The 288358-nt window shown below is 34.8% G+C and overlaps 1 protein-coding gene and 1 long non-coding RNA gene across 3 annotated transcripts; both read right to left on the reverse strand.

Moving 5' to 3' along the window:
* Positions 1-578: 578 nt before the first annotated feature.
* Positions 579-47536, reverse strand: LOC131423876 (uncharacterized). 2 transcript variants are annotated; one of them, XR_009225990.1, is made up of 4 exons: positions 47357-47536; positions 17873-18085; positions 5899-7563; positions 579-1831 (listed from the first exon to the last, which is right to left on the reverse strand). It is a non-coding gene; the product is annotated as an uncharacterized LOC131423876 (long non-coding RNA). The 2 variants fall into 2 exon arrangements; XR_009225989.1 differs by lacking the exon at positions 579-1831 and having other exon boundaries at positions 5434-7563.
* A 15808-nt stretch (positions 47537-63344) lies between these two features.
* Positions 63345-228551, reverse strand: Adamts20 (ADAM metallopeptidase with thrombospondin type 1 motif 20). Its single transcript, XM_046436199.2, has 39 exons — positions 228350-228551; positions 227427-227788; positions 211274-211433; positions 195743-196002; positions 188263-188346; positions 187441-187565; positions 186049-186089; positions 179183-179288; positions 177309-177455; positions 174446-174587; positions 172231-172335; positions 166586-166731; positions 165013-165194; positions 164775-164911; positions 164210-164327; positions 161507-161602; positions 158620-158786; positions 158342-158471; positions 153407-153533; positions 150334-150544; positions 149997-150161; positions 149371-149535; positions 148547-148666; positions 147822-147929; positions 146952-147116; positions 146547-146837; positions 145632-145793; positions 144147-144323; positions 115006-115173; positions 95445-95618; positions 95199-95369; positions 92795-92995; positions 91948-92077; positions 91644-91738; positions 91463-91557; positions 90802-90935; positions 84777-84868; positions 66490-66594; positions 63345-64088 (listed from the first exon to the last, which is right to left on the reverse strand). The coding sequence occupies exons 1-39, from the start codon at positions 228438-228440 to the stop codon at positions 63999-64001; spliced, it is 5745 nt and encodes a 1914-aa protein (XP_046292155.1). The 5' UTR covers positions 228441-228551; the 3' UTR covers positions 63345-63998.
* Positions 228552-288358: the final 59807 nt, after the last annotated feature.

The following is a 288358-nucleotide window of genomic DNA, read 5'->3' on the forward strand; positions in this document are numbered from 1 at the left end:
AAAGGGAAAGAAAATGACTTTAAATATCCAGCCTAAAGTTCCATTCATTCCAGGTTTCTCCCTTGAACTGGCCCTGCAGGATTAATTCACTTCCAGGAATCTTTAGGAAAGGTTTAGACACCTAATTGTTGGCATGGTTTTGCCTTCAGATAGGAGAAATCTGAATGAACCAGATGGTTGGTAAAAGGCCAGAATTTTAGTCTTGAAGAGATTTCTAGAATGAATTATGAAGCTAACTACCCAGAGTTAGTACTTTGTTCCCTCAGAGAATGCTGCCTCAGTGCCAAATAACAGAATTGAACTCTTGACTTTTTCCCCTTGTAGTTAACAACTTAAGCCAAGCTTTTGATCAAAGGGAAGGAAGCACAACTGCTAAGACCCAAAGAAATTGTCAGCTTGACCATAAGTCTCTGTGACTGGGGATCCAAGTGACTCAGCCTTCCAGTGATCAGAGGATGAAAGAGGAAGTAGTGGTATTGGGGCACCTATCAGATGTCAGGACCCTGTCAGATACTTTATGACACTATTTCATGGAATCCCCATACTAACCCCAAGAAGTTGTCATTTTCAGTCATGAGTGAATGACACATAGAAAGTCAACATTTATTCACTCACTCATTTAACAAATATTTATTATACAATGATCATCACCCAGGCACAGTGCTGGATGGTGAGGCTACAATGATAAAATGGAGAGAAGCAGCGATTACATTCATAAGGCTCACAGTTTACTTAGGATGATTGCTAAGTGTATCTGTAAACCTGGGAGTGTTTCAGAAGGGGAAATATAAGGTGATAAGCAGCTATAGAAAATAGGCCATTTACTCAACCAGTCAACACATGACTATTGGAAACACTAAGATACCACTTGGCTTTTGGCTTCAGAAACCAAGTAGTACTCTTATCAAGATATAATCCTACCTCTCCTGAATGCACCCTTGGTTAATATATTACTTATTAAAGGCAAAATAAGAGAGAAAGATGTGTATTGTTAAAATAACCACAAATATGAATGCTCACATAGGTAGAGCAAAACCATACTTCAATGAAATACTGGAGTCTATGAATATCTGCTAGAACTTTCTGTGCTAGTAGAAATGTGTTATATCTGTGATATACATGGACATATGGTTAGGAGCACATGAAAAGTCTCTTCATGTGACTGAGGCACTGAATTATTTTAATTAATTCAAAATTTAATTTTAAGAGTCATATGTGGTTAGTAACTATCATATTTGAAAACATAGTTATAATTTCCATGGGGCATGAAGCACTCTGAAACTTGTTTCCTCCCCATTGTCTTTGGAGAGGTTTGGGCATGCCAGACTAAGAAGCCTGTGGCAATTTGTTTCTGCTACGGTCATACTGAGACTCCCCATTCCACAGGAGCCTTGTATTTTGGGGATAGCTCCAAGGAAGATATTAGATGGCTATAAGAAACCAAGTCCAATCTAGAGTCCAATTAGATTCAATCCTAACTAGACCTGGATTTGTTTTTAAACCATACTATCCTCTTGGTGTTGGTGTTAGTCAATCTGGAGAAATTCAGCATTGGGCCATTTCAGGGAAAAAGAAATTTCTTTCTGGTTCTCTTGCAACAGCTCAATTGTAGAGGATAACCGGGATCCCAAGGTCAATCAGAATAGGAGAAAAAGGGTGGATCTTAGGTATCTGGTCACATATATCAAGGTGGATTCAAGTTCTCCTGAGATCAGAGAGGTAGCTGTAAGAAAGATCACCCCTCCCCCCAACACAGTCACATTCACAAGCCTTTGGGTGCTGATGTCTCTTGGTGACCATGTGTCTTGACACTGTTATTTTGCTAGGAGTCCTAATCAGAGAACAAAGTAAAGAAGAGGTGATTTAAACCTGAAAGAAATGAAACTTAATTTGTTTTAGATCCTTTTGTCAAAGCAACTTACTCATTACACGAGTTTGTTTTAAATAAAGAAATGCTATCTATCAAGCAGTAAATTATATTAGTCCTGCTGGATATTAATGTATTCAATGACAACATCGACTCCACTGCTGCTGACTTCAGCTTCTACTTTTGGTTTATCCTGTCGCCTCAGAGACATTCTTTCAGCTCTAGATATTTTTCTTAGTAACATAGGTATAGTTTAAATCCCTCTTGGATGGCAATGAATTGACCATTCTTTCTCTCTGCTTAGGTCTCCTGGCTACTACCACCTCAGCCAATTACTTGACCTCACCACTTCCCCCTCCCCACTGTGAACTGATGCACACTTTTCTGACATGACTGCAGTTCATTACTAATTGGGCATTACTGACAGACTGCTGCCTCCAGGCCTGCCATGGGTCTGGCTGCCACCTCAGGAAGCAACATGAATCAGCATCATGATTATCGCTTGCTTTATTCTTAAGGAAAGGAAAGGAACCAGACCTTTAAAAACATACTATGTGTTGTATTTCAGTATGCTGTCCAGTTGCCAATTCTTCTTTCAAAAATTGGCCCTATGCAAACACTATTTAAAAGAAAGTTGGCTTGGGGTATGACTGATATCAGATCATTTCATGAGATAATAGTAATAAAAGTTTCATTTATTGGAAGCCAGTAATGTGCTAAGCATATTATTGAAACATCCATTGTTGTATTCAGTTTTCACAATGACCAGTAAACTTTAAAACTTTTTTTTTCTGTTTTTCAGATGAAGAAATAACATTTATGAGTCTAAACAACCTGTGGAAGGTCACAGTTTGGAAGTCACAAACTCATCTAACTCCTGTAGCCAATGCTGTTTCCATCCTGATGGATCAACTTCTGGGGTGCAAGGTTCCACAGAGGAGATAGAGATGGGAATGAAGAAAGGAGGGACCAAGTATGTCAAGGTGTCTAACTTCACAAGGTCAGTTGAAAGTGATAAAGTGTCGTCTGTCTTTCAATACTGATGTCACTTAATTTTGCCTCACACAGTACTAGGCACAAATGAGGCACTTGCTGAATGAAATAAATGTTTAAAAATCTGTCCTGAAAATATATTTTCAAGCAAGATTTAGACACAAACATTGTACTAAGCTTGCCCTGGAGAGAGCAAGCATGCAAAGGTCTTTCCTTTTGTGGGCTTATTTTTGGGCGTGGGATAGAATAGAAAACAGTAATCAGAGCAATGAGCAAAATAATTTCAGATGGTGCCAAAGTGCAAGGGGGAAAAAAAGACAGTGTAAGGTGACCCAATGCTCTGAGTGCCTATGAATGCACAGGAGCACTAATTTAGACTCAGTGGTCTGCAGTGTTCTACTAAGAGGCCAACACCCAAGGAACCTTCAAGATCTGTAAGAAGACTGTGCCAAACAAAGGGAGCATCTCACTAAGTGGGTAGTACAGAAAGAAAAATTAAAGGTGCTTCCCGGGGTTTAAATTCAGCAACTGGCTGGACCTTGATGATTTACTGAAATTGGAAGACCTGGAGGAAGCAAATTGTGGAGGGGGAAATGTAAGAGTTTTTTTTATTTTAATTTCCAAAAGGCATTTCAATAATGCTTACTTTTACCAGGTAGACTCTAAATACAATGTCTTATTTCTGCATATTTCTATGAAAAGTTGATACATTTAGTGAATCCATCATTTTCATTTTAAATAAAAAGATACAAGTTATGTTCATAATTATTCTTTTTAAATTAGTTCTATTTTACCAGTCTGAATAATAGACAAATGAAAATCTTTAGGAAATTATTTCTAGTTTTTCAAACTCTGCAGTGTATTTTTTAACTACCAAATTGTATTCTTAAGCATATTTTTTTAAAGAAATGCCATATGAAGCCAAAATTCATGTTTCTGTGAATCTTATCAAAAAGGTGCATAAAGGCTTACAATAAACTTTTCATTTTTTAATGCCACCATGTTCCTTGAACTTGAAGATTATGAATTAGGAAAATATTTCATTTGAAAAACCTAATGGTTTTATAAAGTGAGTCCTGGGAAAAACAACATCATAGTCACATTATTACAGTACAACTGTATGATGAAATTACTATGAAGGTGCAAGATAAGACAATTCTTTACCCTTTGTAGGGAAAAGAGTTAAATTTCTTAGCCTAGTCTTGCAAGAAGAAAGATTTCCCTTAGAAGCAAAGATTAGGGCTGTTGGAAGGGAATTCCAGGCAGATACAGGTACAAATGTATCAATTGAGAACCTGACAGCTATGTGACTAGAAAATTTAACATCTTCTATCTTAAGAGAAAAATAACAATTCATTTAAAAGTCTTAGGATCTAATCTATTTTGATGTTTTGTTTCATTTTACATAAGTATTTTTGCTCTCCCAGTGTTACCAAATGATGCCCATTTTGTCCACAATACAGAATGCCAATCACTGAAACAAAACAAGTTGTGCAAAAGAGATTTTACTCATACAGCACCAGTCCTGATAAGGCAGTAGCTCCAAATCTCAAATCCACTTCAAATCCACTTCCCAGCAAATAGACTTTAGTGGTGTTCATGGGATGAAGAAAATAGGGTTACCTAAGGTAGGGGGTAGGGTAAAGATGCCTGGAATAAGAAAAGGGGTGGTAATGATGGTCTACACATGCCTGAACAAATTTATAGCTCTTCATTGGCCTTGTTCAGAAAATGGCTGAGTAAGTGTGATATAGGGTTAGGGTTTTGGCCCTCTGATGTCAGAAAGTTACCCACTGGACAACACTGGACTATGCCCTGACCCAAGTCAAGGGTAGGTGTTTTTAACCAGTTTGAGATAGGCTAAAGCAACCTTTGAATTCCTAAGAAAATACTGAAGCAATTACAACAATAAGTCAGAGATGTTACCCATAGCAACGCCAATGGAGAAATACTGCTTAGCTCTCTGACTCCCAAAATTGGCAATGAAAGCAAGTAACTGAAAGCAAAAGAAGCTAGATGGTTTATTCAGGTTTTCCCTTGGATTCACCAATTTTAAAACAACTTCTCAACATCAGAAATAACAGCAAAATTTTAAATGTTGATTGGCTTATAAAGCCATTATTTATTACCTCAACACTATTCTGAAGATATTAGTTGAAAATTATAAAGATAATTATTTAAATAGTTGGAAGAATAACAGTGCATTTGCCAGAGTTCTAATACTTGCATAAACAAAATAACTGGGCAATCGACTGAAGCATTTATTATTTAATGAGATACTTTAGTGCTTTCAGCACTCTCTCCTATAAATATATCATTTTAGCATAAATGCCTTGTAATTTATAATTTTCATGTTCTTGGAGATTCTTATAAGTTAAAAGCATCTTCTATAACAAATTAAATTTGAACATAAAGTATGTTTCAACTAGTTCTTTGACCTAATGATTTACTCTTCACAAGTGCCAAAGAATACTGACTTCATTCAAAGATGATTATAAAATCTAAACATTTTAAAATGTGAAGGCTGTATAACTTGGCAAATTTGTACTGACTAGTCATTTTAATAATTTTTTAAAAATTTTGTTAATGATGGTGCTCTAGATATCTAACTTCCCTTCTATACTAGATTCAGCTGTTAACCATTGTTTATAGCCTTTGATGATTTCTCCTCTTAATCCTGATTGTGAAGGCAGTAGATTATGCAAATTACTAACAAATCTCCTACTGATAAGCTATGCAAATGAAGCACCAAGTGAGTGGCTATATTCTTTTATCATTAATCAGTTGATTTAACTCTCCTAAAAAATGCAAGATGACATGATTGACCCCAACTTGCAAGCCTCCAAAGATCATTTATGTTGTCAATAATGTAGCCAAGAAAGCAAATGCATATTATTTGCATTTAGTTTTTAAAAGCCTGGAAGTTTTCAGTTGTCCTTGCAAGGGCTCCAGATTCTAGCCTCTCTCTGTTATATCTGCACCATCTATAATATCATTAGAATCCTAAGCAAACCCTGAGGAGGGGGAGTTGGACTTACTCAGTATGCAAAGCAACAATAGATGAGTTTTCCAGACAAGAGTTCTGAGAAAGAAAACCTGTTGGGAAAGAAAAGAGGGAAAGGTTTCAAGTATTGTTTGTTTTCTTTTCTAACTTGGCTTTTCCACACTCCTTTTTCTGAGAAGCCATTTGTATGTACAAATCACTTCGGTTTATTTTTAAAACCCACACACAGAGAGATGTTGTTTTGTTGTGGTTACATCCTAGTCAGTAGAGGCCCAAAGCTTCCCATCGTGAGAGGAAATGAAGGCTGGCTGGATCTTTAAGGAGTCTCTTAATGCACGTGGCTCCTTTCATCTCATGCCTGTGATAGCTGTGATTCAGTCCCTGGTTTATTTGCAAAGGTAGCTTACCGAGAAAATTGAACACAGGCTAGGAGGTGAGTCCCACAAATGGAACAAAGTTTGCATGTTTATTAAGAAGAAAAAGGACAAAGCAATTTCTTCCCTCACATGAAGAAAACCAATCTGCTATGTTGCAGGAGTCCTACAACTAGTAGAACCAAGGCACTTGGATGAGACAACAGAACATCAAGATAGATCAGATTCCAAAATTTACAAATAAAAAATTTTGAGGTGCATATGCCCAGAGAAGACCAAATTTTCCAGTTGTGTGGCAGACTACGTACTCCAACAGTTTCATGTTTTTGTGCCTATGTGGACCTGGAATGCCCTTCCTGCAGCCAGAAGGACTGCCTGAGAAGAAAAGACATTTTCTTCCAAGACTGAGCTAAGACTCTCCTCAGCCTTGATTCTCTCCTCCTAAAGGGCAGAGGGTTATCTTTTCTGGTCACCTCTGTAGCTCTTGCTGCATTATAGTATTACTGTTGGACAGCCTGGCCTCCAGATTAAATTAGACTGAGCTTCATGAGGTTGGAGATCTGCGTAGGTACTTGAAGAATCGAGGAACCATGGTCTATCAGGTATCCAAATTTGGGTTCAGAAAACTGGATCATTCTAAGACTGGTTTGAATCTCTCCCTCTAATGATACACTTTCTGCCACTTAGTACTACTGAGCAAGTGCAAACTGGTCAACCCTGAATGGGAATTGAACCACTTTAGTACTCGATATGTTTCTCAGGAACAGAAACCACAACTAATAACAACTAATAATTGAAGAAAGTGAACTGGGAAAGGGAGAGATAATATTATCAGACAAAGACAAGTTATGTGAAAAATTTTCAATAAACTCACTGTGGTTAATCTGAATTGTCAACTTGATTGGACTCAGAGATGCTCAAGATTAAGAGGCTTCTGGGTGTGTCAAGGAGGGTGCTTCTAGGAATCATTGACACGTAGGACAGCAAACTGAGGGAAAGACCCACCCTAAATGTGGATAGCACAGTCCTATATGTTAGGGGCCTGGACAGAACAAAAAGGTGAAAGATCAAGGAGGCAGCAGAAGAGAGGATTCCCCATTCTTCTTTGGAGTGGGTTCCATTGCTGCTGTGTTGCAACGAGGACATGAGACTCCAACTTCTTCACTCTTCAGAGCAGGTTCTCACTGGTGACTCTCCAGGGAATTTCCAGGTTTTCTGTCCTGGACCAGGACAGCATCATTGGTTCCTCTGGTTCTGAGGCTCCAGCTTCTTAGACTGAGCCACTACTGGTTCCTCCAGTTCTCCAGCTTTCCATCATTGTCAGTCTGATATATATATATATATATATATATATATATATATATATATATATATATATATATATATATATAGAGAGAGAGAGAGAGAGAGAGAGAGAGAGAGAGAGAGATAAATGATTTTATATATATATATATCACCTGTTGGTTCTGTTTCTCTGAGAACCCTAACAACTCAATATCAGCCGTACAGATTCCTACCTTGCTTTATTCCTTTCTTGTTTTTTCTTTTATGACCTGTTTTATTCAATAATTTAAAATGATGTTCCCACTATGATATAAAACCAATTTTTCTTGCTGTATTTTTAGTTTTTTGTTGTTGTTGTTGTTTTATTTTTTAAATACATGACAGTGGAGTGCTTTATTCCTTTCTGACCAGTACTTCCACAAATTGCCTAAGAAACCATTAAAGTTCTGAGTTTTTTAAAGAGATTATTTTAAAGAGATTATTCTTCTTTGAAGAAATGTGTTTTAAACCCATAGGGGACATGCTGATCTTACATTATGGTCTCTCTAATACCCATATTTAGGTATATGCAAGAATATTTAACAATTGGAAATAAAACTTTAATACAGTATTTATCAATAAATAATTTTAAAATATTCCGTCACTCTCTTTTGTCAGTAGTTTAAAAAGATGTCCCTGTCTGAACTATAAGACAGAAATCTTGCCTCTTGCCTTATTAAACTGATAGTCATTAGGTTCACTTGTAGTTTTTGACAGCCAGCAAGAGGCTGGGTATGCTGAGTCTATACCCTGACAGCCTGAAACTTGGACCCACCCAGCATATACTGTTATCGTCACCATCTGGCCAATCTCTCCTTATCACCCATATTGATGCTGAGCCTCACTCCCCACCCCTGTCAGCATTTGGAGATGTGCACACAGATACAAATGCCCCTCCTATTTGAGACCACTCTGCAGCTAGCTAGGGTCATCCTCATCTGCAGAACACTCTAAGCCCCAATATGCATTTTATCAACTGACATTTGGGTTCCATACAGTAAACCATTTACCAACTGGTTCTGATGCCTTATATTTCAACTTTTTAATGAATGATATGTTTGTAGTAGCGGTGAAAATCAGCTCTGCCTAGAAGGTTCTGGTCTTTATACATGACCAACAGTAAAAGTCTAATTTTCTTCAGCTAGCCAAGTAGCCATCTGGTATTTATACCATAATTTCTAGAAACTTGGTTTTGACATGAGGTCAGAAAGAGAATAGATAACTACTTATATCATTCAATTTTTTTTAATGAATTAAATAAAAATGAGCACTTGTACAAATTAAATACATTTTATCTCATCCAGTCTTTATATCAATCCTGTTTTCAGGTAAAATCATCATTTTATAATTGGGAAAGCTGAAGTGCAGAGAAATTAAATTGCCCAAAATTCATATGCTCACTTCAGAATTCAACCACTATGATATACCATCTTCCTATTAAGTAAATGGTTCTCTAAATGACCAGGTTTGTGTACTGAAGTGAACAGAAATATGGTTTGAATTATGATTTCCTCACTTACTAATTGAACCTCTGAAAAAATTACTTTACCACTGTAAGCTTTAATTTTCTCACCTCCAAATCAGAAAGAATAAACTTTCTTTGACATAGTTATTATGAGAAATAAACAATATAATAAACAGACAATTATTACTATTGTACCTGGAACATAATAATTCTTTCATGAAAATTAATTCTGCTCTGTAAAATGCCTCTCATTAGCACTATGTGGGCAGGAACCATATCAGGCTCATCCTCATAATTACAATGATAAGGATAATACTAACTACTGTAGACCAAACCCTTGGCACATGGCAGGCACTGCTCTACTCTTTTACTTAGAATAACTCATTCAATCCTTTCAACTATCTTCTATATACATGAGATTAGTATTATCCTAACTTATACAGGTGAGGAAACAGGAGCAAGAAAATCATGTAACTCACTCAACATCATCCATAGATGGCAAGTGGTAGACCCTGAATTAAAATTTAAACCAGGCACACTGGCTCTAGAGTTTGTGCTTTTAACCACTGTTCACTCTTAGTGCTCTAGAGTTTCAATAAATATTTGTAGAGGAATTGTAATCCTGAAATTATACAATTATTATTTGTTGTGTTAATTTTTAGCTTTCTAATCCCTAAGAAATATGAAGCTGATATTAGACCACTAATATGTTTTTTCATTTGAATGTTGATGAATTTGTTTATTGGTCCTATAAAGATAACAAGTTTGAAAGGACAGAGAAAATTACAAACAACAAAAACAATAAATATGGGCTAGGAAAGAGATACAGTTAAGAAGCCATACCAAACATGAGAGCCCAAGCTGGGGTTCGAATTCTATTAGCCTCATGAGAATCTAATACTTCCCAAGTCTTAAATATTAGCTATAATCTTTTTAATTGCTATGATTGGAAGAAAAGATAACAATGGTATTTCTTTCTAGAATATTTATAAACATTTTAGCAGGTAAAATACAAAAAAATAATAATTTGATTGTAGTTTTTCTTTCTGTCTGTATTGTCTCAAGAATACATAAAATATGTAATCCTAGTCACTTGGGAGGCTGAAATAGGTGAACCTCAAGTCCAAGACCAGCTTCAGTAAACTTAGTGAAACGCTGTCTCAAAATAAATAAATAAATAAATACCCTCACACCTCAGATAGAGCACTAATCTCTAGGGTATTTAAAAAACTCAAAAAGCTAGACACCAAAAAAACAAATAACTCAATCAATAAATGGGCCATGGACCTGAACAGACACTTCTCAGAAGATGACATACCATTAGTCAACAAAATAGGAAAAATATATTCATCATCTCTAGCAATTAGAGAAATGCAAATCAAAACCACTCTAAGATTTCATCTCACTTAGTCAGAATGGCAGCTATTATGAAAACAAACAACAATAAGTGTTGGTGGGGATGTGGGGAAAATGGTACACTCATACACTGCTGGTGGAAATTCGGATTGGTGCAGCCAATATGGAAAGCAGTATGGATATTTCTTGGAAAATTGGGAATGGAACCCCATTTGACCCAGCTATCCCTCTCCTTGGACTATACCCAAAGGACTTAAAAACAGCATACTACAGGAACCACAGCCACACCAATGTTTATAGCAGCAAAATTCACAACAGCTAAACTGTGGAACCAACCTAGATGCCCTTCAGTAGATGACTGGATAAAAAAAACAAAATGTGGCATATATACACAATGGAATATTACTTAGCAATAAAAGAGAATAAAATCATGGCATTTGCAGGTAAATAGATGGAATTAGAGAAGATAATGCTAAATGAAGTTAGCCAATCCCCAAAAAACAAATGCCAAAAGTTTTCTCTGATATAAGGAGGCTGATTTGTAGTGGGATAGGGAGAGGGAGCATGGGAGAACTCTAGATAGGGCAGAGGGGTGGAAGGGGCAGGGCCAGGGCATGGAGTTAGAAATGATGGTGGAATGTGATGGACATTATTATCCAAAATACATGTATGAAGACATGAATTGGTGTGAATATACTTTGTATACAATCAGAGATATGAAAAATTGTGCTCTATATGTGTAAAAAGAATTGTAATGCATTCTGCTGTCTTATATAAATTTTTTAAAAAGCAAAAACCAAATAAACAAACAGGCCTGGGGATGTAGCTCAGTGGTAGAGAACTCCAGGTTCAATCCCCAGTACTATCAAAAAATTACATAAAATATTATCAATAAGTTAAAAAAAAAGTATGTGCATCTTAGAAAAAGAAAACCCTCTTGTATAAAAAATGTTTGAAAATCCCATCTAAGGTAGAAGCACTGCTTTAATAAAAAGATAATCCTCTTTGACAAAATATCTACTTTTAATACTTCATCCAAGTTATCTTTTAGTCTTATGTCAATTTAGAATTTGTTCATATAACATATTATAATAGGCCATTTGAAAACTGAGACACAAATACTACTAATCTTAGTTCTTATTTATTAAAACATAGTATTTGTGAAATAATTCCATGCAATGAATTTGCCACTGTATTTTCTCATGTTTACTGTGATGGAAATTGTGAACTTGACCAGGATGACACAGATTTGACTATGTATCCTTTAAGGTGGTCAGAATCCTTTTTAGACCTGTGAGGTGGCCTAATTGACCGGTCACATTACTCAGCATTAAAAAAGAACAAAATCATAGCATTTGCAGGTAAATGTATGGCATTGGAGAAAATAATGCTAAGTGAAGTCAGCCAATTCCAAAAAAATAAGTGCCAAATGTTTTATCTGATATAAGGGGGGTGACTCATAGTGGGGTAGGGAGAGAGAGCATAGGAGGATTAGATGAATTCTACATAGGAAAGAGGGGTGGGAGGGAAAGGGAGGGGGAAGGGGATTAGCAAGGATGGTGGAATGTGATGGTCATCATTATACAAACTACATGTATGAAGACTTGAATTGGGTGTCAACATATCTTGTATACAAAAAGAGATATGAAAAATTGTGGTATCTATGTGTATTAAGAATTGTAATGCAAAAAAGTACATGTATAATGGCATAAATTGACGTGAACATATTTTATATACAGAGATACAAAAAATTGTGCTCTATGTGTGTAATAAGGATTGTAATGCATTCCACTGTTGTGTATTTTTAAAAAATAATAAAATCAATTAAAAAATACTAACTTTTGAAACTAAAAGTCTTAATGCAAGTCATCTCAATCCAATGTCTGCTGTATTAATCACAATACAAATAGCTAAATATCAGGATATCCGAATGATATTTTGTGGAAAGGGAAGGATCTGAAGGCTGTCAAAGCTTGATGTACTTATAACCTGAAAGCTGACTCACATCAACTTTGACACTATTGTTCTACAGGAAATGCTCATCTTTGATCTTATCTTGAAATTTTGAAAGTAGTATCATTACTTTGCATTTGTTTGAGAGGTAATAAATGAGAAACAAGAATACAAGCTATTTTAAACTTAGAAAACATTCTCAAGTGAGAAATTCAGAAGGCAAGTAGAAACACTATAAACCACTATAACTATAACCACTTAGTATAATTCATAGCAAAAATAAGTAAATAAATGAACCGACAACAAACTTCCTCCAAATCTCTCATTTCCCAATTGTTTTGCATTGACATTGAGCAAATTAACTTATTTCTCTGTCTTAATTTAATTAACTATAAATATAATATAAATTTTGAAGGCTTGTTATAAGGATTATGAAGAAGATGTAAAATTTCTGACATTTAGAGTGTATTTAATAAATGGTTTGGGGTTAAAATAAACCTTCAGTTTTGATATATATCATGAAACTAAACACCTAACACTGACTTTATAACCTGAATCCCTGTGTAATAAACTTATTAGTACATAGTCAAGCTAAAAGCTTGATTTTTTTTGTAACAACTAGCTGAGTCTCAGCCAATCACAGCAGAAGAGCTTCAACCAATCACAGGCTCAGAACATGCCCAAATAGTGCAATCGCCAAACTGGAATCAAAAAAGCTGTGTCTGTTCCTCATTTCCATTTTCTGTCCATAAATGCTGCCTGCCTATGAACTCAACCATGAACTCTTCTGCTGTCTAATTTGTAAATTATTCCTTGCTCAAGTAAATTCTATTAAAGTTACTTGTTGCAAGATTTTGTTTAACAATATATGGTATATGTATGTAGTGTGTTACATTTAAATTTTATTATACAATTTTAAAACAGCTATTGATAAGGATAAAATACAGAAGGTATAAATTAGCTAGTACCTCTGAGATGTTGACATGTATTTGAATGGGGTAAATAATTAAACAACCCATTATTTTAGCTTAAGTTTGTCAGATGAAATCAAATTAGAGTCTCAGCATAGAAGCAATTTTTAAGGTCCATCATCAAAATGATTTATTTAGATGCATTTTCAATAGTTTCTAATTTCAAAAGAGGCACACATTTCTCTTTTTGCATTCCAAGCAAGTCAAGCAGAACCCTTTATGATTTGAGAAGCAATTTTCTCATTTGCATATTCTGGATGTTCCATTTAAATTTCTTGTCTTGCTTTTGTCTGTTTAAGCTTTTATTAATATTACAACAATTTGCATTTTTGTCCCCATAAAGAAGGATTTTTAAAGTGTATTTTTGTTGGTTCTGCTTTCCCTCAACACAATGGCATCTGAGCATGAGAAACTATTTTTTAAAGTTTTCTATTCACTTCAGCACTATAAGAAAATATTTTTAAAATTAACATAAAAATAAAAGCCTATGCATGTTTCTCCTGAATCTGAGCAAAGAAAAAAAATGTATGCAAACATCAATCTGGTGAATTTCATTTTTGGTCCCCATGTCAACACAAGATGGCCACAGCAAAACCAGATCATTTGTATCCCATCTCACAAGAGTATTTCCAAGGCACAAGATCCACTAAAATTGGAATTCCATTGATTGGTTTCAGTCACATGCTCATCCTTGAAACTGTTCTAGAGGGATGAAATTTGCTCATTGGTTTAGGCCTAGGTTACAACTCTGTTTCTTAACTGAACCTTGGAGCCCACCAAGCTTCCTGGCCAAAGGGTATAAAAGTGTTGTAGCCTTAAATCCCAATTAGAAATGATTGCTAGAATGAAGAATACGAACCTCAAGATGGCCAACAATCAATGTTTTTATCAAATATTCACATTATTTTGAAAAATCAGTTCAAGTTTCTTTCCATGACTAGTTGGCCAGTTTCTGAGGGCTGGGTTATTATCACAGCCCCTGACATACAATAGGCATTTAAATAGTGTATTGGCAGGCTTTGTCCTTGAGTTCCTTCTTAACATAGCAGGCAAAGAGACCCTGTATAGCTATATCAGATGATATCAATCCCTACATCTTTCTATCTCATGTCTAGCAAAACCTAAATTCCTTATAAAGTCCAAAGAGCTTTTCACATTATGGTCTCCCCATTCCCTTCCGCTCTGTCTTCTTCTTCTGGTACTTCTTTATCTGGATCTCTGCTCCAGCTACCCTGGTCTCCTTGCTATTCTTCCAAAATGCCAGACCTTCTGCAGGTGGCCTTCTGTCTGAAGACCTCTCCCGTCAATCAGATCTGAGTTCACTCCTCTTCCCCCAGGTATTCCCTGGCTAGCCTATTTCAGTTGAATCCACCCTTGTATGAATGTCTGTCCTTCTTTATTTGTCTTTTCTCCATAGCATCATCTAAAATCCTTAGGGTAATTATTACTGTTCTGATCTCTAGAGTATAATGTTATTAAGGCAGAGGTTCTGGATATTTTTCTTCATGACTGTATTCCCAATTCTGTAGTGCTCAATAAATATCCATTGAAATAAAGAATATGCTTCTCTTATTCATCCTCCAATAACAGGTGCACTCCAACTCTGCATTTCAATAACTTTCTCCATCATTCTTGCTCCTTAACGTGGGTTAACTTCACTCACTCTCAATTCCCTGATTTCTGGCACAGAGAATATGCTCAATAGATAAGCAAGTAAAGGTGTATAATTTCTTGAGTGTACATTAGCAGTGAATGCTCCGAAAGATTTCAGGAAATATTACATCATATTTTGAAATTGAATTTTTGTTATGCCAATCTTGGAGCCCTTGGATCATCCCACACATGAGAAGTTATGTACATGCCCAAATGAACTTGTTCTAAATCTAACCACATCCTCGAATTTTCTTCAGCCATTTGTCTTTCAGGGCCCTTTCCCTAACACACACACACACACACACACACACACACACACACACACATCCAGACTTATTTTATCATCAAGTAGAGCATATTACAGCAATAGATTTATTAGCATGAACATGCTGGCAGGGAATGGAAGACTTCTGTTACTTTCACAAAGCTTTCTATAGAGTAGAATAAGAGGCACAGGCCTGCACAGACCCAGCAGGAGTGGGAGGGAGGAGGTGATGTGGCTGCTCAGGATTCTGGGGCTTCCTCTGGCCCCAGCACACTAGGGTGGACCTACCAGCATGACTCAATTTGAAGCCTCCTCAGAAGATTTGGCCAACTTTACTTCCTGCTCCAGTCAGACTTGGCTCAACAACTGAACAGGCCAAAGCCTGCTAAAGAGCCCATTAGCAGATTCAACAATACACAGATAGGGAAGAGAGGAAATAAGGCAAGAACTGAACCCTTCTGTTAAAACAACATCAATTCCCCTTAATGTCATCCTTTATAAACAAAGCTCCCATGGAAGACTTGTGAAAGGTTTAAAATTCTCATGAGGTTTTTCTGACCTGAACACAATTTTATACCCACTGACAGGGCCATAATAATGTCAAAGTTCTGGTAATTATGAACCTAAATATGTTAGAGCATCAAAATTTAAAAAAAAAATTAAAAGAGGGCCCCAAATAATCTGATATAATTGCTCGAGTCTATTGAGAATATAAATGAGTGGTTTGGATATGTTTGTTTGGAAGTTTGACTTAATTTTTAGAGGAGAATATACCTTTATAATTGCCCCATGAGTTGGAATAAAGGCCAGATACATATGGAAACACTCTAAGAAACTCATTAGCCTCCACTTCTGGATTTTAAACCTTCTAGTAAATATTGACTTAAAATTTTTGAGTCCTATCAGGCATCAAGCATAATGGCACTTTCTAAGTTTCTTGGACACTAATAATTATACCACTAATATTATGTGCTTACTGTGCTCCAAACAAGACATTCTATGCTGTTGTAGAGAACTTGCTTTATCTTCATGACAAGCTCTGTGATTTAGGTAACACCATCTATTTATACAGCTAAGAAAATGGAGCACAGGGAATGTAAGTAGTTGTTTTCAGTCACACAGCTAGCAACCTGCAGAACAGGATTTAAATCCACATCCTGTGGCTTCTGAATACACACTAACCATCATACTTTACTTCTTTTCAGTGGATACCAATCATTCTTAGCAATCACTGAGTCCTTTTAGCCTGCAGACTAATGATCCTTGAGTTGGAAATAGAGGCTCTTAGATAAACATTCACAGTACATGCTCTGTTCTCTAAAAGGAGATCCAAATGACATGTTTCTGCCAGCTGGAAGTGTGTTGGACCATCTATGTTTCCTTCCCAAATTGCCATTCTTGGGCTTGGCTCTTTCTGATTAGAGGCCACATTTATTCTATCTGGCTCTTGGATCCTCCTGTCATATCAGAAAAGTGGCATTGCTTGGCACTTCTGATGTTTCAGACTAGATTTAGGACTTGTTCTTCTTGGTATCATCCAGGATTGGCCCTGATTTGTATTTTACTGTGCTCTGCAGCTGGAGTACAACAGTCTGGAGGCCTAGAATGGATATGAATATTAACAATTCTATTATCAAGTGCTCCATATGCTTGTGTCTTGAAGCCCATTTGGTCATAGCCTGTTTTCCCCTCGTGGGCTCTGACCAAGATTGCTTATCTTAAGAAACATTCCAAATGAATACTTCAGAACATTTTCTCAAAATGATTGAATGCATCCTTAGGGACTTTTCAGATTTTTCCAAAAAGTTATAATTGTGAACCAGACTTTGCAACACACAGCATGACAAATGTTATCCTCTGGCCTTTTAATTTTGTTGAATTGTAGGATAGAGACATATTCAGATGCTACTTCTGTACATTCATCCTAAGCCAACCCGTGGATTGCTGGAGGAGATAGAGTAGCTACTTCTGTCAGCTTTTTTTTATGTCTAAGCTGTGATTTCATGAGCAACAGCACACTGAATTACTAAATAGGAAGAGTCTCTCTCTAGAATTAGCTAAAAACTTAAAAGACTATTAAGAACTTTTAGAGTAAATTTAGTAATATTTGCTAAATATAAATTAGGTATTATGTAGTGGAATAGACTACACAGATATAGGAACAAATAGTAAAAACAATGGTCAATAATTTCCATCTCTTTCTATGCTAAGATTGATACACTAAAAATTTATTTCATCTAATTGTCAGTACTATATATATATATATATATATATATATATATATATATATATATATATAAGAAAATCCTATTATCTCCAGCAAAGTAACTTGTTCAAAGTCATATGGGTAATATTTGGAAAAGCTGGATTCTTTTTTCTTTTTTAATATTTTTTTAGTTGTAGTTGGACACAATATCTTTATTTTATTTATTGTTATGTGGTGCTGAGGATTGAACCCAGTGCCTCGCCCGTGCTAGGCGAGTGCTCTACCACTGAGCCACAACCCCAGCTCCCCCCAAAAGCTGGATTCTAATTCTGACTTTAATGTGCATCCAGAGACCTCAGCTTGAACCATTTTCAGCCAATATATTTATAGAATAAATCGATGTGATATGTAAATAAATTATTTTAATATTGTTTGTACTTACGCCTGATCTGTGGGTTTCAAAGGCTCCTCTTTGGTAGATACTCTCCTATTCCATCAGTGTGGCTGGGGTCCAATGTTCAGCAGATAGTGTGGTACCTCACAGTGAGCAACACTGGCTTTCCTCCCTGGTTGCATAATGCAGGAGAACTGACAGAATATCCTGCCCAAGACCATATGACCTTGAGTTTTGTATGATAACTTCTGGTGATTAAAGCTACAAAGCAAGAGGAAAAATGGCTATTTACTCCTGGGAAAACTGAAGTGTGGAGTCACAAGCTATTTCCCCTCTATGATTGTTTCACCATTACAGGTTCACAATGGAGCGTCATCTTGATGCTTTAAAATGTTTTCCCTAGAGACAGGTGAAGACTGACTACCAGAAAATACTGTCCTTAGTGGGTACTGCTTTTATTCCTTTTCAGTTCTTGGAGCTATTGGCTAATGAGTAAAATCCTGCAAAATAGTCAAAAATAAAGAATTGTGTAGGTCTAAACTATGAAGTCTAGACTTCATAGTTTAGACCTACACAAATATAAAGTCTAAACTATGAAGTTTAGACTTTTATATTTTATCTTATTCCAACCCACATGCTCCAAGTCCTGGCATGGTTTCTTCCCAAGGTCTGGGTGTCACACATGTACTAACTTTTCACAGTCTCTCCTGGACCAAACGTGAATCAGACTCCCTCCTCTTAGTTCTCTTTTTGACTAGGCTTGGGCTTGCACTGTGATCATAGACTGTTTAGTCTGGTTTTAACAAGAATCCTGCTGTATCCATTTATGGGATATCCCCACCCTTAATATCTTATTACCCTGCCTGCCTCCAGCAAGCAACTTGTCAAGTAGATCAGTAGGAATTCAATCCCCATAGCTTTATTCCTCCTAATTTTCTGAGTACTCACTCCCACCTTGCTCCTTGGCTATTAATCTCCTTGTCCTCATCATATACAGAACTGAGCCTGATTTCACTACGCTACTATGAAACTTCCATTACAGTACTCCATCTTGAGTGAAGACTTCTTTACCATCTTTAATAAGCATCATGAAAATTTTTCCTTTAACACTTTTTAATGTCCTTCTGTTTTTTGAAAGTATCTTTTGAAATCAGCTACTCTTATAAACTTTGATTAATCATAACAGATGTGCCATTATTTCTGCAGAAATTTTAAACTTTATATCATTAGTTTTTCTAATTTTCATGAAAACCAAAATTGTTAGAGTCTGTAAACAAGTCAGGATGGCTCCTGGCATTTTTGCCAGAGAAATGTTAGAGTCTGTAAACAAGTCTGGATGGTGCCTGGCAAAATGCCAGAGGGAGTGGTTTGTGAAGTAACAGCAGCGAGCCATTAAGTGTGGAGATTTCTTATTGGTTGACTGATGTATCTAGTTTATGCTAATTAAGATAAGCTGTGTGGAATGTATAAATACCGCTCCTGTCCTACAATAAAGGCTCCCACTCCTGCTGTATCAACGTACACAAGTTGCTCGTCACCCCCCGGTTATTTTGCTGCAGCCGGACTGCGGCACAAAATCAATGATTTTTTTTAAAATTTTGATTTATACTTAGTAAAGTTGCCTAGAAATTTTTATAAATATCTGTCCTGAACCTGTCATGTTATCTGAGTGAAGTATAGAGATGAACTCCAGGTAATGTTCAGTTGTTTTTGATAATGAAGAAATATTCAACAGTATAGAAAAAAAAATAAGTCTACTTAAGTAGAGTCAAAGTTAACAAATGAAGCAGCTTTAAATTCAAAAAGAAACAAGAAATAAATGATGATCACCAACTATTAGGGCTCTGATCAAATTGTAAGCTTATTCCATTTTCCTAAACAAAACATGCCAATGAAGGAAATTAGTTTTAAAATCTTTCCAATTAAAACACTTCGTGGATTAAAGGTGCTGTTTTGCTAGGTGTGGTAGCACATGCCTATAATCCCAGCAACTGGGGAGGCTGAGACAGGAGGATCCCTTGCAAAATAACAAGGCCCTAAGCAACTTAGTAAGACCCCATCTCAAAATTTAAAAAATAAATAAATAAGGGCTGAGTGTAGCTCAGTGGTAAAGTGATTGAACCCCTGGGTTCAGTCCTGATATGTTCCCACCTCCACCCCCTGCCCCTCAAAAACAGATGTTGTTTTGAAAAGCTGCATTTTTTCTAACTTCCTGAAAATGTGCTTTGATAGATTACAACCAGAAGAACTAAATACAGAAGATGGATCCAAACAGATGAATTGCTAACATTCCAACCTGCTGTCTTAATTTGATAATTTAAACCCCCTCATGCAAGTATCCTAAACCACATTTAAATTATTAATTATGGTTAATAAGATAATGCAATAAGCAGGATGTGTTAGTTGTCATTCTAAAAGGCTTGCATAACTCAATGAGGATTTCTGGAAGTTAGCTTTTTAGACTTCAGGATCCCTTCTGTTTCTTCCTCCTCCTCCTTCAAGAATTTCAAGGGTAGGAACAAACTCATGCTATTTAAACTCTATCTGAAGTCTACCTTTGACGTTGGCATAAGTTGTATCGGATATTATTTTTCATTGTAGGGAACGGTGGCAGATTTTCTCCAGGGAAGCAGACAATGAGGCAGAAAATTCCAAAATGTTTTGGTTTGCAAGTTTCTATGATTTAAATCTCTAGATTTATGAAAGATATAAAGCATCAAGTTTAAAATAAGCACTCTTTTAAATATAACTCAATTTTATCAAATGTTGGCATTTTTGTCATATTTTTTAAAAGCCTTTTTTGTTATTGTTGTTGATGTTTTGTACCAAGGATTGGACTCAGGGGCAGTTTACCATTGAGCCACATCCCCTGCCCTATTTTGTATTTTATTTAGAGACAGCGTCTCACTGAGTTGCTGCACCAATTTGCAGTTCCACCAGCAATGTAGGAGTGTGCCTTTTATCCCACATCCTTGCCAACACTTATTGTGTTTATATTCTTAATAGCTGCCATTCTATTGGAATGAGATGAAATCTTACAATAGTTTTGATTTGCATTTCTCTAATTGCTAGCGATGATGAATATTTTTTCACGTATTTGTTGATTGATTGTATATCATCTTCAGAGAAGTGTCTTTTCAGTTTCTTGGCCAATTTATTGATTGGGTTATTTGGGTTTTTTTTTTTTTTTTGGTGTTAAAATTTTTGAGTTCTTTGTATATCCTAGAGATTAGTGCTCTATCTGATGTTCGCGTGGTAAAAATTTGCTCCCAAAATGTAGTCTATCACCTCATTGATAGTTTCTTTTGCTGAGAAGAAGCTTTTTGTTTGAATCCATCCTATTTATTGATTTCCTGATTTTAATTCTTGTGCTATAGGAGTCTTATTAAGGAAAGCAGTATAGAGATTCTTTGGAAAACTGAGAATGGAACCACCGTTTGACCCAGCTATTCCACTCCTCGATCTATACCCAAAGGACTTAAAAACTGCATAACACAGGGACACAGCCACATCAATGTTTATAGCAGCACAATTCACAATAGCTAAACTGTGGAACCAACCTAGATGCCCTGCAGTTGATGAATGGATAATGAAAATGTGGTATATATACATGATGGAATATTACTTAGCAATAAAAGAGAATAAAATCATGGCATTTGCAGGTAAAAGGATGGAGTTGAAGAAGATAATGCTAAGAGAAGTTTGCCAATCCCAAAAAAACAAATGCCGAATATTTTCTCTGATATAAGGAGGCTGATTCATAGTGGGGTTGGGGGCAGAGCATGGGTGGATTAGATGAACTCTAGATAGAGCAAAGAGGAGAGAGGGGAAGGAAGGGGGTTTGGGGGTAGGAAAGACAGTGGATTGAGATGGACATCATTACCCTAAGTACATGTATGAAGACATGAATGTTGTGATTCTGTGTACAACCAGAGATATGAAAAATTGTGCTCTATATATGTAATATAAGTTGTAATGCATTGTGGTGTCATATATAACAAACTAGAATTAAAAAAAAAAATAAGATTACCACCAGCACTGCAGTTGGCTAAAGTCTCTTTTAAGAGAAGTCTTTCAAATTGTGGAAACCCACAGTCTACCCCTTCTTCAATTCAGATGTAACCACTATCTTAAATTTGTATTTATTACACTACAAATAATTTCATACTTCATCATAATTAATAATATATCTATATATGAAAATATATATTTGAAATAGAATACATTTTCATCATCTGTTAGCAGTATGTTTTATGTTTTTAAAAATTTATATAATCATTGTACATTTAAAAATAATTATATGCTATATTTGTGATCCTAGTTAGTATTTTTAAGTTATATATTATTTTATATCCATTTTCTCCACTGATGGGGGTTTAAGTTGTTTCCAACTTTTTTTCCTATGATAAATAGTTAGGTTTTGGTGCTCTCAAATGGAACGTAAACAATTTTACACAACATCAACATCAAACAAGGCCATCTGTGACTATAATAGATCAGGACAAAAAGCAGGAGTTCTGCGTAATCCTGTTTGGATATAGACAAAAACATGAACATTGTTTAAACAACGAAAATGACTAAACGCACCTCTTTCCTGGCTAATAAGAGTGCTGCTGCTTTTTTAGCAATTATAGCCTTAGATGTGCCCTAGACTTCTCTCCTTTTAGGTAAGATTTAATAAAATACTCAATTATACAATTATCCCACTTCTCAACAGTATTCATTTCGGAGCAAAATCAAACTTCCTAAGCCTCTCCCCATATCGCCAGGCACAGTCCACAGCAGAGATGACTCACGGTGAGCATCCTTCCCCAGCACAGCAAACAAGCAACCCAAATGGTTATAGGAGCCCTCCTAGTGGCCCTTGGCTGTAGAGCCCCAATTTCAGTGAGTCTGAAGATCTTTTTACTTATATATCAGCAAAGATGACCATCAGGGGTGCAAGCTGACTTTGACTCTGAGATGATCAGAGGGGGCTTCAACTCTGTTTCCTCTTCTTGCATTTACTTTCCTGAACTGCCTATTTCATGCCCTTTTCCCATTTCTCTATTGTTTTTTTTTTTTTATTTTGCTATATATTTATAAGGGTTCTTTATATTTTCAGGATACATCCCTTTTCTGGGTGCTGTAAATATTATTCAAATCTATAGATTTTACTGAAAATTGGTTTTTATACACTCATTTTTATTGCTTTTGCAATGGTTTGTGATTCTTGTACCTTAAGGAATTCTTCCCTATTTAAAGGGAATAGATATATATTTAAAAGTCATAAATATATCCTTTTCTATTTTCCTATTTGTTTTTGAAAAATATTAATTGTATATATTCTATTTATGGGAGGATAATGTGATGTTTACATGTACACTTCCTTCTTCTATCCTATTTGTAATTTTGAAGTTTTTTTGCTTTTTTTATATTTTGTCCACTAACATCCCAGAATTTATTTTGTCTATGGTGGCAGTACAAATTAAATTTTTTCCAGTCTGGATAGTGATAAACCTTCCTGGACAGTCTTTCTTTCCCTAATCATTTATGAAGTCATTTCTGACAAATAGTAAGTTTCCAAAGAAATGTATGAGTCTGGTTCTTGATTCCATTATCCCATTATTTTTATCATTCCTCACACTAACATTCATTTTTTTTTTAATTTAATTATTGTGCCCTATTCTTCTCCTTCGAGACACTTACTATTTGTGTTTAAATGAGCTTTTGTTTAATGTCTAATTTCTCATTAAACTAAGCTCTGTGTGGAAAGCTCAGTGTTCTGCATAGGGCCTAACACACAGAGCACTCAATACAGAGATTCAGTACATATCTGTTAAATGACAGGATGAATGAGTAGAAGAATAAATTAACATTTATTAGAATATGGAATAATGCTAAGTCTAATGACCTGAACTTTAGCTGCATGTGGCCTCCCGGCATACGCAGTCACAACTCTTCTGATTTGAACATGCTACTGGGATTCCACGGGTCTTCTCTATTTACATCTCCCTGTTTGGTTTGTTCCTTAGAAGGAAGAGCAGAAAGTTTGTTTTTATTGTTTCACTTTGATCTCATCACACCTGTATAAATACTTAAAAATTTTCACATAAATGTACATTTTTCTTGTTGTTTGTATTGCCAACTTTTCGATATATTCTCTAATATTTACATCAACTTTTTCTTTTCATAATAATAATTATAAGAGCAAATACTTAAGTACTGAATACCATGCACAAGACTCTGATCTGTAAGTCCTTTCAATATATTAGCTCATCTCATCCTCACCCTTCAGGGGAGTGCGTCCTTATTATAGAGGAGGAAGCTATCACACGGAGTTTAAGCAGATCTCTAAAATCACATGGAGACAACTTCAAGTCTATTTATAGCTTATTTTACATAGACATTTTGATTTGAAATGCATTTCAGATAATATAGTTTATATAAAGGTAAGGAGGATATCCAGGGTGGTGTCTTGCTTCATTGGAAACTACAGGGCTGGCCTCCCCAAGTGTGCTGAGTTGTGGCTTGAAATCCTTAGGGAAGAAAGATCCTCCCTCTTTCAGGATCCATATACTGTAATAGAAAGTAGCACACATACACATGCACACATACCGATTCTGTTTTCTCCTCTGAATTATCTGTTTCCTCCAGAGTTACTGTTGAGTGCTCAGCTGGCTAGCTTCCCTTTGCATCATACAGACCGGAAACTGGAAAGTCAACTTAGGAGAGGAACCTTGTCTCCCCTACTGTAACTTTTAAACTCTTTTAGAAGAAAACTCTTATTCACCGTGATGTCAATGTCTTTGTAGAGAGTCGGGTTTGGAATTAGTAGATTTGGGTTGTATCCAATTATTTTCTGTTTCCAAGTATATGGCCACTTGAAGGAAAGTATGGGAAATTCATTTTTTAAAATGTTTTTTTAGTTGTAGGTGGACACAATAACCTTTATTTTATTTTCATGTGGTGCTGAGGATGGGACCCAGTGCCCCATGTGTGCTAGGTAAGCACTCTATCACTGAGCCACAACCCCAACCCTGGGTTTAATAAGTATTTTTACTGATTATAAAAGTAGCTCATATTCATTAAAGGAAAATGTGGAACACATCCTAGCATAATGAATAAAATAAAAATAAACATATCTCCTAATTCATTAGAATGGGGAACTTCTTGAATCTGATTGACCTCAAAGTATTTAATAATAAAACCAAGAAATGTGTCAAACATTTTCCTCCTCTGATCTCACTGATTATCACTTAATAAGTTGCTTTCCCAGGATCACTCAGAGAACTACCTAATGAAGACTTTATAAATACTTTTCCTTTTCCAGGGCATAATTTGGCTCCAGAAGATCTGTCACTCTTGTAATTTTTAAAACATATTCATATATTTTTTTTCTTTTCTTTCTTCTCCTTCTCCTTCTCCTTCTTGTAGAAATAGGGATTCTTTCAGTCATTATGTATCAACTTTAAAAGTCAGCAATTCCAAACCTGGTTTGTCTGTATTTTTCCTCTTTTTGTTTGTGCAAGTAAGATTTGAAAAATGCATGTGGGTTTTGAAACTCCTGCTGTGCCAGCCACAATTTCCCATAAAAGGGGGAACATTTATTTGTGTATATGAAGTCCTGGACAGCAGTACTTGGTTAGACGTGAGACAGATGTATGTATGAACAGCTGCTTGTGTTTAAGGACAGAATACAGACATAAATAAGGTTAGATATTCTTGGTTTGGTGCTAGAATATTTTCATATACTATATTCAAAGGAATATCTGTCATAACTGAAAACAAGGAGAAATTTATCAGAAACAGAGCACAGAGCCCTTCCCCTGAGCCAGGATAAACAAAACCAATATGGGCCTATCAAACTATGGTCTTGTAAAATAAACTTCATTGTACAAAAGGAAACCATCTTATTTATTCTTAAAGATATTGTCAGATATTTTCCTAAGGTCATATAGTATGTCTTCGATTAAATTAAAGGATATAAGTAGATCTTTCTGGCTTGTCTATCATGATCAGAATTGCAATCATATTAAAAGCCAATAACACTAGAGAAGAATGTTTTGTGAAGAACACTATTGCTGTCTCCACTATTCAACTCCCTTCCTGAACTGAGAGAAACAAGCAATCTTTTTTCTTTTCTCTGAAAAAAGTTTATATTCCAATAATGCTGCTATTTCTCCAGTACATTTCAATGGCAAAATGATTCCCAAAAAGATGTTTTTCCCTACCAAATACCAAAATCACAGAAAAAAAAATATTACAAATCTGACAACCAAGCTCACAGAGATTTCTAGAGAGAGCCTTGGCATTTGTTGCATGATCCAGAACTTTGAGAAGTATCTCAGGAAAAAGACTTACAGGAATGTTGCTAATTGCTTTATTTATTTTTATTCTATTTAAGCCTATTCCGATTAAGAAGTCATTCACATTATGCACAATCTGGAAAAAAATTTTAATCAGAATTTATTCAAATAAACAAATGTGTAATATTTTTATGTTATGTTTAATATTTATTTTCACACTTTATTTGCCAGCATTTTCACATAGCCTCTCTCTTCCCCTCTCTTCAGGTCTTTCCTTGAAGAGCATTCCTTTAAAAGTTCAGAACAGACCTTCAAAGTAACTATCCACTTTGTTAGAAGGTACTCTTGTTTTGATGAAAACCCTAAAACAACTCCTTTAAAGGATTTGTTTAAAAGAACCTAAGACATAGTGATATCCATAAGACTGAAATGCTATACTTTATTTACCTAAGTTTGGACTTTGAAGAAGTGTTTTGTTTTGTTTTGTTGTCAACCCAATAAATCATATTGAGAATCACGGGTGACTTACAATGTTCAAGATCCAAAGAAGACAACTAAGAAAAGTCTGTTCTTTTAACCTTGACTCTGATAACTTAGTCATTATTAAAATCATATAATGAAAACAGAGGATTGCAAAATAGAACTCCCTGGAAATAAAATATTCCATCCTATGTCTAAAAGTAGAAATAACTGGCTAATGTTTTATAGGTTTCAAGAATTATAAAATCTCTTTAATACCTATATGCAACATTTCTTTAATATGATTTTCATAATTACATATTTGGACCATTATACATGAGGATAAATCTAAAAGTAAAATAATGGAAAGCAATGAAAAGTACTCTTCATGTATTTTACATTTAGTTCTGTAACCCTTTCTTTCAACATTATATATCTGAGATTTATAGAGGCTGATTTTTGAATTATCTAATTGGTTGTATCAGAAGTATTGAAATATGTGAGAACCTGAAATGTGTTTATGCATTGTAAAAAGCATACATAAATTATAAATAACCAAACATTCCCCAAAATATTTTATAAAACTACAAAAGCTTTTCAAAAGTATGTCATATTGCAAAACTGCAAAATTATAAACTCCATGTTTGCCTATTTTTCCAGTAATGTGATTACTTTGCAAGAAATATCCTAAAGAATGAATAGTTTGACAGAGAACACTGCATGACATATGCATTCTTTATGTGATAAGATATGTGGATTCTGAACAACTGCTACTATTCATCAGAACAATTTAGAAAGAAGAATTCCACAAAATCATTGCTTTAAGCAGGAAAAGAAGAGGCTTAAAATATGCATACTCATTGATACTGTTAATATGAATGAATTTTGAAATGAAAAATATTGACAATACTATTTTTAATCATTGAAATGCTGCCTGACACTCAAAAATATGACAAACTTATCTCAATATCACACTTTTTAAAAATAAAGAACAAAGTACTTAAAATGTCCTAAATCATTGCAAAATTTACAACCACAAGAGGGAGCTTTGAGTGAAAAAAGTCCAAAGACTCACATGCCTTGTTCCTAAATTATAAACAACATGGTAAAAACCCAAACAAAAGAAGAAAATGGATAGACAGAAATTGAAGTGTTGAATTAGCTGCTGTATATGTCCCATTAATGTGCTAAGTCAAAAAAATTATACGTTGTCAATTTCAACCCAATGTATTTGTTAACCAGGTTTCTAGCTCTTTTTGACAAGATATTATTAACAATGTCAATAACAATAAAAACTACATTCTACTGAGCTTTTAATATATCCCAGGCACTACATGTAAAAAGACTGCATTCAGGAATGAGAATAGTATGATTTTCCTGACAACCCAATGAGGCAGGTTTGTGTGGGCATTTGCTTCTTGTTTGATTTTTATTGTTACTCTTGCTCCATCTCATGGTTTGGGAAACAGAAGTTTAAAGAAATGAAGAAAATTTTCCAAGGTCACTGAACTAATAAATGACAGATCTAAACCTAGACCTATTAAATTCTAAAATAAGTTTGCTAACATAGCAAATAAGGGTACAGGATACCCAGTTATTTTGAATTTCAGACCAACAATAAATAATTGTGGAGTATACATCCTGTGGGATATCTGAGATATCCATATGCTAAACAGTTATTTGTTGTTTTTCTGGAATTTCTTATTCATCTGGGCATTGTGCATAAAAACTGCCAACTCTACTTTAACACTGACCCAGAGTTTGAAGTCTCTGCTAGCCTGACTCTCCAAAGCCAGGAAGCCTGTGCTGGGGTGAGGCTGGAATGGCCTCTCCTTTGCTTTTCCGGATAAGTGAAGCTCGGTGATAACTGTGTAGTTGCACCTTGAGCATCTTTCAGTGGTTCAGTGGTTCTCAAACCAGTGAGGGTAAATATCATCTGGGGTGCCTGCTGAAATGCAGATTCCCTGCCAGAGTCTTTAAGGAGACTTTAAAGTATGCATTTTAACAATACTCCTGATGTTTCTGATATAGGTGGTCCTGACCTAGTCCCTGAGAAATAGTGAAATAGTTGGCCTACTCAAGAACAATGTAACATTATTAGAAAAATATGCTAGAAAATTAGCTTAGGGACTATGTGAGGTTTGATGTAATCTGGAAAAATATAAGCTGAGGAAGATCCGACTGAATTTTATGTGGTCATGACCTAGATTTCAATAATATCATAAAAAGCAGGCTGATCAATTAAACTCAATATACTTTCGATAGTCTACTGCTGTTCTTCTAGACAATGGCCTTGGGAAATAAAGGCCAGTGTTCCTTAACATGCTATATACATTAAATTTTAATATTATCTTTCTCCTTACTAAGTCACTCATTTCCAATGCAGTCTTACTCTTAAGTACTCAGGTTGGCATTCAGGGTACAGGTGAGTCAAACATTTTGACTTTCTCCTAAACTTTATATTATCTCATTGATTTTTATAGCCTTCCTATAGACTAAGAAATTAAAGAGAAAACCAAATTTAAGTAAATTTGTATAACTAAACGTTTTTCTTCTAAATGTTTTAAAAGAGCTCAAGATCCTAAGGAATCTTGAAATGATATAATTAGGTCACTTTGGGATTTTTCTCCACACTCTTTTGAACATTACCTGCAGTTATTTTAGTCTCCTTGTTCTTAACTGTTACTCTATAGTTTCTCTTTTTAAAATATACACAGTATTTTAAAATCTTATTTCAGTAACAAAATGGCTGATTAAAAAAATACGCACATGCAGCTATTGAACCACTGCCTCTAATTTGCTGTTTTCTGCCTCATAGGAAGGACTGAAAGAAGCCATAAGCAGATATTAGCTGACTAGGACTTTTAAATGAACCATCTTTACTTTATATATTACCCACAGGATTATCCCAAGTTTCAGTCTGTATGCTGAAAGACAACATTAAGTAAACCAGAAGTAAATCTCAGAGCCTTGCCTCAGGTAAATAGGCATAATGACTCTCCAGGGAGATTGTTAGGTCTGAATTATTTCCAAGCCTCCTTTTTGAGGAACTTGTTTGAATGAATCAAATATATCTGGGCACATGTACACATGTGTCTGTACACACACACGCCCCTAGAAATGTCTTACTTACATCAACATGCTCTGGACTGATTATGTGAGAGTGGCTTCTCATCTTTCATAACTTACAGCAGGAACACTGTACAGCCATTTCCTACATAAATAAAGATGTTTTCTTATATGTCATTCACTTTTTCTATATAGGTGAGTTTCTGGGAAAATAAGATGAAACTATACCATCCTTGCTAAAAATTATACACCCCCTCCCCAGTAGATAGCATGTAAAACTCCTCTTACCAAGAGAATTCTAGGTCCTTTGGCTTTCTGCCTATCATTTTCTGCAAAAAAATGTCTGCAAAAAGTTGGATACAGTGGCTCATACCTGTAACTCCAGCTACTCCGGAGGCTGAGGCAGGAGCAGAGCAAGTTTGAGGCCAACTTCCAACACTTAATAAGACTCTGTATCAAAATAAAAAATAAAAAAGTTCTGGCAAAGAATCTCAGAGGTAAAGCACTCCTAGGTTCAATCCCCAGTTAAAAAAAAAAAAACAAACAAACACACCTATCAGGATTTTGAATATAACTGCATTAAATCTATAGATCAGTTTGGAGAGGACCACCATGTTAACAAAACTGAGTCTTCCAAGATAACACTCTTCCAGTTTGTGGAAATATCTCTCCATTTGTTTAGGTCTTCTTTATTTCAGAAAGTTTATTTCTCTGATCTAGAGTTCTCATTTTGATCTTATAATTTCCATTCCTCTGATTAATATGACATTTCTCTATGATTTTTATTCACTGAAAACATAAGTTATTGTTGTTACTTTATTGAAGATGAAGATATTATCATGCTAAATTTTTTTCTGATACATAATCCATGTTAAACTCACTCTCCATCAAGTTTTCTTTTTGCTTGAGAATGTGTGTTTTGTTTGGGGTATTCAATTGGGGTAATCTTAGAGTGTTTGCTAGACAATAGGAACTTTAATTTGTGGGGATTAAGGATTCTGCTATATTCTTTGATGAGTGTGGTGGGCTTTTTTAAAAATTTCTTATATACATGACAATAGTGGAATGCATTACAACCATAATTATCCATTCACAGCACAGTTTTTCGTAACTCTGTATATAAAGTATGTTCACGCCAAATTATGCCATTATACATGAGCTCTCTTATTATTATTGTGGCATGTATACACAATGGAATATTACTCAGCACTAAAAAAAGAATAAGATCATGGCACTTGCAGGAAAATGGATGGCATTAGAGCAGATTATGTTAAGTGAAGTTAGCCAATTCCAAAACAACAAATGCCAAATGTCTTCTCTGATATAAGCAGGGTGACTTAAAATAGGGTAGGGAGGGAGAGCATGGGAGGAAGATTAGCATGTGGGATTTTTTTTGCAAGTAATTTTCCTGCCTGGGCTCAGGCTTCAATATCTTGTTTTTTGTTTGTTTGTTTGTTTGTTTGTTTGTTTGTTTTGAGTGGAATCTTCACACTCAGGCAGAGCTTTAACCTTTTACTGGGCTGCTTGGAGTCTGTTTTGTTTGGTTTCACTTTTATTCTTTCTTTCTTTATTCCTACATGGTTTAAAGGTGAATAGAAAATATGGAGAGACAGATTTAAGGAAGCCCTTTCTGGCTTTTAAGATTTGCTTACATTCTGATTAATGTTTTGTGGTTTCATATTTCTGATATCCCTGGGCATATTTTTTTGTGTCTTATTTTTCATTTGTTTATTTTTAAATTTTTGGTGTGTGCACTTAAATTGCAGTTAACCCAGAAAGAAAACTGTAGAGAGGAGAATTTACTTAAGGAGCTCCCCAAGTTTCCTCCTCCAAGTGAGCATGGATTCTCCACCAGATTCTCTCTTCTGTTCACTGCCAGTATCTTTATCATTGCTTCATTCACTACATCTTAGTTTTATAAATATTTTCTGTGAAGTAATTTTTCTGGTAGAGTCTTAAGTCTGTCATACCTAGAAATGAAACTCCCTACCTAAAAAAAACTGATCTTCTAAACTGCAAAGCTATCACTGCAACTATGAATTAAGCTTGTTGAAAACACTGTCATTACTGCACTAGAGAAAAATGTCTTTTTATTGCTGAGTTCAACATGATTAAAACTTCTCAACTATTCCATGGCAGCCATTCTTGAGCAACTAGCTTCTAGGGATTCTGTATCCATGAACTGCAGTTTTCTCTTCATCAGTATGGCCCTAAGTCTATGATATAATATTAAATGGTAAAGTCGAAAGTGCCAGAAACTTGGTCATTGTTTTCAAAAGTCTTCTAAAAAATATAAAAGAAACCAGACAGTTTTGGCTAAAATGATACTGAAGAAATTCCAGAGGAGCCGTTTTCCCACGCCCTGCCCATTTTAAGTGTGATTCCCAGCACAGCTGGGCTCTTCCAGGTCTCTTTGGGAAACTGATTTTAATTTCTCCCTTTGTGTTTGGTGGATTCACCAATTTACTCAATGCATATTTACTTTTCAAACCTTTACTTCTCTTTCCCAGTTGTAGTTTTTCCTCTGGCATTTATCTCTATTTCTCATGTTTTCTTTTATGGACCACCCACCCAGTTTCTGGCAAGCCCAATATTCTTAACCTAACTTCCTAATGGAGCAGTCCTTGAATATCACTTTTATTCTCAAATCTTCACAGATTCATGACAGAGACAAGTTACAAAAACCTAAATTCCATTCCTTCTTTTACTTCATATGTTTTCTCCCAAAAGCTGACTTAGAGTTCTGCTCAAAATAGTGTAAATATTTACTTAGGCTATTGTCCTAATACCCACTCAGTAAGACATCAGTGCTAATAAAACAGCAGGAAAATATCACAGAGAAATTTCTACTTTCTACAGCTTAATGACTAAAGGGATCTTTATTTAATTAAATTTTATTATATCTCTTTTCTGCTCTTAAATAACATTGAATTTCTCAGGAGACCCTTATTTGCATTTTCCATTTCCTTTAAGTTAAGGATTATCTTGAATTCTTGGCCTGAATTCCCTACGGTGTGAGTAGCAGAAGGAATTTACCTCTTAGGCATACTCTAAAGTCCCTCACCAGCTTCAGGGTGAAGAAGATTGCTGGCTGGGGCCATCAACAGGAGTACCTAAAAGTCTCCAATCATAAAGATCAGGTAAAATATGAGGAGGTTGAAAGAAATGATTTTTTAAAACAATTATTTTTATCTGTAGGGCAAAAGAAAGATAATTTGCTGATGTAACTGGATCTAAAATAGTTCAATGGTACCTCCTCTGTGTCAAGTACTATCTAGAGTATTAATACAACTCTAGTTGGTTCAGTTATCTTTCTCATTCTACTAAAGTTCAGTATGTGTGTAAGACATTCACTAGATTTGGGCTTAGCTGGGGTGTGAACCCTGTAATTTGACACTAGAGTCCCTGTCCTCGACCACTATACAACACTGGGCTCTTATTGTATGTTGTTTATCCCGGTCTAAAGAAGAGTTCTCTCCAAGGGATTCAAACCTAATGGTAAATAGTTCATAACAGAGATGCCTATGTATAAGAAGGTGCTAAAAAAAGTAATAACTCATCATTATATTAAATATTAAATTGATCTAAGAGCACCATTTTGTATATCAAAAATGACTGAATATCAACAACTTCAAATGGTCAGTCTAATATTAAGTCAAAATACTTGAAGTTGATTCTCAGAGGGAATACCAAATAATATTGGAATTTAAAATGTTAGCTATTTCACAAAGACCTAGGAGTTAGTGAGATGTGGCTGGAGGAGATGACAGAAGTAAAGTCTCCTTAAAGATCTCTTTTGTCAATGGGGGAGTGTGGGAAGTAGTAATATGCTGGAGGGCTTATCTTAGTGAAGAGAGAGTAGGGAGCAAGAACCTTTGTGTGGGGGGCAGGGGGGTAGTCTCTTATTTTTGGAGCATGGTAGAAAAATGAGTATTTGATTATAGACATCGAAAAAGGAAGGGTGCTCCTGGGAAACTGACCTTCCCTGCAGGAATGTAGCCCGAATCCACAGAACAGGCTGCTCAGGAAGGGTGGTGGTCCTTCAGAAGTGAATAAATCCCTTGAGAATGGCAAGAGGAATGTCTCACACCTGGTCAAAGGCTAGCTCTCTGTGGGTGGTATCATCCACAGCTGTGCAGAATCTAAATATACTGGTGTTTTCTATGAACCACCTCTGTTGGAACACAGCAATGTAAGAATAATGTGTCCTAAGAAATTGTTCTACTTTGAACTCTGGGCAAAGTTCTAAACACTGCTGACATTTCTTCATGTTGAATAGGTAATGCTTTCTAGCACTCTTAATTGGGTTGACTGAAGTGACATACACTCACAATTTTAGTATTCTTAATAATTACATCTACAATTGTCCAAAACTATTTATGAAAACTAGAGCACACAACCAAGACTATTTAAGAAAAAAGGTTGAAAATGAATTCAGTGCTGGTGAAAATGATTAGTTGGAAGATAATTTTAGGTGAAATCTCAAGAGCCATATTTTTTCTTACTTCCCACTTTATTCCCCTTGTCTGTAGAAAATGGTGCTCTTATGGTTGTTGTATGTTCTAGGCTTGTATAGCATTTAAGTACCTTTGAAGAAAGTTGGAATTTCATTTTCACTTTTCATACAGAATTAGCATATGTACTGGCAAATGACATACTTAGACCAAAACCAAGGTTATTGAAATGGGAAATGAAGAACTCAAAATTATGGAAAACAATATAATTTGAATACATTGCTTGATATGTCTATTTTAATAAAGAGTACTAAATTAAGCAGAAAGGGGGAAATGCATTAACAAGCTTTTATATAAGAGCAAAGTACAAAGAAAGCTACTTGAATTAGAAATAATAGTTGAAAGAAAGAAGGCTAAAAGAAATGGGTTGAATTATGACAGACTACATATCTATGAGGATGCTGGAAAAAGGCAAAAATTATAGGGTATGCTAAGAAAAGTCATATCTGCTGATGGGAGTCCATGCTCAGTGCTCAATAGTCACTGAAAATGAAGGGTATTAAGACAAATAATTTTCTTACTAACAACGATCAGGTATTTTGAGCTGCTTCCTTAGTAGATTATACTCTTTTCTGATTAGACAGCCTGACTGAGATGTGACAAGAACTGATAAAACCGGAACCAAAGAAAGTAGGAGAAAGGAAAGAGAGAAGAAAATTCCCAAAGAAGAGACACAAATTGAATTTTGGATCCTAGAATGAGGAGCAAGAATAGACTTTGAACTACCTGAAGACTGTTTGGTGAAGGGTGCTCTGGTTTTTTAGGAAAGTGATCTTGACTTCTTCCTGTATCTGGAAATGTTGTGCACTCCGAATACACTGGGTTTGCTTATTTCAGTCACTTGTGGTTAGTGGGCCGGATTTCAGAGCAGGCAGATGTAAGGGAGATAGAAACAAAGCCCTCCCCTCCATGAGAACAGCAAAGAAGCTTCTCATGTCTGTGAAGGGATCTCCTCCCTTGGGTGAGATCATTCACATCCCATATTCTCTCTCTTCCCTCACTACATTTTGTACACACTTTTGCTGGGAACTTCTTGTTAGAAACACTGTCATCCTAGTATAACAAGCATGATAAAGTAACCACTAGTAGAATAGAATAGCAGAATTAACTTCCAAATTAGCAAGGGGAAAATTTTTTTTAAAGTCATAAAATCAAATACATAGCAATATTAAGAGAACAGAAAGGAGTAAAACCAAATATATAATGGAAAACTTAAAATGATCAAGATAATTTCTTTTAAAAGGCAGAATTGGAAGGTGGGGTTAAAAAGTTAGCACATGTTTTTAGGAGAAATATGCTAAAAACTATTAATAGATAGAAATAATAGAATGGAAAAAATGATATCAGCAAAATATAAATGAAATGAAAGAAGAAGCGGCAATATTAATAATAGGTAAAGTAAAATTTGAGGTTAAAATAACTGAATGGGATAATGACATTATGTACTAAAAGTCATAACCCATATGCACCAAAAAATAGATAAATATGTAAAGTGAGAATATCAGGAATGTATGTAGAACTTACTAGAAAATGAACTTATACTTGTGGGTATTAATACAACTTTTTAAAGATCAGACATACTTAAAAAATAAACAGAAAAAGATAAAGGATTAAAATAAAGAACTCTCCCTTTGATTTAAAGCATACAATCATAAGTGTGTGTAGAGAATGAGCACCAGAGAGAAAATGTCACTTCCCAATATTAGACAATTTATAATTTTTAGATGTTACTGGTATCCATATAAAATCAAGATATCATTTTACCACAAAGGCAGACTAGATAAGATCAAAATAGTAAAGATTTCATAGGCCACTTTTTCTGATCTTATATTAATTAAAAATATTAAAAGATAGTGGGGAAATAACTATATGAAACTATCTAGAAATTAAGACTTATCCTATTTGAGGATTTCTAAATCACAAGCTAAGATCCCAAATTACAAAACTATATTCAGTATGAGAAAATATTGCACCACAATCTATGGATACCAGCTCAAGCTGAAATATCTTCAAATTTTAAGAACATAGGATAACAATTAGAAAGAGACCAGCAAATTCAGTCAAGGAAAATACACAGAATTAATAGAAAGTACATAGAATTCATAATAAAACTTGGAAAAAACTGCTGAGAGCCATAGCCAAGCAGGAATGACACACGGCATTTTGGTTTGAAAGGTGATCTGCTGGGAATAGGGCGGCCCCAGGTTTAGGGTGGATCTGGCGATTAGGATGTATCCTGCTGCCCGCTCCTTTGGAGTTCCCGTTGAGTTCTCGCCGAGTTCTGAGAGTATTTGGTACACAGAGCCCGGTGGAGGGAGTGATTTTTTCCCAGAAAGTGTGTGTAGAGTGCCGGTGAGAGTTCGGGAATAAAGAGTTGCTGTTTGAATCTACAAGGCTTTGGTGGTGGTTCGGTTATTTTGTGCCCAGCCAGACTGCGGCAAACAACAAAATATATAAGATATATGAAAATCACATTATTATGAAATGTCCAATAAGAAAACAAACCCCTGGGGCCTGGGGTTGTGGCTCAGTGGTAGAGTGCTCGCCTAGCATGAACAAGGCACTGGGTTCCATCCTCAGCACCACTTAAATAAACAAAGATGTTGTATCCACCTAAAAAATTAAGAATAAATATTTAAAAAAAAAACAACCTTAGCAAGCTTAATGAAAAATAGAGAAACAAAAATGATACAAGTGTAGAAATGAGAGGACACATGCAATTGGTAACACAAGAATTAGGAAAGAACACCATTGTCACCAGCTTTTCATTGCCATAACCAAAATACCTGACAAGACCAACTTACGGGAGGAGAAGTTTATTTTGGCTCCGAGGTCTCAGCCCACAACCAGCCTACTCAGTTGCTCTGGGCCTGAGGTGAGGCAGCACATCCTTATGGAAGTGCCCAGTGGAAAGAAGCTGCTCAGCTCCTGGCAGCAAGCAAGCAGAAAAGAGAATGAAGGAACTGCAGGAACACCAGCCCTGCCAGGGCATGCCCCCGCAGTGACCCACCTCCACCAGCCACACCCCACCAGCCTACAGTTAGCACCCAGTCCTTCCATCAGAACGAGGGAGGACTGATTAGATGTCAGCTCTCACAATCCACTCACTTTCCCTCTGACTATTCTGGCATTAACAGATAATTTGGGGGGCACCTCACATCCAACTGTAACAAATACTGTCCATCATCTATGGTAGCCATTTTTAAGGCCTAGGAGAAATTCTTGATTTATTTGCCAAAAAAAAAAAAAGCAACAATTGACCCATGTAGGAGTAGAATCCTGGACTTTACTGATTATAGACAGAATTTTAAATGTTTAGTAGATTTCTCATATTTTCATGTATCCACTCCCTAGTCATTGTGTATTTTTTCTCCTCCTGATTTTGGGCTTGGCCATGAAACTGTCTTTGGCCAGTAATACGTGGGTAAGTGTGAGAGAGCCAATCTGAGCCTAGGCCTTCAGAAGGTTCTGGCATTTCTGATCTCTTTGCCTCTGACAGAGCCATGAAAAGGATTTGCCCTTCCTAGCTGCTGCTAATAAGGAGACTGTGAGAGACATGTGACAACAAAGCTGCCTCAGAGCCAGCAAAAATCCATGATCTGCAACAGACTTGTGCATGGCTAAGAAAGACAAACTGAGAAAAAGAGAGTTCTTCCCTATAGCTGCAGACTCATGAGAATAGAATGGTGTGTTTAAGTCTCTGTGTTTGGGGTTAGTGTGTCACTAAGCATTCCCAAGTAAAAGCTAATGCATGCCAATGTTAGTAAAGTTCTTCCACCATATACTGCACAAATACGAGAAGGTCTCACAGCTGATTTTTTCTCTAATCTTCCATGCAGATAATTTCAGAATTAATTAAATCTTAATTCCAAAACATGATATAATACAAGAAAGAGAGAGAGAGAGAGAGAGAGAGAGAGAGAGAGAGAGAGAGAGAGAACAGACAATAGGAGAGACAGATAAAGTTGGAGGGAGGTACAAAGAAGAGAGGTGGTGTGGGAAAGACAGAGAAAAGTATAGCCAATCTCATTTCTGAATATAGAATAAAATGTACAAATTGTACAAATGCAATACTAATTATGAATCTGATTAGTAACTGAAAAATGTTAATTTGTGACCAAATTTAGTGACAAGTATTTAATCATCTCTCCCTAAATATCTGTTAATGGAAATCCTTCCTGTGATTCAAGAACAGTTTGTCAAGGGATGCAACATGAGCTCATCTTTCTTCTGAAACACCAGTTCTGTTTATCTTAGAGGGACTGGCATTGCACCATGGCTTTTGAAAGCTCCATTCTGTTCTTTTCACTCCTTTTTCTCTTTGGGTTTCAGTTTGGGTGATTTCTTTTGACTTACATTTAAGTTCATAAATTCTTTGCTCAGTCTGTTGAGTCTATCAGTTGACCTTCTAAAGGCATTTTTCTTTTCTATTGCCATGCTTTTTATTTATAGCATTTTGTACCACAGGTCTCCTACTAAGATTGTTAAGTATTCACATTTTGAAACTGCTGCTGGGTGTGTGTAGATTGAGAACTGTAATAATGTTCTGCTGCAAGATATCATTATGAAATTTTCTTAATCTCTACTCCTGGTTTGTGCATTACAGTCTATATTTTTTCTAAGTGTAGTTACATCAGCTCTTTTTTTTTTTTTTTGGTTAATGTTTGTATAGTCTAGATTTCCCCCATAACTTTCTTGAACTGTCTGTGTCCTTATTTAAGAGGTCTCTTGTAAGCTGCTTGTAGTTCATTTTTGGCTCTTTATCCACTCTGAAAATCTCACTCTTTCACTTGAACTATTATTTAGTCCATTTACATCTGTTGTAGGTGCATACATCTGTGAGGAAGACCCAACGCTCTGCTATAGGGAGCGTTATCGGCAGACAGTCTACTGTTCTCTGTTCCTTCCAGGTCTACCCCAGTAGCACAGAGGTACTCTGAAACAGATGTTCTTATCTTTCTAGTGCAACATGCATCTGGTGATTGAACAAGTTCTAAATGACAAGAAGGCTCAACCCAAGAGAGGACAACTCTGATGGCAATATCTGCTCCACAATTCCCTGCTGGGTTTGCTGGGAATTTGCTGGACCTGAATTTCAGTTCAGCCTCTCTTTCTGCCCAATTCATCTACCTCTGGTTCTCTCCTGTTCCTAAAGGAAGACCTATGACAAAAGCCCAACAGGTTTTTGTCACCTCAAACCCTGAGTGTTGGAGGTCTCAGTTATCATGCCTGCAGTGCAAAGTAGCTTTAAAATCTGCCCAATGTCTTAAGCAGAGAGCCTGTGGAAGGCTTTGAAGCAGGCTCTTCCTTCCAAGGTACAATACCGCAATATATTTCACTCTGCCTTTAGAGTGAGCAGTATGTAATAAATAGGTAGGGGTTGGTGAATCTGAATCATCTCAATCTTCTAACATGTTACACCAAACCTTAAAGTAGTATAAGCTTTGCTGCCAGGATAAGCCCAAAGATTGCCTGTGCCCAGGCTCAGAATCAGTAAAATCTCCAAGCAGAATAAGAGAAAATAGCTGGAGACCATCAGCTCAACTCAGAAAGCATCTTCCTCTTTCCGAGTTTCATTGTCTAATAGTCCTTGTTTACATGCTCTCTGATGCTATTTTAAATGGCAGTATTGGGTTTTGTTGTAGATTTTAATCTGCTTCCTCTAGTTGTTGAAGTAGGGACATTGATTTGCTGTGACCTCCCATATCCTATGTGATGTGGAAATCTCATTTATCTACCAAAGATGATGCTTTTATTCTTCTCCCTCTTCCTCCAGTCAGTTCCCAAGTCTCTTAATTCTACTCCTGCAACATCCTTTCCATCCTGTGCCATCTTTTCTTTACTACCAACACCACTTTAGTTACTCCCTTATCTTCAAAGGATGATTACAATGTCACCTAATTTTCCCAGCTCTAGTTTCTGTCTGGTACAACCAGTGCTCTAGACAATTCCTTAAATTATTGGTGAACGCAGCTCTAATGATGTTGGTCTCCAGACAAAATATTCCCATGGCATTCTGTCCCAGTTGAATGTCAGATTTTAGTCCTAAAATATATCCTGTTTTATAACTCAGATTGCTTATGCTTCATCCAAACCTGACTACTTAGGTTTCCTTTGACATATTCCATACATTGCTACTATCTGCCCTTTGTCCATGCTATTACCTCTTCTTGACAAGTTAAGATGACAAGTATTTAATCATTTTTCCCTAAATATCTGTTAATAGAAATCCTCCCTATGATTCAAGTCATTGTTTAAATGCTGCTTTTTTTAATTAAAATCTCACTTATATTCCAACAGGATCTCACGATTTTCTCTGCTTCTAAGTATTTCAGATATGTAGTTTTTATGTCACTTGGCATTTACTAAATTCTATCTTCTTTTAAATTGACTTGTATATACTCACAACTAAGAAGTAAAATTTTGAGGTCAGGAAACTGTTTATATTATCTGGTAAAATTTATTAAACATTTATTAAGCCCTTTGCACAAAAAAGAACAATAAGTATTTGTAAATGAACAGAAATGAGCCACATAGCTGATCAGAGTGACCTGATGTCTAGTCATACAGAGAGAGTTTCTGATGTGGAAATCTATTTTTATCTTTTTCCCTGTTGCTTCTCAACATCTTTCTTTAATACTAGCATCAGGAACCATTCAGATTTCCTCTAATGAATGTTTCGATCAAAGTAAATCTCCTGCTTGGTTTTCTACTTTAGCTTTATCACCCTCAAAATCATTATATAGAGAGGCATGATTAGGATCAAGTACAAAATATTTCTCTAAGCAACATCGTATATTTGCCTTAATTTATAGTTCAGCCTTTAAGTTGAAATTATTCAAATATTTGTCCACAAAGTACTTTCAGCATCTCAAAAGAATAATATAAACTAAACACAAAATGCAGCTTCTCAGTTTATGAGGTAATATTTATAACTTACATAGTTGGATACTTTACATTTGCACGAATTCTTCCCAGAAATAGCCCCACCCAAAATAAAACTGTTCAAAGTGATGATACTTCATTTTCAAGTAAAAATAAATAAATGATGAAAGTGGGTAAAATGATCTGTCCAACCCCATTTGGAACAAAAGAACATCAATGAGAAATTTTATAAAAGACGCAGAGAAACATTTATTTGTATATCAGCTAAACTCCTTTCCCCTTCGCCTGCAAAGTATCACCTGTCATGTTCTATAAAACTCTGAGTCATGTGGTTCCAACAAGTTCTTATCATTGCCTGTCATCAGCCTACATGGACTCACAACTTGGAGAAAACAAGCATAAGTGTCTCAGGCTCAAAATGATTAATAATATAGTTGAAAGAGATTATAAAAGCACTGTTATTTCCTGTCACTGGATAATATGTTATAAGCTTTTTTGTTGTAGCAACATAAGAAAAAAAAAAACTTAATTCAGTAAACCTGGTTTAAAAATGAGCAAATGAATAAATGTAAATCCTGTAAATAAAACAAGACATGTTGTGATTTGCATACTTTCAAGCCAAATTTTCCTAATCTCTAAACATCAGGAGGAGATTGAAAAGGAGCAGATGAAGAGCAGGGACAAGAATGTAGGTCTTAAAAACAGATGGCCTTGGGTCAGACTCCAGCTCCACAGTCAGCTAGGAAGCCTTCAGCAAGTTACTGGTGCTTCTTGTCTTACCCAGAGATTATATCCTGATTATGTCCACCATAAATTGAAAATACCATAAGCCAAAAACATGCATTTAATACAACTGACGTACCAAACATCATAGCTTAACTGAGCAACCTTAAATGTGTTTGGAACATTTCTATTAGCCTACCATTGGGCAAGATCATCTCATACAATGCCTGTTGTAAGTAGTGTGACTATTTCACAGGGTCACAGGGAGCTGTGTCTTCATGCTGATGCTAAGTATTTTGAGAGAGTATCCAACTGGATATCACTAACTAGAGGAAAGGTCAAAATTCAAAATTTGAAGTGGGGTTTCTATTGAATGCATCTTGCTTTCACACCATTGTAATATCAAACAATTGTCAGTAGAATTATCCTAATTATCTGTGTTATGATTTACATATGAGGTGTCCTTCAAAAGTTTCTGTCTGAGACAATGCAAGAAAGTTAAGTGGTGAAATGATTGGGTTATGAGGGCCTTAACCTAATCCGTGTGTTAATGTTAATGGCCTGGTAAGAATTAACTGAGTGGTAACTGTAGACATGTAAGGTGTGGCTGGAGGAGATAGGTCACTGGAAGTTGACTTTGGGGCATATATTTTGTACCTGGCAGGTAGAGTGTCCCGCTGTCTCTGTTTCCCGGTTCTATGTCCCCAGATGTTCTCCTCCAGCATACTCTAATGATGTTCTGCCTCACCTTGAGCCCCAAGGAATGGAGCTGGCCTTCTATGGACTGAGACCTCTGAAACCATGGGCCCCCAATAAACTTTTTCTCCTCTAAAATTGCTCTTGTCAGGTCTTTTGGTCAGTGAAAAAAATGAACTTAAGTAATCTATAAATTAAAATCAAGGTTTCTGTATATTTTTTACTTTAGGGTATTGTTCAGTGATATATATATATATATATACATTTGTCAATTTTATACATTATACATTTTATTCTATATAAATTATATCTCAACAAGAAGGCAAAATTGTTTAAAAATCAGCATTCCTGTTGGAAGGGGAAAATCACAGTAGTTATTATATGTATATGTTGGATAGATTAAATAAGATAATGCATATAAAATACCTCACAAATCATAGGCACTATTATCTGAACAAATGACCAAAACATTGCAAGGTAAATGTTATTATCTTTTTTTGTTTGTTTGTTTCAAAATAGGGATAAAGCAGAGTTTCAAAAATTTATACTACCTAGCTAAAGATCTGAAGCTGAGCTTTAAATACTGGTCTGTTGAATGATTTAAGTTTTTTGCACTCTAATAGAAAATTACAGTGTGGGCCCTTTAGGAAGTTGGAATGGAATGAGCAGTTTGGTACAGATCTTGTTCCTTTCTTGGAGTGTAACCATGGGAAAAAAGCTGAAATGATTTAAATATTTTTTAAAAAATCAAATTTGTGATTTTACCATTGAGAATTTCGTAATTTGATACAGCAAAGGAAGGATACATTGTGGAAGATGGGAAATTCATTCCTGCTGTCTTTAATTGCTAAGGGAATATTTTTTTTTGTTTTCAATCAGTTTAGAACTGGTACTTTTCACACTGACAGCCTAATGGATGATATTACAAAGCAGATAAAAACACTTTGTGTATATCTTCTTTGGGCATGTGGGAAATATACATAAACATGGAATTGACTGCAAACATATTGCTTATGTGATTTGAATAAGAACAAACTCACTCTGAACTATATGGCAAATCTATATGAACATATTTCCAGATGACATTTCGTACATTATGAATTATTCTCTAAAAACTATCATTCCCACATAGACTGTTTATATTAAAACATTGCCAAATTTCTGCTTCACCACAGTTGAATTTAGTTCTACTTTAGGCTCATTACCTTTTGCCATTAAAGAAAGTGATCCTGAGAAATAAAAATCATTCTAAGACATAAATCATCAGCTTGATTTTATATCAGTATTGTAAATTCATTTATATCCTAAGACTCATTCTCTCTGATTTTGGAAATTCTGACATTTTAAAGAAATTATGTAAAAGATTTTACCATCATTTTGTAAACTTTATTGAAAATAAATTAACAACATCTTCATATCTAAAAATACAACTTTTATTTACTCATTAAAATAGTATGGGTGATTGCACTCACGAAAAAAAAAACCTGCATTGCGTAAATTGTTATACATAGGCAACCTCAAAGAACTTTCAATTTCAAAGGGAATTTTCAAAGGGAAATGGAATTATACTGAAAGAACCACATACGAAATCTGTACTAAGGATGTCAATTAATCCAAGAGTAGAAGGAGAAAAGTAAAAAAGATATTTCAGAGAAGACATATTATTCTCATAATAGAAAGTTCAATTGAAAGGTTCTAATTGAAAATCTTATGTTTGATAGAGTAAGGACAGAGAAGATTTAACAGGGTATTTTAGTGAGAAGAACTAAAATGAGAAGAGACATAAAAACGCAAATCAAAAACCCAAGAGTAGGAAAATAAAAAGGAGCTCAGTAGCAAGTGGCATAACTACTACTATAATTTGGATCTTAAATGTCCCCCAAAGGCCTGTGTGTTAAAGACTTGGTCCCCAGCCTGGCACTATTGGAAGAGGGTGAGAACTTTAACAGGTGGAGTCTGGTGGCAGGTCTTAGGTGATTGGGGGCATCCTTTAAGGGGATTGTGGGACCTTGGTCTCTTCCTCTTCCTTGTCCTCTTTTATTTCACATCTGGATCATTTCCACTTTCATTCCCTCAACACAGGCCCCAAAAGCAATGGGGCCAAACTATCCCTGGATTGAAACTTCTAAAACTATGAGCCAAAATAAACCTTTCTTCTTTATAAGTGAATTACTTCAGTTGTGTGTTACAGCAACAGAAAGCCTACTAACACAACTGCATAATTCAGGTAGTAGAAAGATGTGAGATGAATGTCAGAGAGGATGCTTGGAAACAGATGACAGAGGTGTAAAGATGCCAGGGTAGTTTTGATTTTTATTCCTCAGACTCTGAAATCCTGGTTTTATCTTTATCCTAGTAGGTGGTCTAAGAAACACTGGGGTCCTCCCTGAGATTTTTTAAGGAGTCCATGAGGTCAACACCATTTTCATAATAACACCAAGACAATAATAGCCATTGTCACCTTCATTGTGACACAGGTTTGCAATGTAGTTTTCCATAATGTGTACCATTAAGGCACATAGAATGCAGAGCAGATGTAAGAATCCTGGTGTCCTCTCTTCTGCCAGACACTATGAAGATTTGTGAAATACACAAACACATGCCATTCTTCTCAGTAGCCATCCTTTTGTAATATACAGTAATTTTCATAAAAATAATGATGTATTATGGGTATTTAAAAATAAACCAATAAATATTTTTGAAGTTATTTTTCTTTTTTCTCTCTGTGTGCTGGGGATCAAACCTAGGTCCTTGTGTTTGTGAGGCAAATGTCTACCACTGAGCTACATTCCCAATCCCCTTAGTTTTTATTTCAAAAACACTACATATCAGTAGATAACCCCTCCCAAATTTAAAAAAAAAAAAAGAACTCTTCGAGATCTTCACAATTTTTTCCTTTTCTTCCCCCTATTCAACCCAAGGGGCCTCTACCGCTGAGCTACATCCTCTACCCTTATTATTTTTTTATTTTGAGACAGGGTCTCACTAAGTTGCTGAGGCTAGCCTTGAAACTTTGGATCCTCCTACCTCCGTCTACCTAGTCAGTGGGATTACAGGTGTGCACCACCATGCCCAGTGGTCTTCACAAATTTTTCGAAGTTTAAAGAGATCCTAAGACCGAAATGTTGGCCAGCCACTGCTTAAATAGCAATTTGGTCTTGATAGACACTCAAGCATGACCTCTAGTGGATGCATCCAGCCATTTTTGTATACTTCTAGAAATCAGTTATCCAAACTAAAAGACATCATTTGAAACTTCATTGTTATTTCTTCTTGAGACTTCATTCAAGCTCTTCTATTATAGGTGCCAAATCTAGTTTCTGCTACATGGGTTAGGACTAGGTTTTTCCCTGGTGTCCCTGGGCCACTTGCTTCAGAATCTCTTGTGAAGCAGGTTTCCAAGGAAGATGCCCCGGTCTTTCTTAGAGTTTCCAATCAGAACCTCTATGAAGGAGCTCATCTGCAGTTCATCAAGAGCCCCACGTTGTTCTTATGAATACTGAGATTCATTTTCTTGTTCTGGTATATTTGCGGTGTCCTTGGGACCTTACGAAGAGTCATCATAAAATGGTGGTCTGGACTCCTGTGGAGTCAGACATTTTTACTCAGCTTAACTTCAGTTCCCCTAGACTGCATGCCTTTCAACACTCATCAAGGCAGAAATTAAGAATCTTGAAGTTGATGGAGCTTGTTCAAGGAAAAAGAAATACTCATGAGTCAGTTACCAGTGAGACCTTAATTCATCAGAGATACCACTCTACCCTCATGATGGAGGTCAGCATGAGTGAAACCCATACTTCTGAGGTTTGTAAAGTGCAGAAGAGTCATGGGAGACTGCCGAGCCTAAAATATTTACTATCTGGCTATTTATAGAAAAATTCTCAGCCCCCTATTCTAGATGTATGATTTTTTGAATGTGACAAAGAAATCAGCCTTCCAGGGATCTTGCTAAGACATACATTCTGACCCTGTGGACCTGATGCTAAAATTCTTATTTCTAATTAGCAATTTAGATGGTACTGGCCCATCAGCAACCTGAGCATGGGTTTGAAATGCAGAATCTCAGGCCACAGGGCCATCTCATTGATTTTGAGGCTACATGGCACCAGAATCCACAAGTATTCTCATGCCCATTAATAATGAAACCAGAAACATTGGTGTAAACTACACAAAGAGCATGGCTTTTGACTTCAGGCAAAGTGGGATTGAAATCCCATTCTCATACATTAGGCAGGTATAAGAATGCAGTAGGTTCTCAAAAGTCTCCAGACCTCATGGTCTGCATCTCTAAAATGGGGACAAAAATTCTTAGTTCACTCACATAAGAACCCTGTTGTGAAAATTGAACTAGATGATGGAAACCTTTTTTGAGTAATAGGCAAAAAATTAACACAACACTGGAGCAAAACTGTAAGGATCAAGGGTTCGCTATATGTAAGACACAGTTGTGAATAATTTACAAAGGTCTTGAGGTTCAGAGTGGGAACACAGCTTGTTTGACTTCACAGAGTTAGCTGCAGAAATACAGATTTGGTCAGCTTCAGCCAGTGGCTGCCAGCTCTTGCACTCTGTGACCATATAAGCGTTCCCTTCAGTCCCTCCCAGCACTATTTGAATGTCTGTGCCAATGATTTGTTACTTTTTCATGAACATATTCCAAGACACATATTCATGCCTTGCAAAAGAAATCTGCAATCCGGGTCAGTAAGGAGAATGCTCCAAATCTTAACACATATATGTGACCTTGCCAGAAAGTCCAAAAGCAACACAGTAAATTCAAAATTTTCCTAATTCATATTCTATGTTAGAGCAACTTTGTGAAATGAACCTGGAGCTTACACAGTTGACCGTTATGAGGACTAAATCACATATCAGAGGAGATAGCAGTATACAAGTACCTCAATTATATGATTTTCTTGTCTTTAAAAATCACCTTCCTGTGTTGCTTGCAGGAGATAGCTTTGGCACCAAAGTCTCCATCTGCTTATAATCTCCCTTGCACATAAGGGGCTTTTTCAGAGTTTGTTGTTTTGCCCAGCAGGAAGTCCCTTTTCCTGCCACTCACTTTCATTTTCCTTTCTTGCCCTTAGTGAAGGTCACAGACCTTGAAAACTTTCTGGGGAAGAGTACTCTATAAAAGATGCAACAGCATCCTCTACTGACCATGACTTATAATGCCAAAGGGGCACCAACTCACCAGTATTTGAGCAGGTCTGGGTCACTGCTGCTATAGCGCACTTATCCATGATTTTATTTTCTTACTTTATTTTATGCTGATTTTGTTATTAATACAAAATATTGGTGTTTCATTTTGAATTAAATGGCCTTCAGCAGGAGAGTTGTTTTGATAAGCACATAATTCTTATCTGCATGTGGTGTGGCCTTGCTTCATTCAGAACTGTAGGGACTTTCATTGTGATTCTCCCATCCAGTCTTGTTACAAATTGTACACTGTGTCTTTCTGCCACTGCTACTCCCAACATCATAGGGTCTGCTCCCACAGCCACATAAGCTACTGTCATCCAAGTGGCAAAGCTCCTTGTGCTCCAGCCTCAATGAGCCCATAAGCACTTTCCTGCCTTGGATTCAATGCAGAGAACACTCAGACTGCCACATATCACCCTGTAAGGGCCAAAGTAATTTCCTTAGTTGTGGAATTTGCTGCCTCCAGAATCCCAAGAAGCCCAGAAGATATTTCACTTGCTTCTTTGTGGTAGGAGGTATAAGATGCAGTGCTTTGATTTTTATCAGGACAGTATGTCATAGTACACCTCTGATCATTGCACCTCTAAAAGCATATATTTGAGCCATTGTCCTGAAATTTTAGAGTTCATCTCCTTCCACTAGAACACGTGTGTTTTGTCAAGACTTCCATGTACCACCTGCTTCTTGTTCATCTACTCAACTCTACATAGGTCATCTATGTAATGGATAATGTGATGTGTGGGATGACCAGATTATCCATGGTTTTTTTGGATTATGCCAAAGAAGAAGGTGAAAAAATTAACACAACACTGGAGCAAAACTGTTAGTATATTTTTGTTATTCAATCCTTATGATTATGAATTATTTATAATCATCTTTTCTTATTAGGATAGAAACAAATTCATTTGGTAACTCAGAAACTATAGACCATGTATCTGAGGCCATTCTAATCTGCTCTAAGAAAGATACCAAATCTGACATGAAGACTCCACTGGCAACTATGATTTGGTTGAGCTTCTATTAGGCTATCATCATTTTCTAGGACCTATCCAGTTTCTTCAGGGGACAGACTAGTGAATTAAATGGCAATAAGGTGGGAACACTACTCCTGCATCCATTAGAGTCTTCATATGGCACTAATTGCTGCTCTCTTTCTATAAGAATATTACTACTTGAATGTGATGCTTCTAGGTTTCCATCTTGCCCACTGTGATGGATTTTACTCCGCAGTTCAAGGGTTTAATGTGGAAGTTATACTAACTGCCAGGTATTGCAATTTCAGTTATATATCCAGGGATGGGAAATGATCACCAGGTGGGCCTATGGACCTGTGAACTTAGTGGGTCCACTATAAGTCAGAACTTAGCCATGATTCCATTTATTTCTAGACCACACACAGTGGTGATGTCCCTGTGGGTCCTTAGATATTAGTATCAGCTCAATCCTGTATCCAATAGTCACTGAAATGTGTAGAGCATTCCCCTTTCCCTAGTGAACAACATATGAATGAATGTTCATAGGACTTTTGGGGGGAGGACAAGAGGATTCATTACTATAAGTGGAGTTGAGACCCAGTCACTCTTTCAGTCAATATGTGCTGGATCTGAACACTGGCTCAAGTCCCAGAACTTGACAAGGGCTGACAGTGCTTGGCTTCTTTTGATGTCTTGTGCTTGTGCAAGCTGAGTAGTGCCCTTTCTGATTCCTCTTGTATTTTGCCCCTGGGGGAAAAAAGTTCTATTAACCCTTTCCATGACTCTTGGCAGTTCAGGTCCCCTTGGACACCATTTCTCCAGCTTCTGCTAGTACATGTTGGCTAAGTCTGGCAGCGCATTTGGAATATAGTTCTTTTCCTTTGTTATTGGAATTAGTGAGTCCCCAGCTGCATTATACAGTGACTTAATCCTACCTATATTTCCAATGGCCTAGTGCCCAGTAGGAGAGTGAAGTCCAGACCCAGAGAGGGACATTAAAGTCTTGTGTAAGAGAGGTGTCTGCATCGTCTTCCAGGATGGGGGAAGTACTACATCTCACAAGAGAGAGGTCAGTCATTCTGCAGGCCCAGAAGATTTGGGAGGGTCTTTGGAGTCAAACTCTTCAGGGCCATAAGGTCCAGATGATTACATCTAGGGTTTCCCAAATAGGGTTCTACACTTTCTCTTCTTGTTGCTTCCTAATATTGCAAACATTGACCTGACAAGTTGTGATAAATGATGTTTTGTTTTTATTCAGTTCTAAGTATTTTGTAATTGTAAGTTTTCCAACCTAAAATTATTTGGAATGTTTTGGTTTTTTTTGTAAATATTTTCTTTAGTTGTAGATGAACACAATGACTTTATTTTATTTATTTATTTATTTTTATGTGGTGCTGAGGATCAAACCCAGTGCCTCACACATACTAGGCAAGCACTCTATCACTGAGGCACAACCCCAGCGCAAGGGGTTTTTTTTTTAATATTTTAATTTTTTGTAGTACTGGAGATCAAATCTAGGATCTTGTAGAAAGCACATGCCCAGCCTGATAAATATTCTATTGTTTATGTATGTTGCAAATGAATATTTATTCTATAAATATTTGGCACAGAATTTGTTAATTTACATTTTCTAACGCATTGTTTGAATTTACTAATGTAACTTTAGTTTCTGAAAAAAATATTCTAAAATTTCCTGCCATCATTGTATTTTTACATTTCTTTTTGTAGTTCTGTGAATTTTTGCTCTTCATACTTTGAAGCTATGAGGATGAATAATTTGGTTCAAGATTTCAGTGTTCTTCCTGATAAATACTTTTCCTGGTTATAATAATTATCATTACCTTTTCCAATGCTTTAGCTTAAAGAATATTTGACTAATTTTAATAACACTCTCCAACTTTGTTTTGGTTAACAGTTGCCTAAGGCATCTCTTCCCTAATCTTTCACTTTAAATCGTTTGTAGTTGATACATTTTTATATGCATATTTTATAGAGCAGGTAAACTGAACTCTTTTACAAATCCAAGTTATGGATGCATTTTGATTCTGTTTTACCATGTATTTTGTGTTTTTCTTCATCGTGCTTTTTCTTGGTTTGCTTTCCTTCTTCCTTCCTCTCTTGATGAAGTTTTGTTTACCTGACCTTTATCCTATCCTTATTCAGAAGTTAAAACTTTTAGAAGTTAACCTCATAATTTTAAATATGCTTATTTGACTAAAGTCAAAATTTTATCTCTCTGCCTTCCTCTCTAAAATGAGGTCTTTGGAGTTTTCATTGCAAATCACTTCCTCCACCATTTCAAACTCCTTTAGTCAGCATTTGAGTTTTAAAAACAAGACATTATCTTGATTGTTCATTTTTTTTCAGTCAGTGTTTATTCACATCAACACAGATGGTTAGTAAAGTTTTGCCTTCATGTTCTGGCATCAACATCCTCACTGTTGATATAACTTCTTTAATGGTCATTTAGCAAGGGTCCATGAATAGCAAATGTGGCCTTGGATAATAAATGTATTTCACTTTTATTATTAACTATCTGAGTATTTGATATTAGAATAATCTCTCTTTTTCCTCTGCATTTTGAGCTTGGCTATGCATTTTGTGGTTGCTGCTGCTCTACCTTATTCAGCATCTCTGCAATAAGGGGGAGGTCCATATGACCCCAGTCTATGGAATGACTATAATCACAGGCCTTTCTAATGATGCAGCCCTTAGAGTTGGGTTTTCTTTTCCTTCCAAACAAAAACATCCTAGCTTACCAAGTTGGCTTATAAACCCAAATCTTTGGTTGAGATTGCAGACAAGCTTTATGAAGTCTTTTCCTATGGTACAACCCAAGTTGAAGTGAAAGTGATTATTAGTTCCTTCTTCTTGTCCCTTGTACCATGAAGTGACCTGAATTATAGTACTGTCACACTAAAGGTCATCAACTCTGCATGTGGCAAGCTCCCACACTAGACTATAGTATCAGGAGTGCTGAGATAGTGCCTATTAGATGTATAATCCCAGCCCTTCCTCCTTACAGCATGGGAAATCTATAAATGATGTTTCTTGTATGAGAGAATGGGTGAACAAATAACTTTTTCAGGGCACAAGATCTTGGGCCTCTTTCTGAATTTGGGTGGCAGTTCAGATATTGCTCAGACTTCCTTACTAAGTTGAGTAGAATGGAATCTCAATAAAATGAGCTTTGTCCTTGACAAATATATCTAATTCAAATAAATACATATTACTTATAGGCTTCTTTATAACAATAATAGCAGTGGTAGCAATACTAACATGATGCCACTTTATAAAGAGCATGAACCTTGTGTTAGAATTTGGTATGCATCCTCCAATGTAGCTGTAGAATGTGTCCTTGGAACCTACAAGGCTGTGGCTGTTGGCAGGTATGCTGTTACCAGGAACATATAATCAGATATTTGTATTTTCAAAAAATACTCCATATGTTTTTGACTTTGCTAAGCTATTAGTCTTCAGAGTCTCAAGTTTTTTTTATTTTACATGGTTGTGAAATTTAAGTTTTTATCCCCAGTAATATTTACAAAACTATTTTAAAAGATTCCAGGAAGCCATGCTGGACCAGAATGACATTTAGCAGTTTTATATGGCTTATAACTTGGCATATGATTAGAATGAGAAATTGACCCACCCGTTTCTGTTACCAAGAGCATTGCCTCTAGCAGCACTGATCACAGACTGATATTAAATATTTTTTCCCTCTTCTTTGTTTCAGAAACTGATTGGTTCACTCTAGACAATATAAATTATTAAAACATATCCAGTTGGAGACAGGGGAAAAACCCAAATCATCCCCGTAGTTGATGCCATCAATATTTGCTGACACAGCAGCTATGCTTTGGGAGCTTCAACTTGCTCTGCTGATGCATGATGCTGCCACAGAGCTCCCACTGCTGCCTCTGGGCCCTGGGTGTAGCCATCTCCAAGGCACCATCTGTCACTAGTGCGGACTTCACTGCCTCTGTTTAGAGTCACCACCTTCTGAAGAAAGTGGAGAAGGTGATTCCAATTGAAGGAGCAGAGGTCATATGCCTGTGTCCTAGCTGCAAGGATGTCAGGAAAGCAAGTACTGTGTTTGATCCTTGCAGCAACTGCACTGGGAAACATGGTCCACCAAATAAAATAGGGGATTCACAAAGAAGGGTAGTTCCGATGAATCTCTGGCTAGATTCTGTTCAACTGTCCTTTTCAGTTATTTTCTCATACTCCTCCTCAAACCCCAAATCTGAGATTTTCCCTGCCTATGCCACATGTATTTTTTTCCCCCAGGCAAGGCCTAACTAAAAACAAAAGCAAAAACAAGCAAACAAACCACAACTTTGCCACTTGGTGCTTCAGAGGGTTCTGAAATATTGTATACCAAACTGCATACCCTGTGACAGAAGAAAGCTGTTTACTTTGTTTCTTAGTCTGTTGGTGACCAGAGTTGTTTTCAATAAATATATGCTGCATCACTTTGGGGAATTTATCTCTTCCTGTCTAATTAGGGCATAAGACTAGGCTCTGGAAACTTGATCCTTCCTATCTAGCTAGACGTGGTTCAGAGAAAACAGAGAGATAGCCTATGAGGTGCCAAATTTGATATACTGGAAATGGTTACCAGGGAAACTATACTAAGAGTTTTGAAGAGGTATCCAGACTGAATAGTAGGAAATGTCTGGAATGATTAATGCCCACCCTGGGTGCCATATGCAAGAGCATTGGCACATTTCCTGGCATGTACCATATCTAACACAGATACAGAGAAAATATTATATATTTTTAATTTGATCACAGCCAAATAAGATTTCTCCAAAAGTCTCCTTTTATAAAATGATGGAAGGACAAAAAGACCAAGAGTAAGAACCAATACTAAACTGTGGAATAGAAAATAGTCTCCCTCTAAGCAGAGTCTGTGCTAATGTAACTGAAGTTAGCTATGCTCTGGCTTGGCTGGCACCTTGACAGACACGTCACACTGAGAGCATCTTTTTCAACCATCTGGGTTATACATTTGATGGAGCTGCCTAGAAAGCACTCACCATTACCTCCCAAGATGGTTTTATGACAATTCATCCTATGGCATTCAATTTTGGGTATGTTGAAACAAGAAAAATCAAGCAAGAAAAAAGAGCAGAGAATTAAATGGAAGTCCAGAGTGAGAAGGGGTGAGAAGAGGAGAAACAACAAACACAAAATGCCAATCTTGAGATCTAATTCACAAATTGGGTTGTGATTAATTCCTCCCAAGGTGATTTCTAACTTGGAGCTGATCAGGAGCACAGCAGGGATGCTGAGCAGAGACCATACAGCATCAGATGGCTCAAGGTAACCTGTGCCATAAGAAAAGGCAAAGAGTTTCTCCACCGTCCCTGGGGCTCGGGGCCTGGGTTTCCCTCCACCCTCTCCACACATGCATGGATGTTTGTATGCCTTCGGATGAGCTCACAAAAGCATTATCCATGACCTGGAGGTCCTGATGGTAACAGAAATGAAAGCAAACATTCATGAAAACTGGATGTGCCTAGCCTAGTGCCAACATTTTACATATTAATATTTGAAGTAACAAAGTAAAATAGGTTCTACCTATATCTCAAATTTATAATAGAAACCATGAAGTTCAAAAAAGGGGAGTAATATCTCCAAGATGACAGATGCTGCTGGACTCTGGACCCCTCTGCTCACTGGTAATGCTTTCAAAGATGTTTACATTAAAATGAGGAATGTAATTTGGCACTTTCAATTAAAAGTGTATAATAACTCATTCAATTCAACTTTTTTTTTCTTTTTGGTAGTTGTAGCCAGACAGAATCCTTTATTTTATTTGTTAATTTTTATGTGGTCCTGAGGATCAAACCCAGTGCCTCACGTGTGCTAGGCAAGTGCTCTGTCACTGAGCTACAGCCCCAACCCTCATTCAATTCAATTTTTAATGTTAGGAAGGTAGAAGGGCAATTTTATTTCTATCAATTTTACAATTGACAATGTTGAGGTTCAAACGAAGTGTTTTGCTATGAGACTGTGTGGCTAGAAAACAATCAAGCACATCAAGAACTTTTTTCACTCACATTAAGTACTAACTTTATGAATTTAACAAATAATAACTGTCAATTAATATATCAGACATGAATTATACTTTTACATCTGAAAAATACCTTAGGAGGCAGTTCTTTCAAATCTCTTATTTTATGGCTATGGGACAATAATAAGTTGCTGACTTGTTTGATAATATCTTATTCCTTACTTCAGCCTGTTCCAGAATACTCCTGGGCTCCTTCCAAGTATCCTCTATTTACCAAATGAAGATTCTTAAAAAAAAAATTTATTCCATGAAAAACCATCTCTTGGTCTGCTTCTGAAGGTCAAGGAAGATTTTATGTTGGTAATAATGTTCTCAGATTGAAGTTGTAGAAAGCAACATGTATGAATGCATGATATAGACATGGATATTATATAGACATAAGGATCAGTGTTAAGTTGGCTTAAGGAAGCCTCAGAGAATTTGCCCAATGCATTGCAAGTGATCATGTCACAAGCTCTCCAGCAAAGTGAAGAAGAAAATTGGTTTGGCCTCTTTTCTTTGTCCTGCTGAAGAATAGTTATAAGTGGCCAGCAGATGCCACTGTTGTCAGTTGTATTTTTCAAGTTTCAGATATGAAAGGGCGAAGTCATTACAGAAAATAATGGGATGAGTAAAATGTAGCAAAAAAAAAATCAAATTATCTTTAAGAAATTATGTGGCAAAAGTACTGCAATAATTGGATTTATTATATACACTTTAACAAATATTCAATTAAACTCTTGGCAACTAAAAACTAGGCACTAAATTATTACAAAAAAAATAACAGGAGAAACAGTGAGACTCTTAGGTTTGAAATTTTCAAGAATTACAAGTTCACGCAATAGCCAGTGTTAATAGGTATATTTAATAGCCAATATGTAATCTATCCTGATGAGTGACATCAAAGAAGAATAAAACAAAAATAATTCTACTCCTTTTCATTATTATTATGGTATCATAAAACAATTTTATCAAACTTGTGCTTATTTGTAAATTATTTATTACAAAACTTATTGTTAATTATACTACTATCTTTTATTTCTATTCATGTTTCTAGGTATTCATAAATCTTTTAAAGTAATTTAAGACATATTAAAGAAGACCCAAGTAACTGATTCCTCAAACAAAACATGCATGGTGACTGTTGTCTTCTTTAAGCTAGGCTCATAAATTGTACAGTGGGGAAAATAAGCTCCAATGAGCTCTTCAGGGACACCTGTATCTTCTGACAATATTCCTGGATTGTTTCTACATCTTAAAAATAAAATAAGTTCTACTGAGTATCTATAAAATACAGTTCATATAGATTTTTTTTCATAAATTTTCATATGGAATCAAACTCCTAAATATTTTATCTTAATCACATGAAATATTAAATACATACTGGGTGGTAGATATTCTTAGAGTTGTCATGAGGAATACAAAATGAATAGTTTCTGCCATTAAGTGAACTTGTATAGGGTGGAGTAGAAGAAAAGCTTTTTGTCTAGACAGTTTACACTAAGCTAAATTGTTTCTACCATTACTTACAAATGATCCATAAAATGGTGATGCTTCATAAGGTTGTTGCAAGGATTAAAGAAGGATGTAAAGTGTATCTCAGTACCTGGCACAAAACAGTAACTGAATAAGTGCTGATTTTTACCCAAATAACATAATCTTAGCAGGTAAGAAGAGTAGTCAAACTCCTGTTCACATAGAAAGTAGAAAACAGTAAGAGATATAGAAAGAAATAAAATACATATGGAATTAAAAATAATGCATTTCAAACAAAATTGTCTGGGAAGGATTTATGGCAAAGGTCTCATTTAGAGAATGCTTGATGGAACAGGCAGAATTGTGGGACACAGTTATCTAAGATGGAGAAAAGAGAACAAATAAAGCATGGCACCCATCCTAGCCATCACTCCTACACTAGCATACCCTTTTCAAACACTGTTAGGAAATTAAGTGGTGACATTTCTGAATTTGCTAATTGTATCTGACAATATTCCTAGATTGTTTCTACATATTAAAAATAAAATAAAATAAGTTCTATTGAGTATCTATAAAATACAGTTTTTGTAAGTTTATATAAGAGAATGTTTTCTTAAGAAATATATACTAAATATATACTAAAGTATTAAGGGCCAGAAAGTCCTGAGATAACCAACCTATACTCAAATTATTAAGAATAAATAAATATGTGACAATAAATATGTATGTATGCATATCTGTATGTACATCTAAAGAGAAAGAAAAGGACAATGATAAAGTAAGTGTGGCAAAATGTTATAAGTTAATAAATATGAGCAAAGGACAGATGGCAACTATTAGTGCTTGCAATTATTTGTAAGTTTCAAATTATGTCAACATTTATAGACGAAGATGAAAAATATGAAGGTGAATTAAGGCCATCCAGTTAAACAAATGAAAGCTGAATTAGTACCACCTCACTCACAAAATAAATAAATAAATAAATAAATAAATAAATAAAATAATTTTGGAGAAAGTTCTTTAAGTTGAAGGGGAATGATAACAAGAGAAACTCAGATCTATAGGAAAAAATGATGGGAGTAGAAAATAACAAATACATGGATACATATAATGTAAAATTTTATATTACCATATTTATTTAGAAAGATACTTTAAAATGTATATAAAATGTTTTGGAAGTTTATAGATTTCAAGGTACATTATGATAGATTAAGCATATATACTAGAATTCCTATTTGAGCACTAAAAAACTTAAACAAAGAGGCAACTATAAAAGAAAACATAAAATTGAATCCAGAAGAATCAAATAACTCAAAAAACAAAACAAAACCAGAAAAGGAGTGTTTTAGTCAGCTATTTTCCTGCTATGACTAAAAGACCCAACCAGAACAATTGTAGAGGAGGAAAAGTTTATTTGGGGACTCACGGTTTCAGAGGTCTCAACCCATAGACAGCAGGCTCCATTCCTCTGGGCTCAAGGTGAGGCAAAACATCATGGTGGAAGAGTGTGGCAGAAAGAAGCAGCTCACATGATGATCAGGAAGCGAAGCAGAGAGAGAGAGAGACTCCACTTTCCAGATACAAATATATACCACATAGCCCCACCCACAGTGAATCACTTCCTCCAGCCATATCCCACCTGCCTCCAGTTACCACTAAGGGATTAATTAATCCCACCAACAGGGATTAATTCACTAAGTAGGTTAAGACTATGGCCCAATCATTTCTCCTCCAAACCTTCTTGTATTGTCTCACACATGAGCTTTTGGGGGACACCCCACATCCAAACCATAACAAGGAGAAATAAGGGAAGGAAGAACACATGAGACAAATAGAAAACAAACAGCAAGAAGGTAAACTTAAATCCAACTACTGCAACAATTGCATTAACTATAAATAGCTTTAAATTCTTTTTTTTTTCTTATTGGTACCAGGGACTAAACCCAGGAGTGCTTTACTCATTTTTAAAAAATAGATTTTTTTTTTATTTAGAGACAGGATCTCACTGAGTTGCTGAGGCAGGCTTTGAATTCACGTTGCTCCTGCCTCAGCTTCCTGAGGCACTGGGATTACAGGCATGTGCCACAGAGCCTAGCCCAAGGCCTTAAATTTTTCAGGAAAAACAAACAAACACAGAGATTGTTGAACTGGATTTGAAAATGAAAGGAAAAAAAACTGAACACTCATATATTATTTACAATAGCAATTTTTAAATATAAAAACATATTTTGGTTAAAGATAAAAGAATGAAAAAGAACATATTGTATAAATACTAATTAAAAGAAATTTGGTAAGGTTACATTAATACCAGGAGATGTAAACTTTAAGACAAGAAATATTACCAGAGGTAATGATAAGAGGATCAATTCCTCTCAAAGATATGACATTCACAAACAGGTATGTAAATAATAATAGAGCTTCAAACCCATGGGGAAAAAAAATGGCACACAAAGGAGAGAAATTTACAAAGCCACATATATAGTTGAAGAATTTAATATTAACCAATAGCCAATAAGTTTATACTAAAATTAAAATAATATTACAGCAGAACAAAACTCAATGATTAAGACTACTTGTAAGAAAAATTGCATCTTTGAGTAATCAATACTGAAAATAGAAAAAAGAAATAGTAAGACACAGGAAAGATTTTAATATGATAAACTGACTTGATGAAACTTTACTTTTATAGAAAACTACATAGAATTGCTGAACAAATATTCATTCTTTTTAAGTGGATGTGGATATGTACCAAGATAAATCATATACTGGATCCTTAAAGAAGCCATTGCATTTTATGGAATTCTCCCTTTCTCTTGATAGACATTATTAGAAAATCAAAAGGAAAAGGTCTCAAAATATGTCACTGTTTGACAGTTAGGAATATATTTGTGATTTTAAAGAAAGCAGAATTGGTGGCACTGTGAAAGTCGGAAGCCATGTTATCATGCACCAAAGCATGAAAGAAAGGTGAAGGTGAGGGGAACACCCAGAAGGTGGATTCTCCCAGGGGGTTTGACAGAGGGAGGGACATCATATGTGCAGTAAAGTAAGAGAGAAAATGAGGTATTTTTGTTTTAAAATATGAGAGAGGAGCAAATACGGTTTTTTTTTTAATTTTTTATTGTGGGTTGTTCAAAACATTACAAATTTCTTGACATATCATATTCCACACTTTGATTCAAGTGGGTTATGAACTCCCACCTTCACCCCATACACAGATTGCAGAATCACATCAGTTACACATCCATACACAGATTGCAGAATCACATCAGTTACACATCCATTGATTTACATATTGCCATACTAGCAAATACGGTTTTTAAAGGAAGAGGAGGAAAGAGAAAAAAATGAAAAAAAGAATAGTCTATGGAGAAAAGTCCTGGAGAATTCAGAGTGGTAGGAAATCAAGAGCAGTTTTGGTGATCACCCTTTTCATTTTGAGACATGGTCTGTCTAATTTGCTTAGGGCCTCAATAAATTGCTGAGGCTGGCTTTGAATTTTTGATCCTCCTGCTTCAACCTCCAGAGCCACTGGGATTACAGGTGTGCACCACCGTACTCAGCTGTGACAAGAAATTTTTAAATGTTTTAAATCATATCCACATAAAACTGCTTTACTTTTATTTAGAAATGTTTGCTCCCCACCCCTTTTCTTTTTGGAGGAGTGGGGAAGGTACAGAGGAGAGGCAGAAGAGGCAGGAAGTTGAAGGGATTAATTTCCAATGGTCTTCTTTTTCTTAAGAAAAAAGAAAGTAATGCTCCCTACTAAGAATTTGGGGCAACAAATGAGACAAAATATTTAAGTAAAGCAATAGTACTTTGAAATAGCTGCTATAAGGAAAAAGCCAGGAAATTACAACATCAGCCCCAGACAGAATTTTTCTTTTTCTTTCCCTCATTTGATCATAACTTTTAAAAAGCTCTTCAATTTAAAAAACCCTAAAACAAAATTTGACAAACTTAATGAACAAGCATTCTCAGAAAAAGAAACCTCACAGTATATACAAAAGGATCTCCTCCACTCTAGCAATCAGATAAATATAAATTCAGACAATGAAATATTATGCTATATCCCATTAGATCAGGAAAAAAAGTTATATGTCCCTGAGAATGTGGATAAACTAGAATTTTTATATCCTGCCAGTGGTCATTTAAATTAACTTAACTAATGAAAAAATGTTCAACATCTCTAGCAATCAGGGAAATCCAAATCAAAACTACACTAAGATTTCATATCCCTCCAGTTGGAATGGAAATGATCAAGTATACAAGCAACAATAAATGCTGGCAAGGTTGTGGGGGAGAAGGTACACTTGTAAATTCTCCATGGGACTGCAGACTAGTACAACCACCCTGGAAAACAGTACAGAGTTTCCTCAAAAAACTAGGGAAAGTATACCACCATATGACTCAGCTGTTCTATTCCTTGATGTTTCCCCAGAAGATCTAAAATCAGTATATTATAGTGATACAGCCACCTTAATGTTATAACAGCACAATTCACAATAGCTAAATTTTGGAATTAACCCAGATGCCTGTCAATAGATGAATAGACTAAGAAAGTCACACACATACACACACACACACACACACACAATGGAGTTCTACTCAGCCATAAAAAAAAAAAAGAATGAAATTATGGCGTTTGCCAGTAAATGGATGGAAATGGATACTATCATGATAAGTGAAATAAGCCAAACTCAGAAACTTACAGTATGCAGAAACTAGAGTAAAATAAAAGAAAGGGGAGGGAAGGGTAGGATAATAAAAAGTACCAATCAAATATAAATTAATAGATGAGCAAGAAGAAGTCTACTAGAGGAAGAAGAATGGGAGAAAGAAGAGAAGATGGGAGAGAAAAAGGAGAGGGGAAGGGGGGACCACAAACTTAATTCCATTTCCATGCATGTATGAGTTTGTTGGGATGAACCCAACTACCACGTATAACCATAAAGAAAGATGATGATGATGATAGATAGATAGGTAGATAGATAGATAGAAAGAAAGAAAGTAGATAGACAGACAGACAACCATTTCGGGGAGTACTTTGGCAATTTATATGGAGGTTGAAGATGGTCGGATATGTCACAGGGAAGACGTGACAGATACGTCTGTTGCCTGGTTTGGGAAAGGATTGTAGGCCCCCACCTATCTCCCAGCTTCACGCCCTCCTGCCCTGAAGATGGGAAAGATTTCTGTGTCCTAGTTCTGATCATGTGATTGTGTTCAGTGAATAGAACCTAAGTAGACATAAGCACTACTTGTGTGGACATACATATTGGAAGCTTTTTTCTGCCTTCCTATCCTTTGACTTTTGTCATAGGAAGAGTGTGAACCAGACAAAAGTTGTTTTCCATACCCACTGCAACAATTTCTTTTTTTTTTATTGGTTGTTCAAAACATTACAAAGCTCTTGACATATCATATTTCATACATTAGATTCAAGTTGGTTATGAACTCCCAATTTTACCCCAAATACAGATTGCAGAATCACATCGGTTACACATCCACATTTTTACATAATGCCCTATTAGTAACTGTTGTATTCTGCTACCTTTCCTATCCTCTACTATCCCCCCTCCCCTCCCCTCCCATCTTCTCTCTCTACCCCATCTACTGTAATTCATTTCTCTCCTTGTTTATTTTCTCATTCCCCTCACAACCTCTTATATGTAATTTTGTATAACAATGAGGGTCTCCCTCCATTACCATGCAATTTCCCTTTTCTCTCCCTTTCCCTCCCACCTCATGTCTCTGTTCAATGTTAATCTTTTCTTCCTGCTCTTCCTCCCTGCTCTGTTCTTAGTTGCTCTCATTATATCAAAGAAGACATTTGGTATTTGTTTTTTAGGGATTGGCTAGCTTCACTAAGCATAATCTGCTCTAGTGCCATCCATTTCCCTGCAAATTCCATGATTTTGTCATTTTTTAGTGCTGCGTAATACTCCATGGTGTATAAATGCCACATTTTTTTTTATCCATTCATCTATTGAAGGGCATCTGGGTTGGTTCCACAGTCTAGCAATTGTGAATTGTGCTGCTATGAACATCGATGTGGCAGTATCCCTGTAGTACGCTCTTTTAAGGTCTTCAGGGAATAGTCCGAGAAGGGGAATAGCTGGGTCAAATGGTGGTTCCATTCCCAGCTTTCCCGGGAATCTCCATACTGCTTTCCAAATTGGCCGCACCAGTTTGCAGTCCCACCAGCAATGTACAAGAGTACCCTTTTCCCCACATCCTTGCCAGCACTTGTTGTTGTTTGACTTCAATAAAACAACTTCTTAGAATTCCTGAAGTGATTTTATGCATAGAGACTTGTGGTGAGGGATTTCTTTCTTACATGTAAGGACAATGAAAACAAAGTGCTAAATCACCACACAAATATTTTTATTATTTAAATGTTTATAAATTACAAGATTTTAATTATGAATGAAAACATTTCTGGAAAATGTAACATTTCATATTAATGTTTGTTACTGGTTTAAGGCACATAGTGCATAATACTTCTTTTCTGATACAGAGATCCCCAAATGTTTATTTAACCATATTGGCACAAAATTGCTTTAGCACCTTACATGGTACAATATATCCTTCATAAATGTTTGGGGAAAAAACACTTTGTGGGTAAAATGAGTACACCAGTATCTTGTAAAATTCTGTTAGTGGATTCTGTTTATTTTATTTTATTTTATTTTATTTTGGTTTACAGAGTAGGTTGTCATAGATAAATATTATTAGTAACCTGTCTTTTTAAGTTACATTATTACATAATACACAATTCTAAATTATTCACATAAAATACCATAATGCCCAAGAATTTGACTCTAAACAGTTAATTTTTATACTGCCCTTTATTTTCTGACATTAAGAAACCTCCAATACAAAATAACTTGACATTTCTTATAAAATTTGGTGTCTTAAAATATAATTTTACTTTTACCAAAATAAGATCTTTAAACTTTCAAGAATTTCTACTTTTCTATTTGGTTAATAAAATATAGTACATAACTTTGAAAAAATAGATTTTTAAAGACTAGATATATAACATATACAAGGGTTATAAAGGCATAAGAGTATATAAACAGTTTAAAAAGAACATGTTGCTCTTATAAGTACAATTGAATTAGAGGTAGGTTTTAAAAATCAAATTCTAATATATCATATCTTCTCTATTATACCCACAAAATTTTATGTTTAGTATTTAACCCAAACACAAATTCTTAGCACAAAATTTGTACCACATTTTTAGGACTTTTTTTTTCCATTGAAGCACCATAATCCCCAATTAAAATTAAAGGAAAAATAAAACAAGGTGTCTTATCTGTATCAGCAGAAAGTATAGTGGCTATGTACTTCTTTGATATAACTATTTATTTGATATTCACCTGACAGTTTTAATAATGTTTATAGTAGTTTTGTATACATTTTCCCGAATTTAAACTTATTCCATTTTAAGAAATAGAATAAAAACCTCATTGTACAATAGGATATTGAAGAGGTTTACATATATGTTTAACAGTATGACATAATTGTGGTCCAGTGTAAGCTGTTAACAGCACCGTTGTCTGGCATAATTCATCACACATGCTTGGATTCCCTATCATAAATTATGTTCTTCGAAGTGATCCTGATGCATATATCTGTTCGTTTTGAAAGCCTTGAAAAACTCAAGTGATTTGAATCCATGATGAGCACCTTGAATAAAAGACAGATATACTGGACATGGAAATCGCAGGAAGAGAGAAATAAAGAAATAAGCACCAATTGTTTGCATGTTCCAGAAAAATCTCTCCCCATTGGGGCATACTTCCTACTTCTGAATGTTCATATCACTTGAATTGGGAGCCCAGTAGTCATGTGAGGAACACACTTTCCACAGAACCCTCCACATCTACCATAGACTTTGGTTCCATCCTGAAAATAGGAAGAGACAGAAGTACAGGAGAATATTATACAAGTTGGTATCCATGTGCACAAAGCAGAATATAGAAATGTTTTGTATCATGTCACTGAACTCATTAGTTAAGGTGTCTAACAACTGCCTTTGATATAAAAAATCAGGTCATTTCAATATTAGTTCAAATTGGTGGTCATGGCAAAGCTTAAATTAGATAACCTAAGATTCTGAAAGTTATATTAGATAATAAGATTCATTTTAGCTACTTGATGATTGTAAACCACAAAATAGACACTTCATCACAATTCATATATTTTTCACCAAGGTATCTGCATCATTGAGTCATTAAAGCCTTTCCCAATTTTCTATCCAATTGTTACATAATTTTATATAAGATTCTCTTAAGTTAATTAAAAGATATTATACAATATTGACCTTAAAGGTAAAGAATTCATATTCTACCCTTTTACTGCCTCATGAAGCATTGCCATGGAGAAAAGCACAGAAGGTGATGAAATGGAGGGGGGAAAGCTGGGCTGAGAGCAGTAATCACAATTAGAGAAGAACTAGAAAGAGATGCTTGAGTAGAGTAGTTCAACGAGTGGGTGAGGTAGGCGGGGATGGGTCTAAGCAGAAGGTCCTCTCAGATGACTCTGTCTTCAGGACCCAAAGTCAAAAGACTAAAGACGTTTTTGTAGAATGAGACAAAAATAGATCGAACTCCTTTCATTTCTTAGGGAGGTAAGTTTTTGTTGTTGTTTTTAGTCTAGGTAGGAAAGGAAGAGTAGAGAAGGCAATTTTTGGTTCTTGGAACACATTGAAATGGAAATTGCTAGAGACCAGGTGTTTTAAAGTTGCCTTTCCTTTCAAAGGAAAGTAAGCAGAGAGCGAATGACTGTGAAACCTCAATTTTGTATACTTCTCTATTTCCAAGCAGATTGTTGAAGTAAAAACTTAATCTTGATTGAATTTACTGGCTAAAGAAAATATGTTTGCATTTCCATAAGTATATTTGGGTTTGATAAGGTTCGATTTTATACCAGGCCTGGGATTTCAAAAAAGGCTTTTATGTGGAACATTTTGATTGAAGTACTTCTCCATAAATTAAATAAAAAACAATCTTTAGACAAAAAGTTAAATAGGAACAAAATGAATGATTTTACTAAATATTTACATCTTCTGATGACTTCAGCCAGGATTCCAGTCTTTACGTTTAACCAAAAGATATCTAAAAGCTGCCTACAAGGTTAGAAAATTTCATTGAGCTCTCTACATTTATACTGCTCAGGATATACCTTAAATAAGTAATTAATTTTTCCTATTCTTTTGCCCAAAAGGATTAAACCTAAATATGCTGAATAAATGATTTAAAATAGTCATTTTTGAAAGCCTACTATATTACCCATAAAAGAAAAATAATAAACAATTAAATTATTTAATTATTAATTAAAACATAATTTTAGAGTCTTCAGAAATAAAATATTTTAAAGGTTATATGTGAGAATATTGCATTTCATATTCAAATAATATTCATATAAATAAAATATAACAGAAGTCACTTTTATTAAAATAAATAGAGTAAGCACGATTTGTTTCTGGTAAAGATTACATGCAAAATGGTGAAAACACTCATAACCTAGATCCAGATTCCCTGTGGGTGGAGCCAAGTTACCCAAGGCACTGTAAGTACTGGAAGGCATCTCTTGAAATGTACATGTTATTATACTTACCAGCTAAAAATTAAGTGGATTCTACTTTGCTTAGTACTTGTGCTATTGTTCAAATAACTATGAAAATAAATTATAAAAATAGTTACAGCTACATGCAGAAGTACTATATAATTTTACTTATATAGTTAAAATAACAGTGTTATCTATATAAAGATGGGGAAATATGAGTAAGACATAAATACTCCTTATTCTTGAAATCACTGTGAAGGATATTTGTTAGATGACAAATGGCTTCAACACTTCATCACTAAATCAAAGCAGTGAAGTAAATAAACCAAAAATTTACCCTCACTTTGAAATATTAAACACTATAAATATCTAATAATTAAAGTGGAATTAAGACCACTATCTCTGACTGCAGTATCTGCATGTGAAGTCATGATCTTCAAGCCTGAGAAAGACAAAGTCTGCATGTCCTCACATTTGGTACTTCATGTTAAGATATCTATACCCTGTGTATGGATGAATTTTTTGTGTGTGTGAAACCTACAGTTGTACCGCAATAAAAATGAACCCAATTTCACTTTATAAATGGATGTTGTACCCCATTGTATGTCATATACTCACTATATACAACAACTCTCCAGTCATTAGCTCCATGAAATTTAAATTTGAGGTAGAGGACCTTTACTGCTGCTTTGCAGCAAAGAAATAGCTCCCACAGGCTCTTTGGTTGAGCAGGACTTACTTGGGATCTGTGTATTGTGACAGAGGCATACCTCCCCTGAGCAAGCCACTTCGCTGTGCTGGATATCTTCATCCCAGTTCCTGCCAAGTTAATGCTGAACTGTCCCTGGATTGTAAACAAAGCAAAACAAAAATAGATGGATTCATAAACTATTTAACAATGTTCTGTTCTGGAAACATCAAATGACTCAAATTACTTTTTCCAAGGGTCTTCTTTTATAAAACGAAAAATATTGATGCAACTTTATTGTCTTGAAAATGAGCCAGTTAAGGATCTTAAAAAATTGATTACCAGTGTCTTCTCAATTACAAATGATGACAAAATTAATACCATAGTGTTTCTTTGCTGAAGTTCAACCCCACATAGGATTCTACAGCTCGACAAGCAGAGCTAATGGCTCTGTAGCAGTTGGCAAGTCCCGACAGAGAGTTATCCACGGGGACTATCAATTGCTAGACTTCAGTACTCCTCTTGTTTCAGTTCCTTCCTTTCCTCTCTCCCTCCCTCCCTTCCTTCTTCCCTCCCTCCCTCCTTCCTTCCTTCCTTCCTTCCTTCCTTCCTTCCTTCCTTCCTTCCTTCCCCTGCTCCTTTAGTCGCTTAGGACCTCTATAAAAAGCTGAGGCTGGCTTTGCACTTGTACTAACTCCTCTTGCCTCCATCTCTGGAGTTTCTGGGATTACAGGTGTGTGCACCACACCTAGCTCCTATTTCAGTTTTTGATTTCTCATCGCAAATTCTTGGATGTTACAACTGTTTCATGTATTTTCTGGAACCTACTTTCCTTTTTATGCTAAGAATATTACTTCTTTACCTACCACACAAAACTACTGAATGTGGGATTTTCATCTTGGCCATTATGTCCATTTTAAGTTCCCAGAAGGGTACCTGAATATGTGATGCCCATATTAGACCATTGTGTGGGTCCCCTAGTGGCTTTGTGACATTATTATTTTCTAATACAGAGATCATTTTATGTCGAAATATTTCAAACTATCTTTGTTAAAAAACTTCAAATAACTGTGTGAAAAAGATAGACACTAAAATGAGTAACATCTTATTTACATTATCTTAATTCATCCAACTACCAATATTCAGTATTCATGAAAATTCAGAGAAATACTAAGGCATTCTTAGATCATGTCATAATATTCCAATGGCCTAAATCTCACAAATCTTGAGCAAGACTGTAATGGAATATTGAAGTTTACATTATGTGAATGAGAATATGATCTTGTCATGAAAGTTAAGGCTAAATAAACATTATATACATTTATAATAAAACATTAATATTGATAAACCAATTAAATATTAGTTTATTAATTTAAATTTCTTCACAGACCTATATTATATATCTCATTTAAAAATGAAACAGATTCAAATACATTTATAGTACAATGACACAAAATGGAGAATTTTTATAGCAGAAATAATCAATTTTAGACAAATTCCAAAGATTTATTAAGTACAACATCATTTGGTTATGAAATTTAGCATATGACTTATCTGTTTGCTTCATTTCTATATCCCCAGAGCAGGACCTAGGTATTTAATAGTGATTCTGAATGAAAGAATTAGATGCAGCATTATAAATATTAAATAATAGCAACATAAAAGCAAATATATAAACACACATATAGACCCATCAGACTTCATCCTGATAGATGACCCTAATACTAGACACAGGAGCATTTTAGGTTGTAGATATTTGAATTTGAAGAGCTAACTCCTAGGATAGATTATACTATCTGGTACTTAATCTGACATAGGTTTTGCACTGGTTACCTACGGACCCCATTCTCTCACAGACAGACTTCTCACTAAATAAAATTCTTCAACAATGGAGATGTATTCAGTGATGTTGGGGTGCTGTAACCAGGTAATTGCTGAGGGCCATACAGCGTTAACACACCTGACACTCATTCCACACTTCCATCATTCTCTACCTCCTTGCTCATGAGGCCTGGAAGCATCCAAATGCTCACACACTGGAACGGAAAGGAGAAAGTCCCAACTGACTGCTTAGAGAATTAGGGGGTCTTTAATCATTGGTCTAGAAATATCTACTACTCCATTTCTGTGGACTCATTTTCATGAGCTTTACTTCTGTTCTTAGTCATTTAAAAAACTACATGCTACAATCTCAAAAAAATAATTGAATAATTTATTTGAAATTTGGGATGATGTTGACAGAGCTAAAAATACATTATATCCATTTGTTCAAAATAAGTTGAATGGTAGACAAGTGTCAAGTAGTGTAAGAGTTCAAAGTTCTCACTTTAAATCTGGTAAGTGAAAGAGCATAAATATATAAATGTAATGCAGTGTAGAGAATTACAGGTGCTGTAAGAAGGTAGTGGGACATTCCCATGGAACTCCAGAAGTAATATTTGAGTGAATAATATTAATTACTTCAATTACAATACTTTATTTAAGATTAAAAGTTGAGCCTCTTTAAGCATGATCTTTAACCAAAAAAAAAAAAAAAAGTTCTGCCTGGGAGTTGCTAAATATATATGCTATTTTAAAATAGATCTTATTGTGCGTATTTAAAGTATACAACATGACACTGCATGGTACATATAGATAGTAAAAAGGTTACTATAGTGAAGCAAATTAACATATCCATCATCTCTCATAACTACCCTTTTTTGCTTTTGTTTTTGTAGCAAGAGCAACTAAAGTCACCTCATTGAGAATGAATCCTGAATACAGTTTGAGCTATTACCTATAAGACTTAAGCTGAACATCAGATCACTAGACCTGTTCACCTTCCATATCTGCTACTTGTACTTTTGGCCCCTGCCTACCCATCTCCTCTCAACCCCCACCATTCGTGATAACCACTCCTTTGTTCTCTGTGTAACTGAATTTTTGTTTAGATCCATATATAAATAAAGTCATACTGTATTTTTTTCTTTCTAGATCAAGATTGTTTCATTTAGCTTAATGCCCTCCAGGATCTTCCCCACTGTAGAATACAGGTAGATCCTCATTCTTATTCTTATTCTTTTTTTTTTTTTTGGCATCTATCTATCATTTATCTTGCAGTTTCTTTATCCACTCATTCACTAATGAACACTTAAGTTGTTTCCATGTCTTGGTTGTTTTTTTACAGGACCGGTGATTTCATTTTCTTTCAGGATGTGTCCAGAAGAAGAATTGCTAGAACATATGACAGTTATACTTTTAATTTCTGTTGTACTTTTAATTTCTTTAAAAAATTCCATACTACTTTAGATAATGGCTGAATCAATATACATTCCCACCCAAAGTGTCAGAGCTCCCTTTTTTTCTATACTTTCACTGACATTTGTTGTCTTTTGACTTTTTTGGAGGTAATGGGGATTGAATCCAGGGTTTTACATGTAATACACAAGTACTCTACCACTTAGCTATATCCATAATCTTTAAAAAATATTTCATTTGGAGACAAGGTCTCCTCATAAGTTGCCCTAGCTAGTCTCAAACTTGTGATCCTTCTTGTCTCAGCCTCCCAAGTAGCTGGGACTCTATAGGCTTCTCCTATTGTACCTAGTTTTATTTTTTTTAAATATTTGTTTTAAATATTTATTTTTTATATGTAGTTGGACACCATACCTTTATTTAGTTTATGTATTTTTATGTGGTACTGAGGATCAAACCCAGGGCCTCATACATGCTAGGCGAGCGCGCTACTACTGAGCCACAACCCCAGCCCCCAAGCTTTATTTTTTAACAATGCTAACATAACAGTTGTGAAGTGATATTTCCTAGTAGTGTTGATTTGTATTTCCCTAATGATTGGTAATGCTGAGCTCCTTTTCATATGATTGTTGGTGATTCATATGTATTCTTTTGAGAACTGTCTGTTCAGATCTTTTGCTCATTTTTTAACTGCATTACTTAAACAAGTAATTACCTAAACAGCTGTTGAGTTGTACAAGTTCTTTATAAATTTTAGATATTACATTTTGTTTTATTGATTGTTCCCTTTACTGTGCAGAAGCTTTTTGGTTTGACAAAGTCCCATTGATTCTATGGCCTGAGATAATGTCTAGCTTTTCGTGTTCTAAAAGTTTTATAGCTTCTGGTCTTACATTACATTAAGGTATTTTATATATTCTGAGTTTATTTTGTGTATGGTGTAAGATAAGGGTCCAATTTCCTTTTTTCACTTGTGCAAAAACAGACTTTCTGTATCACTTATTGAGAACCCTATCCTTCCCCTTCGTGTCTTCTTATTTCCCTTGTCAAAATTTGTTGACAGTATATGTTTAGATGTATTTTGGGACTCTCTTTATTCTGTCCTACTGGTCTATGTGTCCGTTTTTATACTAGTACTATACTGTTTTGAATATTATCATTTTGTAATAGAATTTTAAATCAAGAATGTGATATATCCTGTTTTGGTTTTCTTCTCAGAACTGTTCTAACTATTCTGTCTTTCCTTTTTCTATACAAATTTCAAAAATTTTGTTTTCTCTTTCTGTGGGAATGCCATTGGCATTTTGATAGGGACTGTGTTGAATCTGTATATTGCTTTAAGGAGCATAGATATTTCACTACTAATATTTCTTCGAGTCTTTGAGCACAGGACATTTCTTCCCTTTCTTTGTGTCTGTATCAATTTCTTTCATCAGTGTCTTATGATATTCAAGGACGAGATCTTTACCCTCATTGGTTAAGTTTATTCATATGTTTTTTGAGTTTTCTTTGATGCTACTGTAAATGAAATTATTTTCTTGATTTCTTTTTCAATTAGTTCAATATTTGTGAATAAAAATGCTACTGACTTTTCCAGGTTAATTTTGTATCCTCTAACTTAACTGAATTTACTTATTGGTTATAACAGTTTGCGTGTGTGTGTATGCATGCAGAATTTTTGAAGTTTTTTATTATACAAAATTAGGCAATCAATAAATAAAGACAGTTTTATTTCTTCCTTTCCAATTTGGACCTCTCTTTTTTTCCCTTGTTTTATTGCAAACCACAACAACAGAGAATGGAGCAGTGTTTGCTAAGAGTTAGGTGGGAGGAGCTGTCTAAGTCTAAAAGGGAAGTAGGAAGAAGATATTTGAGGTAAGAGTACTGTACTGTATTCTGATTATGGTAATGCTAACATGAATTTGTACATATGTTAAAGCTCAAAGAACTGTATAACAAAAAAGAAAAAGAAAACAATTTTTCTGTATGATATTTTAAAACATATAACAAAAAATGTGAAGGGGAGCAACATCTGTTTTAAAAAAGGAATTTTTAATGGGTTGCCAAACAATGCCCAACTATCTGCTATATGTATGGAATATACCTAAAGCAAAGGGACAGCTAAAAATAAAAGGGTGGGTAAAATGAACAAATAAATAAACAAAACAAAACATGAAAACAGGTAAATGGACATAAAAGGAGAGCAGGAATAGATCCTGATACGGGTCAAAAAGACTTCAAGTTTTAAATTACAGTACCATGACAAAGAGCTGGTAAAAACCATGATCCATATAAAACAGTTCACACGTGACTATTATGCATCAAACAGTACATCAACAACTTATGGCAGAAACTAAGAAATGCAAGGAGACATAGAGAGATATACCCTAAAAATAGGAAAATTTAATATACCAGTTTTAATACCAAGACAGATCAAGTAAGGCAAAAAGGGAGAGAAAAGTTCTAAGCAATATAATTTAAAAATACATTTTATATATGTATATATAAATATGTTGTATGTACATATTTTATGTATATGTATATATACACACATATGTATATGTATATATATATATATATATATATATATATATACACACGCACAAGTATACACACACATGTGTGTATCTGTGTATTTGTCAGTGCAAGGGAATGAATCCACAGCCTTGTACATATTAAGCATATGTTCTGCCATTAGGCTACACCACCCAGCCCCTGGCAGATCTTATATATTAAACTACTCACCTTGATAATAAATAATATATACTCCATATATTTAATACACTGACTATACACACTCAAAATGGGTACTACCTATGATCCATGGGTGTTGGTTGAATGTGATTATTTCTCTTGCTCTATATAATCAAATATTAATTATAAGTCAACTAAAGAGATGCACATTAAGCTTTTTAAAATTTCTGTGGCTTTGTGGAAAGCAAAGAACATTTACTTTTCTTCACTTTTGACATATGCATTTGAAAGTCACATTACACTCTTTAACTTCATCTCACATTGCAATGTTGCAAAGTTTATTTTCCCTAAAGAACACCATATGTGTCCATTCTCTTTTTATCATTCATGTCCCGAGGTATTCAGTCATAAGCAAACATAGAGGATGTGGTTTTGATGAATCCCAAACAACAGAATAAGTTCTTTGTAACATCAAACATCTGGAGGGTATTCATGCAAATGTTGTATAACTTAACACAAAATCTGGTTTATATATTTGAAAGAACATCTCCCAAAACACTGGGCAGTTTGTATTTTTGGTAACAGTAGCCCAAGGCAGATAAATACAAACTGAATATAAATGGACATAGCTCCTTTCGACAGCACACATCTATGCCCAATAACATGTAATCTTGTAATGGAGCTCTACATTCCAGAACTGTCTCAAAAACCATGTGAGGAAGATAACACATCCTGATGGGCAAAAAGAGGGCCTTTTTATTGCTGGTTTTGCCTATAATTTTTTCAAGGATCTTAAACAAATTGGTAACATGGAATGTCTCTCTGCAACTATAAACTGGAATTACACAGTTTATAGATACATAATTTTCTCAAGATATTTTAGGAAAAAAATCAGGTTACCATAAAATCAGAGAAAGGGAGTTAGAAAGAAATGGAAATGGTTATCTTATTTAAAAACCTGATTATGCAAATGCCTTTAATCCAGATTCTACGCTCATCAAGAAATGATTTTTGTTTACAATAATTTATTTTGCACTAAGATATTTTCTAGGGGGAAAGTTCACGAAGTGAGATAAAAAGAATTTTGTTTCCACTTAACAATTAAATAATTTATCCTTTTATCAATCCCCTGTAAATTTTGTTGATGTCTCATTTGACCAGACCTTACTCAATTCAATATAAAATAATAAAGACCAGATTTCCAGAACTTGGTCACCTTTCCAAAGAAATAGCATCAGAGAAGTCTTGTATTAACATACTGTTCACATATCTAGGTTGTGTTGTCAATTTACTTCTCTCTAATAAAATAAATGAAATGATCAAATAAGTGATCAGAAGGCATAGCTTAAAAGATGGATGGATTGTTCGACAAAGTTGAGCAGTCAGAAGATGAGTTGACCATTGGAGAATGAACATCCATTTAAGAGAAACAAGATGGAAGTTTTGTCACCAAAAGAAATGTATATATCAGGGAAAACACTATTTAGAATGTTAAAAGTTTTAAGTTAGACAACTTTAACTTCAGAACATGAAGAGATATCCAAAGAGACAATGCCAGGCTTCAGAAGCAGAAGGGGAGTCATGGGAAGGACAGATCTAGGAATGAAACTGAATGATATAGATAAAAGATAAAAGAGGCACCAGCTGGGAGGCAGTTTTGATCACCACATGCTTAGAGTAGGAAATTGGGGGGAAAAAGTATGGATGTGAGTTGAGCTAACTAGTAATAAAGATTGAATGAGAGTGTAGGATTCTTCTGCAAAGTTACCCATCTTTCACTAAGAGAGGAAGAACTTTTAGAATAGCAATTTGAAGGAGCCCATGGGCATTCTCTCTGGCAATAACTGGTGAAAATTAATTTATATATATATATATATATATATATATATATATATATATATATATATATATATATGTCCCTGAAGAGACTCTGCAATGAGAGAAACAAGCAAAATGTTTAATAGTTTAAGAAAGATTCCTCTTGGAGTCTTCCCTAAGCTCCAAGATTGACCTATAAACCACCCTGGTCAATGAGGAGTATTTGGTGTCCCCAGGATGTTTTTGAAAGACTAGAGCAATTATCTAGCAATAGTGAAGACCAAATACTGAGAATTATGTCAATAAAGATGGATCAGCAAAAATCTCCATGAGGAGTCAGGGAAAGATAACTGAAGAGAGCCCAGCCAACACCACTGTCATTCCTGGGGGAAACAGCAAGATCGGGATAAGTATGTGAGCCCAAGGATGTACTCTCTGAAGTAAAACATCAAAGGGGTACACTTCAAGGGAAACAGAATCCACTGAAACAGTCCAGCCAAGTAATTAAACAAATATACACACCAGCAAACAATAATAAGAATTCCTAGATGGGAGGGGAAAACGGTATCCACAATTTCTAAAGTATTGTATCTAAAATATTTAACTTTCAACAAAAAAATACAAGACTTATAAAGAAAAACTGGAAAGGATGACATATACTCTGGGGTAAAAGAAAAGAGTCTTTGAGAGGTATGTGATCTCAGGTTGAGAAAAGAGGTATGTGATCTCAGGTTGAGAAAAGATCAGCTACTATAAACATGTTTAAAAAAAGAAACTAGGCTTTAAACAGTAAAAAAAAAAAAAAAGGATGGCGATAATGTCTCATCAAACAGAGAATATCATTACAGATACAGAAATTCTGTTTTTTAAAAATAGTTTTAGTCACCCGGAACAGGCCCAGCGGCCCGCTGGCGTGGTAGTCACGTCACCCCAATTGGAGTAAGGGCAGAGCAGAGCCACACCCGCGCCCACAAGGTAGGCAGACCTGCGACCGACAGGCGGAACAGGCCCAGCGGCCTGCCGGCGTGGTAGTCATATCACCCCAATTGGAGTAAGGGCCTAGCAGAGCCGCTGCCCACACCCGGAACAGGCCCAGCGACCCGACGGTGTGGTAGACACGTCACCCCAATTGGAGTAAGGGCAGAGCAGAGCCACCGCCCGCGCCTGCAAGGTAAGCAGACCTGCGACCGACCGGCAGAACAGGCCCAGTGGCCCGTCAGCGTGGTAGACAGATCACCCCAATTGGAGGAGGAGCACAGCCGCCACCCGCCCCTGCAAGGGAGACATTTCAACTATACAAGAGCAACATAAATTTTGGGGGGAAAATTTCAATAACACAACAGTTTCACCAAGCAGAAAGAAATACGAGCAGTATGAAAAGACAAGGAAAGAAAGGACCACAAGCAATGCAGGTCAACGCAACTTTAGAAGAGGTAACAGCTGCAGCAGATGGAATGTCAGATAAAGAATTCAGGATATACATGCTTCAGATGATCTGGAGTATCAAGGAACACATTAGACAGCAAAATCAGACAATGAAAGATCACTTCGACAATGAATTTCGCAAACAAATCCAGGAAGCAAAGGATCAACTTTACAGGGAGATAGAGGTTATAAAAAACAAACAAACAGAAATCCTAGAAATGCAGGAAGCAATAAACCAACTTAAAAACTCAATGGAGAATACTACCAGCAGAGTAGAACACTTAGAAGATAGAACATCAGACAATGAAGACAAAGTATTTCAACTGGAAAAGAACATAGACAGCTCAGCAAGACTGTTAAGAAACCATGAGCAGAACATCCAAGAAATATGGGATAACATCAAGAGACCAAACTTAAGAGTCATTGGGATACAGGAAGGTATAGAGGTCCAAACCAAAGGAATGAGCCATCTATTCAATGAAATAATACGAGAAAACTTCCCAGACTTGAAGAATGAGACAGAATCCCAAATCCTAGAAGCCTACAGGACGCCGAATGTGCAAAATCATAAGAGATCCACACCTAGACACATTATAATGAAGATGCCCAACATACAGAATAAGGAGAGAATTTTAAAAGCTACAAGAGAAAGGAAGCAGATTACATTTAGGGGCAAACCAATCAGCATAACAGCTGATCTTTCAACACAGACTCTGAAAGCTAGAAGATCCTGGAATACCATATTTCAAACACTGAAAGAAAATGGGTTCCAACCAAGAATTGTGTTTCCAGCGAAATTAAGCTTCAGGATGGAAGATGAAATTAAAACCTTCCACAATAAACAAAAGTTAAAAGAATTTGCAGCTAGAAAACCATCTCTTCAAAACATCCTCTGCAAAACATTACAGGAAGAGGAAATGGAAAATAGCAATGAAAAACAACAGTGGGAGGTAGGACAGTAAAGGGGGGAAAAATAATCAAAGAGGAAAACAAACCATGTTTAGTAACAGAAATAAACAAATATGGCTGGAAGAACAACCCATATCTCAATAATAAACCTAAATGTTAATGGCTTAAACTCACCAATTAAGAGACACAGGCTAGTAGAATGGATCACAAAACAAGACCCAACAATATGCTGCCTACAGGAGACGCATTTGATAGGAAAAGACATTCATAGACTGAAGGTGAAAGGTTGGGAAAAATCATATCACTCATATGGACTTCGGAAACAAGCAGGAGTGTCCATACTCTTATCAAATAAAATAGATTTCAAGCCAAAGTTAATCAAAAGGGATAAAGAGGGACACTACATACTGCTCAAGGGAAACATACACCAACAAGACATAACAACCATGAATATATATGTCCCAAACAATGGTGCAGCTATGTTCATCAAACAAACTCTTCTCAAGTTCAAGAGTCTAATAGACCACCATACAATAATCATGGGAGACTTCAATACACCTCTCTCACCACTGGACAGATCTTCCAAACAAAAGTTGAATAAGGAAACTATAGAACTCAATAACACAATTAATAACCTAAACTTAATCGACATATATAGAATATACCACCCAACATCAAGCAGTTACACTTTTTTCTCAGCAGCACATGGATACTTCTCAAAAATAGATCATATATTATGTCACAGGGCAACTCTTAGACAATATAAAGGACTAGAGATAATACCATGCATCTTATATGATCATAATTGAATGAAACTGAAAATCAACGATAAAAGAAGGAAGGAAAAATCGTGCATCACTTGGAGAATGAACAATAGGTTACTGAATGATCAATGGGTTATAGAAGACATCAAGGAGGAAATTAAAAAATTCTTAGAGATAAATGAAAACACAGACACAACATATTGGAATCTATGGGACACATTGAAAGCAGTTCTAAGAGGAAAATTCATTGCTTGGAGTTCATTCCTTAAAAAAAGAAAAAACCAACAAATAAATGATCTCATACTTCATCTCAAAATCCTAGAAAAAGAAGAGCAAAATAACAGCAAAAGAAGTAGAAGGCAAGAAATAATTAAAATCAGAGCTGAAATTAATGAAATCGAAACAAAAGAAACAATTGAAAAAATTGACAAAACTAAAAGTTGGTTCTTTGAAAAAATAAATAAAATCGACATACCCTTAGCCATGTTAACGAAGAGAAGAAGAGAGAGAACTCAAATTACTAGCATACGGGATGAAAAAGGCAATATCACAACAGACACTTCAGAAATACAGAAGATAATCAAAAATTATTTTGAATCCTTATACTCCAATAAAATAGAAGATAGTGAAGGCATCAATAAATTTCTTGAGTCATATGATCTGCCCAGATTGAGTCAGGAGGATATAGACAACCTAAACAGACCAATATCAATTGAGGAAATAGAAGAAACCATCAAAAGACTACCAACTAAGAAAAGCCCAGGACCAGATGGATATACAGCAGAGTTTTACAAAACCTTTAAAGAGGAACTAATACCAATACTTTTCAAGCTACTTCAGGAAATACAAAAAGAGGGAGAACTTCCAAATTCATTCTACAAGGCCAACATCACCCTGATTCCTAAACCAGACAAAGACACTTCAAAGAAAGAAAACTACAGACCAATATCACTAATGAACCTAGATGCAAAAATCCTCAATAAAATTCTGGCGAATCGGATACAAAAACATATCAAAAAAATTGTGCACCATGATCAAGTAGGATTCATCCCTGGGATGCAAGGCTGGTTCAATATACAGAAATCAATAAACGTTATTCACCACATCAATAGACTTAAAAATAAGAACCATATGATCATCTCAATAGATGCAGAAAAAGCATTCAACAAAGTACAGCATCCCTTTATGTTCAAAACTCTAGAAAAACTAGGGATAACAGGAACATACCTCAATATTGTAAAAGCAATCTATGCTAAGCCTCAGGCTAGCATCATTCTGAATGGAGAAAAATTGAAGGCATTCCCTCTAAAATCTGGAACAAGACAGGGATGCCCTCTCTCACCACTTCTGTTCAACATAGTTCTCGAAACACTGGCCAGAGCAATTAGACAGACGAAAGAAATTAAAGGCATAAAAATAGAAAAAGAAGAACTTAAATTATCACTATTTGCAGGTCACATGATTCTATACCTAGCAGACCCAAAAGCGTCTACAAAGAAACTATTAGAGCTAATAAATGAATTCAGCAAAGTGGCAGGATATAAAATCAACACACATAAATCAAAGGCATTCCTGTATATCAGCGACAAATCCTCTGAAATGGAAATGAGGACAACCACTCCATTCACAATATCCTCAAAAAAATAAAATACTTGGGAATCAACCTAACAAAAGAGGTGAAAGACTTATACAATGAAAACTACAGAACCCTAAAGAGAGAAATAGAAGAAGATCTTAGAAGATGGAAAAATATACCCTGTTCATGGATAGGCAGAACTAACATCATCAAAATGGCGATATTACCAAAAGTTCTCTATAGGTTTAATGCAATGCCAATCAAAATCCCAACGGCATTTCTTGTAGAAATAGAGAAAGCAATCATGAAATTCATATGGAAAAATAAAAGACCCAGAATAGCAAAAACAATGCTAAGCAGGAAGTGTGAATCAGGCGGTATAGCGATACCAGACTTCAAACTATACTACAGAGCAATAGTAACAAAAACAGCATGGTACTGGTACCAAAACAGGCGGGTGAACCAATGGTACAGAATAGAGGACACAGAAACCAATTCACAAAACTACAACTATCTTATATTTGATAAAGGGGCTAAAAGCATGCAATGGAGGAAGGATAGCATCTTCAACAAATGGTGCTGGGGAAATTGGAAATCCATATGCAACAAAATGAAACTGAATCCCTTTCTCTCGCCATGCACAAAAGTTAACTCAAAATGGATCAAGGATCTTGATATCAAATCAGAGACACGGCGTCTGATACAAGAAAAAGTTTGCTATGATCTACATACTGTGGGGTCAGGCTCCAAATTCCTCAGTAGGACACCCATAGCACAAGAGTTAATAACTAGAATCAACAAATGGGACTTACTCAAACTAAAAAGTTTTTTCTCAGCAAAAGAAACAATAAGAGAGGTAAATAGGGAGCCTACATCCTGGGAACAAATCTTTACTCCTCACACTTCAGATAGAGCCCTAATATCCAGAGTATACAAAGAACTCAAAAAATTAGACAATAAGAGAACAAACAACCCAATCAACAAATGGGCCAAGGACCTGAACAGACACTTCTCAGAGGAGGACATACAATCAATCAACAAGTACATGAAAAAATGCTGACTATCTCTAGCAGTCAGAGAAATGCAAATCAAAACCACCCTAAGATACCATCTCACTCCAGTAAGATTGGCAGCCATTATGAAGTCAAACAACAACAAGTGCTGGCGAGGATGTGGGGTAAAAGGTACACTTGTACATTGCTGGTGGGACTGCAAATTGGTGCAGCCAATTTGGAAAGCAGTATGGAGATTTCTTGGAAAGCTGGGAATGGAACCACCATTTGACCCAGCTATTCCCCTTCTCGGTCTATTCCCTAAAGACCTAAAAAGAGCATGCTTCAGGGACACTGCTACATCGATGTTCATAGCAGCACAATTCACAATAGCAAGACTGTGGAACCAACCTAGATGCCCTTCAATAGATGAATGGATAAAAAATAATGTGGCATTTATACACAATGGAGTATTACTCTGCATTAAAAAATGACAAAATCATAGAATTTGCAGGGAAATGGATGGCATTAGAGCAGATTATGCTAAGTGAAGCTAGCCAATCCCTAAAATACAAATGCCAAATGTCTTCTTTGATATAAGGAGAGTAACTAAGAACAGAGTAGGGACGAAGAGCATGAGAAGAAGATTAACATTAAACAGGGATGAGAGGTGGGAGGGAAATGGAGAAAGAAGGGAAATTGCATGGAAATGGAAGGAGACCCTCAGGGTTATACAAAATTACATACAAGAGGAAGTGAGGGGAAAGGGAAAAACAATACAAGGGGGAGAAATGAATAACAGTGGAGGGGGTAGAGAGAGAAGAGGGGAGGGGAGGGGAGGGGGGATAGTAGAGGATAGGAAAGGCAGCAGAATACAACAGACATTAGTATGGCAATATGTAAATCAATGGATGTATAACTGATGTGATTCTGCAATCTGTATACGGGGTAAAAATGGGAGTTCATAACCCACTTGAATCAAAGTGTGAAATATGATATATCAAGAACTATGTAATGTTTTGAACAACCAACAATAAAAATTTAATAAATAAATAAATACAAAAAAAGTAAGTAATAAATTGCAAAACTGAAAAAAATAGTTTTAGTTGTAGTTGTCACAATACCTTTATTTTATTTATTCATTTATAGGTGTTACTGAGGATCAAACCCAGGGCCTTGCACATGCTAGGTGAGCGCTCTACTACTGAGCCACAACCCCAGTCCCAGAAATTCTGTTTTATTAAAAATAGCTAAAGGGGCTGGGGATGTGGCTCAAGCAGTTGCGTGCTCGCCTGGCATGCGCAGGGCGCTGGGTTCAATCTTCAGCACCACATAAAAATAAAATAAAGATGTTGTGTCCACCAAAAACTATAAAATAAATATTAAAAAATTCTCTCTCTCTCTCTCAAAAAAAATAGCTAAAGGAGAATTCTGGAGTTGAAAAGTCAATAACCAAGGTAAATTAAATTCACCAAGGGGGCTCAAGCAACAGATTGTAGCTAGCAGAGGGATTGGAAAATTTGCAAGATATCAATAGCAATGATCCAAACTTAAGAACAGAAGGAAAAAATGGAATAAAGAAAAATAAACAGAACATCAGAGAAATAAAGAGATACCATTAGGTGTACCAAAATATGCATAATGAGAGTACCAAAAGGAGAGAAGAAAGAGAAAGGAGCAGAGAGTTACATGTGAAAGAAAATAGATTTCAACTTTGAAATGTATTAATCTATACATCCAGGAAGTTTAATAGACTGCAATCTGAATAGATACTAAAGTTTGAAACCAAATATATCACAGAAAAGATGCTGAAAGACAAAAATAAAAAGAAAATCCTAAAGCACCAGTAGAAAAATGACCACTTACATGGAAACCCCAATAAGGTAAATAGTTGATATTTACTATTTATCTAGTCGCTGCTCACCAGAGGGCAGTGGAATGACATATTCAAAGTGCAAATGATGATGATGATCATCATCATCATCATCATCATCAATGCAAATCAAGGATTTTATAACAAGCAAATCTATCTTTCAAAAATGAAGGCAAAATAAAGACATTCTCAGATAAACAAAACTCAGTATTCTTATTAGCAGTATATGGAAGAATATGCACAGACTATATGCAAATATTATATCATTTTATATGAGGAACTTGAGCATACACAGATTTTGGTTTCCATGAGGCATCCTGGAATAAACGCTCCACTGAAATTGGGGATAACTGGAAGTACAATTATATGTTTCTATGTCACTGGAGTGACCACACTAGTATTGGAAAAATTAGACTTTAAAATTAAAAACAAAAAAAGTTACTACAGTAAAGAAGAACATTTTATAATGATAAAAAGCCTATATATTAGGAAGTTATGATAAATAAAAATAAATAAATACATAAGCATGTGCAACAAGACCCCAACAGAAATGAAACAAGATTGAACTTAGAAATAGATAATTCAGCAATTATAGTTGCATAGTTTCAGTGGACTGAAGAATCAAGTAGAAGATCAACAAGGAAAAAGAAGAGGTGAATAACATTATAAACGAACAGGGCCTGTAGTCTATAAAACACTTCACCCAACAACATCAGAACACACATTCTTTCCAAGCACACATTGAACGTTCTTTAGCATAAATCATATGTTACACCGTAAAACAAGCCTCAATAAATTCAAAAGGACAGAGACAATATAGACCATGTTTTTCAGTGGAAATGAAAGTAGAAATTATACAAAGAAAAGAAGAAGGAAGAGGAGGAGGAGATTTGGAAAATTCACAAACATTTTGCAATTAAGCACCATACTTTTAAATAACCAGTGATCCAAAGAAAATGTTCTATTGTCAAACAAATGACAATAGAAAATATTTTAAGATACATGAACATAAAATCACAGCATACAGAATTTCTGAGATGCACAAATTAAGTGCTTGAAGGGAAGTTATAGCTATAAATGCCTATATTAAAAAGAAAAATGTCTTAAATCAAGAACCTAATCTTCTACCTTAAAATACTAGAAAAAGAAGAGACAATTAAATCTAAAACAAGCAGAAGAAAAGAAATGATGAAGATTAAAGTGAAAATTGATTGACTACAAAACAGACAAATATGACAGAGGGGATGTGACCACTGATCTTACAAAAATACAGAGGTTTATACATTCCATCAGGAATGTATTGGAACCAGTTAGATAACTTAGATGAAATGGACATCCCTATAAAGAAAACTACCAAAACCAATTAAGGAAGAACTAGAAAATCTGAATAGATCTATAATAATAAAGTGATTAAATTAGTAACTAAATTTCACAAAGAAATGTACAAGGTCAGATGGTTTTGCTGAATTCTACCAAACATTTAAAGAGTGAATTCTTCATAAAGTTTTCCCAAAAAGTAAAAGAATGAACACTTCCCAGTTCATTCTATGAAGCCATTATTTCTCTAATATCCAAACCAGACAGACACCATAGAAAAATGACAGAATAAAATCTTATGAATATAGACAAAAAATTCTGAACAAAATTTTAGCCAAGCAAATGTAGAAGAATATAAGAATTATACAGTATGACCATGTGGGATTTATTCCAGGAATTCAAGTTTGCTTTAATATACTAAAATAAATCATTATAATATATTTATTATATTAACATAGTAATAGACAAGAACCCAAAATCATTTCAATGGATGCAGAAGAACCATTCAACAAAACTCAACATCCCTTCTGATAGCAATACTTAAGCTAAAATTAGAAGGGCACTTCCTCAACCTGATCAAGGGCATCTACAAAACACTCATAGCTGATATATCTACTGAGGAAGGACTGAAAGCTTTTCACCTAAAATCAGAACATAAAGAAATATACTCTTCTATCCAACACTGTACTGGCAGAGATGACCAAGCAATGAGGCAAGACAAAAAAATTAAAAATAGCCAGATTGAAAAGGAATTAGTAAAAGTATTTTTACTCACAGATGACATCATCATGCATTTAGAAAATCCTAAGGAATCTACTAAAAACCTATTCTAATTAAAAAATAAATCTTCATTTTTTCTTTTCAGCAAGATTGTGGGATAACAGATCAATCAAAGTTATGAAAGCAATAAAGAAGTTTGGGGAAAAATATGGAAATAAAAGATGAAAGCAAGAATGAAAATGTAATCTCTACATTTCACACATAATAGAACATCATTTCAGGAATGTATATAGTCAGTCTTGTGTTACTACAACAAAATACATGAGGCAATTAACTTTCTAAAGAGGAAAGCTTTATTTAGGCTCATGATTTTGGAAGTTCAAATTCAAGATTGTGCAGCCCCATTTGTTTGAGTCTGGCAAGAGCAGCACATTAAGTTGGGTGTGTATGCCAGAGCAAGGGAACTCATCACAAGCCAGGAAGCAGAGAGAGAATGAACCAACGGAGCTCCACAATCCCCCTCAAGTTTATGCTCCCAATGACCTAAGTACCTCCCATGAGGCCCTGCCTCTTGAGTCCATAGCACCTCCTACTACTGCCATCTGGGGACCTATCCTTTAAATATGAACTTTTGAGAGACCTTCATCCAAACAATAACAGAGTGCCACAGACCCAAAAAACTAATACTGATGCTAGTAGTGGTATATGAAAGTCACATGTTTATGTTCTATTCCTTTACCTTTTAATTAATACCCAAATTATGAAGTATCATGAAGGAGAAATAGTATATGAACAATTTAAAATTCTTGTTATTATATCTCTCAAACAAACCCAATATTTGCAAATGCTCTTCATCTAAGGTTTATCTATAATCTTTGAAATAAAGTGCATATAGAAACTTGTGCTTATTGATTTACTTATGTTTCTTGCAATATTATGGTAAAGAAAATGAAACAGGAGAAACATTTTCAATTTTTTTCATAATGAAGGAAAAAAATTAAATACATATTAAATACCTGTGGGCATCTGGCAGCACTATAGCAATCTCCAGCTGTGGCAAATGGAACTGCTTTACCAAATATTGTCTTGGAAAAAAGAAGGTCCGTAGCTAGAAAATAGTAAAACTCTTTAGTATTAAGATAACATTGCAATCTTTATTGTCAAATGTACACAGAATTTGCATACAATTGTCTTCAGTGTATTTACATAATGAATTCAAAAATTTAACCAAAAAGCCACAATTATAGTACATAGTGTAGAAGAGTTTCTCAATGAATACATGTTCTTTAATACAAAAATGTTCATCTCATAACTTACCCTAAAATTGGCAGGTACATCTGTAATTAAAACAGAAGATTTAAACCAAATAATTGCTTTATTATATTTTATATCAGAGCAAATACTAAAATAAGAAAAAGTGAGATCAGGACCAAAATCACTAAAGAAAAAAAAAGATTAATTAAAGAGAGATAAGTTATGCTGAAGTGCTTATGCATTGCATATGTATCAATTCATTTGGGAAATTTCGAACCACCAAACTAAAATACTTGCTGTTTTCTTTGATATCTTACATTACTGCATTATAGTATTCTTTTCATCTTAATTTTGCTGACACTATTAGCAGAATTTTCTGATTAGCAATAGCTGGGGATTCTACAATTATCAAAGGAACAAAAATAGAATCATGAGATCAAAAACATGTTGAAAGGAATCCTAAAAGTCAGCTGCTTCAATCATTTAATCATGCCTGACTCACTTAAATAATATTCCAACAGAATTATCCAGACAATGGCTATCAGCTCCACAGAGTTGTCACAAATTATTTCACTTTTAGAGAAAACTGCAAGATCATTGCATATCCCATGATGACACCAGTCCCCTGGAGGCAATTCTCAGAGATAGCCTTGCTGCAAAGAGCTATCTTATCTGCAAGAAGGGTTTCCAAAACTAAGAGCACTTCTTGGTGTGTGAAGCAAGCCAGTACCAGTGAGAGCCAATTGTGGGCATCTCTTCCCAACTCCACATATAATAAGGTCATGTTAGTAGCTTATAATTGGCTGTGTGCAAGTATAGATACCATGAAAACAGACACAATCCAACTTTTTCCAGCATATCTGGTCATTAAACATTTATACATCACTACTTATGGCTATTATGAGTTAGACTGGGGCAGAGCTAAGTATGTATACAGTCCACTTGACTCTGATCAATTTCAGGACATCTACCAAACTCCTATAGAACAACTACTTGGGTGGCTCAACATCTCTCTCTAATTTAACATGTATGAGATAAATGTGTTATCTATTTCTCCACATTTATTCCCTTGCATTATTCCCATCTCACTAAATTATACAACTATCCACCTGTTATTTTAGAAATCTTTCTGAACAGTCCATGTCACTTATTCCCACGTCCCTTCTGTGAGAAAATCCTATTGAATCAACTTCTTTAATATTTCACTATATTGTGACCCATGTCCTTAACTGTGTACCTCATCACATGAGATTCTTAATTATTTTCATGGATACAAGTTGTTCTCCCTCCAAGCAAGTATAGAATATGAGTTTCCCCTCCTCCTCCTGATACTTTTAGTCCAATGGCTTCTATGATGTCACAGATAAAATTCAATTACATACAGTAGCCCACCATTATCCATAGGGAATATTCCAAGAAATTTCTCAGATGCCTAAAACTGAAATGGAAATGAACCCTATTTATACAGTATTGTTTCACACACACACACACACACACCTATGATAAATTCTAATTTACAAATTAACCACAGTAAGATAGTATCAGTAATAATAATAATAATAAAATTAAAAATGTAAGAATATACTGTGCTAAAATAAAATAAGGATTTCTTGAACTCAGGCACTGTAATACCACCGAAGCTGATCTGATAAAACAAAACACTGCCAAGTGATTGACAGGCAGGTAGCATATCCAGTATGAATATGCTGGACAAAGGGATAACTCATGTTCCTTGTAGGATGGAGCAGGACAGCATGCGATTTCATTAAATTACTCAGAATGGCATGAAATTTAAGACTTAAGAATTATTTATTTCTGGAATGTTCCCATTTAATAATTTCTGAACGTGGTTGACCACAGGTAACTGAAACCACAGATAATGGGAGGTCACTGTCATTTAGTACACACTGTTCTTCATGGTCTGTTCCATGGAGACTTCCTAATATGCTATCATCCCTCAACCTCCACTCAATTTATGGTTCAAGATAGCTGTCCTTAGAAGCTTCTTGGTGAAACAAATATTTATTTGTAACTTATTTTATATTGGGCACTGTTACAAATACTGTGAACATAATAGTGGATGAAGCAGAAGCTGATGGAAGCAGAGTCCTACCAAAGAGAGACTAGTAATAGAGTAAATTTCTATATTATGTTAGGAGTGATAATTGCTATGATTAAAAATATACATATACAGCATGGAAGAGCACTGGGGAGAGAGGAAGATTAATAGTGCCCTAGTGATCCTTCATGGCCTTATTGAGAAGGTGAATTTCAGCAGTTATACATAACTGTGGGATGAATCTTCCAGGCAAATTGAACAGTAAGTGAAAAGGCCTTAACACAAGGGCCTGCCTAGTGTTCAAGCAAAGAGCCACTGTGTCTGGAGTCCAGTACACAAGGAGGTGGGGAAGGGTGAGAAGCAGAGTGGTAATGGAGGTGGGGAGATCATGTTGAGTTTTGTTGATCAGTGAAAGAATTCTCTATTCACCCTAAGTTAGGTGAGAAATGTCTGGATAGTTTCAAGCAGAGTTTATGTTTGTTAAGAAATCAAATGAGAGAAGCACAAGTCATAACACAACTGAAGTTTTATAGGATTGTTCTGGCTTATCTGTTGAGAAGAAAATCAATATCAGAAGTGATATGGACTTGGACCAATATGGTAGCAAATGAGTTAGTAAGAAAGGAGATTTGGCACCTCTTAGACAGTTCAGGCTGCCATAACAAAATTCCATAGACTGGATAACACAACTAACAGAAACTTACTTTTCACACTTCTGAGGGCTGGAAATCCAAGAATCCAAGATCAGGGTCCCAGCATGATTGAGATCTTGTGAAGGTGTTTTTGTTTTCTGTTTTTTGACTTGCAAATGAAGACCCTATTGCTGTATTTTTCCATGATAGAAAGCTCTGATGGCTCCTCCTTTACTTAAAGTGTGCTCCTCCTATTATGAGGGACCCTTCTTCATGTTTTCATTTAAACCCAATTTTGTGGAATAGTTCCATCTCTAAATATCATTGCATTGAGGGTTAGGGTTTCAACTTTTTAATTTTGGGAATGTGCAATTCAGTCCATTGTGGTATGCATGTAAAAGGTTCACCTGATATAATTTGATGATGGATTTCATATGGTTGTAGAAGAAAGAGAAACATTAAAGATATTGCTAGTTTTTAGCTACAGCAGAAGGAGAAGTTTATAGTTGCCACTTTGGGCAATGGTTAAAATTGAATTGAAGGTAGAGGTTTAGCAGGAAGTAGTAGAAGCTCAGTTATGTTTGACATACCTATGACACATTCACATGGATATACTGAGCACACAGGTGGATGTTCAGGGTAACAGTCCAAGTTGGAAATATACACTTGGGACTATCATTTAATAGATGGTACTTGAAATCTATAGAGGGAGTGGGATCTCCGAGGCAATGAATGAGTCTTAAATGTTCCAACATTAAATGTTATGGAAGATTAAAAGTAATTGTCCAAGTTAAGACACAGTGAGAAAGACAAGACAAAAAGTGACCAAGAAAGGCACAAAGTCATTATAGTGTGGTGTCCTGGAAGGCAGGTGCAGCAGTTAAAAATCATGGAAGATGAAAACCAAGAATCTACCATTGAATTTAGAGGAATGGAGGCCATTGATAATCTTAATTGAGCTATTTCCTAAAAGTGGTATGAATAAAAAACTGATCTGAATGAGTTCAGGAGGGTATGGAGGAAGAAAAATGGAAGAGAGAGGAATGACACTTTTAAGGAATTTACTGTAAGGAAACACACAGAAATTGGACAGTGGCTAGAGAAGAAGAGAGTAACAAGGATTTGTTCTTAATTTTAATGGAAGAAACAAGAGCATTTTCTCTGTGTAACATGCAAATTAAAGCAGAGAGGAAGAACTGATGATGTATTGTATTGATGGGGATAATATAGTATCTGACAAATTCTGTTCCATGGCATAGGTACAAAATTGGTGAAAGGTTTCATTTAATCAATACTTGAATTTTGCCACATTCATTGAGGAAGGAAAAAAGAAGAGCTAAAAATGTATGTAATTGATCTTGTACACTCAGGACCCAGCCCAATGACTGAAAATATGGCAACTTTGTTTGATAAATTTATGAAAAACAGCTAAATATATAAATATATACTTAGCAGTACTAATTACCTGATACATAATAAAATAATAACCAATATTTTTAGTGCATTTATTACATGCAAGACATTGACTATGTATATCATCTCTTAATCTTCACCAAAAGTAAGAAAGAAAGATAAGAGAAAGAAAGAAAGAAAGAAAGAAAGAAAGAAAGAAAGAAAGAAAGAAAGAAAGAAAGAAAGAAAAAGAAAGACAAAAAAGCAGGAAAAAAGGAGAGGAAAAATTGGGGGGCAATTTCTTATTTCACAGTTGAGGGAATTTAGACTTTAAAAGGTATGTTCAAGGTCATACAATTAATAAATTGAAACAAAGAATTTCCACCCAAACAATATGACTCCAGAGTTTCACTGAAATCACTACTATAATTTGAATAGGATCTGTTCTTACTAACTCATGCAGAAATTCAATCCCCAAATTTTTTTGTTAATTATATCAAGGGAATGGAAACTTAATTCTGTTATGGTGTTTTGTTGTGAGTTTTTTAGGAAATGATGAGATTATATTAGGTCAGTGGGGTGGAGCCCCTATGATTGAACTGTGGTGCTGCATAAGGAGATGGAGAGAGATCTCACAGACACAGAGATACCCACACATGGCCACCATGATGTGAGGCAGCCAAGGATGAGGACTTTGCCAGAGCCTGTGTTATGCCATTTGAATTTTCAGCCTATAAAACTATGATCCAAAATAAACCTCTCTCCTTTATAATACAGGAAAGAATTTTGTTACATTAGTGAAAAATGAACTAAACATCCACTGTAGTAAATGTTGAAGGTTTGGTAAATGGTAGTCATCAAGTTCATCATCATATTAACTATAATTTAGATACTACATATTAATGCAAATACTGCTTCAATAAATATTCTCTTTTCATTTCTTTCTCTAGTTTATGCACTGGGCTATACACAGTTGATCCAATGAGGACTGAGATCTGTCTCAGCTTTTGAAATAAACTCTTTGCCTCTTTATGCAGGCATGTCACTTTCAAGACAGCAGGCTGCATCATGCTCGGTGTATTTAGATTCCATAAATATGTTTTGACTTGATTGTATCGTAAATTAATTTCTAGGCAGTATTATAAATTAAGGCAGTATGATTCATTACTTGAGGTCCGTAACTAGGACTTTATAATCCCCCCAACAATTACTAACTAGGAAACGGACAAGTCACTGAACTTCCATATATATATAAATTTCTCATCACTGCTTACAGTGTGATATAATAATTGCCCTAATACAGGATTGCTGACATATTAAATGAATACTGTATGGGAAAATGATTGATCAATTATAATTTATAATTAATGTTCATTATTAATTTAAACCCTGAAAAAAATACTTACACGTATATGTCAAAGAAGTTAATTTTCTTGCCCTTTTATAGTTGGTTTTTTTAAGGTAGAGGGTTTTGATTTGAAAGGGCAGTATCTTATCACTGCCACAACCATTACATTTTGATTAAGGGTACCCCTGATATGTCATTGCAGAGAAAGCAGATAGCTAATAATACTTTTTAAATTAAGTAATTGTTTTGCAGTGCCAGGTCCTTCTCTAAACCCTGATTATCATATATATCAGCATATTGCTAGACTTTCATTAGGAAATGGAGGATTTTGTTTTAAAAATAGAGTCAGCACTTACTTTTAATTTGCAAAGAAGTAAGATCAATTCTTATTTTGCTGAAAACAGTATATCCAGCAGCTAGGTAGTCATTTTTACATGCACAGTCTTGCCTCCTACTTCCATTAAAAGGGCATTCATATGGATTTTGTAGTCTGTAACAACATTGGAATATTTTTAATCTCAGATAGTTATTAGACCCCAGTATGATGAATGGTAAGCTTTGAAAGTGGGAAAATAAAAAAATACTCCTGTTCTTCAATATCCTAATTCCAGCAAGTTAAATGTGAAAGAAATAAAAATAATTCAATATACAAAACTAATATAAGATTAATATACAATATTCTCGATGGGCAATTTAAGGATAGTTTGCAGAAAAATAATTCCTAATGTTTGTCACTGGAATTAATTTGATTTTTATGAAAATACACACAGATATTTAGCTAGTCCCTTCTCTATTGTCCCACCATTCACCCACGTTTAAGTCAATCTCTCTGTGAGTAGAGCTTAACACTCATGTCTTTCTTATTAAATATGCATGGAAACAGATGGCTTAGGTCCTCATATGTCCATCTGCTCTTAAATTACTTGCCCCATATGTGATCTATTCAAGTGTCGTACAAAGGTTAGAACTTCTAAAAGTCATAAAAAATATACAGATAGAACACAACACAGCACATACCTAAAGCCATACACTTCAGAAAAGTTGTCTTCTTCACCTTTTACCAGTGATAAATATTCCTTGGGGTTCTCCAAGTGCATGTCTGCACAGTGGACCTAAAAGAAAAATGCAAACACCTATAAAACTTTATCAATAGACAATGAACAGTGGTAAAGTCAACTAGGAACTCTTTCTGTAATACCTTTATTATTCTTCCCTTAATGTTAAGGTAATAGTCACCATCCTTGGTAATGTTGCTTTTAACTTGGATTTCCTTGCAGGTGGTAAATGATTTACCTTCAAAGACAAGTTAACACATCTTATCAACACTGAACAAATTACAAACACAGCATGAGCTTAATCATATAGTTAGTGCCACACATTGAAGACCTGAACCCTTCAGGTTGTAGAGTATGTGACTATCATGTCCATTTATTTTTACACTTTACTAAAACTTCTTAGAAAAACTTACATACTAGGCTCATTTTTGAAATTTATTAACTTACAGTCATTGGCATAACATTTCCTTTGAGCATCTGGTTTTAAATGCTTCAGACACAGGTCACTGGACCCACCATTTTCAGCTATGCATTCTACTCTTCTCACCATTATCCCACTTCCACAAGTCACTGAGCACTGTGAACAGAGTATAATTTACAGAAAAACATATAACAAATACTAAAGAAGTCCAGTAAGTCCATGCCTGCTCAGAGTAAGTCCTTTTGAAATAAATGGAGGGTCAATAAGGGTTAGAACTACTGAAGATAAAGAAATACACTGAAGACTGCACAGTTACAGATGGAAAAAGTTCTCAGTCCTGGACTTAAGTCTATTATTTCTCAGTTACTGGCTTCTTTTCATTTATTTTGTATACTTATATCTATAGTACATTGTAAATACTTAATAAATATTAATTAACAAGGATATTAAGACTCCTAAGAGTTTTTTTCTCACTGAGTTAAGATGCTATTTGCAAAGTAGTATTTATCTGCTTTCCATCAATTAAATTGAGAATATGATATAGTGAAAATAATATTTATTACTCATATATTAGATTTTTTTATTTCTTCACTTATCAATAAATATGTTTTAAATACTTCCTCAAAGTGTAATCTCCTTACAGGGTTTTCTGAGGAACAGAAATAAGTATTGATATGGCATCTATTATTAAAAAAAGTTCCAGAAAGCATAGAGGAGAGATAAGATTATATGTACAAATAACTGATACATTAGTTTTCAGACAAAAGGAGATGAGACAACTCCAAGAATATAGCTAGACATGCAGATTACCAGGCATTCTACCCCCTGGAAAACCGAATTCAAAAAGTTTTTAATTCATTATTTCACACTGACCTTGCTCCATTTTCCAACTTTCCAAGTGGCCACATGCGAACAGCCTCTCATATTGCATTTGTAAACCTGAGAGGAAGGTGGCACAGGGCATTCTCGATAGGATACAGGCCAAAGCTGATGGAGCTTGTGTTTCTTAATAGACCGGATCCCAATGCAATATGTAATCCTTTGTTGATAACTAAATCCACAGTTACCTGCACACTTAAAAATACATGATTGCAAGATGATAAGAAGATGTTTTGAAACTTAACAACTAAAATTAAACAGTTGTTTAATTATTATTCATAATAATAATTATCTATAATAGCTGCATTATCTCCACAACAATCTTAGTTGATCAGCCTCATTTACAGATGGGTAAACAAAGTTTCCAAGCCATTTGCTCAACTTTTCCAGAGTTGTACCAATAAATAGAAAGAACCCAGATTCTGGCTAGGCTTTGTATTTTGTAAATTTTCTATTTATTTTTCAACATCAAGTTTTTTGAGTTTTTTACATATTCTGGGTGTCAAAGAGTAACAAAGATTTTTCAAGGTTACCACAGGGTCAAAAGGAAGAGAATAAGAATAAGGCAAGATAAAATCCCACATATGTAAAGAACTCAAAAAACTAATGTCAAAAAATAAATAACCCAATTAATAAATAGCAAGTGAACTAGACTGACATTTCTTAAAAAAAAAAAATGAAAAGGCCAAAAAAAATTGGAAAATCTGTTTAACATTTTTATCAGTCAGGGTAATGCAAACCAACTACACTGAGATTTAATTTCACTCTAGTTAAAATAGCATTCATCAATAAAACAAATAATAAATGCTGGTGAGAATGTTGGGGGAAAGGAACTGTAAATTAGTACATACAACTACAATGGAATTCAGTATGAAAGTTCCTCCAAAGACTAGGCATGGAATCACCATATGACCCACTGTATACTCTTTGGTGTTTACCCTAAAGAACTAAAGTCATTATACACAAAATCAATTCAAAGTACATGAAAAACCTAAAAGCATAAACAAAAATTATACATGTCTTAGAAGAAAACATCAATATTCGTTTTTGTGACCATGGAATAGGCAATAATTTCTCAGGTGTAATACTTAAAGCACAAAGACAACAATAATTTTAAAAGTTTGTCAAATTTGGCTTCCTCAAAACTAAACACATTTGTGCACCAAAGTACACTATGAAGAAAGTGAAATGACAACCCACAGACTGAGAAAAAAAATATTTAAATATCATATAATTGACAAAAGTTGGTACCTGAAAAAAAGTTCCTAACTTAACAATAAAAATACAAATGGGCAGAGGATTTGAATAGCTATTTCTAAAAAGAAGATATAAAAAAATAACAAATAAAAGAAGCTAGACACAAAAGACCACATGCTTTATGATTCCATTTATACAAAATGTCCAGAACCAGGCAATCAATAGAGACAGAAAGGAGTTAGTGGTTGTCAGTGACTAGGAGGAAAGTGGGAGAATGAGAAGTGACTATTAATAGGTAGAAAGCCTTTTAGGTGTGACACAATATTCATGGTGATGCTTGCAAAAACTTACACTGAGTTTCTCTAAATTGCAAACACACAGACTTTACAATTAGCACAGAAGGACATTAAAAAGTCAGTAATGACTGTTATATGCTTAAAATATTAAGTATAGACATGAAGGACTTCTTAAAAGATAAAATTGAGCTTTAGATGAAGATGGTGATGTATGGAATGAAAAGTAAACTGGATCAGAATTAAAGGCATATCAGACATCAGAGAAGAAAAGATAAGAAATCTTGAAAACATCTATACAATTTATATGAAATATTACTCAATAATAAAAAAAGAATAAACTACTGATACATATTGTGACCTCAATAATCTCCAAAACTTGTATTACATCAGACAAAAAAATAATTCTATTTATATAAAATCCTGGAAGTTCAAACTAATACAGTGACACATAACTAATATAGAAAATAGTGGGGGTTAATTGTGGGGTGAAGGGAGTATAGGGAGGATTACAAAATAGTACAAGGAAATTTTGGGGCTGATGGAAGTATAATATGCTATTTATTTTGTATATTATACTGAGCTTATGGATACATACATATGTCTAAACTTAAGCTGTACACTTTAAATATGTACAGTTGATTGTCAATTATACCTCAATAGTACTGTTTTTAAAAAGTGAGAACCATGCAAGACCCATTTGCTAAACTATTCCTAGTAGTTGGTTTCATGGATGGTACCAATGGACACTTCAGACTAACATTTTGCTGTTAGTACTCTACACAATCCAATGGTATCACTCATTAGATCAATATGCATACCCATTATCTGTCCCCACTTTCAAATTTGAGACCCAGCTGTTGTGTACAGGAACAAAATTTCTCAATTCCTTTTTTTTTTTGCCTTACCTGGGATGGGTCTCCTGTTACTACCACATATTTGCAGGGAGGGTTTCTGCACTTTTTGATTGACAGAGGCCTGGTTGAAGGGTCACAGAAACTTTCATTTACTTGCATGTTCTGGGCATCAACACACTTCACAAGCCAATGTGTCTCTTTTGTCTTACATGATGTTGAACACTAGAAATGCAATAACAAAATGAACAGCACACTCTTATAGACATTGTCTTTGAAAGCTCACTCATCAATACTCACATCCAGCCACTGTCCTGCTATCCACTGGTACTGCACACAGTCCTGGCGCCAGCATTGCCTCTGAAAATAAGGCCGGGTGGACCGATCACACCTTTCTTCAGCCACCCGACCTACGCCTCTCAGTCTGCAGTAGACATCTCTTTGCTGAACTCCAGAGCCACAGGTCACAGAGCACTGCAAAGAAGCCCAGATGCATTGAACTATATAACTAACAAATATCAAATTATATAAAAATAGCAAAATTGAGCTATTTCACATTTTTATTTCCTTTAAACATCATTTAATATTATATTATGCATTAGGCAGAAATTACATGTGTTGTAGCGTGTGTGTGTGGAGTGTGTGTGTGTGTGTGTGTGTGTGTGTCCTCTTTTTCAATAAATTGCCTGAAGCCTTCCAGAAACTTTGACAAGTGAATTATGTTATGCTAGACCACATCCAAATTCCCAATTGATAACCCTCTCTTTTGACTTAAATGCACTTGATGTCTATAAAAATGACCATGAAGTCATAAACTATTCTACTACATTGCTTTTATGTTACACTTAAATTCTTACACTATACACATTATATCTCAGTGAATAATGCTTCCAAGAGTGTTAGGTTCACCTTTTTACTTATAATATTTCAGTTTTTGCCTATTAAGGGATCCATACATTTGCTATTTGTTGACTCCCAATTATATTTCAGTGGATAAGAGTTTGGGAAGCTACTGTATAACTTATAAATTTAGCCTCTCCAGGCCTCATTTTTCTTATTTGTATAATGAAAATTTTGTGTTATTTATATAATTTTACAAAACACTTATATATTTTTCTTGACAAGAGTTTTCTAAAGGAGGTACCATGCTGAAGACACCAAGACTCAGAGAGTTTCAGTCACTTGCTGGCCTCGGTAAGGTAAGGTGCTACCTATGTGAGGAGGTTTCTTAGTCCATCCAGAATGTTAATTAGCAAAATAAGATAAACTAGGTGACTTATTAATGATAAAAATTTATTTCTCACAATTATAGAGCCAGAAATTCCAAGATCAAGGTGCCAAGAGATTCAGTGCATGGGGAGGGCCTCCTGTCTGGGTCATAGAGGACACTCTCACTGTATTCTGATTGGACATGACATCTCAGAATCATGAGAGCAATGCCTTCATGATCTAATTAATTTCCAGTCCCCTTTTTGTCTCATCACCTTGGGAGTAGGGTTCCAACATGAATTTTAGGAGAACATGAATATTCAGACCATAGCATTCTGTCCCTCACCCTGCCAAATTCATGTTCTTCTCACATGCAAAATATAGGCAGTCATTTCATCGCCGTGGCCCCCAAAGTCTTAACTCATTACAGCATCAACTCCAAAATCTAAATCCAGAGTATCAATATCTAAGTCAGACATGAGTGAGATTCAAGGTATGATTCATCTTGAGGCAAATGAACCTGTGAAATCAAACAAGTCATGTGATGGGAAAGGCATAGGATAGACATCCCCATTCCAAAAGGGAGAAAAAAAACAATGGGGTGGGTAATAGGTCCTGAGCAATTCCAAAACCCAATGGGACAAATGACATTAAATCTGAAGTTTCCAGAATAATTCTAGGCTCAATGTCCTGATTTCTGAACATACTGGGGGAGAGTTTGGGCCAATGCCTTGCCTTCACACTCCAGGCACCTCTATATTTTGAAATCTATGTGAAGTGGCCACATTATCATAATAACGTGGTTATGTACTGTGCATGCCTGGGAGATGCACCACGTTGACATATGTAGCCAAAGCTAATCACCTATGCACCCTGGTGGGGCAGCCACTTCCGTGTCCACTGCGTTGGGCCCACTGAAGCCATACCTGAGACAGCAGAGGAGTGCTTTTCACCAGAATGTAGGGACTAGAGCTCATGGTGTGAGTTGGCACCAGGTAGCTGTCACCCTATCCTCCCCCTCAGCTCTGGCACTGGGGCCTATGAGGGCAGGGGTAATCCTTGATAATCTCTGAAATGCCTTTGCAGGTCATTCTTCCATTGTCTTGGACAATAGGCCATGGCTTCTATTTAGATGGCTGCGTGATATCCACATTGTCTTGATAAATAACTCACAGCGATGATTGAAATGGCCATCCCAATTAATCTAATTATCATTAGATAATTTTCTAATCTGATTATTAAATTTGGCCACAGCCTTCACGTTCTATATTGAATAATCTTCCTCATTTTGACAAATAGGATACACTGAGAATATTTTAAGTTCTCTTACCCTTTGATTTATATTCCATTTTTTTTAAAAAAATCTTTTTATTTATAGATGGACACAAAACCTTTATTTTATTTGTTTATTTTTCACGTGCTGCTAAGAATCAAACCCAGTGCCTCAAACATGGGAGGCAAGCGCTCCACTACTGAGCCACAACCCCAGTCCCTACATTTCTATTTTAAGTCACTTCTCTGTGGTGGCATTTTACAATAAACAGTCAGGAGAAATCAAGTTGCAACTTCAAAGCTGTGCTTAGTAACTTCTTTGATATCCAGTTTAATTACCTACCAGTTCTACTTTCCACAAAACACAGAAACCCTAACACAATTCCCTGAAATGTGAACACAAAGTAGCCAGATTCTTTGTAACTGTGTATCAAGGATGGCCTTTCCTCCTTTGCCTGCCATCTCATCAGATTGGCCTTTACAGTTCACAGTCTCTAAGATTGAGCTCTATCTTCGGCTCTTCTCTTTTCTTCTTGAGCTCTCACCAGAATTGCCCTTAATCCCTTCATGGCCACACAGGATTTTGTAACATACACATCAAAACTCTTACAGTCCCCACACATTACCCAGTACCAAAACCACTTCCACATTTAGATGTTTGTTACAGCAGCATCCTGCTATCAGTACCAATTTTCTCTTAGTCTTTTTAGACCTCTATAAAAATATACTCTAAACTAAGTGACTTATAATCACAGGGATTTATTTCTCACAGTTTGGGTGCCTCAAAAGTCCAAAATTGAAGCTCCGGAAGATTTGGTGTCTGGTGAAGACTTGGTTCTGATTCATAAAAGATCATCTGCTTATGCCTTCTCATGTGGTAGAAGTACAATGACGTCCATTTAAAATTAGAAATTCCAAATTGTTTATTATTCTTCATTTCCTGATAAAGCTGTTTCATCCATCCCAGCTTCCTATAAACCATCATCTTGTGCTGAGAATGGGAGCTAAAACTGCCCTCTCCAAAACCCCTGGCACCAACATGCTCAGAGAACTTGAACTGTGATGGATCTATTGTAGATTGGGTCTGAAGTGTCCCCCAAAGGTTCATGTCTGAAGGCTTGTTCAGAAATGAGCTTTTGGACTGGGTGTGGTGGTGCATGCCTATAATCTCAGCAGCTCAGGAGGCTGAGGCAGGAGAATCACTAGTACAAAGCCAGTCTCAGCAAAAATGAGGCACTAAGCAACTCAGTGAGACCCTGTCTCTAAATAAAATACAAATTAGGACTGGAGATTTGACTTGGTGGTCAAGTGCCCCTTAGTTCAATCCCTAGTACCCATCCCCCATGAGAGAGAGAGAGAGAGAGAGAAGAAATGAACTTTGGGGAAGTAATGCATCATGAGGGCTCAGACTTCATGACCTCATGAGTGGATTAATCCGCTGATGGATTCATAGCTGAAGGAAGTATTGGGAGTTGATGGAAACTGTAAGAGGTGGGATCTAGTTAAAGAGAGTGGCTCTTGGGGGGCATGCCCTTGGAGACTGTATCTTGTCCCCAGTCTTTCTTTTTCTCTGCTCAGATGTTATGAGAAGGGCTTCACCAAGCCCTTTCAACATGAAGTTCTGCATCACCACTGGCCCAGAAACAATGGACCAGGTGACCATGGACTAAAACCTCTGAAACTGTGGGCCAAAATAAATCTTCCCTTTTCTAAGTTGATTTTCTCAGGTATTTTGTCACAGCAACAAAAAGCTGACTAACACAATATCTTGGCTAGCACAGATTGGAAAAGTCTACATATGTATATTTTCTGGCTTTTTCCCACTATGAATCTAATATTTCTGTAGGACAGCACAAACAGAGAGCTGTCTTCCCAGTTTGGACCAGGCTATGATTAAATTCATTTTTATTTGGTATCATTTTCTCTTATTGATGAAGCAACCAAATCCAGTGGGTTCGGATCCCAGCAACCTCCGTGGTGACAGAAGAGACAAGCTAAGTCTCTGGGGTAGTTTTTCATAAGAGAGTCAATTATGGGGATTCCACCCTCATGACCTAATCAGCCCCACACTCCACACCTCCTAATACTGTCACTCTGGGGTGCAGGATTTCAAACCATGAATTTTGAAGGGACATAAACAATTGAATCACAACAGTGGTAAAGCACAGTCAAAGCTCCATTCTTCCTGTTGAGCTCTTCTCACTCACTGCCTCTGGGGGCAGAAGGACTTCACAGTTTTGTAGCTGTGGAATATGAGGTTTTCTAAAACTAAGTGGTGAAAATCATATAACAGAGCTTGACAACAGCACAGAGTTGTGGTGCATCCTTAATAAGGTGCGGGGTCTAAGAATATTTATTTAATTTGTGAGCCCAGTGCTGTATATTCCCTGTCATCTCAGAAGAGATTTGAGGTAACACTGGATAGTATTGTGTGAAGACCCATCAGTATTCCCAACAGCAATATTATAAAAAAGAAATCAGGTTGTTCTTCAAGTTCTCTATTTTTACAGGAGTTCCAGAGTAACTAATTTTCTTTTTTATTTATTTTAACAACATTAACACATATCTGCAAAATATAATTTTGCCATGAGAAAAAAATATATAAATCCCACAAAATCTAAGAATTTAATTTACCAAGTAGGCTCCAATTCCTTGTACAAACTGTAGCAGCATTTTCACTATAAAGACACTGTAAAATTTAGTATTTCTATCTTGCATGTATAAGCAGCAACCGCTGACTTCAAAGAGAATTTGTATGCAAATTTTACTTATCTACATAATTCATATATACATTCAAGTTATGCTTAAGCTATTGAATTTTGCCAACTCATTGAATGTTTTCACAAAACATATATACCTCTTTGTAGGGAGACAAATAACTTAATATGTGCTGTGCTTCAGGAACACTATTAGATAGACTAAAACATCTGGATGCAGTTTAGCCTCATCTGAACCTCTTATGAAAACGTTTAACCTATAAAATATGGCTACTGCAAACTTTTCAGAGATAATTTCAAAAAAATAAACCATATTTGGAAAACATCTTGCCTCCAAACCTGAAAAAAACAATTCCTGGAAAAAACAAGTTCACAAAACATAGCTTAGCAAAAAGTTCTAATGAACACATATAATTTCCTATAATTCACTAAACCACACTGCTTTATTGGTCCTTTGATCCTAAGACAAGTTTAAAAAAAAATCCGCTGAGACCAGGCATGGTTACTATATTTTATCATGGCCCTCTCCTTCCCAAAAGGAGAACAGTGGACTGCTTTGAAAAAAAGGTAACTTTTGTTTTTCAGTATTTTAGGGAGTAAATTGATATGGTTTTAGATTTGAATAGAGGATAACTTTACTTCAATTTAATATTCCTCAACCCTTGTGTCATCAACAACCTGCAAATTCAACAGACACTTTTCAAACCTCTTCTTGGCTAATTTCACCAACACATTTGGCACCACTAACCACTTCCAGTGCATTAGTCTTACTTCTAGGATTGAAATCTTTCTGGTTCTAGGTGCTCTCCTCTTTCTTCTTATATGTCTCCCTCACAGGGTCCTTACCTGACTCCACTCTCTCTGATCATATTTTAAGCATTAGCATATCCTACTAAAGCATATCAAAGGCTACTGAAGCTAAATGTTTTCGTAGCAGAACTCATCACCTTTACCTAAAGCCAGTTCCTCTTATGGTCATAGATGCGGTGAAGACACTGCCATCCCTCTTAAGTGGCTTACCAGAATGGCCTCCCAAGTACATTACAACCCCCATACACTCATCCTTATTTTAATAGTTTTATAGAACTACATATTTATATGTGTGTTAAATTTTATTTTTAAAATATCCCTAGATGATGTGTTTGAGGGCTTTGTGAGGCCATGGATGCAAGTATAACACAAATAATTGGAATACATTAAGTTAGCAACCCTACATAACTCAATTTTGATAGAAAAATCATACTTACACATAAATATAACATTGCTTAGACTAGAACTTGAAAGGCTTAGTGAAAACAGAAGATAAATTTTAGCAAATCCACAAGTTCTGTAGCTATTGAAGAACAAAGATAAAGAAGTATCACAATCTGCATTGCCAAATGGCTTCAATAATGCTGACTCACTTTGCCATTTAATAAATAATTATTTAAAATAAAAACAGTGAAGTCCTCTCTTGATGAGTTGGTTATAATTTTCATTGTGAATAAGGTTTTTGTTCAATTAGTTATTTGCAACTATAGTTTTTTCAAAAGAATCAATAACATAGTAGTAGTATGCCATTTTGAGTTAGAAACTCTAAGAATATCTAGTCCTAATCTTTCCTTAATTCTGAAATCTCTTTTATAGTAATGGTGAATGAGAGCTTATCAAACTAAACATAACCAAATATACTTTCTTAACGCATTCACTATATCTTCAAAGCAAACATTTGATTTTTAGATGCCTCCAATGTTAGCAAATACTCTCTTATGTTGACCTAAAATTGTCTTTAAACTTTACCCACTCTCCAGAATCTGTTCTCTTCTATTAATTTGAACAAAAAGATGTCTACTGTCACATAAAAGTATGAAGGTGTGAGGACCATGGAAGCCACCTAATGATCATCAGGAGCTGACAAATGAACTGGAGATACGTCAATCCAACTCCTTGATATCATGGAGCTGCTAAATCAAAATTAAAACTAGCCATGCTGTTTTTGTTGTGTAAAAATAAACATTAGCGCTTTAATCTGCTAATAATCAGGGCTTTTGCTGCTTACAACAGAAGACAGCAGGACTGATAAAGCAGTATTGTTGCCATTTGATTGTTCTTCACTGGAAATCTGAAACGTTGTAATGCTTTTCTTAAAGTATGGATCCTGGAGTATGCACAGGTCCAAATACCTGACTATTAGAGCCAAAAAGTACAAACATTATCCTTCTGTTAATATAGCCTAATGTGGATTTAGAATGATTATGGACAGGAAGATGGCTGCTGCGTAGGGGGGTTGCTGAAGTGCTGAGCATGGTGCTCAAAGCAGCGGCTTTAATAGAGATTTCGCACAGTCTGTTAAAGCTCCTTTCACCGTTAATCTGTAGTGGACCACTTTGCCAAGGAGCAGGAAGAACAAAGAAATCGAAAAAAAGACGCTTGGCTGCTCAGAGCCGCGGGCGCTTTGCTCCCATCTGCTTCCTCTTTCGCTTCGCTCCGGGCGGAGAAGCTGAATGTGTAATCAGCAGTGGATTGTAAGTACCCGAGGCAAAGAAAGCTCAGTGCGCCCCGCCTTTTTTTTTTTTTTTTTGAATATTTTTTATACAGGGAGAGTTTGTGGATTGGGATTGCTGGCGGGGCTGTGGTTTCTGTGCCGAAAATCCACTCCGCGGGAGCCGCCATTTGCTTTCTGCTTGCTGTCTTGATGGCTCTGTATACACTGTCCGGCAGCCGCACCTAGAGGTTGGAGCTGGGCTGCGTGCCGAGCCCTGTCCTCCGAAGGCTGGACTGCAGCCTCGAGCGTCTCTGTGGCCTGTTCGCCGCTGCACCTTCGGGCAGAGCCTGCTCTGGGGTCGTTCTGCACCCCCCTGCCAGGGGACCCGTGCTCCGGAGGAGGGGGACGGAGAGCCGCGGCGGCAGCCGCTTGGGCCCCTGGGGCCTGGCACCGGGCTGAAGAGCTGCGGAGGCCAGGGCGGCTCTGCTACGGTCGCAGACAAGCGCGGACGCTCGTCAGCGCGGCCCAGAGTTTCATTTCTAGAAATCTGGACTGGAAACAGAAGCAGCAGTTTGTATAATCCCAAGAACTTGCTTATACCAGGAAGCTGTAAGGGCAACATGAATATTACTGAGGAGATGTAACATGGTGGCAGGCGCAGAGAGATCAAGTCTCTGACATCTTCAACTGCGCGGGCATAGGGAGCCGTAAACTGTCTAAATGCTGTTTGCTCAGGATCACTAGGCAATGCTGAGCTGACGTGGATCTGGGGTGTACAGGCTGGGCCCCTCAGAACACACACACAGAGCCCGAATCGGAGGCAATTAAGCTCCGGTTCGCCTGCTTCGTGTGACTCAGCACTAAGGATCCCGCTGAAATAATTGGCCGGCCCTTAGGAACTTACAGAGGTAAAAGCCAACCGAGCCTTCATAGGCAGTGGCCACAGGACTGAAACGGGGATTGGGAGAGACAGTCAGGACCCACCCATTGCATTGGTCACCCGGCAAAGGGAACAAACGGTCACCATTTGCAAGGGATACCACCATGGCAGAGAAATGGCGTCACGGGCGGAGGAGAGAACTGCATTGAAACCAGCGCGACAGGTGTGTAATCCCCTAGTCATCTCTCTCCACACAGCAGGGAAAACTTGAGGGCCACTCCCAGCTCTCCTGTGAACGCAATAACCAGACCGAGGGAATCAGGAGTGGCGCGGGACTCGCGGCGCGGAACTCCCAGCTACCGCTCCCACCAGTGCTGACAACTGAGGTCTCTTGCACCAGCTACTGGGGGCGTGGCTACAGGAGGGCAAGCAAATTCGCTGGGGGATCTCAGCCCCAAGCTCTACAAACTTAGGGTCTGAGGGAGGCAAACAGGGAGAGTGAGCCCAGGTGTTCATGAAAACAGGGCTCCCAGGAGCAACAGACCTGGCGTGTAGCCAGTATTGTGGTGAGCGCCACAGGTGAGCACGGCCTGGCTTGAGGAAACACAAGACAAGGCCCTAGACACTCAGGATTGGAGACCCACCCAGTCTAGGAGAAAGAGCTGCTGGACAGTGAATGGTTCCCACCTATTGAGAGGAGAAGCTTGGCCCAGTGGGCACAGCTCCACCTACTGGAAGAGAAGTTAATAGAACTCTAGGACTACATTTATTATTATTATTATTATCATTTTTTTTCTTTTCTTTTTCTTTTTTTTTCTTCTTTTTCTTTCATTTTCAGTTTTTATTTGTTGTTGTTCTTTAACTTTTTTTCAATGTTTCTATTTTTTTATTTTATTATTATTATTATTATTTTAATTTTAATTTTCATTTTTTATTATCACTATTATTTTTGTTAAAAAATTTTTTTAGTCTTTTCTTTCTTTCTTTATTATCTAATCTTTGTTATTCTTGTTTCTTTTGTCTTTTCATTTCTTTTCAATTTTCTTATTCCCCCTCCCTTGAATTCTACCTGCCTACTCTCATTCTCTTTAGTGACTTCTTCCCTTCCCTTCTAATATCTTTCCTCTCAAGCATCAAATAAATCTATAAGAGTAAACAGAAACTCAGCAGTCAAACAGAACAAGAAGTAACATGAGCAGCATAAAAAAGCAAGGAAGAAAAGGAGTACAAACAATGAAGGACAGCCTAAATATTCAGGAGGACCTAGAGTCAGCAGAAAAATGGTCATATAAAGAACTCAAGGAATACCTTAGACAGATGGAATGGAACCTTAAAGAAGATACGAGACAGCAAATCCAAACAGTGAAAGAACACTTTGAAAATGAATTACATAGACAGATAAAAGAAGAAGTTAAGCATCTTTATCAGGAGATTGAGATTATAAAAAAAAACCAAACAATAATTCTAGAAATGAAGGAAACGATAAACCAAATTAAAAACTCAATTGAGAGTATCACTAACAGAGTGGAGCAAGTAGAAGCCAGAACATCAGATAATGAAGACAAAATATATCATCTTGAAAAGAGCCTAGCCAACTCAGAAAGGCTGGTTAAAAACCACGAGAAAAACATCCAAGAGATATGGGATAACATAAAGAAACCAAACCTACGAGTCATCGGGATAGAAGAAGGTACAGAGATTCAAACCAAGGGAATGAGTAACCTGCTGAAAGAAATAATTACAGAAAACTTTCCAGAAATAAAAAAGGAAACGGATATACAAATTGTAGATGCATACAGGACACTGAGCACACAAAATCACAGTAGACCAACGCCAAGACACATTGTTATGAAGATATCCAATATACAAAACAAAGAGAAAATACTAAAAGCTACAAGAGAAAGGAGGCAGATTACATTCAGGGGTAAACCAATAAGGTTAACAACGGATTTTTCATCACAGACGCTGAAAGCGAGAAGATCCTGGAACAACGTATTTCAAACACTGAAAGACAATGGATGCCAACCAAGAATTCTGTATCCAGCAAAATTAAGCTTCAGGTACGATAACGAAATAAAAATCTTTCATGATAAACAAAAGCTAAAAGAATTTGCAGCCAGAAAACCAGCATTGCAAAGCATCTTGAGCAAAACACTACACGAGGAAGAAATGAAAAACAATAACCAAAACCATCAGTGGGAAGTGCCTCTATAAAGACAGAGGGCGGGGGAAAGCTAACCATGGAGAAACAAACTAAATTAAAAAAAAAAAAAAAGAAGAAGATAAATAATCAAACATGGCTGGAAATACAAACCATATATCAATAGTAACTCTAAACATTAATGGCTTAAACTCTCCAATAAAGCGACATAGGCTGGTAACATGGATTAAAAAAACAAATCCAACAATATGCTGCCTCCAGGAGACACATCTGATTGGAAAAGACATACACAGGCTGAAGGTGAAAGGTTGGGAAAAAATATACCACGCACACGGTCCTCGTAAGCAAGCAGGGGTGGCCATCCTCATATCGAATAAAATCGACTTCAAGACTAAGTTAATCAAAAGGGATAAGTAAGGACACTATATACTGTTAAAAGGAAACATTCACCAACAAGACATAACAATTATCAATATTTATGCACCAAATAATGGTGCTGCAACGTTCATAAAACAAATTCTCCTCAAGTTCAAGAATCAAATAGACCACAACACAATAATTACGGGTGACTTCAACACACCTCTCTCACAATGGGACAGATCCTCCAAACAAAAGCTGAATAAAGAAACTATAGAACTCAATATCACAATCAACAACCTAGACTTAACTGACATATATAGAATATATCAACCATCATCAAGTGGATATACTTTTTTCTCAGCAGCACATGGATCCTCCTCAAAAATAGACCATATATTATGCCATAGGGCAACCCTCAGTAAATATACAGGGGTGGAGATAATACCATGCATTTTATCTGATCATAATGGAATGAAACTGGAAATCAATGATAAAAGAAGGAAGGAAAAATCCTACATCACATGGAAAATGAACAATAGGTTACTGAATGATCAATGGGTTACAGAAGACATAAAGGAGGAAATCAAAAAATTCTTAGAGATAAATGAAAATACAGACACAACATATCGGAATCTATGGGACACAATGAAAGCAGTTTTAAGAGGGAAATTCATTGCTTGGAGGTCATTCCTCAAAAAAAGGAAAAACCAACAAATAAATGAGCTCACACTTCATCTCAAAGCCCTAGAAAAGGAAGAGCAAAACAACAGCAAATGTAGCAGAAGGCAAGAAATAATTAAATCAGAGCGGAAATCAACAAAATTGAAACAAAAGAAACTATTGAAAAAATTAACAAAACTAAAAGTTGGTTCTTTGAAAAAATAAACAAAATCGACAGACCCTTAGCCATGCTAACGAAGAGAAGAAGAGAGAGAACTCAAATCACTAACATACGGGATGAAAAAGGCAATATCACAACAGACACTACAGAAATACAGAAGACAATTAGAAATTATTTTGAAAACCTATATTCCAATAAAATAGAAGATAGTGAAGACATCGATAAATTCCTTAAGTCATATGATTTGCCCAGACTGAGTCAGGAGGATACTCACAACTTAAACAGACCAATAACAATAGATGAAATAGAAGAAGCAATCAAAAGACTTCCAACCAAGAAAAGCCCAGGACCGGATGGGTATACAGCAGAGTTTTACAAAACCTTTAAGGAAGAATTAATACCAATACTTTTCAAGTTATTTCAGGAAATAGAAAAAGAATGAGCTCTGCCAAATTCATTCTATGAGGCCAACATCACTCTGATTCCGAAACCAGACAAAGACACCTCAAAGAAAGAAAACTACAGACCAATATCTCTGATGAACATAGATGCAAAAATCCTCAATAAAATTCTGGCGAATCGGATACAAAGGCACATCAAAAAAATTGTGCACCATAATCAAGTAGGATTCATCCCTGGGATGCAAGGATGGTTCAATATACGGAAATCAATAAATGTTATTCACCACATCAATAGACTTAAAAATAAGAACCATATGATCATCTCAATAGACGCAGAAAAAGCATTCAACAAAGTACAGCATCCCTTTATGTTCAAAACATTAGAAAAACTAGGGATAACAGGAACTTACCTCGACATTGTAAAAGCTATCTATGCTAAGCCTCAGGCTAGCATCATTCTCAATGGAGAAAAATTGAAGGCATTCCCCCTAAAATCTGGAACAAGACAGGGATGCCCTCTATCACCACTTCTATTCAATATAGTTCTCGAAACACTGGCCAGAGCAATTAGACAGACGAAAGAAATTAAAGGCATAAAAATAGGAAAGGAAGAACTTAAATTATCACTATTTGCAGATGACATGATTCTATACCTAGAAGACACAAAAGGGTCTACAAAAAAACTACTAGAACTAATAAATGAATTCAGCAAAGTGGCAGGATATAAAATCAACACGCATAAATCAAAGGCATTTCTGTATATCAGCAACAAAACTTCTGAAACGGAAATGAGGAAAAACACTCCATTCACAATATCCTCAAAAAAAATAAAATACTTGGGAATCAACCTAACAAAAGAGGTGAAAGATTTATATAATGAAAACTACAAAACCCTAAAAAGAGAAGTAGAAGAAGATCTTAGAAGATGGAAAAATATACCCTGTTCATGGATAGGCAGAACTAACATCATCAAAATGGCGATATTACCAAAAGTTCTCTATAGGTTTAATGCAATGCCAATCAAAATCCCAACGGCATTTCTTGTAGAAATGGATAAAGCAATCATGAAATTCATATGGAAAAATAAAAGACCCAGAATAGCAAAAGCAATTCTAAGCAGGAAGTGTGAATCAGGCGGTATAGCGATACCAGACTTAAAACTATATTACAGAGCAATAGTAACAAAAACAGCATGGTACTGGTACCAAAACAGGAGGGTGGACCAATGGTACAGAATAGAGGACACAGAGACTAATCCACAAAGCTACAACTATCTTATATTTGATAAAGGAGCTAAAAGCATGCAATGGAGGGAGGACAGCATCTTCAACAAATGGTGCTGGGAAAACTGGAAATCCATATGCAACAAAATGAAACTGAATCCCCTCCTCTCGCCATGCACAAAAGTTAACTCAAAGTGGATCAAGGAGCTAGATATCAAATCAGAGACTCTGCGTCTGATAGAAGAAAAAGTTGGCTCCGATCTACATATTGTAGGGTCGGGCTCCAAATTCCTTAATAGGACACCCATAGCACAAAAGTTGATAACAAAAATCAACAAATGGGACTTACTTAAACTGAAAAGTTTTCTCTCAGCAAGAGAAACAATAAAAGAGGTAAATAGGGAGCCTACATCATGGGAACAAATTTTTACTCCTCACACTTCAGATAGAGCCCTAATATCCAGAGTATACAAAGAACTCAAAAAATTAAACAATAAGAAAACAAATAACCCAATCAACAAATGGGCCAAAGACCTGAACAGACACTTCTCAGAGGAGGACATACAATCAATCAACAAGTACATGAAAAAATGCTCACCATCTCTAGCAGTCAGAGAAATGCAAATCAAAACCACCCTAAGATACCATCTCACTCCAGTAAGATTGGCAGCCATTATGAAGTCACAACAAGTGCTGGAGAGGATGTGGGGAAAAGGGTACTCTTGTACATTGCTGGTGGGACTGCAAACTGGTGCGGCCAATCTGGAAAACAGTATGGAGACTTCTGGGAAAGCTGGGAATGGAACCACCATTTGACCCAGCTATTGCCCTTCTTGGACTTTTCCCTGAAGACCTTAAAAGAGCGTACTACAGGGATACTGCTACATCGATGTTCATAGCAGCACAATTCACAATTGCTAGACTGTGGAACCAACCCAGATGCCCTTCAATAGATGAATGGATAAAAAAAAATGTGGCATTTATACACCATGGAGTATTACGCAGCACTAAAAAATGACAAAATCATAGAATTTGCAGGGAAATGGATGGCACTAGAGCAGATTATGCTTAGTGAAGCTAGCCAATCCCTAAAAAACAAATACCAAATGTCTTCTTTGATATAATGAGAGCAACTAAGAACAGAGCAGGGAGGAAGAGCAGGAAGAAAAGATTAACATTAAACAGATACATGAGGTGGGATGGAAAGGGAGAGAAAAGGGAAATTGCATGGTAATGGAGGGAGACCCTCATTGTTATACAAAATTACATATAAGAGGTTGTGAGGGGAATGGGAAAATAAACAAGGAGAGATATGAATTACAGTGGATGGGGTAGAGAGAGAAGATGGGAGGGGAGGGAGGGGGGATGGTAGAGGATAGGAAAGGTAGCAGAATACAACAGTTACTAATAGGGCATTATGTAAAAATGTGGATGTGTAACCGATGTGATTCTGCAATCTGTATTTGGGGTAAAATTGGGAGTTCATAACCAACTGGAATCTAATGTATGAAATATGATATGTCAAGAGCTTTATAATGTTTTGAACAACCAATAAAAAAAATTAAAAAAAAAAAAGATTAACATTTAACAGGGATGAGAGGTGGGAGGGAAAGGGAGAGAGAAGGGAAATTGCATGGTAATGGAAGGAGACCCTCAGGGTTATACAGTGGAGGGGGTAGAGAGAGAGGAGGGGAGGGGAGGGGAGAGGTGGGGAGGGGGGAGGGTGGAGGATGGGAAAGGCAGCGGAGCACAACAGACACTAGTATGGCAATATGTAAATCAATGGATGTGTAACTGATGTGATTCTGCAATCTGTGTATGGGGTGAAGGTGGGAGTTCATAACCCACTTGAATCAAAGTGTGGAATATGATATGTCAAGAAATTTGTAATGTTTTGAACAACCCACAATAAAAAATTAAAAAAAAAATATATAGCCTAATGTGCTTCTAGTCATTTAAGTCATTACAGTTTATTTAACATATGTGATCAACTAAATCCTCAGTTTCCTATGCATATAAAATTATTATATATTTTTCATTTAAGAAATAGCATTTTTTTACATGAATAAGCTTGCAATAAATTTAGCACAGCATATATTACATTTCTACTGAATAAATTACTATGTAGTACAGTAAGAGCCTACAATTATTGAAACTATGCCCTTCTTGGCCAGAGAGGACAATATATTATTAAGGAAATATAAGGATAAGCTAAGATACAATGATAATAATGAAATAATTATGATAGCAAACCCAGTGGGAAAAGCTCAAATAGATCTGTGTTCAGATTTCTATCCCCCAATATTTCCTGGCCTGTGACCTGCACACGCTACTTGTTTTTTCATCCGCATAATGGATGCATTAACCTCCAGTATACTGTTGTGAGAAATAGAGAAGCTTCTCATACATTGTCAGGAAGGGAGTGACTGTCCCTGACTCCTCCCTCCCCCCCTACTCTTTTTTGCTTCACTTTTCTTGCTGAAGTACAATTATTTCTGCATTGAAAAATTCATTGATATATACCTCATCTCAGTCATTCAGAAGCCATCTTAAATTTTAAGAAAAATGATAAAGAAAGAGAGTTGACAAGCAGCATTGAAATGCAAAAACAGAAGACTGAGAACCATAGCACCCAGCCCCAGAGGAGGGACGGCATCCCTTTCTGAAATTGTACCCAGCCTGCCTGCCTTAGTGGACACATCACTGAATACCCTGAAGACAGAGATGAAGGTATTCTGGATCCTTCCTTGATGGCACTAGGGACTTGAAAAATATTAAGATTAATTATTTTTAGGACTGGGGTTGTGGCTCAGTGGTAGAGCATTTGCCTCACATGTGTGAGGCACTGGGCTCAATTCTCAGCACCACATATAAATAAAATAAAGGTCCATCAATGATTTATATATATATATATATATATATATATATATATATATATATATATATATGATTATTTTAAAATTATAAAATATAAATGCATATCTGAGAAATTTTTGAAAATATGGAAATAGACATGCATTTGGAGACATAGAAAATATGGAATTAAATACAAAATCACTTAAAATCCAGCATTTAGCATATAGTTTTAATTTGTCCAAATTAGGGGCTTCAGGTGGGAGGTACTAGATAGATTCATGGGATTTGGGAACTTATTAGCATCTTTGGCCCCAGCTCTGACCTTAAAATGTGAGAGAGAAAATATGATTTCAGAGAAGGGGAATGAGGCAAGTGGCTGATTCCATTTGGCTCAAGATTGAATAAGATTGAATGAGCCTCTCATTCTTTTCTAAATTATCCAGCAGGTTCAGCCTGATCAAGGGAAGGTAAGAATTCAAGACATGTTTTGTTTTTTTGTTTTTTGTCCCCAAACATAGGGACTATTCATTTTGTCAACACTTAACTTAGTAGGTGAGGCCTGAGACACGAAAAAATCTAGTGGTATTCTCACCTTGAACTTAAAAAGGGAGCTGATATTCTCAAATACATACATGATAAAAACATCCCCTTGTTTGTGAAGGTCTTTTTTTTTAGGACTTATTTGATTTGCCTCTAAAGATACACATCTGGACACAGAAGACAAATGGTCTTGTATAGCAATGTTTGTTCTTGTTTAGCAATTGTCATTAAAATTCATTACATTAAAGAAAAAGGATATCAAACACCAAATGAAAAGTATCTCTTCAAACTCATTTGAGTACCTTTTTGATCAACAATTTACCAAATGAGCCTTTCCACTTAAAGCCTCATGTAAATGGTAATGAATGGAATTATTTTATAGCAGGTGATTTTATTAAAGCAATGTTAGCAATTTATACAAGCAGAACAAAGCAGCAACCAGTGATTTTCTTGTAACCACCTCTGAAATTACACTTCAGTTGAATATAATATTATATGTAGTGCAGTGACAGCCTGCAATTGTGACTTCATATGGGTACTTTTTCTAGAATAAATCAAAAGCCAAGGACTTTACAAGTGGTCATTTGTTTCTGGCAGAGATTTAAGGACAGTGTGGGTGAATGAAGCTAATTTCTATGACAAGGAAAACCAATGTAAAGAGGAGAAAGCAGACTCAGTACAAAAGCCTCTCTTTTACAATCTATGCATGTTCAAATCTGTATCTTTGAAATTTCTGAAATACATTCCTTTAGTGGATCTTGTACAATTTCATGTTTGGTGGTAAGCCAAGGCCAATCTGTTAGGACTAATGATGGATTCACTGTCGTGGGGCTGGAGGTCAAAGGCCAGAAAGTGTCCTTCATGAATATCAATCACAGCAGCTACAGCAGCTGCATAGCAGCAAAAGCACCCTTGGGATCCATAGGAATATGGTCAAGAAGCAATGTCTCTTCCAGTTTCACTGCAAACCCCCATCCCCACCCTGCTCGTGGCTCCTGCCTGATGTCAGAATTTGGAGCTACCTGTTGTCACCTGGTGCATCTGCAACTTTTCACATCCAGTGCCCTTTTGGCATTTCGCCTCAGAGAAAGTTGCTTTAACATTATTCTGCCACACTGGTCCAGAGAAAGTAAGGTGGCCCTCTACTTTAAGTACAACCACAATATGACAAAAATAATAAGAGATGTTGAGATCCTTTGCAATTAAATGGAAGTATTCAAAATAAGAAGTATTTAGCTATGTATGAAGTTAGGTGCTTAGTGAAAAAAATATCCATTGTCTCTAAGAGAGAAAAAGATAGTGGTCTGATATAATTCTAAAGAAAAACCACGATTAAGTTTTAGACTTTCTGCTTGAAGGCAATATAAGTCATAGAAGATATTAAGTGGCACAAGTATATTTGAGTTCTGGAGTTCACAAAATATGAAGGTATATAGTGGCCAAAGTATGTGGGGGGAGGTCATTGGAGACCTGGGAACACATAAATTAACCATTGAACAAGAGCAGGGTGGTGGCCATGGAGATTCAAAAGTTGCTTTGACAAGAGAATTGAGACAACCTATTGAACCACAGACACATAGTGGGAGCAAAGTAAGAGAGATAAGATGGATCTAGTTCTGGAACAACTCTGTAAATATTAATGACATTAAATATAGCAGGTTAATTAATTGTAGCAAGTCAATGAGGAGAACTTTTTAAATCATAGTCTCTTCTAAAGAGAGAAAAATAATCTAGTTACTTGACCAAAATTTAATGTAGAAGGAAATGCTCAAGAATATGTCTCTTTTTGTGGAATGAAAAACGGAGGGTTCAGTCAAACATCAGCCACAATTTCCAGCACGCTAATGCTTGGCAGAGGCTGCATCTTCTACAAGGAAATTTGAGACTTTTTCTCACTATGAGAACTTTTTATTCAATATGGATGATGAACTGGCATAGTACCATTCAAAAGCTGAGTGCCCCATATTGTGGTATTAGCTTAGGAAAAACGGTGATGACTTGGGAGCCCAGGGGAACCCCATACCCTCTAGCTGCTGTCTTCTGTCCTTGTTTTCAATGGACTTAACTACTTAACTTCAGCATCTGACAGAAGGAAGTTCCACGCAGAGAACATAGGTTTCTTTTTTTATTTTCAGAACTAGTCTCTTTAAGAAATGGATAAGCAATTGTAGGTACTCTGGGAGCAACCAGAGGACTCTGTTAAAAGCCCAGCGCAAGGCAATCAGCCCTCTGGAAATTATTCCATTTAACATTTTTATCTTGTTCATGGCTTTTGTCCCATCAATATTTGCCAAGCTGGTGTTTGCTTGACAACCACTTTCAGATGTATGACTCCTCCAATTCAGATTTTGCGCTCTCTTCCCTGAGGAAGTCAGGGCAGGTTATCAATCACCCTTCTTTTACAAATGAATTCTCAGCCTGGGCCTCATTTATTTGTGAGCTTCACTTCACCCAGGAGTCTTTCTACTCTAATCTCAGCCCAGCCTAGGTTATCTAATTTTCACTCCTCCCTAATTATCAATTTCCAATCCTGTCTGCAATTTACCAGTCACTTCTACAAGATGCAGTCTAAGCTGAAATCCAAGCTTTTGGGGATGGAAATAAGGTCATTACTAAATGCAACCACAGCAACACATATATCTTGCTGCTAGACTACCAAGATGATTATCAGTAGTTGTCCCTCTAATATTCAGAAACAGAATGCCTTGTAAAATTTATAGCCACAGACAAATCAAATAACTAATTAGTTATTTAACTGTAGACTTAAACAAATGCATTTAATACTGTACAGTGTTAATTTAGATTATAGTGCAGAAAATTCAATAACAGAATAAAGTACACTTTAAAGAAAAAAACTTTCAAGGTTATAGGAAACAGAATAAATTAAGATTTTAAAATGCAAAAAATAATTTTATAATTATAAAATTCATCACATACCTCCTTCCATCTATTGGCTTTCCATGAAGGGCATCTGATAGATCTACAAACTTTGTGAGTTCGAGGTTTCTGCAGATGGCTACAATATTTTTCTTCTAATTTCCCTTGGAATTTGTCAATGCAAAGCACATCACGGTACTTTATCCCTTTACCACACGAAACTGAACACTAGAAAAGAAACATGAATGCCCTTGATTTATTTTTCTTAAGTTTATCTTCAAGAAATATAAAACAAAATGATCAAAACATCATTGCTTTGACATTCCTATTAAGATATGCTCCAGTACTTCAAATTAGAATTTGAAATTCGCCAATCTGCCCTCAACCATCAGTTGATGCTGATATCAAAAGGTATTCATTCATTCTACAAAAAAAGTATTGCTTGTCTACAATATACCAGGAATTCTTTGACACATGATGTTTTAGATATTTTAAAAGACTTCAAATAACTCCTTTTATCATGCATAATAAAACTTGCTTTCAGTTTGTAGAGTCACTTCCACCTATTATATTTTTATTCTCATATGCTTTTCCACACTGGAAAGTATGTTTTCCTTGTTAAAAACCAAAACAAACAAAAAAACAATCCAATGACCTCTCAGAGCAGGGAACTGAAAAAATGGATATTTTATTTTTTAAAGTATAGTTTCATTTAAGTATAGTTTTTTGCATCAATCCAGAAGACAAATCTCTTTACCTTCAATGTGTTTAGTGAAAAAAGAAAAACTTGTGAAATATAAGTAAAACTCTATTTTTTAGCCAGTTGTCTTTTTATGAGCCAGGATATTGAAATGTGCTGGAAAGAGCTTGGGCCCTGGCATTGAATATGGATTTTGTCACTCACAGATGAATGACTTTCAGGCACATTTCATCATCTGTCCAAGCATCAGTTTCTTCACTTACAAAATGGGAATAATGACACCGATCTTATAAACTTTTTATGAAGATTAACATGAGATAAAGAATATGAAATATCTAATCCAGTTCTCTTACACCAGGCAGATTCTCAGTAAACATTAGCTTCCTCTTCTACCATTTTCGTTCGTGAAGTCTCAGAGAAGATATTGACAATTTCAGCATGACACAGGTAGCAGAGAAAGCAGGGGAGACATGGATCCCAGACAATTCTTATTCCTCTGAGACAGCTGTTGATGGTGTTTAATTTAGAAACATACTGAGCTCTGAGAACATTAGTTAGTATATTATGCATTTAATGGGTGTCATGAGTTCACAAACTATTATACTATCTAATGTGGGCCATTAGATGTTTAAAATTCTTTAAACTTCAAAAAATGAAATTTACCTTGTTACATTATTGGCAATACTGTATCTCATTTGTATGGGTAATGAACTTGGTGCCTTCATTAAGCCTTGCTGTGATCATGTCCTAGATGTTTACTGCCCCCTTCACTAATACTTAGAGCCTTCCTATGCCACTTAGAACACACTTAGTTCTTTGAAAACCTCTAATGAATTTCATATTCATATACAGATAGCATCCTTTCCTTCTACTGATGATCTAGACCTCCCTATATGCTCTACTCTTCCTGGACACTTATCTTGGGCACAACTTTGATTCTTTCTTCATTGTTTATTTTTCTAAGAATGTAAATATTGCACATTAAAAATATTATCAATTATCTAGCATATAGTGTCATGGAGTGTGCTAATTACTTTGCATACATACATGTTCACACATGGAAGTTTTTCTCCTCAGATGTATGTAATTTTTCTAACATTTGGATTGTGATCTTTTGAAACAAAATAACATTCATTATTCTCCCTGTTAACCCTTTATTTAAAAAGTAATAATTATTGAAATGTGCAATATTCAATAATATTCATGTGCAAGTGCTTATAATCTAAAAGATACGTGCCATTTGTGAAATTAATTCTGCCAGAGTAGGTCTTAAATAATGTTAAACCCAGTGAGGATCAGAAAAACAAAAATTCTACGAAACAATAAGTATCACTAAAATGGTAGAAGAAAGAATATTGTGAAATTAAGAAATTCATAAAAAGTAGCCAATTCTTTCTAGGGTTTTTGGTAATTACTTAAGATAGTGACATTCACATTCAGTCTTAAAGGAGCAGTTTCCTGATGGACAAGATGGGTGGTCTACATATATGCTTTCTATACCTTATCTATATATTGCTCATGTGTGTCTATTTTGTAAAATTTCCCAGGGTTCTTTTAACCATGCCAAGTATCCAAGAATCACACAGTAAATATGAAGCAAATTGTTAATATTTCTGGAAAGAATGATCAATTTTCAAAATACATAGGATGAGGAGAAATATTAAACTTGAGATTCTATTTTAGAATTCAGCAATATATTTCCTCTATGAGCAATATATATGAATGAAATGTAAATTCAGAAGTGCAGAGTCCTATTAAGATTACTCTTCAGACAACTGAATGGTCTCCTACTCTAACTCTAGTTCATCTTCTATTTTTTTCTCTTATTCCTTATTTTAATCTATTAGAGTAATCTATACTATTGTCAGTCTAATTTAGATTATGACTAAACATAATTTAAACATAAACCAATTTTATCAACTTGTTTAGTACATTTATATTTTCAAAATTTTTTTGGCAATGGCTCCTTATTGTTTTTAATCCATTCTCTTCCTTCTTTTGTGGATTTTGGTTGGCATAATTTCCCAGCTGTATTCTGCTACTTTTCACCATGCAAACTTCTCTATTGAAGTACAATGTAATTGCTTTCTCTTCAATCTTCAACAGAGTTTAATTCATTATCTTCTTTACCCAAACTAATCACTTCCCCTGGTGTTTTCTCAGTGTTACTTCTCCTTAAAGGCCTATCCACCTCTCACTTTGTTGAGTTCTTCTGAGTCTCACCTGGTTTTTAGCACTTCATTATTTTCTATATTTGTCACATGCTTTATATACCCAGCCTCCTGGAGGTCAAGTCATTTTAGATTATTCACATCACCTACAAAGTAGCAGGTATAATAAATATCAAGTGGATTAATTGATGTTGGATTTTGGTGTAAGCAATTTATTTGTTTTTATTGCACACTAAACTAATTTATTTAAGAATTTTAAATTCCATAAAATATATTTATTAGTTAATAAATTCAAAGTCCTCTAGGTAAGATAGAAAAAATATAAAATCAGATAATTATACAATAAACTATGTTTCGAACACACATTTGAAGTAGAGCTCTTTTTCTTCAAGATCTGAAGAGGACTAAGTACAGATCTCTTTTCTTGATCTAAAGAGGAATGAGGCCATTATTTCATCATGTCTGGAATTCCATGTGGAATTTCTCTGAAGTAAAAGGGAACATGTTATGCAAAGAATTGTGTTTTAGTTGGAATGAGGCAGCTAAAGAGTAAACAAAGAGTGAAATGTTACCTCTTTCCTCTCCCAAACCACAGTACATTCTGTGTTGTCAGGATTCCACAAAACAGCCATTGGAAGGGATACCAAAACATAGCAATTCTTTCCTCTTGTATCACAGCAATCACTTCTTTTTCCTGTACTTTATATTTCTATGCCTTCCTTTTCCCCTGAGATTTTCAGTAATGCTGCATAATTCATTTCTAGCAGTCTGACAAAAGTGATATTTTTTTTTCTGAAAGGTAACCTCTATGTCCCTTAATAAGAGGTTAAGACATAGCCTTAAGGAGAATGTCTATGGAACAGTAGATATAGGACCCAACCCACTTTGGAAGTGATGATACTGAATAAACACATAAATATCCTGAATTGACTACTCATATATTAGGTAAAGACAAATTTCTATTTAAGACAGCATTTGAAACAAATGTACCACTTGCAAGCACTAAAACTGTGGTAGAATCTCCAGAGTCATTTGGGATAGCTGGTACTTTCCATTCCAAGAAAATTAATTAGTCCCTCTTAACTTTGGAACAAGAATATCCTTGTTTTTAGAGAAAAGTTGTACATAATTATAGGAGAAGACTACTTCTGATATTTGAGGTGAGGATCATTTAGTTTGTTTATACATAAATGTACCACAGAAGAATGAATGCATTGACTTAATTTGTGGGAGTCTTGATTAATTTAATTCTGGAAACTTAAATTGCTGAACAAAATTAAATAGGGAAGTTTGTTTATTTCTAAGAAATGGAAGTCTTGGGATTTGGGGCTTTTATAAACTGTTATGTTAATTTGTACTGTATTCTTTCTGACAACAGTGGGGAACAGTATTTGTACTGGGGAATTAGCAGATACTGTAGCTTGTTATGAAATAAATACTGAAATATAAGTGTTACACTCTACCTCAGTCATGCATGTGCTCTTTGCAAAGTATGCAAGCTGAGTAACTACAGGTAAATTTTTTACCCATATAATACTCCATTTTCCATTTATAATATTGGTAAAAAATAATATTTACTTTCTTTATGGGTGAAGGTAAAATGAAGGGATTTTTTTTGAAAAGACAGAAATAAAACTAAGAAAACTGTAAAGATACTTGTAATGGTATAGAAAAATGTCAAAAAGTTAAAATCGACAAAGAATATTGCATAATACCACATTGATTACATGAGAACATGCTTAAAAATGTTTCTTTTTCCATGTTGTGAATAAAACAGGGAAGATAACATAGAGAAAAGAGCATATGGAAACCTATGCATGAATGTCATTTTCTAGAGTGTACTCTGCTTATTCCCAGCTCAGGACTTTTGCCTATGTCCCCCAACTCAGACCAGATTAGTCATGACTCTTATGAACTTTTTTTTAACACCTTGAGTTTCTCCTTTGTGACCCTCAATACACCTCTAATTATCTGTTCTTCATCTGTTTTCTCTTCCAGACAGATTACAGAATCTACTAGGAACAGACATATTGTAAGGAAACATGATAAATAGAAGAACCCAGAATCACTTGTTCCAAATGAAATTTGTCACGAATCATTCTTCATTCCTTCTAAATGGAGGAAATAATTCTAATGTATCATTAACCATAGGAAATTGCATAGAGGAACATCCTCTAAACTGGTATATATTCCACTGGTGGCACATGAACTGATTTTAGATGGTATACTTCAAATTTAATGGTTACTTACATAATAATGATCAACCTCAATTTTATTTATAAAGATTAGTTAATATGTAATTTGAAGGAAAAAAAGAATCTGTTCTTTGGTCTATAGGACAGCAAGAACAATCAAAATTAAGAGAAAGAATTATTTATTCATTACATCTATTTTAACAGTTTAGAAAAGTAGAAATATCTATTTCATATGCCACTGAATAGTGTCACTTATAAATAAAATTATATATTTTTCCTTCCATGTCAACCACACAGATTTAAGCTAAAATTCTCTAAGATTATTGTTAAAAATAATATTCAACACTTAATATTAGGAAAGGGCTCTGACACCAACTCAGTTCTATGCTAAGATTTTTTGATGACTACCAAGATAACAAGTTATTGAGAAGAATTTTAAAAATAAGCCTACTTTCCTTCATATGTAATTTCTTCATATATATTCTTGCTTAATAATTTAACATTTTCTAAACTAACTCTGTAACACAGGCTAAATTATTGCCAGTTTTCTAAATGGACTTTTGTGAGTAAATTTGTCAAAAATCCATTTTAAAATAACCAGATCATAATTCCAGATCAATTAGTGAAAACAAAAAATACCTTAACAACTAATCTGCTGCTCCCTTAACATTTCTCCTCACTGCTGAGAAGTAAATTATTAACAATTAAGTATAATATTTCATAATTTTATAATTGTAAACATTTTGTTTGATAATCCATTTTTCTTCTGAAAACCATACTGAGGGTTGTTGATATGGCTCAGTGGGAGAGTCCTTGCCTTGCATGCTTGAGGCCCTGGGTCTATTTTGAGGCTAGCTATAAATTATGACATTTAGTTTTTTAGCAACCATAAATCAATAATCTAACTAGACATAAATGTAATAGTCATGACTTTTCTCTCAGCAATTTTATTTAATTTTTGTTTTCTAATGTTGTAATTAAGCAAATAAAAACAACAAGAAAATACAAAACTGAACAAAAATAATAAGGTACTATTATTCAATTTCACTTCGCCAACCAAAAGTTTTGGAATTTAATGGTTCTTTGCTTTTAAAACATACTCCTTAGAAATCAACAGATCTATTCAGATGAAGAACACATTTTTACTTTATAACTAAATATCATATTACCTCTATGTTTTCCTGATAGCAAGTTCTCAAAGTCATTTGTTAAAGATGTAAACTCATAACCAGGTGACTGGTGTTATGTCTATCCCACTGCTCACCCTTAGCCAAGTATTAATGACTTCTCCAGACAACAAAGAAATCCCACGAAGGGAGTAGGATTTGTAAAGTATTCATAAACTCTTCTTGTTTAAAGAGCTTGTCTTAGAAATGTACTTCTTATATATTAGAAATCAAAATCTGTCTCAACACAAACCAAAAAATATTGCCATCAAGACAATGCAACAGCATAATAAGAAGCATCAATGTACAGTAAATAGAGTGATCTTGACTTAAACACCAGTATGCTAAAATAACTTAAAGAAAATCAGGTGTTGTAGTAGCTCTCATAAAATAATTTGAGAGGATTAGCTGTGCTTTCCTTAGTCTTTAAGTGACATTAAAAAGCATCAATGAAATTTTCAGTATTGGAGTATGAATCCTTTATCTCATAACTAAACAATTTTATGCTCCTTTAGCAAAGTTAAATCAAAATTTCGTAAGGGAAAAAATCTAGGCCATACTATTTTGCTAGAGAATTTTTTAAAGTGATATTTTAGTGATTGTTTTAAAAGTCTTTAGAACATTATCATGGAATAAAAGATTAGCATATGAAATTACCTATTAAATAGGAAATGACAGAATTTCCAGTAAAAATTGACCAGAAATTAGTTGTTTTGTAGAATAAAACATTATTGCATATATGTGTATATGTGAGTTGTTTTTGTTTTTTAAGAAGACTATTACAACACTAAATAAAATAGGTTGATTCTAAACCATTGCATGGTTAAACAGCATGGTTGTTGAGATCTTCAGGAAGACAGACATTTCTGTATTATCTATGAGAAAAGTCCATTACAGTAAAATCTTAGATATGAGTTCCATACAACTACTTTATTATTATGTTCTCTATAATAGAGAGAACCTATTTCTAAACTGAACATCTCAGTTTATTAGAGAAATAAAACATTAAATTAGTTAGAGTACAGTAGTGTATCCTTCTGTTTAAAAGAGCTATAGAAAGGACAAAATATGCATATGAAGAGTGTCAGCTCTGTAAAATAATCCCACTACTGTTCTCTTAATTCACTGCACATGTGGGCCAAGGAGTGAGATACTAAATCCACCAACAGGGTCCCCATTCATACTGTTTCCTGAAAGATTATGCTTATAATTTAAAGTTTCATGGAGTTTGAAAACTTCTTTTTAAACCTGTTACAAACATCCTTTGACAACACAGCATTAACAAACCAGGACAGCATTTAGTTTCTAAAGTATTTCCCACTGAAACATTTTATTCTATTGCAGTACATCTAATTATATTTAAAATTTGTAATTTTGGCCATTAAAAAAATTTAAGTCAGATTGATTTGCAAAGTGTTTGACTCACAATTGAAAGCACAACAACCAAAAAATGACAAATAACCAACATATCCAGCAAAGTTACTTTATATTAGTTAATATCATCATAAAACTTATAACTTTAATTTCAATTTTGTGTTATAAGATTTTAATTTTGAATGCATGGATGTGTATATTTATGTACATTCATAGACTTAGAGTTCTAAGCTGATCAATGCAATATGTGTGATCTCACATGTAATTCATCTGGCTAACTCAATTATAAGTAACAGTTAAAGATAATTTGCTGCAACTGTTAATCTTGTCTAAATTATAACTTTGGAAAGTTTTGTGCTTATTTTCACTTGCAATGTAAACATGAGGAGAGTTTCAGTAATTGATGCAGTGTCTTATGTAAAAACACATCTGCGTAAATGACACACATATCATATAATATTGTTTGCCCACAATTTAAATATTAGAAAATTAGAATGAAAAATTACCCCAGTAACTAATAATTAAAAGATTCAACTATTAGATTAGTTTCAATAATAAGATTTGATGAAGAATAATTGAAAAATCTGCAAAGATTAATTATTAAACTCAGGTTTATTTTACTGGAAGAGTAAATGTAATTCTAATTCAAAATGTAAGCATTATTTGTTTTGAAAAACACTTAGGAAAAACTATCATTAGTTTGAAGCTTTTAATTTATTCTTTTAACTCTGCTAATGGCAAAGTTTCTGTGTGCCATAAAGAGGTAATGAACATTTCAGCCTCCTCTATAAAATTCATTTGCAAGTGGAAATCATCTAAAAATTTCCTCTTTGGAGTTTTCATTGACTTATTCAGTAACATGAATCTTTACAATTATATCCCAACCAAGAGAAAAATGGAATGGCAATATGAAATTGATGTAAATATTGTCTAATTTTAAGAATTATTTTGGTGGCATGATTGTGAACTTACTTATTATTGCTGTTTCTACATGAATCACAATGACCTGGGACATTGCTGTTACAAGAATGTAGGCACATTCCATAATAATAAAAAAAAAAACCCACTCCCATCTTACTGCAGATAACCTAAATCCAGAAATATGAGCATCTGCCTTTCTGGGTGCAGCAGAGCAGAGAACTCTTCAGTGTGGTTAAACCATACAAAGGTAAAGGGACCAGAAAAATAACCAAATCACACTTGCCTAAAAATTATGACTTTTAAAGCATTACTTACTATGCAAACATTAACCAAATTCTTAAAATCAAGTGCTAACAATATAGCAGGATTTACCATTCAAGTTTCTGCATGTTTTATGTACAGGCTGTGGGAGTTAACAGAAATAAAGCCAAGAAGTTTGCTTTTAAGTAGGGTTATAAAGGTCCAAAAAGGAATATGCAGAGAGCTCTGTGATGAGAAATAAATGAGCTCTTTGAATGCTTGAAAAAGGAAAAGTCAGAGTTGAGATGAAAGGAGCGACCCTCACTGCACAAATTAATATCTACTTAGCATATGCAATAGAGGTCATGAGGGAAGGATGTGTTAGGAATTAATTTCATATTTTGGTGAATTTAAGCTAATTTAAAGTTATTGTTTAATCACATAAAAATGAATTATATATGTTAAAATTGAAGGTGAGTTTCATGATTTGCACTCCTCGGTGGTAGTAGATGGAATAATGAAAAGGGCACAGAATTAGGAGTCAGACACCCACATTTGAATCTCAGCTGTCAGTAGTGGGGAAAACTTGGGATAGATGCTTAATTTCTGGTCCTCCAATTTCACAACATAAAGTGACAATAATACCTATGCTTCAGTGAGGTTGTGATATTAAATGATCTATAAGTGAACCCCTAAAACAGTGCCTGACACAATGAAATAAATGCATATTAATCCTCTATTCCCTTTTCTTTTTCCTCCTTTCTCAAATTCAGAGGGAATATAAAATTGTAAAAATACAGTGTCTGATGTAGAGTTGCCAATTAAACACATAAATGCAACATGGGCATTGTTCAAAGCTCCTACATTTGCAACTCACTCAGTGATGAGATAAGGAGACAGTGAGTCCATTGGAATTCCAGGGAAATTCCATTATGTTCCCCCTAAGACAAATTATTTTAAAGGTAGGGATAAGGTAGAATAAACCCCAAACCAAGAGAACAAATTTTAAACACCTGGTTTTAAGCAAAACAGATTTAGTTTAAAATGATAGAATGATCTTTTGTATTTATTTCCTCTCCTTCTTTTTTTCAACCCACAATGTCCAAGAGCATAAAACTATACTTCAGTAACTTAGGAAGATGCAAAGAGGATAAACGGAAAGGAGAAGACCAACATGAAGCAATACAGTCAGACCTACAGAACCCCTGCCATGCTCAGCACCCAGAAGCAAAAAGAGAGAGGGCTTTTTCACAAACAAATTAAACTGCATGGGGTTCTAGAAATGGGGCACTGGAAGAAGAATAAGAGGCTTCTATACGTTGAATTCTCAGGTCTTTAGTACCTCTGCCCACATTCTACTCTAAGCAAGAAATTAGGGGGGTTCTTCTCTGGAGAATCTGGGTGTCCAAGAGAAAAGATCTCAAAGCACTGGCTTTCAGAGAAGATCACTAGTTACTCATCTATCCCAATGTAGTTTTCCAATCACTGATGCCTTACTCTAATGAGTTGCAGAGAATCATCAAAATTTGAAGAAAAATTTCAGTGGAAATGACAGAAAACCACTTTTCCTTAAAGAAAGGGTCTAATGGATAAAGATATGTAAGGGGAAAAATCTCCCCTCAAAAAAAAGATAACTGTAATTATTACATGTAATATAAGATGTCATCAAAACTGAAGGCAAGAGAAGAATATCACAGAATGAGAGGACAGTGTGACAGAGGTACAGAAGGTTAAAATCATCCACCCTACATGGATGGAAGAAGATGGGAGGTGGGTGAAGGAGTCTAGGGAAGAGAAAATACCTGAACACTTAGGGAAAACAATTCACAGAGATTTTACACATCTGGACAAACACTTGAGAGGAAACAATGGTGATTGAAACATAACAAATTGAATGAATTTATGAATTAGGAAATGATTAACTTGAGAAAAAGTAGAGAAGTTGTACAAGACAGCAGGATTTCAAAGTTTACTACTTGGCTTCATACTGACCGAGTGGCACTGACTATTGACTTGATCAAAATTTATTTGAAAGATAGACTGTAGAGCCCATTATTTTGCATAAGAAAGCTAAATTCTCATGCTCTATGAGGGGGCGTCAACAGGTAATTTTTTGATGCATCAAGAAATAGCAGAATAAGCCTTATATGTAAATATGGAAATAAAGATAAGAAGATAAATGATTACTTCTAGAGTGGGAGAGATGAGCAGGAGACAGCTCTTTTTCTTTACTGACTTTTTAACACAACAATATTTTAAAATTTTGTATGTGTTACATTGGTAAAGTTGCATTCAGAATTATAATCACACATATTTGATTTATTAGTGGAAATCAACATCTGCCGGTATATTCTAGAGTTTTGGAGCTGCCTCATGAAGGCTACTTAGTGAATACATGAAAAGCATGCTTCCCCAATTTATTCATGTCATGAATTTGGGAGGATTTATTAAAATCAGATGTGAGTATTAATATGAAAGATGTATGCTACTGGGCAATCAGGAGAAAATAAATATTCTATTCTTGGGTTTAAAATATTAACTATGCTAAAGATGCATAAAATCCAATTTAATAATAGTATCTGATTCCATGTGTATAGGTTTATACTGATACAAAATCAGTGTAGAAAAACTGGATGACGAGTAAAAATTGAAATTTGATGCATTTTTGATCATTTTGATCACATATTACATACAGTACATATAACAAAGCTGGCAATATTCTTTATAGCTACATTCTTGATAGTAAGACCATTTTTTCTTCTACTAGTGAAAATTCTAGATATCACTCTTTGAGATGGTCATAATAAGGAGATTGAGAAGACTGAAGAATTGAACAAAATGTTTATATTTTACTAGGAAAATAGAAGACAGAAAACAATTGTCTTCAAATATTTGCCTGGTGGAAGAGGAATTTCATCAATTTCAACTTCAAGATGGCAGAATGAGAACTGGAAGTCAAAGTCTCATATGTGTATTTAGCTAAAGAATACTCCTAAAGAAAAGTGGGTTACATGTGCTGTGGTATGGTCTCCAATTTTAGAAAGGCTTGCTAGGACATGGGAGGTGTGTGTACTTCAATTAATACATTTGTTTAAATAATTTATGCTTTGTGTAAAAAGACAGAAAAGAGAAAATTTGAGAACTCTCCCAATTTTAAAGATACCCAAAACAACTAAACAGTATCTCAAAAGTATTTCAAGAATCTCAAAATGTTATAGTTTAGATAAATAATATTTATGGGTCTATAAAAACATATTGCATCATTATTGCTTACTTAAATGAGAAAAAGGTAAATTCTGTATACCCAAATTCTCCTTTGATGAAATGGAACTTGTCATCCTTTAGTCTTAAAAATTATTAAAGAGTCACAGTTTGTATGGATTTCGGTATCCAAATGAAATTCTGAAGTTATTCCCAGACCTTTATATTTCAGTTGCTCACAAAATAATATTTAAAAAAATATTTTGCAATAGCAATTAGCTAACAATCTTTGTAACTAGTGTCTCTTTTCAACTAATTTTACTGAGCCTTATAAAAGGAAACACTTTCCCATTCTCTAAGAAACTGAGTTTTGTTCATTAGTTTTCTCAATGCTTTTACATTAAAAGTTATATAAAATCCTTGTAGTTTGAAAATAAAACACAGACTTTGGAAACCACATTTAATAATTTTTTTAAAAATCTCTAAAGCTCTCTCCTCAGTGCAGAAAATAATCTTAAATAATCTCTATATAAATGTAATACCTTAGTAACATAATAGTAATTTGGATATTGGAATGATTATTATAAGCAAATTTGTGTGTCTCAAAAATAGCTGAACTTTCCACCGAAATATATCCAAAAATTAGTCAATAAAAAGAAGAAATTATGCATAAGGATTCTAAACTTAATAGGGGCAGAAACCACATCTATAAATATTTACTGAATAAATAAAATAAATAAATGGTGTAGAGAGAAAATATACTTGTAGATAAGAGATCCTTTGACTTACAGATACCATCTGTATTTCTATTTATTTTTACATCTTTCTTTACATTATGCAGCTTTACATTATCTAGTATTTTTGCCCCAGAAATTTAAGAGCTGATATACTATTCTAAACTTCATATTTGGTAGAAAGAAAATTTAGTTGCTTTGGCATTTTTATTTCAAAAGGTGCATTTTTCCAAGTATACATATAACAAAGACCTTTTCCAAGTATACATATAACAAAGACCTTTTAAATATAAATCTATTTTATTAGAAAGGGGTGGAATTGAATGACTTTTAGTCCCACAGAAAATCCCATGGGAAGCAAAACTACATGTAATAAACTTTTTTCCTTAAAATTTCTTTTGCTGTTCTGGTTTTTTGGGGATGTGCTGTGGATCTTTTGAGAAAAGAACCTATTCTTGGGTCCATCTATGATTGAGACTTTGCCCATGTTAGCAAAGTGAGAGAGAAGTCATGCTTAATTGTCTTTCCTACTTCTAGATATAAAAATTTTTTCTAAGGTTCCAAAACAAACAGTGAAGAGGTTCAATCTCAGAGGAAATGATGAGAACTCTCTCTGGTTGGCAAATAGGGCCTATTTTTCATTAGAGTAGAAGTATAAATTGCCTTGACAATCTACTAAATGAACATATTAGCACAGTTTCACATTATCATTTATACGATATAATTTATATATTTTAAATCTTGCACTATATTTAATGATATCTCAACCAGAACAATTAATCATTAATGACACCAAATGCCTTCTTGTTTTACTCATCAAATATTATTATATTTGGATTTATATGTTATGGGCACACTCTATAGAGAAGCAAATTTTCTGCTATATTTAACAATAAAAATAATCACAGGATAGAAATAGAAATGGTTCTATTATACAAAAACCTGGTGATTTTAATGATTACATTGAAGTGGAACTCTGATTGCTACCATATTTTAAGAATGTTATTTATATTTTAGAACTGGTTTATCTTAAAGTATTTCTTACTATTAATAAACATCCATTAAAAATATTTTTTTCAAAAAATAATTTGGTAGTTATATAATTAAATAGGTATTTCAATAGTTTATGATTAAATATCTCAAAATTATTTTTTTCCCCAATGGTAGGGCTTGAACCCATATGCTAGGCAAGCACTTTACTCCTGAGCTACAGCTCTCACTCTCAAACTGTTTTCATAAAACTGCAATTTTTTTTTCTGGGAAATCTACTTTTAGTCCTTCTTTCTACTGATTTTGAGTAGATTCTAATTCCAGAATTCTTTACTGAATATCAAAGTGATATTTAAATCATCTGAAAAAAAAATTAATAATGGTGAAATTTAACTCTCAAGTGAAAGAAAATTCATTTTTCCCCTTCTCAATCCTTCAGGATTCTTCTCATTCTGTGTCCCACCAGGCTCCTAAATTCTTTCCTTGGTACATGTATGTGGTTGAGTATGCAAGAATAATCATATACTTATTTTCATTTTACTATTTTTACTTGTTGTAATATAAACTGTTCCATGTCCTGATTCACTGGTATTTTTATTCTCCACATCTAACACATAGTGACTGTTACATAAATACCTACTGAGTGAAAAAATTAATGGAAATTCATGAAGATTATAAATCAGGAATTTTACATTTTCTTCAAAAAAGAACTGAGGCACATATTAGCTAATCTTTCTTCTCTTAATCAAATTAGTGGTGTAAAGTAGTACAATTTGTCTCTAATGTTACACTTTCAAATAGTTTTAAAATAAATCTTTACTAAACACTTAAATCATGAATTCTGCTATTTTTTCTATTTGTGTCCACTACAACCCCCTTAGAGTATCCCACCCTTCTACTTACTGAGAAGTAGAAACCCCTTGTTTCTTTTCAGTATCCATGGCTGAGACTGGATGACAGCAGAAGACTGAAATGTTAGTTGATTTTTGTCACTATGTATTTCCAACATGGCACTTACATACAATCAAAACAAAAAATAACTCCGATATACTTATAAGGTGAAGAATAAGAATCAATAGAAAGATGGCCAAAGGACTTCTATCAGCACTTTACTAAAGAGGATATCACAAGGCAATAGACATATGTGAAGGTACTCAACTTAGCCATCCAAGAAAATCAAATTAAAACCACCAAGAAATTCCACTACAGACTCAATAGAATTACTAAAATTTAAAAGTCTGATAATATCATGTTGGCAAGAATGTGGGGAAATTGGAATTCTCTTTAAAAAACCATGTAGAAGACTGTCTGTTTAGTAGTATTTATTAAAACAGAACATATGCATACACTATCCTTTAATGAACTCTTGTCTACATATCCAATGGATATGTATGCACAAATTCATTAAAAGACATGTAAGAAATGTTCAGCAGAGAATTACTTCTAAATCCCAATTTTTAAAAAAACAATCTCAAATGCTTGTCAACTAGAGAATAAATATGCATTACAAATCATAGTCATTCAAACAGGTCATATAATCTTGTTTTCAAAGAAGTAATACTAGATGGCAATTGAAAACTGCAATTGTATACGATATGATCAAATCTCATATATTGTGACTTTCACAAATTATCAAAATTCCATTCATCTAATGTTGACAAGCAGGCAAGCTAATTTGTGACATCTGAAGTCAGAAATGGAGTAATATAGTGACGGCAAAGAAGTAAATGGGAGAATTTCTGGGGTGCTGATGTTCTTAGTTTAGGTCCTGGCTGTACATATGTGATCACTTTGGAAAATTCATTGAATTGCATCTTTGTGATTTGAAATTTCTCTGTATTTTTTATGGCTATAAATGTTTACTTAAAGGAAATAAAACCAAACCTGAATCCAAATTGATTTCTTTCTTATACTGGAGTATAACTTGCTTAAGTGGGTTTTGTTTCAGATTGTTTGATGTGTTATTAACCCTTTCTTCTGTATTTGGATTTTTAGTTTCTTGAGGAAAGGGAGTTTGTATTTACAGGATAAGTAATAATGGTTAGCAGAAAACCAATCTTGATATAATGGGCCTTCTGATAATCCCTTTTGTATTGCTTCATTTTATTCTATAAATGTTCTCTTTAGGTAGGTATTATTCTCATTCCAAGAAAATGAAATCTTAGAAATGTTCAGTAATTTGCCAAAGATTTTTCAGTAAAACATGAGTCTTACTGAATTCCAGGCATTTTAATACTTCTTACCCTAACCTGCAGGATGTAGGATAGATTATTATTTAACATATTTCAACAAGCTTAAGAATGATGTTAGCTGGGTCAGTGGTGCATGCCTGTAATCCCAGCAGATCAGGTGGATTGCAAGTTCAAAATCAGCCTTAGCAATTTAGCAAGGCCCTAAACAATTCAGTGAGACCCTGTCTTTAAATAAAATATGAAAAAGTCTGGGGATGTGTCTCAGTGGCTAAGCACACCTGGGTTCAATCCCCTGAACAAAATAATAATGATGATGAAGATGATAATAATAATCTCTTCATATTCCTTACATTAAAGTTTGCATTTTCTCTCAGTGATTATTATCCTCTTTATGTGAGACTATATAATACAAATCTTGTCTTCATCATCAAATGGATCCCTCACAAAGCAGCTTGCAAACTCAGTGCCCTCAATTGGCTTCTTTGCTCATTGTTCAATCTTTTACTCTCTTCAAGTTCAGGTTTCACTGATCCCTTCAAATTTATGTTTGTATATCTTCTACAAATCATATAATCACATTAGTTTATATATGCAATGTATAAATATATAATATATAAGAACACATGCTTAAAACATTTTATTGAGAAATATACAAATACATACATAAAAATATGACTAAATAGAAAGCCAATTAGCAAATGTCAAGCAACATACACAAACTTTTAATGTATGATTGTCATGATTATGTAGAATAGACTGCTGAAAACTGACATGTAAAATCTGTATAATAAAAATTTAGAATATCTAAATGTCCTAATATTAATTAATGCTTATGTATCTTATATAAGCAGTCTCATCATATAGCACATAGGTGGAGAACTCTGGGAACAATTTCTTCTAACATCATCTAAAATCTATTTCCAGATATCTTTAAACATTTTGAAGCATTATGCCTGGGAAATTAGTAGCATTACCAGAGACACACAGGCATTTTTACTTTCTATAACATGGAAGTATAAAAAAAAATAAAACATATCATGATTTATGTTGAGATTTTTCTTAGAGTTACTTTATGCTCTACATTTGAACTTCACTTAACATCAAAACACACACAATCTCTTTACTGTTTTATGATCTCATCATTGCTTCAAGTATCTGCTTACATTTTTCCTAGGTCATACATTTCAAACCTGCAGGCCAATTGTGTCACTTTTTTAAAGTGTTTTTTTTCAGAGCATTATATCTAGGACAATCTATAAATCTTTGCATGTTTTCCTTTTTGGTAAAGCATAAAATCCATATGTACAAAGAAGGAAGACTATGTAATTAAACCTAAACTATTCTTCTAGGGTAGATCAAGACACTATTCATCTTTGCCAAGTTATGATGGAATGTGTCTTACTGGCTTAGGCTTTCTAGAAAGATCTGCTAGCAGAATTATTCTGTTGTCAACTACAGTGTTCATTTCTAATTATTAGGTTATTTTAACCTATTAAGCACCAAATATTTATAGCTCCTCAATATTGTAAATCACACGGTTGTTACTGAAATAAAATAGGAATCCTGCCCTTCACTCTGATCATCTGTTTATTACATTCATTGCAAAATTGCAAACTCCTTGGACACAAAGATTGTGTCTGATTTATTTTTAGTAATTTGTAGTAGATATTCATGATGTGGGGGAGATCAATGAGTGTACTTTAGAAAGACATGATAATACACACCTTATATATAATCAGAGATATGATAAATTATGGTATAATGGTGTATTAAGAATTGTAATGCAAAATTAATTAATTAATTAATTAAAAAAGAAACACATGGTAGTAAACATAATACATGGAAAGACTATTTCAATACTTAGTAGATATTTCTATGATACATTTTCTAAAAATTTTATTTAAAAATTTATTTCCAATCCACTTACTATGCTTGTGTATATCTTTTCCAAACTTAAGAAAATAATTAATAACTATGAATGTTTTTACTCAATACTCCACTTTACAAAGGCGAAATAAATAATGGATGGGTTTTTGAAGCATTTCCCCACACATTACCTTGCCTCTGGGGCTGCTGCTGGTCAAGCTTCCTGAGCGAGTTTCTCCCACAATGGGAACTACAGTGGAAGGAGCCGCCCCATTCCACTGCTTAGCCCCTCGGTGTTCTTTTGTTACACACAACTGTTAAATTGGCAAACTTTGGATTTACCAGGTGTGTACTAATATTTTCACCTCATTTCTGAAAATGCTTTTGTTTGTGGCATTCCATTGTATTGTATTAATATATATTTTTCTACATAATAATATAGGCATTTTTTTTTTAAAAAAAGAAACACTTTGAGGAAAGCAACACAATTAAGAGATTCAAATGGCTATTTGAACCTCTTTTTTCAAAAAAAAACAACTTTCTCATATTTTTTGTAAGAAAAATGACCTTTAAAGAAAAAAATGTATTTTCTTTACTTTTGTTGGTTAATCATCATTACCAGGACTCACTGGGACAAAAGTATCTGTTTGTCAAATATGATTTCTTTCTACATAGGAAGTAAAAACATCCTAAGAAAGTGAATTAGATTTTAATGTAGCTAAGTGGGAAAAAATATATAAATATAAATTGACTTAAAGAGAATTTGCTAGAATAGTTCAATTTCATTATGTGTAACATCCCTTACCAAATATAAAAAAAAGAAAAGTAACGCTTACTCATCTTTTGAAGATTATCTTAGTCATAAGTACATGTTTTTAATTCACTAAACAAAATTGTTCATATCACTAATTTTTATTCATTATTCATAATATATAAAAGAAAAATATAAACATTTTTAGGATTTAAAAATTGATATTTAAACAATAAATCTTATGCTTAAAATCCCAATGTTAGTGTATAACAGAAATATTATCTTTAAAACAGCAGTAGCTCATACAAGTAAAATTACGAAAGCATACACTATTCAACAATTAAATATTTAATAAGAGAAATTAGCAGTTTGTTATTTAAGAAAAAAACATAAAGGAGGCATCCATTACAACATACAATCTGTTCAGTGACTTAAAACATTTCAGATATTGATCCAAGGAGTACAACTGAGCATACATATGAATTATGCAAAGCACAAAGCCACAACAGATCATTAATAAACAAGAGTTAAAATATAATAACATCACATTGAGAAATCACAAAAATGCAGTCATTAAATTAACAGGCATAGGTTAAGATTTATTTATTCTTTTTGTTATTACAGCACAAGATTTCCCACAACATGGAGAAAAGTTAGATGTATTCTTATAACTTTCTTTCTAATAGTATTTTAAATGATTTTGCACTTTATATTTTTATTTTCCTTTCAAATTAAGAGATTTCATGTTATTTGTTCACACACACACACACACACACATATACTCTTTACTTTTCTACTTAATGAATAGGATCTGTTAAAATTAGTTGCCCATGAAAGACTATTAATCTGATATGTTGACAAGAGGTATTCTGAAGTTTGGCTAATATGTAATAACATTGAAAAAGGCAAAAGATTAGATCTAGTTTTGATAACAAAACTTCAGATCCCCTAAGCCCTTTTAATATAAAAGGCTAATTTAACAAATAAATATTCTTCAGGTAATAAAAGAAATCCAGACACTCTAATGATATATGTGTACTTTATACATATACAAAAGTAAATAAATAAGTTTGTAAAAATTCTAATATAAACATTTATTACAATAGTAAAAACTTCATTTTCAGTTTATCAAGAAAAAAAGACATCAAAGTTCTTTCCTAGTGCAAAGACTGAATTATTCAAAGAACTCCTTTTGGAACAGACGTGGTAAACGATGAGAATTCTGTACTTCTGCCTTCCTACTTTGTAATTTTTTGTTATATGTTTTCTTCATTATTTATTTGTATAAGATTGAAAAAGATGTCTGTGCACAAGATTTGAATGAACACTCAGGTTTTTCACTTATGGCACCATTTATGTACAAAGATAGCACAACACAAATATATTGGAATTCCAACACAATACATAAAATTATGCAAAAACCGAAATAGATATGTAGAAAAGGTTGGTAAACCTAAAAGTGTTTTTGAATGTCAAATGAAGGACTGAAAAATATCTACCTAAAATTGATTCAAAAGGAATACCTGTAATTTTAATGGTCTGTACATTTTTTATGTTAAACTTAAAATGTATTATATTATTCATTAAATAGGACAGGGTCAGAAAGGGCCAAATAGTAAATATTGCAGGCTTTGCGGATCATACAGTCTATTGCAACTAATCAGCTCCACTCGCTGCTGGAATGCAAAAAAAGCAGCCTTAGATAATACAAGAACAACAAGCATGACTATACTCCAATAAAACTTATTTATAAAACTAGGTCGGGGTGAGGTGGTGGTAACTAGATTTAGATCAGGGGCTATACAGAAAACTCTGACTCAAAACACTTTAGCTTCATTATTTCAATATCTTCCACAAAGCAGGAATAACAAGTAAATGTTTAGTGCATTGCGATTAAAGTCATAAATCAGTAAGGAAAATAAAACCTTTGTGCTGAGAAACCAATGCCATTACTACTCAGTCTCTAATCAGTGAATAGGATGCTGCTTTTTTAATTAAGGCAAAATTCTAAGAGGGTCTTATTAAGAACGATGCCTGACAACTAAAATCAATGAAGTGAAAGAGAAAGTAGAAGAGCTATAATAAGGAGAAATTGAATTTCCAATCTAAGATAGTTAATAAAAAAAGATTCCTTTTAGGGTGAGTTTCTATAGTATTTCTAATCCCCCTGAATGGACTGTAAAATCTACACGGATAAAAAATATGTTTTAATTAACTCTGTAGCATAGTGCCCAAGACATAGTAGATGATCAGTTAACATTTATTGAATAACTGTGTGAGTGCTTTCTATGGCAAAAAAAAAAAAAAAAAATTGTTTTTTTTTTTTAGTTCCCACAAAGGGATGGTGCTCTGAAGTAGTGATTTTATTTTAAAAATCTTCTTATAAAGTTAAAATGTTCTGTTGTTTTGTAACATGAGTCACACTTGGACTATAAAGATAAATTTCAGCCTGAACTAGAACTTGACCTATATCTCACTGTTAAAGTTTGTCTTGGGCAAAGCAAATGCTTTACCAAGGGTTGGGTCTAGTCAGAGAGGATGGTGGAATGGAACTAGACAGCAATTCCTGATCTCTCATAATACAGAAAGAAGGTAGTGAAAGATCAGCTGGCCTGAGACCAGATAAATGCTCTAAGATCCAATATTACATAGTTTGATACCTGAAGAGAATTGAAGCTTGAGTATTGGAGTAAAAAATAAGGACAGAGTTCCCTAACCCTGAACCTAGACTAGAGTGGAGGGAGGGAGGAGGGGCAACAGAGAAAGAAAGAAGGAGAAAAAGGGAAAGAAAGAGCACATAAGCTCATCCCCTTAATAACAACTGGAAAGAAAAGCAGACCAAAATAAAACATGGCAAGAGCAATGGTGCCCTTCAAGCAAATCAAGCAGTTCACATTCAAACTGTAAAAAGAAAGCTCAGCATTTTGTGGAACCCACAGGTGACCATTCATCCCCATCATTACTGCATCTCCTCATCACCAGATAATAGCAAATTAAACTAGAGGGAGCACCCCTGCAGTGGGATCTCTTATGAATCCACAAGAAAGAACTTCTAATTGGATCTCTACTAACCAAAAGTTGCTGCAACCCCCACACTTTACCTGGAACAAGGAGAGCAGGGTGGAGCAGCCCCACTGTGAAGTGCTAGCTTAACCCAGCACTCTACACAGCTTTCACAGGAGCCCAAGCAGAGACAGAGCAGTTGCCTGCAATTCATAGTGGCTGAAAGTGAGAGATCAGATCCCAGCGGGAAGGCGGTTTTGTCCCAAGAAGAAGAAAGGAAAGCTGTCAGCATCACAGCCACCACTGACACTGATGGAAAGCACATCATGGTGGGAAGTGGTCTCAGTCCTGATGAACCTAAAGGGACTGATCCCCAGACTGCAGCCACAGTCTGCATGAAACAAATTCCAGTGGGAAGCTGCCTAGGTCTCCAGTGGCATAGAGGGATGATCCCCAGATCTTGGCAGCAGCCAGAGAAAGATGGTTATGGAAAGATGTTGCCTGTGTCCCAGGAAGCTTAAAGGGAGGGTTCCTGGATTGCAAGCATAGTCAGCAGGAGGTCAGTCAAGGTGAAAAGTTGCCTGGGTCCAAGGCAGTAGAGAGCAATGGTACCTTGTCTCAACCATGGCCACAGCTGGAGAGTGTCTGGACATGGACTGCACACTGCCTCAGTCACAGTCAGCAAAGGGAAGCAGCACCCACAATAAACAGTTTGAGGCAGTGGAAGCTAGAACCCAGGCAAATCACTTGAATCTCTTTACTCATTCCTAAGGACAATATCCCAGTGAGCTGCACTGGCAAAGGGGAATGCTTCTGCACTACAAATTACTCACAGAGAATCTACAACCACAGGACCTGTGCTTGTAGAGAGCCACCAGGATCTAGCCCATTTTGAAAAGGATTCTGTAGAGGGGAGTGGGAACATGGGACCCAAGGCAATCACAGTGACAGCCCAGAGCCCTTGCATCCTGAAGTTCTGCACACAATAGAAACAACCATCAGATATAACTGCTGTACCCCTGAGCACTCAGACCCAGACCCCTGAGTTGACAAACCAGAACTGGCTGATGGGAGATCCATAGAAACTAAGTGAGGGGCTCCTGTGCCCCAGTATTTCTGGAGGGATAGAGGGATCAAAAGCCAAACAATGATGGACATCTTCTAACTGTCCAAATTTGAATGAAATCTAAACCAAAAGAATTTTCTTCAACTCAACCTGGTTTGCTATAAATACCTGTAACATCAACTTTGATTATATACATCAATTTTTATTTTGATTTGACAGTTGTTACCCTAATAGCTAACACTGTGCTCTCAACCCATCAGAATGTATCTCTTCTAATGCTTTAAAGCATTATTTGGATCATTCTGTTTTCGTAGCTCCAGTTTATACCTTACCCCTTCTTCTCCCTTTTATATTATCAGCTACTGCCTCAAATACCCCTCATTCTTTTCTTCTTTTTACCTTGAAATTATTCTTTTCTATCTTTAGTCTTTTTTCTCTCTTTTGCCCAGTTTTCTCCCTTTTACCTTTCAGTCTCCATATAATGGTAGCAATTTTTACAATATTTAATAACTACCTTTCCGGAACTTTACAAGATTACAACTGAATTAGAGAAATTGTAGAGAATGATATAAAGAAGATTTTCACTTTTCATAAGATTGAAGAGTATGCAGCTGTGCTCTGAAGTGACTGTAGTAAATAAGATTCAGTGGCTTCTCTCAAAGTGGTGTTGATACTGGGAAGAGCAGAAGCCACAAAATGAACTCAAGTATCAATACCTGGATATTTGCCCAACTGAGTGCTCTTACAGAAAAAAAGATCACAAAACAGTCCCTTGCCTACAAAAAGAAGCAATAAACATCTCAATAGATAGGTAGATATACAAGTAATGTGAAAATAAAAGGGAGCAAACCATCCCAAACAGGCTATAACACTTCAAAAATTGACTCCATTGATACCACAGTGAAGGAAATGTCAGAGAAAGAATCTTAAAAGTTTATGGTTAAATTGATCAGTGGGCTAAAAGAAGACATCAGGGGTAAAATTAGAATATACAGAAAGTGAAATGAAAGAGAAATCCTGGAAGTAAAAGATTCGATAAAAACAAATTAAATGGAAAGAATCACCAATATATTAGACAACTTGGACGATAAATTTTCAGGCCTTAAATACATAATCTTGAAAACAAAGTTAACCATAAAAAAAAGCTTATCCCATATTCAAGAAATATGGGATAACATCAAGAGTCCAAATTTAAGAATCACTGGGGTAGATGAAGGCTCCAAAATACACACTAAAGGAATGTACAATCTTTTCAATGAAATAATACTTAAAATTTTTCTAAATCTTAGAAATGAGATGGAAATTACAAGATGCATATAAAACTCCAAATTCACAGACTCAAAAAAGATTTTCTCCAAGGTACATGATAATGCAAATATCTAACATGCAGAATAAGAACATAATTCTAAAAACTGTAAGAAAAAACCAGCAGGTCATATTTAGAGGGAAACCTATTTGGATTTCAACTGATTTCTAATCCAGACCCTAGAAACCAGGAGGGCTTGGGATAATATATACTATGTTCTAAAAGAAAATGGGTGCCAACCAAGATTATTCTATCCAGCAAAATTTTCCTCAGAATTGAAGATGGAATAAAAACCTTCCATAATAAGCAGAAACTAAAAGAATTCATAATCATAAGGCCTGCACTACAAAACATACTCAATAAAATATTTCATGAAGAAGAAATGAAAAAAAAAAGAAAGAAAACCAGCATAGGATGAATCACACTAGAAGAATAGTAAATTTAAAAAGTCAGATCTGAATGAAGCATTAGAGATAAGTTAAAAAAGTAAGAAATAAAAACCATCTCTCTACAATAACATTAAATGTAAAAGTTCTAAACTCTTCAATCTTAAAACACAGGGGCTGTTTGGATGAAAAACAAGACCAAACAATATGTTGTTTGCAAGAGACTCACCTTACAGACAGACATCCACAGACTAAAGGTGAAAGGAGGTGAAAAGATATACTATACAAATGGTACTGGAAAAACAAAGAAGGGTAGCTACTCTCATATTAGACAAAGTGGACTTCAAGTCAAAATTAACCAGAAGAGACAAAGAAGGTTACTGCACACTGGTTATAAGAATCATCCAATAAGATATAATGATGGTAAATATTTATCTCACAAACAATGGTGGATCTACATATATAAAATAGACCCTCCTCAATATTAAAAATCAAATAGACTGTTATAGAACAACACTAAGTGATTTCAACACACCTCTTTCATCACTAGATAGATTATCCAGACACAAACTAAAGATTCTTCAGAACTAAAAAATACCATTAATCAAATGGACCTAACAGACATCTATGGGATATTCCATCTATCCATGAATTAACTTTCTTCTCAATAGCTCATGTAATGTTCTCTAAATAAATAAAATGAAGAGTTAGTTTTTTGAAAGGATAAATAAGATTGTTTAACCTTTAGCCAAACTAACCAAAAGAGAGAGAATACACAAATTAATAAAATTAAAGTGGAAAAGAAAATATCACCACAGATACTACTGAAATCCAGAAAATAATTAGTAATAATTGTTATTTTGAAAATTCATACTCCAATAAACTAGAAAATCTTGAAGATATTGACAAATTCCTAGAGGCACATGATGTACCCAAACTGAATGAGGAGAATATAGGAAACTTAAACAGATTAATATCAAGTAATACACTGAAGCAGCTATCAGACCTTCAAAGAAGAACTAACACCAATTCTCCTCAAATTATTTCATGAAGTAGAAAAGGAGGAAACACTGTTAAATTCATTTTATGAAGCAGGTATCACCCTGATCCTAAATCAGACAAACACATCAAGAAAACTTCAGGCCAATATTTTTCAAGAACAAAGATGCAAAAATTCTTTTTTCAATTTGTTTTAATTAGTTATATAAGACAGTAGAATGCATTTTGACATATCATACATAAATGGAGTATAACTTCTCATTTTTTCTGGATGTACATGTTGTAGAATCACACCAGTTGTATAATCATACATGTACTTAGTGCAATAATGTCCAACTGACAAACCACATTACAAAAACACATTAAGCAGATAGTACACCATGATCAAGTGGGCTTTATCCCAGGGATACAAGATTGAGTTAACATACACAAATGAATAAATGTGATTCAATACAAAAATAAAATCAAGGACAAGAAGCACATGATTACCTCGATACAGAAAAAGCATTTGACAAAGTACATCACTCATTCATGTTTAAAACACTAGAGAAACCAGGATAGAAAGAATTTACCTCAACTTTGTAAAGGTTATATATGACAAATCCAAGGCCAACATTATACTAAATGGAGAAAAACTGAAAGCATTTCCTTTAAAAACAAGAACAAGACAAGGATGTACACTCTCCCCACTCTTATTCAACATAGTCCTTGAAACTCTAGCCAGAACAATCAGGCAAATTCAAGAAAATTAATGGGATACAAATAGGCAAAGAAGGGGTCAAATAATCTCTGTTGGTTGATAATTAGAAGACCCCAAAAAGTGCACCTGAAGACTTTTAGAGCTGATAAACACATTTAGTAATGTAGCAGAACACAAGATCAACATACATAAATCAACACTTTCCTATACTCCAATAATGAATCTGATGAAACATAAATTAGGAAAACTATCACATTCACAATAACCTTAAAAATACTTGAAATTAATCTAACCAAGAAAGGGAAGAACCTCTACAGTGAAAAGCATAGAATACTGAAGAAAAAAAAATTAAAGACCTTAGAAGATGGAAAGACCTCCCATGTTCTTGAATCATCGGCAGAATTGATATTGTCAGAATGGTCATACTGTAAAACCATTGTACAGATTCAATGCAATCCCCACCGAGAAACCAATGACATTCTTCACAGAACTAGAAAAAAAGCAGTTCTAAAATTCATTTGGAAAAGTAGGAGGCCCAGAGTAGCCAATGGAATCCTGAAGAAGAAGAATAAATGTTGGAGGCATCATGATTCCAGACTTCAAATTATAATACAAAGCTATAATAACTAAAATAGCATCATACAGGCACCAAAGCAAACAGGAAGATCAATGGAATAGAATAGAAGACAAACACATAGATATAGTTATCTGTTACTAGACAAAGATGCCATAAATATATGTTGGAGAAAATATAGTCTTTTTAACAAATAGTGCTGGGAAAATTGGACATCGATATGTAAAAGAATGAAACTAGATCCCTATACCTCAACTCAAAGTGGATCAAGACCTAGTAATTGGACCAGAAACTCTGCAACTGAGAGAAGAAAATGTAGATCCAACACTCAAACATTTACTTCCCTAACAAATTCCTAAAGCACAAGAAATAAAACCAAAATCAATAAATGAGATGCCATCAAATTAAAAAGCTTCTTCACAGCAAAGGAAAAAAATTAATCAATGAAGTGAGAGCCTCCAGAATGGGAGAAGATTTTTGCCACTTCCTCACCAGACAGGGGATTAATATTCAGAATTAAAAAAAATAATAAAAAACATAAAAAAAACCTCAACAGGGCTGGGGTTATAGCTCACTAGTAGAGCATAAGCCTAGCACATGTGAGGCACTGGGTTTGATCCTCAGCACCACATAAAATAAATAAATAAAAGAAAGTTATTGTGTCCATCTACAACTAAAAATAAAATTTTTTAAATAAAAAGAACTCAACAAACTTAACAACAAAAAAACCTAAATAATCCAACTAAGTGGACAAAAGAACTGAAAAAAACACTTCTCAAAAGACGAATATAACAAATATGTGAAAAAATGTTCAACATCTCTAGCAATTAGGGAAATGCAAATCAAAATCACATTGAGATTTCATCTTCTACCAGTCAGAATCACAATTATCAAGAATACAAACAATAACAAGTGTTGGTGAGAATGTGGAGAAAAAGATACTTGCATACACTGCTTGTGTGACTGAAAATTAGTGCAACCACTCTAGAAATCAGTATGGAGATTCCTTAAAAAACTAGGAATGGAACCACCATATAATTCAGCTATCCCACTGCTTGATATCAAAGATATAAAATCAGCATTGCAACACACCCACTAGCCAGACAATGGAACTAACCTAGGTGTCCTTCAAGAGATGAATGGATAAAGAAAATGTGGTATATATACACAACAGAATATTACTAAACCATAAAGAAGAATGAATTGCAGCCTTTGCTGGTAAATGGATGAAACTGGAGACTATCGTGCTAAGTAAAATAAGGCAGACCCAGAAAGTCAAAGGTTGAATAAGTTTTCTCTGATATGCAGAAGCTAATACAAAATAAGGGGTGGTGGTGGGGAAGGCAGGGAAGGGGTATTCCATCAAACTAGAAGCAAAATCAGTGAAGTAAAGAAAGGAGAATGAGGGGGAAGGAGGAGAGACTGGATAAGGGAAGAATTGAGGAATGAATCTGACCTAAAGTTCCTAAGTACATATAAGAATAAACCACAGTGAATCTCACCATTATGTATATCCACAAGGCACTAATTTTAAAAAAAATGTTCTAAGTAAATAGCAGAAAGGTTACTAGAGGGAGGAGAACAGTAGGAGGGAGGGAGGAGGGAAAGGGGAAGTATTAGAGACTGATTTAGAGAAAATTGTATTCTGTGCTTTTACAATTATGTCAAAATGAATCCTAATGTTATATATAACTAAAAAGAACCAATAAAAAATTATAAAAAAGGGTTAGTTGTAAAACTGCAGTTATGATTATTTTCTAAATAAAATATGATTTAACTTCATAAATACAATTATAAATATATTATAGACTCAAATCAATTTTTCATCTGAAAGAAATGAACTTAGCTGTCCACGATTTAAAAAATCAGAAGTGACCAAAAAACTAATTCAATATACTTATGTATTAAATATTCTTCAGAGTTTAGATATCTGAAAACAACTAGAGAAAATAAACCATTCATGAGCAATATTTATGAGTTTGGTCTATGGCTCCAAAAAATAACAAAACAGAAAATTAAAATATTCCTAAACCACAGTAACTCCACACAGTGGAGAAAAATGAATATTCATATAAATTATTATATAAATCATACTTTTCTGTGATGTAACAAACTGTAAACAATTAATTTATTTTATGTAAGTAAATTTCTCTATCTTTTCTTTAATATAAATTTTCACATTTCCAAACAAAATAATGAGTTTTAACAATGATAAAAACAAGTTTTAAAAGATTGTTATTTGGTTTTGGATCAGTTATTGGACATTGACAGACAAAAGCCACATACAGTTATATGCTCAAACAAGACATAGCCTTGATTTGCCATTGTTACAAGCAAAGTGTTAACATTACATACAAATGTAAATAGTGAAGGCAAACAAAAGATGTAATGAAGAAAAATATTTCCATGGGAATAGTGCTATGGTTCAAACTTCACATATAAAAATAAATACTTATAGAACTATTAAATATTACAGTACTTGAAATTGAATCAATCCTTCTTCCAACTATCAATTTTAATAATATAAGCCAAGAAGGCAAACGGTCTGCTTTAAAAAACAATCAGAAATCATAGTGTGTAGATTTCATGATTTATAAAAAAAAGAAATTAAAGTAAAAGAAACCTAGTAAAATAAAACAAAATTAAGATTGAGAATACTATCGTACCGATTTCCATGGTCCCCGATGCCATGATACATCATCAGGGCAGGCATGAACATGACATTGTATCACACTAGGCGGCTTGTTTAAGATTTCACAGTTGTGCTCTTCTGACAGTTGGCCATTGGGAAACTGGCATATTACAAATCTTGATTTTATTCCTCCTCCACATGTTTGTGTACACTAAAAATAAGAAGAGGAAATATCAAGCCTATGTAACTTTACAGAGACTGTTATTCATTCTTGAAATATAATTAGTAATGCTAGAGCTTAAACATTTATTATTTCTAATTGTCAACATTTCTCCCTGAATTTAAGAGTTTTAATCCCATGATTATAAAAACTGACAGTTTCTGAGACTTATTAGGAAGATATTTCAATAAGGTATGAAGTCTATAAGATACTAATTGCAGGTTATGACAGAAACAAAACTGATTTACCTAAATAAAGAGTATCAATTATAAAATGTATGGATTATAATCAATGAATTATTATGTAGCCATGAGAGCTAATGAGATAGGTCAAATTTTATAAACATGGATAGATGTTTAATACATTTTATATAAAAATCAGACAGCAAACAGCATGTATAATATAAATCTGTTTTTGTAACCTATGCAGAACAAAAATCTAGCAGTAAATATACCAAAATGATAAAAGTTTGTATTTGTTTATAGTTTTCCTATGATTTAAACTTTTAAAATGAATATACCTACTAATACTGTAATACTAAAGTTACTTAATTTTGGAAAATATTAAAGTATATATGAAAAATGTACTTGATGTTTATTAGCACCTAGCCAAAAGTATGCCTTTAAGCAATGATTTCCAATAAATTCCCTATGAAGAAAATTACGTAATAAAAACAATTAAGCAAAAACATTTGACTAATTAAATTAGCTGATTTATATTATTCATCCCAAACTAACATACATCATTGCTTCTTACTCTTTCCCATTCAAAATATGGGTGGGATTAATATTCAAAGTGACCATTTTAGAAATTATCTTTACATTTACAGTGCCAAAGAGCGCCAGGGCATGATGAAAGTGCTTAATAATTGACAACTATCTAGCTTAAAGGAGAAAAATCATCAAATGAATGACTAAACAATAGGAGTAAAATATAGTCTGCATATCCACCTTGTTTTCTGTGTTTACATCAATCCAATTTTCTAAGATATTTGAATAATAATGTACAAAAGTTAGAAAGATATTAGTAATTCACAGACATACTGAGTAGCATAGCAGGTTCTATTTACAAATCTGGAATACACGCTTTCCTTCATGAGTGAGTGACTTACACAATGAGAGAACACCTATTAAAAGAACAGGGTTTTGATCTTTCAATTAAGAAAAATATTTCTTTCCATATATAGTGAAGTAAAATTATCCAGCAGTATGGGATAATGAGGTAATGTCAAAAAGCACTTTACTTTAGGTCTTCAGATATGTAAAATTCTCCACAAATTTGGGGAATCTTATGACTTACTTCTCCCCAGCTTCCATAGTTCCAGTGTGGACAAGGTCCCGAATCACAGTGCTTTGACTCTGGGGGTTTTGAGGCTGCATCACAGTAACTTGCACTTTGTCCATTCTCATCCTGGCAGACCACAACCCTACGCTGGAGACCTCCAGCACAGCTGCTAGAACACTGGCCAAAAGAAAATAGAAACACACATGAACTGCAGATTCCACAATGTGAATTTGCATGGTGGGAAAAAAAAAATCATGCCTTGACTCAACCCAAAGCAAACTTTGAATCATGAAAATCTGACAAAAACACTTAAATTTTACTGAGGGCTTCATTAAAATTTGTCAATGAAAGGTAGGACTTTCAATTATGCATTAGGAAATAATCTTCCACCTTCATCCTGAATGTTAAGTAAAAAGGAATTAAAGTTTTAAGATTAACTGGGAAGAAATTAAAAAACAAAAACAAAACAGTGTTAAGTCACTTGATTTTTACCTTGGTATTTTTCTTTAATTTGTATCATTAATATCATGTAAAATATGAACTACAATCATATCTTTGGTAGTTTACCATGATTTTACCCTAGTTTATTCCATGTCTATCACAGTAAGTTTTTGTTTTATTTTTTTCATAAACATTTGTAGTCTTACTTCTTAAAGGGTTTTCTCTTATTTTTATTATAATGGACCCTAATCAGATTATTTTTAAGTGCATTCCTTTGTAATCATAATATCACATTAGTCTATAATTCAATAAGAACTCTGGGGAGTTGTAGTCTGCATCAAAAATGCTTAATCCATTTAAGATTTAAACTATTGATCTTCAGATAAATTTAGCATTAAAAGCATTTGATGTCATTATATACAGATCTGTTAAAGGGCTGAAATATAACAAAATTACAGAAATAATATAACTCAATAAAGAACAGCTTACTGATCCCCATGGTCCTGTTCTCCATTGGTTTCCTCTGATTGACAGATGGACCCCCTGATTTTGATTATCTTCGGGTTTGTGAGTTAATGGAAAATGCCTGCCTGGGAAATGGCTTGGCTGCTCAGAAGAACTAGGAAAGTGGCTGTACATGGGTGGGCAGGCGGACAGGTTACAATCTTGTTCTATCAAGGGGCGAACTTCAGGGTCACAGTAATTCTCATCAATTGGCTGCTGGTGGTTGATGCATAAAACTTGTCGAGTTGTTTTTCCATGGCCACAGGATGCTGAACACTGACCAGAAATTTAGTCAACATTTACTATGTAATATACTTCATTGATATTATATAAAATATCATATATTATATTTAAACACTTCACTTCCTATTTTTTCATGAGGATACTTACAGGTGACCAATTTCCTGCTTGCCATTCTCCACAAGGGCTAAAGCAGACAGATATTTCAGCAGGTCTAGGTAAGTGTGCACAGTATGATTCATCTGCTATTCCATCATGAGCGTCACGACAGCTTACATAGCGGGCTTGATTACCTCTTCCACAAGACACAGAGCACTTAAGAAATCAAATAATATTGAAATGTTAGATAGTACCTCTCCCACTTTCCTTAACCATAACTGTTACTCACATTTCTAAAACATCAAGTTTCTTGAGAAAACATAAATTAGAAATAACATTACCTGGCATAATTTCTCAATCAAATACAGATGGGGCAATAAATATTCCAGTTTAGATCATAAATTTCACAGATATAAAGTTTGAATGAATATAATGTTTTGAAATGCTTAGTTATATTTCAAAATTAAAAATGCTATGTAAGGGAATCTTAATATATCATTAAAATAATTTAAAAGACAATTAAAATTTAAGATGAAAGCAAATGATAATTCAAAATACATTAAAACTTTCAGTTCAGAAAACTAACATGAAAATGTCCGTAGTTTAACTAAAAGTTGATAAATGCCTAATATCACATATGTTTCTTATAACAACCTGTGACATAAGTATCATTATCCTCATTTTATAGATTAGAAAATCTATAAAAGGCTCAAATTTCCTGCACATAAACACAGGCTCTTGAAAGTCAGAGCATGAGTTAGCTATTAAATGACCTATTTCTAAACCCTATACTTGGTCCATACCATCAATATACTTGAGAATGAATACATACATTAACTTAAGAAAATCTGCCCCAAACATTTTGCTGGTGTCTAAAGACCTCCATAAGAAATACTATATCACTTCAATAAATTCACTTACTGGGGTCCAAGAACCATGTCTCCACTGTGCTACCTTTCCCATAGGAACAGCTGGTAACGAAGTAGCCCCAACATTGGGGACAACTGGGCAGGGAGTAACTATACAGTCCTATTTAAAAGAAAAACAGATCTCAAAGAATATCATTTAATTAATCAACCACATTTAAATTCATTCTGGCATTTCATTGTCTCTATTAAATATCTAATTCAACAATAGTTGCATACCAAGTCACAAATAAATGATGTAAAGAATTTTATTTTGAAAAATTCAAAGTACTGTCAAGTGCTAGCAGTGGACAGTAAGACTGAATATCAATATTTGGATCATTCTATCTGATAGTTGAAAAGTGAAAGAGCAAAGTCCTTCAAAAATACCACTAGGCTGAAACATTCTGAAAGTACAGAGCTTCACTTTAAAAAGGCAAAACACACTTCAAAAGTCCATAATATTCATAATAATAGATCTTGTTATACAAGCACAGTTCAAAAAATGGGAAGACACAAGTTAAATGAATGATCCAATGGCAGATAAAGGGTAAGCTATGTCATAAGAAAGCTATAAGAATTTCAAAACCAAGAATAACAAATTCTATTTCATGCACACATTTTTAAGGCATAGAAGTTTAAGTGGAAAAAGTACATATAAAAATAATTTGAACATGTTAGCAATCCTCCTGATAAATAATAAATATTTTTATTTATAATCCACAAAAAGGCTTCCTTTACCTGCCTATCACCTGGGCGACTAGCCCCTTGACATTCTCTGTCATCTAATACTGCACTAAAGAGCTCGCTGACACATTTAACAGCACGTATCTGATACCCAAGTCCGCAGGTAGCTGTGCACTGAAAGATAAAGATAAATAGATATCAAAAAACATTGTTTTTCAAAAATTACATAGACTTCCATTTTCTTAATAAATATATAGTTAATAATATACTTTCAGTAGATCTTCTTATACAAGCACTTTATACCAGATTCAAAAGACCTAAAATTAATAAATTCAATCATCATGCCTACTTATTTAAATACTTTATGTAGACATTACTAAAATACTGAAGTTCACAAAATGTATATTGTTAATATAGTTTTAAAAGTTATCATGTAAAAAATATCAGTAAAGGCCTGATATTTTGGAGGCAGACTCAATATAATTATAGGAACAAAATACTTTCAAACTCTATCTGGTGTATGTATGTCACTTAATACACTGAAGAAATTTCAAAGAGATAAAGAAGAAAGAGGTAAGAAGGTTCCATCAACTTTGGTAATCTTCACAGGATAATACACTATCCACACTCATCCAGTCTGATCATTGCTCACTTTGCAGATTTCTAGCTTCCTGGTTGGCTATTCTAACAATGCCTGTTCTAAATATGGTAAAGATGCCAACGTAAGCACAGAATGTGAAAATATTTATAGTTTAATCAAAGCTAATAAAAACATGAGATTTGAAGACTCTCATTTAACTAAAGTGAATCCAAAAGCAAAGCTGAAATATTTACCACAGCAAAATTAACAGTAATGTCAAAATTTTGCATATACTCACAGAACTCCATGGTCCTACTTGCCAAGAAGCACATGCGTGAAGCTCACATGGTCTTAGAGATTCAGGTTTGGTACTTGGATTACAGAAGCCGTCACTCAAGTGATCTTCATTCAGTTGACACCAAACCTGCCGCTGCTTTGATCCTTTTCCACATGTAACAAGACACTGTAAGAAGTCAACACGATACATTACAAAATGATGCAAGGATCAATTTACATACTAAAATACAGTTGTAAGACCATTTCTAAGTTCAGTATAACCCAAATCCTCTACATACATCCACTGGGCAAAACCACCACCCCTAACTTCTGCTCCCCAAGTATCACTGAAATGTCCACTAGTCCTAGAAACAAAGATACAAAATTAACCTTAGAATAAGTATATATCCCAGGCCACTGCACTTTCTTATAAAAATAGTTATAGTTGTAGATTAGGCATCAGCAAATGTTATTGATAACTTAATAACTGTAAATAGTTTAAGGATAGCCATTTTAAAAATTTTACTGCCTTTAACAAAAAATATTTTAAATGATAAAGTTAAATATGTGTGAATTTTATAAAGTCTTTGATGCAAAGTTTCCTAACACAATTTATAATAGTTCTAAGCCTCATGTTTTTAATGTTACCTCACTCCACTCACTAGCAACCCAAATGGGACAGGAAAATTCATTGCAATTCTCTACAATCATTCGAGGCAGCTCTTGACATTCTCTGTCAGCAAGACGATGGCCAAAGTTGTTTACGCAATAAGATTCTCGAGACCGTTCTCCTCCTCCACAACTCCTAGAACACTGATTAAAAAAAAAAAAGAAAAGAAAAGAAAAAGAAAAACAGAAAAGAAATTAAAAAAAGATGACTTTTGGAGATAAAAAAATTAAATTGTTTATAAATATGTATTTCAGAGAAATTAAATATTCAGTTAAGAAAAAGGAGACAACCTTCTTTAACCAATAATTATTGTACCTGGGACCATTCTAAATAATGCCATCTTGTTAAGACACAGTCACCATGGCATGGCTCTCGGGTAGGAGGTTTAATTTGGTCACTGCAGTCATGGTCATTTACTGGAACAGTCTGTCCTTTATGGATGGAGTACTTCATGCAGTGGACATCCAAGGATCTGTATCCTGAACCACAGTGGGATGAACATTCACTTTTGCCAATGATGTGCCACCTAGAAAGAAAGGATAATGTGCTATTAACACAAATTTAAAAGTGAATTTAGAGAAACTCATGCATGAAATTCAATTTTAAGAATTCTAAGAGCTAACAGAAATGCAACCTGAAAAGACGTAAAGATGTAGTTTCAAGAGATTATATAGCTCAAACTTTCAGATTACAGATTTAAAAAAAAGAAGCTTCAAAGAGATTATCTATTCCAATGGTACAATGCTTGAAAATTTTTCTCTTTTGATCAGAAATTGTACTTTTTTCCACATTAAATCTTAAATTGCTTCCAAAATATATATAAATGAAATATCTAGTTAAAGCTAGAGACAGGGCATCAACACTACATCTACTGATATTATCCTGACACTTGATAGTAACTTTGGAGGTATGTCCAAGGAAGTACAAGTTTCAAAAGCATTTGAAAACATTGGGTTTAGATCAAGATGAATCAAGTAGTTAGTGGCAGATTTAAGACTATAACTGAAGACATCAGTTAGTCTGATGTTAGTCAATCAAATAGTCTCTCCGTTTGAAAACCTCTGACAGTACTTTGATACGTGAACAGAGAATATCTGGAAATCTGAATACATCAATAAAGATATAGTCCTTAAAAATTGGCAAAACAGTTTTTGTAAAGAATATCACACTCCCTCATTAATTCATTCCAATCTCTATTTAGACATGTTTGCAGGGAAAATATTTATTATAAGCAAAAATGCTAGTTATAGCCAAGTTATCTCAATTACAGTCTAGTAAGCAACCAAATTATGAGTATCCCAGTATAAAGAAGCACAGAATTCACAGAGTTCATTTCTGATAGCTTCTCAAGAATTTCATTGTGTTTTATGCGACTTAAAACAAGCAATTCTACCACTGGGCTAGGTATATAAAAATATATATATACATATAAATTCTTATCTTTCAATACTGAATATAACCTGCTACAATGCAAAAATTAAAAAATGAAAAACTGGAAGATTTTTATCGTTACCATTCTTAGTATTGGTCTGTTACCAATCATCAAAGGAGGAGGAAAAAATTAGACAATAAGAAAACAAACAACCCAATCAACAAATGGGCCAAGGACCTGAACAGACACTTCTCAGAGGAGGACATACAGTCAATCAACAAGTACATGAAAAAATGCTCACCATCTCTAGCTGTCAGAGAAATGCAAATCAAAACCACCCTAAGATACCATCTCACTCCAGTAAGATTGGCAGCCATTATGAAGTCAAACAACAAGTGCTGGCGAGGATGTGGGGAAAAGGGTACACTTGTACATTGCTGGTGGGACTGCAAATTGGTGCAGCCAATTTGGAAAGCAGTATGGAGATTTCTTGGAAAGCTGGGAATGGAACCACCATTTGACCCAGCTATTCCCCTTCTCGGTCTATTCCCTAAAGACCTAAAAAGAGCATGCTACAGGGACACTGCTACATCGATGTTTATAGCAGCACAATTCACAATAGCAAGACTGTGGAACCAACCTAGATGCCCTTCAATAGACGAATGGATTAAAAAAATGTGGCATTTATACACAATGGAGTATTACTCTGCATTAAAAAATGACAAAATCATAGAATTTGCAGGGAAATGGATGGCATTAGAGCAGATTATGCTAAGTGAAGCTAGCCAATCCCTAAAAAACAAATGCCAAATGTCTTCTTTGATATAAGGAGAGTAACTAAGAACAGAGTAGGGACGAAGAGCATGAGAAGAAGATTAACATTAAACAGGGATGAGAGGTGGGAGGGAAAGGGAGAGAGAAGGGAAAATGCATGGAAATGGAAGGAGACCCTCAGAGTTATACAAAAGTACATACAAGAGGAAGTGAGGGGAAGGGGAAAAATAATATAAGGGGGACAAACGAATGTCAGTAGAGGGAGCAGAGAGAGAAGAGCGGAGGGGAGGGGAGGGGAGGGGAGGGGAGGGGGGATAGTAGAGGATAGGAAAGGCAGCAGAACACAACAGACACTAGTATGGCAATATGTAAATCAATGGATGTGTAACTGATGTGATTCTGCAATCTGTATATGGGGTAAAAATGGGAGTTCATAACCCACTTGAATCAAAGTGTGAAATATGGTATATCAAGAAATTTGTAATGTTTTGAACAACCAACAATAAAAAATTAAAAAAAATAAAAAAACAGTAAGAGATGAAAGTAAAAAAAAAAAATTAAAAAAAATAAAAAGGGCTGGGGGTGGAACTCAATGGTAAAGCACCTTGGGTTTAATTCCCACTATTCCCTCTCAAAAAAGGTTACATAAAAACAAAAGATTGATGGATTTAACTACAAAATATAAAACACATGTATATACATATATATTATATGCCTAAAACCAATAAAAATATAAATACACTAAAAAAAAAAAAGAAATTTAGATTAGAAGTACAAACTTTCCTGCCATGATCTACCATAATGTTGCTTAGTACCCAATGGATTAATTACTAAGATACCAGGAAAATTGATACAGTCTCTAATCCATAAAACTTATAAATTTAGTGGTTCATGAGTTCAATGGTAATTACAGAATCAGGCTACAGATATGTTGTTTTAGATCTTTAAACCACGGCTTTCAGACAAGAGTTTACTTATATTTATTTTATAGGCAAAATGACTTCTGTTTTCTAACAGAGTGTAGGACCTGGGTAACTGGTATTCAGCCAGTAATATGAATAAAAATTCAGATACAATTCTGAGTTTCACCACACATTAGTGAATCTGAAATTTTATAATAGAGGCAGATGATGGGTATTAGTGATATGTCCACTTTGTGTTAGGCACTGTTTTATATTTATCTCACTTATTAGTTTCGTTGCATTTATATAGTAGTTATATCACACATTATTTCCTTTTTACCTTAGTTCACAGTCTGTATTGCACTTTTCAGTCACAAACAATGGGTGTGGCAAGTGGTCACAATTTTGATCAGACACAATCACATGATCACTCTTACGTATGCAGATAATTTTTCTTCTACGAAGACCTTGACCAAAATCAAATGAAAATTAAAAATGAAATGAGAATTTACATAAGTAGAAGTTCCCTAAGTATTTAATTCTACTAAAAGCCTAAAGGATATAAGTAAGAAAGCTAAATTTTCAACACCACATCTAAGATATGCTAGTATATTAATCTAGTCAGGAATGACTTTTTATAGTAAGTAAGCTGAATCCTAAATGATTGAGAAGTTTGCTTAGTGAAGAGGAAAAAGGAAGGTGGGACAAGTACAGAGTAAAAAGAAATTCATCAGGGCCAAGACAGAGATTGGGGGAAATTGAGTGGCTAGGGACAGTGCTGATTCTATGTGGTACATGATATTATTGTTCCCCAGTATTTGCTTTCCCTATTTATGAAGGGAAGTGCCCATTTCTGGTTGCTACAATGTCATAGTAACTTCCTGTGGGAGATCACTTCCGTCTGTCAACTGGCATCAGCCTTATGCTGACCAATTAAAGTGGATGAGACCTATTCCAGCGATTCTCAGGCAAGGGCTGCTCTTTCAGCCTGGAGTCATGAATGAAAAGACATTGACAAAACAATAAAAAAAATCAGTGTTGTCACAGGTTGTAGGGGAGGAAGGCAAGATGAAATGGTGAGCACAGGGGATTTTTAGGGCTGCAAAACTTCACTGGATGATACCATCATCCATATATTTGTCAAAACCTATAGAATGTACAACACAAAAAATGAATCCTAATATAAACTATAGGCTTTAGTTGACAATAATGCATAAAAATTGGCTCATCAATTATACACACGTGCCAAACTAATATAAGATGTTAATAATGGAGGGAGAGAGTAAAGGATGCACAGAGGGAACAGAGAGGGAAGGGACAAGGCAGAATATTCAGCCTTTCTATCCAGTGTTTTTCAGTAAACCTAAAGATGCTCTACAAAGTAAAGTCCCTAAAAAGTTTTTTAAAAATGACAATGGTTGCAGTAACAAGTTGGAGTAGAGCCATAACCAATTAGTAGCAAAACATGACACGGGCAATAAATAAACTTTCGTTCTAATCCATTGAGGTTTGGTGGTTGGTTGTATGCAGCATAACAGCAAAAGTAAACTCAGAGAAATGGTCATAACCAGCCAGAATAGTCTGAATTTACATTTCCTGCAATGAAGAGACAGTAAAGAGTTTAAGCGGTCAGAGACATGATCAAATTTCTGTTTATAAAGTTCCACTTTGTACTGCCAGTTGACTGAAGATGAACATATATGTTTATCTCTAATCTTTCCCAAACCCCCTTTAAAATAAAGAATTTTGAAAAGGCATATGTCTAAAAGAACAGGGAAAAAAGGAAACACAGTAAGCAAGATAAGATTTTTTTTAAAATATGAAAAGCAGATGGGAATAGATTTTTGACTGTCAAGGATAAGAATCCTAAGCCTATGAAGGTAGAGAGTAAATAAGGAAAAGCCTGTGCATGCCACAAAATCCAAAATCCAAAAGAAGTCCAGGAATCAAAGATACCAGGTTTCTCTGAAGAGGTGAATGATGTGAGGTGTAGGCCAGAAAAATTAATAATTGATTGAAAGGTATTTATGAAGAACAGTTAGATGACTACCCTTCTAGCCAAGAGCGGCACTGGCTAACAGAAGCCACCTGTGTCACTTGGCATTTTCTAGTAGTCACATTAAAAAGTAAAGAGAGGCAGCTGAGATTAATTTTAATAGCATTTATATTTAATCCAATTATCTGGAATTTTAATATAGCACCAATTTATAAATTATTAATAATACATTTTAAATTATTTTTTCCAAATCCAGTAAATAATTCACACTTACAGCACATGGACTAGCCACAGGTAGACAGCATAGCTCGAGGAAAGGAGAACTTGAAGGAATAAGACACAATACAGGGAAGCCACAGCACAGCAGACTGAAATGGGGTGATGAAGTAAGTCTCCAAAGTGAAAGAACAGATCCCAGCCCCAAATCTCCATCCACTGTGGCCCCAAAATGTCTTCTATTATTCCCTACCCCATCATGACTGTCAGGAGATGGGAGAATTCCTCTCTTGGGCAACTGTTTAAACAAGAAAAAGGATCAACTGACAACAACATTTGGTTCTTCACCCTGCTGACAAACAAAAGAGCCTCTCAACAATCCAGTTATTCTAGAACAAAGCCTCTGGTTGACGCATCTGACACATGTAGAACTTTCAATTAGCATCTTGGTACTTCCTAAATATGAACAAACAGCCAATAATCATTGGAAATTCTAAAAAATCCACTAACAAAAGAAACAAAAACACAATAGAACTAGAATAAAACCAATATGTCAGAGCAGAAGAAAACTCAAAGACTACACTTAATACCCTCAGAGGCCTAATAGAAGATATTATACCCATTAAATAAAAGTTATGAGAAGAAACCTCAAAACAGTGAAATGAAGAGAAGAAATTAGAAAAGAAATCCTCAGTTTAAGAGGCTGAGTACTCAAATAATAAAACTTTCAGAAAGAGAAGAGAAAAATGAGTGTGAGGAAATTATCAAAAAAATTAATGAATGGAACTAAATTTTTCAAGACAAAGAATCAGTGTTTCCAAATTGAAATGACATCCTGATTACCTAGGCAAATACAGAATAAATAAAATCAAATGAAGCACCAACATCAAGGTATTAGCATTGAGGGGATCCACAAAACTTCCAGAACCGAAAATACCCCATACAAGGGCATGAAATTGAAAAGCAAGCTGAGGAAACAGTCATAAAACAAGGCTTTCAATATTCTCAAGGGAAATCATCTGTTTCAGAATTTGTACCAAAGTACTGAGCAAGAATGAGAATGACACAATGCAATTTTCAGAGATGGGAAGCCTCTAACATTACCTTTCTTTCTCAGCAAAGTACTGAGGAGCATGTCCACCTAATGAGGGAAGGAAATCAAAAAGAGGAACTCGTAAGACTTAGAAACCAAGGAATCCAGCCTAAGAGAAAGTTGAAGGAAATTTCCAGGATAATAAAGGAGGGACATCTTGAGGTGATGGTCACATAAAAGCTCTAAAAAGCAATGCAAACAAATTAGTGCAAGAGAAAAGAGGGTCACAGACAAAGATAAAAAATGTGAAGGAAAATTAAAGCTGATAATATGCTTCTAATACCAGTAAAATGTGTAGTACTGACAGAAATCTTGAGGACTGATGACTTTCAGCATACTAAAAAATAAGTCAATAAGTAAACAAAGTTGAGGAAATGAATCTTGAGAGAAACCAAAGCCTATACAAAAAAGGAATATGTTCACAGCATTCTGTGTGGTAAAAGAATTAATAGCTCCTTTTTTTTCATGCACGTGATTCTTTAAGGTGGTTCTCCTGGTCTGGACACCCCCATCACTTCTTACCAAATTTTCCCCAACCTCCCAGAATCGTATTATTCTTTATTTGGTGTGTCTACTGCATTTAAGAATGTGCCTTTTTTCACCTGTTGCTTGGCTTTGTCCCCCTAGGTCTCGATGTCCAAGGCCACAGACCAGCTTATTCACTCAGCACTGGAATATCAGCTCCCCAAATTCCAATTCTCTCCTGTAAAGTACACCCAGGGCCTTCCTGTGAAAGTGAGTCCTTCCTTCTTCTGCATTATCAAAGCCCCTGGTTTCTACTTTAGCATTTATCCCAGCTGACCTGGTGTCATCTACTACCATAGCCCTTCTCTGAGACACTACTGCCCAAGCAGTCACAGGAATGCCTGATCTCATACAATCACTCTGTGGGTCACTGTCCCAATGCAACAGGACCACAGTTGGGCCTCTTCCTCAATGAATCAGCACAGTTCCTTTGGTATCTGGTCACACCAGTTAACTAAACTGTTCCTCACATTCTCATCATCTGGGGCCACTGCCTCTGGTCACCTCCTTTCTCCTATAGGATCATCTCCATACTGTTCTAAGCTTCCTTTCATCTGACCGCTGCTCTCCTGTATTTTTAAACATTCTCTACTCTCCATGAAAATGACTTCTCCATTCTATATAAACTTCTCTATATATACCTCACTTCAATCTCCTCATAACCTTTTTCTGTGATCATCTCTGATACATACAGAGATATAGTATTGCATTTACCATTTTATTACTATTATATTACTATTTTAAATTAAGATATCTACTCATACTTCTTTTGCAACCACTAGACTTTAAAACCTGAATGCAGATCTGCAGTCTCATTAATAATCTAAAACAAAGCAGTCCCTAGATAATTGTCCTGCATTGAACACGGTATTACACAACTAAGCATCCAAAATTAAACATTACACAAAGACTCTAGTCTTTCTATTTGCTGTCGCTACTATAAATTTCTCTGCCATTTCCTCTCTGCTCCTTTCAGTTAATCATGCCACTAGTACAAATATATTTTCCCAGAGCCTGGGAAGGGAAATGAAAGAATGGTTGATATCTCAACACTAAAAGAGGGAGACAGGTTTCTAAGAAAGAGTGTGTGGAGGACAGTAGATGAGAGGGCAGGTATTTCACTAGGAAGTAAGTAAGTTAGAGAAAATTTCTGCAACTGCAAAAAATATATAAAAATAAAAAAGGAGGGGGGGGATGAATGAGAATGTGAAAATGTACCAGGAACAGTAAGTAGAAAGGGGGAGTTTTAAAAACAGGGTCTGTTGAGTAAGAGAAAAAAAAGAGTGAGAGGAAAAGTGAGAAGAAGAAAATAAAACTGTACACTTTTGTATGCCTGTGTGTTATGTTTATGGAAAGGAGGAGGATTCTATAGGCAACCCAACTCGAAGGAATTAAATGATAACAGCATGCACAGTTAAACCCCCATCTCTTTAATACTAACATACCTTGACACATTTTGGTACAGTCTTGCCATGGTCCATGTGCATCCCATGTGAACAGGTCACTCCTCTCCTCCATAGGGATGTTGAAGGAATAGCGTACATCAGGGTTATATAAATTACCCACACATAGCACCTCAATAAAGATATAAAGGAACATACAACTTATAAAAGATACATTCTTCAGACATAATGTCTATCTTTAATAATAAATGTTAAGCATTTAACCAGTATAGATCACTAACATGATTAAAGTGAAGTCTTACTGACCACTGAAGAGTTACCTGTAAAACAAGTTCTTCTTCCAGTCTATCAGTACTGTTAATTCTTTCAATTGAGTTGTTTGATCCACTGTATTCAAAAATAGCTCCTTGTATGTTTATTTCCTTTTTTGACATACTTACAACAAAATTTCCATTTAAAAGAAAATTCCCTTGGGCATCAGATAAGGCTGTAAAAGGATAAAATATTGCTCATGAAGTCATAAAGCAAACCAAAAGTACAGAAAATGATTTTTTAACTTTTTAAATTAAAATCCTGTTTTGAATTCAAAGAATGGAATTGTAAATTCACAGTAAGAATAATATTAAAGAAATAAACCTTATTTTGCTATACTGGGTATCTATTCTGTAAGCAGGTAAACTTCAGCATGTCAGCCAAAGATATTAGAATAAATTCACCCTACATTTTTCTGCCTGAAAGGGTCATCTTCCCCTATGGAGCACAGAGCTTCAGGAGGGATATACAAGAAGTGGTCAGGCTGAATGAAATCATGCCCGAACCAGATAGATCAGCTAAACCAATTGTGGTCATCAGCAGAAGGAGACAAAGAGCAACGGACTGCAGCAACACTCCATTTGCACTTGTCTTGGAAAAAATGAACGAAGCTTTAACTCTAGGGTCAATAATCTAAAAGGCTATGCAATGACTACGCTGTTCTCTATACAGCTGTCTCAATCTTTTTGTAAAGAGGCACTCTATCACTGTTGAAATACAAGTGAATATCAGCTTCTCTGAATGATATTCCTATCATCTCCCTTGCTATTCATGCCCTTTCTTGTTCTCTCTCTCCCATTGATGGGTAATAATATAAGCCCATTAAATACTTGCATATTTATTTGTATAATATACACATAACATACAAAACAACAGTATAGTATATATTCATAATTTGTTGCTTTTTAAATTAAAATTGCACGATGTCTACAATAATGTGGTTGTAAAAAGACAAGAGAATTTAGGTATTCAAACAGTTCAACTTATCTTAATTAATTACTTTGTGGTGTGACACAAAAGTTTCCTAAACTGCATAATAAAATCAATACATATTTCTGCCTTAACAGGACCTTAATCAGAATCAAATTTGGAAAATGTTTATAAAGTGTGTAAATGGTAAAATTTATGCTATTTATTTTTAATTTTCAAGAGAATATATAATATTTAAAACTTTACAGTAATAAAACTCTATAATAATCAAGTTCTTCTCTTCTTGTTTTACTAGCATTATACTTCTCAGTGGAACAATAACCTTTTGGGGAAAATGTATTTGACGTCCAGGGAACTGTACCAAAAGCACACAGTTGACTTACAGATAAACTTTATAATAAATACAATACCCCTCTGAAAAAGCAATCTTGAAGGGATTATTGCAAAATCAGTTACATGTTTCTGTGTATATGTGAACCAGCTTAACAGCCTTTATATATTATATTGAATTCAGTGAAGAACAAATAACATTCTATATTTATTTTCTAAAAAAGAAATTCCTCTGTGTAGGAATCTGCACTGGATCAAAGGTAGACAGTCCTATTTAAAGAACCATTGGTTACATTAAATCTAAGGAAAATAAACAAAGCCTTTATGAGAAAAATTCTACACATTTTGTTACTTTTGATGATGAAATTTCATAAATGTTTTAAAAATCCTTTCTAGTGACTTTATGTTTGTTTTGCTCACTTCAAATCAGACTTTAATATTTGCATTTGCAGTTCTCCTAGAAAGTAACACTTCTAATCTTTTAAACTTGGGAAGAACCTGTGGTTCATTCTCGGGAAGATACAGGTATGTACATTTGGAACCTTAGAGAGACATACTGGATTATTTATCTACAGATACTATAGCATTTTTCTGTATCTATGCACAGGGGTAATATTTTTTAGCAGAATAAAAAGTTTCAAATAAATGTAAAAGAATAATATATCAAAATATTTACATTTTATTCTCTTGGGGGAAATAAATGATTTGCATTTATTAAGATGAAACTCACAAAACACAGAATTAACCACTTTTAAGTGAACAATTCAATAGCAATTAATATGTTCATAATGTGCAACTATCACCTCAATATAGTTCTAAAACTTTTCTATCATCCCCAAAAGATACCTTGTACCCATTATGCAGTTGTTTCCTTTACATTTGATTTTGGTAATGCCAAATGTAACTCCTAAAATAATCTGTTCACAACAGATTCTCATTCCCTGTTATAAATTTTAGTTATCGGGGCCAATATTTCATATTTTATTAATGTGAAGTAGATTATTTCTCTACATTATCACCTATTCTAGCATGGTAAATTACAGGTAAGTCAATTTTTAAGATGTTTTTCTGATGTAAAAGTTTTGTAAAATATCCTTTTCATGTTATAGCTAAGCAAAATTCTCTAAACTTTAAAGCTAATTTTAAAAATAAATGCCAAAAAGTTGCATAATTACTATTAGCTAAAAGGAAGAATTCTCTAAACACACAGGTAACTTTAACTGAACATGCATTTGGTTATCTAAAATATTCTTATGAAGAAAAAAAAACAATTAAAAAAACAATTTTTCAGACTGGGGTTGTGGCTCAGTGGTAGAACACTTGCCTGGCAAGGGTTCAATTCTCAGCACCACATATAAATTAATAAATTAAATAAAGGTTTATTGATGACTAAAAATATTTTTAAAAAATACAAAGAAAAACAATTTTTCAGAATTTTGTTAAAAAAGGACATATTTTGTGTAGCTTAAGAAGAACATATGCACAGGGAGTCAGATGACCTAAGCTACATAAGAACTGAAACTACATGTTTGCTCCAGGGATTCTTGTTGCCTTCCAGGAATTCACATCAACCACAGACCTCCATGAAATTGCACACAAACCACATATTGGCTGCTGCTTACTAAAAATGTTTACCAAGGTAATTGTCATCTTCTGGTTTTCCGGAATAGCTGTGCTGAAGAATTTCAATGTTTGTTGCTCCTGTGGGAATCTTTACAATGACATTGTAACCTGCAATATAATTTTATAAATGTTAAATTTCACAAAAGCAGATGTCCTAGAGGACATTACTACTAAATGTATGATATAGACAGTCTTAATTTCATTTTACCTTTAAAAAATGAAACTGGTCATTCCTTTTGAACCAATACCTTAATAAGTTACTGAGGACTGAAGAAAAGCAGCTGTTATCTAGAAGCATATAGAGTTTCAGATTCTTAAAGTATAACTCTTCCTAATTTTTTATTTCTAAACTTCTTTTATTATCTTTATTATTATTTTCAGTACTAGAAAATGAACACAGGGATGCTCTACACTGAGTTACATCTTCAGTCCTTTTTATTCTTTGAGGCAGGGTCTAAGTTGCTGAGGCTGGCCTGAAATCTTCTTGCCTCAATCTCCCCAGACACTGGAATTACCGGCATGCATCACCATGTCCAGCATAGAATTCTTAACATAGGATAGAATAAAATTAGTATATTAATTGAGCCCCTTAAATGCTCAATTGGGGTATTCATTTTTAAGTGTGACTAATGCATTTAGATTTTCTCCTGGGAAAAATATGAAATTTCAAATGCTATTCACAAATCTGAAAGATATCAATAAAATTGGTCTTTGGTGTGATAATGTTAACAGATAGTAAGCAGCAAATTTCATTGCTAAGAAATAATAATAATGAAGAAAAAGCTCAATCTCTTTCATAAGCTTTTAGTTTGTAGTATAACCTGGAATCCCTATATTTATTTGCCCCCAACAATCTGGATTCCCTATATCTACCTCCTGCCAAATTCTGCATTGATTTTAAAAGCCTATTAATAAACTAGCTATGAGAAAAATTAAATGTTTACTGGAAGTAAATAAAAGTAATACCTCTATTGTACAAGACCAAATTCAATAAAGAAGAAAAAAAGAGAATACTATACCAAACATACATTAAACAAGAAAAAAATGTTTTCTTGATACAGAAAAACTCATATTACACAGTTGTCCAAATACTCTCAGGGTAAGTATACAAATGATTATATTCTAGTTACATTAATCTAAGTTTTCACTTGTCCTTTCTTATTAGTATTTTCCCCTACTTAATAAATGAGAGAAATTGTAATTTTTCTCATGCACTAAAATTTTAAAACTTGGGAAAAATTTAGGAAGTAGCAGTTTTATAAAAGCTTAAATTTGTGATCCTGATATCAGATTCCTTTGAATGGTCTTGCAACAGCCTTTTTCTATCTCTTTAAGTCATCCCATTTTAAATATAATGTGATAGATGATTTAAAGAGTCTGCATAAACCATACATACATATTAGTTATAGATTATAAATATTCAAGAATAAATTCAACTCATCTTCTCTTCACTATAAAATATCCCTGTTCACTACTTCACTATTTATGTCTGCTAGTGCAGTTTTTCAAGAAAGCAAGCTTGAAACATTTCAAAGGCAACAAGATGAAGGTGACCACCAGGGGGCAGAAACGTCGTCAGTGCTATTCAAACCACTGCAAATGACTTCACTTTTCTCCATTTTTTACAAACTGATTAATTCACAGTACAGTTTTTGCAGGTTAACTATTTAATACTAATTTGAAATATGTGGCTTTTCTCCTTAAAAAATATACTTTTCAACAGATTATGCTAAGTATGTGTCATTGATAATAGAAGGAGAACAAATTGTATAGCTTTTGTGAAACAATGAATAAAAACAACCAGAAAAATAGTATGTCAAATCATCTAATAACTAATGATCATAAGTACCACTAACATGGGAAAGTATAAAATGTACTACACTTGCTGTATAAATAAAAATGTAAATTTTTGAGTTTTAAGTTATACCTCTATAATTGAAGTAATTCATAATAACCCAACACATGTTTAAACACTTATGAACACAATTTAATGCTGAAAAGCATAGTAGTAAATAATACACTTTTACTGTGCAAGGCGAGTTTTAATGTTCTGCTTTTATTTCATAAAAAAGAAAAAAAAAATGTTTGTCCAGAAAATTATAGAATGGAAAATATTTGAGATATTCTCATAACAATTTTGAGTAAAAATCAAATCATGGCCAAATATCAATTATATCTATCATTCAGATACTGCTTGGGAAATCAAATGTGATGATAATTATGATTAAATATTATGTTAATGGTTTCATCCTTCTCCTTCAATCAACATTTTCAATATTGATAACAAAAACAACAGACTGACCAGGTCAGACCAAAAATAGTGTTTCAATGATAATAATTCAGAGCAGGTTTCCTGAAAAATAGTCATAAGTATATACATTTTAGATTACAGGAACAACACTAAAAGCACTTCATTCATTGGGGGACTATTCACAAATTGTGGTCAAATAACACTGAATTTACTTTTTCTCTCATAATGCACCTAATTTATCTTTAAAAATTAGATTTGTCTTGGGTGGTGAATTCATGGATTTAAAAGTGCATTTGGTATAAGATGTAATTTTCTCATATTTAGGAAGTATTTCTTTCACAATCATTTTGAACTAAGAGTATAGAGTACACAAAACAATAACCAAGTGTTACTATTATACCTTCATTATATACTCACTACTAGATCAAGCAAAAGGGAAAACTTGAAGCAAATACACAGCTTACCATAATGGGCACTGTTGAAGACACCTGCCATTGTCCTGCATGAAGAGTTATCTCCACCACACACTCCACATTTGTCTCTCTTGGCCTTGGAGTTTAACACATGATCACAGCCAGCTTGCTTCAAAACACAATTAGTACAATTAAGACACTCCTTGAATGTATGTAAGAAATGAGAGCCAGACGGCTAGAGAGAGGGTTTAACAAAGATGTTGACTAAATGTCACCATAGAAGGTCACAATCGAAGTAGCAAAAGTAGTTTACAACCTGTATGAATGTATGTTCTACCATTTTAGGAAGCTCACATCATCTTTATCCTGATTCTGAATAGCACAAGCTAACCAGAATCAGCAAACTTAGTGCTTTATGAGTCATTATTAAATGACAGAGAATTGCCTAGTAACAAATTAATCCTATTCCTATAGATAGCATAATATAAAAATTACTTTATTGGAATTCATAAGAATGTACCATGAAGCAGCAAAAGAAATATTTGGTTAGAGAAATAGAAAAAAAACTATTGTTATTAAATCACTATACATGTATAGAAACTTCTAGTTTACTTACCCGACACAGGCCTTGAACACAGATGTCATTGGTTTCAGTTCCACAAGGGGTACCATCAGCAACCCTATCCTTCAACTGGTAGAAGTTAGTGGTTCCAGCAACCCGACAATAGAGCTTACAACGATCTTTTATGGCAACTGTAAAAATTTTAAAAAGTCAATTTTGGGGTGTACAATAATAAAGCCATGTGTTCTAAGGTCTCAAAAAAATTTACACTAATGACATTATAAATACTTACTCCCACTGTACTTTGGAAGCCACCTCACATTAGGGGAAAGACCATTGATGTTGAAATGTTTACCATCAAAATCAGAGCACTGCTTCTCTCGAAAGTCTTGCTTGCCTTTTGGACATGAATCAGTGTTACATGATCGAAATTTCATCCTGCGGCCCACACAGTACTTTCCTCCGTTTCTTGGCCTAGTCAAATTCATTACATTTTAAAGCACATCAGTACAACATTATTTCTGCCATTTACTTCTATAATTGTTCCATTCTTTTCCAGGATCAGGAAAACCACTGACGTTCCACTAACATAAGTTTTTAAATGGAAGTATGTAAAGGGGATTTTTAAGCAATTCTCTGGCTAATAACTATAAAAATATCTACCTTCACATGGATGCTGAGGCCTGGGAGGCAGAACCAACAAAAAACTAATGATGCATATAAACGAATTAGAATAAACAAATTAATTAAAAAAAAAACTGATGGACTTTTTTTTTTAGTTGTAAATGGACACAATACCTTTATTTTGTTTATTTAGTTTTTTTGTTTTGTTTTGTTTTTAATGTGGTGCTGAGGTTCGAACCCAGTGCCTCACGCATGCTAGGCAAGTGCTCTACCACTGAGCCACAACCCCAGACCCTCATAATGAACTTTTTTTGTAAAACATCAAAATGGATGTTTTACTTTCTGAGGGAAAAAAAAGACATGTAATAGCCAAAGACAATAAAAAAGGAAGACAGCATGTTCAAAAGGAAGTATATGTGCATCTCCATCATGTATATACTTCTTCCCACTCAGTTCAAGGAGTTTCATGGCATCAATCTATATCCCTCTCTATTTCAACTTAATGCTAGAAAATAAAAACTCTTCAGAATTTTAGAATATAAATATTTTTAGTATAATGTAACTATTCTAAAGTTCAAATGAATTTATATTTTATTTAGAGTATGTCACATTTCTGCATTAAAATGTTTTTAATAAGACATTGAAAGAATGTCACATTGATTGCCAAATTATATAACATATATACAACAGAAACATTCATTTAAAAAATCTTTATGAGCTCTCTAAGCTCTTTTATATATTTCAATGAGGGGGGAATATGTTTACTTATTCAGCTAAATACAATGATGCATCTACAACATGAGCAGAGAATGAAAATGTGACACATAAAATTATATAAGACAATAAAAACTGCCAACCAAACTATGAATTTTCTCCAAAAGAGCCAAAACTAAGTGAAAGGATCCAGGACTTTTCATTAGAAATACAGTAAATGTGAAAATGCCAGTGTAACTGTCATTCATATTCAAAAATATTTCCTAACTGATATCAAATCAGAAAACAAATTTAAAAAAAGAAGAAAATGATTCTGTATCAGTTCCAATTATAAAATTTTATCTATTTATGTTTTTAAAAGTCTGAATCTACAAAGATATATAGCAATATGGTTAAAATATTCCAGAAGTTTTCTGAATCTCAGAAACTTACAGACTGACCTCCAGTTTTAGAAGTGAATGAAACTGGTGTTTACTTTCTGGTGCCTTGAGTTAATCTTAATTTACAGTGACATAAAAAAGACATACTCAGGACGATTACAGAGCCTGGCTGTGCTTTTGATTCCACCTCCACATGTTCTTGAACAAGAACTGTAAGGTCCCCATGGTCCCCATTCACCATCTACAGGTCGTGTCTCCATTTCTTTGTTTACACACAGCCCATGGTGGCAGTGCTACAAAAATAACACACACAGAGAGAAATGACTCATGTATATCTAGTTGGAACATCACAGTTATTATAATAATATTATCAAGATTAATAGAAGGACAATATACAATTTAAAGTAAACCACTATTAATTCAGAAATAGGATTACATTTGACAACAACTTATGAATATTTCCTGTCTACTGAGTAACCATAATATCTGTGGAATGCAAAAAGAATCTCTTCCCTTTGAGACTTAGAGGCTCACTGGAAAAAAAAAAACATAGTAAAATGGAAAATGATGTTTTTTAAAAAGAAGTAACAAATATTAGTTTAATACTGCATATGTTCACGGTTTCATTATTTTACTCCAAGATATCAATCCTCTTTCCCACTCTTTTAGATAACTTTCTACATCTCATTCATCTTCTCAGATGACCTTGCTTCTTACTTTCATTGATAAAACAGAAACTTAGAGAAGAATCTGACCACAATTCCCTCCTACTCCTTCTATCCAACCAACAGCATCTGTACCCAGATACTCTTCTTTGTCATCTATTTGTGCACATGAAAACTCTATGATACTAAAAGAAGTCAATCCCTCCAATCCCTTATCCCCATCTCTTCTCACTACTTAAAACATTACTCTAGCAATTCTCCCTGCCATCTGTCTTATATCATCATTGCTTGGTGACAGCTAATCAAGGTGTCCATGCACTGAAACCAATCTTTACCAGTTTGGTAAGCACAGAACTGAGAGTTTAGAAACATTTTTTTAGGCACATGATGCTGGAGACCAAACCTAAATCTTGCACATGGTATGCAAGTGCTCTACCACTGAGCTATTTACCCAGCCCCGCTTTTGAAACTTTCATAAGATTCTAATAGAATAAGTTTATGTTTATTGAAGTAAATAATTTGAAAATTGGCTTGCATTTATTTTTTAAATGTGTTAAAATACACATAAAATTACTATCACAACCATTTTTATGTGTACAGTTCAGTAGTATTAAGTATATTCACCATGTTGTACAAGCATTCTCCAGAACTTTTTCATCTTGTAAATCCCTACACCCATTGACAACTCCCATTTATCCCTCCTTTTGCCTCCTGGTAGTTACCATTCTACTTTTTACTGTTATGAATTTGACTATTTTGGACACATCTTATAATGAGAATCACATAGAATGTCTTTCTCGACAGGCTCACTTCACTTGGCATAATGTTGCTAAGAACCATGTTGTTGCATGTGTCAGAACATCCTTCATTTTTAAGGACTATTAGAATGGAATATCATTCCTTTGTAAATTTCCATATATGAGCCCATTTGTACAAGGCTCTAATTCCCGATATTATTACATCAGAAATTAAATTTCAACATGAATTCTGGAGGAACACACATTCAAATCATACCATATGTACATATAGCATTTCATTTACCCATCTCCCCATCCATGCACTCTTGGGCTATTTCCACCTTCTGGCTGTTGTTAATAATACTGTGATGAATACAGATGTACAAATATCCCTTCAAGATCCTGCTTTCAATTCTTGGGAATTTAGTCCCACAAGTAGAATTCCTGGATTATAAAATGACTCTATTTCTAATTTCTTCAAGAAAGGCCATACTGTTTTCCACAGAGAAATTTGGAATACACTTCTATTTTCTCTTTTTCATTTTATCTTTCTAGTTATAATAATTTTTATTTTATATAAAAGTACCAGTTAATAAATAACCAGAAATTTTGAACAAAAAAATACAATCTTTTACTACAGATAGTTTGAGAAGTACTTCATTAGATCATTCCCATTAACATACACACTTCAAAACAATGGCAACAACGAAATCTTTCTTAGCTCTCACTTCCTTCACCAGCTCCAGTACTGTTCTCCAGTCTTATTATTGACTAACGCTCTCTGCCTATGTTCTCATAACATCACCCCAGCCAGGCTTTCATGGCCTTCATGAAATAGGCCTTCATGGCCTATTTCTGCATGAACCTGCTCAGGTGTAGGTCATGGATGTCTTTGCACTGCTATAACCAAGGGTCAGTTTTCATTCTCTGTCTTCTTTGATTTACCAGCAATGTGTGACTCAAGTTAATCACTCTTCCTATTTGATATACTTCCTTTCCTCTTGGTGTCCAGGACCATCCTTAGTCTTGGAATATGCTTGGTTTTCTTTCTTCTTTAATAATGAATCCATCACAAGTATCTTCTGCTATTTTTAATTTGTCTTTGTGTTCTCTTAATATTGGAACCAATAGCATCTGTACACAAGCTGCTTGCTCGTGTTTAATTGATTTTCTAAAAAACATTTCAAAAGGAATCTGGAAATCAAAATCCTGCCTCTCCCCCATCAAAACCTGCTTCTCCTGAATTGATCTAAGTTGTTCAGTGAGAAAGCTAGTCATCCTGCCTCTTCTTCCTCATCAAATTGTCCACATCAGAAACATTAGCAAATGCTCTGGTTACTTTTAAATACATCAAGAATTGAACTTTCTTCAACCTTGCTGCTCCCACTCTGGCTTGAGCTACCAGTGTCTATCACCTCTGTCACTGCAATAGATACCCTGCTTCCATTCCTCTTCTCTACTGTTTAGCCTCAACATGGTTGCCAGAATGATCCTTTTTAAAACCAGTTTTTAAATTAATTAAGTCAAATCAGATGATGACTCTCCTCAAATCCTTCAATTACTTTACTTTATGTAAACACTAAGTTCTTACAGTGTCTTCAAGGCTCTATATAATATTTCGCCAGTTAGTTCCTCCAAGTCTCACTCTCTTCACTTTACTCCAATGGTGAGGTGCTCTGTGATCTGCACTGAACACTCCAGGTTTCTCTAGAATTAGCAGTTGAGCTGTTCTTTGTTTGAAACTTGATTATCCCAGATATCCTCACAGCTAATCCCCTTACCTTCTTTAAGAGAGCTCATTTGGCAAACTTCATGAAGCTCTTCCTTGACCACTAGATTTTGCATTGCAATCTATCTTCTCCTACTAGAAAACTTCCGTCTTCTTCCTGCTCTGTTTCTCTTGTCTATGGCATTGATGAGTTTCATGGCACTATTATATATTAATTATTCATAATATTTCTAATTTGTTCCTGGAATGTAAACTCTGGGAAAGCAGGGAGAGCATCTGTTTTATTTGCTTATATATCTTTAGCACTGAGAATAGTGCCTGGCATAGAACACCCTTGAAAAATCTTTGTTGAATGAAATAATCCTATTCTTAATTTTATCAGCAGAAAAAAAATTGCTTTGTGCCTTCCATTAGAACAAATTACCTAATAGCATAAGGCTGTTAGAGGTAAACAAAAACAAAGTATCAGAATAGACTGTATTATGTACAAGTGCATTTTGTGGGAATCTCCCAGAAACAATTAAAATAATCCTCATGTTCTCATGTGTGTTCTCTCTCTGTCTCTCTCTCTCTCTCTCTCTCTCTCTCTCTCTCTCTCGATATAGATATCTATAAATATCTATAGATAACATATATACAAACATATACACACATACATACAAATACACATACATACATAATTACATATAAAGAGAGAATATAGCATAAAAAGATAGGTTATACTATTCATCATGTAGTACAATTAACTCATATTCAGATGGATTCACAATGGCTTCACACAAATTGCTTTACTACCAAAAGTATCTAACACAGACTCATTTTTTAGACAGTCACAAAATAAAGGAACTAAAGGAAAATGTTATGACACAATTTATTTATTTATAATGTCCCACCAATTAGAGGTTCATTTAATACTGAATAGAGATAACATATAGGGTTCACTATTTTTAATAAATATATAAAGAGAATGTATATCTGTCATGCCCCACATGTTGCAACCTAACTGCCATCTCTGTTTTTTAATCTTCATTGGCTTTAAAACACATCTCATTATCTCATCACTTTGACCTAGAATCCCAACCATGCCCACCTTTCAATCTCATACGGGAAATATCCAAATGGCTATTCAAATGGCTAGTAAGCAAATAGAATGATGCTCAAGATACATAATAATCAGGGTAATGCAATTAAAGTCACAATGAGGTTTCATTTTGTACTTAATTAAATTGGCTAATTTTTTTAAAAGATTATCAATATCAAAATCTAGAAAGAAATGCAGAGCAACTGAAACTTTCTACATTGAGATAAGTGCAGTGTTGCACATACTTTGGAAAATGGTTTGGCACTTTCTTATGAAGTTAAACACATGCTTATCCTATGACACGCAAGTCTATCCCAAGAGAAACACAAACATGTCTACAAGGAGACTTGCACAGAGATGCTCATAGAAGCTTTGTTCATAACAGCCCCAAGCCAGAAAGGATCCAAATCTTATAGACAGGAGAGCAGGTAAATTATGTGCATTTGGACAGCTGAATTTCACTTCCTTATAAAGGAACAAGTGCTGATGCACCCAAGAATGCGGATGAAGCTCAAAACATTATGTTGAACAAAAGAAGCCTGATCCACCCTCCCCGCAAAATCTACACTGTTTCCACTTACACTAAGATCAAGAACAGGCAAATTAATCTGTAGAGATAGAAATCAAAACAAGAGGTTTCTTTGGAGAGACAGGAAATGATCCAGAAACAGGGGAGACTGAACTTTTCAGAGTGATAGGAGTGTTCTAATTTTAAGGGAGTTCTAATTTTGATTGGGATGTTGGCATTTGTATTTGTTAAAACCTATCAGACCATAAACATAAGATCTATGCATTGTACTCATATGCCTCTGTTTCAAAAAATAATGTTTATGCTCAAATTGAATTAGGCTACCCAATAAATTACCTATAAATAGTAGATCCCCATTTTGGCCACACGACATTAGTCCTAAAGATTCATGACATACAGTAAACTGAAAGTTTGCTAAGGAACAGAATAAGGTCCAATCCCAGATTGAATCAGGTGAACATCTTGGAGCATAAAGCACAATTTGACATCAGCCCCACCTAACATTTCCTTATCATGTTGAAACTTATCATTCAACACTGTATTGACAGATTTAGATGACTTCATGAGTTATGTTAGAATAGTAAACAAGTAGTTTGGTAGGCAGTTATTTTAGGGGCATAATGTATTTTAATACATGTAAAACCACAAAGATTTGAAGACACCACTTAACACATTCAATTATACTTGACTGAATTTTATGGGCATAAAATGTATGTAATGGAAACATCTTTAAATATGGGGGATTTGCTGAAAGGTTAGGTTCTTGACGTCTGTATTAATTTTAATAAAAATACTATTATATGTGTGTGTCTGTGTAATTATATGATGATTAAATCTAACTTTAATATTCATCTGCTACATGCTGAAAAAAGGGTAAAATTGAACATTCAATTCAGCCGACAATGTGTACATCCAAAAAACATGGCAATAACATTAATTCAACCAGCTAAACAAAAATTGACAGCAAGTAATGAACAGAGTGCTGAAATGCAGAGCAATCACATCCTTGGATAAACTCTTGATACAAGACTCACCCTTTGAGAAAACCTACCATCCCAGGACCACAGTTTGTTCCATCTGCCAGTGGCATGTGTTGAGTTCGACAGCCCTTGTGAATTCCTTCTGCACTTGTGCACCAGAGACGCCGGCATTGTCTCTGCAGAGAAACCAAAGGCAGGCAATCAAGCATAAGCATATGATCACCCAGACCAATTCAGTATAATGCATATCATAAGTTGATCCTATCTATTTCCTAGTTTCAAAGTCAAAGCTGGAAATGGTTACCAAACATCCTTACAAAGTAAGTTCTAGTCATTGTTTTTCCTCTAAGCACAAAAAAATGGCAACATTTACTTTTGAAGAAAGGTTAAATTTTATTCATTGATGAACAATGGGAGAAACGAACTGGAGTATAAATATTAAAATTTACATGAGACATTTTTCTTTCTTGACGAGATATTTTTCTAAAGGGACTTTTTGTTGCTAAATGTTATTCATGAGTTTCCAAAAAGTCCTTTTTGATATAGTGGTGGAATGTATGAATAATGTGCATAAAAATGCTGTATAATGTACTGAAGTTTCCTATTTTGTGAATATAATGCATACTTTAAATTTTTGAACAAAGGGTTCTGAAGTTTGCACAAGAAATTAAAATCCCTGCAGGGCCATAGGGCATATACTCAAAATAATTCCTTTCTTTTTCTGAATTTAAACTTGAAGTTTATCTAGAGTCTAAATCAGATCAGGAAGCAATGTATATTTTATAATGAAATATTAAGAAAATCTTTCCTCCTGCACAGTAAATGTTTAAAGGCTTATTAATATTTTTTATTATGAATTTAGGGTTTTAGGAATTATATTCCTATGTGTAATGAGATTTGCATGTCCCTACTTTCACTGTTAACTGACTTATCCATGCATTCATTCAATATTCAATAAGCATTTATTTTGGGACAGCCATTATTGTTGCAGATCCTGAACTGGACACTGAAAATATAAGTCGAGAATCCCATATCTGAAATGCTTGGAAATAGAAGTGCTTCAGATCTTGTATATTTTCAGGTTGTGGAATACTGGCACATATACAATAAGATAAATTGGGGATGGGACCCAAGCCTAAACAAAACTTCATTTGTTGCATATGCACTTTATATACATAGCATGAAGGTAATCCCTTTTACATTATTTTTAGTGCACTTGTGTTTTGACTAGGACACATATGAGATTGGATTGGGGTATGACATCTATATTCAAAAACTTGGGGCATTTCAGATTTAGAATTTTTGGATTAGGGATGCTCAACCAGTATGTATGTGTTTAAATGAATAAATAAGTCTGCATTTCTGGACCAATGAGCCTCACAATCTAGGAAAGCAAAAATCAATTTGGCAAAGTTGTGCAAAGGCATGAAGAAAGCAAAGTGCCTACTCTGCTTGGCAAAATGAGGCATGGATTTGCAAAAGCAGTGATATTGATTATAAACTACCTCCTAGGGCTGGGGATGTGGCTCAAGCGGTAACGCGCTCGCCTAGCATGTGTGCGGCCCAGGTTCGATCCTCAGCACCACATACAAACAAAGATGTTGTGTCCGTCAAAAACTAAAAAATAAATATTAAAAAATTCTCTCTCTCTCTCTCTTTAAAAATAAATAAATAAATAAATAAACTACCTCCTAAATTTACCATAAAGTAAAAGAAAATCATAATTATAGATCCAGTAACAAAAGTGTTAGGATCATTTATTTTAATGGAAACTAAAAGAAAATACCATATTAAAATCCTCAAAGTAAATGATAAAGTAACAGCTTAGTGAAAAATAAGTCACAACTTTAATTCTTCTGTATTTGACTCTATGTAAAAGAAAATGTAGTATATGTTAGATTCCTGAGGCCTTTAAAAAAAACTCAATATCAAAACATCTACATTTCCCCTCACCCCAAAAAAATATCATTTGAAAATAAATATTTGAAGACTTTTAATTTTAAAATTTTACTACTACTCTAGGGCTCAAATTTCTAAATGAGAGTATTTCGCAGGAATCTGTGAGAATTAACAAATTTTAAGTATCTCACATAGTACCTGGTAAACAATAAGAACTCAACTAGTTTTAGTTTTTTATTTTTACCCACTTTCTTCCAAATTCCAGATTTTTCAGAGATTTAAAGACAGTTGTTCTCTTCCATTCAAGAGAATAAACATAAATTTTGAAATATATACTAACTATAACTTTACGGTAGTTCTTGAACAAAGGGACAGAATTTTTCTTACCAAATAAGGACACACTTGTGATCCAGGACCAAACATAAGCTCACACTGTTTGTTTACATCATACATTAACCCAGGCAGTTGTGAAGACAGGTCATATATTCTTCCATTCGGTTTATCAAGAAGGCATTCTCCATGGCCAGTGCTGTACCAGTGACAGAAAATAACATGTTGTGAATGCAAGTGGATACATTTCAGTACCACATTCATCACATTTGCTGTTTTTCTTACACTTTCAAGAAGAATATTTTCCATAATTTAAAAACCAATGCATGTCAACATGCATAAGACAGCCTCACAGTTTACAAGGGATTTTTAGTATGATTGTTTGCGCTTGATTCCCAAGTTGCACAATACAAAACTAAAAAATAAAAAATAAAAAAAAAATAGGCTGGGAATGTAGCTCAGGGTAGAGAACTTGCTTCAATATACAAGACCCCGGGTTCAATCCCCAATACCACACACAAAAAAATTTAATGACAAGAAATAAACATAAATTCATTGCAATATAATTTATATCACAAAGTTGGGTCTACTTTGCTATCCAGTAGTAATGTCTTAAATATAATGTCCAAACTGTCAAAATATGGAAAAAATAAAAATTAGTTTTCAAATCATTTGAGAGCACGGTTTTAGTTCTAAACCAACAAAAAAGGAATTTCAAAAAGTCTCATGCTATCTCCAAGTTTCGTGTTTCTCAAGGAGAGAGAGCACAGCACAGTCAAGGTCACTGGCTTTGGGAGCTTACATTTTGGTGCCACCACTTCCTAGAATACTTAATCTCCCTGAGCCTGGGTCTCCTTATCTCTGAATTGAGAGTGGTAATGTCTTGTCATTTACTATTAGAGTATAGTCACATGCCACATAACAATGTTTTAGGCAATGATGGGCCTCCTATGAGATAGTGGTGCCATTAAGATTAGAACAGAGCTTAAAACTTCCTGTTGCCCAGTGACATCATAGCTGTCATCATGTTGTAGTGTAACACATTACTCACACGTCTGTGGTGATGCTGGTGTGAACAAACCTACTGCACTGACAGTAGTATAAAAGTGTAGAACATGCAACTATGTTCAGTATATCATACTTGATAATAAGTGGTTTTATGTATTTACTATACTACACGTTTCAATCTTTATTTTAGTATACTCCTCTTTATAATAAAATTTACTGTGAAACTCTGCTGTTATGCTAGCAACAGCCTGACATTATATTCTGTTTACTGTGTTTCTTGATTACATCAAGGTTACATTTAGTGAATGACCTGCATCATACAGGTTTGAGAAAACATGTTCTAAGATGTTGACACAATGATGAATTGTTTAGTGAGGTACTTCTCAAACTGTATCCCCAACACTAAGGAATGCATGATTATACATGATATATTTAAATTACTTAGAAAAACAGTAAATAGCATGGGAAATATGTATGTCACTCCTTTTTTTATGAAATGCCCAATCTATAGAAAACTCTGTGAAAATGTTCAGCTACTTCAACTGTGCTAAAAGCAATAATTCGTTCCACTGTAATAATAATTAAAAGAAATATTTTTGGAAACTTTTGCTGGCTAAAATTGCATTTTAATTTTTCAATAAAATGAACATGTATAAAATCTCCATTGAAGAGAATAAAAATATTATTCGTTTCTGAAAAAAAAAGCACACTCAGTGGTATTTTTTATCAATACATTAGTTAATCATAGAAAAAAGCTAGATGAACTATGTACAGATCAGAAACTATATGTTGGGTTTTTAAATTAAATTCCCATATAAAGATAAATGATTCTCTGCTGGTTGTAATTATAGGTCATACTTATGAACATACATTCTAAAGCAAAGTTAACTAATTCCCATAGTTTTCATCAAGAGAAAGGTAGCTATAGAAAATACTAACACTGTTAAATTGGTGATTAGACTGTATATAACAGTAGAAAAAATAAAGGAGCAATGCATTTATGAGAAAAGATTTTCTGTAAAGAGCTTAGGTTTGCATTTGGTTAAGTTTCAGTGATAGAAACACCATTTAGATGAAAATAAAAAAGTGGAAAGTAGAGAAAATTAGCAGAAGGTAAATGAGAAGGCAAGAAAACTTTATCTGCCTCCTCTCTTCAGAGTTAGAAAGGGCCTCCAGAAGAGTATGCAAAGTTGGAGGCTCCATGTCTCTGTGCCTGTTCACAGCTACATTAACTGTGTAACTCATAATTGACTTTAGAACTATTCTCCGTTCTTTAGGAGCATCCAAACTTCAGCCATTCAACTCATCCCAAAATATGACTAATAACTTCTGAAAAACTCAAAAGCACATAAGGAAGCTGTGATTGCCATTAAGTTTCTCCCAATTAGAGTTTTCATCATAATAAAGAGTTCAAATAAAAAACATGACAGGGGCTGGGGATGTGGCTCAAGCTGTAGCGCGCTCGCCTGGCATGCGTGCGGCCCGGGTTCAATCCTCAGCACCACATACAAACAAAGATGTTGTGTCCGCCGAAAACTAAAAAATAAATAAAATATTTAAAAAAAAAAAAAAAAAAAAAAACATGACAGGTAGGTATGAACTACAATAAAAATATTTTTTAAAAGGAGAGAAATTATATGTATATACATGCTTTTCTTTTTTTAAATATCCATTTGTGCAGTGAAAGTAAGCTTAAGTCTAAACAATGAAAAACAAATTTTTCATAATTTAAAGTTGGGGCCATTACATGATAATGATGTTTAATTCCAATTTCTTTGCATTTAAAACTATCATCATGTGGAACATTAAATCTAAAAATAAAAACATGAATTAAAGAATACACCTTTCATATCTCGTAATCTAGTAGTAAATAACCAATTACTCAACTAAAGAAATATAAATTCAGACTTACTCTAGGAATTCAGTGATGTATTTCTGACTACATTTTGACCAGGTCCAAGGACTCGTGTGGTAATTTAAAGTTGGGGCCATTACATGATACTGATGTTTAATTCCAATTTCTTTGCATTTAAAACTATCATCATGTGGAACATTAAATCTAAAAATAAAAACATGAATTAAAGAATACTATCAAAAATAAACACAACATTCGTAACATATCTCATATTTATACTATAATATAATGAAGAAATATATTAATCTGATTATATTGGATTTTTTTCACTCTTGATCACTCCATAAGGCAGTATAATTTCATGTTTGGAAGCACAGGATTTCTGAGAAGCACTAGATTATACCTGTGATCAGCTGCACTGTCAACTTGGCATCTGAGTCTAAACAATAAAAATATTTGGAATCTGGCTCACCTCCTCACAACACAAGCATAGCATTCACATAAAAATGCCTGCAGGTTTCAACAAGGATATCCTAGAGATACACGTGGACATATTAGGTAAGGCGATACCCCATTAACATTCTAGGTCTTTGAATGTTCATACAGTATCCAAAAGACTTCTTTAATCCCTGACTCCAAATCATTCTATACTATTCATCTGTATTATATGAAACAACCTAACTACTGTTTCTGCTCTACAATTATTAAGTAAAATGGATTGAATTAGAATAATAAAAAATTTCCAAAGGACAACCAATACTTCACAGTGATAGCAAAAATATTAAATATTAAGCAGGTTAACCACAAGTCCTACACTCTTTTACAGACTCAAGTAGAAACCCAAGTTTAGAAGAATCACCAAAATCGCCTAATTCAGGTTTTTGCATGCTGAGACTTGTATTTAAAACACTGTTTCAATTGAACTACTTACCCATATTCTAGACACCTAAAGTTTCTAAGGAAGAAAAGAAATTCTAAGCACTCTTTGAGAGAAAGGCTTCTATGACTTGTCAGCTTTGGAGACTAGCAAATGGTACTTCCTACTTGTTGCTGCAATACTTCAACAGTCTGTAGGTGCTCTCTTCAACAAACTTACAAAACTGGCTAAGACATAACTATGCTAAAAGGGAACTGAAAAGGTGCTAGTTAACTAAAAATTATGTCCATTTCAAATTTTTCTACATAAAAGCTCTAATGACATCTTGAGGAATAATCAGAAAAAAAATGTGATAAAACTACAGGAGGTAATTCAGCCTCAGTTTCTTATTAGCAAAGTAACAAAAGAAACTTCAGGATATACTCTGGGGGTACAGTTGAAATTGTTTTTCAGAGGATGAGTTGTAGGGATTTCTGATTTTTAATGGATGCTCAAAAGACATCATGGGAAATCATGGCCTCCATTCTTACAGCATAGAGTCCCAGCAGAATTTTAGTAAAGCAGGAATAGATAGCAGAATCACAAATTTTTATGAGAAAATATAGAGTGTTGGGGGGGCTTTAAAAATATTTTAACAAATAGAAATTTCCATGGGCTATGTCCACTGTTGAGACTCTGAACTATAAGAGTAAGAAATTGTGTGCGATTTCCTCAGCACCAGGAGCCCCTGCAGGCCTTCCCATAAGATGGTATTTGGACAATACTTGGTCATGTATAGGGTAACAAGGAATAGAGGCAAGAAATGCTCGTCATGTAATCCAATAAAGTAAATCAAATAAAAGAATTGTCAAGTTCTAGTTCTTTGCTAAGTCTGTTGATTTATACAGTCTGTTTGACCTAACAGAACACAAAAGAGCTAGAGGTAGCACTGCAAGGATAAAAATTATTTTATAAAGAAATAAACGTGTTCACTACTCAATTGAAGATAGAGTTTTAGGTATTCTGTACAATGACAAATAGAAGGCACATTACTGAGGGAATAGAAGGTACTTACACATGCCCAAGTTCATGGGCTATAGTAAAGGCAGCACTAAGTCCATTTTCTTCACTAATAGAGCAGCTCCGTAAGGGATCACACAGGGTACCTAATTCTGCTAAGCCTGAAAAATTTTACATTTGTACTTCATCAAAATGGGAAATAACCATCAAAATCATAAAATAAGACCTAAATTTTAAAGCATTTAACCATTGTTATTACTCCTTAGAAATGAGTACAGAGTGAGCTGTTAATATCAAACTTTCTTTAAAAGTTAAACAAAGGATTGATTTTTCTGCAGCTTAGGGAATTATTGGACTCTTTCACTTAAGAAATAATCCAAAAAATATGGGGTGATCATATAATTTTTTAAAATATAAGAAAAGAAAAATATAGTTGGTATTGTGTGGGCAGTAGGAAAGGTAATGAATATATTAACTGGTAACAGAAAAACTAACAAGAGAAGAAAAAATAGCACAGAACTTTACAAGTATATAAAGTGCTTTTAATTTTTAAATTTAAAACAGCATACAAATATTTAATTGTTGCCTGATAATTAAATGAGTAAAACGTTAAGTGGCTAAAATAGTGCCTGCCACTTAATATATGTTGAAATAAATAAAATGATTATGATATAAGAATTATTGTAAGTACTCAGTAATTTTGTAACATTTCAGCAATAGAAACTGTTATTATATATCAGAATCTACTCACTCCTATATAAAAATTAGTGGGCAACTCAAATATGCTGTTGAAAGATCAAGATAGTATGAATTGGTTGTATACCAAAGGCAGCAATAATTATGGTTTATATAGAGTCCTCTAAAAGTAATATAGATAAGAAGCTGAGTACAGTGGTACATGCCTGTAATCTCAGCAATTCTGGGGGTTACCCTCAGCAATTTAGGAAGATCATGTCTCAAAATAAAATTTAAAAGGGCAGGGGATGGAGCTCAGTGGTTCAATCCCTAGAACCTCTAAATAAATAAATAAATAAATTGATTAAAACCATAGATAAGAAATTCAAAATAAATATTCATTAGAATAATACATATTCCATCATTATTCAAGTTAGGTTTTCATTTTTTTTTCAATTTACATAATACTATATTCTTTACTAATGCTATCATTCAATATTTAGTTGTCAATTTATATGCCCTCCTATGATTCCTTTCACAAAAGAAAAGATTTTTCATATAAAAGATTAGCATTTCTCAAGACAATACAAAAAAAGATTAGCATTTCTTATTACAAAGTTTCTGCATTTAGAAATTTCTTAATATAGAATGAGTAGATTTGTATTAGCTACTGTGCTTTTAGCTCCCTTTTTCAAGGTAATCTTTGATTCACAAAAGTTAAAAACATGAACATCTTCCTAGCATTTTAGATAGATTTTCTAACAATTTAAAACAATAGAATGCTCTGTTGTACACTAGAGAAATGAAAATTAAATTAAGGAATCTAAAAGGACTGGGAAAAAAAAGTCAAAATCAAACAAGTTCATTAACCAAAAACGGAAAGATTTGTCCTCTTTCTGAACCTATTACTAAAAGGTTTTTTTCATATTTAGAATCAAGACCATAAGTAGGGAAAGGAAGAAAGGAAAGTAGAAAGGAAGGAAGGAAGGAAGAAAGAAAGAAATTAAATTAATTCTTGGACAAACTTCTATAGAGAATATAAGGAAATTCCTATTGTCCTTAAGATCCTAAAATTCATACTTGCATGTATAACTTTTTAGCCAATTCCCATGTTATGTGTTTTTTTTTTGTTGTTGTTGTCAGAATAAATTCAATAGGAACATGTTTTCTTCATGGATATATTGCTGTTCCCATGCCTTAGTTAGTATTTCTAAAGGTCTGCCCAGTAGCTCAATTTTAATATATTTATTTTCAGAGATGTATAGATATTTGAACACAATATCAACTCTATTATCACCCAAACTTTTTGTTTCATGATTAAAAATATAAAATTCTAAACTGAACATTTTAGTCCATAACAGATTTGTGAGGATATATATTACATGTGACTACACACCAGGCTCAAACACTCCTATAAATGGTCAACACCAAGAAGCACTGAAGTGAAGGATTAGTATTATGGTACCAGGCAGCCAGGTAATGGCTCATGTCTAGTTACACTCAAGCAGATTCTGTTTTTTTTTAAAAAGTGTTTGAGAAGAATAAGTAAGCTTGGGCCCAAACATGATACAGTTTCTATGTGTTTAGAAGAAGAAAACACTCCATAGACATCTAATTCAGTCCTCTTGAAGAATGGAAAACATTTTTCGACATATTTTGTAAAACATTCTCATGGGTCAAGGCAACAATACATACAAAGGAGATACACCAGGAAGCCTAGCAATTATTAACCAACACTCACCATATCACCAATAACCTCTGAATTTATTTTTGATATATTTTAGATGAGAAAATAAAATGAATAATTAACATAAGCTGAAAAGCCTTGGGTAAATTATTTATCCTCATCTATAACACAAGAATAATACTAGTATTGACCTTATAGTTTACTCTGAAGCTTAAATAAATTAAATTATAAAACCCCTTTACATGATGTAAGATACATAGGAAGCATTCAGATATTGTAGCTATAACTATCATCATTACTACTGATTTAATGGATAATATGCTTTCACTTTCATAGTCTTTATTTCTAAATGGCAGTATAGTTTATTTGCATAGAGTGCCTGAAAACTACAAAAAACATAAATAAGGACTTGAAGACCACCCACTTCTACAGGAATAGTCCAGAATGTCTAGCACCTAACAATTTAATAAAGTTTAATAAACTTTAATAAAGATTTGACAAGACACAGATATAATAAGAAATATAACTGAGAGATTTTTATAAAATGATTGATTCATAAAATATACCTAATTAATACAGAGAACAGATTGTAGGGAGGGGGGAATTCAGTTGTATAAAACTTAAGAGCATCAGACATTTAATTCCACAACTGAGTAAGAAGAGAGTTTTTAAGGGATCACCTAACATAAAGAAATTAGATGTTTAAGAACAAGTATTTTTTAGTGAATGCTGAGCTGCATGATTTACTAAGAAATATAATCTTCACCTCTGAAACCAAACACAGACATTCTCCCTCTCTCTTGCTCCCTGAAATAATTATGCAATGCAGGCATACGTACATATACACACATTCGTATTCTGAACTAAATCCTAAATGGTAAGCAATAAATAGTTAAGAATAGAAGCTACTGTGGTAGTAAATACTGATAAAAGCAATATGGTTCAAAGAGTGAGGGCTTGCTATAGGAAGCTTCAAGGTGGATCTAAATCCTGAGTTTCCTGAATTAATCCAAGGACCCAAGTAATGAAGATTCTTTGGATTCCTACAAAATCCTCTCTTGAGGAAAACACACTTTTTGAACTGGCTATGTCCCAATCCCCTGGGTTAATATTAAGTAAATGTGAGCTCACAATGTACACAAACAAGTCAACAAAGAGAAAGCAGAAATGACATATCTGGCTCTGAAAAATTTCATATGTGGGAGTTTTCAGGGACTAATATAAAATTACTCCATATAAAATGTTTAAGGAAACATGAAATTCAATTACAAATATGAAAAAAATGTTTTAAAATGTAAAAAATGAACAAATAAATTGCAATTAAGAATTAAACAGCATATTTTAAATTAAAATTTATGTTAAAATACAAATTTTGAAGGATTTTTGAAGGATTAGTTAAACATCTAATTAGATACAACCAGAGAGAGAGAGAGAGAGAGAGTAAAATGGAATATAGAGCTGCTTGAAGAGATAAAGAAATGAAGGTATGGAGAAAAGAATAAGAATTCAACACAGATATAATCTGAAACCCAAGGTAAGAACAGATAGAATTAAATAACAAAATTTGAAATAATACAATGAAAAACAAATGACAATTTTCAGAAATGATGCAGGATAGTGATCAGCAGATATTGAAATCACAATATTTCCCAAATGGGATAAATAAAAAGAAATCTATCCATATTAAGGCAAATTTTTCATGAAACTACATTATATCTGAGACAAGAAGAGGATCTTATTAAAAAAAAAAAAAACAGCTCATCGATGAATCTACAACTAAACAGGCTGCAATTCTCAATAGCAAAATCCAGATGACAAAACAATGACATTAGAAATACTGAAAGAAAATAACTGTCAACCTAATATTGGTACCTACAAAGCTATATTTTCAAACTGAGAGTATATTGAAGACATTTCCAATAACATTCAAATTTTGAAAAATTTGCCACTAGTACATCATCACTAAAGAATAATTTTAAAGAATATAAATGAGGAAAAAAGGAAAACAACTTCAGAAACAAGATTTGAGAAGAAAGATGAAATTATGAAAATTTTGTAAACATGGGAACAGATTTAAACAAATGCTGAATATAGCACAATGACACCCAATATGCAGGCTATGAAATGACACCAATAAAATAGTGGACAAGAATGCCAGGTAAGTTAGGAAGAAGCTAAACAAAGTTAGTACAAGCATCATTTATTTAGGAGAGAGCTGTAGACAGGTAAGGTATTTCTTCTAGTAAAAAGCCAGAGTACCTCCAAAAATAGTAAAATAGTGTATATATTTTTGTAATCTGTAAAGGAAAAATGGGATAATAAGACTAATTTAACTCTTAATAAACTTAGAGAAAGACCAAAAAAAGGTGGCTGTGAGGCTAGCATAGAACAAAATGTGATGAACAGAAAATGGTAATTATAACTCAATAATAGTAATAATAACAACAAATGGAAATAGAGTAATAAAGGTTTACTATAGTTAATATTTTTTTTAAAAAATCCTATGCTGTTTCCAAGAAGAGAAAAAAATAAAATAAAACTAGTATGTAAGGACAACAAAAAAATTGGAGGATGGCTCAGGAAGCTGGGACAAGAGGATCACGAGTTCAAAACCAGCCTCAGCAGCTTAGCAAGGCCCTACACAACTTAGCAAGACCCTGTCTCTAAATAAAATACAAAAAGAGGGCTGGGGATGCGGCCCAGTGGTTAAGTGTCCTTAGGTGCAATCCCTGGTACTGACCCCCCTCCCGGCAAATAAAAAAAAAAAAAGAAAGAAAGGAAGGAAGGAAGGAAGAAAAGAAAAATTGGAGAAAATGATGTATCTATCTATCTATCAAATATCCAATAGGAGAAAGTTGGGTAGCAACTGTGTTATCAGACATAATATATTTTAAATACAGGATCTTGAAGAAAATAATATATATTGACATTTTTAAAGTCCTACTTAAATGAACAGATCAATGCTTTATGAGGATTTTACATGCTGGTTCTAAAGGTTTTATGAAGGGTTTCTTAGGATACAAAAGTACTAACCGTAAAAGAAGAGATTTCTAAATTATCTGTTTTTACACACAAAATAAAAAACAAACAACAAATTGTTAAAAGGTATTTGAAATACTTATATAAAACACAAAAGGTTTAATATCAAGAAGTGATTTAAAAAAACAACAACTAAAAAACAGTGGGGCTGGGGTTGTACCTCAGTGGTAGGGCACTTGCCAAGCACATATGAGGTGCTGGGTTTGATCCTCAGCACTATATATATAAATATATATATATAGATATAAATATAAAGATATTGTGTCCATCTATAACTAAATTTAAAAAAATCAGGAAGAATACCACAGCACAAAAAAAGTACCATATTTTTTTCTCTTATTTCATTCCTAATAGAAAAGTAAACATCAATTGCCAATAAATATATGAATTGGTTTTCAAACTTGTTAACAATCAGGGAAATGAAAATTATGATTTTTGTGATATATATTATCTTTTGATTAGCAAAAATGAGAAACTTGAAGATAACCTGTATTGACAGGATACTATCAAATTGATGCTTATATTCTACTGAAAATATGTAAATTGGTATGACCACTTTTTAAAATAATTTGCTATGTCTTACAAAGTTGAACACAGGTTAAGTATTCCTTATCCAAAATACTTATAACACATGTTCTAAGATTGGAACCAAATGTTCTAGACTTGAAAAGTTTTCAGATTTTGGAATATTTGCACAGAATTTACAGTTAATAATTCCTAATCCAAAAATCCAAATTCTAAAATGCTTCAAAATGTGAAACTTTTGGAATGTCATGTAGGCAGATTCAGATTTTGGAGCATTTTGAATTAGGGGTGCTCAACCTGCATTAGCACACATAGTAACATCACAATTCTAATGCTAGGGAATATACCATAGCTCTTATGGCAAGATTCATGACAGAAAAAAAAGCTAGAATTAGCCCAAATATCCACTAATAGAATATTGATAAAATGTGGATGAAATATTTTACATTAGTGAAAACACATAAACTATGGCTCCAAATTTTTAAAAGAAGTAAAAGCAAATGATTTCTTGTTTAGAAACACATACATATGTAATGTTACTATTCTTCAAAAGATGAACATCCATGGTAGTAGCTACTTCTAGGACAGAAGCAGAGAAATGTAATAAGGATTGAGCACAGGCCATGTAATAGTACCAAACTAACCATTAAATCTAGTGATAGATTCATGGCCATCCATTTCATTATTTTGCTTTAAACTGGCATGTAGGTTATTAAGTATTATTTCTCATGAATCAAATGTTACATAATAAAACACTTTAAATCAAGTACATCAAATTCATACCGCAGTTATCTTTAGTAATTGGAAATTAGTAGTTCTTGTTATTCTATAAAATTATAGAGGCAAAATTAAATAACAGTGACAAGTATAATTATTTATTAATACAACTAATAATAATTATTGAAATTTCAAATAAAAGGAAAACAATCTAAATAGTACTTTTGTTCAATTTAATAAACAATTATATAAGCTAAGTTTAACTGTTAAAAACTTACCTAATGTGTCACATTTCTCTCTAGCTCCACAAATGTCTTCCCTTAAAATAAAAGATACATTTTTAAACATTTTCAGAAAATACTTTTATGATTAGCCAAAACAAAAATAAAACTATTACCATAGCTAACATCAAAAAGCTCTCAAAATGTTTATGCACATTCGTGAACATCAAAAGGCATACTCTATATAAGCATGTCAAAAAACAGTTGAGGCTTTAACCAAGTCCAATGAAAAACATTCTGAGTAGATGGATAGTTTACCTCCCTACCTTTACACAGTATATATAACATTACTAACCTTCTTATCAATAATTCAATGTTTTATGTATTTATGTTATACAAAATAATGTTGTTTAAATGTTACCATGTTGCTTAAATTTTTTACTTCTGCATTATTTAGTCCCTGATCATTCAATTTGAAAGTTCTCTTATCTCTTTTCTATGTTCTTTTTCCATGGCCATTTCTTCCTCCCATTAAATCTATAATCCCCCAATCTTTGCAGCTTGATATCCAAATACAATGCAGAGCAGGACCATGGACTATGATAGAGCACTATTTGTAATTTAAGTCAATTCTGCTTTAATTTAAAAAAAAGATAAATTACATGAGCTATATGGCAGCTATTTTACATGAAGTAAAGATTTTTACTTCAAAATTCTAGTCAACCTCATTTCCTTGAGGTTGACTCCCAAGTGAAAGGTTTTCACTGGTAAACCAACCAACCAACCAAATAACAAACCTAGGATTTATATGATCTGATAGTATTAGTACTGCAGAAACAAGATGTGATTTAGCAGTGTACATATGTACTCATAAAATGGAAACAATTTTATAATATCAGAACCTGTTTTTATTATAAATAAATAGGATTAAAAACAATCCTAGCAAAGGTAATCTGGTAATTATGATATGCAGTAAACATTAAAACAAGGAATAGATGGATGGATTCATTAATAAATGGATACATAGACAGATAGAAAGAAAGAGTACAGGTCGTCCAAAAGGGGACAATCAAATAAATTTAGACACTATTTTCTCAGAAGCAACTGAAACATCAATAAGGAAACAAATAAAACCTACCCTGGTTAACTTAGGTTTATTTCCAGATATTATTCCTGTTAATTTCCAGATATTATTCTTAATTCTCTCATTCTGTCTTTTATGTAATAAAGTTTTTGGTTTAGACTAAACTATTATTCAATAACCTGAAATTGCTCATTCCTAAGGAACTACCTAGCATTCTAGTCTGAAAGAAAAGATGATTTTATTATGTTTCCATGGATCAATTCCATTTATTATTGACAAAGAATTAAAGTAATGAGAAGTATCAGTCATCATGCAGGAAAGAGAGTAAAGAATTGCAGTTTGAAGGGTTATTTACAAAACTGTACCTGGTGATAAGGACAGCAGTATCATGGTGGGAAGGGTGAGCATCATCAAGAACATTTTGAGTTTGCTGCCATAAACAAAAGTTGCGTAATGTGGTAGCTGCATTAAAACTGATGACTGGTCCTTCCTACACAAGATAATAAGCGATTCAGTATGATGTCAAAACATTTATATTCTCCCTCTTCTCCTCCCAAGTTTATTGGCACCCACACAATTTATCAAACAGTATTTTCCAATGAACATGTGGCATAATTTCTCCTTCACAGTTTTATTTAAATATATTTTAGCAACATCTAAAACATTGTTATCAAAATTGAATCTAATTAGCAAAATAACTTTAAAAATTAACACATTTAAAATCCTTCAATCTTAGGATTGTAAAAATGAATTGTTTTTTGTTACTTCCTTAGCTCAGTTCAACACTTTTGTTATCCTATTTTATTTCCATTCATCACAACAGAAAAGGGTAACATCACTCCTCTTCAAATTAAGTTTTTAAAGTAAATTTTTAGAAATTTCTAATAAGAGTTCTGTGGTCTACATAAAACCCTATTAAAAGACTACCACAGCCAGGCGCGTTGGCGCATGCCTGTAATCCCAGCATCTTGGGAGGCTGAGACAGGAGGATTATGAGTTCAAAGCCAGCCTCAGCAACAGCGAGACACTAAGCAACTCAGTGAGACCCTATCTCTAAATAAAATTCAAAAAATAGGGCTGGGGATATGGCCCAGTGGCCGAGTGCCCCTCAGTTTAATCCCCGGAACCACCCCCCCCCCAAAACAAAGACTACCATAAATAAAATTACATTTTAGATCTGTCCTTACCTGTTCATTGTGAATTACAATTAATTTTACAATTACTATGTTTATAAGATTTCCAATACTTGAGTCCTTGTAGATTGCTGCAACCTGAAAAAAAAAAAAGTAGGATTATATGTCTAAAATGAAAATTTCTTCTCAAAACAAATTGAAACCAGTCCTAGAGCATCTATTCTCCAATTTAACTGCACAGTGAAGTCTCTTAGAGAACTTTTACAAATTCTCATGTTCAGGTCACATTCTTTTTTTTTTTTTTTTTTGTAGTTGTAGATGAACACAGATGCCTTTATTTTATTTGTTTATTTGTATGTGGTGCTGAGGATCAAACCTAGTGCCTCACACATGCTAGGCAAGTACTCTGCCACTAAGCTACAGCCCCAGCCCTCAGGTCACATTCTTTATCTATTAAATTAGGATCTATCTCTATGGCTGTGAAATGGGCATCAGCTCTTTTTAAAGACGCTTTTTAAAGTCCCTATAGTGAAACAAAAGTTTGAGAACCAGTATCCTAAACCTTGCTACTGAGATTGGTCCATGTATTGGTAGCATCCACATCACCTAGAACTGGTAAGAAATATAAACTCTCAAAACCCTCTTAAACAAAATCCTAAGTGATTTGACAGCATAATAGATTCTAGAAACTACTGTTAGGGATGATTCAACAAGAAATTCACTTTATTCTGGGTCTTATCTACAGTTTAAATGACCACAATATTCCATAAAATTGTAAATTTGTCATATTCTTTTCTGGTAGTTTTATGTTATATTCTTTTCCATAGTTGCATATTTTCAATTCTGATTATTTTTGACATTTAACACTACTTTAATACATGGAGGTAGATTCATCTAGAATCATACAAATAGCTGTAGAAGAGGCCATACGTAAATTAGAATATAACCCTCAATTGTCCAAGACTGACATGCAAATCTATGAGGCACTCTGGATGGATTCAGTTCATGATTCATATTAAGGTGCTATCCTCTTTCCAAATTCATATTCTTTTCTTATATCCCTCAAAGAGGTTATCACAAACCAACCTAGGTGTCCTTCAACAGATGAATGGATAAAGAAAATGTGGTATATATCCATACACACATACACACACACACACACAATGGAACATTATTCAGTCACAAAGAAGAATGAAATTATGGCATTTGCCAGTAAATGGATAGAACTAGAGACTATCATGCTAAGTGAAATAAGCCAATCCCAAAAAACCAAAGGCCAAATGCTCTCTCTGATATGCAGATGCTCACACCGAATAAGGGGAGAGGGGGAATAGAAGTTCATTGGATTGACAACTGATATGCAGATGCTTACACACAATAAGGGGAGAGGGGGAATAGAAGTTCATTGGATTGAAAAAGGGGAATGAAATGAAGGGAGAAGGGATGGGAATAGGGAAGACAGTGAAATGAACAGAACATAACTTTCTATGTTCATATGTGAATACACAACCCCTGTAACTCTACATCATGTACACCACAAAAATGGGATCTAATTAGAAAAAGTCATACTCCATGTACATATCAAATTATACTCTATTGTCATGTATATCTAAGAAGAACAAATTAAAAAAAAAAAAGACGTTACCACTGCAAAAGAAATGCCTTCCACGGGCAATGCCTCTGCCTTGTACTCCTTCAGAGACATCACACGGTCTAGACACAAGCCACCTGTGCAGTGAAAACTACCTCTGATGCCTAGATCACCTTCTCATGAGCTACTGACCAAGCCAAGACAGCTAACTGCTTCAGGGAATACTACTTCCCTCATGTGTTTAATAAACAAATGTTCAGCATCTACTCCTTGCAATGTTTGCAGGAGATAAAAAGAGGACATGGTCCCTGGCTTTGTAGAACTTACAGTTTGCTAGAAGCAATGGGTACCAGGACCCTCACTCCATCAGCCAAAACTTCTTCTACACAATATATAACATGAACATGACTACTGTCAATGCCTCTAGTGCCAAAGATACCACTATCAGAACCAGAGCCAAAAGCATCTCTGGAGCTGCTGACACTGCTGGGTCAGCATGGGCACAAATACACATTCCAGCACCTTTATTGTTGTAATGGTGCAGCCACAAATACTTACAGGTTTGTCATCTTTACCAGCAGTAATGCCTTTGGCTCTGGTGGTAGCATTTTTTGGCAAGAGTGGTAGTAGCCCCAGTGGGGTTGACAGTAAGTTAAGGCAGTGAGTCAGATGATTCGTGATTTCAAGAAGGTCTGTTAGCACTGCAGTATTGCTCACTTTAAAATGAGAGCTGTGGAAATGTATAGTTGAATTTATAAATATTCATTTTACATGCAACTTTTAAAAATATATTTGCCATAAGAACCAGTATACCTATATGTCTGGCTTTAGAGACTTCCTTTGATACTATGAGTTTAAAAGTAGGTATTTTCTAAGTCAAATTACAGGGCAAATGACATATAGCAAAAGTATTTATAAAGTCTCTTTTTTCCCAAATAATGAAAAACAGTTGTGTGCTCATACACAACAGGTATACCTTGTACTACATTTGGTGTTTAAAGGTACTGTCACTGAGTAACTCTATTCAATAATACTGACCTATGATTTAATCAATGGATAGCCATATGGCTCATTTGGTATTCACAGAATTTTAGAATCAGTATGTACAATAATGTGCTTTTCTCATCCATAAAACCAGTGCCCTATATTAGAAAGTCTTGATGGCAGGGTACTAGTTCCCTACTACTAATAAGTACATAAATGATAAGCAATAAATAAGTAAAGAACAAATACATAAAATAAATATTGAATGATTATTACATACCAATGTGTTGTAAATTTAAATGTATTAATTCATTTTTAAAAAGTTCAATGAGATAGAAACTATTATAGTGTACTTTTTACAAGTAAGAAAACTAAGATACAGAGAAGTTCAGTAATGTATTGAAGTTTAGGCAACTGGTAAACAACAGAACCCAATTTCTATCCTAGGCAGTCTGACTTTAAAGCTCTGACTATTTCATATTATCTTGCAAGTTTTCAGCATTTTACCTCAAGTTCTCATCATTATTTCTTGGTATAAAAACTACTTCAAACCCTGTTTCAACTCATTCCCTAACCTCTATTGCTACTCTCCTGCAGGGTCACTTGACCATGGCATTGGAGAAGTTCTATGTAGTCAAGAGACTGGGTTTAAATTTTATCTCTATTACCAATTACAAGACAGTTGGCTCAACCCTGAAAAATGGAATTACATATTTTGGTCTTAATATTGGCAACAATGTTGACCCACAGCATTGGGTCCCCTTGGCCACAATGCCCTTGTGTACTGAATTAGAATGAACCAGGTAATGTTGGGGGGTATGAATGATATTTTAGAACTTTTTATTATACTCATTAACACATATTATTTGTGCAAATTTATGGTTTCCACTGTGACATTTCTACACATGCATGTGTCATGCTTTGATCATGCCCACCCTCCCTTCTACCCCTACCCTTCCCCTCTCTCTCTCTTGTTTCCCCCAATGCCCTTTTCCTCCCCAAGTAGATTCTTTCTTTTAAGGTCATCTTTTATTCTTTCTTTCTTTCTTTTTTTAAGGTTTCCACATATGACTGAAACATGTGATACTTGTCTTTCTGTGTCTGGCTTATTTCACTTAACATGATGCCTTTGAATTCCATCCATTTTCATGATTAGTTTTTATTTTAGTGTGGCTGAAATTTACCCCTTACTGAAAACATCAGGAATCCAAGGAATTGAAAAATATAAATTTAATTTAATTCAAGTGAAATAAATGCCTCTAATAATAGCAATTACGTCTGAATTCTTGAGGCTCAAATGATTTTTCTTAAATTTACATTATTAAGTGTGTGACAATGTGAATATTATGAAGTAAGCCTTAGTAAACACAATGGCATGTGAAGCTTTCTGGCCTATAGTAAATACCTCAGGTATATTAAATAAAATATCACTGAATATCAAAATAAGCATGCTGAAGAAAATAATTGCTCTACTTACATGTATTTTGGTAGTTTAATAATATCTATAAATGCCATTTTAACTTGATGCTGTTGTCCAAATATGAGGATAAAAACTTTAGAATAGAAGATTGGAATATGACTGCTCATTTAATATACCTATTTCACTAGTTATACACATTTGTGTTCTTTCCCAGTGCTGCTAATTACAGATACCCTTTGAAAAAATAGAGATCCATGAGCTATATTCACAACATATCATGGAACTCTAAAAAGTAAATTAAATCACATTCACTTTTCTATATCATTGTTTTCAGACATTTTGTTAAACTGTCAAAAAGTTTAACAAAATATCACATTTGTTTACTTGGTGCAGGATAGGTAAAGGTAAATGATCTTCTTTCTAAATTTTGTGTCTATAGTCCATTAGCTTAATTCAATCACTTTCCCATTACATGTAAGAACTCAATGCATAAAAACTTTTTCTTTACTTTGAGCTTTCCTTCAAATAGCTTACTATCACATTCCAAATCTCAATCACATTTTCCTAAATTACGATGATCCAATCAGAACATTACCAATAATCCAAGTATGTATGTTTGAATAATGTAATCAGTACCTTCCAAAATAATGGGAAGAAAACATGCAAAACCTGCATGGTTCTTTCTTCAGCCAGAAACAGCTGTTGACACTTAAGTGGAGGATGCATTCCTCTCACCTCTTTAGAGAAACTTTGGAAATGGACTTCACAAGTAGAGATAAAACAAGCTGGACTAGATTTGATAAACTCTGCATATGTGACCAATTGGCTTAGTTTGCCCAAGTGTGAAGGATTTGCAAAGAGACTTTATGAGACTTTCAATGCCAGAATTTTAAAAGTCCCACACAAACAGTAAGAGCTTTCATTTTTTTTTCTAAGTTGCCTCCCATGTTCAACATTATTTATATAGCGGTGATTGGTTTGTTACCAATAAAACAACAATGTGTATAGAGTACTTTATAATCTGATGACTTCTCTATATTCTCATTTGAACATTCTTTCAATGAAAGAAAAATGAAGAAAGCACCAAACCCAGATATTTAGAAGTCACCTGAAATTTGGCCTCTAAGTAAGAAAGCCGACATACACACAAACAAAAAAAAAAAAAAAAGAAAGAAAGAAAGAAAGAAAGAAAAGGAAAGGAAAAAAAATCCTCAAAAAGAGACCCTCCTTGGGGCTGGGGATGTGGCTCAAGCAGTAACACACTCGCCTGGCATGCGCGGGGCTAGGTTCGATCCTCAGCACCACATAAAAATAAAATAAAGATGTTGTGTCCACCAAAAACTAAAAAATAAATATTAAAAAAGATCTCTCCCTCTCCCTCTTTTAAAAAAAAAAAAGAGAGACCCTCCTAAATTTTTCCTCCTACTCCACCTATATTTGGAATGTTCCCCTTTTACTCAACCCTACTGCATCTGTCTCCCTGTAAATGAAAACTTAGTGCAAAACAGATGACAGCTTCTACAAAAATCCCACCTTCAGCTAAAATCTGCTATCATTCTAGTAGGACTAAAAATCTAGGAAATAACATGTATACATGCATTGGTCTGTTATTCCAAGCAAAATCAGACACAGGACTCTCCATGAAGTCAGACCGTTAGCTTCTCCCTCAAAGAACTCAGCTTTAAAACTCACATAGCCAACTTCAGTTACTTCATGACATGCCACAATATCTTCGTTTTGTTGTTGTAGATGGACACAATACCTTTATTTTATTTATTTATTTTTATATGATGCTGAGTATTGAACGCAGTGCTTCACACATGCTAGGCAAGCTCTCTACCACCAAGCCACAACCCCAACTTCACAATATCTTCTTAACAGTGATGATCTTAATTGATTTGCATGTAAAATCAAAATAAATATTTTTGAGGGTGGTGATGGCACCAAAAATGCATGCAAATATTCCAAAATTATTCTTGTATTCCTTTACTTCTTCTAGTAAGTTTCTCCAAAGTACTGACATCATTTATCTGTCTCTTACCAGCTTCAAAAACTGTTTCATTTGTAAAATCTAATATTTTCCTTCAATATTCCCCTTAACCCAGTTTTCTTAATAAGTGTCACTACTTAAACCATTTCAATTGCAAAGTTGATTCCAATATTCTATTTAATTAGTACCATTTCCTACTTTATAAACTGACATCCTCCACATCTAGTTCTCATTAGAATTTCTTGATTTTAAGTACATCACACTCACATTTATAATGACACACCTAAATAATTATTTTGGATTCAGAAGTGTAAAAATATGTCATCAGGATAAATATCTATAGATATCCCTGTGTCATTTAAAACTTTCAATTTCAATAGACAAAATGAGTTTTATATTATATAATTGCAGAAAATTACTTTGGATCATCTTTGTTTTTGTTTACCAAAATATACTACATTCAGAAAAAAAATATTACGTTAATTTTATTCACTAATAAATTCTTTCAGTAATGTTCATTGAGCACCCACTTTGTAGATACTACATTTAGGCAGCATAGAACATGATATAATTATAAAAACTTAAGATAAAATGTAAAGTAAAATGATAAGACTCTCAGGATCTTCAAGCTACAAGAAATGTAACTGGTAATTTCTGGTTAAGGGAAATTGAAAAGGTACTACAAATGTGTCTTAACCAAGTCTTTTCAACCAACTGGGTCTAAATTCCCTCTATGTGTACTTCTAGCTGTGGTATATGTTCAAATTATCTGAATCTGCATAAATAGGTGACTGTATCATTTGTCAACTAAATCAGAATACTCATGAGAATAAAAGGGGGTGCTTTTAGTAATAACTCTAAAGCAACTACCCAAATTCAAGAATGTTTCAGGAAGTATGACGAGTGTGTGTTTATATTTGTACACACATGTATACATGTGATATAGGAAGCTGCCTCTCACAGAGAACTGGTGCTTTTCACTAGCATTAGAACTTCAGTCTATGAACAATGGTACCAACATTGCTCAACAGAGAAATTAACATCAGATCAAAGACTCTTACACCTATTGTGATCTTTACTCCGAGATTGCTAAGATAGCTTTACTGGCAATAATTTATCTCTTTATCCCTAAAAACATATTTATAACTTAAAAGATTGTTTGTCCAAATTTCTGATTTAGGGAATGTAGCAACAGTACAAAAAACACACTCTCCCCTTGAGTAGGGTAAAGTTTTAAAATTCAGATTCAAAGATCAGTGTGACAAGGATATTCCCTGTCACTAGAGGGCAGAAGCTATGCATGTGATGCAGAAAAGAACAATTCAAGCATTTTCTATCAATGGTTTCACACATTTTCAAATATTTAGAAAGTTGTGCAAGTAACAGAATAGTATTCCTGGTATATATCTTTCTAAGCTAAACTTCAGTGAAGTCTAATTTCTAGATACAATTTGTGTGCATGAAGAGTTTGGGGAAAAAACACATTGTTTTAATTATGTAAAAAAAATAAGTGCTTTGGGCAATATAAAAGTAATAATAAGTTACTTACAATTGACATTAGGGTTAGTACATAGTGCTGCAAATTCTGTCCATGATGCTGAACCATCTTAGCATCGGCTGTAACCATAACTTCCACATATCTTGGGTATGATAAAAAACGTTTATTCCTGGAATGTAATTGACTTCTTTCATCTTCTAATGATATATTTTTTGAAGTATATCTGAGAACTCTTTCCTTCTTTATATTAAGATCTTCATTCATGTTGCTATAGTTGTGAAAGCGTAAAGCAGTTTTCTTTATTTGATTTTCTGGGAGGAAAAAAGAATACAATATAGAGCTATTAAAAGTTGGACAGGACTAAAGATATTTCACAAAAGTGAATAGCCAAAATATTTAATACTTACACATCTGCCTCTAATATGAAACAATAAAAAGACAAAGAGTAACAAAATGTTTGCAGAATGTTCAAATTTTTACAGAGTATACTAACAAAATTGTATGTATGTCTTATTTTAACAATTTTAAGTATTCAAAAATATCTATTAATTACTGAGTGGAAAATAAAAAGGGTCTTATAATTTAAAAAGCTGAGACCACATTAAAAACTATATAAATTAACAATTCTCAACATAAAATTGTTGAATACTGGAATATGAGATATGAGGCAGGATGAATTAGGTATATGTGTTTTGATAATGAAAAGATGTCCCTGGTTTGATCCTCAGCATCATATAAAAACAAATAAATAAAATAAAGTAATAGGCTAGTAATAGAATTTAAAAAAAAAAAGAAAAAAAAGAAAAGATGTCCCTGACACATTTATAAATTAAAAATGTAAGTAGCATGTAAAACTGGCTCCCATTTTTGTAAAAAATATTTCTCAAAATATATAAGTACATATTCAAAAATTTATATAATGAACCAAAAATGTCTGGAAGCACACATGTCAAACTTTTAACATTGACTATACTGGGTAGGTAGGAGAGAAGGGAATAGAAAAGCTATTGGAGCCAAGCTAGATGCCCTTCAGTGGATGGGTGAATAGATAAAAAAAAAATGTGGCATATATATGCAGTGGAATTTTACTCAGCAATAAAAGAGAATAAAATCATGGCATATGCAGGTAAATGGATGGCGCTGGAGAAAATAATGCTAAGTGAAGTTTGCCAATCACAAAAAAACAAATGCCAAATGTTTTCTCTAAGGAGGCTGATTCATAGTGGGGTAGGAAGGAGGAGCATGGGAGGAATAGATGAATTCTAGATAGGGAAAAGGGGTGGGAGGGAAAGGAAGGGGGCAGGGGATTAACAAGGATGGGGAAATGTGATAGACATCATTATCCAAAGTACATGTATGAAGACACGACTTGGTGTCAACATAATTTATATATAACCAGAGATGAAAAATTATGCTGGATACGTGTAACAAGAATTGTAATGCATTCCACTGTCATTTATTTTTTTAAAATCAATTAAAAAAATAATTTCCTTAATATCTCAATGCCCTTTAACATAACTTGTTTTGTCATTATAATTTAATAAATAAAATTTTATTTATAAAACAGCACCTATTAATATTTTGTAGACTTAATATTTAATTATATTACATTTCCTTGGTACTTATACAAAAGTAGTATAGCAAATGACAAGGTAACCTTTGCAAATACCCTATATAAGTCATTACTCCAAATATACTTGCCAATTCAATTATGTCACTAATTTTAGGGGGATAGGGGGGACTGGGGATGGAGTCTGGAGATACTTTATCACTGAAATACATCCTCCAGTACTTTTTATTATTTATTTTGAGACAGGGTCTCACTAAGTTGCTGAGGCTGACCTTGGGCTTACAATTCTCCTGCCTCAGCCTCCCAAGTTGCTCAGATTATAGGCATGCACTACCATGCTCAATTACATCACTTCTATGCAATGTTTTCCTTTCTATTTCTGTTCCATTAAGTCAAATGTTAAAATGATGTCTCCTCCTTTATTAATAACCAGTGTATTATGACCCAAAACTAATTTAGACCAAACCAAAATGCAAGATCATGCATGTCATGGAAAAATGATAATCTGCCTGCTCGAACATAAAATCCTTAAAAATTAAATCAGTGATTATAATACTTATACAGTATAGACTTATAATGCCAGAAGAATATTAGAAATTAATGATAATATAAACTACCAAAAATTGTTAATGATAATGTGAATAGAAGTCCTATTGCCACCTAACAGTCAACATGTATGTAACTAAACTCATCATTTTCCTCTCCCGTTACCAGTTCCCCTATTTCTATTGTGAATGAAGCCTCCCAGTGCCCATGATTCACACTCAAACCTGTACACCATCATGGACTCTTTCACCTTCCCCTCATACTTAGGTTCTAGTTGCCACATTTTGCCATTTCTCCTTCAAAATGTTCATTGAACTGCTCCTCTTATAATGACCTTTCCTTTAAACTCATACAGGTCTTTCTCAGAACACTCTTAGAATCAAGAACGCAAAATTAGACACAAAGAGTCCCCCAAATAGTTCTGCTATTATCAATTTATTGTCTCTCCCAGTCATATTTTATTTATGTCAAAAAATGTTCACTTTTAGAAATATTCATTTTTTTCTCATCCTTATTAAGCTGAGATAAACAGATTTTCATTAGAACATCGGCATAAGATTAAGTCCGAGTTCCGTTTCTCATTAGCTCACCATTAAACACAGTCACTATCACAATCGCCACCACCAAACTGTAAATTCCTTAAAAACTGAGAAAACTGTTGGGCAATCTGTTCTAAGTGCTCAATAAATGTTCATGGGAAACAGAAAACAGGGTTAGGATAAAGAAAGGAAAATGGAGAATGGAGTTAGAAACCAGAAGGATAGAGAGGGAGGGAGATGTAAGAAAGGAATACACAGAGGAAGAAGACAAAAAGAGTTTATCAGTCCAGAATTCATGGTAGGGAAAATACTAATGTGATGTACAATAGAAGCAGTTAAAAGATAAATTACCTTCGACTTTTCTAACACAAGTATAATGTTTATTTTGCTATCTATATATAGACTGGAATTGATAAGAGTGCTATGTATTTGACCAGATGGAGAAAAAATATTTTCCCTTCTCCAACAGCACATAACCAGTCATTTTTAAAATTGGGGCATAAAATCCAAGGACATATATTTTAGTCTGTCAACATTTGAAATCACTTGTTGAATGCCCTACAGCTCAAAGAACTGAGGGTTCCTTGGAATAAAATGACCACATCATTTTATTGTGAAATCTAACATATCTTCACAGAGTTTTAAGTTATTGTGTTTTCTTATTAATACTAATATTAACAATAATAATAATACACATAATACCAACAAAGAGTTTATTACCTACCATGTACTGGCACACTTCACATGTTAGCAAAACCTCTATGAAATAAGCACTGTTATTATTCTTATTTTATAAAGCAGGAAAATGAGGAACAGGGAGGGTAAATACACTCCCTGACCATGGTAATATAGCTAATAAGATATAAATCTGTAACACACTTATATTTTAAATCAGTGGCATTAAAAAACAAAAACCATGAAAACCTATAGTTCCCTATGATTTTTTGATATCATTAGAAATCTCAGACACTACTTTAGAATTGGGTTTATAGTTTATAAATTATTTTATAATGCTCTATTTCAAAGATTTTCATAAGTTAGAGTGCCTTCTAGTAATAAATGTGGAGAAGACTTTCCTTTGGCCAGCTAAAACTTGAAGCATAAAAGAATCATTACATCATCACTCTTGCCAGCATCACTGAATCAGCTACTATTACTGTGCACATTTTAAAACAGACATGTGATACAAGTTAAGTGAAATTTCGAGAGCCACCAGCTGAGTAAGTGGCATAACAAAGAAATGAATTCAGATTTCCTCAACATCAATTATTACAGCTAAATACCACATCACATGACTCTTCCAAAGGTCATATGTAGTAATACATGCAGAACGTTGAGAATTTAGTAACCAGAGTCATGGGAAAAGCTGCTTCCTAAAAGACTAAAAGAGGGAACTAGTTAGTCATATTCACAAAAATATGGGCTTTCGTCCTCCCTGCATTACAGAAACACAGAGCTGAGCCAGGACTTGAATATAAAAGCTTGCAGCTCTACTTTGGACAAAGATTTGAGATCAATCTGGTGCTGTTCATTCATTCAGTGGCCTTGAAGAAAGATGGCAATAAAGGAAACTCCCAAATAACTCTCATTAATGCTACACACAAGAAATTCCAGTTATTCCGTTATGTGTGCCGGCAGGACAATGAGGCACAGTAGTCATGTGTCACAGAATAAATGCTCTTTTATCTCCCACATTCTCAAGAAGTTTAAACCATAGTGCTTCCTCTGAAGTCAAAGCCAGTATTGTGATTTACAATGTCCTAAGTGTTCAGGTGAATTCACCATGAACTTAAAGAAGTTTCCATTTCTGGCCTCTCACTTGCAAAGTCCCTTTGTAAGGCTTTGGAAGGAACATTAGAAATGTCGCAATCATAATTTTCTATTATTTTTCTTTAAAAAGTTTACTTTAAATTGTTTAATCTATAGGCTTTGAGAAGTGGTCATCAGATAATCCCAATTTGATAGATTATATGGCAAATTATTCAAATCATGATAATGGAGAAATAAGTTGAATGAAAATCCTAGTCAGTTTTGCACTGAGAATTTTACTAGTTCTTTCCTTTACCACAGAGTGTATTTTATTTCTAAATATCTCAATCCCCTACATAGTTTTGTCTCCCTAAATACAAATAAAGTTTAACTGTTAATCCATTTGTCAAAAATTTCCCATTCCTTCTGAATCTCTTATCAATGACTCACATCTCCTTTTGCTCAAATGTATCCCCAAAAGTTCTTACAATTTCAGTATCTTAACTGCCCATCTTGTGTTTGTTCATATTTTGGTTTTATTTGACCAGCATCTCTTCACTAACTTTCCACAATTCCCTGGGTACCTATTCCCATCCTCTCTTTGTTCATAGCTACAAGCATTGCCCTGACCCCACTGGCAGGGTAGATCTGGCTGATTGGACCAACGCCTCCAACAACAGGGATTGGTAAAGGACAAGTCAGGGCAAAAGGTAATCAGCCCCTATACCAGGACCCTTGCTGGAACTACTCGCAATACCTGCTGGACAACTGTAGAAATAAAACCCAAGTCCCCCAATGAGGCTTACACAGACCTTCATGAGCTTTCTTCTGCTTACCTTTGCAGTGTTACATCAACTTGCCATCTCCAATAGTCCCATATTTTGTCTTTATCAACCACCTTTAGCTCCCTAAATGGGGTAAGCACTGCCTCATCTCTATAGATATTTGCACATGCTGTTTCTGCCATACAAAATGCTTCCTACTCCCTCCCTTTCCCTAACTAATTATCTGGAGGTACAACAGAAAAATAGGTGCACAGTATATTTCAAAGGGTCAGTAATCTCAATCCCTTCTCAACAGTAGATTTGATCAACAAGATGACATGGGCCTGAAGAAATCATCAGTCTTCCTAGCAGTGAGCAAGAAATGCTAACTTTACAAACAGTGGAAGCCAATCAAATCTTAACAGAACTACAAAAAGTGGTTTGACACCATTATTTTCAAGATACTGGAATAGTTTACTCTTTGATTAGGGGTTATCAGTATAAAAGCTTCTTTCATATCTCAAGATTCAAAATCCTCTCCTAATTCATTTCTGGGCTAATAGGAAAAAAATGTTAAGGAAAAAAACCCTTGCCTTCCAAACTAGAAAACAGTGAATCATTATGTCTGCCACAAAACCTTCTCTAGTTTAATAAATGAAATACATAATCCTAATACAAAGAAGGGAATTTAAAAAGAAACTTGTTATATTAATTCTTCAGAATAACCACATAGTCCTTCCTGGAAAGAACTATTGTTTTCATAGCATCTGAGGACTACATAAGTAAACTCTCTGGTTTATATCATATTGGTTCTCTTAGTCATTTGTCCATTTCACATAATTCACCCTAGTTGAGAATCTTTAACTTTATTAAAAGTAAAACTAGATAACATAAGATTTCATAAATAAATGAAATGAAACTAGAAAGCTCTAGTGATTATTGCCACAAAAAAAAATAATGGCAATGCAAAATGAGTATCACATACAGGCAAACTGATCCTTCTCTTTGGAATATATTATTAATAATGTAATAGTACATTCACTGTTATGGCAAGAAGAACTCACAACTGGCACAACAGGTCAGCTAATAGGATAACCCTCTACACATGGAACCAATACTCACACCACCTCTAGGTTTTACCTCAGATAGAAAACATCTGGAAACTGAGGATGAGTATGCTTCACAGTTACAGGATCAATGAGATTCGACTTTGAAGAAAGAAAGGGTATGTGTGGCTGTATAAGTGAAGTAGTTCTACTTCATAGGATTCCTAACCTTAAAACCTGATTAGGTCAAATTTCATCATGTAGGTTTTTTGTTTGTTTGGAACAAATTTTAACTCAAGAACACGACTGTAACAATAAGACTAAAGAATAGCCACATAAGAAAATAAACTACTTTCATGCGCTATGGAATACTGATTAGCAAACAAAGCAAAAGGGGATATCCAAATGATTGAGGCAAATAGTTTGTCATTAAAATATAAATAAATCTTTTCAGGTTAGTAGAGTAGGATCTTTTCTTAATAAAAGGTGTACCTGTTAAGTTTCCATTATAGCCTTTGCTGGGCTTAAACAGAAACTTGGGCACCAAAAGAAAGAAGGCTTCTTCTTGGGCATGTGGCTGAACTGGGAGATAGAAGAGGGAGAGTGGCTTCAGGCTCTGCTGTGCTGACTCTAGAGGCCCCTGGGACATCCAAAAAACATGAGCATCTTGCACTTTGTACACCCAAGGTTTAATCTTAAAACAGGAACTAAAGTTAAAGCATTTTCAAAAATTATGTATTGTTCAAATTAGTAGTTAAAATTTGGAAGGCAGAAAAAATAAATCATAAACAAATAAATAAAAATAAATATAAAATAAAGTTTCAGTTGATCCTGTAACTGTAAAGCATGCTCATCCTCAGCTTCAGATGTTTTGATAAATAAAAATAAACATAAAAAATGGTTTAAAATGGTGGCCAAGAAGAGCACTTTAAAAAATGCTTAGCCAGATATGGTGGTACACTCATGTTATCCCAGGGGCAGGAGGCTGAAGCAGGAGGAGAGAGTTTTCAGAGCCAGACTCAGCAAAAGCGAGGGGCTAAGCAGCTCAGTGAGACCATGTCTCTAAGTAAAATATAAAATAGGACTGAGGATGTGGCTCAGTGATTGAGTACCCCTGAGTTCATTCCCTGGTACCCAAACTAAAAAACAAAACAAAACAACAACAACAACAAAACAATGCTTAACTCATAAAGTGAAAACAAAAATGGCAACCAGCAAAAGAAATGTGAGGAATAATTAGAAAGCAGAGAAGCAAAGATGAAAATAAAACATATCTGAGAACCTAAAGAAATGGAAACTCAATTAGGGGAAGTTGACCAAGAGTTGGGAAATGTACTCCCCAAAAAGTAACAATAAGACTAAGAGTATTGCTCTTGACAAGTAGAAGGTCAAAGTCCCATGTGACCTTTGAGAGAGCAGATTGCAGTAAAACAGGGGGCAGGAGAATGAGATATCTATCCTCATCTCTCTGTATATGTAGAGCTTGAGCTGACCTTGAAAACACCATTAACAAGTTATTATTTCAGAATACCAGCCATGGTGATAGCCATGTTTACAATCCTTCTGTAATGACACCTTCTTGGCCAATAAATTTTTTTAAATGCTATAAAAGGCAATGATTTCAGAAATCAATAAGAGATTACAAACTGGTGTCTAACAAATCATGTTCAGCTCTCATTTTTAAAAAATTTAACCGCAAGGTGTAGTAGCACATGCCTGTCATCCCAGCCGCTTGGGAGATTGAGGCAGAAGGATCAAAATTTCAAGGCCAGCCTCAGCAATTTAGTGAGACCCTAAGCAATTTAGCAAGACTCTGACTCAAAAATAAATAGATAGCTAAATAAATAAATAAATAGGACTAGGAATGTGGCTAGGTGGTCAAGCATCCCTGGGTTAAATCCCTGGTACCTCCTTCAAAAAAAAAAAAAAATATATATATATATATATATATATATATATATATATATATATATATATATATATAACTACTTCATAAAATATAAAAGATCTGGCAATATGGTCCCACATTACCAAAGTGCCTTTTGCAAGGAGCATGTGCGTTCACTGCCCTATGGATACTCAGTGTCCTTCTGACACCTCCCCTCATCATTTCCAGTAATCACTTGATTTCTATAGCTGTAAATTATCTAATTGTGGCATTCATTTAAGAAGGAAACTGGCCAGATCTGAGAGTATCCAGGGTGATATGGCCATAGATGAAAAGAATGAATTCCTGCCATTTGCAGCAATGTGGATGGAACTGGAGGACAAGATGCTGAGTGAAATGGTCACAGAAAGACAAATACCACATGCTCTCCCTCACATGTGGAAACATAAAAGTTGACTTCATAGAAGTAGAGAATAAAACAGTTACCAGAGCCTAGGAAGGGGAGGGGGATGAAAAGAGCATTGTTAGTGGGTACAGTGTTGTAGCTGGCGAGGAGGAACAACTTCTAATATTCTACAGCACACTAGAATAACTATAATGGTTAACAATTAATTGAATATTTCAAAACAGCTAGTAGAGAGAATTTTGAATGCTCTCAATACAAAGAAATAATAAGTGTCTGTGGTGAAAGATATGCCAATTATCCTAACCTGATCATTGCACATTCTGTACATGTACAGAAATACCACTCTGTACTTCATAAATATATACAATTCTGCAGATTGGTGCAGCCAATTTGGAAAGCAGTATGGAGATTTCTTGGAAAGCTGGGAATGGAGCCACCATTTGACCCAGCTATTCCCCTTCTTGGTCTATTCCCTAAAGACCTAAAAAGAGCATGCTACAGGGACACTGCTACATCGATGTTCATAGCAGCACAGTTCACAATAGCAAGACTGTGGAACCAACCTAGATGCCCTTCAATAGACGAATGGATAAAAAAAATGTGGCATTTATACACAATGGAGTATTACTCTGCATTAAAAAATGACAAAATCATAGAATTTACAGGGAAATGGATGGCATTAGAGCAGATTATGCTAAGTGAAGCTAGCCAATCCCTAAAAAACAAACGCCAAATGTCTTCTTTGATATAAGGAAAGTAACTAAGAACAGAGTAGGGACGAAGAACAGGAGAAGAAGATTAACATTTAACAGGGATGAGAGGTGGGAGGGAAAGGGAGAGAGAAGGGAAATTGCACGGTAATGGAAGGAGACCCTCAGGGTTATACAGTAGAGGGGGTAGAGAGAGAGGAGGGGAGGGGAGGGGAGAGGTGGGGAGGGGGGAGGGGGGATGATGGGAAAGGCAGCGGAGCACAACAGACACTAGTATGGCAATTTGTAAATCACTGGATGTGTAACTGTTGTGAATCTGCAATCTGTGTATGGGGTGAAGGTGGGAGTTCATAACCCACTTGAATCAAAGTGTGGAATATGATATGTCAAGAAATTTGCAATGTTTTGAACAACCCACAATAAAAAATTTAAAAAAAAAAAAACAGATGGGGGATAAAATGAAAGTCAGTTCTTTAGATGTGCCCATGGACACTCCAATAAAAAGACATAGGAACTCATGAGTACGGGAAGGCTATTTCATTCTCCAGACTTCACATGAGATCCAAGTCACCAAAGGTACAGAAAAGAAATAAGTCATACAGTCTCAAAATGATTCTGAATTAGTTTCAGAATTCATGGATTCCTGCTGGGCTCCAGCAAAGGAATTCTCAGTTGCAGCAAAGGACTTCCTTTCAAAGGGTCCCTCCTAAGTCCTTTCTGTGGAAAAGTGAGCAAAATAACACCATCTTATCAAAAAGACTCCTTATAAAAATTAAATTATTAAAATTATTAAAAATTTTATATTTAAATTATTAAAAATGGCATACTACAGGGACACTGCCACATCAATGTTTATAGCAGTACAATTCACAATAGTTGAACTGTGGAGCCAACCTAGATGCCCTTCAGTAGATGAATGGATAAAGAAACTGTGGTATATATACACAATGAAATATTATTCAGCATTAAAAGAGAATAAAATCACGGCATGGTAAATGGATGAAGTTGGAGGATATAATGCTAAGTGAAGTCAGCCAATCCCCCAAATCCAAATGCCGAATATTTTCTCTGATTTAAAGATGCTGACTCATAATATAGTGGGTGGGTGGGGCATGGGAGGATTTGATGAACTCTAGATAGGGCAAAGGGGACTGGGGGGAGAGAGGGGGCATAGGGTATGTGGGAATCATTTTATGCAATCACTAGAAATCCTGAACTATGATAAAGAAAAATTATTATCTGTCAAATACTAAGTATTACTCATGTAATCATTAGCATAATTAATATATCCAGGGGTGGGAAAGACAGTGGAATGAGATGAACATCATTATCCTAAGTACATGTATGTAGACACGAATGGCGTGACTCTACTTTGTGTACAACCAGAGACATGAAAAATTGTGCTCTATATGTGTAACATGAACTGAGATGCATTCTGCTGTCATATATAACAAATTAAAATTAAAAATAAATAAAATAAAATAAAAACAGAATAACTGAATATGTTTGGAGAGGGCCTAAAATGGGCTTTCCTTCACCAGAATTGTACTCCAGAGAAAGTAAGCTACAATGGTTATATGAAATGAATTATATAGAGTTAAAAATAGAAATGTATAACTTGTGGCTTTTGAAAAAAATGTGGTGGGTGTATCAGTTATTTTTTTTCTGTTTTTGCTCTTACTCCTGATAAATCTAGAGTGATAGAAAAATTAACGTTGGCTGGTGGTTGTGGCTCCGTGGTAAAATGCTTGCCTAGCATGTGTGAGGCACTGGGTTCTATCCTCAGCACCACATATGAATAAATAAAATAAAGGTATCGTGTCCACCTACAACCAAAAGAAATTAAAAAAAGAAAAAGAAAAATTAAGTAATGGTCTAATGGGACCCAAGAGAAGAATAATTTCACATCACTGAATTGTAGAGGGCTTTCCCTGGCAGTGGGGGATATATGTCCAAGCAGACCCTTTTTAAAATTAGTAAGCTTAAACTGCTCTCTACCAAACATATTTAGAAAATAAAAGAAAGGATTTGATAAAAAAAAAAAATATATATATATATATATACAATTACTATATATCAAATAAAAATATTTTTTAAATAAATTAAAGGGGGCTGGGATTGTAGCTCAGTGGTAGAGAGCTTGCCTCGCACACATGAGGTCCTGGGTTCGATCCTCAGCACCACATAAAAATAAATAAGTAAATAAAAATAAATATATCAAAAATTAATTAACTAATTAATTAAAAATAAATTAAAGGAAACATATTAAATTCTCAACTATTTCCTACTCTGGCTACAACCAGAGAGGTGTAGGTCTCAACTCAGAACTCAAACTCTGTTTTCTGACTTCCAGCTTACTAAGTGCATTTTTCCTTCCCAATTAAAACATTGTTCAGAAATACTTGCAGAGTTTTCTTTATTCTAATCAGTGCACCTTCAGGAGAATCCTTCAAACAGGTGGTCCTACATATAAGTGCATTGTAGCCTCTGCTGACACTAAAACCATCTGGATTTTTCCCAGACAGAGGCTGATTAAATTATTATCTTCAAAGGAAAGGGAAATAATCTTCACAAAAATATAATTTTATTGAAAGGAGGCTGACTCATAGTGGAGTAGGGAGGGAGAACATGGGAGGAATAGATGAATTCTAGATAGGGTAGAGAGGTGGGATGAAAAGGGAGGGGAAAAGGGATTAGCAAGGATGGTGAATGTGATGGACATCATTACCCAAAGTACATGTATGAAGACATGAATTGGTGTCAACATACTTTATATACAACCAGAGATATGAAAAATTGTGCTGTGTATGTGTAATAAGAATTGTAAATGCATTCTGCTGTCATTTATTTTAAAAAATATCAATTAAAAATAAAAATATAAAAAGAAAAAGCAGTTCTCATAAATTCATAGAAATATGCAAATAGATTACTCACAAATAAAAATCTTTAAAATCTTATCAAAGTTTTGAAAATGCTTAAGGAAATTATCTTCAATTTACTTTTTAATGTGTACTTTACTTGTTTGATATTTCAATCCTTTGTTGTCAGATTGCTTCTTTTCAATTTTAGTCTCCCTCCCTTCAGTCTCCTCTCATTCAAATCCAAAACTACCATTTTTAGTGCATGATGGTTATACATGACATTGGGTTCATTGTGGCATAATCATACAAGCATAGAATATAATTTGCTCCAAAACCATCTGGAAAAAAAAAGCCCCCATATCAACTGAGTAATGCTATTTATTTATTTATTTAGAAGATCATGAGCTTTCTTTGCTTTAAAGTTTGTTTCCCCAATGCCTATGGAATAGCCAGCAAAATCCTAAAGTTCTTTCAGGTCTGTGGCCTTGCCAGCCTCCCAGGACTTCACACACATCTGCACCCTGCTCTCTTGAAATGATAAATGGGTAACTCTTCTCTCTACACATCAGGATTCTGAAGATGCAAAATGCTATGCTCTCTCTTGTCTACAGCCCTTTTCTAATCAATTTTTATATACTTTGTAATATTAAGGACTCAATAACTATATGAACAAATAAATTTCGAAAAATTCAAGAAAAACACAGAAATTTAAAAATCAGTCAACATCCTAAAAACTCATTTAAAGATATTTCACTTTTCACTCACATTTGATCCTCCTTCCTACCCCAAGACATTCAGATGTGGAGCAGGGGTTGGGGATCACAAAGTCTCTTGATTGGCCCTTGGAGGATAAGCAATGAAGAATTATACTCAACATAATTCAGAGACATTTTTCTTTCCCCTTAAGTTTTATTTATTTTATTTTGTTTGGGTGGTGATGTGTGGGGGGTTTTTGTTTGATATTTTTTTCATACTGTGGGGTTTCTTATTTGCTTGCTTTGCTCTTTCCCCTGAATTTTTTACTTAGAGTATATCTGACATCTAAGAACCTAGTATACACAATGGCTAGGTCTGGCTACCAAATTTAATTTGTATGGCTTCAAGACACACAGTGAATTCTGGCCTTGGAAACAATTTAATCTAATTCATCAAGGCTGAAGCTACTATGAATTGTAACACGTTAGGTTCATGACGAACCATCCATAGAAAAATGAAAAAAAGAAATCACTTTTCCTTCTCCATTTAATCACATTAGCTCATGTGCTAAATCTGTAGGCCCACCTGTTTGAAGGATTCTCCTGAAGGTGTGCTGATTAGAATAAAAAAACCCTGAAAGTATTTCTGAACAATGTGTGAATTGGGAAGGAAAAAAAAACACCTTGGATGACATTTCACTAATTACATTCACAACTCTTCACTTTTACTAACAAAATGATGATTAGTAGCTAATTTTAGGATATTAATTGATTGTCTTTATTAGTAATTAAAACTGTACATGTTAATTGTACCAAAAAATGGAGGAATTTAATTATTGAAAAGAATGAATACCACTTCATACATTTTAACAGATATTAAAAAAGTATTCGTGATTAAAATTAAATCCTATAGATTTCCATTCATTTTTTTATTTGTAGTTTTTAAAATAAATCTTTAGTATAAATATTTTTAAACAAAAGAACCCAGCTTTACTTGAATCATTTTCTTGCTGATAATTAATGCTGATCATGAATGTGAAACCCTGCATATCATTATGTGAAACATTTATGCATTCAGAATGTCTACTTGGTGGTTTTCTTCTTAAGAAGCTAAACAATTCATTAAACAAGTTGCTCCTGAATGGTAGATCAGAACAAGCATAAGCTGCCTTCTGTAGAGTTCTATTGTGAAGCTGTACCCATTTGTGTTTTCTTTGAAGCCATAAAAATGAAACCCTTATGCTCATATTAAAAGCATAAGAAAGGCATCTATTATGTCAATAGATTTAAAACAGGGCCTTAGACACAGTGAGAACCACTCCAAACTGGCACCCTTATAATAGCAAAGGTTAAGAAGTGCATTCCCAGGGAAAACCTTCAAAGGCCTACATATCATTATATCCCAAAACAGATGGCATCACAGTGTTTGGAACTATAGTTTATGGACACCTACAATCACAAATAAATCCTTTCTAATCCCACTCTTTTGTCTAGATTTTGTACTTTGATGATAACTGCAGGTGCCTTTTCTCCACTATATCATAGTACACCATTTTATAAATAATGAAGATTCACATAGATATACGGACACAACTCAATAAAAACAACTTTTATACAATGTATAAGTAAAGTATTTTAATGGTAGCAGATTTATACTTTGTAGTAATCTATGACTTCCAGATTCTAATCTATTATAAATCTTCAGTAGTCTGAATTTTACAGGAAAAATATGATGAAAATATACTTCTCTCCTATATTGCTGGAACTATAAATATGATTTTTTTAAAAAGCCTCTCCATAAGACAACGTGGAATTATTTAGTGTCTATTTATATACCACGGAGAAACTCTCAAACACAGGAGATAGGGACAATAACATTCACAGTGGCATCTTTTGTATTAGCAAAAACTACAAAGAAGCCACAAGTTCAAGAGGAAAACGAGTGCAGGAACTAGTCTACCAGTGTCTGATACACTCAGCAAATGCAGACTGAGCGGCAATGACAAGGGATGAACTACGGCTCCACACACTGATGTAGACGAACCCAGAAACAATGCTGAGCAAAAAGGAAGAGCCACAGCTATGTGCAACTTATTTCCACTTGTGAAAGTTAAAAACCATGCAAAACTGAGCAATGTGATATTGTTATTTATGTTCAGTTGTACTTTTAATCTAAAATTCTGCTGAGAATAACCAAATCACACTACTGTGGATGACAGATGACAAAAAATTTCGTATGATTGTTCCCTATAAATCCCTTTTTTTGAATTTAAACATAGTTTACTACAAAAATTATCTACAAACAATTTCTAATAGATACTTACAAGTCAAAATATTGTTTAAAAATCATATACTTCAATATTGAATAACATATGCTCTCACTTACATATAAAATCTAAAACAGTTGAAATCATAGAAGTAAAGAGTAGAACAGTGGTTACCAGGGGCAGGTGGGAAGGGTTGGGGAGATGTTGGTTAAAGGAAACCAAAATTTCAGTTAAATGGAAGAAATGAGTTCAAGAGACATATTTACAACACAATGACTACAATTAATAAAAATGTATTAGCATCTTGAAAATTACAAAGTAGATTTTAAGCTATGTGAGGTAACGCATGTTAATTAGTTTGATTTAGCCATTCCACAATGTATACTTGTTTCAAAACAATAGGCTGTACATGGTAAATATATATGATTTTTATATCTCAATTAAAAGTAACTAAATACTTAAGAAAATATGTAAAAGATAAACCATAAGAAGATTTGAATTGTATCACAACTTAACAGAAAAGTTTGACTTTATAGGTTACCTGAAACTTCACAAGGTCTGTGAGACTGTAGAAAAGAACTCTTCAATTCCTGTCTATATATAAGATGTGGCTTATTGTGGACTTCTTCATGTTCACTCCCATCTGCCTTCATTATAGGTTCTAAGAAATATTCACCATCATGTGCTTTAAATGTTCCCATCTGAAAATAAAGAAAACAAAAGTCAACATTTTTCCAACTGTAACTAAGAAGACACATTGCACCGCAGGTTAAAATGAGCACATGGGGTTAGGGGAGTGGCTCAGTGATAGAGTGCTTGCCTAGCATGAGTGAGGCCCCGTGTTCAATCACTAGCACGACAAAAAAGTAAAATAAAATAAGCACACAGAAGTAAAACAGCAGAACCTGTTCAAAAATACCACAAATGAACATAAAAATTTCCTTTTCAAGACTCATTCTTCTTTCTCCATTCTTATATATAAAGTCATGAAAAACATAAATATTCCAATAGGCAGAGCTGCGATAATAGGTATTCCAGATATAAAAAATGGCAAAAGCAAAGTCCTCAAAATAGGAAAAGATAGGTATAGAATAGTCTATAAATAGAAACGGCTGTTTGATTTAGTCTGTGTAAGGCAATAATGTGAGATCAAGACTAAAAAGTAGGCTGGGTCAAAATTGTTGAATGTGGTGCTAGAAATTTGGATTCATCAGCAATGAAGAGCCATGAAAGAATTTTCACAAAGACCTGTCTTCTGAATTCCAGAATCCAGCACCCAAACTGTTGTTGACATCATTCACACAACATTCCCAACCTTAAGAGGTCTAAGACCATACTCTTTTTCTTTTTTGTGCTCTAATTTTTATTTTAAGTAAAATAAAAATTTTTGGTTCAGAGATCGAACCCAAGGATGCTTAACCACTGAGCCAAATCCCCAGCCCTTTTTATTTTTTATCTTGACACAGGATCTCACTAAGTTGCAAAGGGCCTCAATAAGTTGCTGAGGCTAGATTTGAACTTGTGATCTTCCTATCTAAGCCTCCAGAGTCACTGGCATTATAGACATGTGCCACAATGCCTACACATACTCTAGATTTTGGGTCCAAATTTGTTGTTTTTTAGAAAACACTCCCTACTTCAGTAAATGGCCTCAATATTTTCAGATTTCTGAGACCAAAACTTCTTTTAGAGAAATCAAGGATGGTTCTTTCCTTCAAATCCCACATTCAGTCCACCTGCAAATCCTGATGGCTCAACTGTCAAAGTGTAATCAAAATCAAATGAGTTCTCCCATATTAGCACTACATCTATGATCAAATCTTATGATCTTTCTTCCTGAACTAAATCGATAGCCTTCTGTAATCTAGCTTCTATATATAGTCATAATAATTTTTTTCAACAAAAGTATGGATCATGTCACTCCCCAGGGGAAAAAAAAAATACAACTAAGGAAAGTCACTCAATAAAATCAAAAGTTCTTACAATATTCTTCAATATTCTATGTGATGTGTCACCCCTCTGTACCCCTCCATTCCTCCAAGCACACACTGACAACAATTAGGCTCTGGCTTTCTTTTCTCCTACTTTTACCTTATCTCAAACTAGAGCTCTCTCCTGGTGCCTTTTCTATTTCTCAAACATGACAAACAGAGTCCCACCTCAGGGACTTTGTGCTTACTAAACCTGCCTCAAGCACTTCTTCATGGGATTTCCCAGTTATCATTTCTTTGGAATCTCCACTCAACATTCATCACCCTATACAAAATGGAACTGAACCACCTCTCTAGTCCCCATATCCCAGTTCACTTTCTTGATATCACTTATCACCTGATACATTTGTATTTATGCTTCTTTGTAACTTGTCTGATACAATCCACTGAAATATAAGCTCCATGAGAATAGGGCTTTGCTTGTACTCTTCTCTGTATGATTGCCACATACCAGATACTGAATAAATATACGCTAAATGAATGAATTCTTGAGACCATAAGCTATGAAATTTAACTTAGTAAGATTTAATGTTAGAGGTGATAGGAAAAAAAAAACTAGCAACTACAAGACAGGCTATAACCAAGAAGAGGTAACAAAATCTGAATAATGGTAATGGTGATAGTGATGGTTTGGCAGCTGGAATAGATTGATTACAAAGATATCAATGCCTACAGAAAGTAGAAAAAGAGACAGTGAGAAGAGTGATAGAGATGATTTGGGGGGAAGATATAATTTACTAAAAAGAATTCAAAAAGATTAGATATCCTAACAGATCCCTTTCTACCAAGAAAAAGATGTCCAAGTTACATCACATATAAAAAAAACCCTAGCCTTGATGGTTTCACAAAAGAATTCCACAATACCTTGAAAGATCAGATAATTCCACCATTATTGAACTGTTCCAAAATATAAAAAGAAAAAAAATCCAAATTATTTTTATGAAATTAATGTGAACTTAGCATCAAAATCTAGAAATGACAACACTAAAACACAACAAATGAATACAGAGCAAGCTCATATGTGAATATCAAGGTAAAAGTCCAAAATTATATTATCAAAAGGCATAATAAAATCTAGCATCACATTAAAAGACTAATACATGGAGCTTATCTTAGGAAAGCAAGTATGATTCAATATTAGGAATCCATTAATAAAATCCATAATAAATAATAAAGTCACATGGCTTTTGATAAAATTTATAAATAATATTTTTTAAATTGTAAAATAGATGGATGCTTCCTTAACATAATAGATTATGTCACAACCAAAAAGACAACATCAAGCATAATGAAGACATTACAAAGCACTTCACATAGGTCAGGATTACAAAGATTCCCTTTACTATACAACAGAATTAGATAAAAGAAGGAGAATAGAAGTATAAAAATTGGAAAGGTAGACGTAAAATTGTCATCTTCCTATATTACACCATATATACTTTAAAATAATAATATTAACTGAAAAACTACTGCTAACCCAAAGTAAATTTAGTGAGATACATATATCCAAACAATTGCCCTCTCTCTCCCTGGTCAGGTGAGGCTAAATCATCCAAGGTAGGCATATATAATAAAAATGGCTTTACTCCAATATAGAAGTCAGGTATCATATTCTCATTCATTCTCTCTCTCTCTCTCTCCCCTTGTCTCTCTCTGACTTTATCTCTCTCTCTCTTTCTCTCTCTCTCTCTATATATATATGTGTGTGTGTGTGTGTGTGTGTGTGTGTGTGTGCGTGTGTATACCTCTATATTGATATATATTCATCCTTACATAATTCATATATCAAACTAACAATAACTTTGAAACATGTTATGATATACTCCTCACTTTACAGGTAAGACAAATAAGGAGCAGAGGGGTTAAGAAACTAGTCCCCAAGTCTCACACCTAGTAAGTGAGAAGAGGAACAGCCCAGCTCAACAATTCATGCCTTAACTCATTACACTACACAGTCATCATATGCCAATTTTGATAAGTTCTATGAAATAATCAACAAATATTTCATATGTACCTACTATGGACCAGACATAGTTTTATGAGCTAAAGATACAAAAGTGAACATGACAAAATCCTTTCCTTCAAAGAACTTATATAGGAAAAGACAGAAAACATGTAAAAATGTAATACACCAATAAGTGCAATAAAAAAAAACTAGATCAAAAAGATAGAAAACAACAGGTGGGGAGACCTTCTACAAAGGGAGAGCAAGGTTGAAGTTGGAATAACAAGAAGGTAGCCATGGAAAACTTCCAGGGAACATTCCAAACAGGAACCAAATAGCCTAGAGACAAGGAAAGCTTGACAAGTCCAGGTGACAGAAAACGGTAAAGCTAAAGCTGTGCCAACCAGGAAAGATGGACTAGTAGGATATGAGGTTCAATCAGCAGAGGTCAGCACTGCTTGACTTTGAAAAGCATTAATCATCACACCTCAGAATATACAAACATATATTTACCTATACTTAAAACTAAGCATTTTTCCACTTAGAAAAGCACATTTCTGCAAAGAACCACTTCAGAAGTGATTTACTGAATTATAGGTAATACTATAGGCACAGGTTTAGTGACTGACACTCCATTTCTTAATTATAAATATGTTAAGATAATTTATAGACAACTTTTAAATGGTTGTTTTAAATTCTATTATAAATAATAAAGGTATATTTTAAATTGCTATTTTAATGGAAAAAACACTAATGCCATTTAAATACTTATGGCAATTGCAGGCATAAAATTCTCTTTACGATAATTACTAGATCAGTGTTTTTACTCTCTTTACAGTTCAAACATTTAAAACATTGCCTGAAACGGACACTCAATATTTCTGTAGAAATGAAAATTATGAGAACCAAGATGGTATCTGAGATTTTTCTCATATTCCCTTTAATAATTCTTTGATTTTCTTTCTAAACATTCTTAAGTTATGGTAGCCTTGAGACTTGTCTGGGATATATTTCCATGATAATTGTCTTTCTTTGCTGAAAACTAAAATATTTAGGAACTCTTAATGTGCTATTAGGATTGTATATTTTAAATGGTTTAAAAGTTAAAGAAATTCCATCAAATATACTAACTATAAATTAGTGTCTTTTGGTAAAAAGCAAAACTATACATATTAAGATATTTTATCTATTTCCTGGATAGTTTCCTAGTGACCTGTACCCTAGCATATTTCATTAATGCTACCAATATATAACCACAATCAAATATTTTCAGTATGTACCAAAATTCTAGCATTCTCTATTTTATATTAAAACTAATTTCAACTGTAATTATAAGAAGTAACAAAGACACTGGTTTTGAAATCTGAGTGCATGGATCCATGCAAAAATCCCTTTCTGCCTTTTAAAAAAAAGCTTGCTGAAGAGGGGAAATGTGATATCTAGGGAAAAGATGCAAATAGACATGAACTAGCCTGTTACTTGGCTAACTGCAACTACAAAACCACTTTGAAGAACATCATACTATTCCCAAATAATACTGAAAATATTTACACCTGTGGAATTTCTTTCATGCTCCCTGGGCTCAAAATCTGACTATGAGGTACTTCTATTTTAATGTTCCAATAAAACTGCACATAGATCCAGCTCATGCTCCCATATCAGATAAAGCAAATGCAGTTCAGTCCAGACTCATCAGCACCTCCTTTTAGTTGTGCTAGAACAGCTTTTGAAGAATAGTGCCTTTGCAACTAAAAAGTTCTTTCTTAAACAAAACCTTCAGGTTTTAAAATATAAAATTTGGGGGAAAATGTGAAATAACTTGTTTTTTTTTAAATGATTTCTCTTTTGAATTATCAGTGAGGGACCTAGAAGTATTTTACTTCCATAAGTTTTTCTATAATCCATCCCATTAAAGGGAATTTCCTGTTCAAATAATAAAAATATTAAGGTTTTGCCTAAAGGCTCCTAAGGAAGCACTTAATTTTTTTAAAAACTTGGAAAGGAACCTGGTAAGGAATCTGAGGACTTAGCAAAACAGGTGGCTCATAGAATTACATTTAGATCATGCCATATTTTTAGAAACCTATCTGCAGATGAGCACTACAATTCGATTTATGAGAAATGTCAATCAGATTCCAAAAAACACTTTCTTTCAATGACTATTAAGAATCTGCAAAACTAAATTTCCACTTGGGCAAGGGTACCTAATTTCTTAGAATAAGAATTATCTATTGGCCAAGCTGCTTTGAAAGGCAGTAAATAATTATACAACTGGTTCCAATTTATTCCCACAGGCCAAAATTCTTATGTTTAGAAGATTTTTATACAATTGTTTTTCCTAAAATATTCTTATTTCAGCATTGTGGCATTCATCCATGTATTTTTTTTTCAAATACATGGCAAACACATGTACTGTTGCTACCAATAATGTGCTCTCAGATTTCATTAAAGGGTAAAAACAAGCACAAAACACAAATCCCTTTAACTCTCTTCCCAAATCATTACAGTATTCATATTAAGCAGTAGCAAATGGAGAACAACATATAAAAATAAGGTACTGTTGAACTGTTTTCTGAAATATGTAATGGTTTCCCATCTTTAGTCATACACCATATCCTAAACATATTTATAAGAAAGCCAATAAATGTGTACTATGTTTGCACTCATGGAACTTTGAGCAAGTTATTTCATATCTCTGACCCTCACTAGAATCATCTATAAAACTGTATAAAGTGCAAATATAGATCTTTATCACTTGGCACTATGTGAATTAAAAAGACAAATTATCTGCATAATTTTGTTTATTCCATTTCCAACAAAATGTAATATACATTAAGATAATGTTAATAACAGGAGCTCAATAACTGTCTTAGAATTGAACATATTTTCAAACAAGATGAAAAATTCTCCATTAAATACACATATGTTATAGTCACCCTTTGCACCATAGGCAGAGCACAAATGTTGCATAATAAAAGATCCCAACAATAACTCTGAGATTCATTTTTATTCTGGAATATTCTGTTCAATGCATAAAGGTTTCTCTCCCTGACAATTCCTCATTGTAACACCAATGATCAGACCTAGGAAATAGTGTATTGAATAATGAATGAATCAATATGAAGAAAACATCAGAATTGGATCTGGAAGAACAAAGCAGAAAATTTATGGTAAAGTTTACTTTTCTCTTCTGACAGCATTCTTTACCTTCCCCAACTCCAGATCTTTAGAGATCTTTAGAGATCTGGAGTTGGGGAAAGTAAGAATGCTGTAAAAGTGAGAAGAGACAATAGAAAGGAAATCCATGGCTGACCCCTCACCTAAAGAGAATGGTCCTTTACTAAGTGCTGGTCCATCAGGATCAAGAAAATAAAAACAACTGAACTCATCTACCCAAGATTTACACTGCCAGAGGACTCAGGTTCAAATACTGAATCCCAGCAACCTCAAAAATGAGGAATAAATTCTGTAATATTTCTCTTTATTTGAAGCACTGAGGTGTTTTTGAAGTCATATGAACTTCAACAAAATAGACAATTATCAAGGAAACAGCCACATTCTTGTAAAGTCTGGGTAGCAGTCCTCAGGTCAGCCTCTCCCAAACTCTCCCTAAAATGTCAACAAAGACATAAAATCTAAAATCACCATAACAGTGAGAAATTACAACAATGACAAGAAAAAGTATTTTAGATATATAATAGAAATTTAAAAATATATTAGAAATTTTTAAAATAATAGAAATTAAAAAATATTTTAGATATATAATAGAAATATGCTCATGATATATTGTCAAAATAGTACAAAGCAATATTACTTACGAACAGAAACAAAAATTACATAGATTAACTAGAGGGAGACATGCTATGAATATGCCAAACCATCTTTCCTATTAGTAGCATATATTTTTCTAGCTTATTTTAAATTTATTCATAATTATCTTGACATGTAATACTCTTCAATTATTACTTAGGCAAATCTAGCTATTTTTTTATTTGTGTATTTCCCTTTGTATTTTCCCCCATCTAAAGATTATAAACATATTGTCATTTATTGGTGCTGGGGATCAAACCCAGGGCCTTGCGTATGTGAGGCAAGCACTCTACCAACTGAGCTATATCCCAAGCCCCTTCTTTTACTTTTGTAATAGAGCAATAGTTTTATTTGTCTTACTAGTAGGGTGAGAATCCAATACATTGTTTTTCCCTAAAATAGATTCTTAGCATTATAAGATTTAATATAAATGTCTTTGGCAACTGTCACAAGAAAATAATTTAAAGCAATTATCAAAATTTGATCTGCCTTGAGAAGCCAAATCAGTTTTTGACAGATTATATTAGTAAAGAAACCATGAGCCTGACTCAAAATTTTTTGACGAATTTTATTGTAAAACAAACTATAAGCCCTCAGAACTATCCCAGCATTCCTGAAGCTTCCCTCCTTCGAGTCAGCAGTGCCCTCAGAACCCATTTAGATAAGTAATGGAAGAGGAAGGACAAGACCCTTAGAGAAGGCAGGTAACTGATGACTTTCCAGAAAAATGAATCACGAAACATAATGAGGAAACTCCGCCCCTCCTGACAACCAAATGGTCTCCACAATTCCTCCCCAGAAGGAGTAAAAATTTTTTGTAGATCAGTGACTACTAGGTGTCTCGCTTTCTTCCTACAGGAAGTTAAGGTTAGGATACCGCCCATGCTGGTCATGCTGGGTTTGGAGGGGGTGCAAATAATTGGTCTTTTTAATTCACAAAGTGCCAAGTTCCAAAGATCTACATCTGTACTTTATAGAGAATATTGTGCATTACTCAGAGACCACAGAATCTCAGTCAGAACAAGTGCAACTGTGAACATTCATAGACAAGAAGAGTATGTCTGCTGTGTAGCAAGAGAACAGCAAAGGGTTGTTTGGTAAATGGAAGGGCAGCCTGTGGTAGAGACTGTTAGTTATCTCCAATATCTATGTTCCTGTCTTCTTCATGGGAATACTACTACTCCCCATTTCCCAGACTTTTTGTATCATGGTAAAGCCAGGAAACAAGTTCTCATCAACAGAATATACAAAGAAATTGTTTGTGACTCCTTTGAGTTGAAAACATCAAGACCCAGTATGCCTTCTCTATGCTTTTACTATGGTGATAAATGATTTATCTAGCTCATGGATATATTTTTAATTTAAAAGTACAATATTTTTCCAATTGGAAAGGTAATCTATATGACCAATACCTAATAGTGGTTGCTGGGTACTAAATGATAAAGTATTTATTGAAAAGAATGAGCATTCTGTTTCTTCCTTTTAGTGTAAACTGGACGGCTGAAATCTATTTTATAGAAAAGTGTAATTATGATAAGAAAAACAAGAATAAAACCACCAGAATGTGATGTAAGCCCATATGAATAATGTGTGACAAATGGAATGCAATTAATCTAGGTAATATCTGAAAATATTGAATCATACACAAATTATAAAAATGTCCAAGTACTTCAACTAAAATAATTTTCCTACATTGAATGGCTAATATGAAGCAGAACTAGCTAAATATTTGGCACATATTAGTGAACATTAACTATTTTAGCATATTCATTCACAAACATTAAGCATTTCTATATAATGCATTAGCAGCTAAAATAAATATGACTATATTTTCTGTCTTTAAAGTCTATTAATGGGATAGAAATGTAGACAAGTAACTTCAATATATAATGAAAGTATACATGCATTATATATTGCATAGTAGTGGGGTAAAGGCCTGATCATCACTGCCCCGAGAGGATTGGGAAAAGGAAGAAAAGCTCAAAATAGATCATAAAGAATAGGTAAGAATTTGAAATAAAAGACATTCTAGACAGAGAGAAGAGCAAATATAAATTTAAATAATTATTAAGACTAAAGGAAATCTGTGATTGAATCAAATAAATGTTTCCAGAATTTTTCTTTCTCACCTGCTCCTTTGTCACTGCCTTTCTTGTTTAATGGCCTCGAGATCACTAATTCATCTAAACCCTATCATTAGAATCATTTTGGTCTGCTTCTCTTATGGTGCAAATTCTAATGGGTCAGCTACAAGATTGCTCCCCTTCAGCACTACTGACAGTTTGATAACTCTTTGTTATAATGGGGCTTTTTAAGGATTGTGGTATGTTTAGCAACAACCCTGGTCTCTATCCATACTTGGCTAGTACCATGCTTCTCTCATGTTCCCATTGAGTATGAAAACAAAAACATCTCCAGACATTGCCAAATGACAAAACTGCCCCACAGTTGAGAAAGAACAACTGTTTATAATAATTCACCTTCCATGGCCACCTATTCTTATTCACTACAATATTACTCAGGTAACCTTTCTCCCTCACCCACAGTAGACTACAACAGTGGTTCTCAGTGATTCACTGCCTTCTCTGTAGCTTGCACCATGTTGCTGAGGAGAGATGTGCCTCCTATCACACAGAACTATCCTGCAATATACAGTTCAAGCATCCACAACTTTGCAATATATTTAAGGCTCTTAACAATTTGATTCTAACCCCACTTTTAACCCTTCCTGTGAAATCTACCCTATTGTTCACTATCCCTCAATGTCTAGTGGAGAAGCTGTTTTAGTCAGCTTTTTCACCTCTGTGACCAAAGACCTGACAAGAACAATTTTAGAGGAGGAAAAAATTATTTGGTACTCGTGGTTTAAGAGATTTCAGTCCATGGGTGGATGGTTCCATTACTCTGAGCCTGAGGTAAGGAATCACATCATAGCAGAGGAGGAAAGCAGCTCAGAATATCACCACCAGGCTGCTGAGAGGCTAAGCTTGGCTTGCCAGAGACCAAATAAATACCCCCAAAAATCATGCCTCCCAGTGATCTCCCTCCTCTAGCCACACTCTCTACCTGCTTCCAGTTATCACCCAGTTAACCCATTTGAGTGGATCAATGCACCAATTAGATTAAGGCTCTAAAAACCCAATCACTTAACCTTTAAACATTCTTGCACTGTCTCTCATATGAGTTTTAAGGACACCTCATATCTAAACTATAACAGAAGCCTTCCCCAGCATAGACCTCAACAACTCCCTTAACACCTCCTTCCTCAAAGTTCTCATAGAACTTTTTATACACTCTTTTAACAGCACTTAATAGATTGTGTCTTAAGTGTTTATGTGCATGGTGTCACTGTGTGGTGGCTCTGAGAGTGTCAAACATAGTGGACAAGGGCACTTTGAAACCCATCAACATTTGCTACCTCACCATTATTTCCCCAAACTATTCCCTGTCAATAAACAAATGTGGCAGGAACACCAAACAGACTTATTTTGAGAAGGTATGAGATTTTTCTCCCAGCCATGTCTGGCTCAAGGAGGGCTTTGCTGGATTGCTTGTACTTCCAAGTGGCCGAGGGTGTTTCTACCCAACATTTTCATTCTCTGGCTTCACCTGTTTCACACTTACATGACCCTATCCCCAAGTCTCCCCTTAGTTTCTCTAGCACAGGTACTTCCGTTGAACAAAACTCCATCTTTACATTTGCTTCTTGAAACCTGAATCACAACACTCTAGAATGTTGAAAGTACATGTATAGGGAATTCTCTCTACTGTGGTATGATCGAGTATTTGAGCAAGCACATGAATAACTAAAACCATTACGAGTTTTTTCCAACAAAATATAAATAAAAAATGGCATATGTAATGATCTAGGACTATATTAGTTATGGGAACATAGGAAATTTGGAAACTGATAAAACTTACTTTTTCCAGAGCAGACAAAAAATAGTACAGACACCATTGATAGTTTCCATACTTTTATTTCCTATTTGAACAAGAAATTACTAGAGCAACTCAATAATCAGTCATCCAAGAGCAGGAGAGCCTGACAGGCTGCAGAATGGTTCCTATGTGAAACTTCAAATAAGTTTCACATAGCCACTGCAAGCTGCTCTCTGAGAAAACTGTATAAGCCAGATGCAGTTTCTGGTTTTATGACATCTGGAAACTGTTTCCTTCAACCAAAAAGACTGCATTGCTTCAAATCCCACCAAGAAATAGTGAAGTTAGCTGACTAGGTGGTCAAGTTAATCCCTACGGGACTTTGGAAGAAGGGAACCCCTAGGTAATATGAGAAGAGAGCTACCAATGACAGGGCGATTGTCAGGAATAACCTCTGGAAAATGTATGCATCACATCCTGGCAAGTACATGACAATAACACCACAATTTATGAAATATTGACTCCAACTCTGGCAAGAACATTTTTCAATGTTATATAAGTTTACAGTTAAATATAGGAATATTAAATCCTGATAACTATATATTCTATCAATTGGTTAATAATGGTGGTTGATTAGCTATTACACTACTCATAGATAATTTTAAGATCCAGCTTCATTTTCATATCTACCATAGATTTTGAAGATGTATAAATAAATCTCTGTTCAAAAAAGTGTATATCATAACATAAATAAATACTCATACTTGTGGAAAAGAACGACTATAGAGAAGGAAAGACTAGGAAAGCAGGAGTTACACATGTTAAAGAAAGAAAATTTCTGGTAGACTCAGCCCTTTCTGGTTGTTGTGCCCAACACTTGGGAAGAAAACTAAACAACAGTAGTTATGGTTCAGTGATTCAGTAAAAGAGAAAACGTGTAAATACAAAGACTTCAAAAAGTGACAGAGTAAGGATGAAATATAAAAATTGAAAAAAAAAACCATTAGTTCACATGTTTTAGGTAAACTCAACACTGAAACTTTGAAGTGTCAGTTTGAACAAATGATTGGACAGAGATAATATTTTCAAAGTATTGATTTGAATTTTTGTTCCTTTCCTTTAAAAGTCACATTCCCCAGCAGTCACCAGAGGATGGAAGGGTAGATGCTACCCCAAATGGGAAGATGGAAAAGTGATGGGTCAACTAAAGAAAATACAAAAGAGTCCTCCATAGAGTTTGGGAAGAAAAAGGCAAGAGAAGCCAAAGAAAGAAATGGTAAGATGTCTATGTGCTAATGTCTCTTACGTAGGTTAAAATTCCAGAATCAGAAGGCATATTAGATTGTTGAAATAGATGGCCAAGAGAAGTGCTCTAGCCTGCTTAATATGTAGGACTCAAAAGAGATTTTCTGAAACAGTTCTCTCCACACAGAGAAACTGGAGGTGTAAAAGAGTTTGGCAAAAGGAAAACTCAAGCTATTATTTATGGCATTAACTCTCAAATGCCATAGAAGGTTTCGCACCCTCGGGGAGATCTGGAAGATTACCATAGCATCACCAAACTAGCTTAACTGGAGAAGATACTGCACCAGGAATAAAGTAACCCTGTGTCTTAGGACTGTACAATGCATCAGCCTGACAAGAAATCAAACTGGTATTACAGCCAGAACTCAGCCAACAAGACCAGGGAGCTATAACTGAGCAAGAAAGGAAAGGCTATTAAGTTCTCAGGCCCAGAATTCAGCTGCTGGTACCAGAAAGGTTCAAACAGACTTGGAAGAAGGATATCACCAGGAACTTAAAGAACAAAACAGTACAATTTCCTCACCTTTCTCCCAAATAATATAAATATCTCAGAACATTTTATGGCCCTGTATATGGTCAGTTGTCATCAATGATCAATGTATGCTTGAATCAACAGTGTATGACATACATTGAGCCAGGCTCAATAGCTCACTCCTGTAATCCCAACATCTCAGGAGACTGAAGCAGGAGGATCACAAGTTCAAAGCCAACCTCAGCAACTTAGTGAGGCCCTAAGTAACTTAGTGGGACCCTGTCTCTAAATAAAAAGAGAATGAGCTGGGGATGTGACTATGTGGTTAAACACTGGGTTTGGTACTGGGTTGAATCCCCGGTACCAAAAGAAAATAAAAACAACTACAACAAAAGAAAACAAAAAATAACAAAAAACCCAAAAAAAAAGCAAGAAAAAATAACATCAAATGCTCATTTCAAAATATTCAGGAAAACATTTAATACAATGCAACATCACAATTTGAAGCAAAACTAAAGCAAAGCAAAAAGTAATTAGAGAAAGAAGAGATTTCTAAGTTAATAAGACAACTCCAAAAGTCCCTCAGCAAACTGCAAACAGTGTCTAATAGATTAACACTGGTCAAGCTAGACCATTATTAAGTACACAAGGAAACAAAGGTAAGTTAGGAAGTGAGGAGCAGGACCAGAAGGTTGGTATTATTTAGTTCTTAGACTTTATATCAACATCTATCTACAAACACCAGGCCCAGGCTGTGGGTACCACAATTTTATCCAGATATAAAGATTAAAGACTAATCTGAGACTAAAAAGAAGACTCTGATATAATGTTAAATCGATTCTAAAATCTGCCAAAAGTGCTTCTCTTTGATGAAACTATTCATCTAAAGAAAGTTAATGTTAGATCAGGTTAGAAATACTCACAATTACAAATAAGTAGTAATTAAGTGTTTTAGTGCTAATATCAGAAATAGAAAAACTCAAAGAAATACCACTAAAATAATTCTAATAATTCAGACTTAAAATTGGTTATGATCAAACTACTGAAAAGTTATCTATTTAGATCTTGATACCTCTTGTTATTTATTATATCATTGGAAAATTTTTATCTTTATGTAGGTATGCAATTAATTTTTAAATATTAAATTAAAAAACCTGAAAGTATCACTAAAGTTATCAAAAGCAAATAGCATTTAAATATAGGATTAATAATCCAGGATGATGACTTAGGCAACTATATCTAAACTGGCACAGTGACAAGAAAAGATGAATTCTAAAAGGGAATATGGAAAAAATAATTTGAATTACATCAATATTGTGAATCAAAATGAGCAAAAACATCATTCCTAATACTGTTTCCCATGTGGACTGAGAAACAGCTCTAAAATACTGAATCAAGAAAATATATTGACCATGACAAATTTGCAGTAGTAAATCTAGATTTTCCAGACAAACTAAACATTATTTTAAAAGGCTATAGAAAAGAGAATTTTTTCCTTTGAAGTATAATTGACTGTGTAAATATTAGAGTATGTTTCTGCCATTCTGATGTTGCAGATATTTTACGTTTATCTACAGCAGAAAGGAAGGAAATCGTTCAAGGCATTTTGTGTAAATACAACTCAAGATAATAGCTTGAAAAAGAGCAAAGAATCCAAATTTACTTAGTAGTGGCCAACACTCACCCAAGAAGACATCTTAAACCTGCAAGGAAGTTATTCATTTGGCTTGGAGATACCTTTTATTAATTTTTTATTCAATCATATAATAAATAGTGAATATGTTCTAAAAATATCTTTGAATACCTTTCTAAAAGTATGGTTGTTTTGGTTTGTTGATTGGTTTTTGCTTAAAAATATTGACAGTATTTGAGAACACTAGAACCCTTTAACCAAATTCTTAGTTCTTTTTTTAAAAAAAAAATATTTATTTTTTAGAAGTAGTTGGACATAATACCTTTGTTTTATTTTTATGTGGCGCTAAGGATCGAACCCAGGGCCTCCCATGTGCTAGAGGATCGCTCTACCACTGAGCCACAATCCCAGCCCCCTTAGTTCTTGATTCTTCTTGAACATACATTTTTTCAGGGGAGTCACTGATGAAGTGAGCTAAGATCTGTTTTAGAGTAAACGTCCTTAACATGGGGTTCCAAGAAACTGGATGGGAAAAAAAAAAATTACGGCTTAATTCTCACTAACCTCTGATAGCTGAACATTTCTTCCAATTATGACTATAAGTGAAATCACAGACATTGTGGCTTTGTTAACAATAAATTGACACTTTCATATTACATTAGAGTTCATGTAGCTATCTGAATTGCTTACGTTCATCAACCACAAAAGTACAGTAGTAAATACACTAATAGCTTTTATTATTTAATGTGTTAATAAGCAAGTATATGTTACTATATCACAAATTGGCTTTGTAATATTTTGACTAATGAATTTAATTGACTTTCTTTTTAATATTATGTATGTTATGTTGTATGTTTAAAATAATTACTGAAAAGAGGTTCTGGGCTTAAGCAGACTGCTTATGTTCACGGGGGAAAAGCTGAGAATATGTTTTAATGGGAGAGAAACAAATCAAATAGTTGAATATTTTATTTCATTTCCTTTCTCCTCAGTAAAACTATCTTTGTCCTTTATTCTTCTAACACTAATGATCATTTCTCATTTGCAGGATGCAGGTCATTTTAGATCACTTGAACCTTGCAGGTGCAATGCATTTTAAATAGATTCTACCTCCTCCCTGTTCTGTACTTCACAGATGAATGGTCATCCCTATACTATCAACCAAACAAAGTTCTTTTCAAACCTTGCCAGTGTGAACCTTTTCATTCCACACATATTCATTCTCTTATCATTCTACATTCCAGTTAATTTACCAAATTTAAGTAAATGTAGAGGGTTCTGCCTCAGCAGGTGACGAGGTATGGGTGCATTTAAACAAAATAGCCAGCCCTGCTGTTGGAAATCAGACTCCACTTATAGCACAATCCCCACAAGCCACACTACCTGAGGCCCATCACCACTCCATCTTCTGACACTTGTAGTAAAGATGCTCTCTCAGCTTTGCTCAGAGGCGTGATTTTAGCCTGCAGGCAGGGACTTGCTCATCCTGGCATTAAAGCCTTCCAAACTCCTCTCCCCAACGGAGTGGCCTTTAGCTTGGCTTTATCTATATGTTAATTCCTCTGGTGGCCCACCATGAACTCCTAAGTCATCAAACGTCAACTAAAAACCCCACTGCCCGGCTCGCAGGAAAATGCCCAGGGATCAGAGCAAGCTTACCAGTCCTCCACATAAGCTGAAGACCGCTGTTTGATCCTCCCGCGCGTTGACCTGACCGCGATAGAAGCAGTGGCGCAAGTCTGGGGGCGCAGCGCTGTGCTCCTGTGCGCCGCGCGCGGGGGTTCCCAAGTGCACTTCGGTGTAGCCGGCAGCAAGGAAGGTCGAGTCCGCGCTCAGGTTCAGCTGGAAGAGCTGCCCATAGGCGCTGATGCGGTAGTGGGTCCTGAACGGAGTAGGTTCCAGAGCCTCAAAGCTGCGTTTCTTCCGGCTGAAGTGGAGGCTCTGAGGGAACACTTCACCGAACTCATTGACCCGCGCCGGGGTCACCACTTCGTAGGAGGCTAGTGTTTTCACCAGAGCTTCTGCAGCCACAGCGATATAGCCATTGAAACCTCATGCGCTCCCAACCCCAAATTTCTTCAACCAGTCATCTCCGCTAAAAGTCCCAGGATCCTGGTACACCCAGGGTCGGGAGAGATGCACTCAGGCAGGCGATAGCGTACACACCCACACACCCTCAAGCGCCTGTTGAGACTGTTCATGATCTGCTTTCCCACACCCCAATTTGTTCTAAGCAAAGACCTTGCCACTTATTGCCCTGGGCAACCCACCTCCTACCCCGATCCCTCTTGGCTTCTCTGCCGCCACCCACTTGTGCCCTCTGGGTTCAAGCGCCACTCTGCCCCACGCGCCCCAGCCGCGTGGTCAGGGGAATAAGATGTGTCCCCAGTGCGCGCGATTCCTCGAAATCCGGTGCAACCAAGATCTCTCGGGATGCTTAGGACTAAATGGTCCTGGAGTCCCGGGATTTCCTGTAGCTCCAGAGTCCCTCAACCCACAGAGTTGCTCGCCCCCTCCATACTCATGTCCCACTCTGGCCTCGGCCCCCATTGCTGCTGAAGTGCCCCCCACGGTAACCTTACCTTGTCTGGGGTGGAAATGAACTTCCCAAGACCTGGTGATGAAGAGCGAAAGCTGGTAGAGCAGCCCGGTCAGCCACTTGGCCACCCGCATGGTTCCACCCAGGGGATCCCAACCAGGGAGACCAACCGGAGCCACAGGCCGCCTAGCCGGCTTTCCCCTGCGCTCCGCTGCTTCTCCTCCCTCGCGCCCTCCGCTCTCCCGCCGGCCGCCCCGGCGCCTCAGCAGCCTCCCGAGAAGTAGCCCGGGCCCCGCGCCGGCCAGTCTAGCCACACCGCCAGCCTCTTCTCCCTGAGCCGCAGCTTCATCGCACTGCAGCCCCACAGCCCCTGGCTCCCTCTTGGCAGCTTTGCTCCCCTTTCTGCGCCCACACAGCGCTCGGAATCCCTCTCCTTAAGTCCAGCTCAGCGCGGGGAAGCTACTCGACCTAGCAGGAACCGTGGCAATATAGCCTCCTCCAGCCAGCCAAGCGCCGGGGAAGAGCCCGCCCCTAGGGGTTGGCCTGGCCAATCAGTGTGAGACGCGGTCCGCTCCCCCTCCTCCCCAGCTCCCCCAGCCCCACTAGGACTGAGATCCTCTAGAGCTACTGCTCATACTGAGGCTAGAAGAGTGATGCAGGAGGCATCACAATATCTTATCAGAAATTATTTTGTTACTACAGGGCTGTAGTAACAAAAGCAATATGGTATTGGCATCAAAATAGACATGAAGACCAGCTGAACAGAATAAAAGACACAGAGACAAGCTCATATATTTAGCCATCTGAGACTCCACAAATGTGCCAAAAATATACATTGAAGAAAAGCTTTTTAAACAAATGATGCTGGGGAAACTGGATATCCATAAGTAAAACAATGAAACGAAATTGTAAATGGATTTCAAAAAATAATGCTATATGCATATATAAATATACCAGAGGGAATTTCACCTTTATGTATAAGTAAAAAGAATCAATCAAAACTGAATAAATAGATGAGCAAAAGGAAGACCAGTAGAGGAAAGAGATTCAGAGGAGGAAGGAAAGGAGAGAAAAAGGTGATAACTTGAACTAAAAATGAATTCTACACATGTATGATTTTGTCAGGTTGAACCCAAATATTATGTATAACTATAATATTTTAATGAAAGTGAGAGAGAGAGATGGAGGAGAGATATTGCTGTGAGCATGTGATGTGATGGGCAGCAAGAGGCTTGCCTGGACAACAACCCTGAACTTAAAAACCCCAGCATGATACAAGCATCCAGAGAGATGAGAGGTGCTGGCTATTAGGTAAGTATTAGATTGAAAGTTTTCTATTCCTTTTGTTTCACAGTAATTTTAGACTCTTCAAACAAAAAATAAAATAAAATAAATAAGCTATACTAGAAAGTTCTGGTAGGTAGAGGAAGCCACCAATGGAGCTTGGTGACCAGGCCTCATTTTCAAGAGCCTCTGTGTATGCCAGGAATCTCTGGGACTTAAAGAGTTATGGGGGTGGGGGCAGGGAAGAAGCTGAGTTTGCAATAAATAAGTACCTCTGAATGAAATTCATGAAAAGAATTTAGTCTCCAAAATTCCAGCTAGACTTGTTTTTATTTCCTTCTAAATACTCTTTTGTGTGTGTGTGCTTTATTTTGTATAAAGCCCTCCTCAAATTTATATAAACAATAAGATCTACAAAATTATTTACCCCTGCCTAGAGGTCATTATTTTTTAGTTTCTCCTGGTCATTCCACAGTATTCAAATACCCCAATGAGTCCTGGTATCCACATTCATTCTCCTCAACAATTATTGTAGCTCTGAATCCAGTTTTGTGGACAGCTGTCAAATTGAATAAACCTCAGTGGAAGGAAAAAGCAATCATAATTTCAGTACAAGTTGCCCTTGTTCTAAATCCACCTGATTGACTTACAGATTCGATAATTACTTCTCTCTATAACCAGAATGAAAACAAAAAGAGAAGCAGTGGTCAGAGTGGCTTGAAATCCAGTCAAAGGAGACAAATAATATGAGAGGAAAAAGTAAAGGAATAAATGGGTAAATCTTCCAAAGAGAATGGAATGCACTCTAATTTAGAACTTGGTTACCCCATCTTCCTCTACGCTCTTGACAATGGAAATTCTGGTGTCTTTGGATTGACATCTGATGACATGCCTCTTTACTTTTATGTGGTATTCTTGGTCCATTTGTTGTTCACCACAAAGGTGGAACAATCTTTTTCAGAGATGGAGAGTTTAATCTTACATCTCCCAAGGAAATCACCCTGCTTGGCCATGGTAATTCTTTCACAATTGCTACCCTCCCTTTGTACCCCTTTCTCACAAATACCATTTCATTCATCAGAGAACTTTAGACTGCTGGTGGAGGTTTTTTTCCCACTAAGTTAAGCTTACTGTTGCTTTACACAGAAAAAAAATGATTTTTCTTACACCTGTCTATTCAGTATATTATAATTTGGTCATTTTAATTATATTGCAATTCTGAATGCATCTTTACATCAGGAGCCAGGCTTTTCCACCTACAAATAACAGAGAACAGAACTGCACCTGTTTAATTGGCTGTCTGCTGACTACAGACAAAGCAGATATTTCATTTCCATCACTGAATATTTGTCATTCAAACAGTATTTTCAAGGGAGCATTTGATTTTTTTAAGAATAGGAGGACAATGTGTATGCTCTGTGTCATTATAGTCTTTAAAGTGTTTAGCAAAGAGTATTATTTTCCTAATTTTTTAGAAAATTAATGTTATATTTTTATAGTATATAAGTAACTAAGCTGAATTTCTTCCAATCCTTTCTATATTCAAATGCTTTCCAATGTATTAGACTATTAATATTATATTCCTTCCCTACTAATGAAATGTCATGAATAAACTAATCTATGATTATTTAAATCAAGCTGTTTCCTCATATTGTGCATTAATTAGAGGTACCACTCATGGAATTCTCTGCCATACTAGGCATACTATAGCAGACTTTAGAAAGGTTACCTTATTTAATTTACCTATTACCCCCATGAGAAATTAAGTAATTCACTATGGATCTCCTCTCATATTTCTTTGGTTTCAAATTCCATACTTTTCCATAGAATAAAGCTGAATATTCATACCAGCTCAAAACTTATGCACAGTTGTAACCAACAACAAATCAGAAAATGAAAGCCATATTTATATCAAATATAATTTTGTTTGACTTGTAATTTAGATAATTATCCTTATAAATACAAGCAATGCAGCCAGGTTGACACACTGAAAATATTTTCAATCTTGAGAAATATGAATACGCTTACTATTCTTGGGGGTTATATATACCTTGTTTGATAATTCTAATTCTGTAACCAGTATGTAAGTTGGACAATTTACCTAATGTAATCCTACTCTTTTCCATTGTAGAATAAAGAGATGGTAATTTATATAATTTTTAAGATGATTTAAAAAGATAATACAGGTATTTGGCATAATACTGGGCAAAATATGGTCGTGCTGATTATTATTTTCATCATATTACTATAGGAGTCTGAATGTTCAAACCAGAGGGAACAACTGCAGAAAATCTGGTTTTCTAATACTAGTGGTTAGAAGTTGAGGGTGGCCATTTTCACAGTTTACCTCAGGGAGATCCTGAAATGCAAGACCTTCAGTACCAAAACTTGGAAAGTTTTGAGAAAATCGAGATGAATCGGTTGTCCAAATTCAGAGCTTTTCAACCAAGGCAATATTGAGTTTTTGGGCTGAATGATTCTTTGCGATTTTGCCCTGCACATTGTAAGATGTTTAACAGCATTCCTTGCCTGTACCACTAGCTGTCCAGTAGCATCCTACCCTTGTTGTGACAGCCAAAAGTATTTGCTGACATTGCTAAGTGTCCCCAAGGGAACAAAACTGGCCTCAGTTGAAAACTACTGCTATAGTGGGTGAGAATCTATAAATAGTAAATGCATAAAAGTGTGTTTGGCAGGATACCACATAGACACTGCTCCATTCTTAACTAAGAATGACCAATTGCTTAGCAGAAAATCTTTATGTATTTTAGCAGGTGTGAAAATGATCATCAATGCAAGCAAAGCAAAGTAAGTTGTGGTCATTCTGTGGATATTTTAAGAGAATTACCATTATTTCCAGGTATGCAGAGAAGAATCAAACTTCTCTGCTCTAACACATATCACACTCTCTTCTAATTGTCTTTTGACTTCTCCACTTTCAACACTTCATTATCAAGGTCATATGAGGAGGGTTTAAGAGAAGTATTTGAGGCAATATCACTAGTACTAAAGGTATGGGCCCCATGGAATAGGAAACAATTTAAAATGTTCACTAAATATATAAATACTAGCATTGAATTTTTATAATCTAGTGATAACTAGGCAAATTACTATCCAGTCTTTCCAGCTCTGTCTTTTAATTGAAATATTTACACCATTCTCATTTAGCATAATTATTGATGTGGTTATATTCAAGTTTATCATCTTGCTGTTTGTTTTTAATTTGTACTATAATACTTTGTTTCTTTTTCATTTTTTCTATTTTTCCATCTTCTTTTAGATGGATATGTTTTATGATTCTGTTTAATCTCCCTGTTATCTATAACTCTGTCTTTTGTTATATAAGTGGTTACCTTAGGATTTGTAGTGTACATTTTTATCTTGTTCACCTTAAGTAAGAGTGTGCCAATTTGATTTCTTCCCTCCCAATTTTTGTTCTGTTGTTGTTATACATTTAACATTTACATGTTACCATTCCCAAATATTGTTGTTACTTCCATTAAATACTCATTTCCATCTTGTACAATTTCCCTTCTACCTGAAAGGCTTCCGTTACCATTTCTAATAGGGAAAGTCTGCTGGTAAGGAAATCTTTAAATTGTTGTGTCTTTAAAAGTCTCCATTTTACCTCTTTTCTTGAAGCCTGGTTTTCCCTTCAGGTATTATATGTTGGGAGTTGTAGTTTTTTTTGTTGGTTTATTTATTTTGTTTTGCTTTTAATGTTAAGTATTTAAAAGATGTTGCAGTGTGAATAGCACTGCATCAGGACAGTTCACCTTGTTCTGTAAATTTCTTTTGGTAAAGAGAGAGAGAGAACTCTCAGCTCATATAACAGTTATCATAAACAAATAAGGAAGAAGCCATGTAGAGGAAATAAAAAAAATATTTAGAGAAGAGCAAGAAGGCTCAGCAGGAGCAGATATCAAGTAGCAACAAGGAAATACATGCTTTCTGAAGTTGAGAGCTGACCCTGCTTTATGGAACACTATATTCCTTGTGTGGAACTTCAGAGATTGAGTATTCCAACAGGTAGTTAGCAGAAGTCATCCTGGACCAAATTTTGTTCAGAGATGCAGAGGAAGTAGACTACACAAATAACAAAGTCAGAGCTTAGGATACAGTTTGCCTCTGTAACAGCTAAAAAGAGAGAGGCTAGATGGCTGCTGCACACCTCTCAGTCCAATATCTATTTTCTGAAAATCACCAGTCATCAAGGAAAGGAAATAAAAACACAATGAGATACCACCACAAACCCACAACATGAACAAATTTTAAAAATGAAGAATGCCAAAAGGTGGGAAGGATATGGTACAGCTGGAACTCTCATCCTCTGGTGGTAGGGATGCAAATTGCTATAACTGCAATATATCTGAAAGTTGTGCATAAATTTTGTATGTAATTTGTAAGTATATCTTCACATCCATAAGTATAAGAAGTAACATATGTAATAATGTGTGCATCAGGGCTGGGGATGTGGCTCAAGCGGTAGCGCGCTCGCCTGGCATGCGTGCGACCCGGGTTCGATCCTCAGCACCACATACAAACAAAGATGTTGTGTCTGCCGAAAACAAAAAAATAAATATTAAAAAAATTTAAAAAAAAAATAATGTGTGCATCAACACCTAAAACCTTATCAAAAAATACTAATTAGAGACAGAACTACACCCTACAGGAAAGGCTGGTATTGCATGATTCCATATCAGTGCAATATATAAAATTAACAGGAAAAACAACTTTATATTATTAGAAGTCAGGGTAGTGGATACTTCTTGGGTTAGAGAGAATAAGAGACTGGAGTAAAAGTGAGTGGGTTCTTAAGACTAGTAACCTGATGTTCCTTGATTTGGATTCTAGTTGTACAAGTGAGTTGTTATGCATCTGCCTCCTTTTGTTCATTTTTCTGCATAAGTGTTTAATACTATAATAATTTTTTAAATTAAGGTATTTTAATATTAATAAAACACTCCTTTAACGGTGGAGTTGTAGCTCTGTGGTAGAGCACTTGCCTGGCATGTGTGAAGCCCTGGTTTTGAGCCTCAGCACCATAGATAGATAGATAGATAGATAGAAGAAAAGATCCATTGACAACTAAAAAAATATTTTAAAAAATACTCCTTTAATATGTGAAAAGGCTTAAAAGAACTTCTGGTAATTAAATATTAAACTAATCTTTTGAGGTGAATATATATTTTCAGATATGATTTAATCCAATAATAGAATCTCCCAAGCCAAAAATATCAGAGAGACTCTGACAAAAAATATGCCCTATGACTACTTATTAGTCACTTGTCCACAAATTCAGTTTTTCTTTCAAACATAAAAAAGAAAGAGGGTCATATATTTCTTACAAAGAGTGTATTTTATTTAACTAAAATACATTAATAACTACATGGTACATGCTTTTATTTAATTAAAATACTTTCATCTGCATTTTCCTTAAGTACTATGAATTTTAAAAAAGAAAGGAAATAAGGGGGAAAAAGGGAAATCTAACTTCCCTTGTCTTTGAAGGATTCTTGAATCATTCATGAGATTTCTTTCTTAATTTTTTTACATTTTATCTTATTTAATTTTTTATTATAGTATTATAGTTATACATAGTACTTGGTTTTATCCTGACAAAATCATAATTTTTTAAAATTAATGTATTTTAATATTAATAAAACACATATAAAATCTTCTCTACTAGGTGTTTTGAAATATTCCATGGAATTTGTGTTCAGTTCAGGTTACCTTCTTTTCCTCTCTCTCCTCTTCCTCCCCACATTCTCCTTCCTCTATTCTACTGCTCTTTCTTTTGCTAGTCTATTAATTTATTTTATTGGTTCTCTCTACATATACATAAAGGTGAAATTCCTTGGGATATATTTATATATGCACATAGCATGGTTTTTTAAAAATTCATTCACAATTTCCTTCCCTTTTCTGTTTCTTCTTTTTCCCTCTCAATCTCCTTCTTCTATTCCACTAACCTTTCCCACATCTTTAGGATATCCGATCTCCCCTCCTTTTTTCCTTTATTTTGCGCTACCTTCTTCATATAAAAGAAAATATTCTACTTTATGAGTCTGGCTTATCTCATTTAGCATGATGTTTTTCGTCTCTATCCATTTATAAGCAGATGCCATAATTTCATTCTTCTTTATGGCTGTGTAAAACTCCATTGTGTTTTCTGTGTGTTTGACTTGTTTTTATTTTTGATATCTTGTTATTTTTATATATATTTTTCAAACTATATTTTATTTCATTGATACATAGTAATTGTACATACTTACAGATACAATGTGACATTTTATTATATGTATGCAATGCACAATGATCAAATCAGGGTAGTTACCATGTCTGTCAACTCAGACATTTATTTGGGTGGGTGTGTGCTTTGGAAACATAAAAAAAATCTTCTCTACTAGGTGTTTTGAAATATTCCACTAGCTACTGTCACCCATAGTTTTCCTACTGTACTATAGAACAAGTTATTTTCCCCAGCCAACTGCACCCTGGTACACAGAATCATTCTGTCTCCATCCCTCCCTCCTCTCATTTTTCATATCATCTTTTAACTACTATCTTACTTTCAACTTTTATGAAAGCAACTCTTTAGATTGTACATATGAGTGAGATCATGCTGTCTTTATCTTTCTGTGCTTGGCTTACTTCACTGGGCATAATGATTTCTAGTTCCATCTATGTTGTTGTAAATTATAGGATTTTATTCTTTATATAGCCAAATAGCATTCTACTCTATATACGTACCATGTATTCTTTATTCATCAGTTTATGGACATACAAGTTGTTTCTATTTCATGGTTAAGGCCTATGGTGCTACAAGAAACATGTGAGTGCAGATGACTCTTTGACACTGAGTTCATTTTCTTTGAATAGCTATACCCAATAGTGGAATTGTTTGATTGAATAATAGTTCTAGTTCTGAGCTTTATAGTTACATATGGTATTTGCATTCATCCCAACAAAACTATACATGCGTAGAATTCAATTTCAGTTCAAATCCCCCCTTTTTATCTCCCCACTTTTCCCCTCCTGCCCTCTACTCTGCCCCATTGTTCTTCTTCTACCCTGCTAGACTTCCTTTCACTACTCTATTTATTTTTATTTGATTGGTTCTTTTTACTTATACATAAAGGTGAAATTCCTCATGGTATATTTATACATGCATATAACATTATTTTTTAAGAATTCATTCCACATTGTTTTCCCTGTCCCATTCTTCCACTCTGCCTATCCGTCTCCTTCTTGTACCGTAATGATTTCCCCTATATCTTTATGCTATCCTATCCTTTCCTTTATTTTACTCTAGTTTCTACATATGGGAGAAAATATTCAACCCTTGATTTTTTTGACACTGGCTTATTTAGTTACCATGATGTTCTCTATTTCCATCCATTTCCCACCAAATGCCATAATTTCATTCTTCTTTATGACTGAGTAAAACTCCATTTTGTTTATGTACCACAAATTCTTAATCCATTTATCTATTAACAATATCTGGGTTGATGTCATAATTTGCTTCTGTGATTGTGCTGTTCTAAACATGGAAGTGCACTATTAGTATATATAGTATGCTGATTTTAGTTCTTTTGGATAAATACAAACAAGTGGGTCATATGGTGGTTCCACTCCATACTGCTTTCCAGAGTGATTGCACCAATTTGCAGTCCCACTAGCAATGTATGATTGTACCTTTTCCCCCATGTCCTCACCAGCATTTATTATTCTTGTGTTCTTGATCATTGCCATTCTGACTGGAGTGAGATGGAATCTTAATGTAGTTTTTATTTGCATTTCCCTAATTTCTACAGATGTTGAACACTTTTTCACATATTTGTTGGCCATTTTATTTTTGACATATTATACATACATGGAGTATAACTTATACCAAAGAAGATCCCATTCTTGTGGCTGTACATGTTTTGGAGTTTTACTGGTCATGTATTCATATATGAACATAGAAAAGTTAGGTTTGATTCATTCTACTGTCTGCCACGACCTGCACAGCCAAACCCCAGAAATCAGAGATGGGCAATGGTGGATTAAGAAAGACACACAAACACTAATAAAGGGAAAGCTGGGACTGGGTGGGACACCGACCTCTGATGAAGGAACAGTGATCCAGAGCTAGCTCAGCACATTTATTATATAGGGTCTCACAATCAGGAAATTAAAACAATTGGGACATTGTTCTCTATACTTTAAAAAACTATAGAACTTTCTATTGTTATTTTTGTCACAATCCCATAGTTGCAATGCTAGGAATATTGTGTTATTATCCTGCTGTACCCAGGAAGCCCATTGTCCAGAATTTGTGCAAAGCAATTGTGCTTGAAGTTTGCAGTGCTTGCAAGATATCGTGGTTATCTTGTTCTGATCAGAATTCTCTATCCCTGGCAGCTGGTGTCTGAGTTTAAGGTCAAGACTGTAACTGTTTGATACTTTTGCACAGAACTTCCTCAGGCAGGGTTTTACCATACCATCTGGGAAATCTTGTCCTGCACCTTTGCACAGACAGTTCCCAGAACAAAGTGCAGCCACAGCTCCACAGCAAAGACCACGATCCAAGTCACTACACATTCTTTCTTTCTTATGCCCATCTTCATTCCTTTCCCCCTTGTTCCCCTTTATCTAATGCAATGAACTTCTATTCTACACCACATACCAGAGAGAACATTGTGTGTTAGCATCCACATACCATAGAAAACATTTGGCCTTTGGTTTTGGGGGGACTGGCTTATTTCACTTAGCATTATAGTCTGAGTAATATTCCATTAATACATTTTCATTATCCCCTCATCTGTTGAAGGGCACCTAGATTGGTTATTGTAAATTGAGCTGCTATGAACATTGGTGTGGAAGCATCAGTATAGTACTATATAATACGCATAGTACTGCTTTCCAGAGTGTTTGCACGAATTTGTAGTCCCACCAGCAATATATGAGTGTACCTTTCCCCCCTACATCCTCACAACATATATTGTTACTTGTACTCTTAATAATTGCCATTCTGACTAGAGTGAGATGGAATCTCTGTGCAGTTTTAATTTGCATTTCTCTAATTGCTAAAGATTTTGAGCATTTTTCATATATTTATTGACCAATTGTATCTCTTCAGTGAAGTCCTTGTTCAGTTCCTCTGCCTATTTATTGATTGGGTTGTTGGAGTTTTGGGTATTAAGTTTTTTTAGTTCTTTGTAAAGTCATAATTATTCTAAGTGGAAAAAAATTGAAAGCATTCCCTCTAAAAAATGAAACAAGACAAAGATGCCCTGTTTCAAAACTTCTATTCAATATAGTCCTTGAAACCCTAGCCAAAACAATTAGACAAAAGAAATTAAAGGAATATAAATAAGAAAAGAGAACTCACACTATCCCTATTTGCTATGACATTTTTCTATATTTAGAAGACACAAAACACTCCACCAGAAAGCTAGAACTCATAAACAATTCAGAAAACTAGCAGGATATAAAATTAGCATGCATAAATCAATTGCATTCCTATACACCAATGATGAAGCAGTGTAAAGAGAAATTAGGAAAAATATCCTACTCACAATAGCCTAAAAAAAAAAACACATTAAAAACCTGGGAATCAATCTAACAAAAGTGGTGAAAGACCTCTACAATGAAAACTACAGAACACTAAGGAAATAAATTGAAGATGACCTTAGAAGATGAAAAAAATCTCCTATGATCTTGGATAGACAGAATTAATTTTGTGGGGAGTTAAAATTTTTTATTCTTTATATATTCTGGCTATTAATGTCATCAGAAGAGCAACTGACAAAGATTCTCTTCCATCCTGTAGGCTCTGTCTTCATGCCTTTAGTTATTTTCTTTGCTGTACAAAAGCTTTTTAATTTGATGGCATCCAACTTATTGATTTTTGGTTTTATTTCTTGTGCTTTAGAAGTCTTGTTAAGGAAGTCAGTGCTGCACCTATAATGATAGAGTGTTGACCCTGTGTTTTCTTCTAGGAGTTGCAAGGTTTCTGTAGAATTGCTAAGTCTTTCTTTAATACATTTTGATTGGCTTTTGTGCAGAGTGGGAGATACAAGTCTAGTTTCATTCTTCTACATATGGCTATCCAATTTTACTAGCATCATTTGTTAAAAAGGTTCTCTTTTCTCCAACATATATTATTGGCACCTTTGTGGAGTCTCAGATGGCTAAATATGTGGGCTTGTCTCTGTGTCTTCTATTATGTTCCACTGGTCTTCATGTCTATTTTGATGCCAACATTATGCTGCTTTTATTACTAAAATTCTGTAGCATAATTTCAGATCAGGTATTATGACGCTTCCTGCATTGCTTTTATTTTTTCTATTAATTAATTTATTTATTTTAATTAGGTATATATGACAGCAGAATGCATTTTGACTCATTGTACACAAGTGCAGCACAACTTTTCATTTCTCTGGTTGTACACAATGTAGCATCACACCATATGTGCCGTCATACATGTACCTAGGGTAATGAAGTCTATTTCATTCCACCATCTTTCCTGCCCCCATGTCCCCTCCTCACCCCTCCCTCCCTTTTGCCCCATCAAAGTTCTTCCATTTTTCCCATGCCCCACCCCCATTATGGATCAGCATCCATTTATCAGAACATTCGGCCTTTGATTTTGGGGGATTGGCTTACTTCGCTTAGCATGATATTCTACAACTCCATCCATTTACCTGCAAATACCATAATTTTATTCTCTTTTAATGCTGAATAAGATTCCATTGTGTATATATACCACAGTTTCTTTATCCATTTATCTATTGAAGGGCATCCAACTTGCTTCCAGTGTGTAGCTATTGTGAACTGAGCTGCTATAAACATTGATGTGGCTGCATTACTGTAGCATGCTGATTTTAAGTCCTTTGGGTATAGATGGAGGAGTGGGTTAGCTAGGTCAAATGGTGGTTCCATTCCAAGTTTTCTAAGGAATCTCTATACTACCTTCCAGAGTGGTTGCACCAATCTGCAGTCCACAAGCAGTGTATGAGTGTGCCTTTCCTCCCACAACTTCGCCAACATTTATTGCTGTCTGTATTCTTAATAACTGCCATTCTGATTGGCATGAGATGAAATCTTAGAGTAGATTTGATTTACGTTTCTCTAATTACTAAAAATGTTGAACATTTTTTTATATATTTGTATATCTTCTTCTGAGAAATGTCTGTTTAGCTCCTTAGCCCATTTATTGATTTGGTTGTTTGTTTCTTTTGGTGTTAAGCTTTTTAAGTTCTTTATATATCCTGGAGATTAGTGCTCTATCTTGTGTGCATGTGGCAAAAAATTTGCTTCCAAAATGTAGATTCTCTCTTCACCTCATTGTTTGTTTCTTTTGCTAAGAAGAAGCTTTTTAGTTTGAGTTCATCCCATTTATTAATTCTTGATTTTATTTCTTGCACTTTAGGAATCTTGTTAAGGAAGTTGGGGCCTAATCCTACGTGATGAAGATTTGGGCCTACTTTTTCTTCTATTAGGTGCAGGGTCTCTGGTCTAGTTCCTAAGTCTTTGATCTACTTTGAGTTGAGTTTTATGCATGGTGAGAGACAGGGATTTTGTTTCATTTTGCTCTATATGAATTTCCAGTTCTTTCAGCACCATTTGTTGAAGTGGCTGTCTTTTCTCCAATGATGTTTTTGGTGCCTTTGTCTAGTATGAGATGACTGTATTTATGTTAGCTTGTCTCTGTGTCTTCTATTCTGTATCATTGGTCTACAAGTCTATTTTGGTGCCAATACCATGCCATTTTTGTTATTATAGATTTCTAGTATAGTTTAAGGTCTGGTATTGTGATGCCTTCTGCTTTACTCTTCTTGCTAAGGATTTGCTTTGGCTATTCTGGGTCTTTTATTTTTCCAAATGAATTTCATGATTGATTTTTCTATTTCTATAACCCTACTCATCAGAGTTAAAATATATACCCCAAAGCAAGACCTCAAAGACCCATCTCCTCAAGCCACACCCTACTTGCATACAGTTACATACAGTTAATTCCTATCAGAGGATTAATTCACTGAGTAAAGACTCTCATAACCCAGTCATTTCACCTCTAAACCCTCTTGCATTGCCTCACACATGAGCTTTTGGAGGATACCTAATATTTAAACCATAACAATCTTGTATCCTGCTAGTTTGCTGAACTCACTGATAAGCTTTAGAAGACTTGTGGTGGAGTTTTTTCGAATATTCTAGATATAGGATCATGTCATCAACAAACAAAGATAGTGGGCTGGGGATGTGGCTCGAGCAGTAGCACACTCGCCTGGCATGCGCGGGGCGCTGGGTTCGATCCTCAGCACCAGATAAAAAATAAAATAATGATGTTGTGTCCACTGAAAACTAAAAAATAAATATTTAAAAAATCTCTCTCTCTTAAAAAATAAACAGAGATAGTTTGATTTCTTTTCCTATTTGTATCACTTTAATTTTTCTTCTCTTGCCTCATTGCTCTGTCTAGAGTTTAAGAAGTATATTGAATAGAAATGATGTGAGCGGAGGTTCTTGTCTTGTTCCTGCTGTTAGAGGAAATGCTTTCCATTTTTCTCTCTTCAGTATGATGCTGGCTTTGGGTTTGTCATAAATAGCCTTTTTAATGTTGAGGTAAGTTCCTTCCATCCTTAGTTTCTCTAGAATTTTTAACATGAATGGGTGGTAGATTTTATCAGAGGCCTTTTCTGCATCTCTTGAGATGATCATGTGATTCTATTTAAGTGGTGAATTACTTTTATTGATTTGTGTAACCTGAACCACACTTAAATCCCTAGGGTGAAACCTACTGTTCACGGTGCACTATTTTTGAATGTGGTTTACTAATATTTTATTAAGGATTTTTACATCTATGTTCATCAGGAATATTGGTCAGTAGTTTTCTCTGATGTGTCTCTGTCTGATTTGGTTATCAGGCTTATACTGGCTTCCTAGAATATATCTGGGAATGTTCCCTCCTTTGCAATTTCCTAGAATATTTTGAGAAAGACTGGCTCGTTCATTTTTGAAGGTCTGATAGAACTCAGTGCAGAATTCATCAGGTCCTGGGCTTTTCATTGTGGAAAGGCTTTTAATTGCTGCTTCAATTTTATTACTTGATATTTGTCTTTATTATTTTTTATATCTTCCTGCTTCAATTTGGGCAGGTCATATGTATCTAGAAATCTGCCAATGTCTTCTAGATTTCATTCACTAATTTTCTTTCAAACTATATAATGCTAAGTTTACCCAGGAGAATGTAGAGTCCTGATGGAGCTGATCATCATTTTTTCATCTTATTTAAAACTTGACCTTTTACACTCTACCACATATTAAGGCCTATAACCTGTTCATTTTGCAAATATTATAGAGCTCTTATGTAGAAGTATTTTTTTCTCACACAGTGAATTCATATTAAACATATAAACTGACTGTCTATAGAGTGACTGTAATACTCCATGAGAAGTTAAATATAATTGGAAGACTGTTTTACAAGGAAATAACTTTTTCTAAACATTTGCACAATTGATTCTGTTTATATGGTCTTTATATTGGAATGATGCAAAGCATAATGAACTGATGTGTCTTGCTTCTGAAAATTGATCTTTTAGCTAAGTATTTTCAAAAGTAATTCCTAGTAATTTATAGTCTAAGGTTCATATATAAAATGTTTCCTTCTAGACAAACTATTAAAAAGTAGTATATTGTGGTCTGGGGTTGTGGCTCAGTGCTACAGCACTTGCCTAGCACATGTGAGGAACTGAGTTTGATACTCAGTAGCACATAATAAGTAAGTAAGTAAATAAATAAATAAAATTATTATTTCAATCTACAACTAACTTTTCTTCCAAAAGTAGTAGTATATTCTGTATTTCATTTTGTAAAGCTATTTATTAGAGATAGAAAAGGTCAAAAGAATTATTACCCCCAAGACTTTTGAAATTCTACACTAAGGCAATGATATATGATATTTAGAAAAGACAAGATTAACTTTACTTTAAGGAGTTGTTAAATAAAAAATGGACATTCTGTGGCATTTAACTATTAGAAGGTTTTCCCAGCAGTGTGTGTAGGCAGTAGGGGGTGGCGGGGGATGGCAGAAGATCAGAGAACACAGGAGCCAGTCTTGGACTTTACCCCAGTGACATGACTGAATGTCAAATAAGGTGGAATAAAACGAGGATGGAATGAGAATAAGGCAAAGAGACTTCATCAAACAATGAAGGAAATGACAGCTTTATTCCAAGGGCAGAAGCAGCAGAAGAGAGCTGCTCTCTCCCTATAACTTAAATTACAAAACTCTGGAAGCAATGGGAGGAGCTAAAATTACAACTCTGTTCTAACTGGGGAGGTGCCTGGAAATCCATCAGGCTAACATGATGATGATTGAATGGTTTAAATATAAGAGTCTAGTGATATGTTTGCAAGACCAAGTAAACATCTGCACTCAGGAGAATATGACACCAGGCAAAAATTCATCCAGGCCTTTTCACTCCAATTTGCATCACCACATATTTAAAAAGTTACAACCACTTCTTTTATGAAGATATGAACTAGTTAGAGTGATGTTAAGGACATATACACATCAAAGGAAAAATATGTCAAGTATCTTCGTCTTTCAAGGTCTCAATTTGTTTTCTTACGTATGAAATGAGAAAATTGGACTGGATAACTTCTGGGAGTATTGGCATGTTATTGTTATGTAATTTCCATGATATCGAAGAAATACAAGATCACCAGGGAATGGAAGAGTTCATGAGCTGAAGAAGGACAATATGAATATTAAACTTTAATTATGAAGAGAGGGCAGCGAAACAAATGAATGGGATCCTTAGCTTGAAGAAATATTTTGTTCCTTGATGAAACAAAATAAGGTAGAAAACCAAAGGCTGAAATCAATATTTTGACATCCAAAGGAGGACTGTGAAGTTCCACTGAATTACATGTAGACAATCAAGTTTTAACAAACAGGTAAGAGAAAAGGTGTACAATACATGATTGATTTTGAAATCTTCTGTAGTAGTGGAATTTATGCACATTGGTTTATTTTGTTCCATCTCCATACACTGCACACAAATATAAAAAGAATTAACTATTAGAGTGATAAAAACTGAAATAAAATCAGAAATACAGTCTTCGTTATTGCATGTTTTTACACAAATTAAGACCAAAATATATATTATATAAGATTGTATATATTTTACTAAAAAATGAAATAAGAAAGACATTTTATAAAATACAGTTGTGCATTGCTTAATGACAGGAATACATTCTCAGAAGTGTGTCATAAGAGATTTTGTCATGTAAATATAATAGAGTCTACTTACACATACTTAAAAGCTGTACTCTGGTACATAGCTAAACCATACGTAGTTCATTCCAAGATACCATCTTAAAGAATTAGAAGAAAAAATGTTTAAATCTGAGTCAAAATTAGATTATTTAAGAGAAAATGTATTCTTGGAAGGACAGAATTAGTCAACTAGGAATGGGGGAATGGTCAAATAAAATGAGGAGTGATAAATATATATTGGATTCACAAAAAGGCATCATGGATGACTTTTGAGGAGCCATCAGTGTGGGACTGGAACAGACTGAAAGTGGACCTGGAGGTAAGGAAGGAGAGGCAGGGAGCACGGATACTCTTTCAGGTAACTGAGTTATGAAGACATGGAGTGGCCTCTGAGTGACATGATTATAGAGGCACTTGTGCTTTTTCAGCTTTTTAAAGATAAAAGTGTCTGGAACGTATTTAAAGTTGATGGGACAGAGCCAGTAGAAAGGGAGCAATTCAGATATGTACAGTTTACTGAATGTCATTTATTCCTCAATAAAACATTAAAATAAAATCTTAAAAATAAAACAAAAAGGCCTTTTAAAGATCCATAAGATTAAACCACTTAATGGAAGTTGCATAAATTTTGCCTGTCTTTAAGACCAATTTAAAGACATGAATACTAAAGCTTCCAGTGGACTATGTGAGAAATATCATTATAAATTTATTGGAGGCAGAGATCACATCTTCCTGATGTTGCATCCCAGGGACCTAACAAGGCCACATATCACAAGTACATAGCAGACTTAATAACATTGATAAATGTTTATTGAAATCAATGCTAAATTTTTGGATTTTTAAATCCTTGTGAAAATAAAACTTTGGATGCTTGTCTTAGGGACCAAAAGAAATTAGTACAAATTAAAAGGACAGTAGATTATGTATTGGAAAATAAATGTGCTCTCAATTTGTTGCATTTTCACAAGAATATGCATTATAAGAGATCCAAGTATACTTGTTAAAAGAGAGATCATTGAATTGAATTAAAGTATCGGGTAAGCAATATAAGTAAGATAATAGCCAAATGACAAGGATGGTTTCAGAAAATATAACAGGACAAATACAAATTTCACAGACTTTATTGTTGGTGCATGGAATTAATCATAAAACCAGAACTACATTTAGTAATAATAATAAATAACATTCTGAGGTACTTATTATGTGCCATACCTGGGCTCAGTATTTGGATAAATTCTGTAATTTAGTCTTTCCAGCAAACTTGTGAATCAGGCACTATTAGCATCCTCTTCTTCCTGATGAAGGAACTGTTGTTCAGAGAGGGTAGGTAATGTGCTCTTAAATACTAGAAATGCAGTAAATGTCAGAACTAATATGAATCCAGTTCTCTCTGTTGCCAAGTATATTCTCTTTACCACACTTTTCTCATCCAGTGTAATGTCTGTATTTGTCAAGCAGAAACTGAGGCCAGGGGATAATGTAAGTTGTGTGTATTTATGCATCTTGTTAATTGTTAAACCATGAACTGAATTCAAGTCTCTTCATTCCCAGTCCAACAATCTCTTATCCATTCTTCAAAGACATAAACACTGATACATTAATTTCTCACATTTGAAATTTTACTCAACTTCAATTCATCAACTTAATGAAATAAAATCAACCCTAATTAAGTGTATGGATCTATTTTCCATCTTGGAAGATCTTGAATTGGAGGGGGAAACAAATACCCATAGGGGAAGTCAGAAAGTATCTCATTGGATACTTCCTGCCCTGCAAAAACTATTTGGTTCATCCAAGGCTAATTTAAGGACAGTAGTTCAGTAGTAGAGTACTTGCCTAGCATGTGTGAGGCACTGGGTTTGATTCTCAGCACTGCATATAAATAAATGAATAAAATAAAGATCCATCAATGACTAAACAAGTATATTTTTAAAAAATGAAGTATGAGAGTCCTAGTGAATGCTTGGAGTTTGGGGGCTAGAGAATATAAGTATGTGACTCTCAGCTGAAGCACTCTGGATAGAGGTGATATATGGCTGCACTTGCCCTTAGCAGCTGAGTGAGTAGAAGAATGTGCAGTAGTGGGAGTGTCAGTATACACTTCCAGAGTATGAGAACACCAGAATGCATGAGTTCTAATGGACCAAATGAATGTCACTGAAGGAGCTAGCTCTAGACTAAAAGTATTGTCTGATAGAGAAAGACATCCAGCAGAAAAGGTTTGTATGAGGTCTACCTTTAGGACAGAAGCCTAAAACTGAAGTTGCCCTGCAAGGTAAGACAGAGAGAATATAATTAACAATAGAGAGCAATGTAGAGTTCCTCCAACATTGGAGATGGGCTCCAAAGGTAGCTACAAAAATATAGTGCATGGGGGGAAGAGCATCATTTGAGCTTCTGCCCTACAGGAGGCAATGGCAGCCAGCTAGCAAAAGCAACATCAGTCAATGAGCAGACACTCTTCTCCTCCTGATCTCCAAAATTATTTCCTAATCAACTCCCTTTGAATTCATTCTACTTAATAAGCTGGTTTCCTTGTCTTCTGCTGCAGTTTCTAAATTGGTCTACTTATCCACAGTCTAGCAATTCATTAATCAATGATTTTATTTCTATCAACATTTTTCTAAAATATATTGCTTCCTTGCTCAGACTCTTTCTTGATACCTGCTGTGCCCCAATTAAATCATAATTCTTCGGTTCTCCTGGACAGGATTCAATAATCTTTTCTCTGTATTCACTTTCCAACATATAAGTGTTTTGACTAATAGTTGGACTCTCTGTGAAGGGGAACATCTCAAAAGAATCTTTAAGAATGCATTTTGGTCCCCCAAAGTTCTGTGACCATGTGCTTTTATTTCTCCAAACTTTTCATGACTAACACAGTTTTAAGATCTATGTCAGTCTCAATCTGAAATGCGTTTGTACTCCAAATCTAAATCCAACCCATGCTTCAAAGCTAAGCTCAAATATCACCTCTTCTTAAGACTGACTACCTGATTCCCCTATTGGAATCAGTTAGTTCTTTGTAGCTTCTTGTATTATTTTTGGCTTTGATTTTATTTCATTCTACTTCATATTATAGTCATGTAACACGGGTAGAAGACAAAGCCCAAAATGGAAAATATAAATTTTAGACACAATAAGGAATTTTTTAAAAAATTAGAAGATTTTAGTTGCATGTAAATTCAAAAAGCCTTCTTGGAAGATATGACTGAGACTCTTGAACAAGTCCAGGTTCAAACAGCTTCCTGACTTGTGAGGAGGAAGCTCTTGACAGAGACCTGAGTGGGCTGTGTAGAAGTACTAGGCCTCAGTCCTGGAGCAATAACAGAAGTGTAATGGGGATGGAACTTGTGGAATCAGTAGTGAGCAATACCAGCCACCAACAATGAGTTTAGAAGCAGCTGGAGAAGAATTTTCAGAAATCGAGCCTAATAGGATTTTATGATCTTCAGGGCACCCCACGGGATGCTGTTTGTGAATGGGTTGTTACTTCATTGCAGGGAAGAAAGCTAGTTCTTGATGATGATGGTGATGAAGAAAGGAAAATATTGGAAAACATAAGAACATGGCCACGAAACCAAAGGGACGATGACAAACCTCAATTCGAGAGCTGAAAACCTATGGGGTGGGCATGAGGGGCTTAGCAATGTCTCGTATGGGGTCAGTATCCACACAGCCATGGTACTAGTGGAATGAACATGGCAGCCATACCTGCAACATTGTGAAGTCTCAGAATCCGCAATCTCAGATGAATTACAGAACTAATTTGGAATAACAGAAACAACCACTTGTGGTTGCAGGGGGTCTACTCTAAAAGTCACAAGAAGCATATGTGAACCACTCCACCGGGGAAGGGATTTGGATTTGAGTTTCAGCTGTCTCACTCCCATATCCCAACAGAGGAGAAACTGAATGTAAAGAGTTGTAATTGTAGACACTTAATAAATGCCTATAATGATTTGTATCTTAAATGTCCCCCCAAAGGCTCTTGTGTTGAAGGTTTGGTCCCCCGCTGATGGCCCTGGTGGGAGGTGATTGAACCTTTACGAAATGGGGCCTAGTGGAAGAAAGTTAGGTCATTGGGGGTGTGTCCTTGATTGGGATATTGGGACTCTGGCTCTACCTTTCTCTCTGTGTTTGCTTCCCAGCCACCATGAGGTGAGCATATATCCTCTCCTATGGGCTTCCTGCATTATATTCTGCCTCACTACAGGCACCAAAGCAATGTGGCCAAGTGACCATAGACTAAAACTTCTGATACTGAGCCAAAATAAATCTTTCTTTTTTTATGAATTGATTCTCCACAGTGGAAATTTAAGTAACACAATGTCTGTTGAATAAATAATAAACACATGATCATTTTCTGTAGGAAGATTTACTACCAGTTCTTGCACAACAGCATAGCTAGTAATTTTAGTAATTCTCATTCTTTCACTATATCCTCAATTTTCCATGTTGTAGACATCAGTATTTTTAACTCCTGAATGTGCCTCTTCCCTCTTCCTCTTCATAAATGCAACTCCCTTCTCTTGGGGAACTCTTTTCTTTCTCCAAATATTTGACACTGGGAGGCTGCCAGACATGGGAACATGAAGCAGTCACTCAGAGTGTCCTGTTGTTTTAGCAATAGGGCTTGATGTCAAAAATTCATACAATACTCAAGCTTGGTTAATGAAAATGATCCACAGAAATGGTATGTACAGAAGCAGGGAGAGAGAAGCCCTGTCTTTCCTCAGAATCATGAAGCTGTCATGTTTATAATCTTGGAGCTTCTACTCCCTGCTATGTTCTCTGTCATGTGGAGAAAGCTAGTTTGCAGGAAAGAATGAAGCCTAGCAAAGACAAGCTTGTGTGTGTGTGTGTGTATGTGTGTGAGAAAGACAAATAGAGAAATAAGAGGAAGAGACAGTGAAGAAAAGAAAATTTTATTAGGAAGACAATAATTAGAATATTTTGTTTTTATTTTTATGAACAACTTCATGCTGCTGAAACAAAAATTATTTCTTTAAATCAGAAGAAATCACAAACACATGTAATAAAACATATTGGGAAGACACATGTGACTGTTCATCACCGTATAGCCAATCCAGCCTCATCAGCCTTGCCTAGTTTAGACTGCTTAGTTCCACTCTACCACCACGTGTGACAGTAATGAAGGTTCTAGCTTCATATTCCCTATGCCAGAAGCTGCATTGTTTTCTGTAACACTCTGGAGACCCACTGTAAATATTTAAAGCATGTCAAGCTTCTTATCTACAAGGGAGATTCCAAGCAAAGCTCTCCTAGAACATTAGAGTGGGGGTAAAACAGCCATTATGCAATCAGAAAGTTTTGTAAAATGCAAGTTGATTTTTCCTTATTTTAGAAGTTTTTATTTCTCACGGGATCTTTCTTTGTGTATCCTATTTCTGACTATATAGTCTTGCTTAATATTTATAAAGTAGATCACTACAGTGATTCTTAAAATCAAAGAATTTAAAGTAGAAGTAGAAAAGGGCAATCTTGGAATGGAAACAAGGCAAAGAATAATATGTTGAAGAAAAGTAAATCAAAGTTGTCTTGAACACCAACAGATTTGAAAGTTGAATTATTCAAGGCGGCAAATTTTCTGGATTCCAGCTCTATGCTGCAAGAATTGGAAACAGATAACAGAGGCATTGTTATATATTTTTCACTGCCAGCCTTCTGCTGCCACCACAAAGCACCCCAGTCTGTCTCTTTTGCCAGCCTGTAAGAACTTTACACGGAAGATAACAGAGTCCCTGGTTTTGTATTTAAAAGATAAGAATGTACCTTTAGACTTTTACAAAGAAGCTTCTCATCCAAAATTCTAATTAGTTTGTCTAATAAGGTATCAGGTAAAATTTACTTACATGATTTTATTCACATTAGACAACTGGTATACAGAGACTGAATATGTAAGGCAGATAGTTTTTGAAATATGCAGAACATTCCCATCATTTCTCTCCAACTTGGAATCTTCAAATTGACATTGCCCAAATTTAGTCACCATAGGTTCACATAAACAATAGATAAATTCTCTCCAACTTTATTCCAAAGTCTGATGCCTCCTAACCCCATACATTTTTAATAACTGGGAGGGACTTCAATGATACTTACTTAACTTTTTTTTCTTTCCCTTCTTTTCAAACAAACTCTTTTTTTTCTTTTGAAAATTTCTACCCCTCACTTCAATAGGACAACCAATGGGATTGTCTTCCTACATGAAAGCTAGAGTAGTCTCTGTAATTTGAGGTGCTCTCAGTTTTGTTTTGTTTTTTGTTTTTTTTTTTCATTTTTTTTTCTTGCTCTCTCTATAGACTACTTGGTATTAAGTACTGCTTCTCTAGAAAGCATCAGTCATACTTTGGGAGAAAACTCTGATAGAAAAGAGAGAAGAAGAAAAGAAATGGGTCAGAGCCAGATGCTACTCAGGAAGAACAGGCCCAGGGAAGGAGAATCCTGGCAACATCAAATGGGATGCTGAAAAGATGTGTGAATCAGATGAGCGTTTCTTCAGACTTAAGTGAGGTAGCTCATGGGAAAGCAGGACTAGGAGCCTGGTGTAACACATTCTGGTGCAGTTGTTTCCACCCTTTCCTCCCTCCTTCTGGGTCCTCCATATAACAGAACCAGACTGATGTGGGACCCCCAACATACACCAAAAGATGTGAATGTCCACATTTCTGCCACCAATTTCGACTTCAGCTAACTCAGTATTATGGTGGCTGCAGACTTCTAGACAATGCATGTCTAAAAAAATAAGTTTAGAGGAACTAAAAGTCCCCACTCTATCTCTCAGCTAAAATTGCATACAGATGCTGCTCGGTGCTTGTATTAACTTGTAACTGTGAACAAATTATAAGGTTTTAAGATCACAGAAAAGTTTTTGAAGTTGAAAATAACCACCATTACAGACAAAATAACCTGTCACTTCTTTTAGAGTTCAGGGAAATAAAATGTTGTTAAGAAAATAAAACATCCTGGCTGTGTTCCAGAACATAACATTACATTCTCTTATACACTTCTAAAGTGCTTATCTTGAGTGTCAGCAAGTGGCTGTTTGTTTAAATTCAACTCCCTTAAAAATACTTAAGATCTTTTTCATTGACATTATGGACTGTCTGGTATATATAAGATTATGTGTTAACATTTTTCTAAAGGCAATAGCATCTAAACCTTTATATCATCTGAATCAAACTTACATGTTCTGCAAAACTCATCTACAAATCAAAGAAAGAAAATATTTGCTATGTTCAAAAAAAATGACAACTGTACATATATTAATACTGCAACATGCTTATAATTTTCCTAGTTTTTATTATTTGAAACAAATAATGTACACAGTTTAGAATCTGTGTATAATAACTTAAATTTTCTGTTATAACAATAAGATGCAAGTTTCAGAAAACCTGCTTTACATTATTGTTATGGAAATTTAAGTTCAGAAAAATGAAGTCTAATTATAATTTTATTCCATAATTTCAGGAGTATTGGTTTAATCATAAAATATAATACATGAAATAATTATATGAAATTTAAAGGGAAGTTGCTTTCACCAAAACTCTGATTACTCACAATATATACAGTATTTTTTCTCTCAAAGGGAAGAAAACCAGTTCTCTTGAGATTTCTCATCTGCAGCTGTATTCTACAGAGGTCTAAAAACCATTGAAATGAATTGCCCCAAGGTTCAACCCAGGCTTTTTCTTTGAAGGGCACGCTGAGGGTAAATTTTTGAGCCTAATTATTATGCCACTTCAAATACACTCCTTCATCTGGATGGGTGGAATAGAGCCATCTGCACATAGGTTCAGCATCTCAAACGTCTACCCTTCTGACCCTTCTTAGTTCCTCTTCCTATAAGCCAAGCTATTCTGGATTTTATTTGTCTTATTCTATCTTTCTTACTCTCAAAGAGGGAAAAAACTTATGCAAAAGAAACTAAATAATGGTGCCAAGTGCTTGGGTGTATAAAACAGAATCTATCTTACATGGACTCTAAACTCTATATATTGTTTCAAATAGTGAAAATCAGGAAAAGATTTTTAAATTTTACTAGAAATATAGAGCCCAATGTATTTCAAATATGCCAGAAAGTTCAAAGTCTGAGAGCACCTTTTGAAGAATAGAATGATTCATCATACCATTTAACATAAATATTTTAATTTAGTTTTGCCTTCATGTTAATTGATGTTAATTCTTTTGCCTATTTGAGGATTATATTACTTGATATAAAGGTCAGGAGTTCTAGGTTTTACTCTACCATTGAAACACTGTATAACCTTGAGTAACTTATGTAAATGACCTATTCTATGTGATTTGTTCCTTTACTTTTACAGATACAGTACAGTGTCTTCAAATGTGTACAGATGCTGTTCTATTCACAAAAACTAAGTTCATATAAAAGGCTTATTGAATTCAGAATAGCATATTGTTACTTTGTATTTCCATTAATCATATGATACTAAAATTACAACTGATATTATGTTAGAGATCTGAGAAAAACTGGGACATTAAAAAGAGAGCCACATTAAAATATTCAGTGGAATCTGAGATTACTGCTAGAAACCCTTGGGAAACAAATTCTATGCAAAATGCTTATACTGTTCCATAGAGGGGCTCTAGACACTTTAAGATGGAGATAATGGACATTTTTGTTCCATGACATTTTCTGCCTCACTAGCCAATGGTGATTTTTTTCTGTGTTTAAGAATGTCTTATTCTATTTTCTGTTGCTGTTATGGAATACCTGAGACTGGATAATTTATAAAGAAAAGAAGTTCATTCTGGCTTATAATTCTGGAAGTCCGAGAGCATGATGCCAGTATCTTTTTGGCTTGTGCTGAGGGTCTCAGAAGAAAATGGAAGGGAAACAGGTACATTCAGGAGAAGAGAAGAGGGCAAAGTGGTCCATACAGTTTGTAAAAACCCACTTTCACAGGAACTACATTAATCTTTCCATGAGAGCATGAACTCTTAGGAGTTCTACTACCTATCAATACTAGTACATTAGAAATCAAACCCAGTAAGTTTTGGCAGGGATGAACCATATTAAAACCACAGCAAGGAGCATAGGTTCTCACAGAACACCCAAGAGTCCAACTTAAACTAAGAACACGAAAGATCTTAAAACAAGTCTACTTTTTCTCAGAGTTTCCCATGAAAATAGTTCAGCCTGAGCCAGGTGTGATGGTGCATGGTTGTAATCCCAGCTACTGGGGAGAATGAGACAGGAGGATCATAAATATGAGGTCAGCCTGGCAACCTAGCAGGACCATATATCAACATTTAAATTTTTTTAAATTAAAAAAAAAAGATGAGAGATGGGGCTGTAACTCAATGACAGAGCGCTTGCCTAGCATGCATGAGGCACTGGGTTCTAAACTCAGCACCACATAAAAATAAACAAATAAAATAAAGGCATTCTGCCCATCTACAACTACAAAATAATTTTTTTAAAAAAAATAAGTATGTAGCTTAATGGTTCAATTCACACTGTTGGAAAAAGAAAAATAGTCAAGCTATAACAGTTGCAACATTTTTCTTTGAACATAAAGTTTAAGCCATGAAGCTGGATGCAGGGGCACATGCCTGTAATCCCAGCTGTTGGGGAGGCTAAGACAGGAGGATTTCAAGTTTCAAGCCAGCCTCAGCAATGGCAAAGCACTAAATAACTCAGTGAGACCCTGTCTCCAAATAAAATACAAAATAGACTGTGGATGTGGCTTAGTGATTAAGTGCCCTTGAGTTCAATCCCCCATAACAAAAAAAAAAGTTGTGTAAGCCATGATATTCATAGTTTTGAGACTTGGTATAAGAAATTTGTGATAATTCTTTTAGATTAAAAAATGCTCTTTGGAAGATCGTATACTTCTATAGAATCAGTGCAGGGAGACAGGAAAAACTTTTCTGTGTGCATTTTGTGGTTTAGGCACACAACAGGTTCTCTTTTCTCTTATTTTCTTTTAATAGTCTGATGCTAATATATGCATCTAAAACCAAAAGTGGGTTAGGTTTTTATTGGGGATACCAAATTACCAATTATCAAGACAATTAGAATTCTATAACAGATATAGAGATAAATAGATCAACAGATAGATGCAAAAAGTATATAAGTAATCATCAGTAGGGAAGAAACAGTCAAGTTATTCATTCAATCAACATTTATTGAGTCATCATGATATGACAGGAAATGCACCAGATTAATAAATTAAATTCTTTATCCTATAAAAGGCAAAAAAGAAAATAAACTACTAAGTCACAATGATTGTAACCATTAAGTTATAATGAATATAAAATAGGCCTCTATAATGAGGAGTCTGATTCCAACTTTGTTTTTAATGTTGACCCCTAATCACTTCATGCCATACCCTCCCCCCTGCCCTTTTGTTTCATGGCAAGGCATGATGATTAGAAGGCCTTAGGGCTCCATCCCTTGGTGCTGATGGGGAAGTTCAAACCATCCAAACCCAGTTCCCGTGGGAATCCTCACCACAGCCCCACCCTTTCATCACAATAAAACCCAAAGCTATTGGCTTCTTTTCTCACTTAAGACTTTCCAGACTTGCTTTTGTGCCTGCTCTGCTTTTCCCAGAAAGTCCCATTATGTGAGCAATAAATCTCTTCATACCATTTTGATGCGTGTGTGGTATCATCAGCCTTGACATCTGAACCAATTATGGGTGGGTGTTTGTTGACCTCTAGAGGGCAACCACAGAATACCCCCTGTGGTCCTTGCCTCCTTCTGTTCATGTCCTTATATAATCCCCGCTACTAGAAAAGGGGTTGAGCCTAGAAATTGGCTTTGAATAAATAGAATACAGCATAAGTGTTGGGAAGTCCACTCTGAAATTACATTACCATGAAGATTCTGGCTTTTCTCTTACCTGTTATTGGTCTCTTGCTTGCTCTAATGGAAACCAGTTACACTGTTTTGAGGTACTCTATAAGGAAACCCACATCATAAGAAACTGAGAGATTGTGGTTAATAGCCAGTGAGGAACTGATGCCTTCATTCTATCAGCTTGTGTAGAGCTGAGCCCAGCCAACAACATGTCAGTGAGTTTTGAAGGATACCCTCCTTCATTAAGCCTTCATATGAGACCACTCTTCTGCCAACACCTTTGCTCATAGGCTTTGGCTTAGAGGACCCGGTTAAGCTGTGACTGGATTACTGATCACAGAAACTGTGATACAATATGTTGTTTTAAAACCACTAAATTTGGGGGTAATTTGTTGAATACCAATTGATATTGAATACAGTGGAGTGTTGCAGAAATACACGCAGATATTATTCTTTGGGATAATGGTGAGGGAAGGTCTGCCTGGTCTGGACATCATGAGTTAAACATGGAGACATGAGAAGCCTGGTGAATTAATGAAATGTAGGGGCTTACAGCAATTTAGTGTGGCTAGCCTAGAGAGTCTGAGGATGGTTTGTTGAGGGCTGGTGGACACGTAGAGTTACTGAGTCAGGATAAGAGAGTGCCTCAGAAGGCCATGCTAAGTAGGAGTCCCTGAAGAATTGTAAACAGAACAACATGATTATTTCTGTGTAACACGAACCTGTACTGTTTTCTCCCTGAGATTCACACATGTCCAGAAAGGTTTTGAGGGCTACAGGTCCAGGCACTCAGTAACTTATTTGCATGAGTAGTCAAGGAACTTCTTGGTAAATAGTGAGTCTATAAAAAGCAAGAGTTCCAAAGACTCTTGGAGTCGGTGACAGAAAAGCAATAGTTTTAAGCTTAGCAATACAGGGTCTGTTCTTCTGATTGCCCTGCTTCCCAATCCCCACAGATGGATGCTTGACCCCCAAGAAGAAGGAACTGAAATGACCAGTAAAGAAACTAAAAGGAATGTTTAACAAGATTCCCATGGGAATCTCAGATCCCAAAACAATATCATTGAATCAGCAGCAGTGAAGTTAGTAATTTGGCAGGAAGCAAGGTACTGGCTTCTTTGCAAGGACATTGGCACCTTAGACTTTGGACACCAGCAATGGCATCAGTGCCCTGCTGAGGACTCCAGATCTTTCAGCAGAAGGCATTATTCTCTTTGAAATCCAGAACAAGACAGAAGAAAAATAGTTGACAACAAAAAGACTATTTCAGGTCACACATGAAAGCACTGACCATTCAGGATCCTGTAGTTAGAGAAGAATTTGAGGGATCTTGAGGTTCCTTTGAAAAGAATGTAGGTTAAAAGAAAACAAGTAGAGAGAAATACTATTTTTAATAAATAGGCATTATTTTTAGAACAGTTTAGATTTATAGAAAAACTGAATAGATGGTACAGTGTCCACATGCCTACCCTCTGCAGTGTTCCCTATTACCAGCATCTTACACTCAGGTAGTATAGTTGTTATAATTAATGAACCAATATTGATACATGATTATCAACTGAGGTCCACAGATTATTCATATTTCCTTGGTATTTACCTAATATCCTTTTTCTGCTCCAAGATCCCATACAGGGCACCACATTACAATTAGTTGTCGCATCTCCTTCAGTTTATCTGAGCTGTAACATTTTCTCAGGCTTTGTTTGATTTTGATGACCTTGATAGTTTTGAGGGGCGTTGTGTCGGATATGTTACTCATGGTGAGACCAGGGTTATAAATTTTGAGAAAGAGCAATACTATTGTGGTATTGCTGTGCCATTTTTACTTCCCCCATTATCTTGGCCTGGGAAATAAACAATGTATAGCATTTTTATTTTGGAAAAATTCACTACTGCAAAGAAATATGGATTAGGGACAAGAAAACAAGGATTTTGGGGCCTGGGGTTGTGGCTCAGTGGTAGAGCACTCACCCAGCACATGCAAGACACTGGGTTCGATCCTCAGCATCACATAAAAGTAAATAAAATAAGGCATTGTGTCCAACTACAACTAAAAAAAAAAATATTAAAAAAAAAACAAGAATTTCGGGCAAGTTGAAGACTATTGTAATGATTCACATAATGAAGATCTGTGCTAAGGCCACTGTAGTACGAGAAAAGAAGAAATGAGACAAAAATACACTGAGAACTTAGAAATGGTGGAAGTCTACAACCAACTGCATACGAATGGGAGAAATCTGAACAAGTGAGAAGAAATGGTTAAAATGTAAAAGAAGAGCCAGCATGAGCCTGTGCCAAAGCCAGAGGAAGAAAAGTCTCATGAATGGCACAGTAATCCAAATGAAAGAGGACCAAAATGACCTTTGGATTTAGAAATTACAATTATTAGTCAGGGGCATCAGCATGATTGGAAAGAGTTGGCAAGTGAATGGAATGTAAGAAAATAAAAATAGTGAGTGCTCATAAACATGAACATTTATATTTAAAAAGAAAGGAGAATGATCAGGGTAGTTACCAGAGAGATTCATATAATTGAAGACTTTGGGTGAGACACAAGACATAAGCATGTATTTGTAGACAATATGGAGTGGAATGAATCAGGAAAAGAGATTGAAAATATAGCAAAATGAAAATTGGTTTTACAGCAGATGAAAAGATGTGATAATTGACAATAATAATAGCTGTACACATTAATTAAAGACTCTTTCAAGTATTTGAGCAGGACTTCAATGCATTATGTGCATTAAACTTAACATTTCTACCACATAGGTGTGATCTATTCCTGTTTTATGGATGAAAAATCTAAGATGCCAAAATGTGAGATAAGATTTGAACCTAAACTGATTAACTCCACATGCTATCTCACTACTTTATATTAATTACATCTCCAAAGCCTGGGTGGTAACCTGAAATAACAAAAGAGAAATCTGTGAGATAGAAGAAAAGCAATGAGTGTGGGTGGCACATGAGTGATTGCATAATAAATATTTGTAGGATGAATGAAAGAATAACAGAGTACAGATATAGATATATAGCTATAGGGCAGGAAGTTGACAGAGGCCACAGTTTACAGTGCTGATTACATCACTATAGATGAATGTGTACCTTGTTGTATAGGATCAGCACAAAGCTTATTTTACAGTATTACAGTTCTGTATTTTACCTCTGTGTCCTCACTTATCTGAATCCCACTTCCTCAGTAAGGAGATCGATTGGGGCTGATCTATTCCTTGAATTCCTCAGGTCATAACTGGAAACATGCTTCAGGAGGTTCCAGAGGCAAAGAGAAAGCAAAGTTCAATGAAAAGTTGAAATCCAAGAAGCTGAAAATCAAAGGTCCCCAAATAGGAGTAGCAGAAACAGGTTTGGAATCCAAGAGTGTGGAGCCGGGGATTTGAAATCCTGGGAGTAAAGAGCCAGAGCAAAGGCCTGGAAAAATGATCTCAACAGATGTTGCCTTCTGAGTTTTACTTTTAGCTGTCAGTCATGATGATGAATGGCCAAACTGGCCAGTTTAAAGGGTTGTGAGGGGTCAGATACCACTTCCAAGTATTGAATATACTGGGGTCAAGGATTATGACTTTTTTTAAAATCTATAATTAAATACTCTTAGCAACTGACACAGTGCCTGGCACAGACAATATGTTTAAAAGTTTCACAGAATAGAACAACAATAATCTGTGTTTAAACTAAAATCTTTCTTAGAGTGATTAATAGCTATCTTTAATTATAAAATATTTGAATTTGAACTTAATAATGGAAATTAAAATGACAAAGTCACTTGAATTTGCATCTTACAGAACATACCTGGTTTATCATTAGATATTATTGACACAAATAATATTCAGTCCTATTTAGGATAACAAATGATTATGCTTCAAGGGAATAACAGAACTATGATTCACAAATTTATTAACTATTCTTTCTAATTGCAGACAGCTATAGTATTCCAAAACACTCTTACTGAAATCATAAGCAACCTAGATACATCACCCTGGTCTTCAAGTTTTCCCATATATCAGTTAGGAGTTATCTAGTAGAAATACTAGAATTGCTTTGGAAAAATGGTATTACTGTAGGGTTTAGGTCTTATGAAACTGTAGGACTAATGAAGATGTTTATGGAAAGCTACTGTCTCTCCCTCTAGGGTGGGCCTGAAGTCTTTGTAGGTCAATAGGGCTGACAGTATGGATGTAAAGCAGAGGTGGATGAGGACAAACCAGAACCTGGAATCTACAAGTTCAAACTAAATCCCTACATCTGTCTCTCACTGTCTCCAATCTTGAGATGTGGGTCACCTGAAGAAAGGACTCTCTTGCTTCTCTGTGGATCTGCACACATGTTTGCTCATGACTCAAGAATCTGAAGGAAGACATGGGGAGAACTGCAGGCCAACTAAAGGCATACAATAAGGACTTGGGCCAGCAGATCAACCACAAGTACGCAAGCTTCAACCATGCCTGGCCCTTTCCAGAGATTTTTAGAGCACAGTTTCTACTGCTTTGCCTATGCTTTCCTAATCCCACACAAATGTCCTATGACCAATTCTAATCTACAGTCATAGAGTAAAGGTAGTCAGGGAAATTCCATCTCAGATTCACAGAGTTAACACAATATAAAACCACCATGCTATATGATGCCCACATGCTCTGCAAATTTGAGTTTGTCCCTTATTCAGGAACACTCCATGTGCTTTTTGCCAAGTTGTTGAAACACATCACCCTATTTCTGCTCAAGAGTAGGCACAGCTAAGTCTCTGCTGAAATGCTTGATACACTGCAGTAGCGGAAGTATGACACAGCACTAGAAGTGGCCAAGGCCAATAGACTTCCTTTTACTTCTACCCATAAAGTAGACATCAATGTCACCCCTGATCCCATATCAGCCACCTAGGGTTCTATAGTAATGAGTCAGATTTCAAATTCCTTGCTCCGTGCCCCCATTTCTATATCTGACATTGCCTCTCTTTCCCTCCCTCCCTCTCCTTCTTCAAAACCTTTCCACTATGAGACTATGGCAATGGAATATACCTTTCTTCAGGAAAAAAAAAAACACCTCCCTGTACCCTTCAGGTGTGATTAAGCCACATAGTCTAAGCAAGGAAACAGGACATTTCCTGAGGTTCGCTAAATTAGTCTTATATAACAACATTTGAGCCAGGTGTAGTGACACACATCTGTAATCCCAGTGATGGAAGGCTGAAGCAGGAGGACTCAAAGTTCAACTTAGTTAGACCCTGTCTCAAAATGAAAAGGGCTGGAGATGTAGTTCAATGGCAAAGCCCACAGTGTTCAATACCCAGGACCAATAGCAACCTTTGTGGAAAACCAAAGTCAAATTAGCGTGTGGAGTGTAATATGGCTCCTTTGTTAACCTTTCCTGGAGTTAGATGAAAGCAGATCCCTGCTTCTTTCCTGCTGTGGTCTAGTACCATGACCATATAGTGGCAATGTTTGGAAAAAATATTCTCTAACACACACAAACATATATCTCCCAAAATATTCAATGCTTTGTGGCATTTGGTAGCCTAAAACCAGACTTAGTGGAAGAGAGGAGAGAATTCTCTGTCTATGGAACACCTCCCCTAAAGATTATTTATTACTAAGTAGAAGTTTTAAAATCTCACCTTAAGTATTGGCTTTTAAGTTCATAGTTGCTTTGTGGTTTTCTCCAAGAACAATAGATCAGTGTTCATCTTATATAAACAAGGTAACTGCCTCTGGTGATTCCTACAACTTCCGGCACCAAATCAGTCTGTTCTGTTTGTGAAATGAAACCTCCACCTCTAGAAACAGATAATTGAGCAGCTTTTAAAGGATTCTTTTCTAGTTTAGTTTAAAAAAAAAAAAAAAGCAGAAGTTTCAATCAGACATCTTATTGCCTATCTAATATTCCTCTTCATATAGATTGTTTAATATCTCTGAATCTTGGTTTGTGAAATGGGGATAGTACCTTCCATAAAGAGATATTATAAGAAATAAATGAGGTTCAGTGTAATTTTTGGCACAAACTTAGCATATATTAAATTTTTATCTTGGTGTGTTTGAGCTTCCATCACTAAATGTCATATACTGGATAGCTTACAAACAACAGAAATTTATTTCTCATAGTTCTGGGGGCTGAGAAGTCCAAGATTATGGCACTGGTAACTTTGGTGTCCTTTTTGGGTCCACTTTCTGATGCCTGCCTGGTGCCTTCTAGTGGTGTCTCCATGTGGTGAAAAGGGGAAGGCAGTTCTCAGGGGTCTCTTTTGTAAAGAGAACCAGTCCACTGTGAAGGCTCCACCCTTGTGATTTTATCATTCCCAAAGGCCTCAGCTCTTAATATCATCACCTTGGGGTTAGGATTTCAGCATATAAATTTGAGGGGGACACGGACACTCATACCAGCACTCAATGGAGAGAAACCACTATTATTATGTATTACTCATAAAATTCACTACACAGTATATATAATATGAATACATATTCCTATATATGTCTGCTACAAACACCAGGAAAAATTACTTTTTCCATATTGTACACATATGTGAAGAGGAAATGGGACCTGGAGTGAAAGAGACAGAGTGATATCAAGTAAAGAAAAGTTCAGGGAAATAGAACAGACCTCCTACATAGATTAACTGTAGCAAAACCCCCTTTATATTCCAATTTTAACCTCTAGCAGATATGCTTAGTCTGTTTGATGTTAAGTCTCCTGAAGTCTACTTCCCTTGACCTTTATTCTTACTATTAAAATAATACTTAAACTATTGAGTACAATGAGTTGTGAAAAATTACCAGAGTTTTGCATAAGAACAGATGGTGATGTATTGTCTAATTTTTCACCTTATTTTTTATATTTATTTTTTAGTTATAGGTGGACACAATGTCTTTATTTTACTTTATGTGGTGCTGAGGATCAAACCCAGAGTCTCTCGCGTGCTAGGCAAGTGCTCTCCCTTTGAGCCACAACCCCATTCCTTTTTTTTTTTTAATATTTATTTTTTACTTACAGGTTTTCACCTTATTTTAAGCTGCTAAATTCTAGCCTGTATTTATTATATTTAAATGTCCCAAACTGAAACAATGCTAATTTTTTCCTGGTATTTTATTTCCTGGTATCTGTTATTGTTTTCCTAAGTAAGGGTATTAAATCATATGGGAGGAATCTCTATACTTACCATGCTTTTCTCATTTAGCAAAATAATAAAAATAATATATCATTTGACTCTTATTGTTAATGAACTCTTTCATGCACACAAGACCCATGAAATAATTATTGAGATCCTATAGTATTCCAGTATTGTTATAGTACCTAGAAAAGCAGAAACAAGTCTGTTTCTGACTCTTCCAGAATTATTAAGTTGGCTACTACAGTAGGCATACATCTTATCAATAACTACAGAATATGAGTAGAGATAAACACAAGATATTATGTGGTAAGAAAGGAAGGAAAAATATTCTACCTAGGACAAAGGAGAAGTTAGGAAATGTGGTATCATGGAGGTGATATTTCAATTAGATTTTAAAAGACAAATCAAATCGGAGATGCTGGTCATAAATAGAGAAAGAGAATTTAAAGCAGAGAAAACAGCAAGAGCAGAGTGGCATGGACAGCTGACCAGCCATGAGGTGTCCTGGGTAAGGCAAGTGATGGTCCAGCACAGGAGTGTTTAGGAGCTGAGAGAAATAGGCACAGCAGGGAAATTTGGAAAGGCAGCCTGGGATGCCTGTGGAAGAATGTGGACTTTGACCTAACAGCACTGGATGTTCATAGATTTATTCTCAAAATATGGACAGCTCAAATAATGAAAAAGTAAAAATCAAATAAAGAAATTTAACTCAGGCATGTCTTGGATAAGCTTAGAACGGAATGCAGATTTTAGTTTTCTTTTTTTAAGGTCCTTATCACTACACTGTGGAAAGACTTATTAGAGAACCTTTTCTTGTAGCTTATCTATCAGCAGTGACTGAAAACTATGTGTAAGACAATGTTTTGAATGCTCCATTTAATGTACAAGAACAATGTTTCTTTGGGGGCAGGAATACCTGTATAAGTAGAATGGAAATAACAGACTTGGGATTTCAAAGAAGGCTAGGATTGATCTATCAGAAGATAGTAGGAGCAATTTTACATGTGGAGGTTTATACTGTGATGTAAAGACTTAAAAAAAAAAACAACAAATAATTATAAGCAATATTTAAAACAATGCCAGAAGGTAACACTTCTCTTTGAAAAGAAACTGAAACAATAATGGAAGGAATGCAAAATTAAAATATACTTATTTTGAGAATATCACCCGACCAGAGCAGAAGGAGGCAGAAGAAACACATTGATAAAATTATGTCATGTGCATGTATGGAAATTCCATGATGAAATCCACTTTTCTGTATAATTATTATGTACCAGTAAAAATAAATGAATTTCAATGTCAAAATTTCTAAAACTTAAATCATCTTTACTAACTTTAATGTCATAGAGAAATTCAAATTCATTTCAAATTCAAACCATTTAAATCCATTGACTCCTATTGGATTCTAATTAATACAATGTATGTTAACTAGGATTCCTAGTCGGTTCAACTGTGTCAGTGAGAAGGCATTCTGCCATCTGCAAATAAATAATCAATACTGTTCATAGTTGAAGTGTATCTGAATGTGAACTAGTCCAGGAACTAGGAGATCATATTTTGGTCCCAGCTGTAGCATTAATATCCCAAGTAGCTTCACTGCAAACTATATTACATTTTTCAGATTCCTTTTTCCCAACTGTAAAATGAAATGGTTGGAAGAAAGGTTTAGATTTTCAAGCTCCATATGCTGAGAACCTCATTCATTTATTCACTCAGTGATATTTATCAGGCATCTGTGTGAGGTGCTGGAGACAGGCTCTGAATCTATAGCTGTGGGAAAGCCAACAGAAGTCCTTGCTCTCCTGGATTTCACACATTCATGAAGGGAAACAATAAACCAAGAAGTAAATAAAATTGCTTCTGACAGTTTTAAATGTTGATAATATGATTAAGACTATCTTCATATCTCAAGGAGCCAGGGTTTGGTTTGGGTGCATGTGTACAAACTGATGTACAATGCAGAATGTACTTTGCCTACAGTGCTTTATATTGGGGTAGTGTGTCTTGAAATTAGGTTATCTGCTGGTACAGGCAGTAAAATTAAGATGTTTATAGACATTTGATATATTGTTCTTTATTGATTAGCCACCCAATTTAGACAAAGTTCCTTTTAAAATGTAATTATAATCTGAAGCATCTAGAAATACTATTGACATGGAAGTGAAAGTATATTTAAGTGATAAGAAGATTAGAAGAGGGACATTCCCTTGTTTCTTCTTGTGGCACCATCATGAACTGGAAGGTAGGTAATATTTGCCATGTGCAGAAAGGCAAGATAGAATGAATCAAGGATACATGATTTCCCCTAGACGCAGCAGTTCTGTTTCCACATTTATCTTTCATTAAGTAACAGAACTAATTGTCCCTTTCCGTTTCATATTGGGAACACAAAAATAAGTATCAAGGGCTGGGGTTGTGGCTCAGTGTTAGAGCACTCTCGTAGCGTATGTGAGGCACTGGGTTCGATCCTCAGCACCACACAAAAATGAATAAATAAAAATAAAGGTATTGTGTCCATCTAGAACTTAAAAAAAGTATTTAAAATAAATTAATAAATCAATGTCTAATTTCCCTAAATAGGAAAAGCTGTTTGTTACTATATATATCTACATTGAGTTTATAGGATGTATATTCACAGAACATATATTCTACAACAAAATTGCCAATGCATAATGTCACTAATGGGTAATTATAATTTTTAAGAAATAAAGAGTGGATCTATGTTTTAGATCATAAAATCAAAAAAAAATCCCTAAAAATCATTTTTCTATTATATGATTTAATAAATAAGTTCTACATCTTCCAAACATGTATCAGATACTTTAAATAGTACTAAGCAATATGGATCCGAATAAGATAATGAAACAGTAGTAGTTCAAACTGGATAATGAAGGATGTCTATTTCATTGACACATTTGTTCACACAGAAGCTTTGAATGCTAGAGAGGAGAGGATCTTCCCTTTACATGGATATCACATCCACTTTTTAAAAAAATACAAACAATAGGCTAAATTGTGCCTCCCTCAAAGCACGCATGGCTTGGCCCCCAGAACACTAATCACACTGGCTTACAGCGGAACAGCTGCTGCCTAAACAAGGAGCTCTGGGCAGTGCAGCAAGACAGAGGGGAATGAGTTGACCTCAGCCAGAGTCTGCAACAATGTAACTGCAGAAAATAATCCACCTAATTTCCAACAGTAACTAACTGGGGGCCGGGAGCGGGGGTACTCAAAGTCAGAGCTAAAGATACCATCAACTACTTATTTAGATTTCAAATTTCTCTTACATAATATGGAAAGAAAGTGTATATATTTAAGCCATTTTAGATAAGACTGGTTTATCTGAGCATAAAATTCTTGGAATTTTCTTGTAATTTCAGCCTGCTCAAAAACAGTAAATAATGACCCACTGTGCTCTGAAGAAAATACTAAATACTTTCTGGAACAATTATTTGGCCAATGTAGATAATCTGAAAATAAAAGCCAAATTATTTTAAGATAAAAGTTTCTAGTCATACTAGGAACACTGAGAAATACAAATTTCTTCCTGTTCCTTACAAATATGACAGTGAGAAGCATCACAGTGGTCACGCCCGGTGGAGCACAGAACATTGTTTTGTGTGCTCTTGTTCTCATGGGCCCCCCGACAGGTTATGCTCTTTGCTCAATGTACACAAGCTCAGCAAATTGTCAGCACAGACAAAACTATGGACAGGGCCACAGGGCTTGGATAACTTTCAAACGAGCTGAGCTATCACCAAAGATTGTGAAGCTATCCAGTCACAGACATTTTGTGAATTGTCTATAATCTTTTCTCCTGTGTGACTCAGAATTGATTTGTATGTTATTAATTTGTACCTAATTTGAACTAGTCAGTGAATATTATTCACTTCCAATTCTATTTTAGAGGGGTGCATCTTGCTCTTCTTGTCCCAAGGTCTTCCAAATTGATATAAATAATCAGTGCATGGCAATGATTCTCAATATGTGGGGGTAAGGAAGAGGCCAGAGCGCCCCTCCACACACACACACATTATAGAAGTAAGACGCGTTGATCAAATGTCTTTCTAATCTTAAAATAATATCCTGTTTTGCTGACATGCTTTTATGACAATATCAGAAACCTCTCCCTTATTATTGCATTAGATTTCCAGAGAAAACACTTAAAATATTTCTAAAATATGTGAAAAAAGTTTTTTTTTTATTCTCCAGGGCATAACCAAATAATATTTGGTGGTTGACATAGTTCATCTTTACTTTCTCCTATGTCCTTGAATTTGCTTCCACTATTTTCTCCAGCCTCCCACCCATTGCCCATTAACTTTTTGTTCTGAATTATTTTAGACAAATTGCCTACATGGATCTACTTGTTCAGTTTGTGTTGCTCACTCACATTCCCTAAAAACAGCATAATTGCTTTTGACTTGTAGATATGCTCATTACTTTTCAACTTTAGTTATCATTGGTCAAAAATATTGGCTGATAAGCTATGTTCTTGAAATATTTTTGCCACTTTTTGAAGAATAGAAGCCCTAATGGGGAATGCAAGAAGAAAGATTAACTCATTGTACTTTGGATGAAGCATTTCAGGTATACTGAGATTCATATTTGGCTTGTCAGATTGCTACTTTGACACCCATTACAGACATGTTAGGAAAGCTAAGGAGATAGCAATTCATATATGTGACCAGACTGGGGCAGGAAACCAGTCAGATCCACCCTGCCCTACTCCTTAAAACTTCTGTTTTCTCAAGATGTTGCCACATGTTCTTATAGGAATGGAATCATTTGGTGCTAACTTAATAGTATATTTAATTTTTGATATCAGGAATTGAACCCAAGGGCACTTAACCACTGAGCCACATCCCCAGTCCTTTTTTAAATTTTTTATTTACCAGGTTGCTTACAGACTTGCTAAATTGCTGAGGCTGGCTTTGAATCTGAGCTCCTCCTGCCTCAGCCTCCCAAGCCACTTGGGTTATAGGCATCCGACACTATGCCCAGCTAGTACATTAATTTTAAAAGAATCAAAGTGTGGGGAAGCAGGAAATATTAGCATATGATGTAGATATAATTTTTAATTAAACCAGTAAAAAAAATTCACACAGTAATCAACTGTGCATTTTTCTCAGTGTATTTCATTAATGTAGGTTTTCTCCAGATTTTAGTTTTGCATCCTCATTAATTCTTAACTGCACAGTCTCCATGGGTGGTCTCATAACACCAGTTACATCAATTGACTTATGATCCCCAATCTATAGCTTTACCCTGTTCCTCTTACTTGAGCTCCAGCTTCATATGGGTTGCTGCCTGCTAAATCTCCCACATCTGTGTTACTTCCCATCTTGAATCTGCATGAATCCCTCCCTCCTGAAGGAGTGTGTTTACCTTCAGTGTACTCTATCTGGTGAAAGCCATCACCATTCACCTGGCTATCAAGCAAAACCAGAGATCCTGCTCCTCCTCCTTTGTCACCCCTCGTACCATCAATCCTGATTGCTTTAATTCAGGTCCTTTATAGATATTGGAGCTATCTCAGTAGACAAATTCTTAAATATATGCACTATTATAGTTCTTCATCACAGAATAGTACTAGGTATAAACTCACAGTTACACTTTCAACAAATATTTGTTAACTGATGATCACCCAATTTACCAAATACAATATACTTAATAGACTTTAATGTGTTTTTTTTCAGCACTTTACATGTTATTTGTTTAGCAAACTTACTTTCATACCAGTAAATCTGGATTTTTGATAAGATATTTGCTGTGCCACAAAAATTAAATTGATCAAATCCATTATAATCAAATGCTCTACTTACTATAAGCCAGATATATAGTTTCATGCTTGATTTGGTTTGGTTTGGTTTAGTTCTAAGCAAAAATTATCAGAAAGTTCAAGGGAATAAAAGATGATGGGCAGAGAAGAGGCTTGGATTTTATTTACCTGTGAGATTTGAGGATCACCTGATTGATTAAATGTATTAATTTATTGGTACTCAAAGTGTGGTCTGTGGATGAGCTGCACAGACAACTGGCAGCTTGTTGGGAATACAGACTCTAAGGTTCCATTCCAAGTATACTACATTACATTTTTTTACAGTATCTCTTGGTAATTTCAATGCATATTAAAGTTTGAGGGAAAAAACTGTATCAAATTATCTCAAGCAATAATATGTATAACTGAAGGAATATTGATCATGCATCAAAAGTATTTTTAAAATGATAGCCCCAGAAGAAAATGAGAAGAGTCTATTCCAGTATTGTTTACAGGGGGATAAAGTCAGTCTTCAGAGTGTGTCCACTAAGAAAGCCATCCCTCCCATGAACTCATTCTCCATAAGCGTTTCTCCAAAAAGAATGTATGCCTATCATTATACCTGTCTTAAATAGGTGAAGCAATAAGAAATCAATAAGCCCATTTACAACCAAAACATACTTGTGACCAAATATGGGCCCCTTCTAGCAATGGTAAAAGCTCATATCAAATAATAACCTAATTATTTGATATGGTTATTTTTATTTTAGCAAAATCCTAACTACAGTTTCTTCATTCTTCTTAAAGACTCAGAGAAGAGTCTTATTTGATAATCTGATGAAAATCTCCTCTTTTAGTAGATTGAACAAACCTTGTGTGGTTCTGTCTACCCCTGGAACTTGTCACCCTAGTTAAATGAAAGTTAGAAAAAACTCAAGTCTATAAAAAGTGTGATAATTAGACTTTCAGTGGCTTGGTTTCTCATGCTTTCTTTATTCCTCTTCATATAGTCATCTTTACTTTCAGCATTGTCATTATATCTTTCTTTTCTTCATCCCTCTCAGACTCCATCCTTCCAATTCCTTCTAAACCATTAATACAGTATCCCATAAATATCTCTTTGTTTGAACTATTGTGGGATCTTCATACTCAGGAAGTGTAAGAATTTCCCTTGTACAGTCTTCCAGATTGGCCACAGCTTCATTAGAAAGCATGACTATGATTTTCCTTGTATCTGGTGAGATGAGGAATTAAGGAATGTCAGTGGGTTAGGATCAAGGAATAGAATGTCCTTTTGCCAAAAAAAAAAAACCACTGTAGAAGTTCCAAATAGAGCAAATCTTTATGTCAGACCCATATCCATTCACAAGAAGCAGCAGATTTTCTTTTGATCATCTAATGGTGGAAATACCCTGCATCCTGGCTAGCAGTGAAGAAATGTTGCTTCAAACTGGATTACTCATGCCTCCTACCATGCAAGGCTGCCTGTGTAAAGAACTAGCTCAAAATTTTAAAAGGAGGGATCAAGTGTCTTTGAGAGTATTTGGGGGTCTGACAAAGAACATTCAATTGCAAGCTAGAGAGGCAGAAAGCTAGACATGGGTTCTGCCACTATCTAGCAATAGCAGGTGAGTTATTTCATGTCTCGAACGCTCATTTCTTTAACTGCAAAATGAAGAACTGGATCTTGAAAGTCCTTTCAAACTAGCATCCTTTGTTTTATAGTTCATCATGAAAATTATTCCAAAGGGGAAAACCCCAGTTGCATTTAAATGAAATAAATGAATAGAATAAAAGAAAAAAGAGGGTGGAGTAAAGTGTGGGATGAAATTGTTCCAAACTGCTTGGTAGAATGAACATACAGCTATTGCTTTATGAACAAATGAGATCAATTTAACTGACAAATTCCTGCCATGCTTGTGGTCTATGGGAGTTCTAAGTCAGGCAGTCTTTTCTCCCTGGCAGGTCAGAACCTTGCCTGCTAATAGGCTGAATTTCATCAGTGAGCTTGGAATCCCAGAGAATATAAAGGGTGTTTGGGAGACATGGTGTAGACTCCTAGGAGCCTTTACTATTGAGGCAAGTGTTCTCTGTTCTATTTCACAGAGCAGTTTGACAGCCAGTCCACAAGCACTGAACATGGAACTTGCTTGTTCTCATGCTTTCTTCTTGAATGTCAGGTGGGAGTGGGATGAGAAAAAAGAAGGTATCTGCAAGAGCTATAAAAAACCCCAAATAAATCTTGCACTTTGATAGAAAATTGAAATTTTACTTTCATAATTTCATTCTTTGAGTCTCAAAAAACAGAAATGACCAGGAAGGGGCCCCTCCTCCCTTTTTTTTCTTTCAATGCAATTATTTTAGAAATATTATTTTGCAATGCTGATTTTAAAACTTTCCCACTTAACTGCTCTTTCATTTCTGCAGGGCCTGAGCAACTCCTGAAGTTCAAAGATCACAGTGCTTTACAAGGCTGCTCAGTTTAACATGATTGTGTTCACACAGAGCAATGAACTGTAGTATTTCATGCTCTTTCAGAATGGTAACTGTTGGCAGGGCAAAACTATTGGTAATCCTTTCCACAGCTGCAAAATAGCCTCTGTGTATCATATCACTAAGTTTAGTGGCAATCAAAATGCACAATATCTTCTCAAATCTACATTTAATTGAATTATTAAGACTCAAAAATCAAGATGACCAAAGTTTTACATGCTTACATCCAATGATCTTATTTATAGAAGGTACAAATTTAATGCGTTAGTAACATTGCATGAAATATGCATTGAATTTAACTAATCTCATCTGACAGTGGTTTATTTGGCTAGGACGCACAGTACTATACATGTGCCAGGAAGATTGCTATTTAATAAGCGGAAAAAAATGGAGCTCATAAATGTTTGTGGAGGACTGGAATGTTCTACACTAAGACAAAATTTCAGTGATGTATTATTTAAAAATTATAACAACACTTTGGAATTTGAAATGTCTGATGTACTGTGTACTCTAAAACGATATACAAATATCCTCTGTTTTGAGACAAATCCAGTAGCTTGTCTTTGCACTGCTACCCAGAGGAGTTAAAAATCAACAAATGAAAAGGACAAACTTCTCCACAGCTAGGTTCTTTAAGTCAGCATTAGAAGAAAATTATTCTGCTGTAGGATTTCTCCAGAAGTTTGTATTTAGAGACTGTCAACCAAAGGAAAACAATAAAAAATTGCGGGAAAAATCTTAAGTGACCAAGAGAGATCCTTGACTAGAAATCACTTAGCAAATGTGCTGAGGATGGGATGTTAGACAGCAGCATTACACATGTTTTCTTGGTGTAAGGCAGGAAACACAGCATCTCTACATGTCTCATTACTTAAATGCATGAAAGTACCAAGTGGAACAGCTGGGTTTTTTCAAAGCTTTTACCCTTCAGTTAAAGTAACATGTTCTAAAGTTAATTGTAGGTTGCTTTTAAATATAGTGTGAGGGGTCTCCAATTTATGATTCTCCTTTTCTTTATTGCAAAGGCAAAAGTAGTAGTACTAATAGTGTATGTGTGTTGAAAATTTTTATAAGTTCATATCCTGATTATGATACTGATGGTCTTGGGAAATTCATTTTTAAAAAACCTTTTTTTAAGTTGTAGATGGACACAATACCTTTATTTAATATTTTTTTTAATGTGGTGCTGGGGATCAAAATCAGTGCCTCATATATGCTAGGCAAGCACTGTACCACTGAGCCACAACCCCAGCCCTTATTTTTTTAATTCTATTAATGCTACTGAGTAATTCTCCATTCTTTCTTCTTTAAAATATTCTAGTTACTTCTGACTTTTTATAACTTTATTTTTTTATTTATCTATTTATTTATTTATGTGGTGCTGTGGATCAAACCCAGTGCCTCACATGTTAGGCAAGCACGCTACCACTGAACTACAACCCCAGCCCTCTCTATTCTTTATTAATCTTGAATTTTTTAAAAAATTTTTTTGGTTGTAGATGGATGCAATACTTTTATTTATTTTTTTAATGTGGTGCTGAGGATCGAACCTGGTGCCTCACACGTGGTAGGCAAGCACGCAATCACTGAGCTACAACCCCAGCCCAATCTTGAAATGTTTTTATGCACTTCATTCTTTTTTTAATATTTATTTTTTAATATTTATGTGGTGCTGAGGATCAAACCCAGGGCCTTGCACATGCTAAGTGAGTGCTCTACCACTGAGCCACAACCCCAGCCCCTATGCATTTCATTCTTTTAAACAATCTTCAGCAGAGCTTGATCAGAAATGGTGGATAACCCAATCCCATCTTTTTTGTAGTCTAATAAAAGATGTTTCCATTAAAAAAAAGGCATTAAGAGTCCATTAAGATCACTGCACATGTCCAGGGGAAGATAGGCAAAAGATATGCTCCTTAACTCTCAAGAGTTTATAACTTCATGACAATATAAAATTACATATAAGTTTATATTTTTTATACATAAAAAGTCATACTTTTTATGATAAGAACATTTAAAATCCCTCTTAATGATTTTCGAGAATACAATGCACTTGAGGAACTTGAGACCCATTGCTGAATATTGGTTCTTCTCTCCATGGCAGTTCCTGAGACCTGTCCCAACCATATTATTTGTATCAACAATCTCAATGAGAAGACCAAGAATGATGAGCTGATGAAATCGCTGTATACCATTTTCTCCCTGGTTGGCCAGAACCTGGATATCCTGGTGTCATGGATCATGAATATGAGGGGCCAGGCCTTTCTTATCTTCAAGGATGTCACAAGCATCTTGCACTCCATGAAGGGTTTCCTTTTCTATAACAAGACCAGGTGCATGCAGTAGGCCAAGAATGATTAATATCATTGCCAAAATGAAGGGCACCTTTGTGGAGAGGACCATAAGTAGAAAAGAGAAAGCCCTAAGAGCCAGGAGATCCCAGCGGCCAAGAAGGCTGTCTACAGATCTGTTCTGGGTATGCCACCGAAGACGCAGGAAGTCAAAATCATGCACCCCATGCTGAACTAGGCTCCCTATATACTACCCCATGGCATGATCCCACTGCCAGGCCTTGCACCAGACAAGATTCTACCAGAGCCATGCCCCCACAACAGCTTACACCAGCTTATGCCACCTGTCCAATTTTTTCCCAAAAATCCACCAAATCATATCTTGTTCCTTACTACATGCTATCCCGCTTTTCAACCAGTTCCCTGGCTTCAAGGAAGTCCCCAGGCAGCATGACATTGCCTTTGAGGAGTTTGACAATGAGATACAAGCAGGAGCAGCTCTGGATGTCCTGCAGGGCTTTAAGATCACCTAGAACAACACTATGAAGATCTCCTCTGCCAAGAAGTAAAATCTTTTCCCCAGGCTTGCCCTCACCCCTGTTCTGTGGCTGCCCTTCCCGCTTGGCTCAGATCCTGAAGATAAGTCCCCAGTTGGAAGCCTTTTCAAAGCCACATGAGTGCATGGTCACCATACAACACTGTAGTCAGAGTCTGTCCCCAGACCTGAAACCTTGCACCTGGTGCTTAAGGCTGGAATTAAAGTATGTTTTTGAGGTTGGTTTAAATATATTTATAATGCATTTTTATTAATTATATTCACCATATTGTATGATACATGTCTTGGATTTATTCCTCCTAACTGGAATTTTCTATCCTTTGACAACCATCTCCCCTGTCCCTAGTAATCACCTATCTAACCTCTACTTCTGTCACTTCAACTTCTTTAAGACACACATGTAGCATCATGGAGTGTTTATCTTCCTGTGCCATGCCTATTTCACTTTATACAATGACCTTCAGGCTCATCTGTGTTATCACAAATGACAGGACTTTCTCTTTAAGGCGGAATAATATCCCATTGTGTATATATACCATGTTTTCTGTATCTTTTCATCTACTAATAGACACTTAATTTCATTCCATACTTTAGCTATTATGTATAAAGCTGTAGTGAACATAGAAGTGCAGATATGTCTTTGGCATACTGATTTCATTTTCTTTAGATGTATACCTAGGAATGGCATTGAGTGATCACATGGTGGTTCTAATTTTATTTATTTACTGAGGATTTCTAGACTGTCTTGAATAGTAGCTATACTAACCCATATTTCTGCCAAGGGCCCCTTTTGTTCCACATCTTCCTCAATGCTTGTTAATTTTTGTCTTTTTGAAGACAGCCATTCTAACAGATGTGTGAGAGGATATCTCATTGTGGTTTTAGTTTGTAATCTCTCAAATAAGTGATGCTGAGCATTTTAAAATATAAACATTGGCTATTTGTCTTCCTTTGAGAAATAACTATTTAGTCCCTTTGCCCATTTATAATTTTTTTTGCTATTGGATTGTTCAAGTTCCTTATACATTTTGGATATTAACCCCTTATTAGATATATTTCTCCCATTCCCTATGTTATCTCCTCTTTCTGTTGATTGTTTTCTTGGCTGTATCAAAACTTTCAGTGTGATGTAATCCCATATGTCTATTTTTGCTTTTACTGCCTGTGCTTTGGGTTTCATTTCCAGAATATCATTTCATAGACCAATGTCATGGAGCTTCCCCCCTATATTTTAATCTAGTAGGTTTTACAGTTTCAAGTCTCATGTTTAAATCTTCAATCCATTTGACTTGATTTTTGTATCTGGTATAAGATGAGGGTGAAAATACATGCTTCTGCTTGTGAATATTCAGTTTTCCCAGCACCATTTATTAAAGAGACTTGCTTTTCCCTATCAAGTGTTCTTGGCATGTTTTGCAAACATCAATTCATCATAAATGCATGGATTTATTTCTGAATTTATTTACTTATTTGTCCCATTTATTGACATCCATTATTTTATGTGTCTGTTTTAGCACCAGTACTATGTTGTTTTGATTATTATACCTTTGTAGTATGTTTTAAAGTCAGGTAGTAATGATTCCAGTTTTGTTTTTATTGCTCAAGATTGCTTTGGCTATTTGGAATTTTTTGTGATTACATTATACATTTTAGGATTTTTTTTCTGTAAAAAAATACTATTGGAATCTTACTTGTTGTTTTTAAATATACATGACAGTGGAGTGTAGTTTGACATGTTATACATACATAAAGTATAACTTATTCTAATTAAGATCCCATTCTTGTGGTTGTACATGACGTTGGAGTTACACTGGTTGTGTATTCATATATGATCATAGGAAAAATATATCTGATTCATTCTCTGTCTTTCCTATTCCCATCTCCCCTCCCTTCTCTTCATTCCCCTTTGTCTAATCCAACAAACTTCTATTCTTCCTCTCTCATCCTCCCTTTTATGAGTTAGCATCTATATATCAGAGAGAACATTTAGCCTTTGGTTTTGGGGGATTGGCTTATTTCACGTAGCATGGTAATCTCTGATTCTATTCATTTACCAGCAAATGCCATAATTTCATTCTTCTTTATGGCTGAGAAGTATTCCACTGTGTATATATGCCACGTTTTCTTTATCCATTCATCTGTTGAAGGGTACCCAGGTTGGTTCCACAGCAGGACTATTGTGAATTGAAGTGCTATAAACATTAATGTGCCTGTGTCACTGTTTTGAGCTTTTTTTAAGTCCTTTTGGAACATACTGAGGGGTGGGGTTCCATTCCAAGTTTTCTAAGGAATCTCCACACTGCTTTCCAGAATCTCCACACTGCTCCATGACATTGGTCTATGAAATGATATTCTGGAAATGAAACCCAAAGGTTGCACCAATTTGCAGTCCCACCAGCAATGTATGACTGAACATTTTCCCCCACATCCTTGCCAGTATTAACTGTTAACTTTATTCTGATAATTGCCATTCTGACTTGAGTAATATGGAATCTCAGTGTAATTTTAATTTGCATTTCTCTAATTACTAGAAATGTTGAACATTTTTTCATTTGTTCACCGTTTGTATTTCTTCATCTGAGAAGTACCTGTTCAGTTCCTTTGCCCATTTACTGATAAGGTTATTTGGGTTTTAGGTGTTAAGTTTTTTGGGTTCTTTGTATATCCTGGAGATTAATGCTCTATCTGAGGTGCAGGTGGTAAAGATTTTCTCACATTATGTAGACACTTTGTTAACATTTTAGATTGTTTCCTTTGCTGTGAAGAAGCTTTTTAGTTTGATACCATCCCATTTATTGATTCTTGATTTTACTTCTTGCACTTCAGGAGTCTTATTGAGGAGGTTAGTTTCTAAACTGACATAACATAGAGTTGGGCCTACTTTTTTCTTCTAGTGGGCACAGGTTCTCTGGTCTAATGCTTAGATCCTTGAACCACTTTGAGTTGAATTTAGTAAAGGGTGAAAGCTGAAAGAGAAGAAGGGAAAACTATCTCATTCACAATAGCCTCAAAAAAAGTAAAATACTTGGGAATCAATCTAACAAAAAAAGAGGTGCAAGACCTCTACAATGAAAACTACAGAATGCTAAAGAAAGAAGTTAAAGAAGACCTTAGAAAATGGAAAGATCTCCCATGTTTTTGGATAGGCAGAATCAAAATTGCAAAAATGGCCATACTACCAAAAGTGCTATACAGATTTAATGAAATTCCAATTCCATTCTGCAATTGGAATTTTAATAGAGATTGATTTGAATTTTCAGATCACTTTGGATATTATGGACATTTTAACAATATGAAATCTTCCAATCAATTAACATACTATATATTTCCACTTATTTGTGTCTTCTTCTTTCATCAATATTTTATGGTTTTCAGTGAATGGATCTTTCATATCCTTGATTAAGTTTATTCCTACATATTTTATTTTTTGCAACTATTATAAATAACATCATTTTCTATATTTTTTATATCCTGCAACTTTACTGATTTTATTAGGTCACAATTGTGTGTGTGTGTGTATCTGTCATCTTCATAGTGTTATCTATGAAGATTTGCACCTAAGACCATGTAATCTGCAAAAAGGGACAATTTAACTTCTTCCTTTCTTATTTTTTCCTGTTGCCTAATTTCTCTAGCTAGTGCTTACAGTACTATGTTGCACAGAAATGGTAAAAATATTTATCCTTATCTTGACCCAAATCTTAAAGGAAAACCTTTCAAATTTTCATAGCTGATTATGATATGAGCTGATTATGATATGAGGTTATGAACAAATTTTGAATTTTGTCAAATGCATCTGAGATGATCACTGGGTTTTTGTCCTTCATTTTGTAATGCAGTGTATCTCATTTGTAGATTTCTGTATGTTAAAACATCTTTGCATCTCTGAAATAAATTGCATTTTATGATGATCAATGATCCTTTTGATATTATATTGAATTCAGTTTGCTAGTATTTTGTTGAGAGTGTTTGCCTCTATGTTCATCAGGGCTATTGGCCTGCAATTTTCTTTACTTGAGTTTCCTTGTCTGGCTTTAGTATCAGGGTAATTCTGGCCTCATGAAACAAATTTGGAAGTGTTCCCTCTTCTTCAATTTTATGGAAGAGTTTTGGAATGATTACAATTAAATATCCTGTAGAATTAAGCAGCGAAACCATCAGATATTGGGCTTTTCTTTGACAGGAGACTTTTCATACTGATTCAATCTCCTTGCTCATATATAGATTGTTTAGATGTGCTATATTTTGTGATTCACAAATTAATGTTTCAGGATATTTTATTTCATGTTCCAAAGGAGAAAGCAGGTTTTGTTTTTGTATAAGATAGAAGCATAGGGAATATCTATTCATGCAGAATTATTTTATTACCATACCAACTTATAAATAAGGTAAATAAAATTCAATGTTGTAATCACATCAAATCCAATTTAGATATACAGTTGTAAAACCCTTGCCACAATAAAGAAAAAATACACTTCAGTCCTCTCCAAAAGTTTTCATGTGCCCCTTCACTCCCTTCACCCTTGCCATAGGCAATTGCTGACCTGTTTTCTTCCCCTATAGATCACTTTTAATTTTCTAGAATTTTATGTAAATGGAACCATAGAATATATACTGTTTTCTCCTACTTCTATCCATTCAGCATAACAATTTTGTGACTCACTCATATGGATGTTTATATTAATATGTTCTTTTTTATTTCTGAGTAATATCCTTTTTATGGATATACAACAATTTGTTGATCCACTCTTGTTTTGATGGACATTTGAGTAGTTACTGGCTGCCATGAAGCATTGTGTACAAATCTTCATATGAGGTTATGCTTTCTTTTCTACTGAGAATATTCCTAGGAGTAAAAAGTGAAGCCATAAGGTATGTGTATGTTCATTTAGGACAGTGCCAAAATGTTCCAAAGAGGTCCTACCAATTTATAACCCCTTCAGTAGAAATGAACATTTCAGTTAATCCACATCCTCAACAACACTTAGTATGGCCAGTTTTTAAAATGTTATATATTCAAATATTTAAGGTGTGGCATTTCATTGTTAACTTGATACTAGAAGTCCTATTAGTAACTACTGCTCTGAATAAAGGCCCTCTTAGCTTCACGTCCAATTAGCCCCCAAGAGTTTAATTAAGAGGTATGAGAGTATGTGTTGCTTGCTTCAAATGCCTCTGACTGCTTATTGGATAGGCAATTTTACATAGATATATAATGAGAGTAATTACAGTCAGGCATTCTTTTTTTCCTGTCCTAAATTTTGTTTATCACAGATATGCCTTTTTTTTTTTTTTTAGGAAAAACACTACTCCCTTGTTTCTGGTATGCCATTTATATTGGGATGGAAGCTATACAGTCTAGCTGTCCAACCCATGATTATAGTAGAGATCATTAGTTCAACAGCTCTACATAACTTATATCCCCATTTTCAAAATCTCTCTCACCACTGTCCTAAGGCAGCCAACTCCAATTAGTTATTAAAACAGGAAATAAATTGTATTTGCTTTCTGTATTTTTGGTTAGTGGCAAAAACTTCCCAGTAAGTTGTACTTTTCCAAATTTTACAAATGGAATTGCATTCCTATAAGATAATAGTCAATGACGAAAACAATAAAATATTGAGGCACTTGTCAGTGGTGCTTTGGAATACCTACCCTACTCATATTCTCTTCTGTCAATGTCTATTCTAAATTTTTCAAGGTTTTCTAGGCACCATTTTTGGTCATAGAGAAAATTAACTGAACATATGTAGTTAAGAAAAACGTACATTTAGACAAAAACAAAGATTCTTTTTACAGGGAAAATACTTCTTTCCAGTCTGCTTATTTAAGTGCTGATCTGGAAGCAATTTAGTAAATCTATTGCATGTAAATTATAATTAACTTTGGACAGAAATCATTTATTTTCTTTAAAAAGAGGTAGATAAACTCAAGGACAAAGAGATCATGTTCAAATCTTAATCTCAGAGTTAAATGAGGCAGAAACAGAGCCAATATGTGGTGCCAACTATATGTATGTGCTCAACTGTTTAAATTGATGTTACTGTCTACCATGCTACATTGTTATTTTACAATAACAAAATCTTACACATTTATTACTCAGAATACTCAGTATTATGAATATGATCACTTTAATTTATTCTGCCAATCACATAAAACTGAGGTGAATTGAAATTACTATACAAGCAAGCACCAAGCCTGAAAATGCGACTTTTAAATTCAAAGGTTGTTAATATGAGTGTCAGTGAAATTTCTTAAATAAAACCAACATTAACCATCCAACAAAATAGATGATCTGAGGCAGAAATTAAAATTCTGCTTATGAAAAGAAATAGTGGTGCTTTGGAATACCTACCCTACTCATATTCTCTTCTGATGCTCATAGCTTTGGCTTAGTGAACAATGGACCCTACGTTTCCACCTCTCCAGCCTATAGATGGCTAGAGAGGTGTCAACCATTTTCAATCCTGAGTAAGATAAGTAACAAAAATTTAAAGGAATAGGTGCGGGAGGCAGGACAGAGGCATGGAGAAAAACAAAGATGACTGAACAAAAATATAAATAGAAGTTGTATCTTTCTTTCTGCACATCAAGGAATTTGAGATCACTGATTTTTTGCCTGGGGAATTCCTTCAAGGATGAGGTTTCAAAAATTATTCCTGTGCAAAAAAGCAAACATCTGCTGGCCAGGGGACCAGTTTCAAGGCATTCTGTCTCTACTGGGGACTATACTGGCTACATCAGACTGAGCACTAAGCATACCAAGGAAATAGCCACAGCCTTCCATGGGATTCATAATCCTGGTTGAGTTTTTCATTATCTTCTTTTCTATCATATTTTCATAATCATCAATCTCACAGAACCTGTTTGTTAGGTGAAATGTATGTCCAAATTTACTCTTTTCTCCTGTTCTGGACCTCAGTTCCCTTGTGTTCCTTAGGCATTGCCTCGTTAGATACACATCTCCCCATTCACTCTTTTTACTCAGCTTTTATCATTAAACCTGTCTCTCTGGAGCTCCCACAGCACTGCATCTTACTACCTAGGGCCTCACTAAATTGTTGAGCCTTGCTTTAAACTTGTAATCTTCCTGCCTCAACCACCTGAGCTTCTAGGATTACAGGCATATGCCACTGCACCAGGTTGGTTTTTTACTATTTTTGAGCACTTGATGTAAGGTTATATAATTAACATGTTACCTGATTCTCTAGATTCTTATTTTTTTTTCTTTCCCTTCCCAATTAAGAATTTTGACAGACTCGGATGTACTCATAATTTCACACCTCTCATTTGCCCCTCAGCCTACTGCAACTGCCTTCTACTCTCATTCCATGATGCTCCTCTCATTATACCCTTGATCTCCAAATTGCCAAGTACAATGTCTTTTATAACCTGAGCAGAATCCTCCTCATGTACTCCACCAGATTTATTCTCCACCCTCTCCACTCTGTGCCTTGCTGAGAGAAACTGACTTATAAGAACTACATCACCAGCTCTCCTTCCTCTGACATCCAATTGGATTTTTGTCAATAAGAGGCACCACAGGAGACCAGAAGATGGTATATGCTTCCCCAGTCCCTTCTTGATACACCATGTTTTGGCAGCAACCATGTTTCTGCTACAACCTACATTGGGAGGTCTTCTATAAGTACCCCTGCAACCCATTCTATTCTTAGTTACACCATTTGAAGAGGCTAGAGGTTTCCTGGGGCAAATCTGGTTGATTCAAGTTCTTATTATAATTATCTTACTATTGTATAATGTATACTGTATATGTATAATTATCTTACTATTGAATTTTGTACTGTTAAACATCTCCTCCACCACGATATTCTCTAATGTTTTGATACTGTAAATTTTTGATTCCATTTTCAATCTACTTTGTCAGTTCTTTTTCCTCTGATAGTTTTTTTTAATTGGTATTTTTGCAGAGCCTGGATCATATTTTCTTCATATTTTCACTAGACTATCTTGATCCAGTACCCTAATTGCCAAAAGCACAATGGTTGGTATCAAATAGGTACTCAATAATAGTTTGCTGTTTAAGTGAATTAATGCGTGTGCTGATGACCACCAACCTTAACCTCTACCTTGGGTCTCTCCCATGTCTATTTATATGTGTTTCTTATTCTCCTCTAAATAACACCACTTGGATACCTCACAACCTTCTCAAACTTGACACACACACAAAACTGGATGAATTTATCTTTAAGTCTGTGTTCTTTTATCCTCCATATTATCTAACTCAAACTTATTTACTGAGCCACTTAACTCAGAAATATAGAGGTAATCCTACACAACCACCTACTTCTACACATTGCTCATTAAATCTTGTTGATTTTACCATACTAATTTCTTATTTTTCCGTATGTTATTCTCCCTCTGCTATTCTCATCATTAAGGTTTTGGTGGCCTCTTATCTTACTAATGTGCAACATTTTTTTTTTTCTTGATCTGGATCTTGTTGGCTCCTCATTCCTTCCCTAAGGATTCTTCCAACAGCCTTCAGGCCAATCTTTTTATGTCATTTCTCTACTTAAAATAATTTAACAATTCTCATTTGCATGGCCTTCTTGATAGGCTTCCTACCTCACTTTCAAGTATTTCATCTTAAACTTCCAACAGGCACTTCACTTCAAAAAACAACATTACCTATACCCATTACAACTTTCTTTCCATATTTATTCTTCAAATTCTTCACATAATCCAAGACAACTTAAAAGTGACTTCCTCACTGATGTCATTCTTTGTAACTTCCTCTCCTTTTCTTGTTGCACATAGTTCTTTGTATTCGTATTATAAACCTGAACATGTTGTACCCAAATTTTTGTAAGACCTTGGAAAATATATCTTTACCTAGTTTGTAATCTTCAGTGCCTATCACCATGTCTGCTGTGTGTAGAGTTTAATAAATAATCATTAAATGAATTGATCTTTAAGTTCCTGCTATTTCTATTCAGAATTACCATTCCTTTTATATTAGTCTAATATAACTGATGCTGTATTGATGATGTTTTAAATCTGAAGTCCTTAGACACCTGGAAATATCTGAGCTCACTGAAAAAAAAGAGTTATAAAAATCCATTTATCAACTTAGGAGTGATACTGACAAATTAGAAAATGTTCCTAGTGAATATGACTGGAATAGTGAGGGCCTGGAAATCTATATTAAATGAGAAATGGTTTTGAATTATGTGTGCTTCATGTAGAAAAGAAGAAAGTCGTAAGCAGGGGCATCATATGAACCTTCACATATATGAAGAACTTTTCTGGGAAGAAAATTAAACTTCCCCAGCTTCTCAGGGGGTCAAGCAATAATTGATGTACTATAGTATCATTCCTGTAGGAAGACTGTAGCTTGATATCAAAATACACTCCACTGTCATATATATCTAAAAAGAATGAATAATAAAATAATAAAAGAACAAAAAAGCAAAACTTTGACAAGTGGCACTGGATAATGATTTGACTGTCTTATGAAGTGGATGTTACCTCAAGGCAATTTTTTTTTTAACAAAAATACCAAAATGTGAAGAAGAATGCATTGTTATATACAATACTTAGGAATAAAAAAATTAGTGATGGGTTTATTAAATACATTTGAAAGAAATTGACTCATGACTCATTTAAATGAATTTGGGAGGTAGTTGACTAATGTTTTCATAACTTTTGTCTAGACTAGAAGCTTAAAAAGCACACCTGTGACTCCCAAGCTTCCAATAAATCATGTCTGGTAAGACAGCCTTTATGTACAATAAAAAATTCATCACCCACAATACCCACAACTATGAATCTAGAGACTAAGGATGCTGAGTTGTCACTGTTAGGATCCCAAATGCTGTTTCCATATATGTCTCCAGCAGATCTTCCAGAGAGCTTTTTGGCTTTGTGTTGGTACAGAATGTATGTTCCAAGAGTGGCTCAAGGAGGGGCAATTGTGGGAATGAATAAAAGTTTGGACCATCTGTTAGTTTCCACTCCATAAAGTTTCACCACCCTTCTTCATAAATCAATTCCAGGGGCCCTGATTCTTTTTCTTCTCCCCTGCCACTCCTACCCACATTTGAGACTTTGTCACTTTCTCGATTTAACACTTGGGAAAAAATGTTATTCAAGCTGCACTAGTTTATTCTGTGTGTTTTTAGCTAAAGTGCAATACAGTTCTTCCAAATTATCTCACTGGGTAGATGTAACCATTTATTGAAAAACTCTTAATCTAAGTTTTCTATAACCTAGGAATTAATAAAATAATCCTTTAAAATAATTAAAACTTTTGTAGTCATCCTTAAGCTTTAGTTGCTAGCAGTTAAAAAAACTTTATTGATTAAATCATGTTGGCTCTCTCTGGTACATATCACAGAGCTAAATATCTCTGGCTAAAATAGCATTAAGAGTCTGAAGTCTATAGACTCCACTTCTCCAGGGCTCTGCCTTTGAATCACTCCTTAGTTCCACAGGCAGCTCTGTGACTTGAGAGATGAGACAGACATGCAAATAACTAGACAGAAATTGGGAAAGGTTAAATTTTTTTTTAATATTGATATGTTAGTTTTAGGTGGACACAGTATCTTTATTTTTTATTTTTATGTGCTGCTGAGGATCAAACCCAGTGCCTCATGCATGCTAGGAAAGCGCTGTACCACTGAGCCCCAGCCCCAGCCCAGGAAAGGTTAAATTTTATTAGGAGTTTTGGACAACATCACCAGATTGGCATTTGCTTTATACACTGATAAAGTGGCATTTTGATAAATGTACAGAGAAAAAGAATGTGAATAAAGGGAAAGTTGGAGCAAAATTCACAGAAGCTTGGAAGTAGAAGTGTGTTTTCAGAACAAAGACACACAAAAGGTGCACCCTCTGTCCTTGTTCCCTATATTCTTCATCTCTGCTTCACTCTAGAATGTTGCTTTGGTGAGAGTGATACAGCACAAAACATAGAAGGTTCACAAGTTACAGAGGCTTTATCTCTGCTCTAAATAAGCTTCCAAAGAGGAAGATAAGACTAGTAGAATATAGGAAACATTAACATATATATAAAAGCCTTACTTACTGAATCCCAGGTCATTCACAGGTAAAAAATGCATTAGGCCTCCCAAATTAGCATTGATAATTTCTCACCATTTCTTTTCTCATAATCTCTGAAATTTCTCGAATTAATAACTCCAGATAATTAAAGATATAACCAAGCTGAAGCTTCTTAGCTCTACTATAAATTGAAGGGGCTGGATTAGCAGGTCATGAATGTTTTCTTAAGTTATAGTAGTGTTTGATTCTATATGTATAAATATAGTCAGTACATAATATCTTTCCTTTCCTTTTTCTATTCTCTGTCTTCCCCTTGTTTTCTATCTTCCTCTCTCTCTCTTGCATACATATAGCATAAAAATGACATATACGTTTTAACAATAAAAAAATCACTTAATCCTAATTTTTGTCCCTAAGTGAACATTTTTATAGTATATTTATAAACAGAGTACAATAATTAATACAAAAATACATCATATGTATATTGTGGGTGGCACTGTTACAGACAAAATGTGATTGTGAAGCACTTATAATATAAAATGGTTAATGACAAATGTGGGTCAACATCACTATTCATCCTGAAAAGAATATCAGAGACAACTAGAAGATATAATAGAATGCTTATTTCAGTAGCCTCACTGGGCTCATCAGAATTATCCTTGCCCCCAAAGTTTAGGCTCAAAGCAGCAATGGTTAGAGTGTCTAGAGATTTCATTCTAACAAAACTGACCACCCCATAACAATTCCTCAGTCCTTGCAGAAAAATGAGGTAAATGCTCAAATCCCTTGGAGAAGTTCCTCATGGTGATCCTGAACTCTTAGGGTCCTATGGGATTTTCAGAACTATCTTCAGGAGTTCAGGGTCTTTCGGGACTAGAGTTAGCCCAGGCCCCAGACAGACCCTGAAAAACAACTTCTACTTAGAACTCTACCCATCCTGATAGTGTCCAGTTACACTGAAGCCCATACACTCACAAGAAGTTCTATTACATGCGGTTTCTTAATGCCAAATGTTAAAAAGGAAAGTGAGAGCTGTGGAAATGGAGAGTCAGCCCATGAACCAGGCCATGAAAAGTCCTAGAATGGTGGCAAAACCCAGGGAACAAGCATCTAAGCAATCCATACAAATGGAATCATAATGTATATTTCATAAACATAATGATATTTAGCTTCTCTTAAACATGTTGAATGTTACTAATTCATTAAAAGTATTTGGATAATTTCACAATAGGAATAATAAATAACTTGATCTAAATTAACAGCAATTGACTAGACTTTACTAGACTGTTATATAATGAATTATTTCTTGCAAAACAACATAGTACCTTCTATACGTTAAAAAATTCATAAACTCCATAAAAACTTTATTCTAACATCTGTAAAAATTTATAAAGAAGAAATCATATGGAAATCTTCACTCAGTAAATCTCAGTAGCAAAATACTTGGAGATATCTTAAACTTTCTGACTCTGGGTTTTAACAAATTTTGTTAGTATATTTTAGTACATTGGTTATAACATATTCCTGGAGAGATACTTAAATTGTACCAGAGGAAAACAGAGAGAGTCTTTCTAATCAAACAAACCACACTCTAAACATGCTCTGAAAGTTAAACTAAGTAAATTTTATAGAATCTTTGAATTAAACTAGCCTTTAATTAAACTAGAACTATTAGTTCTGCAACGATTAAATTATGTGTTGTCAACGTTTCCTTTAACTCCTTACATTTGGAAATTAATAACTTGATCAGAAAGTTTTACTTTTAGCTAAAGTTTGATATGAGATGACTATAATTTAACTTTAAAACTCATAATAACAACTTTACCTCAGATACGGTCAAATAGAATTTTCTAGTAATCCAGATTTTATACATTTTGTCAATGGCATCTAGTTCAGATTTGAATTGATTAATTCTAGGTTGTTAGAATTTAACATAGGTTGTACTAACATGTCATTCCCACAAAAACAAGTTTAAAATGCATTCAAAAAAATTTTTATGTTTCCTTTAGAAGTTTGTACACAGAACTTGGAAGGTAACCACAGAAGGCATACGTATTACATATACAATGATTATAGAGAAAAACACATTATCAATTTGTTATTTCAAAGTCATAATGGATGAACTATGAAGAAACTGTCTTTGAAGCTTTTGTTTAAAAAATAACACTATCATTTTAAGAAGTGAACATGATATTTGGAACAGATTACTATAATTTTAAAAACAGAACCAATTTTAAACTTTAAATTATAAAATTATTTTAAATGTTTATGACTTTCTAGGAAATCTATACTTTAAATTGCCTGTGCATATATGAATAAATTACATATTCCCTTAAGCAACAATTATAGTGAAGTATTAACTATATGTTTTAAACTGGTTTAATAAGAACTTAGATAAAATAGGGAATAATGGAACTATGCCCAAAGGCAAAGAAAATTATTTTTCAACTTCTGCCTGTTATTACCACCATGATAGACTGACTTAACAGTAACTATTAAATACTGCCTTACAGAAATATTAACTTAAAATATTTATACCATCTTATAGTGTCATTAAAATAGTGACTTAAATACCTAAATCTTATAAATCTGGTGATTAAATTTAAAACATGGCTGCCCTAAGTTCTGAAACTATAAATTCAGACAAGTGTGTGAGCCATCTCAAATCATTCATAGAATGTTACTTATATATGAAAATGAGATGTAAAGTTTGTGCCTCCTTCTCAAAGTTTCCCCAATGTCTCTTGATCATGTAGTTCAATTATTTAGCAATTTGGGGGATTAATTAAACATTTTAAAAAGAAAGACCCAGGAAGAGATTGTAAAATATCCCATACTAAAAAGATTATGTGGTTTATGCTTGACAAATGTGAAGTGACATCTGCTGGGCCCTTTTGTAGAATCAGATAAAGGAATTGGTTCATCAAAGAAAAAAGAATCCTTACCAGGAACCAATGAGAGAGACAATCATCATCTAAAAAGGAACAGGGCCAAGTAAATGTTTCACAGGGCAAGGCTCACAGGAGATGAAAGGGGATGATTTTTGATTCATCCTATGTATACCACAGATAAGGAATCCTCCAGATCAAAGCCTACCAACATAATGGGAAGGAATTGAATACAACTAGATTTTAAAACTTCTGTCAAGAGTTTATTTTTTTCTTTTCCACATTTTTTGTTGGCACATTATAGTTGTTCATAATGATGGGATTTGTTTTTACATATTCATACATGCACACAATATAACTTGGCCAAAACCACTCCCCAACACTTCCCACCTTCTTCCCCTCATTCAATCTCCTGGTTCCTTTCCTTTACTGACCTCCCTTTGATTTTCATGAGGTTCCCGCCCCCTGCTTTCTTTCCCTTTTTCCTCTCTAGCTTCCACATATGAGAGAAAACATATGA

Source organism: Marmota monax, unplaced genomic scaffold (genome assembly GCF_021218885.2).
Source record: "Marmota monax isolate L192 unplaced genomic scaffold, Marmota_monax_Labrador192_F-V1.1 WCK01_AAM20220418_F8-fsc00012, whole genome shotgun sequence".
In the NCBI taxonomy this organism is placed as follows: Eukaryota; Metazoa; Chordata; class Mammalia; order Rodentia; family Sciuridae; genus Marmota; species Marmota monax.

Bases quoted from the DNA above. Each gene is read 5' to 3' on its own strand.
- Adamts20 (XM_046436199.2), bottom strand. From the start codon at position 228,440: ATGCGGGTGGCCAAGTGGCTGACCGGGCTGCTCTACCAGCTTTCGCTC. The intron at 227,789-228,349 runs GTAAGGTTACCG...CTGTGGCTGCAG, and splicing joins TCATTTCCACCCCAGACAAG to AAGCTCTGGTGAAAACACTA. The intron at 196,003-211,273 runs GTAACCTATAAA...TTTTCCTCCCAG, and splicing joins CAGACCTTGTGAAGTTTCAG to AAAATCAAATAAAGAAAACT.